Source organism: Myotis myotis, unplaced genomic scaffold (genome assembly GCF_014108235.1).
Source record: "Myotis myotis isolate mMyoMyo1 unplaced genomic scaffold, mMyoMyo1.p scaffold_m19_p_10, whole genome shotgun sequence".
Lineage (NCBI taxonomy): Eukaryota > Metazoa > Chordata > Mammalia > Chiroptera > Vespertilionidae > Myotis > Myotis myotis.
Window position 1 is genome coordinate 47,364,435 of NW_023416314.1, and position 288,358 is coordinate 47,652,792.

The 288,358-nt window shown below is 42.8% G+C and overlaps 5 protein-coding genes and 1 non-coding gene across 14 annotated transcripts; 1 reads left to right on the top strand and 5 right to left on the bottom strand.

Annotated features, from left to right (window-relative positions):
* Positions 1-8,160: 8,160 nt before the first annotated feature.
* Positions 8,161-27,588, bottom strand: LYVE1 (lymphatic vessel endothelial hyaluronan receptor 1). The gene is made up of 6 exons (XM_036325377.1): positions 27,290-27,588; positions 23,224-23,395; positions 22,976-23,115; positions 10,791-11,099; positions 10,120-10,198; positions 8,161-9,587 (listed from the first exon to the last, which is right to left on the bottom strand). The coding sequence occupies exons 1-6, from the start codon at positions 27,372-27,374 to the stop codon at positions 9,401-9,403; spliced, it is 972 nt and encodes a 323-aa protein (XP_036181270.1). The 5' UTR covers positions 27,375-27,588; the 3' UTR covers positions 8,161-9,400.
* Positions 27,589-32,282: 4,694 nt separating this feature from the next.
* IRAG1 (inositol 1,4,5-triphosphate receptor associated 1) lies at positions 32,283-143,092 on the bottom strand. 3 transcript variants are annotated; one of them, XM_036325379.1, is made up of 21 exons: positions 142,755-143,092; positions 104,741-104,898; positions 94,646-94,746; positions 93,440-93,510; positions 91,215-91,388; positions 90,118-90,195; positions 89,318-89,370; positions 89,062-89,106; positions 87,325-87,942; positions 84,899-84,977; positions 72,751-72,874; positions 66,741-66,771; positions 65,301-65,441; positions 64,712-64,843; positions 61,354-61,495; positions 58,300-58,349; positions 57,607-57,714; positions 51,304-51,371; positions 41,846-41,962; positions 40,150-40,284; positions 32,283-35,277 (listed from the first exon to the last, which is right to left on the bottom strand). In XM_036325379.1, exons 1-21 carry the CDS (start codon positions 142,819-142,821, stop codon positions 35,034-35,036), a joined length of 2,736 nt encoding a protein of 911 aa, XP_036181272.1. In that variant the 5' UTR covers positions 142,822-143,092; the 3' UTR covers positions 32,283-35,033. The 3 variants fall into 3 exon arrangements, with proteins under 3 accessions (XP_036181272.1, XP_036181271.1, XP_036181273.1); XM_036325378.1 differs by having other exon boundaries at positions 89,062-89,109; XM_036325380.1 differs by having other exon boundaries at positions 89,062-89,109; positions 142,683-142,774.
* Positions 143,093-171,912: 28,820 nt separating this feature from the next.
* On the top strand, positions 171,913-193,281 carry CTR9 (CTR9 homolog, Paf1/RNA polymerase II complex component). The gene is made up of 25 exons (XM_036325381.1): positions 171,913-172,226; positions 173,354-173,452; positions 175,385-175,624; positions 176,182-176,299; positions 176,769-176,858; positions 177,812-177,960; positions 179,437-179,544; positions 180,602-180,709; positions 180,818-181,054; positions 181,262-181,351; positions 181,465-181,593; positions 181,698-181,881; positions 183,035-183,123; positions 183,624-183,809; positions 183,887-183,974; positions 184,150-184,298; positions 185,195-185,311; positions 185,437-185,582; positions 186,520-186,591; positions 187,092-187,227; positions 187,372-187,518; positions 187,921-188,075; positions 189,161-189,257; positions 189,461-189,573; positions 192,238-193,281. Exons 1-25 carry the CDS (start codon positions 172,182-172,184, stop codon positions 192,650-192,652), a joined length of 3,507 nt encoding a protein of 1,168 aa, XP_036181274.1. The 5' UTR covers positions 171,913-172,181; the 3' UTR covers positions 192,653-193,281.
* A 27,931-nt stretch (positions 193,282-221,212) lies between these two features.
* On the bottom strand, positions 221,213-233,737 carry EIF4G2 (eukaryotic translation initiation factor 4 gamma 2). The gene is made up of 23 exons (XM_036326883.1): positions 233,659-233,737; positions 232,140-232,151; positions 230,770-230,896; positions 230,386-230,451; positions 229,740-229,880; positions 229,202-229,304; positions 228,255-228,386; positions 228,097-228,163; positions 227,860-228,011; positions 227,438-227,548; positions 227,161-227,244; positions 226,970-227,068; positions 226,623-226,764; positions 226,370-226,530; positions 225,891-226,004; positions 225,205-225,330; positions 224,972-225,076; positions 224,648-224,863; positions 224,305-224,563; positions 223,802-224,006; positions 223,478-223,689; positions 223,270-223,391; positions 221,213-222,042 (listed from the first exon to the last, which is right to left on the bottom strand). Exons 1-23 carry the CDS (start codon positions 233,735-233,737, stop codon positions 221,977-221,979), a joined length of 2,901 nt encoding a protein of 966 aa, XP_036182776.1. The 3' UTR covers positions 221,213-221,976.
* On the bottom strand, positions 225,701-225,841 carry LOC118665612. Its single transcript, XR_004970708.1, has one exon. It is a non-coding gene; the product is annotated as a small nucleolar RNA SNORD97 (small nucleolar RNA).
* Positions 233,738-249,544: 15,807 nt separating the features above from the next.
* Positions 249,545-269,321, bottom strand: ZBED5 (zinc finger BED-type containing 5). Of its 7 annotated transcripts, none has more exons than XM_036325383.1 (3): positions 268,351-268,963; positions 266,682-266,797; positions 263,305-265,636 (listed from the first exon to the last, which is right to left on the bottom strand). In XM_036325383.1, exon 3 carries the CDS (start codon positions 265,493-265,495, stop codon positions 263,417-263,419), a length of 2,079 nt encoding a protein of 692 aa, XP_036181276.1. In that variant the 5' UTR covers positions 265,496-265,636; positions 266,682-266,797; positions 268,351-268,963; the 3' UTR covers positions 263,305-263,416. The 7 variants fall into 7 exon arrangements, 6 of the variants coding, with proteins under 6 accessions (XP_036181276.1, XP_036181277.1, XP_036181278.1 ...); XM_036325384.1 differs by having other exon boundaries at positions 267,994-268,963; XM_036325385.1 differs by having other exon boundaries at positions 263,305-265,668; positions 267,994-268,963.
* Between the last annotated feature and the right edge of the window lie 19,037 nt (positions 269,322-288,358).

Below are 288,358 nucleotides of genomic sequence, written 5' to 3' on the forward strand. Positions count from 1 at the left end.
CTGCAAGGCAAATTGGAAATCTGTAGGGCAAGCCGTCAGGAAGGGCAGGAGAAATGCCAAATTCTTTCTTTTTATATGCAGTCATACACAACATGTGGAATTTTAACTTTTAGTATAATTATAAATTCGTGGATGTTATATATTTGATCAATTGCATTTACTATTACTTTTGATTGTTTATATAGTCCCATCTTTGGCCACTGGTAACCACATCATATTGTCTTTTTGACAAGACTTGGATAGCTTCCTTGTGTTCCCATTCTTGGCTTATTGTCTAAATTTCCTGCTGTAGACCTGGAACTAGCTAGCCATGCTTCTAAGGAATTTTGGATCCTTTCACTGGGCAATGGTATTTAGAGACCACAATTTGGTTGCCAAATGTAGACATAGCTATTGGATTGTCACTACTTCTAGTTCTTTTCAGTGGACAGAGCTAGGGACTATAAATGTTTGAAAATAACAATCTAGAGCTTGTGCTGATGTTCCTAATTCAAATGTAATATTATAAGATTTTAAATCTAACTTTGATGTTATACTTGTATCTCTTTTATCTTACGTTGAAAATATTAAATCTTTTTTTTGAGAATTTTTATAAAACTTTATTTGAGGCAAACAAAGGATATATCTGGAAGGAAGATCTCAACAGACTAAGAAAAAGCTTCCAAAAATATTAAATCTTAATAAAGTTAAATTATTTACATTATAAGGTATAGAATAGAGATTCAAATAACAAAATTCCAATGCTACTATTGACTATTAGGTTACCAAATGAAGTTTACATGTTCTGAATGCTGTGTTCTTGGAATATATATCACTAAGGATGTAGTGTCAAAATACTATGCTTTAGTCCCTTGAAATAGTTTTATTTTAGTAGTTTCTCAGTGTGTTTTTTTAATTCTTATTTTTAGGGATTGCTTCTTAAATTTAATTTTTTAAAAAATCCTCATCCAAGGATATTTTTTTCATTGATTTCTAGAGAGAGTGAAAAGGAGGGAGGGAGGAGGGGAGGAGAAAAAGAGAAAAACATTGACATGAGAGACATATCAGAGATACATTAGTTTCTCTCCCCCACCCCCTGCCCCCCGCCTCCGCACATGCTTCCACCTACCCCCACTGGGGCTGGGGAACCTGCAACCCAGGCACATGCCCTTAACCAGGAATCAAATCTACAACCCTTCAGGCCTAACCACTGAGAAAAACCATTCAAAATCTTATATTTTTGGATTTGTGACAATCTGATAGAAGTGGTGTATTAGAGAGTAGTTTAAAATTTTTTTATTATTTTTTTATTAATTAAATCTTTATTGTTCAGATTATTACATTAGTTACTCTTTTTCCCCCCCATAACTCCCTCCTCCCAGTTCCCGCCCCACCCTCCGCCCTCACTCCCCACCCACTGTCCTCATCCATAGGTGCATGATTTTTGTCCAGTCTCTTCCCGCATCCCCATCACCCCTTTCCCCTCAAAGAATAGTCAGTCTACTCCCTTTCTATGCCCCTGATTCTATTATAATCACCAGTTCATTCTGTTCATCAGATTATTCACTTGATTTTCAGATTCACTTGTTGATAGATGTGTATTTGTTGTTCATAATTTGTATCTTTACCTTTTTCTTCTTCTTCCTCTTCTTGAAGGATACCTTTCAGCATTTCATATAATACTGGTTTGGTGGTGATGAACTCCTTTAGCTTTTTCTTATATGTGAAGCTCTTTATCTGACCTTCAATTCTGAATGATAGCTTTGCTGGATAAAGTAATCTTGGTTGTAGGTTCTTGGTATTCATCACTTTGAATATTTCTTGCCACTCCCTTCTGGCCTGCAAAGTTTCTGTTGAGAAATCAGCTGACAGTCGTATGGGTACTCCCTTGTAGGTAACTGAGTTTCTTTCTCTTGCTGCTTTTAAGATTCTCTCTTTGTTTTTTTGCTCTTGGCATTTTAATTATGATGTGTCTTGGTGTGGTACTCTTTGGATTCCTTTTGTTTGGGGTTCTCTGCGCTTCCTGGACTTGTAAGTCTATTTCTTTCACCAGGTAGGGGAAGTTTTCTGTCATTATTTCTTCAAATAGGTTTTCAATATCTTGCCCTCTCTCTTCTTCTGGCACCCCTATAATTCTGATGTTGGTACACTTGAAGCTGTCCCAGAGGCTCCTTACACTATCTTCGTATTTTCGGATTCTTTTTTCATTTTGCTTTCCCGGTTGGGTGTTCTTTGGTTCTTCGTATTTCAAATCATTGACTTGATTCTTGCGCTCCTCTTGTCTGCTGTTGGGAGTCTGTATAATATTCTTTATTTCAGTCAGTGTATGCTTAATTTCTAGTTGGTCCTTTATCACAATCTTGAGGGTCTCATTAGATTTCTTGTAGGTCTCATTAAGTTTATCAGCAGTTTCTAGAAAATTCTTGAAAAACCTTAAAAGTGTTTTGAACTCTATATCCAGTAGTTTGCTTTCCTCCATTTCTGTCATTTGTGTCCTTTTTCTTTGTCTATGCATTTTTTATGCTTCCCTGTGTTGATAAAGTAGTTTTCTGTGCTAAGTGTCCCCTAGGGCCCAATGGTTCAGCCTCCCCAATTACCTGAGGAGGACACTCTTGGTGCACCCCCTTGTGGGCTTTGTGCATAGTCTCGTTGTAGTTAAGCCTTAATTGTTGTAGGTATCACTGGGAGGAATTGACCTCCAGGCCATTTGGCTGTGAGAATCAGCTGTGTCTGCAGTGGGAGAACTTCTGTGCTGGAGACACCCCTCTGGGGCAAGACTTGCTTCAGTGGGGCTTTGGTGCTCACTGAGTCTGCCCCCTGAGTGTGTCCTTTATGGTTCCACGGAGCTGCAAACTGGATGGTCCCACCCTGACCTCTGGGTACACTGGCTCCTGGATCTCTAGGGAGGTGCTAATCTAGCCTCTGCCTTAGGCCATTCAGCGAAAGCCTCTCTGCAGGGCTTGGGCAGGCGGGTCCCACGGGATCAACAGGGCGGGGCTAGCAGTTATGACTGCTCTCAGAGGCTCCGCTTCTCAGTGTCTCCGCAATGGCTGCAAGCCCCTCCGAGAGAAAGCTGCCCTCGAGTTCCGACTGATGCCAGACAGTCCCGCTTCTCCCATATGAGTCTGGGTCCCTAGAGACTCGCCCGAAACTGGAGCTCAGAGCCTGAGATTCCCTCCCAAGTGAAAACGACAACCACACCCTCAGCCGCCAGCCCGCTCCATGTGTGCCTCTGTACTTTAGTATTTTACTTCCGCACTGCACCTCCTCTGAGTCTCGGTATGCTTTTCTCTTTCCTTCTAGTTGTAGAATTTCCACTCAGCCAGCCTTCCTGTGGTTCTGGATGATGTCCATTCCGTCTTTTAGTTGCATTTTTGAAGTGGTTTTTCAAGGCAGCAAACTCTGGTGTTTACCTATGCCGCCATCTTGGTTTCTCCGTTTTAATTTTTTTTTAATATATTTTTTACTGATTTCAGAGAGGAAGGGAGAGAGAGATAGAAACATCAATGATGAGAGAGAATCATTGATTGGCTGCCTCCTGCATACCCCCCACTGGGGACCAAGCCTGCAACCCCGGCATGTGTCCTGACCAGGAATCCATCCATGACCTCCTGGTTCATAGGTAGATGCTTAACCATTGAGCCGGCCATGAATTTTAATTTTTCATATTATGAGTGTTATTGAACACCTTATATATTAGTTATATACCATTTTCATTTTTGTTGTGAGTTGTCTCTTCTTACCTTTATGTATTTTCCCCATTTGGTTAATGGTCTTTTAATGTTTAAGAGCTCTTGTTTATCAAATACTAGAGGCCCAGTGCACAAAATTCATGCACAGGTAGGGTCCCTAGGCCTGGCCGGCGATCAGGGCCAATCGGGGCCTTCTGGTTGCTGGCTGGGACCTTCCTTCTGGCTGCTGCCCGGGGCCTTCCTTGGTTCTGTGCCGCCCTCTGATGGTCAGCGCATGTCATAGTGAGCAATTGAACTCCCAGTCTCCTGGTCAAACTCCCAAGGGGACACTTTGCATATTAGGCTTTTATATATATAGATATTAGCCCTTTGTCTGTGTTTTAAATTGCAGATACCTTTTCCAAGTTTATCATTTGTCTTTTGACTTTGTTTAATGAGAATTTTTAGCCATACAAACTTTTAAATTTTTATGTAGTCAAATTCATCAAAGTATGTATGTAGTCTAGTATCAATAAAGATACCAAATCATATCTTTATTGCTTCTGGATTCTGCATCAGAATAGTTAGGAAGATTTTCCTCACTTCAGGTTAGAAAGGAATTGACCCATATGTATTTTCTTCTAGTAGTTATAAGGTTTTGTTTTTTACATTTAAATCTTTGATCCATCTGGAATTTATTCTGGTATATTATATCAAAGGTAGATCTGATTTTGTCCTTTTTACTAAATGGTTTTCCAGCTGTTCCAACACTGTTTAGTCTATCTTTCCCCATCTTATTTGTTCCCATTTAACATGTATTAAATTCTCACATGCATTTAGACTTATTTGTGAGATGTCTATTCTGTTACATTGGTCTTCTTTTCCTATACTAGTACTATGTTGTTTTGATTATAGGGATTTTATAATATGTTTCAATGTCTTGTAGGGATAACCTTCCCTTTTATTGCTTTCATCTGAAGGGAAAAAGAAGTCAGGTTATTATGAATGACCAGGTCATAAAGCCTTAGTCATGGGAGGGGGTGTAGGCTGGAGTGAGGTGATTTTGAGTGGATTTTGTCCATGAACCAGTTCCCATGGAATCAAGTCTGAGTCAGATTTATAGAGGGATGGTAATAAAAACTGCAAAAGCTTTCTGCACTAAAAATACAGTATCTTAGATTATGGTAAATACTGCTTTGGTCCATTTCTAATGGAGTTAATCACAAATGGAAAGATAACTAACTAGTTCTCCTCTAGTTCTACACTAATGTTGCTAGATAAAATACATGGCGCCCAGTTAAATTGAATTTCAGGTAAACGACAAATAATTTTTTAGTATAAGTATGCCCCAAATATCATTTCACACAACTATATGGGACATACTTACAGTATTTGTTGTTTACCTGAAATTAAAATTTAATTGGACTTCTTGGTGTTTGTTTTGCTAAATCCGGCAAGCATATCAAACATTTCTTAGCTTTGCTTCTTGAAGGATTCCAGTGCATCAGCACTGGTGTCAGGCAACAGCAACTGCAATAGTACCTGGCGGAGAGGCAGTGCCTGGAGAATTTTGTGATTGCTGGAGGAAAAGGCAGCAGTTTCTAGTGGCAAAGTCATCATCTAGGGAAGAAGCATAGTTACTTGGTAGGTGCAGATGAGGCTATTACCTGGGAAGCAGCCTCAGAGTCTGGCAGTCAGTGGTGCCTTTTGAATGTGGCAGTTGCCAGAGGATGTAGAAGCAGTTCTTAGTAGAGGCATTGGTGCCTCATAGCTGTGGTGATACCTAGAGAAAATAGTCACGGTGCTTGATGGGAAAGGAAGAAACCAGCAGAAGTGGTAGTATGCCCAGTGGAGGGTGTAAGAGTACTCACTGGAGTGGAATTAGACAAGATCAGTGGGGAAAACCTTAATGCCATATAGAAAGTGATCACACTTTCTTGTGAGTCCATTTGAGTCTTCTGCTTCCAAATAAACCTGGAAGGTTACTTTTTTTTTTTTTTCCAAGTAACAGGATTGTTCCTTAACAGGTACAGAGAAATGCAAGTTATATTGGTGCTTCCGAAGTCATCACTCTGGGAAGAGAGAATAAAGGAAGTATATAGACAGTGTAAGAAGGATAATTATTTCTGCTCCCACCTACACTTTATTGCTCTCAGCCAATTACCACCAGTACAGGGCTCTCTGTGGAACCTCTTTTGAGATAGGGCTCAAGCCTGAAGGCCCAAGTAGGATCCAGAAAGAGAAGGATGCTACAGGAGCCACAAATCCACTTATCCAACCACATATGTAAAGTGAAAGTGATGGATGAGGATGGTTACCATGTTTCTAGGGACCAGGCCTTGCCAGGATTAGACAATTGAGTGCCAGGAATGGGTACTGAGTTTTAAGATAGAAAAACTCCACCCACTGTTAATATGTAGTCCAGTAGAGTCTTGGCCTTTATCAATGAGGTTAGCAATCCCTCTTCCAAGGGGATGTATTGTAGGGGTTATTAGTAAGAGGACATGTAGAAGTGGGAGCAAGGGTGGGAATATTCTCTTACATTAAAGTTTGAAGTGTTCCTCAGCTCTGCTTGCCACCACATGACTATTTCCCTCTATGCAGATGCAGGCTACTCAGCTTACTTACTGAAGTGGTATTGTAAGTAAGCTGGGTAGCCTGCATTTTGACTGATAACATATACTCTAATCTTACCTGCATTGGAGTTTCAGACAAAGGCAAGATCCCCTGTAGACAAAGCCATATTTTAGTTTAAATTAGGATCATGTTTGCCTCTTGCCTCTGCCCAGACACTAGTCAATACCAGTGATGAGTTTATATCATTTCTGATGTCTCCTAGCATCATATACCTCATCCCACATTCCTTTCCAGATGTACTACCCAGACATATTTTCCATGCTGGATCTTCAGATTTAGACATCTCTTCCTTATACCTCTACTATATTGAAGTTTCTGTTGTATTCTTCTACTTGTAGTATATCTTTAATAAGTTCATATATATATATATATATATATATATATATATATATATATATATGTTAGAGAAAACAACATGTTTTTAAAATATTTTATGACACTATATTTTATAAAGTTTCATAACATGTTTGTTATTACTATTATTTGTGATGTTGACTTTTGCTGAAATTATAATCTTCATAGTAAAGTAATATACACAAAGGAGTATTATATTTGGTCTTTTGATATTCATCGTGATTTTACTTTTAATTTTGTCTTATTTTGATCACAGAAAAATGTCTTCAACTTAGATAAAGACTAAACCCAAATAAAATAACAATTTGAGTAGCAATAAATAAAAGTCTTAGAAATGTCCCCCAAGGGGTTCTAATTTCTAGATAATTATAGTATTTTGTATGCAGAATTCCAGATTGCCAAGAAACCACCCTAGACTTTGGAGACTAAAATAAAAATCCAGAGACCAAGGAACCAAAATTTTTGCCAATATTTATTGACTTTGTGGTTGCTGAGTGAGCTCAACTTTCTTTGACTTGACCACAATCCAAAACACACTGAAGTTTCTGTATTAAAACAAATATTAATATAAGATTGCTCACAGAGGTGAGTCGATGGCCACCTCAGAGATTCAAGTTCAAGTACAATAGCCTTTGCACATTCTTCTGGCTTGTTCACAGCTACAATCTATATCCAAAGAAAGTCATCAAGAAAAACAACATTTTTTTTAAAAAAAAAAAAAAGAAGAAAAACAATATTTAAAAATTTTAAATTCCTGATTTTTAATTCTTGGCAATTAAACAAAAAATTAAGATAATACTCTGTGGGCCAACCAAAAAAGAGTATGCCAACCAGTTATGGCCTCTGAGATAAAAGAATCATGACGCTATGGGGTCACTTGTGAGGGGAAGAAATTAATAGCAGTCTCAGAAGGGAAAACTAGAGAGGGGAAGACATAAAACTAGAGGGAAAAAAGACAAATGGGCTATCTTGAATCTTTCACTTCCTGTGAACTCTGAAATGGATTGGAATGTAGGATCTGAATCACAAGAAAAGGACTTGTGTTTGTGTGTGTGTACTTGATCAACTTAAAATTAAGCTGATATTGCCCTGTCTGGGTAGCTCAGAGCATTGTCCTGATATGCCAAGGTTGCAGGTTCAAGCCCTGGTCAGGACACATACAAGAAGCAACAAATGAATGCACAAATGAGTGGAACAACAAATCCACCTCTCTCTCTCTCTCTCTCTCTCTCTCTCTCTCTCTCTCTCTCTCTCTCTCCCTCCCTCCCTCCCTCCCTCCCTCCCTCCCTCCCTCCTTTCCTCCCTTCCCCCCCTTCCTCTTTCTCAAATCAATAAATAAAAATTTTAAAAATTAAGACCATATGAAGCAAGAACAGTCCCACATGGTGATGTATACACTATTCGTTTTACAATTGTTTGTAGTCCAACAACCACAGTTGTCTCTTACTTTTGCAAACAACAGACAACTTTTACTTTGCATGAAAGTTATAATATATCTATGTAAATAAGAGAGCAAAGAAGTTTTCTAAATACTTTTATTTTTGGCACAAATATTTATAAATATTTCTGCACTTCTCGGGTTCTTCTTGCTGGAAAATGGAGAGCTAGTGATACATTTTTTAATGACATTAAAAATGTGTATTATTTTATAAAGGTAATGTATTTTTTTAAGTATGTTAATAATAAATTAAGGTCCTAATGGTTATCATATTAGAGAAAATAATTAATAGGTTAGTCTCAGCAAAAAAATTAGTTTTAAAAGAGGATAAGCTAGGGATATCAAAACAAAACAATTAACTTCAGACATTATTATACTATGTGCAATCTTTTGATGAATATGTTCAATTACAGAATGTAATACCTTGCACAATACCTAATATATAGTAGATATTCAGCAAATGTTTGTTAAACTTCATTGCTTTTTAACACAGTAATTTTCCTCAGTAATAATATCTATCACCCAGATAAAAATAGAAATTTCTAAGAGATTTTTTTGGTTTCTTGCAAAAGTATATTTTTCTACAGAAAATAGCAGCAGCAAAAGAAAAAGAAAAGAAAATGTGTGTATGTTCTAAAAAGTGATTCCAACTCCAATTATTCAGAGATGAATACTTTGACCCTCTCTGTATTTGTAGTCTCTGCTGATAATTGCTGTCAATATCCTCAGCCTCATTATTTTCCTCTGTTTATTTTGGCTTTACAGAGATCAGGTCTCAAGTCACGGGAATCTCTATGGCCTTCAGTTACTAAACTTTTCCTTCCTTCTTTTGCTCTTGCCTGGCTCAGAAGGATATGCCAGGTGGTATAAATGTTTTCCTTTCAGAGCTGAAGAAGGGATCTGGGCTGTGGAGTCAATAGAGAAAGCCTTGGTTTTGGTGGTTTCTTGGCTCTCAACTCACCTGTTCTCAGCCAGCTGAGAGGTCTCTTTACAAATGTGTTCAGATTAGCTGTTTTAGATCCTTGTACTTGTTAGCTCCATTCTCTCACTGGGATATTATTAGGACATAACGAGGCCAGAAAAGCTGTGGGAAGCTTTGGAGGCAGGAGGATAGGGTTCAGCAAGGATTGCAGTAAAACAGGAATTCACTTTGGTTTCATTACCTACATAGTCCAAAGATAGCCCTGAGTTGATTCCAGTTAGGAAGCAAGGCTGGACTTTCTTGTTTGGTCCTTTAGCCCTTTTAGTTTCCCCATCTGGAGCCAGGATATGTGTCAGGCAAGAAATCAGCCTCACGTGTGTGCTCTCATTTTTTTCTCTTCTAAACTTCAGCTTCCATGCACCGCACTGTAGTTTTGGGTGGACTGTTGGGCTCTTCTGGCTTTTTATCTGTTTTCTTTGAGTCCTCACCAGGGTTGCCATCATCAGCCTTTTCCTCCTTCACTACTTTGGTTTCAATCATTTCCTTCTGCTGATTCTTGTTTGTAAAAGGGAAGGCCTTTACATACCTGTAGGCATAAACATGAAATTAAAGTGAGAGGCTTCTCTGTAACACCTATAACAATAGATAACACTATGCCTGTGATGGCCATATTGGCACAGCACACTGGGTACTTTATTTCTGAGAGATGCTAACACATGCACACTCAAATACATGAACACATTCCCATTCTAATGGATTCATTTAGATTGGATAGTAAGTTCACAGGCCAAACTTTGGGCTGACCTCACAACTCTCCCACCAAAAGTAAAGAATTGAAAATCAAATAAAGCATATACATTTTCCCCTAGATGTCAATCTTTTATTTATTTATTTTCAAAGGGACAGCCAATAACCTTTATTTAAAGGCTGGCTAATATGCATGTGCTGATATAGTAGGAAAGACTATGTGGTAGGGGGAAGAGGTGAGGTGAGAGAGAAAATTTACAGTATAAGAGAACTGTCATCTCCATTTTGATCAGGAAAATATGAATAACAAGTTTGGAAAAACATAAGATACAACAAAGATTACAAGGTAAATGATATTCCGATAACTCCACCTTTTGACGTAGCAAATGGCGAGACCAGCTGCAGCGGCAAAGAAGAGGAGTGCAAGCACTAGCAGAGCCGTGGGAACACCTGGAGAAAACAGAAACATGGCTTGTTGGTCCTTCACTTTACATTGTTGTGCACTGCTTTTCTAACATTCATCGTTGCCTGTGATTGAGACACAGATAGTGAAGGAGAAAAGCCTTCTCTGTGGCCACACAGGGGCCACATCTACTTCTTTGCTTCTCACCTATAGAACCCTTGGCCCTGCCTCTCATACACTTCCTATTCTCTAAGTTGCAATATTTCTCCGTGGCCTTGAGATGATAAGTTTGGAGCTAATTAAGTATAAGACCCTTACTTTTAAATAAGAAAAAGCAAATCTCTAATCATATGCCCCTAAGGTTTATAGTTTAAAAAGAACTTCTACACATTCATAGATAGTAATTTATTTTTTAAAGTTGAGTTTGAAAAGTGAAACTATTTTGTATTCATGATTTTTAGTTTAATCATTACAGTTTATTAGAGCTCTGTGTCTAAAGTTGAGTTTGCATTAAGCTTTTATTTGTATTTGGCAGGTCCTGAGCAACCGATCTAGAGACAGCTAGTTTCTATGTATTATCTGTTACACACACACACACACACACACACACACACACACTGCAGACACAGGAAGCTTTACCTCCAAATCCAACATCTTCATTCTTGAATGCTGTTTTATATTCAATAGGTGATTCAGTTTCTGTAGATGTGGTGGTAGTTTCTATAAAAACTTCTGTTATGCAAATTAATTTTGTTTTTCGTGGAGAAATGGTAGCCCGATCCCGAGTAGGGGCAGAAGGAGTTGTAGTAGAGTACAGTGTATCAGTAGACAATGCTGAGTGTATGGTGTCAGTATCAGTCATTTCTGGTGTGTATGCTGCAGTTTGAGTGTTGAATATGGGATCTTTGGTGGTAGTAATTTGTGGAAAGCATGAGTTAATCCAAGTATCTGTAGGGAAGAAGAAATGAAATAAGAAAATATTGTAATAGCCTCTTAACTGGTCTTCCTGCCTGTAGTCTTACTCCCCTCCAGACTCCTTATACTATAGCTGGAATGGTTTTCCAAAAATGCAAATCTAATCATATCACTTCCTTAGAATCCTTCAGTGGCTGCCTGTACTGCAGGGCCTATAAGGCCCTTCATGATTTGGTCCTGCTGACATGACAGCCTCATCTGATCAGTCTTTCTGTCATTCCTCCTATCATACTGAAATTCCTTCAGTTCTTTGATATGCTTTCTCTCACATTTCTTACAAGCCTTTGACCTTGATGCTTTCTTCAACAGTAAGACTCGTTGCCCCTCTTTATTTAGCTAACTTTTACTTGTCCATCAGGTCTCAGATTGAACACTTTCTTAGGCAGACTTGATGACTAGGTTGGCCTCCTTGTACGTCCTTTGTCATGGTTCTCATTACACTCCTCCCCGCTGGTCTGTCTTGGTCATCATTATATGCACACTGTACCTGGCAAAAAAGATGCTCAATATTGGATGAATAAAGCAAGGAAGGAAAAGCAAAAGGAAGGAGTAGATAGGAAACCACTTCAGGACAAAGATCTATTAAAACCAGATTTCTCTGTGCTCATCAAAAACGGGGAGGGGGCCCGGGTGGCATGGCTCAGTGGTTGAGCACTGACCTATGAACCAGGAGGTCACAGTTCAATTCCCAGTCAGGGCACATACCTGGGTTGCGGGTTCAATTGCCAGTATGGGACATACAGGAGGCAGCTGATCAATGTTTCTTTCTTACCGTTGATGTTTCTATCTCTCTCTCCCTCTCCTTTCCTCTCTGAAATCAATAAAAATATATTTTCAAAAAAGGGAGGGAGGGGAAGAGGTAAGGGAGAGATATAGGTTTGGTTTTCAATCTGTTGAATGCGGTAGATAGGAAACTACATTTATTAAGCATCTTGCTCTGAGGCCCCTAGCACTTCATTTAAAAATTTTATCAAACCCTCATTATTATAGGAGGAAACTGAGTTCAGAGAAACTAAATGACTTGCCCAGAGTCACAGAGCTAGTAGATGGCAGAGCCATGAATATATTTTAATATGAATTTGTACCTATTTAAAATCTCTAGTTATTTGTGTCAGGAGGTAGCATTAGCTAGAATAGTTAGCTGTGAAGAAAAGTCATTCCATTCATTTTTGAAAATTAAATAATTTATCTGTCAGGGTCATGGATACTACAGTACTGATAAAACATTGGACTACACATACATTCAGGCAGAATTTTATGCTATTAATTTTCCTTTGAAAAGACCTCTATTCACATCGACATAATCCTTGACTTTCTCTGCCCTGAACTTTCAGCTATATTTTCTATTTTTGAGCAATGCTGAGTTCTTCCCTCAGAAAATGAATATTTTTAAAAATATCAGGGGTGAAAAACTACTGAGCACAATATACTGTGTTGGGAACTGAAAATATAGAGACAAATAAGGCATGGTTCCTGTTTTCGGGAGGACAAAGTATTTTGATAAGGATAGGGGGAGATCACTGGGGATTCACAGAGAATATGGCATTTGGGCTGAGTGTGGAGGATTAATATGTTCATTCAACAAATATTTATTGAGCTTCAACTTTGTGCAGGCACTGTTCTAATCACTAAGGACATGGTGTAATAAAAAAGACAAAAATCCCTGCTTGTAAGGGCCTTATATGCTATTGGAAGGCTAGAGATAATAATTTTTTTAAAAAGCCAGCAATGTCAAAGGATGGTAAACGTTGAGAAGATAATTGAGCAGGATGAAGATTAAACTGGAAGGAGTGGGGAATGGGGGACAGATACTCTGGATAGGGTGATAAGATAAAAACTCTTTGTGGAGGTGATACTTAAGCTGAGACCTGAATGATGAAAAGTAGCCAGTCCTTGAAGATCTAGGACAAAAGAATTGCAAGTAAAGAGAACAGGAAGTTCAAGAGCCTGAAGTTGAATGGACTCAGCATGTGTGATGGGGAGAAAAAAAGCCAGAAGGGCTGGAACTGAGGAGCAGCTCATCTAGTATGAAACGGGGAATAGAATATCCTAGTCAATAGGAATGAGCATGATCCAAGAATCCAGAAATTTGAAAGTGTAATTATGTTAGAAAAAGGAGAAGGAGCACAGTGTAGCTGGAGCATAGGGTGTGTGTATGGTTGGCAGCATGGAAGACTGCAAGCAAGAGATGAGAGTGGGAAGATAGTTTGGATTCATAATTGTCATGTTAAAGAATTTGGAATTTATTCTTAGGAGCAGGAATTTTTGACTGGGATCTACAAACTGGTATACAAAAGTTCTCAACGAGTTGACCATACATGCCCACTTTTATGTGCAAAAGGCTTTATAGTTTACATCGTATTCTCAAATGGGAAGTTATCCAAGGTTATAGAGCAGAGGAGTAACATAATCATTAGTGGAGGCAGTGGAAGATGAAATACAGAGAGCAGAGAGTACAATCCAGTAGCAAAGAAGGAAGGCAGTTGCATGGAAATAGGAAAATCCAGAAGTGTCTGGAATCCTGGAATTTAGATCTTGGAGACCTTCTGAGGAAAAGTGATTCTCACCCTGGTTGTGGGTTAGACTCATCTTGTGAGCTTTAAAGAAATATTGATGCCCAGGAGCCATTCCAGGCCTGTGTTATTGATGTGCGGTTATCACCATGGAAGGTGCTACAGGGAAGTAACATGATTTGAGATTTAAATCCTGGCTCTTTCCCTTATTGACTGCCTGCAGCATGGTGCACTCTCAGCATCAGTGACCTCCCCGGCAGAGGAGAAATGATACACTGTGTCCTTTCACTGAGGCGCAATGAGAAAGTAAATGTGTAGGGCCTAGCATAGTGTGTGGACAGAATAGATCAGATCTGTAAGAATTAGTTGCCTTTGCCTCTTTCATTAAGTATAGCCAAGAAGCCATAGTGTGAGGGAGCAACAGCAGTCTGGTTCTGTGATCCCTAACTGGTCAAGGATGCTATATTTCTCACTTGGAAGTGCTAGGACTTGGCTCTCCTTCCACCCCAACCTATAAATATAATTTCTCTAGAACGTGCCAAGTGCTCTGGTAGATATTAAACATAGAGTGGGGTTGGAGTACAAGAGGAAAGGTAGGAGTAAAGAGTATAGTAGGTCCTCAGGTTACGTGGGAGATCCATTCCTACCGCGCGATGTAAAGCGATTTTCGCCGTAGGTTGGAACCCACCTACCTACATAAGCTCCTACGTCACTCACATGGAGCACATACACAGCAGTAATGAAGTGAAACAGTAAAAAAAAAATTAAAAGAAAGATAACAATTCCTGACCTTTACTTGTGGTAAATAAATAATAAAAAAAAACATAGGGGAGAAACCAAGATGGCGGCATAGGTTAATGCCGGAGATTGCTGCCTCGAACAGCCACTTCAGAGATATAACTAAAGGACAGAACAGACATCATCCAGAACCACAGGAAGGCTGGCTGAGTGGAAATTCTACAACTAGGAGGAAAGAGAATATCATACCCAGACTCAGAGGAGGTGCAGTGCTGAAGTGAAATACTCAGGTGCGGAGTGCGCGCGTGGAGCGGGCTGGCGGTGGAGGGCGCGGTTGTTGTTTTCAATCGGAAAGGAGTTTCAGACTCTGAGCTCCAGATCTGGGCGAGTCTCTAGGGACCCAGACTCAAACGGGAGAAGCGGGACTGTCTGGCTTCGGTCAGAACTCGAAGGCAGCTTTCTCTCCAAGGTTTGCAGCAGTTGCTGGGACTCTGAGAGGCAGAGCCCCTAGGGACGGAACTGAGAGCAGCCATAACTGCTCGCTCCGGCCCGCCCTGTAGATCCCCGGGGACCCGCCCCACCCAAGCCCTGCGCAGCGCCATTTGCCGGATAACCTCAGGCAAAGGCTAGATTAGCACCGCCCTAGAGATCCAGCACAGAAGCTCTCCCACTGCAGACACAGCTGACTCTCATAGCCAGTTAGCCTGGAGGTCAAATCACCCCTGGTATTACCGACAACAATCAAGACTTAACTACAAGACTGCGCACAAAGACCACTAGGGGGTGCACCAAGAAAAGATTAAAAAAATGCGGAGACAAAGAAACAGGATGCAAATGTCAGAAATGGAAGATATAGAGCTCAAAACCACACTTTTAAGGTCTCTCAAGAACTGTCTAGAAGCTGCTGATAAACTTAGTAAGGCCCTCGAAAAGACTGGTGAGACCGCCGATAAATGTAGTGAGATCCTCAAGAAATCTAATGAGACCCTCGATGTTATGATAAAGAACCAACTAGAAATTAAGCATACACTGACTGAAATAAAGAATATTATACAGACACCCAACAGCAGACCAGAGGAGCACAAGAATCAAGTCAAAGATTCAAAACACAAAGAAGCAAAAAACACCCAACTGGAAAAGCAAAATGAAAAAAGAATCCGAAAATACGAAGATAGTGTAAGGAGCCTCTGGGACAGCTTCAAGCGTACCAACATCAGAATTATAGGGGTGCCAGAAGATGAGAGAGAGCAAGATATTGAAAACCTATTTGAAGAAATAATGACAGAAAACTTCCCCCACCTGGTGAAAGAAATAGACTTACAGGTCCAGGAAGCGCAGAGAACCCCAAACAAAAGGAATCCAAAGAGGACCACACCAAGACACATCATAATTAAAATGCCAAGAGCAAAAGACAAAGAGAGAATCTTAAAAGCAGCAAGAGAAAGAAACCCAGTTACCTACAAGGGAATACCCATACGACTGTCAGCTGATTTCTCAACAGAAACTTTGCAGGCCAGAAGGGAGTGGCAAGAAATATTCAAAGTGATGAATACCAAGAACCTACAACCAAGATTACTTTATCCAGCAAAGCTATCATTCAGAATTGAAGGTCAGATAAAGAGCTTCACAGATAAGGAAAAGCTAAAGGAGTTCATCACCACCAAACCAGTATTATATGAAATGCTGAAAGGTATCCTTTAAGAACAGGAAGAAGAAGAAAAAGGTAAAGATACAAATTATGAACAACAAATATGCATCTATCAACAAGTGAATCTAAGAATCAAGTGAATAAATAATCTGGTGATCATAATAGAATCAGGGACATAGAAAGGGAATGGACTGACTATTCTTGCGGGGGAAAGGGGTGTGGGAGATGCGGAAAGAGACTGGACAAAAATTGTGCACCTATGGAAGAGGATAGTGGGTGGGGAGTGAGGGCGGAGGGTGGGGCGGGAACTGGGAGGAGGGGAGTTATGGGGGGAAAAAAGAGGAACAAATGTAATAATCTGAACAATAAAGATTTAATTAAAAAAAACACACACAAAAAAACATAAAGAACATATGTACATATGTCAAAATGACAGAACTTTTTTTTTTTAAAAATAAATAAATGGGAGATGGGGACGTAACCATGAAACGACCTACGTCAAGTCTGATGTAACCTGAGGACTATCTGTATAGGAAGGATGCCTGGAGAAGATGGCACTTGAGATGTGAATAAAGAGAAGGAGTTAGCCAAGTAGATGAGGACATACACTGTGGCAGAGGGAACAGTATGAAACACATGGTACCTGCAGAACTTTCAAAGCACTTTGATCTGATACCAAAAGCTCACAAAGAGCAATAAGAAAGACACATTAGGATAAGGTTGAGAATCAGGGTTAAAGTTTCTGTGATCCCCAGACCTCACAAGGTAATAATAAAAAAGGAAGTTAGAAAAATAAAGCAGCATGGGGTAAGTTTAGGATTAACATTAGGATGAAGGTTAAGATCATTCTGATCCTCATAAACAGAAGCAGGTAAATCTGACTTAGTTAAAAATGATACTATAACCACACAGAGCAGTGCATTTTTTCAAGTTGGTTTTGTACACACTTCTCTGACAGTACATCTTTAGAGGGATGTCTTCTAAGGGCTAAAAGAAATCTTAAATTGCACTCAGTAGGTTTATTATTCCTAACGTTGATTTTGTAATTTTGAAACTATTATAGAACAAGAAAACATATTAATATTATTTATTGGGGACTAAGATGTTCCATATAAGAAAAAATAAATACAAATAAAGCAAAGTAAACTAAGGAAAAACTTTAATTGTTAAATTTGAGTTTTGTATATCAATAAAAGTCCATAATTTAAAAACATTATATATTAGTATATATACACTATTTGAGTGTGTTGGGAGAAATCATCAGGAGGATGTGACCCCAGATGACCTGTGAGTTAGACCTTGGTAATTGGAGTCTCCTCACCATGTCATCATCCTCGAATGTGCTTTCTGCTTTCCTTCCTAGTGCTAGAAGCTGCCCAAGGACACAGTCTTGAGATAGTAAGGTGTTGGTTGAGATCATCTTAATTGAGCCAATTAAGACATCCTGTGTATGTGACTGAACCCAGTTAGGGCCTCTATATAAGCTTAGAAGATTCTGGCAGGCAATGTGGGAATCTACTGGTCTTGAGGCCACCCAAGATAAGCCTCATAAATTCCTTTGTTTACTAAACCTACCACCCACCAGTCTGGAGTGGTTTGCCTCTTACTTTAATCTTTCCCTGCCCTCTGCATACAGGGACCAGTTTCAGATTATATCTGGGAAGCTCCTAATTTTGAATATATCCTTTTCAGTGAACAATTAGAAGGTATTATATTTAATATATTTATGTTATATGTTAAATATATATTTATGCTAAAATATATTTTCTAGCTGTCCACTAAAAAGGATGGAGAAGCAATGAAAACTCCAGTAGTAGTGAGAACAACTTGCATCTGGATCTTGGTTTCTAATTAACATTCACCATTCAAAAGAACCAGGACTCCTGGAGAAATAAAGGGCTGATAACATATCTGGAACATAGAAATTATAAAGTGAGCCTGGGACATTAGGCCAAAAAGTAAGGAATTGATCAAATACTATTGGGATTAAGGACAAAAGTCAACTGAAAGGGCTCCCACATGCCAAATTTGGGACAAATTGAGCATCAAAAAGAAAATTGTATAACATATTGAACACACAGAATAAGTAAAATGCCATGTGTCCATCCTATATAATAAAGAGCTAATATGCTAATTAGACCAGAAGGCAGAACGACCAGTGGGCCTGCGCGCGCCCCCCGCCCCCTTCTGCAGAGGCAGCAGGAGAGGTGGTGGCACAGTCTAGCGCCTCTGCAGAGGTGGACAGGGCATGACTGCATCGCCTCAACCTCCCACGGCCCCTCCCCCAGCCAGCCTGGCCCCCGATCAGGCCTCCCTCCACCAGTGGGCTGGGCGACAGAGACAACACTAAGGAGCAGCAAGCCCTGGTTCTGGTTGAGTGATGGCCCCCCCTGCCCCCACTCAGCCGGCAGTCGGACATCCCCCTGAGGGCTCCCGGAATGTGAGAGAGTGCAGGCCAGGCTGAAGGACCCCCTTGACACTGGGCCTCTAGTGATAGTATAACGGGGAAGTAAGAGGTGTGTGGGGGGGGTTGGGGAGACAGAGCGAGAGAGAGAGGTTTTTCTTTATCAAAGATGCCAGCTAATAAATGTAGAAAGAAGAATAGAGTTAGAAAATAATCATTTTTAGTTTTTAAAGAAATAGAACAAAAAATCAGTTTTGTATGGAACCACAAGTGACCCCAAATAGCCAAAGCAATCCTGAGGGGGGAAAAAACAAAGTTGGAGGTATTATACTCGCTGACTTCATTTTATATTACAAAATGACAATAATCAAAACAGCATGGTATTGGCAGAAAAACACATATAGACCAGTGGAACAGAATTGAGAGCCTAGAAATAAACACACATGTATCCAAGAAAATAATTTATGACAAAGGAGCCAAAGATATACAATGGAGAAAAGAAAGCCTTTTCAATAAGTGGTGCTAGGAAAATTGGAAAGCTACATGCAAAAGAATGAAATTAGACTACTGTTTGTCCCCATATACAAGAATTAACTCAAAATGGATCGAAGACCTACATATAAGACCTGAAACAATAAATTGCATAGAAGAAAACATCGGTATTAAACTTATGGACCTTGATTTTAGAGAAGATTTTGTCAGTTTGACCCAAAAGGCAAGGGAAGTAAAAGCAAAAATGAATAAGTGGGACTACATCAAACTATAAAGCTTCTGCACAGCAAAAGACACCACCAACAAAACAAAAAGGCAACCAACTGAATGAGAGAAGATATTTGTAAACAACAGCTCTGACAAGGGGTTAATATCCAAAATATATAAATAACTCATACAATTCAGTGCCCCCCACAAAGCAATCCAGTTTAAAAATGGGCAGAGGATCTTAACAGACACTTCTCCCAAGAAGACATACAAATGGCAACAGACACATGAAAAGATGCTCAACTTCACTAGCTATTAGGGAAATGCAAACAAAAACTACCTGTTAGAATGGCTATTATCAATAAGACTAATAATAACAAATATAGAGAAAAAGGAACCCTCGTTCACTGCTGGTGGGAATGTAAACTGGGACAGCCGCTATGGAAAACAATAAGCCATAAGAAAAGATGAAATACTGCCATTTATGACAACATGGATGGATCTTGAGAATATTATGTTAAACAAAATAAGTCAGAAAAAGGCAAGAGCCATATTATTTCACTTATATGTGGGATATAGAACTGAAAAGCAACAAATGAACAAACAAGAAAAAAAACACCCCAAAACTCATAAACACAGACAACAGTATAGTGGTTACCAGAGGAAAGGGGGCTGAGAGGGTAAAGGAGGTCAAATGTATGGTGACACAAGATATGACTTTGGGTGGTAAACATACAAAGCAATATATAAATCATGTATCAGAAATGTCAATTCGACCCAAAAGGCAACCTCTATAATTTTATTAACCAGTGTCATCTCAATATATTTAATTTAAAAATGGAAACGGCCCTAACCGGTTTGGCTCAATGGATAGAGCGTCGGCCTGCGGACTCAAGGGTCCCGGGTTCGATTCCGGTCAAGGGCATGTACCTGGGTTGCGGGCACATCCCCAGTGGGAGATGTGCAGGAGGCAGCTGATCGATGTTTCTCTCTCGTCGATGTTTCTATCTCTCTATCTCTCTCCCTTCCTCTCTGTAAAAAATCAATAAAATATATTTTAAAAAATCAAAAAAAAAAAAAGGAAACGAAAAACACACACAAGAAAATAAGTATTTTGTCCCCCTCCCCCATATAATAACTCATTCCAGCAAGGATCATCAATGGCTGCTTAAAACTATTAGGTAAAAGATAGTTGGGGGTCAGAGTAGTTGTATGGTACCAAAATATCACACTGTAGATTACCTACTCATTGCAAAGGGGAAAGCGTATTTTGGAGTTCATCGGAGAGGTCTGGCAGTCACCATCTTAGTGAAATGATCAAAATTAGCATATTGACACTAAGTGCCTTTTGTTGGAATGTTATCCAAAGTACATAATATCATCTATGAAAGATTTTTGCCAAAAATATCAACAAGCATCTATTTAAGCCCCTACACCTAACTTTAAGTTTACAGGAAATATAGGGAATAGAAGTACAAGTTAAATGAAGCTGTGAGGGAAACACAAATCCAAGTACTCTTCCCTTGGCTCCTTTTGGTTGAGTCTAGAGCAGGGGTTCTCAACCTGTGGGTCGCTACCCCTTTGGGGGTCGAATGACCCTTTCACAGGGGTGGCCTAAGACCATCAGAAAACACATATATAATTACATATTGTTTTTGTGATTAATCACTATGCTTTAATTATGTTCAATTTGTAACAATGAAATTGGGGGTCACCACAACATGAGGAACTGTATTAAAGGGTTGCAGCATTAGGAAGGCTGAGAACCACTGGTCTAGAGCAAGCATGCCAAACTCAAAGGCTAACATGGGCCAAATAAACAAGGTTTAAGTTTATGTGGGCCACAAAAAAACAAAAGCTTCAATGTTCATAGAAACTTAGGTTTATTTTGATAGAGACATTCTGAATACAAAGGGCTGAAATAAATGAGTAATCATTAACATAAAATAATAAAACATTTTACTAAAAATTAATATTTTTTTCTTCAACATTAACTTACCAGACACTGAATAACTGCACAAATTAATAAGCGTAACACAAATAAACCTATTTTTCTTGTTCTCTGAAAGCAAAATATTTCCTGTTGTGCACACCAAACAAGTCAGTCCAAGACCAATGACATGGCAATCGGCTGCTAAAATATTCACTGCTAGTATTAGTGAAGAGAAAAGGTGCGCCTGTGCGTAAGGCGCATAAGGGAAATGAATGCAACACGATTATAGTAATCAGTCATTAGTGAACGTTGTAGTTTGTTATTAATAAATATGTATAATAGGATATTGTAAAAATTATGAAATTTAAAAAATATATACTTTTTTTATTTATTTCAGAGGGGAAGGGAGAGAGATAGAAACATCAATGATGAGAGAGAATCAGTCATCGGCTGCCTCCTCCACACCCCCACTGGGGATTGAGCCCACAAGCCAGGCATGTGCCCTTGACCGGAATCGAACCTGAGACCCTTCTGTCTGCAGGCCGACGCTCTATACAGTGAGCCAAACCAGCCAGGGCAAGTTACAAAATTTTTATTAAAACGTTTCTTACATACTGTTATATTGGCTGGGCTGCAAAAATATTTGTTGTGGGCCACGAGTTTGACATGGTTGGTCTAGGGCTGGTTATCATATCACATTGACAGCTGGCAGGAAGGCCAAGCAGTTAAAAGTCCAGGCCATTTGACATTTGACGGTCATGGGCTGGCTATGAAATAAACAGGCTTGTGAAAAGTGATAGGTTAAAGAGGCAGAGGAGAGAAGGGTGGTGAAAAAAATGTTGGAAGAAGTTTTATGTTCCAGTCATGACTCTGCAAATGACTGTCGGACTTTGAACAAACCAAATCTCCATTCTGAGCTATCTCTGAAGTTTCATCTCTGAAGTGAGGGAAGTAGACAAAGCATTTCCCAGGGTCCTTCCTATGCCAAAGCCCCCTGGTTCGGAGAACTGCTTGGACCCTATGTTGCTTTGGGAAACATAATATTGTTGATGCACATTTATCTCTTGGATCTTGGAGAATGATTTTGGAATCTATACTTGTGTATGACCACTCAGCTATATGTCCTTTAGAAGATCAGATTTTTTAGTATATGTGAAGAGTAATAAATCAGGAAGAGGTTCTTATGACAAACAGAACTAGCATTTGTAAAAGCAAAACCTTTCTGAGAAGGTACTTAAACCTTTCTGGGAAGGTAAAGCACTTGGGCTAATGTGACCAAGGTCTCCAAGCAAGGTTAAAAGGATGACTGTGTGACCATCAGAAAATCAGTCTACTTTCTAGATTCAACTCCTTCCTTCATAAAATGGGGATTGGGTCTTGTTTTAAAAAATGTCAAATGTAGCATTTGAATTTCCTTTCCCATGAAGGAATATAGGATAACGGAAAGAGCATCGTTTTAGAGTTAGACCTGTGTTTGAATCTTCATAGCAATGAGATCTTAGACAACTGTAGTTACATCCTCTGAGCTAAGTTTTTTCTGCAAAATAGGGATGAAAAAGCATACCTCATAGGGAGATTGTCACGGTTCAGTGAGATAACTTAATACATTACTTTGTCTACAGTAGATATTTCCTTCTCTTCTTCCTGTTAATTTTATAGGGTGGAGTGGGGGGGGGTAGTGGAACCTCCTGGGATGCCTTTCCCCTGATGTTGCCAGTCAACCATATTTTCCCTAACTTTTTCCTCCAAGGGGCACACTGCCACTTCTAGTCTTGTCACAGAATGAGTCTTTGGAGGGTTAAACGACCATTATGATGATTGCTGCTGCTCAGGGTCACTCTTCTCAGACACATCATAGAGCTAGCAAAACCCAGAGAAAAGATAGCACATGGAGAGACTGCAGATCTGACTTACCAGATGAGTTGTGACAATAGGCCCTGAACTTTTGGCTGGGTGAATTTCTCCAAACCAGGACACCTATCCCGTTCTTTCCACACTTCGGGTTTGGGTGAATCCGAGGGATGACTAAGACCTGATCTGCAACCCATCCATAGCTGTAACAGAATACATATTAGTTGAATGGATACATTTATCTCTATGGCTGAACAAGAACACAGAGCCAAAAGAGGTCCGACCGTGTTTGTGAATCCAGCTGTTCTCACCTGCAAGTCTCAAAGCCAGACTTCCATGCTGCTTCAACCTGATCTTTGCTGGCAAAAGTTAGTCCCATCAGCTCACAGGCCTCCTTGGCTTCTGTGAAATTCAGCTGCACATTTGTCTTTTTGGTCAAAAGGGTGACTCCCATAATTCTGCATTGCACTAAGAAGGAAAGTTCTGCAAAGGAATCACATACACCTTCAGTGTGCTGCTATCCTTGTTCATAGCCCTTAGGCTCCTCTTCCCAGCACAGCATTATAAGCTCAATGCAGCAATGAGGTCATTGTGGTTGGGATTGAAGTTTAGGAATAACAGGACACAGGCCAGACATTTCCCACAAGGACATTCTGCTGGGTTAGGTGGGTGCTTGGTCTGATCCAAGCTGTATCTCTCATCAGACCTGAGTCCACTCTATCACACTGCATTAAGGTGCCTTGTCCATTACATGGAGGAGGCTTCAGCTACTAGTTCCTGAGGTGGGGTCTAGATGATGCTGTTGCTGCAGACCTTTTGAAGTCTATTAAATGAACAGTCTGAGACTCTGAGAAAGATAGAATTCAGGGCTAATAGCATAGTTAGTGACACTCCAAACTAATGTGCTTTGGAGATACCACTATTTTCTGAGATGGGCTGAAAAATGGTGCATTCAGTATAATATGAGCTTTCTCAGTCTCAAGCCTACTCTAACCATTGGGGGGCAGACTTACTCAGAAGTTCCTGGAGGAGCTGGGCAGTAAACCTTGCATGGCAGAGAAATTAAATGAAGCAGAGTTTTAAAGTCAGACCTGGATTTGAATACACCTATGTCACTTGTTCTGTGACCTTAGGCTAGTTGTTTCATCTCTCAGCCTCAGTTCCCTTACTTACAAAACTGAGAGGGTAACAATATGTATTTTATAGAGTAGTGAGTTAAATGAGTTACTCCCAATAAAAATGCTTAGCATAGTGCCTGCTACACAATAGGTACTCATTAAAACATAAATAACATTATCATGTTATCTTCAAAGCAGTTGAATAGTTAACATGTGAATATTTTACTAAAAAACTTAATGAATCTGAGAGATCTTTTGATCCCTTCAGAGTTCTAAGATTTATAGATTTATATGAAATTATGAGTTGCCTTGCACTCAGGTACATTATGTCTATTGGGCTTAATCCACAAAAGTTCATAAAAGAGCATTTCAATCTCCCAAGTAATTGCCTGTACACAGATCTGTGCACTGGGTGCCCAGTCAAATGCTTTGAACACTTTCTGGGTTAGCATTTAAAGGAAGTTTCTTCTTGAAAACATGGAGGGAGCATTTCTAAGTCCTCCGTGTGATCTTGCTCTGCTCTGGATCAGGGGACTGCGGGAAGGAATACATATTTTATGTACAATATTTGTGATGGCCTTGTTTGCTGTCAGACCCTGCTCTCACCAAAAGAGAGACCTGAGAGCCAACACTCCAATGTGAGTGTTTGTGACAAAATAGCCTCTAATGTTAATACCAATAAAATTCCAACTTCTATAATCTGTTGATGCTACTCTGTGCCAAACCCTGTCTCTTTTTCTTTTTATAAAAATAAACATTTTATTTTTTTAATTTAATTAAATTTATTTATTTATTTACCTAGTCTCTTTTTAACTGGAAATTGAGGCTCAGGGAGATTGAATAACTTTCCCAAGCCCAAGGATACAGAGCAAGTAGGTGGCAGATTGAGGGCACAAACCCAATTACAACTGACTCTAAAACCCCAGTTCTTAACTCAGACACTGTTCTGCTTCCCACTGTGCTATGGGGAAAAGATGAACACACACACACACACACACAATTAGAGCTGAACTCTTGGAACACACCATTTGTCCTAGAATTTGGCTCATTTAGCCCATGAGCGTGTTATTGCTCAAACCTCTTAGTGCTGTTTTCTTTGGTGGGGGGATACTTGTAGGTTTATTAATTACACTATAAAGTAGTCTTGATACTCTCTCATCATACCTCATTTTTTACTCTAAATAGTAGTAGTAGTAGTAGTAGTAGTAGTAGTAATGATAGGCCTATTCTGGGAATGGACCTAGCTTTGAATATTTCTTGTAATGTTAATTAGCTGTGGGACCTTGGGCAAGTTAGCGTTCTCATCTATAAAATGGGGATGGTTATTTCTTGTTCATAGAATTTTGTCAGAATTAATTTAGATAACTTGTACCTAGCAAAGACTGGGTCCATAGTAGGCAGTTAACAAATATTAGGCAAATTTAAGCTTTTCTATTTTCTTAAGACAAAACTAGGAAGCTGGTATTCAAGGGTTATGCTAGTAATCTCTTAGGAGTTTTCAGGAGACAACAGGCATACTAGAAATAGTATATGCTTAGCAGACAGAGCTGAATCCAAACCCAAGCTTTATTATTTACTGCCTATGACATTAGGCAAGTCACTTGGCCTCACTGAACCTGTTTCTTCATCTATAAAATGTCTTCTTGAGATATTATTCTCAAGCATAGGAACACATAATTTTCCTTTTAAAGTGCTCAGATTTTTATTTTCCCAGAGTTGTAATGAGTGATTTGTGGTTACACTTTTTTTGCCTACAATGCAGAATGAGGTTACCATTTAGGCATCTGAAAAGCCCAGAAACCATTTCAAGTCATTCCTTTTTCATATATAATACACACACACACACACACACACACACACACACACACACTTAATTCTGTATCTCTACATAATAATTCCTCAAGGATACTGTCTCCCATCCTCATCCACTCACCTTCAACAGCCACCTTTTCCTCAATCATGGTTCTGAATAACTGTCAGTTGTTTCCAAAAATTTAATTTCCTTAGGAAATCTTTACCATTATTGACAATGGTCCAAAGAGTGTGACAGAGTCATTGTCAAAGAACAATTTCCAAAATAGCTTGAGTAATGGCAACATTTTGGGGAAAAGTGAATAGTCTTCTCAGGGGGATTTCAAAGAGGACCAACTTATTTGACAGTAACAGTTCTGGTATTTGAAAAAAAAATCAATTATATAACTCTAGCCTCCCCTTTAAAATTAAGTACAACAATATATGAATCAACTCTGGATGTCTGTTCCCAACATATTTTATATCTCAGGGTAGCTTCCAGAATAGGAATACTCAATTTTTCTTTTAATGTACTCAGAGTTTCATTTTGCCCAGAGCTGAAATGAGTGATTTGTGGTTAGTTTTTTTGCTTACAGTGCAGGATGAGGTTACCATTTAGGCATCTCAAACCCCAGAAATCATTTCAAATCATTCCTTTTGTAGAGAGCTGATGGCTAATTTTCAAACCTATATTTCACAATTTTTCCAGTTAATTTGCTATTTACTACATATTAAGAATATATGCATCTCATGATAATATAATAAAATTGAAATTAAAATAATTATATTTCACTTTAAAAAATATAAAACAGGCCAATATTCCGTGAAAGTTATTTTTCCCAGGCTTAGAGATTGCTTAAAAATGTTTACAATCATGATTTGCTTCTTCAATGAAAGATTTTTAAAACAAATGATCTCACCCTAGCTGGTTTGGCTCAGTGGATAGAGAGTCGGCCTGTGGACTGAAGGGTCCCGGGTTCAATTTTGGTCAAGGGAACAAACCTCAGTTATAGGCTCAATCTCCAGCCCTTGTCAGGGTGCATGCAGGAGGCAATCAATTGATGTCTCTCTCTCACATAGATGTTTCTCTCTCTGTCTCTCCCTCTCCCTTCCACTTTCTCCAAAAAAAAAAAAAAAAAAATCAATGGAAAAATATCCTCTGGTGAGGATTAAAAAAATAAAATAAGAACAAATGATATCTACTTAATGTTTTCTTTCAAAATATTCTCATTAAAAATAGTCCATAACCAAAAATAAAGTCAAGATAACATAAAGGTAAAATATGAATCATTTTGGTAAAATTTACAATATGGTGAAGACATTTCTTGCAGACTGATACTATTAGATCTTCTATGTACACTGAGGGTCATCCCCACTCCCAGCAATCCACAGTAAAGAATTCAGTAGACTTAGGATAGGTTGTAAGATCTTGCCTTGCCTCAGGTTGGCATTCTACTAAGAAACCTACCTTTTACCTGGACAGAGCCTTGAACCAAAAGCCTTGTGGTCCAGATGGAGGCAAGAAGCAACACCAGGCTGAAGTACTTGGTCATTGTGCCAACCCCTTCAGAGCCAGAGGAACACCTCAGACAGCCACTGGCAGTAACAAAGGCATGCAATCACCAGTCTGGATGGAGACTTCTGGAAATATGTTGTGGTCCCCACTGCTCCACTTCATAATCGAGACATCCGGATTTCCCTGTTTTCAAGCTTCTGACTTGTCAAGGTCACTGAGGGAAGTGAGTGACGCCCCTTGAATGCTCAGGCTGTACTTTGTGGATAGCTTTCTGGAAAATTTAGCTAATGCTGACTCAGAAAGCACAGAAATGAGGAAGGCAGATAGCACAATGTGAACTGCTGACGGTTTCCCCAATTCCCATATTCCCTGCCACTGCCCACCACCCCCACCAGGTCGTTCTCACACACCCATTGCTATTGTCTGTGGAGCCCATTCATTTACTCCTAGGATTGTCTCTGTCTGTAAAGGAGATTGAGAATGGGTTGTGCTTTCCTCTCATAATCAGTGGGGGTTTTCCCAGCTGCATATTCTTCTGATCTATAGGGGAATGGTGCTAACAGGTTCATGAAAGCAAATGCCCATTTAAATACAAAAGATAGAGTCTCATGCCTCCCTTTTGGACTTACTTTATACATTTAAATTTTCTCTACCACCACAGGTGATTCCTTCTTCAAATAAACCAGGCACACACAAAAATCATATTTAAAAAATCCAAGTAGGGGGACAGTTTACAAAGTTAGTCATTTTATACTTTACAAAAAAAGGGTTTTGACTTGATAACAGGAATTACTACAAGGGTCCTTTAATAATAACTCTTTCTTTAATAACTTCTCTTATAGACCAAATAACTTCTCTGATAGACCAACATTCAATTTAGACTTCCCCTTTCTCATTTGATGAAGGTGAGGTTTATCTGTACTGTATATGAGCAGACTATATTCTGTTTTGCCTGGATTTTCAGTGGTTGATCCCCATTGTAATTATGGAATTCTGGCTTGAGAGTAATGCCTTAAGCAAAGGTTTATGAGTTTTCTTCAAAATGAATGTCATTTATAGGAATAGTGAATGGACAACTAGTTCTTTTCTCTATGAATGGTATCCATAAGTTAGATATTTGTACAGAAAATACCAATAGCAAAAGGAGAATCTGCTCTGCACAAACACAGGGAACTTCTTAAGATACTGGGAGATAGCCCTTAAATATATCCAATATCTAAATATCATAATATCTTTAGACATCATTACTTAGGTGAGCATAAGCCTCGGGCTATGGGTACCTCAGAAACATATGTGACTATCACCATAGAACCAGGTAGACAGGAAGCAGGAATCATATCCCCTTCATCACTATCCTTAAAGCCTAGCATCATGCCTGAAAAAGAGCATTTGTTAAGTATTAAAAAAGAAAGAAGGAAGGAAGATAGAAAGGGGGAAAAGGAATCACAGAAAACATGAGTTAAAGTGATATTTAATCTGATATATGCATATAAAATTTAAATAGAGTAGACATTTTGAAATGTGGCAAGAAAGTTGGTAATAGAGTACAACCCATATTCCTGGGCTGAGGGTAAGATCTAAATATTAGTTTAAGTTCCAACACCAATTATCTGTGTGACTTTGAGCAAGCCACTTAACCTCCGTAGGCCTCAGATTTATCATCTGCTGAATAAGGGAGTTAAATTATATGAATTTAAAATTAACATAGAAATATAATTATATGATACTGCTATTACAGGGACTAGTTGTTTTCTAACATATATAAATAGGCAAATAAATGGATTAGTCAGTGTAGTCTGTTATAACAAACAACCCCGAATATCAATACCTTAATAAAATAAAAGTTACTTCTCTCATGTTGCAATCCAATGGCTGACAATAGTGGTGGCAGCGGTGGTGGTGATAGTGACAGTTGTAGAGATGGTAGTGTTGGTGTATATGTGTGGGAGGGATTTGGCCACACACAGTTATTCAGAAACTGTGTAGCTCTACCATCACTTAATACTTCAGTTCCCTCCTCCTCAAGATTGACATTGAACCAGCAACCAATGGAAGGGCATGTGGAGGAGGATGCTGGAGATTACTATAGGGGTCAGGCCTGGGAAGTGGCTATCTCACTTCCAACCATATCCCATTGGACAGAACTTTGTCACATGTTCCCATCTCACTGCAAAGGAGTCTGGAATGCAATTTAACTTTGTGCCCAGGAGCAAAAGGAAAAATGAATTGGTGAACCCATAGCAGTTTTTGCCATAGTTTTCCCTTTTGATCACCCTGTATAGGTTTCACTATTCCTATCACACACAGAATAAAGTCACTCTGTTCTCAAAGGAGACAATTCCAGGCCCCTTCCAGCTCAAAGTCCATGATCTCTGAGTTATGTTCAGCCATCCCTGTCAGGTCCAGCTGTGGTACTCTGCAGTCTGGTAACCTATGAACTAAAAAAGTTGTATGCTGCCCCCCAAATGTAATCTGGGGTGAAGCAGGATCTTGATAACCTCAGTAAACACTGCCATGTGCAAAGGAGAGGAATAGGAGACACAGCAGTCACCTGGCCATAGGGGTTCTGGAATAAGAGACATTATAAAAGCCACTAGATCAGCTTTCTTTTGCTGCGTGACAAATTACTGCAGACTTAATGACTTAAACCAACACCCATTTATTATCTCACCATTCTGTAGATCAGAAGTCCCAGTGGGCTCGGCTGGGTCCTCTGTTCTGGGTCCCACAAGATTAAAATCAAGGTGCCAGCTGGGCTGGGCTCTCACCTGGAGGCCCTGGGAAAGAATCCATTTCCATGCTTATTCAAGTTGGTGGAAGAATTTTAGAATTTCTGCCTACCACAGTTGCCTACCTTGGATTAGATCCTGATTCTGCTTTCTGGGAGAAACTGCCATGTCCCATGTCCACTGTTCTCTGTGCCCTTCATTTTGTACCATCTTTTTTGGTCCACTTTAGTGGGAATTAGAGAGTTATGCCTTGCTTTTACTACTGGCTTTCTGCTGGTATAAGCTTAGGATTCCCAAAATTATTTTCCAACTTGAACAACAAAAGGAGTGTTTAATTCTGGCTTATGTTTCTTTGTAAATACAGTTTCCTCACAAACTTAGATTTCTGATCTGTTTGCTTCCATTTGATCCCATGTGTCAATAATTATACCCCAAATCCTTTCCCAGTAACAATTCTCAAGATATATTTCTTTGTTTTTTCAGCCCCTTGCCTCTCTCTCTCTCTCTCTCTCTCTCTCTCTCTCTCTCTCTCTCTCTCTCTCTCTATCTCTATCTCTATCTCTTTCTCTCTAATTTAATGGTGGCTAGTTCATTTAAAAGCATGAATGGAATATCCTTAATCTGGTCTTTGCGGTATGACTAAGTTGATCTGGGTTCAACTGAGAAATTTTATGGGTTCTTTTTTACTCACAGCTCTTTTTAGCTTTACTTTTTGGGGTTTAGAAGCAGTCACATTTTCTAACCCTTCAGTCTGAAAACTCTATTTTTCTCCTTTCTCCATCCAAATAGCCAATTTTTTGCTGAGTGATTTTTTTCTTGCAGTACCTTGCCAAAGACAGCCAATAAAATTCACTCTAACACTCTGATTCTTTCCTACTACTTCTCCTATACATAGGCTGTCCTTGAGTTTACTCTAAATCAGTGGTTCTCAACCTTCTGGCCCTTTAAATACAGTTCCTCATGTTGTGACCCAATCATAAAATTATTTTCGTTGCTTCTTCATAACTGTAATTTTGCTACTGTTATGAATCGTAATGTAAATATCTGATATGCAGGATGGTCTTAGGCGACCCCTGTGAAAGGGTCTTTCGACTGCCAAAAGGGTCGTGACCCACAGGTTGAGAACCGCTGCTCTAAATTATCATGGGTAAGACTTGACCAAATATTTTTGTTTTATTCACAACATGGGTCACACTATTTCCAGTCCCTGATATTAGTTTCTTATTTCCTGCCACTTGAGTGCTAAGCCAGTGCTTCATATTTTGAAAATTTGTTAATGAAGCACCCCATTTCTGGTTCAAATGTATGCATTAGTCAGGGTAGACTAACTGCTATAACAAATATTTCTGAATTTCTGTGGTTTAATACACTAACATTTTGTTTCTTGCTCACGTCACAGTTGAATGCTATGAGTGCCCATTCAAAAACTCAGCTTCCACCTAGTGGTTCTGCCAACTTCTTGGGCCTCAACTGAATCCTCTGAATTTGATAGGAACAGAGGGGAATAAGGAGAGTGTAAAGTATTGGGTAAGATAGTTGTGTTTCTAGGAAACTTGATCTGAAGGTCTACATTTCCCTGCATCTAGCTGCAAGAAAGACTGAAAGATGTAGTCTACCTATGGAAATTAGGTTGGTAAACACTCACCAGTCTCAATCACAGAAAAATGTATTAATTACAAAAACCATGGGCAGAGAAGGTACTGGAGAACTAGTATCAGGCATAGGGAAGAGGAGAGGAATTGATCCAGCTTCTGTGACTGGGGACTTCTGGCTTGCTTCTGGGAGACGCTAATAGCCAATGGGGCAATATTGTTGGCTTGGCTCCACAAAATGAGGAGGCATTTAGCTATTGTCAGAGGTTTGGAAATGTGCTTTTATTTTCAAACTCAGGCACGTGACATGCTACAGTTCAATTCTAGCACACCTGTGTGAGACTTAACAACATTTGGAACTGACAGCCAGTGCTACACAAATCCAGCCTCTCCCTCTCTGTTTACTCTGCAGGCTGAAGAGCAACACATACTGGCTTTGTAGTACCCAGAAAGTGAAGTTCCTTTCAGGAGGTGATATCAACAACAGCACAAAACAGCACATCGCTCTGCAACGGAGCCTAGGCACCAGAGTCCTAGGGCTAAGTAGGAATGTCAGACTTCAGAGGCATTTTGAGGGGAACTTTTTATTTCAGATCAATATCACTTTAGGAAATACAGGGCCTGTTTCTCTCCGTTTCACGGCTGCTTTGACAACAGTTCCATCGCTTCAGGTCAATCTTTGCTTTTCAGAAAAGAAATACCGATAAGTACTTTTTTCAGGAATACTCATGGAAATGTGATTACTCCTATGCCCCTTCTTTTTCTCAATCCCCTTTACTCTCAGAGTAGTTTGGGTGAGGACCTTGTCTGGGAGGACTCTTGCGGGTCTTTCTGTGGAGCAGCTGGAGGTTCAGGAACTCACTGCAACCCCCTCTCCTGGCCTTTGTCTCAACTGGAAACAAAGGTCACAACCTTGTGGCCAAGTGGACAATGATCCTCTGAGCCTGGTCCTTTAAGAGTGGCTGAGACTGGACATTGCCAGCCAAAAGCCTCATCTCACAGCCACTCTCTCAGGAGCTCTATTTGCATCCTGCCTTTGGGCTCTGAGGACCCAGAGCCCCTTCAGTAGTCCAGCCTCCCTGGAAAGGGAAGGTAAACCATCCATCCATGCCCCCAAAGTCTGTCTGCCTTGATCTGCATCTCTTTACCTAATGGCACATCCGTGGTCCATCCTGGCTTGGGTTTCTCTCATGGTGATTTGCTAGCCACTGTAAAGGACATCCCCCTTAAATCAACATGCTGTTCTAAAGTGGGGCCTAATTTAGGTGGGTCTCCTGAAAGGAGTGGTTGCATTAAGCCTGGTTCTTGAGCTTGGGAATGATGTTGCTAGCCGGGCCTCATTTCTGTTCTCTCTCAGAGCAGATTGAAAAATATTAGAATAAGCTGAGGCTATTGTTATTGTTCTTATAGAAATAGTGGTGATGCTGGTGCTGGTATTGGTAAGTATGCAAAATGTCAGCTGTCCTCAAGCTGCTCTCCACCACCTTGAAAGGCTCCCTTGTTCTTTTGATCAGCATTTAATGACAACCTCCCCAGCATTAGCCACCATGCTAAGCCCTTACCCAGAAAATGGGTAAGACATGGTTCTTGTCTTTGAGGAAAAATTGCTGGGGGAGAAAGACACAGAAATAAGTTATTGTTATACACTGTCATAATGATCAGTAAGGAAGATGTCTTAAAAGTGCCAGAAAGCACAGAGAAGGGTGTGCCCTATTGTGTGGGGTATAGTGGGGAGTTGGAGGAGGTAATTAAAGCCTATATGGAGGGGATGATTTTTGCACTTGGTCTTGAGGAATGACCAGGGAAAAAATCGCAGAAGAAAAACTAGTGAGTGAAGGAACAGAACTGTGAGAGAAGACAGGTTAGTCTAGGCACCAGAAATGGTTTGGAGGTGCTGAAGGGTCTGGACTGTAAGATGTCCAATTAGGAGACCACTGGAGAGGCCATTTAGTGCAGTGGTTAAGAGAGCACAGCCTCTGGGCCAGCCTGCCTGGCTTTGAGTTCTAGCCCCATGATTTACTAACTAGGTGTCCTCTGAGAGCTACTTGTATTTTTTGTGCTTCAGTTTACTTAGCTGAAAATGAGAAGACTAGTACCCACCTCATAGTTTTTGTTTGTTTTCCTTGAGGACTAAATGAATTAATACCTACCTGGTACCTAGAACTGTGTTTGTTTCATAGTAAGTTTTATATTATGACTATTAGCAACAAAAACAAACAACTTCAACAACAAAACAAAAGCAAAACCACCACAACAAAACCCACACAGAAACCAATACCCCCCAAAACTGATGAGGGATGAATGAAGACTGTGAAGGTAGAGCGAGAGGTCAAATTGAAGGTGGGGCGTGCTCTATCAGTGTTCTACTAAACAATTGGGGATGCTCTGAAACACATGTTTGAGTTGAGAATTCCATTTGAACTGAAGCACTAGATGTAGTTGCACACTTATATGTGGGTACATGGACGCTGAAAGCACACCGGGTCTCCTTATTCACCTGAGAGTCGAATTAACTTCTCCCAATGGGGAGAGAACAAATAGGGAGTAGACTGTGCTGTACAGCAGTTTGGAATTGTACTTGAAATGGAGACCAGCAAGTTCACTATTAAAGCCATGAGTTTGCAGTGTTTTTCAAACATCTTAAATCCACATAGAGAGCTCATTAAACAGGTGCCTGGTGACTGCCCCAAACCTAGTGAATATCTGTGGGTTGGCTTTATCCAGAGCACCCATAGCACACATTTGGAGGCTTGTTGGCTTCATGCACATGTGTGCTGTGTGTATGTGTGTGTTGTTTGTGTGTACAGATGCATATATATTAATTCAGATCTTCCCATTGCATTTCAAGCACAGAGCTAAACTCAGCCTACATATTTTTCTGAGAAACCTTTCCTATTTCTGTAAAGAGAAACTCTGTTTCAAAGGGGCAGAAAGAGAGTGAGAATGAGATAGGAAATGGGAAGATATTGACGTGGTGACTCCTAATTCCAGGCCTGTTCCTTGGGGTTGGAGTTGGCCTTTAGGCACAATTCTTCCTGTTACCTATTGCAAAGAGGAAATAAATGGAAGAGTGAGCTTTTCACTGTCCCCTGCAGTGAGCCAAGGCAGGCGACCTTCCCTTCTATTAGAGTTCCTTGGTGAAGGTGATTTCTTCATCTACTGGCTGCTTTCCCAGGAAAGTTTTGTTGATCCTCTGAGAACATCAGTTACTATGTATGAAGAGCTCCCACAGAGGAGCTGATTGTGAAAGAACCCCTGCTCATTCTCTGACGGACCGTGGCAGTGTGCTCACACCCGGGCCTGACAGCACTATAACTTGGGGAAAGGGTGATGGGCTGTGTGTAGGAGCAGGGTACTGGCTGGATGTCAGGTTTCCTACTGCTCCGTAGGCTGCTCATTCTGGAGTCCTGAGCTCCACCAGGAGTCCCTCTGGGCTGCTGAGCAAGTGGATCTTCCAAGGGGCCCATCGGGCTGCTCCACACAAGAGTTATAGGAATTGTACAGCCCCAAGACCACAGTCAAGACCAGCATCGCTGTGGCCATCATCCAGATGACTTGCCAGTGCTGACACAGTTTGGGATACAGGACTTGTAAGAAATGAACCAATTCTTCAAGTTTGCTGTCAAATGAAAAAATAGGTGGAGGGTTTAGTATGTTGAACACAAATATGATGCCCAGACCCATACTTCTCTGTCTGGACACTTTCTATGCTATCTAGAGAGAGCACTGGTTCTCAAACTCAGCAGTGTATAGAGTCTCTTGGCAGCACTTATTCAAAATACCCAGGCCTACTGAATACGAAAGAGTTTCCAAAGGTATGGTCTTGGTATCCATAGTTTAAATTTTCCTTCAAGTGATTTTGATGCCACCAATCCATAGCCTTGATGTTGGGAGCTACTGAGATACAATACTCTTTTTGCTTGTTTGATCCTTCACTCACTTACCCATGCTCTCATCTGTTCACGAGGTGGTCATAGATATCTGAACTCTCCCAAGCCCCAACATATAAGGTTGGCTGACCACACTCCCACGCATCCAGACAGGACCAGCATCTTTTCTGCATTTAACGGTGTTAGTGATCAGTTCCACGTTCTAATCTTTGTCTGCCTCCATGTTCAGACACATAGTTTGTTGTCCTCATTTCCACATCTGACTATGTTCAGAGTGGGAGGATTATGCTAAACTCATAAAAGACTTGATGTCAACGATAAACGACAAAGAACCAGATCAACCTCAAGAGTTCACTGTATACCATCCCAGGGCAACCAGAGGACTAGTAGCTCCAGCAACCTCTAGATGGTTTATTCAAGATGTTTTCTCAACCCTGTTAATTTTTATTCCCTAACCTTTCCCTTCTCTTCTTTCTCTTCATACTCTTCTCTCCCCTTCCCACTCACTTTTTTCTCTCTTCCCTCCTTGCTTTTCATCTCTGTCCTCCTCCATTTTTTGCCTGCTTCACTCCTCTCTTTCCAACCGCCTTTCAACTTTTCCACTCTTTATGGCCTAGTGAAAAGATATTCTGTCAGATGGCCCACTTTGAAGAGTCTATTCTTAGATCTCTGTGGAGAAGCCCTGGACACATCTATTTTTGAGATATATATTTTTTTTTCTCAAAAATGAGAATATTGAGGATTACCAGAGGGAGGAGGTGAGAAAAGTGACAGGGGGCTTTCTGAAGATCTTATGGCTCACATAAACACTGATATATGCAGACTATTTGCTGAGAAGTAGAGAGCTCTACTTCAGAGTTAGTAGGAAAAAGACACCATAACAATGGATAAAATGACTCACAAATACCCTCTTTAGAAACGGGCCAGATACTCAAGAGGGCCTGCCTCAGATGCTGCACTAAGGCACAGATTAGTTTCTTTTCCATGTGGGAACCCTCTGATGATTGTTTCAGGGACAATTAAGCAAAGCAAAATAGTGATCACATCAGCTGAGGTGAAAATCATCAACTATTTCTAAACTCTTGGGAAGGGAGAGCTTAGAAGTGGAAGCTTATTTTCTTTCAGCTCCATTTAAATTATTTCATTTCTATTTAAACATAATTGTATGCTAAAATTCAGCCTTTCTTTTCAGCTATATTTCCATGCCCAAAGCAAACTGGGAAAATGCCACTCTAGCCCCACCCTTATGTGGGATAGCAGAGGAGAAGGTCAAGATCTGGTTTTGTGACCCTCAGCTGGTCACCCATTTTCAGCCTATAAAAGAGGTTAGAAATAGAATTATATTAGAAATAGAATTCCTTTGGAAATCAATTTTTGGTTGTATTGAGTTCTACCCATTCCTCCATAGGGAGGGGTGAAGATGCTTCCCCCTCACCTGGGTCTAGAGAGGGGCTTCGGGGATGTTGCTTGGAGAGTTTGATATATTGCAGTAAGGGGGAGACAGTTGTGTGTGACTCGCACCTGAGAAATGTAAAGAGCAGGGATCTTGCTGAAGTGCTTTTGTGGCATCAGAGTAGGGGGGACATGATGGGGAAAACTACCTTCCCACCAATCGTGGGCCAAAGGTAGATGTTTCACCTCACCTGGATGTAGTCAGGTGAAGGAGAGCTGGCATGGGATGTCATGGTTCCTGTCTGGAAATGCTACCTAGAAGCTGAACAAGGAAGGTATACTTCCAGATGTTCAAGGACAAAGAGACTGATTTTAAGTAACCAGCTGGAAGAGATGCATTCAACCTCATAAAGAGACCTGCAACTGAGAGAGCCTAAGCAATGGCTTGAATGTGTGTGATGCTGGGGTGGGAGGAGTGGTTTTCTCTGAAGGTCCCATAAAACGCCATACTAAACAAAGTCAGAAAGTCAGCTTTAAATGCCTGCCAAAGCCTCAAGCCCAGTCACAATAATACCAGTCAAGTATTGCCTTTCCCACTCCTTAATCTATGTTCCCGTTCTCAGCATTAATCCTGGAGAGGTCAGGCGCTGCAACAGCAAAGCGGGGTGGAGGGCAGGAGACTGAGAGAGAAGCCTTGATCCGCATCCCCACTGCAGACTTCCTTCCTGAAGCAGACCAGCACTGGGGGAGGGGAGACACTTTTCACTATTTCAGGGAACTGCCCATTTTAATTGCTGAAAGGAGGTTATTCTTGGGATTTAAACTTGACCAGAGGACTTATGTTTTCAGAGAGTTATTGGGAAAGTAAAGGAATGTACTTAAAACCATAGAGCAGGTTTGAACAGGCAGTGGGAGAAAAGGTAAAAGTTTTCTGTTGCACCTTGTGACTCTTACTTGTTCAGTGTAAATGTCAGAAGACTGTGTTCTCTGTTTTAATATGGGTAAGATATTGGATTGATTCACTAAAGTTCATTTAAGCTGATCCTCCAGAAAATAATATTTATAACAGATTACATTATTATATATTATTAAATATAGTAGACATTCAGACAAAAAGACTTTAGTGTTTGTTGTTGAATTTCTTATATAAGGGATCAACTACTGGGGTTACCCCAGTGTTTTTTGTTTTGAAATTCACTAAGTAGGACATGGACTTTTAATGACTTCAGACCTTGCTTGTTGGTGAGATGGCAAAATTTCATGGGGAATCACATTTGAATGCAGGTGCCTACAGACAACTGTGTGTAAGGGACTCAGAAATGAATGCACTGCTTGGCATTGAGGACAACAGCTCTCAGGGCTAGTCTGGCTTGGGTCACAGTTGAGGAAGGGAAACTAACTTTGAGTGTGCAGTTTATATGATAGCAGTGTCTGTCATCATGCTGGGCCTGAAAAGGCGAAGCTACATCTCGGTGCTGAAGGACAAGGACCCTTCTGAGGGCTGTGCTGATGTCTGGTATCCATCACCTGTGGTATACACATGTACTCAAGACCAAATGTAAGTCTGAAAGGGAGCCAAGGTGGAAGAGAGGACAAGGCTTCGGGATAGGCAGGACCAAGAGGACGCTCTCAGATGATGGATGCATAGAATGGCCATTTCTTTAGGCAGCTGACCAGGAGCTGTACAGAGAGCGATCCAGGCACAGACTTATTTTCTCTGGGGTTTCATGAAATGGGAGGGAGCCACCAATCTTCTGAGATCAAATTAGCTAGATAAGGATTCCAGCCCTGTGCCTTGTAAACCAGACTGTTTATATTCCATGTACTCCCTGTTTAGTTCTCGTTTGTTCTTTCTTGGTGTTTGGAAATGTTAGAAGTTCCAGCCTGTGTTAGCTGGATTGAAGGGAGTCAAAGGAAGAGCTGTTGTCCAGGCCTGGCCTTGACTGCATTAAGGGGAGGAAGGCATTGTGGTGGTCTGCAAAATAAGAGCAGACGACCCCAAGAGAGAAAAGACATAAGGAGATCAGGATCCAGCTGCTTGGAGAAGGGACTATGCTTTCACTATTGAAACTTGGGGGTTCTTTCAGTAAGAGAGGTGGTGCATCCTAGTACAGGTTGTTTTCACTGATGAAGCGTTTTCTCCAGTTCTTCTAGATAACTCTTCCCTTGAACATGGGGGTGAATTCATGTAGGCAGAGACATTTCACTCTGGTTGAATCTTCCACTAACTGTGTTCTATTGTCCCTCTGTGCTTTGAAGTATATCTATCTCGTGTCTAATTTTCATTTTATTACCTTATTTGTTACATGTGTGTGATTTCCAGAGTCTGTCAGCAATGAAGCATAGACACATATCCTATCCCAAGTTTAACAACTAATTGGATAATTAATCATTTTGGCTGGAGCCATTCTCAAACCTAGGATAGCCTGGGGGTCTAAAAACAAAGATTTTGATGAAGTGTTCCAACTTTTCTGTAACTACTTTTCAAACATCATAAATCAAGACTTCTGGTTTGAATGTACTAATAGAGACAGGAGGGTAGAATATGTGAAAGTGGGGCTATCATTAAAATCCAGGATGTAGATAGGATGCAGGATCTATACTATCTTTATCTATATTTATATATATTTTCCAGACTTAGAGAAAAATACACTTGAAATATACAGTATATCTAAAATACCCAATCCAAAGTGAAACCAATGTCCAGATGACCAAGCTTGTTTGATCAGTATGGAAGGGTCCTATTGGAAACTCACCTTTGTCACCAAGCTGAGTTTGTCCCTTGCACCCATCTATTCTGTCTCTGTTCGTGTAAGAAACCCCCTCTGGGGCTTTAGGCCAGCTCCCTTGACCATGGTCCATTCATGGGGATACTAGTAGCTGGAAAAGGAGCTAACCATGGCTGGGCTAGGAAGGACTCCAGTCAGTCCCTCACAATTAGTTTCTCAGCTCCTGATTATAGCTCTCCACCACCACTACCATCACCACTACCACCACCTATGATCTCTCAGCTCTTGCAAATATCCCCTTGTTAACTAATTTGACTCTTTGGAATTTCCTCTGCCTCCTCTCCCAACATGAGTGTCCTGTTGGTTTCTGTTGGCTGCTCATTTGGACCCTAGGCCCACTGATGCCCTGGACTGGCATTTCCAGAGATGTTGTGCAATTAATGAATCATGACCCATTTTGGCAGTGTCAAGGGCTCCAACCTGCTTCTCTGGTCCTTTCCCTCTTCCTCACTGTCTTCTGCCTCTTCAGGTTCCTCAGGACCCTCACTCTTCTGTTCTTCTTCCTCCTCCTTTAGGCCTTTAAACTCTTTGGTCTTCTTTAGATCTTCCTGGTATCTAGAAGGCAAAAAAGGAACAATCGAGTCTGAGAAGGCCAGGCACAGAGCATCCTTTCCTGAGGTCCAAGAGGAGAGGGATTGACCATCCCCAATAATTACGCACTTCCTGTGGTTCCACAAACAGGAAAAAGCTGGGAAGCTCCACTGAATCCCATGGCTCATGTCAGTACAATTTCCCCTCAATCTTCAGTCATCCTTCCTGTTTATGAAAGTGTGACAAAACTGACAGGGAAAAATGTGACCGGGTTCTTGTTCTACCAAACATTCAGTGGGGCTAATATGACAACTGTTTTCTATGTAACCTTGGTGAGTCAGCTCCTCACCTGTAAAATGGAGAGGGTGTCATTCATCTCACAGGGTGTGGGAATGTTCTAAGGAAGTACCAGGCATACGACTTGATCTAGTGAGGGTGACACCTGTCACACAGGCTTGCTGGGAAGTTTTACCAAAGTGGCAGGCACACAGCTTGTCTTAGAGAGGTACTCAATAAATGTTTACAAAGCCAATGGAGTCATTTACCCTCACGCATTCTGAGTACAGAGGACAGCTGTGGGTTAAAAGACAGGCTTTCCTACAGAAACCCTTCTGATTTCCTTCTCCCAGGATCAGTATTACACTGAATATACACTTTCTGTCTGTCCTACAGCTGAGTGTTTAAGGCCAGCACAGCTTGGCTGGAGCAACCTCAGGGTAGTGTGCATGGCTGCCACATAGAAACCACAGATTTCACACCAGTGGGAAGTTGTGTCTCCCTGGGGGTCACAGGAAAAGAAGCTCAAGATGTGATGCCTGGTCAGAGGTAATTTTCTGTCTGGCTAAGTCAGTACTCTGTCCCATCTGTGACTGACAACCCAGAGTTGCTATTGAAGCTCAATTAGAGAAGAGGATAGTTGGAAGTTGAGGATACTCCAGTTGACGGGAAGAAGGAAAGGCTGAGAAAACTGTAGCAAGTGGAGTTGCCACTGCTCCTGGGCTTTTTTTGGCAGCAGCATGACTGTTCTGGGTGCTCAGGAAGCCTCAGGCACCATCAAGAAGAACCCACCCAGAGCCCTTGATTTTGAGATCATTCTGGGCAGTGATGTTCTGGTGGCATTTTGCCTAAAAAAAGGGCAGTCTTGTTATTGTCTGACCACACCTTCTCTCCCTGCTTCCTCCTGTCCTTCCTGTGGAACAGTACTGCTATTTTCTATGTAGTTCCTTACTGAGGCAAGGAGGTCCTGGGGTCACTGGTTGCTTCCCTCAATCCTCTAAGACAGCGGTTCTCAACCTGTGGGTCACTACCCCTTTGGGGGTCGAACGACCCTTTCACAGGGGTCGCCTAAATACATCCTGCATATCAAATATTTACATTACGATTCATAACAGTAGCAAAATTACAGTTTTGAAGTAGCAACGAAAATAATTTTATGGTTGGGGGTCACCACAACATGAGGAACTATATTAAAGGGTCGTGGCATTAGGAAGGTTGAGAACCACTGCTCTAAGAGATAGGAAGGCCTGTGGGAAAGATTCTTCTGAGATCTGCCAAGTGACCTCAGAGGGGTTGAAGTATAACTCACCTCTTATTGTACGCTTCTTCCTCCATCTTGGCCTTGGTCTCCTGGCTCATCTCCAAGCAGCTCAGGGTTGGTGTGGGAGCAGAAGCTTCACAATCTGGGTCCCCATTTGTTTTTCCACTAGTGAGAAGAAGGAAGCACAGGGCGTCCTTTCAGGGACAGATTGGGCATCTGAAAACCAAACCACGTCTTTGGCCTGATTGCTGATCAGAAGTGAGGAAACCCATTGCATTGAGTTAATTTCAATCCTTCTACCTTGAGACAAGATTTATAAAGGCCCTAGTTCATGAATCTTCCCTGGATCCCCAAACATCTAATACTGCTTCAGTTCCCCTTTTCCTCATGCTCCCAAATCTACCTTTGTTCTTTCTTTTTTCCCCCGTCTTTATTCTTACTCCAGGAGATGCTGTGGGTAGACAGACAGCTATTGGGACAGACAGCACCAGATAAGAAAGATGGAGGCAGACCAAAATGTTCAGTGGCATTCCATTCCTATGTCCATCTTTTGTTTCATTCATGTTAATATCTATTGAGTACTGATTGAGTCACAGGCATCTTGTAATATGCTGAGGACACATCATAAAATAAATTAGCTTAGAAGAAAAAAAATCCAAAAAAAGGAAAGAAAAATATATAATTCATTGCAAGTTGTGATAACTTTTATGATAGAAACAAACTGTGTACAGTGACAGAAAGTAATGAGAGAATCTGCTTAGACAGAGTGGTCAGAAAAGGCCTGAGCTGGTGTAATGAAGCACAGATTTAAAAGGTGAGAAGTTGTTTGTTGTATCTATAACAGAAGGAATATCAGTCTAGATAGAGGATGCAGGATGCATGAAGACCATAAGACACAAAAGACGTAGAGATGCTTGAGGAACTGAAAGGAGGCAGTAAGGCAGGAGTTACTAGTAACTTTTGGACAAGGGGCATCTAAGTGGAGATATCAAGTAGTATTTGGATATACCAAAGACTAAAGAAATTATATTGGTATTATCATCATATAGATGATAGTTAAAACGAGGGGATGGGTAAGGCTGAAGAAATTCATTTGGTATCATCATCATATCATATAGATGATATTTAAAGCCTAGGGAAATAATATGAGGAAAGATGAAGACCCAGGACCAAGCCATAGACATCTTTGTCCTTAGCTCAGGTGGAAAAGTAGTGACAGAGGAGATTGAAAAGTAGCAGTTAGAGAACTAGGAGAAAAAGCCAGGAGAGTATGAAGTCCTGGGAGTGCAGAGAGGCGAGGATGTCAAGAAGGGAGAGTTGTGTGTCATACACACACTTTTGAGAGTCCGAGTCAGATAAGTACAAAGTGATTCTTAAATCTGACAATTTGAAGGTCAAGAGGAGTTTTGATGAAATGGCAGAAGCCAAAGACAGATTGAAATGGGCTTAGTAAAGAACGGGAGGTGAGAAAGGAGAAGACATAGACACAACAATTTGACTAGGAAAAGGAATAGAGGAGTGTTTAGGGGGAATGCATAGCTAAAGAAGTGGGTTAAAAGATGAAAGCACATTTGAATGTGGATAGAAACGATCCAGTAGAGGGGATGAGAGAAAGAGGATAACCAAAGGAACAAATTATATGAAAAGGGAAGCAGAGACAGCTCTTTAAAAGATTGAGAAACTTCTCCTTGGTTATAACAGAGAGGATGGTAGGTTGGGTATTTGGTGAAGGAAGATGAGAGGGCTACTATCTAATAGCTTACATTTTCTCTATAAGGTGAAAGACAAGGTCATCTACTGAGAGCGAGGTAGAGAGGCCTAGGAAGGCTTGAGGAGAGAGGAGAAGGCATAAAAGAGTCGTGTGTGTGTGTGTTGGGGGGGAGACAGACATGTTAGAAAATTATAGTAGGATGGCTGGGCAGTGCTGGGAGCCTATTTGAGGTATGGGATCACAAGGTATAAGGAAGTATCCTGATGGCCATACCTTCACTACATATAGATTCTGCAGCCCTCCTAGGTCACCAGAATCCCAACAGGAGTCATGTCAAGGAGGAACCCTCAAATAAGGCAGAAGAGTCAGCAGAGCTTTTCAGCCAAGAGTCTGAAAGTCACAGCTGCACCCTCTCCAACCCCTCAGACAGGCTTTATGAGTGAGGCTTATATATTCTCCTCATCTCTTAGTTTTCCTCAGACCTTGTAAACTTTACATTTCCTCAGGTTGGAAACCAAAACCCATTGTGAACAAGAAAAATAAAACTCTAAAAATATCATCTATTCATAACATATCTCCTTTTGCACATTACATTATCTACTCCCTTCCATGTGATCTTTGCCTAATGTGCAGTTTCCTATTTGTCCAAACAATTGGAACAAGAGCAGAAAAAACATAGTTACAGCCAAAGGCAGGGAAAGTAATTATTTTATTAAATAAATGTCTATATTAGAAATAAAGTATTGGTATCAGACTTCTAATTTCTTTTATCTACAGCTGTCAACCTTAGAGGTTAATGATAAACATGTCTGAAGGAGGTCAATATAGTATAGGAAGAAGAACCCTCCTGAGGCAAACATGGGTTCAAACCCCAGCTCCAACATGTGCAGATTACTTAACTATCCTGACCTTCAGATTCCTCAACTGTCAAATGAGGATAATACTCTATACCTGAAGATGGTAGCGTAAGAATTAATGAAGAAATATAAGTAAATTTCCTGCAATATGGTACTCAATAAATGATACTATTTATTCTTAGTTATACACTGAATTTATTGGTAGAGTTTGGTAGCAATCTGATGTTCTTTCAAACCTGATCTAAAAATAAAATCCAAGCTGATAAATTATCAGGGGATTATTTATATCTTCAAGAGAGAACTTGACATAGATTTCTCTGACACTCCAGAATCAGAGGAACCCTAAATGTGACTTTAAAGTATGGTAAAATTAGCATAAAATTGTTTTAATAAATTTCTCAAGTGTGTGTATATTGTGCCATAAAACACTCAAGGACTTTCAAGTTTTGTTGACCAAGTGATAGTAAACAAAACTTTCATTGCCCTCAGGTGAGTGCTCTGCAGAGACTAAAACACTTCCCTAGTAGAGCCAGGAAGCCCATTTCAACAACTTTTTAAAATGTGGATCTTCTGTCCAGGGTCCAGACCTCCCAGGTTGACTTGATCACCCTGTTCAACTCAACTCACCTATGGGGCTTTAGTTCTTAACATGCTTTCATATAGCTTCTCTCACTTGACCCTCCTGGTATGAAGATCTAACATTTGTCCTATGTGTCAGGCTATGTGATAAGGTCTCACTTAAGACAGTGACCCAATAAGATAAGTGATACTATTATTCTCAGTTTGACAGGCAAGAAAACCAAAACTCAGCAAAGTTAAATAACCAGCCCAAGGTCAAACAGTATTTGATAGAGCTCAAATTTGATCCTACGCAGGCTAACATTTGCCCATTCTCTTGACTGCTCTATATGCAACCCATATGGGGGATTTTCCCACATGAAAGATGAGAAACCAAGTTCAAATTGACTAAGTGACTTGCCTACGTTCGCATTATTGGTGGTTGGCGGGCCTGGCTGGGACTCTCTCCTTGGTCTTCTAACTTCATGTCAAAGTACACTTTCCACAGCTCCATGAGCCCTCTGTTCAAACAGAAGTCTTTTCCTGGGGCTCTGAGCAGTGTGAGGGGTTCCAGGAAATGGGCTGAGTGAGGCCCTGCCTGCTCATAGGCTGAGCCATGGCTTATGATTTGGCCCTTCTTTTAAAGGTTGCTTGTTTAGAGTGAGAGATAGGCTAGGAAAACCTTGATTTAATACTGGGGAGGATGGGAAGTAGGGGGAACACACACTATGTGAAACGTTTGCAGTTATATCCTGACCTCTAGACTGAGCTTACAGTTCCTGAAATATCTTCTCCAACAACCTGGAAGTTTCTCCTTGTGTATCTTTAAGACTCAGCTCAAATACCTTCTCCTCTGTGGCATCTTTGCAGTGTTTCCCTTCTCCCACACCCTGTAGTTAAAGTTGATCTCTCCCTCCCTCTGTGCCCTCATTACATCTCTGTTACAGCATAACTTGGAGATGGGGAGATTTTATGTTTTATCTACTTGCCCATCTCTCCATGTGACTGTGACTGCAGGGAAGAGACTGTTTGAGTTGCAATGGTGCTTGGCAATAAGTGCCTTTAAGTGTTTGCTGAGTTACGTTGACTTGACTGTGGCTCATCCAGTCCCTGCCTATTGATCTTATAAAATGGGCAGGTCCTCGCTGTAAATGGCTATTTCCTGAAACCCAGTGTTTGGGTTGAGCTGAAGGAATCTTTACTCATGCCTGTAAACTTGGAGCTGAGCCCACACAGCTTGTGCCCACCCTAGGGATTTTTCAGCCAAATGCTCATAGATTGTGGCATCTATTCCCAGCCGAAATTTTGTATGCTTTTTTTTTTGGGGGGGGGGGGCGGGGATGATTCATGACAATGAGGCTTATTGTTCTATCATGTCCACCAAGTCAACAGTGTTTTTCATGATGCTCAGCTCTCAGTGACATGAGGATTATTTAGTCAAAATGTGTTTGACCAGCAGGTATATTAAAGTCTATTTTTTCCACGTGGTAAATAATATTTCAAAGTGACTACAACACTTACCAATGGACACATCTTACCTTCTTGGGCTCACAATGTCTCTAAGCCACTCCTACTGCCACAGCTCCCTCAGACAAGACCAACCCAGGGGACCTGAGCTACAAAAGCTTCCTTACTCCCTATTACTCAGTCCCAGATTCCTGGGGCCCACTACTAGTTGATTGAGGGCTAATTCACTCCAGAATACTATCTGCAAAGGGGAGCCGCTTGCAGTACATATGTGATGTCATATGAAACCTTTAAGCAATTTACCCTGGCTATTTCAAAAATGTAGAAAAATTGTTATTTTAGAGATCATAGTTAAAATTGTCCAGTGATTTATCAGTATAATGGTCCCTTTTATAAACCAGTCCTGTACATTAGCCATATGTGTGGCTTATTTGATCCCAGTGAATGGCTCCATGTATACCCTCACTCCCACCACTCTCTGCCTTCCACTCAACACCTGGCCAATCAGCAGGTCATTCCACAAGAGCTCTTTCAAAAACAGCTCTTAAATCCATCTCTTCTCTCTAGTCATACTGGACTTCTTTCTATTCTTCTAGTTGGAGAACCTATTAACAGGTTAAGAGCATGAATTCTGCTATCAGCTGTGTAACCTCAGGCAAGTGATTTCTCTGATTTTCAGTTTCCTCACCTATAAAATAGGGATATTAATACTATGCCTATCTTATGGGATTATTATAAAGATTAAATTATATCATTAATGTAAAGCAATTGGAAACAGCACTTTGCATAAAGTGAGACACTGGCAATTTTTCTACACTTTTGAAACTGCCAGAGTAATTATGATCATCATTATTATTCCTTGACTTCATACTTTCTCACATTATATCTGGAATCCTGTTAGCCTTTAGGTCACTTAGTTAACTGTATAACTTTCAGGTTTCACTTTAAAAGTAAATTTCTAGAGGAAACATTTTCGGAAGCCCTCCCTCCCACAATACAAAATCTGGGTTAAGGTGCTGACTGTTGTGTGTGTTGTTCCCTTAGCAACCTGTACTTAGTTATGCTATCACCCATCACATTATATTATACTGGCCTGTTTCCCACCCATCTTTCCCATTAGACTTTGAGCTCCCTGAGTGCATTCTAGGTACCTGGCCCTTGGTCATTAATTGTCAAAGAAATGAAAGAATGAAAAATAATAAATAGTTCTACTTGTGAAACTGTTCTTGAGTTTTGGTCTGCTTTAACCTTCATGAAACTTTAAATATAATAGTCCCCTATGCTGTACATCTGAAACTAATTCAAAATAATACTGAATGTAATCTGTAAATTAAAAAAAATTAAAAAAAAAACAAACAAAAAATAAAAAATAAATAAAATAAAATAAAATAAAAATAAAAAATTAAAAAAAAAATTTAATTAAAAAATATATATAGTAGTCCCTTATTATCCCAAGTTTCACTTTCTGTGGTTTTAGTTACCCATAGTTCACCACAGTCTGAAAATATTACATGAAAAATTCCAGAAATAAACAATTCATAAGTTTTAAATTGCATACTGTTCAGAGTAGAATGATGACATCTCACATTGTCCTGTTCCATTCTGCACTGGACTTGAATCATCCCTTTGTCAGTGTATCCATGCTGTATACGCTATGGCCTATACTTAGTAATCACTTAGTAGATCAACTGTCATGTATGTATTCAAGTGACCTTTATTTTACTTAATAATGGGCCCAAAATGCAAGAGTAGTGATGCTGGAAATTTGAATATGCCAAAGAGAAGCTGTAAAGTGCTTCCTTTAAGTGAAAAGGTGAGTACATACAATAAAATATGAGAGAGAGACCACAGTCACATAACTTTTATTATAGTATAATTGTCCTATTTTATTTTTAGTTGTTGTTAATCTCTTACAGAAGCAAATTTATAAATTAAACTTTATTATGTGTGTGTGTGTGTGTGTGTGAGAGAGAGAGAGAGAGAGAGAGAGAGAGAGAGAGAGCAGTATATATAGGGTTCTTGGCATGTATCCTGCATGGATCAGGGGGACTACTGCATGTGTCACTTTCTTATTTTTCTCTAAGTCTACAGGTTCGTAGCCCCTTGTTAAAAATGAAGAGCAGTTTACTAGGAAGTGACCTACAAGAACAAGGCTCAGAATTTTCTCAAATCACATTGGGTATGTAGTCAGCGTAGGTATTTGCTAAAAACTAGCTGCAGATAATTTTATCTTCTCGTCATCTTTCACCTGCTTAGCCATTTCCCTTCTTGTTAAGTCATTGTATGCTTAGAGAAATGTGACATCTTTTTAACATCAAGCTGAATATAACAATCTTTAACAATATGGAGAAGGTAGCTAGAGTTGACTGTATTTGTGTTAGAAGACATGAATTTATTTTCACTCACAGATGGTCTCACTGTTAAGTCTCTGAGCAATCTGTTAAATGTTTCCAGTTTCATGAATTCAGATGGAAATCATTTAGCACCTTTTAGAAATCCATGGGGGAAGCTGCTGTTAGTCCTGAATCCCTCCTTCTTTGAATACCCCCTCCCCTTTTTACAGCCATATTTATTGGCTGGGTGTATTCCCAACAGTTGAGTCAGCCACAGTAGAGGTAATATATCATGGTGATCTCTCTGGGTAGCCCATAAGAGTGAGCTGCTATCCAGCCAGCATCACTCAGTGGTTGAGAATCGACCTAAGAACCAGAAGGTCACAGTTCGATTCCCAGTCCGGGCACATGCCCAGGTTGCAGGCTCGATCCCCAGTGTGGGGCATGCAGGAGGCAGCTGGTCAATGATTGTCTCTCATCATTGATGTTTTTATCTCTTTCTCCCTCTCCTTTTCTCCCTGATATCAATAAAAATATATGTTTAAAAAAAGAATGAGTTACAGACATATTTGTCACCACTGATGCTTATTCATTGCCACTTCTAATTTGGGGCTGCTGCCTGTTGTCCCCAATTTTGCACCTCACTTTTTCCTACCAGGTTTACCTCAGGTTCTTGATGATCCTCACTGCCTTAGATAGACATTCTCAGCTGGCCTGCACATTAGTTCTGCAGGGTCCAGGCCCTGCCCCATCATTGTCAGTTCCTTGAGGAGAGTGGGGACATAAATATTCTGCTCTTTTTAGCTCTGTGAACCAAGAGTTGGAAATAGTGCCATGTTGGGGACCTTCCTGGAAAAGGGGTTGGTGCATCCAAAGGCAGGATTGGAGGGAGAATTTTAGTGTGCTTCTCATTCAGGGCATAAGTGACTATTTCTGGAGAGACTCAGAGACCATGGGCTAGACCAGTGGTTGGCAAACTCATTAGTCAACAGAGCTAAATATCAACAGTACAACGATTGAAATTTCTTTTGAGAGCCAAATTTTTTAAACTTAAACTATATAGGTAGGTATATTGTTATTAACTTAATTAGGGTACTCCTAAGGCTTAGGAAGAGCCACACTCAAGGGACCAAAGAGCCGCATGTGGCTCGCGAGCCACAGTTTGCCGACCACGGGGCTAGACACTATGACTCTAGGGACTTGGTTAGATTCTGTAAACTTGGTTACGTCCACATGGTTGTTAGTTTGTAATCCCTGTATAATTTCCTTATAGTGATCAGGAAAACAGGGAAACAAATAAACAAAAATACCCTATACAACATCAAGAAACTTTAAGCTTATGCGGGGTTAGATGGCAAAAAGAGGAAATGCTGGAAGAACTTCAAGACTAATGTGGGATGAGTCATGGAGGGATAGGTTTGTTGTTGATGTACTGAGAGGGGATGAAAACATTGCTAAGTCTGGGGGTGAGGATCTTGGGAACTTGTTTGTACTGCAAAGGGGCCCAACATGGACATTTTTATCTGGTCAGGCAAAACTATTCTAACAGCAATGAAAAATAAAGGAGTAAAGTTATCTCAAGGCAAGGAAGAAGGAAGAATATAGGTGTATGTTCTACCAAGTGAGGAAAGAAAGACACAAGGGAAAATTCCTGAGAGGTGGCAGCTGTGGTCCAGATGTTTTCCAGCAAGCAAATGAAAGAATTAGAAAGGCAAGTTACAAATTCCTCTGAGTGTATAGAAAACAGCCTGCCTTGCTTTGACTGAGGATGCAAAGACCTACAAATTGTAAAGATGCCTAGAAAAGTTAGGCATATCAGACGCTGTTGTTTGCCCATCCGATACTCATCTCCTTCCTACTTCCTAACAGCAACATGATTTTGTTTGAGAATTTATTCTTTCTTATGAAGCCATTTTGCTTTATGGAAAGCTGGGCCTCTCTTCCTATCTCTAGGGGATAGTTTAATACTACGATGACAATCCCATTCCCAAAGCCTGTGATTGGTTTACAAAAGGACCAAATCTGTCAACAAGATAAGGAAGACTGAAAAGAAAGGCTTTTGGTTCATTCCTAAGAAAGAACCATGGGGGAAAGTGGTCTTTTTTTCTTATAGATAATGTCGTGTCTGGATAGAATACCTGAATTAGCAGCCATTTGCCATAAGCCTGCTGATGAGGTCAATATATAAAGTGGGCAGAGGCTAGGAAATTGTAGAGAGACTGAGCTGGAGCCCTGCTGTACCACATCTGGGGAAGCCCCTCCTCTGGGCTTAATTAAGCCTCTTTGAGTTGGGGTTTTCTTGTATCTGTAGCCCAAAGAGTCCCAACTAACAGAGAAGACTTCCATCTCCAATGGGCTCTCCTTAGATCATGGTACTCTTGACCAATACCATAGCATCTCCCTGGTCTAGGAATTTTGCAAACTAGGTCTGAAATCTTTGTCTCAGAGTGCTACTTATTTCTCCTAAAACCTAATTTATTTTCTATTGCATTTAGGGAGTGAGGATGGGAGAAAAGGTGAGTTGAGGAGATTTTCCTCAGAGATCCCCAAAGTTCAGAGGAAAAAAAAATAGACACTTACTTTTCCAAAAGTGCAGGCAGTGTTGAGGTGACAACGGGTAGATTGCCTTTCCCACTGGGCGATTCTGACTGAACAGAGACAGAGAATTGAGGATTAGAGAGGAAGGAAGAAACTGGAGCTGCTGGGTGTCTGATGATACTGGGGTAGAGGGGCTGTTGCTCCTCTTCTTTCCCTTTCCTCACTCCTGACACTCTCTAACCTTCACTCGATACCATATGTTGACTCTTTTCTCAGGCCTTCTCTGACCTCCTTTCTTAGGTGTTGTTTACCTCTGGGGCACATGCAACTTGCAACTTTTACTTTTCCTCTTTGAGTTTTGTTGAGCAAAGAGAGTTTCCATTTGAGGCTCTGTTCTGGAGGGGAGTCATCCATTTTCTCTGTCCCATTTACTGACTTAGATTAAATACCAGTGGGCCTCCTACTAAACACAAACCCCAAGGTCCCTGGGATAGATTCATGCAAGCCCATCACAGCCCTGGAGATATAATTCTCAGGAGATGACTGTCCTTACCAAAAGCTCAAGCCATCATAAACTTCTTATGACAAATATCCAAGGACTATCACATTGTTTTGTTGCAATGGATTTGATTTAAACAGTGGTTCTCAACTCTGGCTGCACATCAAATCACCTGGGGGAGATTTTTGAAAGTCCTGGTCCAATCCAGAATCTTGGGGTGGGTCCCAACATGGAATGTTGGGCCCCACGTCATTTGAACGTATAGCCCTGGTTGCCCCTAGCCTAAAGGAATATATTTGGAAACCACATTTATACATTTAGTATAGTATGGGAAATAGATCCTTTAAATTGTCTCCACTCAAATTTTCTCACTTTTTAAAGGAGCTTAGGGAGGGCTAGTTAGTATGTTTCTTTAAAGCATACTAACTAGCCCTCGCTAAGCTCCTTTTAAAAAAATTTTTAGGCTCCTTTGGTTTAGTGGATGATCTGGGAGTTTATGTTGATTTCAAAGATGATTGAAACATTCAAGGCAGGAAGAGGTGAAAGAGGTTTATGAGTTATTGCTATCTCTTGGCACAAAAGAACTTGAATCTACTTCACCTATTGCTTACATATCAGATTGTTTCCTTATAGAGTACTGCTAGTCATGGACAGGGCATGGAGGAACAACTGGAGAAAGAATTAGAAGTGTTAGACAGGATTAAGTAGGTTCGCAAAGACTGGGGAGCTGGAAAATATTTTGTTATATAGGAACTGTCTTTGTTTAAAAAAAATGAAATTGATTTTTTTTCTGATTATAAGTAATACATTCTTTATATATATATATATATATATATATATATATATATATATATATATATATATATATTAGAGAAATATGCTAATTAACTGGGACACCGTAACAGGTTGACTGGACAGGAGAAGGTTATGCGTGCAGTGTCAGGGGCAGGGGCATCAGGGGCCTCCAAGCGCCTGCACTGGGGGAGGACCTGATCAGCAGTGGCTGTGGCTGTTTCAAGGGCTGGAGAGGGAGTGAGTGGCGCTGTGTGATTTCAAATCGCACACTGGGCTAGTAGAAATATAAGACGGCATCAAGATCTCTGGAAGCTTTGAGTCTTTGCCTGATCCAATTAGTCAGAAACAGCCTTTAACACTGTCCTGCACTAGAGATTGAGAGGTATAGAGGATCTACCTAAAACATAGTCACAAACCCAACAGACAACCAAAATGAGGAAACAAAGAAACAACCCCCAAATGAAAGAACTAGTGAATTCTTCAGAAGAAGAGATAAATGAAGCAGAGATGAGAAATTGATCTGAAACAGAGTTCAGAGTAATGATGTTTAAAATGCTCAACAGTATGAAAAAAGATATAGTAACTATGAAAAAAGAACAGTCTAGGATAAAGAATGACATATCACAAATAAAGAAAACATTGGAAGGAATATACAGCAGATTAGGGGAAGCTGAGGATTGAATAGTGAATTAGAAAACAGACTTGAAAATATCACTCAATTAAAGAACCAAAAAGAAAAAAAAAACAATTAAAAAACAGGAGGATATCTTAAGGGAGTGTGGGACAATGTGAAACATAACAATATTAGAATAGTAGGTGTGCCAGAAGAGGCAGAAAGAGAGAAAGGAATAGAGAAGGTGTTTGAAGAAATAATGGTAGAAAACTTCCCTAACCTAGTAAAGGAAAAAGTCACACAAGTTCAGGAGGCACAGAGAATTCCATACAAGAAGAACCCAAACAGACCCATGCCTAGGCACATCATAATTAAAAAGCCAAAAATTAAAGACAAAGAGAGAATCTTAAAGGCAGTAAGAGAAAAGAACACTGTTACCTAAAAAGGAGTTCCCACAAGGCTGAAACCCGATTTATCATCAGAAACTCTACAGGCCAGAAGGGAATGGCATGAAGTACTTAAGGTAATGGAAAGCAAGGATCTGAGACCAAGATTACTATATCCAGCAAGGTTATAATTTAAAATAGATGGTCAAATAAAGAGCTTCCTAGACAAAAAAAAAAAAAAAAAAAAAAAAAAATGACTAAAGGAGCTCATCACCACCAAGCCAGCATTACAAGAAATGCTAAAGGGATTGCTGTAAGGGATTGCCGAGAAGAAACAGAGAGAGAAACCATTTTAGTACAGAATTAAAATGGCTATAAATAACTACCTCTCAATAACACTAAATGTAAATGGATTAAATGCCCCAATCAAAAGGTGTAGAGTAGCTGAATGGACAAAAAGATGACCCAACTATTTGCTGTCTACAAGAGACCCACCTCAAAACAAAAGACACACACAGGATGAAAGTGAAGGGATGGAAAAAAATTTCCCTTGCAAATGGAAAAGAAAAAAAAAGCTGGAGTAGCAATACTCATACCTGACAAAATAGACTTTAAAAGCATCATGCTCTACAGGACACTGAAAAAAGAGATAGAGGAAGACATAAATAGATGGAAGAACATATCGTGTTCATGGATTGGGTAGAATCATACTACCCAAAGAAATCTATAGATTCAATGCAATCCCCATTAAATTACCAACGGCATATTTCACAGATCTAGAACAAACGTTCCAAAAATTCATCTGGAATAAAAAAAGACCCCAAATACCTGCAGCAATCCTGAGAAAGAACAAAGTAGGTGGGATGTCAATACCAGATATCAAACTGTATTACAAAGCCACTGTTCTTAAAACAGTTTGGTACTGGCACAAGAACAGACATATAGATCAATGGAATAGAATAGAGACCCCAGAAATCGACCCAAACCACTATGCCCAATTAATATTCGACAAAGGAGGCAAGAGCATACAATGGAGTCAAGACAGTCTCTTCAATAACTGGTGTTGGGAAAATTGGACAGATACATGCAAAAAGATGAAACTAGACCACCAACTCACACCATACACAAAAATAAACTCAAAATGGATAAAAGACTTAAACGTAAGTTGGGAAACCATAAAAATACTAGAGGAATCCACAGGCAGCAAAATCGCAAACATATGCCGAAGGAATTTCTTCTCTGATACTGCTCCTAGGGCAATGGAAACTAAAGAGAAAATAAACAAATGGGACTACATCAAAATAAAAAGCTTTTGCACAGCAAAGGAAACTATCAACAAAACAACAAGAAGGCCCACTGCATGGGAGAACATATTTGCCAATGATATCACCGATAAGGGTTTAATCTCCAACATTTACAGGGAACTCATGCAACTTAACAATAGGAAGATAAACAATCCAATCAAAAAATGGGCAATGGACCTAGATAGACACTTTTCGAAAGAGGACATACAGAAGGCCGAAAGACATATGAAAACATGCTCAAAGTCACTAATTATACCAGAGATGCAAATCAAAACGACAATGCGGTATCATCTCACACCCGCCAGAATGGCTATCATCAACAAATCAATAAACAACAAGTGTTGGAGAGGATGTGGAGAAAAAGGAACCCTTCTGCACTGCTGGTGGGAATGCAGACTGGTGCAGCCACTGTGGAGAACAGTATGGATTTTCCTCAAAAAACTAAAAATGGAACTCCCATTCGACCCAGTGATCCCACTTCTAGGAATATATCCCAAGAAGCTGGAAACACCAATCAGAAAGGATATATGCACCCCTATGTTCATAGCAGCTCAATTCACTATAGCTAAGATTTGGAAACAGCCTAGGTGCCCATCAACAGATGAGTGGATTAAGAAACTGTGGTACATCTACACAATGGAATACAGTGGGGCCTTGACTTACAAGTATCCTGACTAACCAGTTTTTTGAGATACCAGCTGTCACTTGGCCGATTTTTTGCATTGAGTTGATAGAGTAATTTGAGTTAACGAGCTCCTTAACGAGCTCGGTCTCCGAACGAATTAAACTCGTAAGTCAAGGCCCCACTGTACTACGCTGCGGTAAAAAAAGAAGGAACTCTTGCCATTTGTAACAGCATGGATGGAACTGGAGAGCATTATGCTGAGTAAAGTAAGCCAGTCAGAGAAAGATAAATACCACATGATCTCACTCATTTGTGGAATATAGAGAACAACATAGACTGATGAACAGGGATAGATCCAAAGACAGAGAAACAGCGATCAGACTATCAATCCCCAGAGGGAGAGTAGGGGAGGGTGGGGTAAGGGGAAGCGATCAACTAAAGGACTTGTATGCATGCATATAAGCCAAACCAATGGACACGGACAACAGGGGGATGAGAGCATGAGTTGGGGGAGGGGGGGAAATTGGGGGTTAATGGGGGGATGAGGACACATTTGTAATACCTTAACAAAGAAATTAAAGATCAAAAAAAAAAAAGCATCATGCTAAGCGAAATAATCCGGTTGGAGAAAGATAAATATCCTATGATCTCACTCATTTGTGGAATATAATGAACAACATAAACTGATGAACCAAAATAGAGCCAGGGGGGGAAAATATACTAGAATATAATAGAAGTAATCCTGTTATTTGAAGATTTTTAATATTTCCTACAACTGTTATGATATCATACTATGTTAGTACAATTTTAGTAATATTATTATACTTAAAATCCTTTCATTCTTGAAATATTAATGTTTATTGTATGTAATATTATATGTAAGATCATTTTTCTTGATTAATTGGTGTTTATTGCATGTAACATTATATTTAAAATCATTTTTCTTGAGATATTAATGTTTATTTCATGTAACATTATTATATTTAAAATCATTTTTCTTGAAATAAAAAAACCTGAAAAAAAGAAGTTAAAAATTACCTGTGGTTTTATCCTTGCATATAGATAACCATTCTTAATAGTTTTACATATATGCTTCCAGACTTTTCTTTCTACACCTAGAAAACCACTTTTAAAAACTACAAAACAGAATTATACTGTATATACTGTTTTTGTATATATTGTACTTAACTCCTTTTTACTAATTTGAAATTTTTTTCATGTCAATAAATACAGGGTGAGGAAAAAGTAGGTTTATGGTTGTTCATATGGAAAATAATACAATAATTAATAAACAATAATATAACACTAAACTCTGTAAACCTACTTTTGCCCCACTCTGTATTTATATTCTAATCATCATTTTTAGCAACTGCATATAGAAACCCCTTGTAGGGATGTCATAATTTATTTAACTAATCTCTTATTAATGGACATTTGAGTAGTCTCCATATTTTCATTGTTATAAACAATATTGCAAAGAATCAAGACAGAATAACATTGGGTTTAAGAATTCAAGCTTAGGAAAAAGTGAGGCAAAGAGAGATGAAATAACTTGCCTAATGTCACAAGCTAAAAAGGGGAAATCATAGTTGGAACTCAGATCTGGTGTTATTTTGAAGTCCAAATTCTAAAACACTGTGACATTCTTTAGCCAATTCTGGAAAAAAATTTTCCTACCCCCAATTTTTTATATGCCAAAATTGCAACTTTGTAAAATTTGACTGTGTTTGAAAGTGACTGAAAGTATAACAAATTTAAAATAAAATGAATTGTTGTTTTTTAAAGAATACATGCTCTAGAATCAGAGCCTATGGTTCAAAGCTCAGCTCTACCACTATACAATGCAGCTCAGGTGTTGAAGCCCATTGCAGAGTGGGACAAAATCGTACCCACCTTGGATGGTGTGGTTTAAGCATGAAAAAGGATACCACTTACTATCTTCTTCTCAGGGCAGTGGAAGACATGGAGCCTCATCTATATTGGGCTTTTTAAGCCCATAGCCCAGAATCTGTGCTGGGAATGAACTCACCTTATTGACTTTGCTCACACCTAGGTCACCCACATAGTAGTGAGTCTGAGGGAGAGGTCAAATAGGGTCAGCAGGCAAACATGTTCATACTCACCAGGGCAGGTAAGGAGGGGATGGGTGATGAGCTTGGAGGTTGACTGGACAGGTTCAGGGCATTAAACTTGGGAACCACGGCAACGCTGACCCTCCGGCGGGGCATGTTCTATACAAAGAGAAGTGACCAGGCTCACTGTCATGAAGGGAGCAGCACCCACTGTTCAGAAAGGCCCTGACTGTACCTACTCATTCCTACTGCTGTAATAACATTCACTGGATAGTTTTGCTTTGGGGTAATGGTGGTGGTGGGAGTTGGTATGGAGAGAGTAACCAAAGTTGACACAACTTTTCTGTTAGTGGTGAGTGATGTCTCAGCATGTTTCTATTTTAGGTTATTAAATCCTGAAGAAATTAAACAAAAATGATCTCCAGTGTCTGTGTAACATCCTTGATAGTGTATGAAAACTATAGCAATACCAAGGTTTATGCATCATTTCATGTTCATTTAAGGGATGGTATAGTCAGGAAGACTATGAACAAGAGAAGGCTGGAGGATGAGCTAAAAACTGTAGGGAGCCAAATTAGAGACTCTGTCCAGGGGTTCTCCACCCCATCCACCACCACCACCACACCCTTCTGCCCCCCCCCCCCACCGCCCCCGTGGGTCCAGGAATGAAGGATCTCCTGGGTGACTGTAGAAACTTCTGTTGTACTTCCTCCAGGAGCCCTGGTATCCCTTGAACATGCATACCTTTCCCAGAGAGAGGGACATGGACCGCGCTGTGCGAGGGACCCCGTCTTCTGCAACAGGAGGGAACAGAGAGGAGAACTCAGGTAAGTTTTTCAGAGTAGCCTCCAGCAGGGAACAGATAGTTAGAAACTAAACCATGGCATCTATGGGCCAGAGGCCTCATGGTCATGCTCCTCTCAGATTCTCTGCATATTGCATCACCACTTCTGTAATGGCCTGTACTTTTGGAGCACTTTTCCTATGAGAAAGGAGAAAGTATTTTTTCCTACTAGAGCTCAGGGCAAAACAGACGAACTTCCTTGATTTCTTTCTCTGCTGTTTGGTGATTGTTTTTTTCTTGTCTGAAGATGCAGACCTTGGAAAGTCTATGGTAGGCTCAGAGTCACCTCTGCCATGGGTGTTGAGGCCTCATCTCAGATTGTGTGCAAGCGCAAAGCCCAGCGCCCAGATAACTGAGGCTGACTCCGGTCGCAAGGAGGCTGCAGGGTCAGCTTGGTTTCAGTTCTCTTTTCTTTTCTTGTATCTGAGTACTTCAATTTCTTTTCTTGTAGATTCAGCTATTCTTTTAGGCTAATGTTTGCTTTATCTTTTTCCAGCAAAAAGTATTTGTGGTTAAAGGGTTTGAAGTGTCCTAGTCAGCCAAAATAGCAGAACCAGAAAATATTCTTTATATATGAAGAGTTCATACAAATTAATAAAATACTGATCTTATAAGTGAGCAAAAATTATAATTAGAGAATTTATGAAAGTGGAAATACAAATGTCCAAGGAACATTTGAAAAGGTCAAAAAAATACAAATTAAAACTATGAGATGAAATACAATTTTGACCCATCAAAGTCAAAAATATTTTTTAATGGAAAGGGCAAAAAGTGTCAACAGCAAAATGAATGGAGCATTATTGTAACTCATTACATGGAATATCAATGGGTTATTTGAAAATAATTTGCTTTAAGAGCCTGACAAGTATGTTTTTCCCATGACTAATAGTTACACTTCTAAAATCTATCTTAAGAAAAAAATCCAAAATGTAGACAATCAGCATGTTTCATATTTAGAGAAAAAAAAATAGGCGTCATATTTTTCTTTTAAATGTGTATCACTTCTCTTGAAATCAGAGGTATTTTTATTTCACTGTAGTCTTTAGAGTCTCAGGCAAAGACAAAGATTGCCAGAAATCATGTAAAGGCTTACAAACAAACACTGTATATTAGGGAATGGTCATAGAGTATCTGATGGACACACCTGTTGGGTGGGTGCTGGCCCCTCTGTAGGGCCAAGCTGAGGTATAGCTTGAAAAAACAGTGGAGGGGGAACAAATGTCTGAAACCTTATTCACCATTCAAGACTCAGCTACCTGCACCCTTCTTACTGTAGGCAATTTCTCACCACCCCCCAGACTGAAGGGGGGGTTATGCAGTGTGCTCCCCATGGAAGTCTGCTTACTTCTGTCACAGCACTAGCTACTCTGCCCTGCTCTCCTCACAGGTTTGGGAGCTTCTTTTGGTCAGGACTGTGTGCCCTTTTCCTCTCTATCACGTGGGCACACCAAAGGTGCTAATAAACGTCTGTAGAATGAATGGGTACCTGCTCATTTCATAAACCTTGGCTAAGTTGGTCCACAGGGGACACGGCACCTTGCAGGGCGATAACACGAGAGCCAGGTACTAGGATTTCTTTGATGGCGACTTCCCCAACTTCCAGCACTGACAGGGAGTGTTTTGTTAGAGGCCAGGCACATGTGGGTCAGGAACCTCGCTGCCAAGATCCAGAGCAGACGTTCTGGAGCTGGGAAGCATCAGTGATATTCCCCAGGAAACTTGTGAAACCTCCTGTTTATAAAGGTTTCTCCATCTGTTATAGTTTCTGTACTTACCCTCCTCCCACTCTTGGTAACACGGATGCTTGCATTCCATGTGGATTCCTGTCCCTAAAATGTCTGTTTTCTCGCACTGACACCACCGGCATCAGCCAGAGCCTAAACCCTGGCAGCCTAAGGAGACTTTCTGTCCCAAGACACTGTCCTCCTGCACTGCTGAGGAGCCTCCTAACCCGTCTCCATGCCTCAGCGTCTGCTCTTCCCTCAAGCATTACCCACCCTCAAGTCAGATAGATCTTCTCAAAATATAGTCTGACAATGTCGGGTGATGTCAACTCACCAGTGACTCCTTTATTGCCTCAAGGACAAAGGCCTGGCATGTGGCCCTGATCTACCAAGTCTCACCTTCAGCCTGTCATTATCATACCTCAACCCTGCAACCACACACCTCTGTACATGCTGTTAATATCACCAGGATGTATTTCTCCCTTTTGCCTGAATAACTCCTGTTTTTGCTTTAAAATACTGCCTAGACACCATCCTTTTGTAAAACTTTCCTTGACTACCTCAGGCTGCCCCCTTCCTCTGTGCTCCTATAGCAATAGCAATTTTACAGAACCTTTTTAAAAAGAGTATGTCTTTAAAACATTTGTCTTGCTCACGAGTCTGCTATTCATCTCAGCAGTATCTCCCTTAGCCAGGCTCTCACTCCCTCTTCACTACCCAGACTTCATCTTCCACCTGGGCTGTTGTAATAGCAGCTTCGTGGCATTCCCTGTCTCTGGTTTTGCCCAGGAATGTACTGGCCTTACCATAGTCAGAGGGAACCTTCTAAACTCTGCATATGATCATGATCCCTGACTCAGATCTTTGGTTGGATCCCTAGTGCTTTCCAGGGTAAAGTCTAAAGTGTGTGTTGCCTGAAGGCGGCCCCAAAGCACAAAGTGTCTGGGGTCTGTCCTTTCACAAAGTGGAGGGAGCTCTCACAAACCATGGGCTTCAAGTCAGAGTTAGCCGCTCTGGTTCACTGTGTCACAGTTGCTTTGAGGCCATTCATGTTTGGCCCCTGTGGAACAGCTGCTGCGAAGCCCTTGTGGGCAGCATTTGGCAGGGGCAGTGAACCTTGCTCAACCTGAAATGGGTCCTGGGGCAGCCCTGTTAGATGCAATCCCAGCCTGGAGACATCAGGGACCCACATTGCAAGCCCAAGAGGAGGGCAGGACTCTGGTTCCTTACCAGAGGGGCCGCAGCTGCGGCTTGAATTCTGATTCGCCAGTTTTTTAAATTCCATGAGCTCTGCATGGTCCTTCTCATACGTCCTCTTCAGGTTCTCCACATACTGCATCATCACCTCTGTTGCCTTTGACATGCGCTTTTCCTGCAGGGAAGGAGAGCGTGGACACACGGGCATTTGGGGTAAAGGCTCATCAGCACTGGTTTGCACTGAATGAGGCTTTGGGCTGGGTGAGTCAAAAGGATACAGGGACTAATTAGACATGACCCTGCCCTCCAAGAGTTTGCTGCCCACCATGTAAGCTGAGACAGGGTTGCAGGCACCTGCACTCAGAGAACAAGAACAAGCACAGCCATAAAGCTTCAGGTGATGGCAAGTGGAAGCGAATCATCTCTGCTCACAGAGAATGGGTCAAGGAGCTTCATGGAGATGGAGTGAAGTAGCTATAGGGTGTAGGCAGCAGCTGGGCATTTAAACATGGACATCAGGGACAATGAGCATTCAGGACAGGGAACTCTAAGAGCAAGGGTACAGAGACAGGAAACCATAGGCCTTGTATCTGAATAAAGGATTTACCCTCCAAACGGGAGTCCTTTGGAGAGCGAAAGGGAGTGCTATTAAGAATTATGCTGAGATCAAAGACCTAAATATAAGACCTGAAACAATAAATTACATAGAAGAAAACATAGGTACTAAACTTATGAATGTTGGTATTAGAGAGGATATTATAAATTTGATCCCAAAGGCAAGGGAAGCAAAAGCAAAAATAAATGAATGAGACTCTATCAAACTAAAAAGCTTCTGCACAGCAAAAGAAACCATCAGCAAAACTAAAAGGCAACCAGCCGAACAGAAGTGATACCTCCAATAAGAGGCTAATATCCAAAATATATAGAGTATACATACAACTCAACAACAACAAAAATATAATCTAATAAAAAAAAATGGGTAGAAGACCTGAACAGATACTTCTCCCAAGAAGGCATACAAAATGGCCATCAGATGTATGAAAAGATGTTCAACTTCACTTGCTATAAAAGAAATGCAAATCAAAACCACAATGAAATACCATCTCACACCTGTTAGAATAGTTATTATCAACAAGACAAGAAATAACAAGTGTTAGAGAGGTTGTGGAGAAAAAGAAACCCTTATTCACTTCTGGTGGGAATGTGAACTGGTACAGCCACTATGGAAAACAATATGGAGGTTCCTTTCTTAATTTATTTTGGGATTCCAAAATAAATTAAGAATAGAGCTACCATATGACCTGGCAATACCTCTTCTGGACATCTACGTGAAAATTTTGAAAACATTTATTTGTAAATGTTTATATGTACCTCTATATTCACTGCAGCATTATTCATGGTGGTTAAAACATGGAAACAACTTAAGTCTCCCTCAGTAGGTGATTGGATAAAGAAGATGTGGAATATACATACAATGGAATACTGCTCAGCCATAAGAAAAGACGAAATACTGTCATTCACTACAAGATGTATGGATCTTGAGAATATCATGCTAACTGAAATAAGTCAGACAAAAACCAAACAAACAAGAACCATATGATTTCACTCATATGTGGGATATAAAACAGAAAGCAATAAATTAACAAAACCAAATGAACACTCATAAATACAGATATTAGTATGGTGGTTACCAGAGGGAACGGAGTAGAGGGAGGTAGAAGAAGGTAAAGGGGGTCAAATATATGGTGACAGAAGAAGATTTGACTTTGGGTGGTGAGCACACAATGCAATATTCAGATGATATGATATAGAATTGTACCCTTGAAACATATAATCTTATTAACTAATGTCACCCCAATAAATTTAATAAAAATTTTTAAAAAGAATTATGCTGGGACAATAGGCAAATACTAGGACTGTCTGGAAAACTAGGGATGTACAGGTCATCCCACTTATGTAGGAATCAGCAAGCAGTTGGGTTTGTTCACAGTAAAGGCAGTTAGGGCTGGGTTATGAAGGGCCTTGTCTTAAAGTAAGGGATTGACATAATCAGACCACCAGTGGAAATTAGACTGACGGAGTGGGACTGGTGGCAGTAAGGTGTGCCTACAGTCTGGGGGAACTAGAGAGAGAGGTGAGGACTGACTCGGAAGCTAGGGGTAGGAAGCCATTTGGAGATGGGTAAAGACTGAAGTAAGCAACACACGTGGGCCTAGAAACATGTTTGGGAGAGCTGTACAGCTCAGAAAGATTTTTGTCTGCTTATACCCCTTGGATCCCCCAGAGTGCCTAGCCCAGGGCCTGCCTAAACCACAGAGGGACATGCTCAGCGACCATGCCCTGGAAAAGTTCCCTATATCCGTGAGCTGAGACCAGCCACTTCCTTTGAGCTCTTCCTTTGTGGCTGCTCCCAGCTGGATTGACTTCCTGGGTACTGCTGCTGAGTCAGGAGCTTTTTCCCCTGGAAGACAGAGGGGTGGGACAGCCAGTGTCTTGTCCTTCCTTTGTTCTACAAGCACTGCCCCAGGAACACCCTGCTGACGCAGTCAGTGCAACAGGACATGGGTCCACGGTCATAGCAGCAGTGATAACAACATCCAGGGGTTTTACGAGTATGTCAGCAACCCTATATGGCAGCAACGCAGATACTACCAACAGCCACATGTTATGTTGGAGAAGCTGAAGCACAGAGAGCTCAGTAACTGGCCCAAGGCCACACAGTGAACCCTGGTGGAGGCAAGATCAGACCTCAGGCAGCCTGATCCTACACACCATCCGGGATCAGGGCAGTGCTCTGTGTGCTTCAGGACTGCCATGTGGCTGAGAGGGAGCCCAGCTGGGGCCCCAGCTCTGCCACTACTCCTGCTGTTACTTTTCTGAGACTTTATGTCTTCATCAGGGGATAAGGATATTTACTTTACAGGGTTGCTTGGGAGAGGGCGGGGGGGGGGGGGGGGGATTAAATGAAAGAGCCATTTTTCCTAAAGCATGTTTTGCAAAATACTACTTCCATGGGAGCTGAGTAGGTATATTTTATGAGACAAATAAAAGGAGTGGTGGTGGTTCTTCATATTTGGGAAATACAGAGGTAAACTTAAACAGGCTTCTTCACTATAAGACTTCTTAAAGGCTTGATTATTGCACTATGCATTAGAAATCTCCAAGAAAAGGGAGTTTGTATGTGCCCACAGAAAGCTTTTACAAGGAGCACTTGAGGGTTTAGTGGTCCACCAAAAAACTCTGAAAAGACCACAATAATGTACATAGGCTGCCCGCCACAGAGGAAGCCATCAATCAGTGGTATTTGTAGTTGTCACTGCTTATATTATTGCTTTAGTTACTGCTGGCAGAGCAGAGCCAGTCAGCAGGGCTGGGAGCTGGCGAGGCTCACCTGGCGGACGGCCCCCACCATCTCAGCCCGGCTGGAGAGGCGGGCAGCCAGGCGGTGCAGGACAGCAATGTCCTCCAGCAGCTTCTGGTAGGTCTCCCGGTGCTCACAGTGGTGCCAGAGTGAAGCTGAAGACTGAGGAATGAGAAGGAAATCATCCGGGGTCCTCACAGGATGAGCCCTGGTCCCCGTCCTGCCTGAGAGGAGGGGCCTCTACAGGGCCGGGGCTATAGCTTCCTCTGGGGACTGGAGATGCCCCATGTGGACACTCTATACTTGGCTGGCCTAAGAGAAGGGAATCACATCTGGGTCTCTGGTTCCCAAGCAGCTCCCTTTGTCATCCCAGGCCACCCAGCCCCCTCCTGAGAAGATAGCAAGGGTTCAGTGGCCTTACCCAGAGCCCTGAGGTCACCAGTCCTTCAGGATCTCTGCCTCAGCTCCTCTCAGCATTCTGAGGAAGACTGTCTGGCTTAGGGCTTTGGCCTGATTTCTCATTTCAGGAAACTACTTGGTGACTAAGAAAGCAGGGTACCCAGCATGGCCCTTGAAGATAGTCTAACTCCAAGGATTCCCAGTCAGGCTCCACAATTACCATAATGGAAGCTTTGAAGTTTTCCAGTTCCTTCTCAGTGTCCTCTTCTGTCAGGTTGCGTTCCCTTTCAGCCTGGTTAATTCTAGATTCCAGGGTGTAGCTGTCATTTCTAAAGGCCAAGGACAGTTGTACAAACACGTTCTGTTGGGAACAAGAGTGTGGGAGAGGTGCTAGGAGGAGTTATTGCAGGGAACACGGGCGGCTACAGGTGTGTTTCTTGCATGAGCATTTCACATCAGCTCCTGGACCAGTCACCAAAATAACAGTGCACACGTGAAACTCTCCCTTATGGCCAACTGCACAAAGAATGGTGAGCTAGTACCCCGAGGTCCATGCTAGGTCCCCCAGGACCAGAGACCAAATGCATTTTACTGAGGAATAATAAGAGAATAACGCTTTGCTTTTCCCTGAACTTCAAGAAAATAACATCCTGTATTTGGGTTTAGATAAACTTGGGCCAACACAGCTGATTGTGTAAGCAGTTTGGATTCACGCTAGGATTTATTACATGTGGGTTTTGGAGGTTTCGCATGAAACCACTGTAAAGATAATTTGATATGTAAGCCTTGTTGAGTTAAAGCAAACTTCAACCAGTATCTTCCAGATCCTCCCCTGAAAGCAGCTATGAGCTGCCAGGAGATGGAGTAAGGCCAGGTATGATTCTGTCAGGAGAAACTTTCTGGAACAAATATTCCATGCCAAAAACGCAGCCTGCATGAATGAACTTTGAAAGGTGTACTGATCAGACATGGAATTCCTGGAGTAACAGGAAACTACTGGGGAGGAGAAGTAGACAGATGGACTACACAGGAAGGAAGCAATGGCTTTCGTTTTACAGCTTTCATTGCCCGGCCTGAGACAAGTGGTAGCAGATTTCTACCATTGGGGTAAGAGAACTCCATCTGAGCTTCTGAAGTTCATGTAACAAGGTCCACAGTGAGCAGAAATCTCCAGACAGAGGACTGAAGGCCTTGAACTTACCCCATGATGACGATGCTGGCAATATTGAAGCTACTCCTCATTGAGCATCTACTCTATGCCAGCAATGCCATGAGTTTTATGCACCTCATTTACTCCCACAAAACCCTCTCTATGGGAACTGTTATATCCCCATATGGATAAAGAGATTAAGACCAGAGAGGGCATTAACTTGTTCAAAGTGAGACAGAGTAGCAGAACCAGGCTTCAACCACAGACTGATTCCAAAGCCTGTGCTGCTTTCGCCTTGCTGAGCACTGATTGTGTCAGCATCCAGCTGAGGCCAGGAGCTGGCCCTTGTAAACCTCTTCACCAGTGTCAGTGGGTGGGGTTCTCAGTCAAGTTTATCAATAATGCTCAATGTTAGATTCTCCATTCCTGGGTTAGCCCCTCAACAAGAGTATAAATAAAACCCAGTCAAGCCCAGGCTTCATAATTTCACAAAGCACTGGAGTTACTTACCTCAACTTCCTTTTCAGTGAGCGGAGGGGCACTGTGGAAAAGAAAAGACATGTAAATGAACTTTATCCAATTTATACTTGAACAACCAACAGACCATGGGTTTCCAGAAACGGAGTAAGCGGAGTTAATAAGACAAGAAAGATTCAGAGTACACTTTGTGTGAGCTCTATAATCTGAGAGATATTCTATCAGACATTGACTCCTCCAGAGGAAGTGTGGTGGAAAATACTAGCTCCTGGGGGCAGTCCTCCATCCGTGCCTCTACTAGTCATGACTTTGGACAGGTTCTTTTCATCTCTCTCTGTTTGCTCATCTGTCAAATGGGAATACTATATTTATCTTACAGGAGTCTTATAAAGAATATATGTATGTATATACATGTGTGTACAAGTGTGTATATTCACATATATGATATACACAGGTGTATTTATATATACATGTATGTGCGTGTGTACACATATGTATATACATGACATCCACACGCAGGAGGCACTCAGATGTTAGTTATCACAACTTATTCACAGGCTGGTTTTGAAGGTTTACTAAGAAAGTGCATGTGCTACATACTTTATAGAGTGTACACAATAGTTTTTCGGGACTACTCAGGTCCACAAAGCTTGACCTTCCTCCTGTCTCTGAGGATTATGACAAGGGTGCAAATGAGACAAAGACTAAAAGGTAAGAAAGAGTGGCCAGAGCTCTTCTTCACAGCTGGACTCAGAGATCCAGCAAGCCGTGTCGTTCTGAGAGGTTCCTCGTCATCGTGCGTGATTCCCACAGCAAGCAGTCCTTTTATCTGCACGCTCACTGTGTTGCTGCTGTCACCACTCTTACTGGTAACTAAAGCTAGCCCTGTTCTGAAACCCAGACAATGTAAATAATGCACAGGCCCTTTCCTGTGCTGGGGTGGGAGGACTGGGAGAGGGCCTATCAGCGTCATAGGACATGGCAACAGAGTGTGCCATTGATAAGACTCTCAGGAAACACAGCTTCCTCCCTTTGACAGGTGTGGGGGGACCCCAAGAGCAAAGGTAAGGGTCAGCTGTCTCTGCAAGAGCTAGTTCTCACCCCGACAAGGAACTGTGAGAGCCTTCCTGTCAGGATGAGGCAATAAGACCCCATGGCCAGCAAGTCAGCAGAGTGCAGAGCATGGGACAAACAACTGCAAAGATGGTTAATGCTTACAATTCTTGTCACCACCCCACCCATCAGGCCCTTTTTGCTGTGGGCCAGCCAACATAATCTTCTAGAGCAGTGATGGCGAACCTATGACACGCGTGTCAGAGGTGACACGCGAACTCATTCTTTTGGTTGATTTTTCTTTGTTAGATGGCATTTAAATATATAAAATAAATATCAAAAATATAAGTCTTTGTTTTACTATGGTTGCAAATATCAAAAAATTTCTATATGTGACATGGCACCAGAGTTAAGTTAGGGTTTTTCAAAATGCTGACATGCTGAACTCAAAAGGTTCACCATCACTGTTCTAGAGCATGTACATATTGCTTAAATGATTTATCAAAACTCATTAAGCTTGCTTTTGACTCCTAGCTTTGGCTTTGTGTGAAATTTGCATATTTTTATCACACATTGATCAAACTTATTTTTCTATTTTGATGACTCATTTTCTGCTAGAACACACTTTTTTAAAAAAATGTACAAAGCCCTGAGGACTCCAGGAGGTGTGATTTAGTTAAAGTAGTCACATGACAGACATAGCCAGCTCCTGATGCAGAGAGCTATGCCTTGTGAACTGGCATAGGCAAGTAGGGGGCAAGAGACGGGCCTCCAAAACAACAGAGGCTTGCAGGGGACATACAAGGAGACCATCCTGGATGGCATTGCCTGCCTCAGAATTCAAACTCCCTTAATAGGCCTTAGAATAAAATCAAGGCCTTCTCTGAACCAGCCCCTACCACACTCCCCTCTTCCCACTGTCCAGCCACATTGACCAATCTGCTCCTCAAACACACTTACTCAGTGGCCCCAGAGCCTTTACAGTTACTATTCTTCCCTTTTTTCCCCCATTCTCTTTTATAACAACTTTATTGAAATATACCTCACTTACTATAAAATATACAATTCAGTTGTATTTAGTATATCACAGAATTTTACAACCATCATTACAGTCAATTTTAGAACATTTTCATCATCCAAAAAAGAAGCCCTGTACCCAATAATTAACAGTCACTCTCCATCTTTCCAAACCTCCACTCCCAGCCCCAAGCAACCACTAATCTGCTTTTTTTCTCTATGAATCTCCCTATTCTGAATATTTCTTATAAATGGAACCAACATGTGGTCTTCTGTGACTGGCTTCTTTCACTTGGCATAATGTTTTCAAGGTTCATCCATGTTGTAGCATATATCAGTATTTTATTTTTGTGTCTGAATAATATTCCAATGTATGAATATATTAAATTTTGTTTACCTATTCATCAGTTGATGGACATTTGAGTTGTTTCTACTTTTTGGCTATTATGAAAATGCTGCTAGTAAACATTTATGTACAAATTTTTGTGTGGACATATATTTTCATTTCTCTTTGTGATATACCTAGGAATGGAATTGCTGGGCCATATGGTAACTATGTTTAAGTTTTTGAAGAACTGCCAAACTGTTATTCCAAAGTGGCTATACCATTTTACTGAGGATTCCAAGTCCTCCACATTGACATTGTTCATCTTTTTTAGTATAACCATTCTAGTGGATGTAAAATGGCACTTCATTGTCATTTTGATTTGCATTTTCCTAATGACTAAAAATGTTGCGCATCTTTTCATATGCTTAACTCCTCATATATATTCTTTGAAGAAATGCCTACTTAAATCCTTTGTTCATTTAAAAAAAATTAGATGTCTTTTTATTGAATAACTAGAGGCCCGGTGCACAAAATTCGTGCATGGGTAGGGTCCCTAGGCCTGGCCAGCAATCAGGGCTGATCGGTTCCTTCCAGCTGCTGGCCAGGGCTTTCCTTCATTCTGTGCCATCCCCTGGTGGTCAGCACGTTTTAGTGAGCGTTTGAACTCCTGGTCGAACTCCCGAGGGCTTTGCATAATATATATATATATATATATATATATATATATATATATATATATATATATATATATATGAGTTCTTTATATATTCTAGAAACAAGTCCTTATCTGATACATAATTTGCAAATATTTTCTTCCATTTTCTGGGTTGTCCTCTCACTTTGTTGATAGTATTGTTTGCATCACAAAAGTTTGGTGAAATACTATTCACCTATTTTTTTTCTCTTGTTGCTTGTGCTTTTGGAGTCATAGCTTAAAAAAACATAGACTAACTAACCCAAGGTCACAAAGATTTGCTCTTATATATTTTCTTTTAATACTTTAAAGCATTGGCTCTTATATTTAGGCCTGTGATCCATTTTGAATTAATTTTTGTGTATTATGTGAGGTAGGGTCCAATTTTACTCTTTTGTATGTTGCTATCCAGTCATCCAAGAATGATTTGTTGAAATTACTATGGTTTTTGTCTGGAAATTTTTTCCCTGAAATATTTGCATGGGTAACTTTTTTTGTCATTTGTATGTCTCAACTTAATTACTCCTTTATCATAGAGGCCTTTTTTGACCCTCTGCCCAATGCTCCATTTTCATGTCATTCTCTACATGTGCCTATTTTGTGGTCTTCCTAACAGCTTTGCTATCTGAAATCACTCATTTTGTTATTTGAATATTTTTTGTCTCCCCACCCAGAATGTAAGTGCCATGAGAACAGGGACTGTGTCTTCTTGTTCTCCATTTTAATGGCACATAATGGGCACTCAATGAATATTGGTTGACTAAATGCCTGTTTATTGCTCCTGCTGGTGTTTGACCCTGGGATACCTTGCCCTGTGACATCTCCACTTTGCACTCTTAACACCCAACCACTGACCATGTTTCTAGTTTGGGTTCTAGACCTGGTTTTTCTACTGAATCCATTCAGTTTGCTGACCCTATGAGCTCCTTCTTGGTAAGGGTCAATCCAAAATTATGTAGTTCATATAGAACATGAAACAAACTCCTTTTGCATATTAAACTCAAGTGTAATTTTCCATATTTCTGCTGGGGACAGGAATCTTGAAGCTCTGGCTTCCTTCTTCTGGATGACAGCTTACATGACAGTTTGTCCCTATCTCCCAAACCCTGAACCAGAGCTACAGAGTTCTAGGCCCAAACAAGGAGCCAATTTGGAAACAGCCTCTACTGAAGCCAGAAGCAGGGCAGCTGATTTAGTGGTTGGAGCAGGGAGGTTGGGGATGGGCAACATGGCTATTGACACAATGCATGAGAGACACTGACCTCAATCTGACAGCTTGAACCGTATGCTTCATAAGCTGATCTTCTTCATGGACCATGAAAACCCAGTTTGGTGGCTAGTAGTTAACATTCTCAAGAATGGTAGAATTGCTGAGTCTCCCTTTTCTGGGGAAGCTGGGGAAATTTAATTCGCTGGAGGAGTGCCCTAATCATACTATCTTCAACTTCACAGAGGAAAAAGAAGCCAGTACACTCTTACTCCTTGCAGACTGACAAGCACTGGTGATTGTTTTGGTACTTTTGACCGGCCCCTGGTATTGCTGGAAAGTCAGACCAGTCCACCCTGTATTCCATTCCTGACTCCGTCATCTGCCAGTATGTTGCTTTGCTTCTCTGTTCTCTCACTGACGATGAACAAAATAAAATCTTCCTTTTCTGCCTCCCTGGGTTGTCACAAACACCAAAAGACACATAGCATGTAAACTTGTGCTCTGTAACCTGCAGTGCACTTGGGTGCTTCTCCTTCGGCTTCCTGTCTCTGGACACCCCTTCTGTGCCTTTCCAACAGGTGACCTGGCCTAACTCACACCCTCCTCCAGCTGTGAATTCAGCCTGCTTCCAACTCGTTTCTAGCTCTTTTCTTGATGTTGGTTTAGTTGCTAGGTCCCTCTGAGTATTGCCCTGGTGATTCTGTTTTAGGTAATTACAGTGTAGAATTTGAACACATAACACCCAATGGGAAAAATTCGTTTTTCTTTCATATTTACCCCTAAATCGGGAACCTCTGTTATGTCTGGTAGCTCCTCCCAATGGCTGTTGTTCCCAACAGTTTAGTCCCCAGGTTGCTGGGCTTGGTGGGAAGCCTCATTTGCAGGCACTCTCCTAATCCCTATTGCTTAGTGGTACCCTATTTTCTCTCTTTTATACTCTAAACTATTCACTTTTCAACCCAGGGCCTGCTATGTGCTGATAAAATGCTAAGTCCTGACTCACACACCATCTCATTTAGCTACCAACGACAGATCCCTGTTGTATAGGTGAGGAAATGAGGCTTGGGAAGTGAAGCCACTTTCTCCCCGTGTGGAAGAGCCTGGTAGGTTTTTCAAGCATCCTTCTTCGTGTGGTTCCAAATGTTCTACATCTTTATCTATGCAGATATCAGACCTAGAATCTCTCGGTTATTTTGTGCACATGGGAGTCAGGGGTCTTTCAGCCTGGCCTGCGGCCTCTCGCAGTCCAGGACGCCTCGCTCCTTACCACCCGCCTGCAGCAGAGGCAGGAGAGGCTCCTGCCACTGCCACTGCACTCACCAGCCTTGAGCCCAGCTTCTGGCTGAGCGGTGCTCCCCCTATGGGAGCACACTGACTACCAGGGGGCAGCTCCTGCATTGAGGGTCTGCCCCCTGGTGGTCAGTGTGCATCATAGTGACTGGTCATTCCATCGTTTGGTTGATTTTCATATTAGAGTTATTTTATATAGGATGGTCGAGCTGGGATTAAAACATGTCTCCTGGCCCAAAGCCCACCAACTCTGCTGCCATGAGCCTCTTGGTGACCCTTGTGCCTAAGAACCCCACCTGGCCCTTTACTATTCTTTTTGTTTTAGATTTGAACCATTAGACTCTGACCCATCTGGGGTCCAAGATCAAGGCTGGTACACTTTTGTGTCTCATCTAGAATCTAACACGGGCTGCACGATACAGGTCTTCTGCAACCCACTCCCTGATTTTACCTTCCAGGGAGAGACTTGTGGACCCGCAGTTTGCGCAGCAGCACGTCGGAAATATTGGGCATGACATCCAAGCCACTCTTGGACTCATCTTCCTCAATAGCTGGAGAGAGTTCAGAAGGGAGCCCTAAAAGAAAAAAAAGAAAAAAGTGCTTAACTTATAAAATGTCTCTTTGTAATCGCAATAGTACTGTTGCAATTTGCTTCAATGGTTAGAAAGAGCTTTAACATTTATAAGAACCTATGCAGATTGAAGGGACCCGGGTTTGATTCCAGTCAAGGGCACATGCCTAGGTTGCTGCTCGATCCCCAGTGGGGGGTGAGCTGGACGCAGCCGATCAATGATTCTGATGTTTCTATTTATCTCTCCCTCTCCTTCCTCTCTGAAATCAATAAAAATATTTTTTTAAAAGAACCTAATTATATTCCAGGGACTTCATAATTATTATTTTATCCTTATAATAACTCAGTAAGACAGAACTTAATTTTCTCAATTTACAGGTAGGTAAACCAAAACTCAGCAAGTTTAAGAATTTGTTTAAGGTCTCAGAACTAGTAAATGGCATAGGAAGACTTCAAACCAATTCTGTCTGCTCCAAATTCTATGTTCTTCCCATTGCTTTCCAAAATTCCAAGCAGGCTCTTATGTTTGGAGTCAAAGGTTTGTTTCTGGCAAATGGAAGCTGTTTGGCCATTTGGCATAATGTTGGCATAATGTTTGCCTCTCTTTAGCAGGTTTTTCAAGAGGCCTGTTGCCGAATTGTTCTTCCTCAAATGAATTCAACAATTCAGTTATCTGTGGTCTACCTCAAAATCAGCATCTGGTTCCATATCCCCATAGGCAGGAATAGAAATAGGATTTTTCCAAGGTAAATATAAGGTCATTAGGTTTTTTAAAATATCTCAGAAATAAACGCCTCATAGTCAACAAAATGAATGAGCAGTTGTTAGTTATTTCCTAAAACTATCCAAGGTCTTGCTCTGAAGGCAGAAAGAATAAATGAAATGTTTTCTTTCCATAAATCTTTCTCCTGTTTGAAGACAGGTCTTTTACCTCTCCCAAAGGTTTCCTTCTCCAGGCGCTAGCCCCATTTTCCCACCTGCTCCTTGTGGCCCACTGTGGCCCATGGCCTCTAGACCTGATCCCCTGCCTGCATGCACTCTGGTTGTTGTTGTCCTCGAGGCCCAGATGTGCTCTCACATGCTCCTAGTTCAGGAGGACATTGGCACATGTCCCTGACATTCACATTTGTTATTCACACAGCATAGACTTGGCGTGCCTTACTGTGGACTTACAATGCATTTAGGATTAAAAGCCTCAAATCTCTTTTACTTGAGCCAAAACAAGTATCTTCATCCCAAACCATGGTTCCTTTCCATTTGCAAGCAGGAGTTTATAGTTTTGTTTTACCATTTCACGTGCATTTTGACCCTGAAGATTTCCAACCTGCTCAGTCACTTTCCAGAATTGTAGGCCAGTCCAGAGATCAGGACTACAGGCACAGCTGTGGTAGCCATGCAAATGGAGCTGAGATTGGGAGTCATGTGAACTAGAAGCCTCACCAAGGGAGACCATGCAGAGAAGAGGGGGTGTAGTTTGGCTCAAGGTAAAGAATGCTTAAAATACTTTGAGCTTTCTGCCCAACCATGTGGCTCAATGGTTGAGCGTCAGCCTATGAACCAGGCAGTCACAGTTCGATTCTCGGTCAGGGCATATGCCTGGGTTGCGGGCTGGATACCCAAGTGGGGGACGTGCAGGAGGCAGCTGATCAGTCAATATCTATCATTGATGTTTCTATCCCTCTCTCCTTTCCTCTCTCTGAAATCAATTTAACAAAAAACAGATTAAAAAAATACTTTAAGCTTTCCAATAACAGAATGGTGTTCATGAGTTTCCTGGTACTCAGGGTATCCTGGCAAAGTCTGGAGGGCCATTTGTCAGAAACAGGACAGTCAGTGGTCCTTCTTTGAATATATGATTGGGCTAGACCAGCCGTGGGCAAACTACGGCCCGCGGGCCGGATCCGGCCCGTTTGAAATGAATAAAACTAAAAAAAAAAAAAAAAAAGACCGTACCCTTTTATGTAATGATGTTTACTTTGAATTTATATTAGTTCACACAAACACTCCATCCATGCGTTTGTTCCGGCCCTCCGGTCCAGTTTAAGAACCCATTGTGGCCCTCCAGTCAAAAAGTTTGCCCACCCCTGGTAGACATTCTCTTAGCTGCCTGTCACCTCTTGGTTCTGTCCTGGCATTTACTGTTCTCTGACATTTCAGGTGACAGATGGTAAATCCTGTGTTGCTTCTGGCCTCACTATGCCAGTATCCAGCTCAGAGAAAATTAAACAATGATCTCCTGAGAAATCTGTATGATTGATTGAACCATACCAAGGTCTAATAATCAAGTGAAAGTCATACCAGGGACTTTTGCCAAGAAAAGTGCCCTAGGTTGAGCACATTCCACTAAAATGGCTGTCTAAAGAGGGACCCTAGAACTGGCAGATCCCAAAACCAGTCAACCTCTTCTTAAACTCAACCAAATTAACTTAACAATAATGATAAATTTTTAAATCAGCCAAAAATATACCCACCACTCTCAAATACAGAAAAAGGCAATATCTTTCAACATAATGGTTGGAGAAAGACAAAAACTTCTTAGAAATAAAAGTAGAGCTCCCACCCTTGAAAACCCTCAAAGATTCAGTCCTGAGAGGAAGATGTGAGAGTGCAATACCCCAGAGTGGGAGGGAGGCAGACTGAGGAGGCGAGCAGGCAGCCTGCAGAGGAGATTTAGAACATTTCTCTAGAGCAGGGGTGGGCAAACTTTTTGACTGGAGGGCCACAATGGGTTCTTAAACTGGACCGGAGGGCCGGAACAAAAGCATGGATTGAGTGTTTGTGTGAACTAATATAAATTCAAAGTAAACATCATTACATAAAAGGGTACGGTCTTTTTTTTTTTTTTTAGTTTTATTCATTTCCCGCGGGCCATAGTTTGCCCACGGCTGCTCTAGAGCAAAAAGGTCCCCATCCCACCATAGCAGAAATCTCATCAGAGAAAAACTGCCTTGCTGCTGTTTCCTTTTCTTGACAAGTAGGAGAGGAAAGGAAAGGCAGAAAGAAAAGACAGCACAGTAGTCTACTGGAGCTGATTATGTAGAACAGGGGTCCTCAAACTACAGCCCACGGGCCACATGCAAATACAAATATTGTATTTGTTCCAGTTTTGTTTTTTTACTTCAAAATAAGATATGTGCAGTGTGCATAGGAATTTTTTCATAGTTTTTTTTTTTTTTAAATAGTCCGGCTCTCCAAAGGTCTGAGGGACAGTGAACTGGCCCCCTGTTTAAAAAGTTTGAGGACCCCTGATGTAGAACAATATGGAGGGATTTACCAGAAAGGAAACTGAAGAGAAAATAAAGAAAACACGCTTCTCTGATGGAGTGAGACACATGGAAAGCCCCAACTGAAGCTGTTCTCCCACCCTCCCACCGCACGCGCCCCCCACCACCCGCCACTTCTGAGAAATAGCGCAGTGGCCAAACTCCTTGGAATTTGTCTCTTTTCCTTCCTTTACCTGACAAGATAGTTGGAAATAGTTGGTTCACATCTGGGAAATAAATACCTAAGTAGATTGTTTCTATGATTCTACCCTGAAGTGGTGAAATAACACATAATCCACTACTCCCCATCTAAAGAAATAAGATAAGCCCCCACTTTGGTGTAATAAACCAAGTATTGGGACTATGAACAAAGTTAGAAAAAGAGCAGAAACCAATCCCACAAGCACCACTACACACAGCTCCCTCTGAACTTCCCCTTCCCCCACCATCCAAGCAATAGCAAAGCAGACACAGAACACCCAGTCCCCTACTAAATGCTGCAGGGAGGACAGAGGTCTCAGGTAAGGTGGAAGAGGCAGTGAAAATTGACCTGCATAATATATCTGGGTGAAGAGAAAATCCAGGTAGAAATGCCCATGTAAAAAGGACATGAAATAAAAACAAATGGCTTGGCAACTATTTCAAAATACTATATAGTCAAAATAGGAAGGAAGGTATAAAGGAAAGGAGAAAGGAAACATGCAGGAGACAGATGTCAGGATAAAAACAGAGGCAACAACACAGCAAAAATGCACTTTTGTGCAAAATGTATATACCACAAATTCTTTGACTCGTGGAAAAATTAGAACCTGACAAAACTGAAAATAGGAAATCAGAGATGAGATGAGAGGATCACAGAAAGATGGAAGAAGATTACAATTTAGGGAAATGAATCGAAGACCAACAGAACTAAGCAAGAAATTATAAAAAGACAGAACTAACCAATGTGTGGAAAATATGAACAAATAAAACAGATGCAGCCTCAAACTGAATTAGTGAGGAGGATGGGAGAGACTGAAATGAGCACAAGGAATGTAAAGAAGGGAAGATTAAAGTGTATGGAGATGGAATAATGGACTTGCACTTGAGACATTGGTGAGAAATTTAGGGATTGTGGAGTCTCTGAAGTAGTGAACAAAACAAAAGAAAGAACATATCCAAAGATAGAAGAGAAGAAAAATTGTCCCCAATTGAGATAAAAGCTGAACTTGCAGATTGCATATTATATATGTATAAAATGCTTCTCTAACACCCTCACAGGAGAATAAGCCATCTACAGGGAGAGGTGAGGACCGAGGTGCTGGAAATCAGCTGGTCCCAGACTTCTCTATAACACTGAGTACAGTATAGCGTTTACAAAGTTCTGAAGAAAAGAATGACCCCAAATTTATAACCTTCCAGACTGTCCTTCAAGAATTAAAGACAACATTTTCAAACATGCTAGAATTGAGGGAACATAGCAACCTCTGAGCCCTTCTAGGAAAACTATTGAAGAATGAAATCCAGCTACACAAGAGATAAGTCAAAATCATAAAATTGGGAATGAGCAGCCATAGTAAAGGGATTAGTGATGAGCATTAAGTCCTTTTACATATCAGTTTAAGGCTTAAACAACTATGGAAATTATAGTTGCAGAATGAAATTTAAAGGTTATAAACTTAATATAAAAATAATTGTCATTTGTATATGTAGAAGTGAGAAGGTGAGAAGAAATACTAAAGGTGGGAAGAAATGCTGCCATTTTATCTTTTCCTATGGGAAGTCATTACTCCAAATTTGAAACATGTGATGTAAAAAATAGTACCTCAGTGACTCCAAACCCTAATGCATTTCATAATATATATTTTAAACTTTTAAAAACTAATCTCTCTTTTTTTCTGGAGGAAGCAATTACCAAAATTCACAAGTCCTACAGTTTTAATTTACTTTAATTGAAATTCAGTTAAATTTGAATACCTTGTCTTTTTTAAAAAAGTATTTCTAGCAATCTAACATATCTCTCTCCATCCTCCCTTCCTCCTCCTGTATTTATGGGGAAAGGAACATTTGGTGTAAGCTGTTTTTACTTTCTTGTTTGTATTTTTCACTATTAGTTGAATTTTAAAATAATGAACATGAGGTATTTTTAACAAAAGCAGTAAAGTTATTTTTAAAATATCTGTCTATACTAGCTCATTCCAATGAAAACATTTGTTTCTGGCAATCTCAGGAACTTGGAAAAGTAACTTTTGGGGATTGTAGTTAAATGTGCTCTGAGCTCCAGGATCACCCCCAAACGGCCAAAGCTACTAGTTGGGGTAAACTTTCTTCAGATCAGTCTTCTCAGGGAGCCTTTTCCTTGCCTAAGACTGGGGGCTCAGAGCCCAGACTGGGGTGTCTAGAAGGACTGCCTGTTTAATGCATGTCTCTGCCTCAGCCCACACCTCTATCAACATCCAGGTCCAGAAACCCACCTACTTCCTAGGCATTGCCACCTGGATCAGGATAATAAAAGCCATTTGAACTGCTACCATTTATTGAACATCAACTATGCATTAGGCACACTTCCTCATTCTTCCTTACAACAGCTTTGCAACGTAAATATTGCTAAGTTCATTTTCTGGGGAAACTACAAGCTAGGAAACTGAGGCTCAGCTAAGTTAAGTAGATTCCCCAGGGTCCCAACTTGTTAGCTGAGAGCTAGGATGCAAAACCAGGTCTGTCAGATTGTGACATCCCTACGGACATTCAACATGTCCAAACCCAAACTCACTGTCTTTATTCTCAAGGGAGCATCTTGGAGCTCCCAATCCTGATTAATGACCCCATTACCCCCTCAGCCATGCAGACAGATGTCTGGTGGTCTTCCTGGTCTCCCTCTCCACCTCATCTCCTTACCAAGTCCTGCCAAGCTGACCTCCAAATAGCTCTCAAACCTGTCCTCACAACCCTACCTGTCCATCTCAATCTACAGTCTCATCACCTCTCACCAGGCTGTTTTCATACCCTTTTACCTTGTCTCGCTGCCTTCAGACTCTTCTTTTATAGGCCAGGTTTCATAATGTGTCCAAAATTATCCTTAAACTCAATTTTTATCCTGATGCCTCCTTGCCTGCATACTTCTCTGGCTTTACAAGAGGTCCTGAATAAAGTTCACACTCATTAACTGCTCCTCAAAGCCTTCACTCTCCCTGATCCCCACCCACTCTCCACCCTTGCTGTCCATCTCTCTGGGACACATGGCCCATACTTGACTCAAATGGATTTCTTCTGTTCCTGGAACATGCCAAGCACTAGAAGAGGCCTGCGTTCCTTTGCTCCTGCTATTCCCTCTGCCTTCTCTTCCTTGTCTCAAAGCTCTCCTCCTGGAAACCTGTCCTGACTTACTGCCACTACTGAGCTAATGGCTTCTTCCTCCATGTTTTTACCTCCGTGTACAGCAACACCTTGCTCTCCAAGGCTGGTAGGGAACAAGATGGATCTCAGAGGTCAAATTATCAGATAAATGAATTTGACTCTTATAAACATCAAATTTTAAAAATGAAAATTAACCATGGAAGGTGTTCAGTAAATGCATCCAGCGTCCTATTTTCTCTAATTTTTAGAGTCTGTGTGGTTAAGAGCTTTAGCTTCACCACTTGCCACCTGCATAGCCTTGGGCAAGTTTCTTGTTCTCAAGATACCTGTTTGCTCATATATAAAATGGGCATGACAGTACCTACTTCACTCAGCTCATGTAATGTTTTTATGTGATACTGGTCTTTATTCTAGTAGGATCCTGACACATATTTTAATTCCTACCATCAAGGTTGTAGAACTTTAAAGAAATCAAAGATTAAAAAAAAAAAGAAAGGTTGTGGAACTCTATCTTTCCAGCTAAGTGGGATGCTGTACTCTGTGCTCCACAGTGTTTAGGACATTGCTGGAGACGTGGTGGGCAACCACGTGTGTGTTGATTGATATCTGCAGAGTTCTGACTTCTTTTCCCTGCATTCTAGAAGCCCTGTCAAAGAGCTGCATTCCTTCTGTATGCAGGACAAATGAGTTTGGGAGGCCTCCCTGAGAGCTGGAGAGGCTGCCCTTTAACAGGCTCTAAATACAGCAGTGCATATGAGCTCATGGTGTAAACACGAATCTCTTATGATAGTTTGCTGTTCCTTTGGGAGATGGGGAAGATCCTTATCAGAACATTCCAGAGTCTTACGAACTTTGGCTCTCCTTTAGTTTCTGAGGAACGTGGGTAGGAGAGGGGGTGGCTTTTGCATGTGGTCTCTCCAGTTCTCTTCACTGGGACCACTTGTAGGATGTTTGAGTCTCATAGTACGTAGGATCATTTGGAGGTCATTTCAAGCCAAAGATGAAAGACTGAGCCAGTTCCAGGGCTGACCACTGGGGGTGCAGAGATGAAAAGGGCTCAGGCCCTGCCACCACGGAGAGGGCCTTGTTCCAGCTGTCGTAATCAGGTCCCCTGGCTATCTCAGTAGCCTCCCATCTCTTCCCTCTGTCTGCACTCCAGAGTCCTTTCCCAGCTCGATCCACTGGCCACACGCCAGAGAAATCGCTGAAACGCTAATCCAGTTCAGCTCTTCTTAGGACAAGCATTAGAATCCATAATAGGACCTACAACACCCTCTGTGGTTAACCCTCTCCAGCATCTTGGGATCTTCAACAACTCATTCCTCCTCCTTAGGCTAAGTACATGCTGTTGCCTCTACCTGGAATGCCCTTGCCCCTCTCATTCAGTCTTTATGTATCTACTCAAATGTCACTTTTCTAGGAAGGACTTTTCTAGCACCTCCAGATCCTTCTTCCTAATAAAATCTATCACAGTATGAAATGGAATGTTTGTTTCTCTAATCTCTGTCCCCCTAGATAACAAGAACTCTTCTTATTCCAGGACCACAAGGGTTTATTTCTATATAGAGAAAAGTATTCATTGATATATTAAATGACAAAACTACATTATTCTTTCAATACATATCCAAAGCAACTTGATAAAATTTAACACAAATCTTGAAACTTGCAAGAGAAGAATGTTTCCTTAAAATAAAAAATAAAAACATAAACTATAAGAAATATATAGGATATAAATATATAAAATAAAATGGAAAAATAAAATATGATATATAATAAAAGAGTACATATTCTATCTTTTTCTAATTTATAATATAAAATAATATAAATATGAAATAATATTTAAAAATTAAAAGAGTGCATTTGTTTGATAGTCAGACACAACATGATCCTTGAAAGAAAAACACAAAAACAATTCAATCATAAACAGAAACCAGGGCAGTGTTCTCCTTATCACCATTATCACATTAGAGAATGTTACACAGTAATAAAACATGTATAGATACAGAAGAAAAATACACATATGTTTCACACAATCACACATCAAAGACAAATAGTGAATTTGATACAAATACAAAGATTGAATCAGAAAAAGAATGGCTTCTGCAAGGTGGTCAAGAGTCTTTGGATTTAGATACATCTGGGTTCCAGTCCTGGCTTCAGCAATTACTAACCATGTGAACATGTCCTCCCTGAGCCTCAATTTCCTCCTTTGTAAAATGGGTACAATAAGGCCCACCTCCCAGAGTTGTTGTATTAGGTGAAATATTGTCAAATGCTCACCACAGTACCAGGGACCTAGTAATCACTCTAATAATAGTAAGTATGCTCTTTAATCACTATAGTAATAACCCTCTCCCATTTGATAATAATATTATATAAGAAATATGTATAATAACCAAGCAGCATTCATCTGTGCCACTATCAACTAGAAAACTCGAATGAAAAAAGAGTCTTCTTCATAAATAATAAAAAGTATCAATCATGTACAACATGCCCCAATAAGAGAGATGGGAGACCTATATTTTAGAGAAAAAGAAAGGAATACCTAAATTAATAGAGGGATAAACCATGTTTCTAAATGAGAACTAAATGTTTTCAAATTAAGTAATTTAATAATCTATAAGCTGCAACAAACAAAACTTGGACAGTTCTGAATCCAATGTGTAGCTTTCGAGCACTCACAATTAAAATGTATAAAATGGTATAAATTTCACTTAAAGAATTTGGTAACTAGGAGGCAAACTGGAAAGGACCTGGAATCCTTGAATCTTAGGTCATCTAATCCAACAAGGAGTGGAGACCCACAGAGGATGAGGAAAATATTTAAAGACTTTGTTAGTATGTGTCTGGACTGGGGACACCAACTCAAATCTCCTGGCTTCTTGTCCAGTTGTTTTCCATTAATTTAACTGAGTCTTTGCATCTAGGATATAATGAATATTCTGAAAAAGAAAAGCAATGAGGGAGAAGTAACCCCACTGCACACTAGAACATGTGACAAGGCAGGAGTAATTAAAATAATGCAGTTCTGGTCAGAATAAGACAGAATCTAAAGTTCAGAGCTAGTCTTTGGAATATATAAAAAAAAGAATTAGCAGGTTTGGCTCAGTGGATAGAGTGTAGGCCTGTGGATTGACGGGTCCCGGGTTCGATTCCAGTCAAGGCCACATGCCCAGGTTGCGGGCTCAGTCCCCAGTAGGGAGTGTGTAGGAGGCAGCCTATCAATGATTCTCTCTCATCATTGATGTTTCTATCTCTCTCTCCCTCTCCCTTTCCCTGTGAAATCAATAAAAATATTTTTGAAAAAGAATTTAGTATATACTTATCTAAGCCACAATATAGTAAGAAATAAAATTATTAAAATATGATTGAGGTAACAGGGTCTTAAATCTTCAAATACCTATGTTAAAATAAATTTCAGAGATATTAGCAAAAAAATATAAATAGGTCAAACTATAGACAAACTAGTAGAAAATAGACTTACTGTCCTAATTAAAGAGAATTCATCGTTTTATAATGATTTAAATGAAATAATGGAAGACTTCTCAAAGGAAAAGATAGGCAAAAAAGATTTTATAAAAACTTTGATTTCTCTAAAATAATACAAAACTTGTTTAAAAGCAAAAAAATATGATAGAATGAAAAATAGAAAAATACAGCCAACAACTGGTTATTATATAGAGAGTTTATATGCATTACCAACAAAAACAAACAAACCAACAACAAAAAAAACCACCCAAGATCCAAATGGTAATTCACCCAATAAGGGGGAGAGGGGGGAAGGAAATAAATATTTAAAAATTTAAAGTTTGAGCTTGCTTGCTAGCAAATTAATTGAAGTAATAATGAAGTAGCATTTCACACTGATACTAATAATACATTATAGTTGTTATTATTATTGGTTATCTGGTTCTCACTGTATTCTGGCCAATAAGGAGAAAAAGCAAAGCCAAGTCTAGTACTGTTTGTCCTCAGGAGACAGGCTCCTCGCTCAGCTCTTGCAGGAAGCTTTATACTTTGGAGACAATTCAGTAAATGCAAATGTTTCTACACTTTGACCCACTGACTCTCAGGCATGAGAATTTATCTCAAGGGGGTAAATTAAAGGAAGAAAAAAATAAACTACAAGTACAAAGCTGTTTAGAGTAGGGTTCTTCATCAGAGTTAACTATAAACATCTGAAATCCCTAACAATAGATACAGCAACACAAAAGGATAGTGTGTACCCATTAAATGATAAATATGAGAACGAGTCAAAATACATGAAATTAGTTACGAAACTTTTAAAAGTAGGAATAGGAAGTTATATCTACCATCAAATTAATTGTGAAAAAAATTAAAAATATGTGTAAATACTGGGGAAAAATAGAAATTGTTGCTTTTTCAGAATTTATGGGGTTATGGTGGAATTTTAAGATAAATATTTTCCTAGTGTTTTGAATCTGCTTTAGTAAATTAAAAATTAAAAGTAGAGCAGTATATAATAATCTTTCCATATTTTCTCTAAAGATGGTTAATTTTTTCTGAAATTAATACTTTAAAAAATTGTTGGCTTGGAGTGGTACACATACAATACAATATACAGATGATGTATTATACAATTATACACTTGAAACCTATATAATTTTATTAACCAATGTCACCCCAATAAATTCAATAAAAAGGAAAATAATATAATAATTAATAAATAAGAATAAAAAATAAAACATTGTTGGAAATTTTACTACTTGGAATCTTCTGTTAATGTTGAATAGGTAAGTGTTAGTTACCATATTTCAGACCAGGGTCTTCCAACATGGTTGGTGGCACCCTGGACATGCCCATATGACAATCCTTAAGCAGAAGGCTTCTATGCTGAGACTGACTACAGGTAGCATGAGATATGAGATATCAGGAGAGGTGAGCCAGGGATGGGGGGTCAGGGTCTCATTTTTCAGAAGATGAGTCTGGCAGGATGGCTGGGTGGGGACTTGCAGTCACTAGGAGGGAAGGGCTGGGGCTTGAACTTTGTGGTGACAGCAGATTCGAAAGCAAGAGATGACTCTGATATCTTGAAAAGAGGAACTGTTCTATTTGTGTGGCTTCCGGGTGTGAGAGGAAAAGAAAAAGGAAGCGTCAAAAGTTCAGACCTGGGTCACCCTTCCAGGCCCACTTGGTGCTAATAAGCCTCAAGGAAGACTAGCAGGGTCACTCTAGAAGGAAGGTTGGTTGGAAGGAGACACGTTTAGAGGTTCTCTGAGCGGGCAGGAAATATGATCTGATTAATTTATTCATCTGCAAATATTTACTGAGGGGCTGCTCTGTGTTCGGTCCACACTCACCACTGGGACAGACAAAGGCTCTGACCTGAAGCCTAGTGTTTACACTTCGATCTGGCAAAAATGAGACCAGCTGTGGCCTGAGGAGTGCCTCTGCCGGGCCCCACCTACCTTTTTCCTGCTCCGCCGCTTCACTAAGTTCTGGAAGCTTGAGCCCCACTAAGTTCTGATTTCTCATCAGGATGTGCTCCTTTTTAGAAAAAGCAAAAGACAACATTTCAGATGAGGACATCAGACTGGACTCTTTTCTCAGTTCTGGCTATGGCTCTGCAGCCTCCAAAGTGGGTGGACAATCATGACCAGGTGGCATCTGAGGGGACTAGGAAGCCAGCCCTTCTCCCAGCCCACGAAGGTGCCTGAAACCCACAGTGGCACCACATTCCTTGAGTGCAGAACTAGTGCATGTTAAATTAGCCTGTGGGCCTCCTGGTGAATGAGCTGCCAGCCACCCTGTGGCTGAGGCTGGAGAACAACAGAAGCAGAGCCCAGAGCTCTGGGGAAGGGAAGGTCCCTGGATGGGTATGTGGCTGCCCCTGGAAACAATCTTTGGTGAGCTCCTGGCTGTGCTCTGAGCAGCTGGAGCTTCCTGCCCTATTGTTCTAGGCAGTGAGCTCCCACTCCCAGGAGTTGTGGCCTGCCCCCATTCATTCTCAGTGGCTTGAGTTACTAAACTCTCCACATAGATGAGGCCTGAGAAGTGCTGCCTCAAGGCAGCAGGCTCAGCAGCCAATGTCCTGCCTAGGGCCTCAGAAGGCAGAGCCGGGGGAGAGATGAGGATTCTGACCACAGTATGTAGCATATGTCGGCTCACACCTGCTCCAAGTCCATCGGCACCAGGTCAGTGCCCCAAAGTGGAAATGCTTGACCTAGCTCCTCACCCCTGTGGCTGGCGCTATTAAGAGATTTTCAGTGCCCTAACCGGTTTGGCTCAGTGGATAGAGCATCGGCCTGCAGACTCAAGGGTCCTGGGTTCGATTCCGGTCAAGGGCATGTGCCTTGGTTGTGGGCACATCCCCAGTGGGGAGTGTGCAGGAGGCAGCTGATCGATGTTTCTCTCTCATCGATGTTTTTAACTCTCTATCGCTCTCCCTTCCTCTCTGTAAAAAATCAATAAAATATACTTTTTTAAAAAAAGAGATTTTCAGTGCCCGTGTGATAGAGCACGGTTTGCCCCCTGGATAAAGCAGGAAAGGATGGAGCTTATGGCCCAAACAGGAGTCACAGGATAGAGCCTTTTACCTGTTTCCTTAGCAAACCAGAAGCCCACAGCCAATCAGCTCTCAGCACACTGGATTGGGATGGGGGTACTCAGCTGCCAGGGCAGAGGTTAGTGGGATGGAGCCCCAAGGTACTTTGTGGCTTTCTTTGCTGCAGAGAAAAGCTTGCAGGGGTATTGGGCAGGGATGGCCTGTTGCCTGGGCCTGCCTTCTCTTCATTGCCAGAGGTCCATGAAGGCAAATACCTGGCTATCTGGCCCCCTTGGTGCCACCTTCCCCAGAGATCTGGGACTATGGCCCATCACAGGCAGATCTTCCAGCCTGTGCTAACACACTAGTGTGAAATGTTAACATCAACAGCCAGGCCCCAGCGTCCCCTGAGCCTACAACTCAGCATCATGGTAGGTTTCTGAATAGGACAGTGGTCAGCACTAGAGTGTGTCCTGCTAGCACAGAAACCTCCTCACTTGTGCTTGACTGCTACCGGTGCCTCTATTCCTTCTCTGTCCCATGCCCCTCTGTAGAGGAGCCAGGAGAGTCTTGTCTAGCTCAGGCAGTGGGGGTGCCAGGTCCTGCCCTGTGGAGTCCTGGATGGCTGGCCTGTGGCCTGGGTTGGCCCTCTGGGGAAGTGGGGATTGGATAAAGACTCCTTTGTTCTGTTGACCTCTTCTGTCCCTCATATCCCGGTCTCTCTTTCCTCCATATCTGGACACCCCCAATCACCCATGCATAGGGTGGCAGCCCCATGAAAGACCACTGGTTTGATGGCCAGTAAATGTTGGGGGACATCATGGATGCTGGAAGAAATTCACCAAGGAGGGGAGCAGCCCCTCATAGCCATTATTATACTTAGGGATGGATTTGAGGCCCTTTGTTAAGAGACATCAGGAAGGAAAGCTTAGGGCCACGATAAAGGAAAAGATATTTTATCCTTGCCTAACCCAGTCCTAGGCATGACAAGGCACTCCATCAAGGGCTTCCTGTTTATGAGCCACCAGCTCCAGCTGGAGGGGGAAACAAGCCCAAGACTGAGGGCCCATGTACCTCTGCACACCACCTCCCCCTGAATGTGGTGTTGTGTGGCAACTGTGTCCCACACTGACCTCACCGGAGCAAGTGGGGTAAAAGCACCTGAAACTGGTGTGTATGAAGATGCTGTTCAGTGGACCTGATTTATCAAGGTGGGGAAGTTTAGGGCCCCATGAGGCCCATGTGCAGGCCAGAACTGCCCTGCCCCAGGGCCCAGCTCAGCCCATAGAGGTCTTCCTCCCAGGGCGGACCTGGAGTGCACACCCGACCCAGCTGCCCCCAGTAACCCACCTCACGGAGCTTGGTCAGTTTCTGCATCCGCACGGGCTGCACTTGTATCTGTAAGTCTTTGAGTCCAGGCACCTTGGCCAGCTTGCTGCTAGCTTTGCCCGCAAAACGCTTCTCTTCCTCTGCTAGGGGCAGCTTGGCAAGCACTTGCTGCAGCCGGGGGCCAGGTTCTTCGGGGCCGCTGTCCCAGGAGACGCCCCGAAGCAGGGGCGGCCGGGAAGGAGGGGGCCAAAGCTCGGCTTTGGAGCCAACCTTGGACCCTCCTGGCTCTCCAGCTGCGCCTTTTCCCTGGGGGGCCGGGGGAGCTGCCCCTCCAGAGCCCTGGGCCGGACTTCTGGGCAGAGGGTTGCCCTCCCTGGCTGTCTTCAGGAGCGGCTTGTCCAGCTCATTCTCAGCAGGGCCAGGCTGAGGGCTGTTCAGGGCCATTTTCCCGACACTGCCTAAGCCAGAAGCTGGGCCCTTGGGTGTGGCCTCAGGGCACTGGAGAGGATCAAAGTTTTCCTTTTGTTCTATTGCAATCTCTTTGGACTTCTCAACTGTGGGAGTGCGAGGAGTCAGCCTGCCCTGAGACACTTTCCTCTGGTCATTTTGCTTCCGGTCAGCTAGCCCTTTGGGGATATTCTGAAAGAGACAAGGTAGAACGGGGACCCTGGAGGCAGGTTGGGGAGCAGACATATGGGACCACAGACCCTGCTAAGGGCCATGTGTGAGCGTGTGTGTAGGGGTGTGAAGTAGGTGGAAGTCTGCGCCAGTAAAGAGGACCCACAGACAAGCCTAAGGTTTGTAAAACACCCAGGACCAGGGACCTGCCATTCAAAACCTGCCAAGAACTCCCGAAGGCTAGGAGCCGGAGAGAAGAGTGGAACTGAGGGCAGCTCAGGGCAATCACATGTTTTGGCCTTACCTCAGTTGCCCCAGATCCTAGTCCTGGCTCTGCCTGGCAAAGCCCTTAACCTTTAGGGGCTTAGGTATCCCATCAGGTTTGTGAACCCTCTGAAATTATACGCAAATACATATATGTGTGTTTGTGTGTGCGCTGTATGTATTTTTTGGGAAGAGAATACACAGCTTTTAACAATTTCTCAGAGAGTTCCATAATCCAGAAGAGGTTATGAATATTTAGATGAGGTGATTCTTACAAAGGTGATATCTCACTGCTCAGAGGTTTACTGTCCTTTCATTTCCCAGGGGAAGCTTGCTCTGTGAGGAGCATGTGGCTCTGTGTCTGGTCTTTGCGTGGCTGTTTACATGCGTGCTGAAACTCCCCCAAAGGACTCTAACCCAGACCCCGTTCTAGATGAGACTGTAGTATATGCTGCCCTCAACATCCTCTCCAGCACTTTCTTCTGAGCAGGTATGAGGAAAAGATGAGGTTTCCCTGCTGCCCCAAGAAGAATTCCAACCAGGGGCTGGAGCCTTCCTGCAGTTTCACTGGAGCAAGTGCCTTGCCTGGCTCCTGCTGGGCCCTGAGGTCCCCCTGGTCTCTGGCCAGCAGCCTGGCTGGGGGTGCAGGGCTACAGGCAGGACCACAATGGAGGTCACCCCACGGAATCCTGCCTTCTCACCCCCCCACCCCACCACCACCACCTCAGATTTCCTGTCACATGGGCAGAGCAACCTTCTTGCTTCCCCAGCCTTGACTGTCCACTCATGTGCACCCACTCATAGCTGCCTGGGGCCAGCCTAGGCTGCTAGGACACTGTATCTCCCGCACCCAAATCGGGCAGAGCTCAAACTCACAGGCTCGCCAAGGTGATGTGAAGAGACTTCGGCCTCATCCCCCTTCTGCTGGAGAAATTAAACACGAGTCAGTCAGTGATGTGAAGGGACCATATCTCCTCTTCGAATACCCTCAATGAGGGGTATTTCTAGCAGTGGCGTAGGTGCCTCCCCCACCCAGCACCCTCACTTCAGTGGGTTGTGAAGGGCCTCTCGGGGTTAAGGAGTAAGAGGAGAGACAAGTTGGCATAGAAAACCCAAATGGGGCCCCCATTACCTGTGCTGGTGCTCCGGCCAGAGGGGGCTGTGGGCCACTGCATGCATCCAAACCTGAAATGGTCCAGACACTGCTGAGAGCTGTCCAGCACCCCACACCTCAGCTGTTCCTTTAGCGAAGCACATCTACCTCCCCAGAATGTCCTCCCTTATCTCCCCCAGGCCTGGGAGCCAGTAATGCCACCATTTGTTGAATGCCCCTTACATGTCAGGTTCTGTGCTGAATCCTCATTTAGTCATCACAGAAGCCACACAAGGCAGATGAGACGGAGGGAGGTCAAAGTCACACAGGACATGTCAGCACTGGGATCTGAACCCAGGCAGCCTGGCCTGAGCCTGAGCTGGCCCCAGAGCTCTGACATGGGCAGGCTGTTCTCCCTGGCACCCTCCCTTCCCCTGCTGGTCTGAGGGTGTGGCCCAGAACACAGCCTAATGAAAGACAAGAAACCAAAAAGCAAAGAGTGGCTCAAATAGAGGCCTTTCCAAATAAGCACTGAAATGAACTCTCTCTGACTTCTCTCTAGGCAAAGAATGCAAGCCATAGCCCCCTTTCCACAACCTACCTCATCCTGGGCTAGATCTGTCTCCCTACATTAGCTCAAAACCTCAATGTAACATATATATCCCACCTCTGAGGCAGCCCAGCCAGGCCCAGCTGGGAGCCCTTGGAGAGGGGGGCCAAACAGAGGGTCTACCTATGAAGCCTGCAAGATGGTAGGCTTTGTGGCCAGACCAAGGGAGGGGCTGAGCTGCCACCCACAGGGAGAAAGGGCAGGAACTGCCAAGGGGGCTGGATCTCACCAGGCAGCGTGGGGATGGTGAGTGAGTTGCTCCGCGAGGAAGTAGGAGAAGCTCTGGGGCTGAGGTTTGGGGAAACAGCTGTTGAAACAGACACAAATTGGCCAGTTTTAGTGAAGGTTAAGGACTTACGCTTAACACATACACGCTTTCAGGTACTTCTGACCTCTGGGAACTGGGTCTGCCTCATTGAGATCAGCCCAGTGCCTCCCTGCTGCCAGCCCAACAGAGGGGACACAGGGTCACCTACAGGGGTGAGGATTTGGGTCACACTCCTCAGCCTGCCTGGCCTGACCTGACCTCAAAGCACCTTCTAGAAACAGAGGACCTGCCATTGCTTGGCAGATGTAGCTCCAAAAACTGTACCTCCCAGACTTGACAGGATGGCCCTGATTTCAGAGGCTCCCCTTCCCTTCTAAGTACATTCAGACTTGTCTAAAATTTGCCTCAACTCTGTGTTCAGGAAAAAGAATGATTTTAGCCAAAGGTGTAGCAGGGTGGACTTCAGGCCCAGGAAAACCTTCCTTCTAATCCAGAAATTCCATGAAGACACCGAAGACCACGTTCCCCTTCCCTTCCCCACAGTGCCTCGGATCCTTCCCAGGGCCCCCAGCTGGAAATCAGGGAGAGGGAGCCCAGAGCTGGCCATTCCAGACCTTTGCTGGGGAGGTGCCCATAGAGCAGGACCGCCTGGGGAAGGTGGGGAAGTCATGCAGACTCTGTCCATGCAGAGTGACCCAGGAGTCTGCACACACGGGCATCACACACAGGATTTCTCTCCGTGCAAGATTCAGAGCTGGGGGAGCTCCCGTTAAGTTCATGGGTATCATATGGGCTGACATTCTCAGAGAAACAGGAAGCCACAGTGGTCACACACAGGCCCCCAAAACAAAAAGCAGAGTTTTCTGGGCTAGAGTTGGGTCAATATTTTGGAGCTTCTGAAATGGGGCCTCACCGGAACCTCTCCATAAGGCTCAGTCCTCCTGGGCCTAGAGGCTGGGGGCAGGCAAGTCAAAGCAGGGCTTCCAGTGCAGCCGGGCTTGGCTATCCCCCTCCCATCCCTCCTCAGAGGGGCTCAGGGCAGCCCACATGCATCCTACCTGACGGAGAGTCTCCGGGGCTGCTTCTGGACTTCCTCCCACGTCGGGTCAGGAATCGCTCACTCACCAACTTGGCTTCCTCCAGCAGAGCCAGGTTTTTCTTCTTGTCCTCCTCTGAGATGCTGATGTCTGGCAGCTGGTCATTTACCAGGTCAATGATATGCCCCGCAGGGTCTGCAGAGGGAGGGTGAGCACAGGGTGAGAGTCCCTGCTACTCCATGCCCCAGCCCAGGGATGCTGCCCAGAGCAGACTTGGCCAGCCAAACCTTGCCTGGGCCCGGTGCTGAGCTATGGAGAGGGCTGTGTGGGGTCAGACAGGGCTTCCTCAGCAGGTTTGGCCCCTGTGGCTTCTAGCCTGTAGCTGTGGCAGGTCCTCTGTCACAAATGGTCATGAAGCCACCTAGGTTCCCAGTACTATCCTAATCTCCGCTGTTAGGGAAGGCCAGCAGGAGCCCCAACTCTGCGCTATCTGCCCTGCTGTCATGTTCTTCTTTCAGGTCTATGTTTCTTCAATAAGCTAGTGTGCTCAAGGTGTGTGGGCACAGGGAGCACTCAGACGATTATGGGCCAAAGACACAATCACATGGCCACCTCCTCTCCCTTCTTTCCTCCACTCACACTATTTACTCCAATCTTGTTCAAAACTGTTTCTTCTCTGGGTGAATGACACCTAGCTGCCCAGAAACATGGGAGTCACTCCACATTCCTCCCTCTTCCTCAATCCCTCCACGTCCAACCAACTGGTCATCAAGTCCTGATCATCATTTATGCTGTATGGGTACCTACCTCTAGAATGTGCCTCTCATCTCCATTCTTGCTCATGAGCTTTTACCTGCACAGTTATATCAGACATTTCATACCCCCCTACCCCCACCTCCAGGCTATCACCTCTATCTCATCCTCCAGTGCCTATCACGGTGATCTTGCTAAGAGCCATATCCGACCATGCCATGCTCCTGCCTCACCTCATCAGGATTCCTCATGGAATGCTGTCCAATGCTAAACTGGGACCAGCGACTTTTGATGACCCCATGTATTCCTCCTGAGGCCACTCCCATTGTGACTCTCCAGCCTCCATTCCCCCTTCTGTTCGTAGCTTCCCAATCTGCATTGAGCGAATTCCCTCTTCATCTCAATTACGTTAGTCAGGGAGGAGCTAATCCTACCTCCCACCTCACCTCAAGTGCCAGGAGTGGGACTGTGTACCATCCTCAGCCAGGCAGTGAATTCAATACCCCAGCCACAGTGATTGGTGCAGGGATAGCCATGGGAGTTCAGTGAGAGACAATCCTCTCTTTCCAATGATGGGAAGTAAGCCTGGAGTTGTTGGTAGCCATTTCCCAAAAAGAGAGGGGACTTGAGAGATGGGATGGGACAATTATTAATGATCCAACTTGAGCATATGGATTCAGTGCTACCTGAAACCACAAGCCCTGGCTTTTATTCATTTTCATTTGCTTGGGTTTAAGCTAGTTTGAGTTGGGTTTCTATCACATGAAAGCCCTGACTGGTACACACAGCTGAACACTCAGTTGGCCTGTTATGCCTTCTGCTCCCCAGCATGTTGCTTCTTCTACCTGGAAGGCAACACCTTCCCTCCCTCTTGTCTATCTCTCCAACTTGCTAAGGTGTAACTCAAATACTCTCTCCTCTGAAATACCTACCCAAACTTCCCTCCTCAGGGAGAATCGAGCCCCTTCCTGCCCCTGTTTCCTTAACACTTCTATAAAAGGCCTTACAATACAGTGTCCTGATTATATCTGTTCACTTCTCAGTCTCTTCATAGACTCTGAGCAATATGAAGGTAGGGACCAAGTCTGCATCAAAACTGTGCTCTCATGGTCCAGTGGCGGCTCTGAGGGACCATTTGGGGTAGCCTTGCATTCAGGCGCATGCCCACCTGAGGAGCAGAGTACTGTCCTCCCTAAGCCCTGAAATTGAGCCTCACACAGATGTTCTATATCTCTTTGACTTCCTCTCCTTCCTCTTCACACCCTGGTCTTGTCTTTTTACCAAAAGAAACTGAGATGACACATCATACTTCTTTTGGGCACCAACACTGAGTGGCTGATGGACTTTGTCCTACAGGGCTCATAAGGATGGACCTGCTTGAGGAGCAGAGAGGGCAGGTCAAACTACCAGGCCTCAATCTTCCTACTCAAACACACTTCAGCTGGACCCCTATCTCTGGTTGCAGAAGTAAGGTAAGTTGGCCTCGCCCTTACCCACAGAAGTCAGCGGAGCAGTGGAAACCTTCAAGTGTCGGTGAGAAAGCCTCCGGTGGGGACTGTGAGCTCTGAAAGAATGGAGCCATCTTGTTAAGAAAATTGGTCCACAGCTTGGAAACAGGCAAACAGATGCCTGTATCTTTTTTCAAAGTCTTATGAGTGCATCGTCTTACAGGCTTTCTAAGTTTGGGAACTTGTTAGAAATGCAAATTCTCAGGCTCTACCCCAGACCTACTGGATCAGAAACTCTGGGGGTGAGGCCCAGCCACCTGCGATTGACCAGGCTCCCCAGGGCACTCTGCTGCATGCTGAAGTTTCCAGACCACTGCCCTAATGATATGTAACTTTGACTACTTGCTGTACATTAGGGCTCAGACTGAATGGACATCTAACTCATAGAAAACTCATAAAATATAAATAATTGTAGAGATGCATATGATTTCTGCTAAGGAGAAAAGATAAAAATGGGATTTCATTGTCCAGTAGAGCATTAACCTGTTTTATATTTAACTTACCAGCTTTATTCCAGTGTTCTTTTCCTCCTCGCTGAATGAATATATATATATATATATATATATATATATATATATATCCATTTCTTATATCCTCCTTCCTTTGAACTAGCTTTGTTACCCTGATGGGTCCCCACATTCATGAGTTAAATATACCTTTGACATGTGCTCACTATATATTTGTATGAGAATTATCTGTGTAACATTTTGTGAATAGTACTTAGACAGTCTCGTTCTAGCTAGATTAATGTATGGGCTATTGCTATGCAAAACCAAGGCAGTGGCATCCCTGTGCATGTGAGCCAATGTCCCTTCCGAGAGATCATCCTCCACCCAGGACCCACCCTGGCCAGGGGAAGGACTCTACAGTCAGAGACTCACATCCTTCGGGTCTGTTTGCAAACATCTGGGCAGTTATACAGGAAACTCCTATGCTGTGATTCGTGCTTTTTTAAAAGGATAGCAGGGTGAAAAGAGCCAAATCCAGGAGAAGAAAAATAATTTGGGGAGGGGGGAAGATAATGGAAAAATCCCAATCTCTCTCACACATTTTGAGAACTTGCATGACTGTATTTTCATCAATAAAATGATTCAAGAAAGAAGGAAAGATTTATAAAAAATAGCTGTCTAGTCCCTCTGTGCTAGGAAATGTTGTTCTTCACAGCACAAAGATCAGACACCTGGGATGTACCTGTTGGCCAGGTTTTTGTCAGTTTCTCCTTCCGGTGAACTGGCATCCCCAGTCAGGACGATCGTGGGTGGACTGCAAGATATTCCTGCGGTGGGAGAGCCCTGGTGGTTTAGAATGAAAACACAGGTGGAGTTAGGCTTGGGAGGAAGCTTCCAGGAGCTGGAGCTGGAGCCTGTATTCTAGCTTCAGGATTCTCAGAGCCTCTTGATAAGGGGACAAATGCAGTGTATTTGGATTATTCAAAGAGGAGGAAAAACACATACATATTTTTTTCTCCTTCATTCCCTAGCAGGCATTGACCTGAGCTAACAAGGCCCATCTTTCATGTACTAAGATTAGGGAACCTGTAAGCCATCCCTAGTGACACTCTAGGAAATCTCTGACAATCTAGGGAAATGTGGCAGAGTGCTCAGGCTGTGGTCAGCCTCGTTGGGGGAAAACGGAGGTCAGGAGAAGAGGTGGCGGCATCCACACATTCCTGATATTCAGTGACAATCCTACATTTGGGTAAATGTGCTTAAAACCTCCTTCACCCATGCCATCTTTTTTTCTTTTTAAACCACTTTATTAAGGTACAATCAATATACAAAAATCTGTACATATTTAATGTATACAACTTGATGAGTTTAGAGAGTACACACCTGTGAAGTCTTTACCACAATCTGTGACATAAGCCTATTCATCACTTCCAAAAGTTTCCTCTTGCCTTTTATTTATGATGATCATGATGAGAAGAACACTTATAAGATCTACCCCCTTAGCAAAGTTTTAGATATGAATACAGTATTGTTACTTCCAGGCACCTGGATCTCTAGGACTCACTCATCTTGCACAACTCCCATATCATCTTGATGGAGCTTCTTTCCTATACAGCCTCATGGGTGACCGCTGTCATAGGAAAGTCAACCGAAACACTGACTGTGCTTATAATATGTGTGAGGTTCCTTCCTGGGTGGAGTTTATTTTGGTCATGAAAGTTTGAGCTCTGAATATATTCATATTTATCATGTTTAGAATTTTTTTTATATGCATCCTTTGGTGAACAAAAAAGTGTACTTTGGCTAAAATATCATGTTTATTCTAGTTATATCATAAGGTTTTGGCCATCCTAGGAGTGGGACTTTTACAAATTCCCAACATGCTTTGATGCAGATAAGATAGATCTATGTAAAGGGGCAGGAGGGGCCAATCATTAATTTCTGCATGTTGTGTTCTGAAAAAGAAAAAAATCATATGGTGGTAATGTGGTTATACTATACTAGAGGCCCAGTGCACGAAATTTGTGCACTGGGGAAGGGGAGGTCCCTCAGCCCGGATTGCCAGAGGGCACAGGCCAGGCCGAGGGACCCCACCAGTGCACAATTGGGGCCAGGGAAGGATGCGGGAAGTTGGCCAGCTGGGGAGGGGCCACGGGAGGGCTCCAGGGCATGTCCGGTCCATTTTGCTCAGTCCTGATTGGCCGGACCCCAGCAGCAAGCTAACCTACTGGTTGGAGCATCTGCCCCCTGGTAGTCAATGCACATCATGGCGACTGGTTGACCAATTGAATTTCTGCCTCCTGCTGGTCAGTGCACATCATAGCGAGCGGTTGAGCGGCCTTAGCATATCATTAGCATGTTACCCTTTGATTGGTTGAATGGCTAACTGGACAACCGGACACTTAGCATATTAGGCTGTTATTATATAGGATACCCATGTCCAAGAGTTGAATGTATTCAGGCTGCTAAGTAAGTTAAATATAGTTTGTTTTATTGTATTGACTCACTACCTATTTTGTAAAACCATTTGAAGTAACCAACAATAAAATATAAGATAAACAAAACATGAGACTATAAAAATGAGGGAATTATTTGGTAAATATAAACGTCCCTAGCAGATGAAGAGAAATGCATGCTCCTTCTAACTGTCCAGGGTTTGACTCTGAAGTTCAACAATTTAACCTGAAACCTAATGAAGCTGTGATCCATGTGGTCCAGGCTTTAAGAAGGAAGCTTTTAATAATTGCTCAGCAGACAACAAAACAATGCAAAAGGAACTTGTCTTCACTCTCACCTCTCAAAGGACATGAAAGGGGAACGGATCTTAACTCCCATCCTTGCCTGTCCCCTCTCCTTTGACTCTTCACTTGCTTACCGTCCCCACCCAAATCCTCTCTCTTCCTTCCCCCTCTGCTTACTCATGCTCCACCCAATTATTTATTGAATAGATTGTCTTGATTCTTCTTTTTATGATTGACTCACAAAAGTTTTGGGGTATAAGACCAGGGTCAATCTGTAAACACTCTCACATCATTATGCTACATTCTGTCCATCTAGCAAACATTGACTGAATGCCTAATATGTGCCGGGGGTCTATGGTAGGGCCTGGGAAGACAAAGGTAAACCAGGCGGGCCTCTGAAATGCTTCCCAGTTAGTGAAATGCAATGGAAAATGGGGTGGAATTATCCTTCCCCAACCCCCAACTCCAGGTAGCTCCCAGGGCCTGGTGCCCTCCGTGTTGACACCTGTGAGGTAAATGGCCTGCAAGCCATGGGGGGCTGCTGTCTGGTGAAAGTTTGCTCTCCCTTCTGGTTGAAGCCACTTGCAACAAAGCTCTCACTCAGAGGAGGGTTGGGGCAGAGGTGCCCACACGGAAAGACAGAAACAAACCATGGGTGGCAAGTGCCAAGGATGTAACCACACAATTTTAAGCTGCTTAAAAGCCAGGAGGCACGAGCAATCGGAGAGAAGTCCTTTATCCCTGATGGAATGTCCTGGAATGCTCCCCACTCTCTCCTTCCAATGTGTACAAAGTAATAAAATCAACGTGTTCTTTCCCTAATCAGCTCACGGAATGGTTGAGCAAGTTCTGTACAATTTCTAGTTGTTTTTTTCAGAACTGTTTTGAGGGGAACATTCAGTCTTTTGTGGGCTGTGCTTCACCCTGGCACATCACTGGGGAGACAGTAATCCAGGAGAGAGTGTGGGAAGAATCAGGGGCCCTCTGGGGTGAATTCTGCCAGGTGTTAATATGGTGTAAAGACCCATCCGGGCTCTCACTCTGAGCTGCATGACCTGAAGAAAGCTTGCGGGGCAGTGTGTTCAAATACAGACCGCAAGCAAATTCCTGGTTTTAGGACTGCAAGGGCCTGGGCCTTGGGAGCCACACTAATTCATGATACAGTTTCTCATGTACTAGCTGTGTGAACTTGAGCAAGTTCCCTTGACTCCCTGTGCCTTGGTTACCTCATCTGTAAAATAATTATGTCACAGGGTAGTTACAAGAACCAAACAGGTTGATATAGCAGTAGGATTGCCAGATAAAATACAGGATGCCCAATATTCAAATAAACACTGAGTAATTTCTTAGTATAAGTATGCCCCAAATATCGCATGGACATAACTGTATTTTCATTTGTTAAATCTGGCAGGAGCAGGTCCAGGTGGAAAGCTTATGGGGACACCTGGCCCCTAGTAAATGACCAACGAGTGTCAGGTGTTATTCTGTTATTGCTACTTTTGGAACTGACTTCATTCTTTTGGAATTGGGTTTTGAAGAGATTGTCCTTCTTGGTTTGGGGTCTGAGCAACCATCTGGAGTTAAATTAAAGGGACCAGCCTGTCTGGTGGAGCCACAGAGCATCTTCCCCAGGCACCTGACCACATGGCCTGCGTAATCAATGACTCCCAGAGAGGAAGCCCACCTCCAAGGCCCCATCCCCCTCTCTCACCATCTACTTCTCAGACCAAAAACAGATGTCCTTTGTAGGTTTCAGACACGGGAAGCAAAGGAACAAATGTGAGTAGAGGGAAGTGACACTCTCAGACCTGCTGTGTGCCAGGCCCTGTCTCAAACGCTTCGGGGGTGCCTTCGCATTCAATCCTACCAGCAATTCTGTGAATGAACCTCAGAATACCCACCTACAACTTGGGGCTGATAATACCTCCCAACCTCACAGAATCACAAAAAGGGAATGAGAAGAGAAAGTGAAGGGCCTGAGCATGAAGGAGGTGATTGGTACATTTCTTTTCTCTCCTCACTTTCTATCCTCCTCCCGTCCCCCTTAAACAGACTTGTTCAGGGCTGGGCAGGTAGTAAATGGTGGAAGGGGCCAAACTCTAGGCCTGTTGGCTTTCCCGCAACACAAGCTACTCTTACAGTCATCTCCAGGTCTTTGGCCTCACCTCCCTGTTCCTGGTATCCACAGATCTCCAACAATCCTTTCTTATTCTTCCAAGCTGCACCCTCCCTCATAAACCCTTTCTTCCTGGCAGCCAGCAAAGCGCAAGGCTGAACACACAGCTGAGTAAGGATAGCAGGGGCACCCCTCACCCTTCCAGGAACCCAGCCTCCCCCTGGGTCCATTTCCCTCCCCTGGAGTCAGCTGAGTACTGGGGGGCTGGGCTATCCCGCAAGCTCACCCACCCTATAATAAGCCGGCAGGTCACATTTTGTTCTCCTTAAATAAACTTATAGAAACATTTAAATATTTATTTCACTCATAACTTCCCAGGAATGCACCATAGTTTCCTAACTGCCTGGGTGCAGGGATAAATATAGGCCAGTGTCATAGACGGGAATATTATTATCTTCCTTCCCCCACTGTCACGTGACTCGGCCTGGGCTAGGAAGCTGTAAGCAATAGCCCTAGCCCCAGCCCAGGGGGAGTGGGGAGTTTAGATCCTGCACTTGGAACCTGGCAGAGAGGACCCTGCCAAAGGCAGTGTGGGTAGTGAGTCAGGAGGCCTCGACTGGAATCCCACCTGGGTGACTGTGGACAAGTTACTTAACTTCTCTGAGTTTCATGTTCTCAAACATTGTGTGGAGCTAATAATCCCCATTTTCCAGGCTTGTTTTAAGGATTTAATGAGCTAAAACAATAATAATAATGATGGTAAGGGGGGGGGGGTGGACACTGTGGTGGCTGCATCCCCAGGTCCCTCACAGCCTAGAGGGCAAACAGGGACTGCCTCTGGAAGAGGGGCTCTGGCCGCAAAGAGGAATTAGTGCTCTTGTGACAAGATAGAAAGACACTCTGGGGACTTGTGAGAACATGATTATTTCAGAGGCAAATCCTAAGAGCACGGGAGAGAGCGGAAGTGCCTCTGTTGAGGTCTGCTGGATGCGGTCTCCTTCCTTTGAAGGCTCTCGGGTGCCCGCCGTGTAGATTCCCCCTTCCTCGTGCACCCTCGCCCTGCCATGTTTCTGGTGGGCCCTCTTTCCTGCCATTGCCCACTCTATTCCTAGAGGTCAGGGGCCGATAATCACCAGATCATCCTGCCTTTTTCATCACTCTTTTGTCTCTCATGCCATCGGACTTCACGAATATAGACATGCACACAATGTCTATTAGTCTTACTCGATGGAGAGTATGCCACCCACCCAGCCAGTCATTCATCCATCTTCATCTTCTATCCTCTCCTCCTCCCTCCATGTCTTCCTCCCTTCAGTCCAGAGATTTAATCATCCAGCCTGACAATTATCCACCCAGCCTATCTCACAGCCAGCCAGCCAGCCTCCTCCCACAAGCCACCACCACAAGTGCAGCCTGTGCTGAGAACTGGAGAAACACTCAGGAAAGACACAGCCCCTGACCCTTCCTAGCTCACAGAAGTCTGACAGGGGAATCTGAGGAACAAAAAATGACAAGCTACTCCAAGGACAAATCATTGTAACATGCATTCCTGAGCACTGTAACTTCCAACATTTCTAAAACACCGTCTGTTTTTTCCTAGGCACAGCTCTTGCTGTGTGACTAGGCCCACTAGAAGCCATCCTGGTGGAACTGACCTTTTGACCCTTTCCAAGCTTCTTTTCCATAGAGAACAGAGCATCAAGCACCTGCTGTCCAGGGCACTGGCTTTACTGCTGGGTGGGGCCGGGGAGGAAGCGGAGCTGGCAGGAACACCTCAACAGAAACTTGGGTTTCAGTCTCCACTCAACATAACACAACTATGTGACATTTGACAATTACATAACCCCCGAGACTTCATTCCTTCTTCTATAAAATTGAGATAATAATATCTACCTTGGAGGGATGAGCACATAGCAAGTGCCCAATAGATGTCTCCAATATCTCATACACCAGATCCTAATGCTTTCCTGATTATTTTATTTTTTTAATAATATTTTTATTGATTTCAGAGAGGAAGGAGAGGGAGAGAGAGAGATAGAAACATCAGTGATGAATGAGAATCTTTGATCGGCTGCCTCCTGCATGACCCCCACTGGGAATCAAGCCCGCAACCCGGGAATGTGCCCTTTACCAGAATCGAACCTGGGACCCTTCAGTCTGCAGTCCGACGCTCTGTCCACTGAGCCAGACCAGCTAGGGCTCCTGATCATTTATTTAAAGATATCTCATAGAGAATCTTAATAGAGGCTGTTCTTGCAAAGGGTGTGATGAGACAAGTGGAAATGAGTTCAGGAAGGATGAATTCAAAATCCTCAGTTGGAGCTTTCAAGGGACCGCCTGGTTCCTAGTGACTGGAGTGTGCTTACCCACCCTGTTTTTCTCATCTGTAAATGGGATAGTAATCACACATACCTCCTAGAGCTGTGAAGTTACTGAGTATAGAGTTCTCAGAGCAGTGTCTGTCACGTGGGAAGCATGGCATGAGGGTCCTTAGTCGGTGAGCTGGGAGGCGTCCCCACTCTGCACGTCCTTACCAGGTCCCATGTACATGTTTTACATGTAATAGCTATTTTGTCTTCACCTCCTTCCTGACAGAATCAGTTCTTTGGGTCCTTTTTGCCCCATGAGGGAACACACATTTTCCAAGGGGTCTCCAGGGAGGTGACCTTCCCTGTTCAGAAAACAAGCTCAGGGCACAGCCTCACGGAGTGCACTGGCAGGAGGCTTCAGTTCTTTGTGGGTTTTGATTACAGCTTCTGATGAGGCTCCTAAAGGATGTGTGTGTGTTTATGTTCATGTGTATGTGTGACAGTCTGTATGTGAGCGTGTCTTTGCATGTATGTGTGAGAGTCTGTGTGTGTGTGTCTATGTTTATGTGTATGTCTGAGAGTCTCTGTGTGTGAGTGTATGTGTGTCTATGTTTGTGTGTATGTGTGTGAGTCTGTGAGTGAGTGTATGTGTGTGTGCAGAAAGAAAAACAGGATCTAGGTCTACTGCTTTATTATTTTTGTGTGGGAAGGCCTCAGCTAGTGCTTGTGTCAGTGATGGGAAATGGGGGCTGGGACCTGAGGAACCAGAAGTAGGGCTGGACCCCGGGGAGTTGTAAACTCAGAAGGATGCTCCATTCTTTGCCTGCTTCACAGAGTGGGAATTCACACGCTACCAGGAGTTGCAGCCGAGCCCTCCCGACCAGCCCTACTTCCCTGGCTGTCTGGTTTCCCCTGCTCCCAGGGACTCGGGCTCCCACCCTGGAGGCTCCAGCCTAGTTCATAGTCCTGACCCTTCCCTGAGGCTATGGTTGCCTGACAAGGCTTGCCTGATGGGTGCAATAGAGGGAGATGCTCTTCATGGACAATGACTGTAGTCTTCTGGAAAACTCAGGGAGGCCCAATGCCTGCCATAAGGGCAGAGAATAAAATAATACTGAAACTGTTGTGGCCTTCAGTCTGAGGTATAACCTGCCCTGGCACTGTTATCCCTCAGGCCAAAGAAGACACTCAAATGCTGGCTGAACAGACAGAGTCTAGGAGCCAGCCACTAACAGTTGCCCTGGTGGGTGGGGGGAATGAGGAACTGGAGACATAGAAATTTTAACAGACTCACACAAGGTCTCTTGACCAGGATGTGGAAGAGCAGTGACTCCAGCCCAGCTTCCAGGGGCAGGAGCCTGAGTCCCTGGGAACAGGAAAACCAGGCAGCAGTGACTCCAGAGTCCACATTCTTAAATCCTGTGCTCATGGTCCTCCCTTATAAGACCTGAGCATCCTGGCTCTGGCTCACCTGAATGGCAAGGCACAAACAGTCTCTCTATTTTCTTGGCTTTTCAAAAGCACAGAAATAGAATCGTGGCGTTTGAAGGATCTTTAGAGACCGCCCCCTCATGTTATAGAAGCCTGCTTTTAGCTCAAGATCATAGGGAGAGTGAGCTGTGGGGACCCGGAATCTGGAGCTTCAGCTAATCAACTAGGGTTCTCTGTCCCTCAACTATGTGGTGGGCTCCTGGAGCCCATCCCCTGCTTGGCCACCCCTAAAAACTCGCCCTCACCTCTGACCCAATGCAGCTGCACCCGGGTGTGGTTTGAAGCCATGAAGGTCAGAATGGCCAGCAAGCTTCTGTGCTGTCTGGTTTTGTGCTCCTGAGAGGAGTGAAGAATCTTTTAGAGAAGTTGGGAACCAAGATGAACTGAACTCAATGTAAAAGGGTCGCCTCACTGAGGGTGGAATTGCATCTTTGCCCATCTTTTATTATTATTATTTTTAGGAATACTTGTATTCCTGGGGAGCACAGCATGGCAACTGTTTGGGGGAGCTTCCCAGGATTCCAGAGCTAGGTTTTGCATCAAAATCTGGCTTACAGGCACTACCATTGTTAGTGAAGTGGGAGCGGTCAGGAATAGCCAAGAAAAAGAGTCCAGGGTTGAGGAGTAGGGGGGTTAAGGGTACAGAACCTTGGAAAATAGTGACCTGAAGACGGAAAATAGTCACATTTGACTACAGATGGGAATATTTTGTTCTTGGTAGTCATTCCTTTCTTTAATCTCCAAGTTTTCAGTAGGTGAACACATTTTATGGTTGGTTAAACCTTATAGTCCTCTGTTGGCAACGCTTTGGGGGAATTGTCCACATTTGGTAGGAACTGCAGTAGGAGAGGGACAGAGCACTGAGTTTGGGGAAGGCCAGCGGTCACCGCAGAGGAGCAGTCTGGAGCCACTGAGAGTAAATGAGGAGCAGCGCCCCCATGGTCCAAGACATTCCTGGGAGGGGGGCTCAATAAAACCCTGAGCTGGCTGCCTTCAGCCAAAGACATGGGGGCTTGGCCCACTGTCACTTAGAAATTCAAGAATTCCCAAGGCTGCCAAGTTCTGCAACAGCATGAGCTTGGGACATGGAGATACAAGAGGCCAATCTTTCCTAAGTATTTATTATCTAAGTTCCCAGAGTTATGATGTGTAAGAAAACAAATGTCATCTTAACATGAAAACATTCACTAAGAATCTTCCCACTTGTCAAATGAATGCTCACTCGTACATTCTTCCCTCACTTAGCAAGTGTCTATCCCTTCTGGCTGAGGGCAGTTGGGATGACTGTAAGATGTAACAGGATCATACAAGTTCAGTGCAAAGTCAAAGAAAACAAGGTTGGAGAACTTCACGTGCAAGGTCTTGGATCAATGAGGAGCAGATAGAGCTGGATTAGTTAACAAGTGAAGAACAAAATTATGGAGAGGTGGCGAGATAGGTTCTTCACGAGGGGATGATTTGAATATTGAAGGACTGAAAGAGGTCCTTGGGAAGACAAATGAAGATCTCAAACATGAAACAAACAGAATCTCCAAATGAAGGCTGTACAGTAAAATGTGAAGGAAGTGGCATCAAGTGAATAGATCGTCTTCTTGGTATAAAAGTAAATATACCCACACCAGTATCAACACACTTGATTAATTGTTTGTTCATTCTAAAAAGTGACATATAATCTATACTTCATAGTATATATAGTTCAAAATAACTTGCTTTCATACTTTCATTTGTGCAATGCAATCCCAAATTAACTTATTTTTATAATTTCCTTTTTTTATAATATATTTTTGCTGAAAGTCTTGTTCACTATTTATATGAAAATTTGATCTTCATTTTAAGTGACACTTGCTGGTGTTCATGACCCTGCCATGATGAGGTTCTCCTCCAAATCCTTCTCCATTCTAAGAGGGAGCCTACAGGGTTAGGATGGTTTTACGTCCCAGGAAGCCTCAGACATAGCCTAGGAGGCTCCAGTCTCAGGGCATATGAGGACCTCGAGCAATTCAAAGGAACTTTGTGTGTCTGTTCCTCAATGTGGACACTACACACCTTCCCCAGCCTCCCAGTGCAGCTTGCACGGGCTGTCGGCAAACCCTCTGGCCAGACCGGACACTATGGCCTCAGCCCAGGGCTCTTGGCTTGGCCCTGTCCAGGCTAGCTGCAGGCAGGGAGGGGGCACTTACTTGGCCGGTGGGGCTCTGAGCTGCCTGTGGCTCTCCGGGGGGCTCCTCGTCCTCGGGAATGTGGGGCATGGCAGCCTTCTGGCAGGACTGGCCGCGGGTGCCCGGAACCTCTGCTGTGTCAGCCCCAAAGATGCTCCAAGAGGCCTGGGCTCCGCAGGCTGAGGAGATGCCAAAAGGACAAGTCAAATCCACTCCCATCCCTGAGCCAAGCCGGGTTCCGTTTCCGGGGGTCATGAGCCGCAGAGAGAGCCTGCCTCAGTTTGCGTCAACACCAGAAGTGGGAATAGAGGGCCTTTGGAATTGCATTTCCTCCTGTTCACTAGCTCTGTTTACAAAGTCAGAGGTGGCCTTAGAGATTTTGCATCTAATTTGGTCCTTTCAGTAAACACAGCTATCCTGGGAGGGAGAAAAGTGCTTCAACCTCCTCAAAGCCATAGCTAATGGAGGACACTCCATAGGGATCGCTCTACTTATCTACCATTTATTGAGCACCTACCGGGTGCCAGGCACTATCCTAGGGGCATTATCAACATTGCCTAATTTAATCCTCGCAATGACCACTAATACCGGCACCAATATTCACATTTCATAGATGAAAAAACTGCTTCAGAGAGTGGCAGCCATTTGGTTCTCATAAAGAACCAAGCATTTGAATCCAGATCTTCCTGATTTTGAGGCCAGGGCTCTCTCCACTACACCACACAGCCTTCCTTGGCTGAGTGGGGGAAGAGGAAGGCATGGTGTTTCCTGACTTCCAGCCCCATGGCTCGCCTCACACCCTTTAGCAGCTCTTCTAACCCTCAGTAGGGGGCTCTGTCACTTGTGAACAGACTGCATTGGGCCTGTCAGCCCTGCTAACACCACGATTCTGGAGGCTTGGTCTGAGTGGATCTCATGTGCCTTGTGCAGTGTTCACTGCAGAAACCTTGGGTTGCCTCCCCCAAACCAGGCTTACCCCTCCCCATGGTGTAGCAGCCTTGAGGTCCTGCTGGATTGATCCCAGTTAGCATAATCCCATCCATCTTGCCACAGTGATTGGCTCAGGGACAGACAATAGCTTTAGCTTAAGCCAATGAGCATGTGGCAGTGTCTGGGGGCCCAGATGTTTTCTCTTGCCCTGGGTGGTAGAGTGTGTAGATGTGAGGCTTGTGCTGCTGATGCCGTTTTGCTTCCATGAGGAAGGACAGACTGAAGATAAAACTGACACATAGAGCCGGGGGCAGAGCCAACAGACCTGCAGAGAAATGGATCTGGTGCTCTGATAAAAACTGACCTGCAGGCTGAACTTTTTCTAAACGAGCCAGTTACACAAACAATTTTTTTAGTGTTTAAGTCAATTCAGGTTGGGTTTACTTGTAACTGCTAACTTGTAACTCCCATACTGTCACTTGTAACCACTAACCACTCTTTCAAGTTTCTTGCCAGTCAAGGGGCCTAGGACCATGATCTCTCCAACAGACCTGAGCCAATGGGTCTGGCTCCTCTGCTTCCTCCTGGAAAAGGAGACCAGTGATGTCGGGCTCCACTGGAGAGACAGGATAGCAAGGTGGAAAGAGCATAGGCTTTGAAACCGGATTCCCAGGTTCGAGACCCCTCTCTGCCACTCAGTGGCTGTGTGGCCTTGAACGATGTTTTCCCCTCTGAGCCTCGGTTTCCTAGTCAGGAAAACAGAGATAAGAATGCCTCCCACATAGGACTGTTCCAAGGATGAAATGAGGTAGAGTACCCAGCATGCAGTAGTGCTCACAGAGGCCGTGTAGCTGCAGGAGGTCTGTAGCCCAGGAACCTTGGCCAGCGTCCAGAGACTCTGCCTGGCCTCTTCCCACCTCTAAACTCCTTCAGGTCCCTTTCCCCTAGTGGAGTGTGGACACCTTCACGGACATGCAGAGCCAACAACCAGCCTGGTTCTACAATTTCAGAGGTTCCCTGCTCTGCTGGATGGCAGATGAAAACCACCAGACACTGGGTTACCTTTAGATCCTGTCCTCAGCCACAGTCAGGGGGCTGCTGGACACACATGCAGAGAACAAAGGGCATTCTCGTTTACTGAGCACCTATTATGTCCTGGGTCTTATGCAAGGTACAGGCTGCTGGAGGCTGCAGGAGGAAGAAGTAGAAAGCCCTGCCACCTCCCATAATACGAGGTACTGCCCATGCCCACACCTGACACATGTACCTCGGACTGAGCTCCCAGATGCAGGCAAGAGGTCTGATTCCTCATGGGTAACCAGAAGATTTAGCCAAAATTTTTTGTTGCATTGTATTTAAAGTCTAGAGAACTTCCACCCTTGGGTTGGTTGATGTGACTATCATCTTGACTTGTCATTCTCTGCAGTGGAAAGGTAGTCCCATTCCTCTCTGAAACAGTGTGGGTGACCCCTACTGGACAGCTCAAGAAATCTCATCCCAAGTAGACTGAACTGAGCATTCATTCATTCATTCACTCACCACAAGCACTGACTTTACACCCACTCTACCAAGCCCGGTACTAAGTGCTGGTGACATAAAGATGACAAAGACGTGGTCTTGGCCTTCAGGAGGAACAGAGTCCAGTGGCAGGAGGCAGTTGGAAAACAGCATAATGGGATAAATAGTTTGAAAGTGAGAAGTTGCAGGATCCCAGAAAAAGGTTCCTAACTATGGAAATTAGGATGGATGGAATATAGTGAAGATTCTGCGTTAGAAATGGTGTTTGAGCTGATCCATGAACACTGAAATGCTGAATGAAATTTATCTGAACAGACTGGCTGGAGGCCTAGAGGAGGTGAGACAGGAAGGGAGAATCCATGCTGGACAGATAGATGGAACCTGGCTCTCGGGAATGAGAGCTATGGGGCCAGGTCATGCTGTCTCCGTCCCAAATGGTCACTATGGGACTAAATTGAGCTTTGTAGTTGCCCAAGGGTGAGCTCTGTGATTAATTTCTATTATCTTTACTCGGACTTCAGCAGCAGCGATATCAGTGGTGCTGGTAGCAAGGTAGCAAGAGTACCCACAAACCCCAATTCAATCAGGGAAGTTGGCTGCACCTCCCAAGAAACCACTTAAAATGATACGTGATGTCTGCGTGGGTCCAGGTCCAGGCTGTCTTAATAGGAGTATGATTTCCAAAACATGGGAGACGATAGTTCCATTTTTTTTCTTTATGTCTGAATCTGCACAAAGCATATTGTGCTCTGCATACTGTGAAGGATTCAGATAAATTGGTAATGTTCAAAAAAGGGAAGCAGGATGTAGGGAGACAAGAAGTCGTGTTTAAAGAACTAAAGATCTTTAAGAAAAGAGAAGGTACAGGGAGAAATCAATCTCTTCTCAGATATTTGAAAGCCATTTGTGTAGTCCTATTGTTCCCAAAGGACAGGTTCATGAACAATGACTGAAAGGCCACATCAAAGCAAGGGAAAACTTTCTAGTGGTTGGAACCATCTGAAGGTGCAATGGACTGCTCTTTAAGGTAGTAAGCTCCCTGTTCTGGGGAGAGTTTCAGCAAAGGCTGTGACAAGGGTCACAGGATTCCTACCCACTTCAGGGGTCTTTTCCAACCCTGGATGCCCCTAAAATCCTGTACTCTTTCTAGTCCCAATAAACCACAGATTTGACATTCCCATCTTATACTCCTTAAGACATATTTTAATTCAGTTCCTGGGTCAGAAAGCAAAGTAAAACAGAAACGAAGTAAGTCAGACAAGCCCTGAAAGGTGTCAGCTGCGGCAGGATAAAGCAGAGTAGAGGCTGGCTAGGTCCCACACTTGACAAATCAGAACCCCGGGCTCCTCAAGGGGCGTCCCAGCAACCACGCCTGCCCAGGCCATTCCCACGCTGCTCCTGCCTCTTTGTTTTCTCTCCCTCCCATTATTATAAACTTGCTGCTTAAAATAGCAAGGTAACAGCAGAGTCCCGCCCCCAGGGTGACATCTGGGTTCTGCGGGAGTTCGTGGGCACTCGGACCTCACATCCATCACAGCAAAGTTTAGAATACAATCTCCAGGAAGTGGTGATCTAGAGCACCAACCCATAAAAGGGAAAAATATTTAGTCATGTTTGGTCTCCAGCCGCTCCTTCTTTAATGCATTTTCAAGGTCCTTCTTGCTGCCTCTCAGGCCTGGTCAGTAAAGGGTTAGGTGAGTCATTAGCCAATCAGCTCTTTGGATGCTACTCATTCTGCCCCCAGCCAGTGTTTAAGTTTAACCTGGCCCACTTTACAGGAAGGAAAACTGAGGTGCAGAGAAGGGAAGTAACTTCACTGGGTCCAGTTAGCTTTGTATCTGGTGCAAATTATCTACGAGCCTCTGTTGGTAAAAAATATCCTATCATTTGTGTAACTGGAAAGGCCAACAGTTTCTGAACCATATTTAAATATGTTATCTGCCCATGGACATCCCATGAGAGAAAGCAAACTAACATATTTTTTTTATTTGTTCACTCATCAGGCATTTCTAGGTTGCCTACTGAGTATCTGACAGTAAGAGTATGATTTCAACTGCATTTCAAGTGCTATGTTATTTAACCCCTGTGAGATGGGTTTTATTGTTTCCGTTTTGTATATTAAGGAACTGAGAAACAGAGAGGTGCAGCAACTTGCTCAAGTTCACACAGCTAATAAGTGGCAGGCCAATGATTATAACCCAGGAGAGTCTGATTCCAGAGCCCGTTATCTTCCCCCTCTTCTACTCCACCTCCTCCACCAGGAGTTCTGCTGGACTATAGCAGCAGGACCCAGTAGGAACACCTGCCCCACGAGAACTGGAGTGTGCATTCCCCGTGGGGCTAAGGATAGGTGATGGGGCAGGGAAAGAAGCAGCAGGTGGGCAAGCCAGAAGTCTTATGAGGGCAAAACAGAGGGCCCACAGTTTGAGATGGTATGACCCACATTGTGGGGGTGCAAACCCACCTCTTCATTTATCTCTCTGGCTGTCCACCCATTTACCTATTCTCCTGACTTTTCCATTTACACAACTGTCCGTTAGTTTTCCATTCAACCTTTCACCCCAGGAAGTCCCATGCCTGTGGCATCAACAGCACAAGCTCTGCCCCTGGGAATAGCCTCTGCAGGACCCTGGGGCTGTGGGGAGAGGACAGAGGGCAGGAGAGGGCTGCTCTGACAGAGGGGCTCCATAGGCAGAGGCGTGCCCATCTACAGCTGAAGGGACCCTCCATTCTGCACACTTCAGCTGGGGTTTGGGCTGCCTATGTCCCAGCAAGCATTGGGCCATCGTCAGGAGTCATGATTTAGCAAGGGCCAGTACAGAGACCACCCCATCAGTGCTCTCGGCAACCCTGTGAGGTGGGTACCGTGAGCACTATTATTATTAACAGGATGATTAGTCCCATTTTACAGAAGAGGAAACAGAGGCCCGAGGACTTGCCCAGGAGAGGCTGTGCAGAAAGTCAGAGCAGGTCTGTCTGCTTCCCCAGCTCCTTGTAGGGCCAAGCCCACCTGCTCATGGGTGGCATTCTTGACAAGCAGTGGCCTCTCACAATGGCCCCAAGGATGCCTCTCCCAGAGCCTTGTGGTCACCCCAGAAGACACTAAACCCTCTCTGAAACCACCGCGGCCAGGAGCACAGCCCACCAGCCGAGCGTCTCTCCTATTCTCTCATGAACCTCTGGGTGTCCGGGGAAGAGCCAAGGCCCTTCTGGTAAACAACAGGTTAACCCAGACTCGACTGACCTTTTTGGAATGACTCAGAATTCTCAGAAGGGAGTTTTTTTGTTCTTCCAGCTTTGAATTTTTGCTTTCATTTTAGCAACACAAAGAATTTGAAAGAGATTAGGTTGCTATTAATATCACTGGTCTATGTCTAGATGAAGAATTGGATGGAGCGGATTGTTTGGAGTGGCTGCACACACGTCTCTCAGTCCCTCTGCAGCCTCGGGGATGACGGTGGGCCAGTGGAGATGGGTCAGTCCTGCCCCTGCTCCCATCGCACAGGTCCAGACAGAGGCGAGGGCTTGACCAAAGCCACGCCTGTGTATGAGGGGCAGTCAGGAAACCCTGGGCCCAGGGTTTACTTTTAGTAAATGATCCGTGAATGTGTCCATGCTGTCAAAGCGGGAGTCCTTGGGCAAAGCCTCCCAGTTCTCCTTCCTCTCATGGTCATTCTCATGGGAAAGAGAGAGTGCTCCCTGCTCCCTTGTGCTCACCCCACGGCCATCCTGAATAAATTTGGAGAATCTCCTGGGCATCAAATATCAGTTCAAAGTGCTGAGAGGCACCTCTGTGGGTCCCTGGGCCTGGCCAACTGCAGAGCTGGGTCCTGTACCCCTACGAGGCAGTCCGAATAGGGGTCTACCTCAGGATGGCCCCATCCCGCTTCCTAAAGTCAGGATGCTTCGAGGGGGCTTTGGAACTTGGAAGAAGGGGTTCTAATTCTCCCTCTGCCTCTTCCTTGCTGGATCCATCTTTCCCAGCCTCAGTTTACTCACCTGTAAAATGGAGGTAATAGTACCTGTCTTTTAGGGTTGTTGTCAGGATTAAATTAGGAAATACATGCAAGGTGCTAGCTTGCACTCAGTGAGTTCCATTCCCACTCTCTAAGTGGGGTGGATGAGTTCTCTTAGCCACAGCATCATCAAGACCCAACCAGGAGACATGGTCCAGGCCTGGCCAGGGCTTCTCCTCTGTGCTGACAAGTAGATAAAAGACCACCTGGCATGATTGGAACTGAGCTCGCCAGGGGCCATGCATCTGGTGATGCTGACATCCTCTCTGCTGCTGGGCAGCGGTGGCTGCAGGTGGTGGGCTTAGCGAGAAAGGATACAGTGGTCAGTCCCAGGTCTGTGCTGCGGTCCGTCCTAGCGGAGCAAGGGTGGGGTGTAGAAGGGCAGAAGGAGGAAGGGGAGCAGGAGGGAACAGAGGGACTTCCCTAACGACTTCTCATCCTCCACACAGCCCCTCTGAGCCAGGAGCTGGGAGCACTGGGGCTGCGGCCTGAGGGTGCTTCGGTGAGGCTGGCCTTGAGCATGTGTCTCCCCGCCCCCCCCCCGGAGTCTGCACCCTCCTGCCATGCTCCCCAGCCCCAAGGATCTCTTACAGGCTCTGTTGGCTGGGAGTGCCTTCCTCCCTGATTCAGAACCAGTTCTAGCCCTGGAAGTGAGCCAGCATCTTCTCAGCAGGGCCAGGGCCACATTTAGGAGGGGAGGCTGGCCAGCTCCCAGAGGAAGAGGTCAGGAGTTGGTATGGTGCTCAGTGGGGGAGGGAGAGGGGGGGAGACATAGGAGGGTAAGGGGAAGAGGGAGAGCTGACACATTTAAAATAGTAACACCCCACCCCCGCTGCCTTGCCCTGCCCCTCACACAAACCGCGAGACCATTCTGTACTCTCTGCCTTGGAAAGGGTTGTAGCAGCAGGAGGTAGAAAGGGAATGTATCTCTGCCTTATATGTTACCAAGGAAAGTGCTCAGACACAAAGAACAGATTGGGGGGGAAACATCCTAAGTAGGGGAAACTCCCCCCCCCCCCAAGACTAGTAAAATATTATGGGGCAAGGGAGAGACAGAAGAGGTGGAGCAGAAGCTGTGAGAGGCCACTCTGGTGAGCCCCTGAGAAAAGGGCCTGAGCCTGCTTCCCTGGGGAGAAGGTAAAGATCCCTAAATCGGAAAGCAGAGAGGTCTTGAGCCTATTCCCCAAACAGAATCCAGAGGAGAAGACTCACAGAGAGGACGAAATGGCTATTTGGTATGTCGTCATAGGTAAGGCCTTTGGACAGCCTGTTTCTTGCACCCCAGGGCAGGGGAGCGGGAAGTGAATAGCAAAATAATCTCTGTGCACCCAGGAGCAGAGTTGTCAGAACGGAAGGTGCTTTAAGAAGCTGATTCAGAGGTTACCCTCCGACCAAGGACTGGCAGAAAGTATGATGGACTTCTTGTCAAATGCCAGCCAGGACTGATGACATTGGGCACCAGGGTACCCCTCACCCCAACTCCCTGACACTCGGACATTAAATGCCACAATGGAAGAAGAGGAGGATTGGAGAGACTCTGAAATGCCTGGGACTCAGGTTCAACGCACCCTGAAAAATGGTCAAGCCAAGGCCAGACTTCCATCCACCCCACCCGGGCTCCAGCCGTGACCGGAAATAAGCCGGAACATCTCCCCAGGTTTCCTCTCCAGCTCCTTCACTTCAGCAATTCTTTTTTTAAAATAAGTCCACTTGAAAAAAAATTTGCTTCTTAGAAACATGTGCAATTGCTCAATCGGAGGTGGTTCAAAGGCACCGGGAACAGCAGAACCTATCTGAGCTGCCCATTCAGCTCCCAGCAGAAATAAATCCCATCCGGATCTCATCCGGTTCTCTTTGTTCCAGGCTGCCCAGCAGCCTCCTTTCTGAGTCACTCACTCCAGGGTGCCATGAGTCATCTTCCTGGGGTCAAGGACCACACGGTGTTCCTGGGTCTGCACGGCTGGCCAGGGCTCTGAGGGGCCATCAGAAAGAGTGGGGGACTGGGGACTGGGGACTGGGGACTGCCTCCTGCGTCCTGGAGCTGGCTCTGCCCTCCCTTGCGTGTGACCTCGGGGGTCCCCCTGCCTGGCCCTTCCAACGTGGGTTTGTTTGGAGCCTCTCCAGTGATGTGCAGGAGCCTGCTTGCCACAGCCCATGAGAGCCAAATGTAAAATTGTCAACAATATTGTGAGCTGGTCGTTAAACACAAACATCATTAAAAATTTGCCGAAACTGGTTTGGCTCAGTGGATGGAGCGTCGGCCTGCGGACTGAAGGGTCCCAGGTTCGATTCCGGTCGGGGGCATGTGCCTGGGTTGCGGGCACATCCCCAGTGGGGGATGTGCAGGGGGCGGCTGATCGATGTTTCTCTCTCATCGATGTTTCTGGCTCTCTGTCTCTCTCCCTTTCTCTCTGTAAAAAATCAATAAAATATATTAAAAAAAAAATTTAAATTACGCCCTAACCGGTTTGGCTCAATGGATAGAGCGTCGGCCTGCAGACTCAAGGGTCCCAGGTTCGATTCCGGTCGGGGGCACGTACCTGGGTTGCGGGCACATCCCCAGTAGGGGTGTGCAGGAGGCAGCTGATCGGTGTTTCTCTCTCATCGATGTTTCTAACTCTCTATCCTCTCCCTTCCTCTCTGTAAGAAGTCAATAAAATATATTTTTAAAAAAATAAATTACAAGAAAGTTACATTAAATGCGAAAGAAAGAAATACCTCCGATAGCCGTGCTCTGATTATTTGGCTGCATTTTACCATTGTCTGTGCTCTTGAGATGATGTGTTTCTAACGGGTCTGTGGTGGAAACACGAGGTAATGATGTGCTACGTGCACCTCTTCCCCCTTCCATGTTCAGTGATGTGGAGTTAATGCCTTGCAATGCGTCGTGATGGGAGTACTTACACAGTGGGAACCAGCAAGTGCTACATATCAAAGCCTTTCTTCCCTCAGAGAGCTGGCTGTTAAGCACTTACTAACACACCACGGAGCCTCTCCTCCTCACCCCTACCAGGGCGCAGAAGGAATGCAGATGACTTTAATCTTAACCCACGACAGTATAGTTATAGAGATTTGATTGCCAACTGCCTTTGGATAACTCTTCCTGTGTGTACAATGGGCCCCTCCCACTCACCAAGTCCCAGACAGAAACCACCATTTCTTCCCCTCCCCAGCTCTGCCCTCCCCCAAGCTCACTCCTCCTGGGCCCTCATGAATGACACCCAAGCTAAAAACCTGGAAGTCATTACCCTCCCTCTCATCACCCTGGCCTCCCTCAGTTAGACTGAGTCCTGTCAATCCTAGTCAGAAAGTCTTTGATCACCTCCCACTTCCCACTTCCCATGGCCACACCCCGGCCATGACTCTACCCCTCTGTGTTATTGCAACAGCCTCATTGGTCGCCTCATCTCTAGTCTGGCCCTTCCAACCACCCTCCACAAGACACCAGAACAGTCTCTCTAAAACATAATTTGGATCCTCTTTTCCCTTCTTAAAATCTTTGAGGACTCTTGTTTTTCCATGGAACTAATTCTAAGTCAAGACCCTCGCCCTTCTCTCTGGCCTCATCTCCTATTTCAGCCTTGATACCCTTATGCTTCCACCACAATGGACCAACAACCAACCTCCAAACAAGCCCTGCTTTTTCACTCTCTTTGCACATATCTTTTTGCCTATGCATGGGCCCCCTTCCTTCCCCTTTCTATAACTGAGGAACTCCTACTCAGCCAAGAACCCGTTCAAAATATCCCCTTCCTCATAAACCCTTTCCACCTCTTCACCCCAGGAAAAGCTACTTCCTTCCTGTTTCCTATGGCAGCTCTAACACATTATCACAAATTTGGTGTCTTAAAAGAACATAAATGTATTACCTTTCAATTCAGGGGGTTGGGATTCCAAAATCAATCTCAGTGGGGTAAAACCAGAGTATCAGCAGGGCTCTAGGAGAGAACCCGTTTCCTGGCTTTTCCAGATTCTAGAGGCTGCCTACATTCCTTGGCTGGTGGCCCTTTCTCCGTCATCAAAGCCAGTGGTGTAGTATCTTTTCTCCTCTCTGACCTCTGCTTCCATCCTCACATTTCCTTCTAGTCTGGCTTTGACCAGCCTGCCTCCTTCTTGTAAGCACTCTTGGGATTACATTGGGCCTTTGCAGATAATCTCTCAATCCAAGGATCCTTACACTTTAATCATATTTGCAATGCTCCTTTCTCTATTTAAGGTAACACACACAGGTTCCAGGGACTCGGCCCTAGACATCTTGACAGGAGCCAGGAGGGTTATTCAATTCATCACACTTCTCTACTCTCCCAGAGCACTTTGCACAGACCTCAGTTCAGCTAGAATTTGAGTACCTCGACAGCAAGGACTATACTTTTATTCATATTTTTATAACTATTTTTAAATATTTTTTTAATTTATCTAGTACTGTGCCATGCTTTCTACATACATAATCTCATTTAATCATTGTAGTGCCCTGGACAACAACAATGAGAGCTGCTATTAATTGAGTAGGGACTGTGTGCCAGGAAAGTGTAAACTCTTACTGTGCTTCATCTCCCTGAATTCTAACAGTAGTCCTAAGCAGTGGGTACCATTTTTACCCACACTTTACAGAAGAGGAAACAAAGTCAGGTAACTTGCTGATGATCATATTTATTAGACAGTGGAGACAAGATAAATGACAAAAATAAAATAGGTAGTCATGTGAAGAATCAGAGATTATGAATGAGAGAGGAACCTTTAAGATCCTCCAGTCCAGAGTCCTCATTTTAACCTTTTATCTCCTCTGAGTCCATGTATAGTGCCCTTTTATTAAAAATACTGCTAAATACTACAAAATAAAAATCATGTCCTAGACTGTGGGCTCCTTGAAGTCAAGGGCAGTATATATTCACCTCTCAGGGTTTCTTGAATAGATGGATGAATGAATGAAAATGTGTCGTACACTCGGTGATACAGAAGGGTTAAGAGAGCAAACCCTGGTTGTTGAGGAAGCCTTGGGAAGTCCAGTGACTCCTCCGGGGCTGATTTCGCTTGTGGCCCATAATGGCCTTGGAGTCCCTCGTGTGAGAAGTGGGGTAGAACTGGCTCCGTTTTCCTCTTACTGACATGACATGAACACACGTCACCTTAGCAGCTGCCTATGCAGGTGGAGGGCCTTGCTCCCCCGCCACCCCATTTCTACTGAGCTTCCCCAGGTTAACAGCTGAGCTTTTCTCTGCATGAGGTAACTGGGCTTCCTGTCTTCCCTGACATACATGTGCAGATTTTTCACCTGGGAGCCTACCAACTAAAACCTCACAAAGGGCAGGGACTCCTCTGCCACCTTCATGCTTCTGGGTGACCATCCAGGAGTACTTTGCAAAGTGAGTTTTAGAATTAACTTATCTGTAGGCTTCCAGCTTTAACCTAAACCCAGCAGGAAGCCACAGAGCAGTCTCCTGGCCCTTCTGCCTCCACATGAAAAGCTAGCCAATGCATTCCCTGAACGGCTGGTGGTGTGTGCTCAAACATGCCATCATCCTCACGTCTGCTGCCATGGCACTCCTGCAACCACCTGCTTCCCGACAAGTAGAGCCATGAGGGTTTGCAAGGTGGTCATAGCTTCCCTTCCTAAACTTCTGCTCTGACGAGGGGACTCTGATATTGGGGGTCCTGGCCACCTGGCACCTAGGATCACCCATGTCTGTGAGGCAGGCTTCCAGGGACTGTTGTCCCTTATTTCAGGGAGAAGACCAGAGGAACCAAGCCAGCTTGCTGGGCCTCAATGGGCACTGGCAACAGCCAGTCCTGTCCACACTGCACATGCAGAGTCTCTCAGAAGCCAACAGTGGGACCAAGTCTGAGCCAACAACCCCTTCCTTGGATCTTCTGGCCTCTGCACCTGAAGATGTCCATTCCTTAGGATGGGCATGAGTATGGGGAAAGACAACCTGCTTTTTGTCCAGGACATGAGATCTGTCCAGGTCCAGCTAAACCGCCAGGAGCAGCCTGTCTGAAAAGCCAGGATCAGCCCTCTATCACCTCGGGAACTTTATTCCAAAGAAAAAGAAAATTTCTTCCTTAACTTAGCAACAGCCTTGTCCCCCACAAAATAAAAATAAAAATACATAAAAAATAAATGAACATCCAGTTCCCATGTGCCTTTCTTTGTCATTCCTTCCTCTCCTTCTTCTCCCCTCCCTTCCCAGCTTTGTTCTGGGAGTGACCATCAAGGCCTAGATGCAGGAACTGGTTTGGGCAAGTCAGAGGAAAATTTGGCCTCCACAATGCCTGCCTAAATCCTTCACTCATTCAAGAGGTGCTTCTGAGCGCCCCCGCAGTGTCAGGTGCTCCGGTAGATTGGGGCTCTGCAGTGTGTCCTTCAGGGCTGCCTCCCCAGAAAGCCTTCCCGGCAACCCGGCAGCGAGGATCTTGCCAACGTACTGTGAGCTCTCTGGTCTGTGATGGCACTGCACAGCTGCCCCCATCTGCCATGCGGTGGTTTCTGTTTCCTGCACATTAATCACCTTTGCCAAGCCTGAGAGCAGAGAGCTTTCTTCCATGCCCCAGCTGTGGGAACACTGCACAGGTCCAGAGCCATTGCTCAATGCCCGGTGCACCCCTTCTTTTGCCAGAAAGGACTCAAGGAATCAAACCTTGCTTTCCTGTATACATACCCAGCACAGCATGTACATATCAGCTCTTGAATCCTCTCGGCTCTGTGAGGAAAGTCTTAAAGCTCCATTTTTACAGGCGAGGAAATCGAGCCTCAGAATATAGTGACTTATTCTAGGTCACATAGTCAGGACTAAAACCTGGGCCTCCTGGGCCCAAAAATGGGGTCTCCAACCCTTCTCAAGAAAGGGCTTATTCCCATTCTTCTCCGACCTCAGTAGAGACAGAACAGAGCATTGGGAGATGTTCCCTGACGGGGATTTTGACTGTTTCAGGTCACAGCCCTGCCTTCGGGCCAGCAAGGACAGACAACTCCAGTTGAGGCACAGAACTGGAAACCGTCCTCAGCATCCCCAGGGGAGACAGGAAGCAGCTGCCTCATCTAAGACAAACAGAAGATGGTTCTTCCCTGCTGGGATGAAGTGCCCCCACCCCAAGTCCCACCCACTGTTTATCTCCACTCTGGGAGACCCCATTCTTAGAAGCTGTGGAACTAGGCCCAATAACCTGGCACTGGGCTGCAGGGCAGAGTCTGGCCTAATATCTGCTTCAGGAGGCCAAAGGATTGCAGCAGGCTCAGCGATGGGGCTTCTGGGGAGGGAAGAGCAGACTGTGCACCCACCACCTGTGTAGGGATGAGATCCTTCACCATTTGGGCCTCAATCTCCCTAGTACAGGGTTGGGCTAAGTTTCCAGCCCATGCCCCACTTTCTGCCCCATGAGTTTGGGGTCCTCGTTGCCTATTGAGAGCAGACATGCAGTCAGTAGCGAGAGGTCTGACTGGCAACACCCTCCCACCCCCTGCTAGAAACAGCCTTCAGACATCTTTGCATCACATCCCTCCAATCACAGTGATTGGTTCAAGGGTGAGCATGTGACCTGCCCAGACCCCATAAGACATAATAAGACTTTACTGAGCATTCTGGGAAGGAGATTCTTTTATTATTATCATTATTATTATTAATGTATTAAAGTTTTACATATGTCTCCTTTTCCCCCAATTGACCCTCCCCCCCACCCCACCCCCAGCCATTCCCACTCTGGTCAAGCCCCCACCGCCCCAGTGTCTGTGTCCATTGGTTATGCTAATATGCATGCATATAAGTCCTTTGGTTGCTCTCTAACCCCCTCCTTACCCTACCATTTGTCTCTGGATCTATTCTTGTTCATCAAATTATGTTGATCATTATATCCCACATATGAGTGAGATCATGTGATATTTATCTTTCTCCGACTGGCTTATTCGCTTAGCATAATGCTCTCCAGTACCATCCATGCTGTCGCAAATGGTAACAGCTCAGGAAGGAGATTCTTACTCTTTGTTGCAAGTCTTGAATATAAGAGGGTGAAAACAGAATCCTTCTTGTGATGGTGAAGAACTTGTCTAAGAAAGGAATCACTGGGAAAGAGAGTACAGCAAAGAGCCAGAAAGAAACTATGTCCTGAACCTGTCATCTAAAGCCCTGATCAAGCTATGCCTGATATTCCTGGCCTTTTATGTTTCAAGAAACAATTAATACTCCTTGTTGCTTTAAAGTGTCTTGTGTTGGCTTTTTTGGCTCTTGCAGTAAAGAGTTCCAACTGGTACAAACAGCCTCAATACCAAAGGATTCTCTTTGAGTTTTAACTAGAGAACTCGGATCTAGAGCAAATGAGCTTGCCCTGAGTTATTCCCTAGTGAAACTTATCAACATGCCCCTTTCCTCAAAACCTGCTCCTCCTCCTGCCTTCCCTGCCCCTGTTGCTGGGCTCAGCTTCCTCCCAGAAACCACAGCCCAAACCTCTGAATCCCCCACCCCCACAATGCCTATCCCCCAACTTCCCCCCTACTACACACACATTCAAAACAGGCTCCAGAGGAGGGACTAGGTTTGACCAGCTTCCATGTTCCTGTCTAAAAACATAATCCAGTGAACATAAAGACAACTTTGTGGAGTCAGATTTCAACTTTTAAATGATGCCATTGCCTCCTTCCCGATAACCTCCAGAGACCCACTCCACCTACTCCTTAGCTCAGAGTTGGATGGGCTCTGACCCTCCCTGGAGAGTAGACCCCAAGACTCGAGCATTGAGAGCCTGTGTGAACAGGCTTGACCTGCTGCCCTGGACTCCAGTTTGCAGGACAAGGAAGAATCACAAACTTGTCCACCAAAGCCGATGGAGGGGGAAGAGCAGTTGTGGATCTTGTCTTTCTTTTTTTTTTTTTTACCAAAAATTCTGAGCTGAACTGCATTTGCAATTTGGTCAACTCAAAAGATGCTCCTTGAACAGAGGCTATGGCGACAAGAAGCCAAGCAAAAGTAAACAGAGCAGTTCCCTTGGTATCTCAATCTCTGCAAATAGCTGCAGGCTTTGAGTCTGTAGACACCACTTGAGAACAGGCTTTGGTAAACAGTGATGTGAAATGACCTGGGAGGGTAGGGGTTGAGAGGGGGAAAGCAGGAGCTTGGGAATAGCTCTCCCAACGGCAAACTTTGGTGGCCTAGACACATGAATTTCATTGTATTGCTACTTAAACAGGCATGTGCTGCTGCTTAATGATATGAGACAGGAAGTAACCACAGAGGACTTCTCCCCAGAGGAGCTGTCATCTTTTCACAATGAAAAGATAGGGAGCACATGGAACAATTCCACAGTATCAGCAGAAGAGCACTGATACTTGTTGCACCAGGCTCTCTACCTGGCTCTTTATATCCTTGATGTTATTCATTCCTTACATGGTACTATTATTCCCATTTTACAGAAGAGAAAACTAACACTCAGAAAAGATAAGTACTTCGTTCAACACACCACGGTGAGGCTTCTAGGGCAATACAGAACCCAGCAACAGTGGCACTAACCACCAGCACCGCCACCTCCACCGTCACAAAAGAAAGGACCAGGAAAGGGTTTTCTGGCTAAGGATTCACCAACTCATCCTGGAGAAGGTGTTATCCTTAACATCAAATTCACAAATGTTCTGTCTTTTTCAATTGTAGTTTGCTATTTGTACAACATCTTCCTTAAGTTAACTGTTTGGTGAACAACATGAAGTTCAACCAGTGTTTAAGCCGAGTCATTCTTAAGAAGCTTCTGGAAATTTTCACCTGCATTTCCAGATGCGAAAAACAGATAACTAACCAGAAAATAGACCCCTGGGAGGGTGGGCTTTTCTGATGAAGTCATCCACCTTCCAAGTGGAAGTGGCCTTCCTAATACAAGACTTTGGTTCTATTCCTCCCTTGAGTAAAACCCTTCAGTGGCACTCAATGCACTCATTTCCAAACCTGAGAAAGCGAACTAGAATCATCTGAGGTGTTCGATAAAATGCACACTCCTGGGCCCATGCCATATCTACTGAATCCAAATATTTGGGGAAAGGGCGCAGGAACGTGTAGGGTTGGCAGTCCCTCTGTGGAGTCTGGTGTGGCACAATCAGAACACGAGAACTGGAAACCCCGGTCCACAGAGTTCTGGTTCATTGGCATGATGGCATGTTCTGCTCTGAGCTTACAAGCTCTCCTGTTTCTTCTACAGACTACCACCTTGGTATCCCACACCCCAGCATCACCTCATGCCCCAGTTTCCAGAATATTCCACATACTTTCAAGCCTCCCTGGCACATTCTATGCCTCGAAGGCTCATCTCTCCCATCTTCCTCCATTCTTGGGATCTGAGGTCTTCCCTGCAGCCATGTTCTGAGCCCGTTCTCCCTCCGAGGGAGATCAGCTCACTACCTCCCCGACCCCAGCACCTGAACTTTGCAGTTGAAACACTTCTCCCTAATGGAGAGGAGAGGAAAAGCCCCTTCTAGGAAATTCTCTTTTCCCATTATCCAAGAGGACATAAATGGTAGGTCTGACAACCTTCATGGTCCTTACATGGGCAATTTGTATACTCATTTTTTAAAATGTTTTTATTGATTTCAGAGAGAGAAAGGGAGGGAGAAATGGAAACATCAATGATGAGAGAGAATCATTGATCAGCTGCCTCCTGAACACCCCCTACTGGGGATCGAGCCCACAACCTGGGCATGTACCCTGACCAGGAATCAAACCATGACCTTCTGGTTCATAGATCAAAGCTCAACCACTGAGCCACTCTAGCCAGGCAATATACTCATTTTTAATAAATGAACTAACATTAATAGTCTTACTCTATAACTCTATATATATTTACTTTGACTTTCCATGAGCTAGCATTTCCTGAGCAAAGCTCCTTTTGGGAAGAGAACTAGGATTTCAAAGCAGTGAGGCCTTTCTTTGTAGGCTGATTATGAAACCACTCTGTGACCTTGGGGCAGTCTTGCCTTTCTCTGGGCCCCGCTTTCAGCTTCTGCACAATGACTTTCAAACTTTTGACTCCCTGGAGTTCTAGCCAGAGGGATGGCCTCCCCAGGCTCTGAGAGGAAAGCAGTAGCCTGTCTACAGACAGCTTAGTTGAGCTTCTCTTCTCTGCCATGCCTCTGTGCCACAGCAACACACTGCCCTGCCTTCCCCTCCCCAGCAAACACAGCAATGCATCCCTACTGCCCTTTCTTGAGGCTTACAGAGAAGACTTTAGCTCTGAAGCAGATCCTTGGGAGATAAGAAAATGCCACTGATGTGGTTGGAAAAATCTGAGCTGGATGAAGTGGAAACACAGAGCTCTCCCTTGGGGCCAGAAGAGAAGTGCATGGATGGAGGCCAAAGTCCATTCCTTCCTTGAGCCTCTGGGAGCCAGCAGCCCCCCCACACACACACACTTTCAGAATGCAATACCCCCTTGCCTTTCACCCTCCTTGCAGACACCCCCAGGGGCATAACTGCTGAGACTGCAGGATCCTCGATATCTGGGGGCAAATCAGTCTTACTGTGGATTGTACTGGTTTTTATTGATTGCCTTATAGGTGATTTATAACTGCCTGCTTCCTTAAGAAATGGTTTGTGGCCAGATGTCAGTAAAAACACTCAGAGGGCAAGAGAGTTAAAAATAAAGCACTGAAAAAAGGGAGCAGAGACTACACAGGAAAGGGGAAGACAACTCCAGCCAAGGTGGGACGACTCCTCAGTCAGATGACCTCAAGGGAAATCTTGATTTTCATTTTCTACTGACATAGCTCATTAGGTTCAGCAGCAGCTTGCTTTTGGCTACTGTAAAAATTACAGAGCATGACTATTCTATCTTGAGCTAACTCATCAAAATGGACCCGCCACTCAAAAGAGAACACAATTAGAGTGAGCTTTTGCACTGAAGAACTTTAAGGTTCACAGGAGTCTTTGCATGTAATTTCAAATATCACTTCACAGAAGGACTTCTCGTGTGAGTACATCACCATACTGTTTAACAGCAGGCCCTGGGATTACCTTTGTCTTTTTAAAGCAGGCAATATAGAGGTTCTAGGTGTGATGTGCATGTCTGAGTCTGGTAGCTGGTCATCAACCCTCCTTGATGTGGCGATAGAGTAAACCTGATCAAATGAGCTCCAGGAACATGCGGAACCACACATGAGGATCCTTTAGCTCAGGGATGATTAGCAGTGCCTTTTAATTCTGACTATAGGTCACTCTCATTTGGTTGTCATGGTGAATGAGTTAGTTAACAAATTCTGACTTCACTAGTTACAACTCACCAGAGATCATAATCTTTCAGAGGAAAACCAAGAAGGGTATTGTGGGCTGAACTGTGTCCTCCCCAAATTCCTATATTGGAGGCCCTAGCTCCCGGCACCTCAGAATGTGACTGTATGTGGAGTTAGGACCTTTAAAGAGGTGTAAGTTAAAATGAAGCTGTTAGTGTGGGCCCCAATTTAATCTGACTGGTGTCCTTATAAGAAGAGGAAATTTGGATACACAGACACCAGGGATGTGTGTGCACAGAGGAAGGGCTGTGTAAGGACATAATAAAAAGGTGGCCATCTGCAAGCCAAGGAGAGACACCACAGGAGACACCTGATTGATTACCTGCTAACACCTTGATCTTGGACTTCTCTAGAACAGTGAGAAAATACATTTCTGTTGTTTAAGCCATCCAGTCTGTGGTATTTTGTTATGATAGTCCTAGCAAACTAACACAGCTATTGATGGAATTCTTCGTCATATCAGGTTTAAGTTCAAATCTGTTTCAAACATCTAATCTTTGGAATTAGGATCCATGAATTTTGGGAAATAACTACTTTAATATTCCTTTTCTAGGCCAATCACAAAGTTCCTTCTAATAAAATTAAAATCATCTGAACTAAGCCCCAAGATTCTAGTTTTTAAAAAATAAAACTATCTCTGTTTGCAGATGGCATGATCTTGTATATAGAAAATCCTGAAGACTACACTAAAAAGTTATTAGAATTATAAATGAGTTGAGCAAGGTTGCAGTATACAAGACTGATATACAAAAAATCATTATGTTTCTATACACTAGCAAAGAACAACCTGAAATTAAGAAAGAAATTCCATTTACAATAGCATAAAAAATCAAAAATACTTAGGAATGTGCTCAACAAAAGAAACGTACACTGAAAATGACAAAATATTCTTGAAAAACATTTAAAAAGACCTAAATAGAGAGAATGTCATCACATTTTCTAGATCAGAAGATTTAATATTCTTAATATAGAAATACTCCCCAAATTGACCTACAGGTTCAACACAATCCCTATCAAAATCCTAGCTACCTTTTGCAAAAATTGACAAGCAGATCCTAAATTTCATAAAGACATTCAAGAGACCAAGAATAACCAAAACAATCTGGAAAAGAGAAGGGAAAGGGTGTTGATTTACACATCTCAATTTCAAAATTTAATATAAAACTACAGTAAGACAGTCTGATACTGGGTACTATACAAGAGTAGACATAGATCCATGGAAAAGAATTGAGAGTCCATAATATAACCCTTACATTTACAATCAATTGATTTAGATAATTCAATGAGAAAAGAATAATCTTTTTAATAAATAGTTCTGGAAAACTGGATATCACATGTAAAAGAATAAAGTTGAACCCCTTTCTTATACCATACACAAAAATTAACTCAAAATGAGTCAAACACCTAAATGGAAGAGCTAAAACTATTAAAACTTTAGATGAAGACATAGGAGTATATCTTTGTGTCCTTGGGTAGGCAATTCCTTCTTTTTTTAAAATATATTTTATTGACTTTTTACAGAGAGTAAGGGAGAGGGATAGAGAGTTAGAAACATAGATGAGAGAGAAACATCGATCAGCTGCCTCCTGCACACTCCCCACTGGGTATGTGCCCGCAACCAAGGTACATGCCCTTGACCGGAATCGAACCGGGGACCCTTGAGTCCACAGGCCGACGCTCTATCCACTGAGCCAAACCGGTCAGGGTTGCAATTCCTTCTTAAAACACCAAAAACATAGGCAACAATAGGGAAAAAAAACACAAATTCAACTTCATCAAAATTAAAAATGTTTGCACTTCCAATGATACCACTGAGAAAGTAAAAACACAACCCATAGGAGAAAATATTTGCAAATAATATCTCTAATAAGGGACTTGTATCCATAATAAATAAAGAACTCTCACAAATCAGTAATAAAAAGACAACAGTTTAAAGTGGGCAAAATATTTGAGTAGACATTTCTCCAAAGAAAATATACAAATGGCCAATAAACACATGAAAAGATGCTCAACATTATTAACCATCAGGGAAATACAAATCAAAACGACAATGAGATACTACTTTACACCCATTAGGATGGCTAAAATAAAAAAGCAAAGAAGAACAAGTATTGGCAAAGATGTGGAGAGACTGGACCCCTTACTTGTTGCTGGTAGAAATGTAAAATGGCACAGCCACTTTGGAAAATGAATTGACAGTTCTTCAAAAGGTTAAAAATAGATTTGCCATATGATCTACCAATGCTCTCCTAGGTATATACGCAGAGAAATGAAAATGTATGTCCACACAAAATCGTGTATCCAATGTTCATGGCAGCCTTATTCATAATAGCCAAATGGTGAAAACAAACTAAATGTTTTTTATAAATACTTTATAATTTTATTTATCAATTATATCTTAATAAAGCTGGAAAAGAAAAGATTAATAGTTTTAACTAATTTTTCAGTAGTTTTTTTTTAGAGGTAGATCACATCTAACAGATGAATAAAAAGTGGTCTATCCATACAATGGAATATTATTCAGCCATAAAAAGGAATGAAGTATGGATATATGCTAAAATATGGATGAACCTTGAAAACTTTAGGCAAAGTGAAAAAGTCCATCAAAAAAGACCATATATTTTATGATTGCTTTTATATGAAATGTCTGGAATAGAGCAATATAGAGGCAGAAAGTAGATCAGTGATTCCTTAGGGAGGGATGGAGAAAGTGAGAAGTGACTATTAATAGGTACAGGGTTTCTTTTGGGTGATAAAAATATTCTGGAATTAAATAGTGAAGATGGCTGCACACTTCTCTGAATATATTAAAAACCACTGAATTGGACATTTGAAATGGGTTCATTGTATGGTATGTGAATTCTATCTTATAAAATGTTTAAAAACAAAACTTCTGAAGAAGAAAAAGAAGAGGAGGAGGAGGGAGGGTGGGGAAAACTAGCTTTTGTCCTTAGTACATTGTGAGCAATCTGGACACAGTTTCCTCAAAGATAAAAGATGGAAATTAAGCGGGGTGGTTTCTAAGTTTCCTCCCACTTCATGTATATGTCTTTTAAGAAAAGAGTTTGAGGAAAAGAGGTGGAGTACATGTGAAAGTGTCTAGGAGGATGAGGTTACGTGGTGAGGACTGAAAGAGAAGACAACAAATAAAGTAAAAAATAAAAAGAGATGCAGGGACAAGGGACATGAGCTCAGAGAGACAGACACATAGAGACATGGAAACAAGACTCTGCCCGAAAGAAAGAGACACTCACTGAGGTGCATGTGCACATCACTGGTCCATTTTTCCGTGTAGCAAATATTTACTGAGTACCTACAAAGGGCCGAGCTCTGCGTATGGTAGTAAATCAGGTGGGCCAGGCTGAGCTCAGTGATAAGAGACCCGGGCTGCAGTTGCTCAAGACTGCACAGGGAACATGCATGCACACATACACACGCAACCCACACTCACACTCCACCACACTCAACGTGCAACATTCCCAAAAGTCCAATCATTTTTGCAGGGTGCACCATTTCTCATCCCAGGCAGTTAAAATTCTCCTAACAAAGACATTCAAATATATGTTGTGTTTTTACAAGTATGGGCATGAATGGGAATGACACCTTGTATTCTTCCCCTGAGGTCTCTGACACAAAACTCAAGAGCAGGATTCATTCCTAGTCTGGAAATGCCTTGTCCTCTTTTCCTCTTTCTTCATCAGTGAGGAATGGGTTTGGAAACAGAGAACACGGCCTGTTACAAGCACACAACTTGCAGCTGGGAAGTTCCCAGAACACATTCTGTCCCTCTCTCCTCTCATCCCATCCAGACCTGGCCCACTAAAGGCATGTGATGCCCGTATTCACTGTCTCATGGCCTCCCTACTGCTGGCAGGCATGTGAGAGGGACTCAGTTCAGCAGGAAAACTGACCCGCTTCCCTGCAGTGCCTGCTCTCTGAGAGGTCAGCCACCTCTGAGAAGGGACGGCCAAGGAAGTTTCTGGATGTCTGCTCTGATCCCTTTACTCCAGACTCAGCCAGAGCCCAGGCAGCACAATTTCCTGAAATAGCCTTCAGTCACATCCTAAGATGGGGGTCCATCCCCTTCTATTAATAGGAAGGATGTTTGGAGGAGTTGGTGTTGGATGCTGTGTGCCCCCACATAACTAGGAAATGCACAGCAGAGCCTGGGGGTAGAGGAGGGACACTGGCCTGCAGATCTGGACAGGCTGAACCAGATCTGTGCTGGGAAATGGCCCTCGGGCCCCTGAAGCCCTCTCCAGCTGCCTACCATTTGGAGCAGTAGTGAATTAATGTGGTCCAAGCTCCAAAAATAGTAGTCAGACCATCTAAACTTATCTTCCATCCTGGGCCCGGCCAGTCCCCTAGGAATGTCAGCATTTCTAAAACATCTCTATTCACCCAGAGCGCCTTGTGTCAGACCCCAGTTTGGGTCTGGGCAACCATTAAACTCTCTTGTTCCTTCCACGCCTGCCCAGTCCTCTCAACTCTGCACCACTCGCTCTGCGCCCTAAACAGGAAATGCCCAAGATTTATGCTTGCTGCAACCAAGCCAAAGGCCTTTAACCTGGCGCATGGCTCCAAAGCGCAGAGAGGGCCCCTTGGAGAAGTGGCCTGGGTGCTCTCTGTCGTTAGTTGTGAATTAATTGCTAAACACGAGAACTGGGGAAGCGCAGTCACCTGGCGAGGCTTGAGCTCTGGCTTGCTGCGATGCCAAAAGAAGCCATTCCCACAACAGTTTGTCTTTCTCTGACAAATTTGTTCTCGGTTCTCAGGGAATTTTGCCGTCATGAAGACTGGTCGCTCCAGGCATGCCTCTGGCCTCTGTACATCCTGTGCTCTATGCGTGGAATGCCCTGTATTCCCTCTGCCCTGCCTGACAAATGCCCCATTACCCTCTCCCTCGATGTCTTACTAAGGGCAGGGACGCTGTGGTGTTCACGAAGTTTGTCTGCAGTGAATGCCTCCAAATGACCACCTGGTTACACCCCATATCTATCACCCCTGATCAACCAGGATTCCCAGCTGCTCACCCATGGGACGGGGATGCTATAGGCCATGAGCATCTCCCCTGCCTCCTAAAGTCTGACTTCTGATCATCTAACAATTCCTAGTCAGAATCTCTAACCACTGCATGGGCTGTGTGATTGCAATGCAGTCTGAGTGTCCCTCAGCTTGAAGATCATGCACTTTAGTCTCATTTTCTGAGCTGTGACCCTCTGCAGGGGCTCCGTCTGCCTCCCTCAGAGACGCCATGCAGCTCAGAACAGAGCAAGTGCTTGAGGGGTGGGGGGTGAGGACAGGCTCCTCTACGGCCTCAATTTCCTCCTCTGAAAAACGGAGATAATCGTTTCTATCTCAGGATGGTTAAGAGGATGGAATGAGATGCATAAACTACTTGACACAGAGTTGGTGCAGTTTTTGCCCCTTTGGCACCCAGTCCCCCCTCTTCTAGTAACAGCAGCATCCTAATTGTCCCTGTGTTTTGGCGTGGGTGTCGGCCCCACTGTAGGAGTGGGCCTGTCACACAGCCCTGGCTCGTCAGAGCACCCCATGCCTCTGGCCCTGGTGATTAACTGAGGCATAAACGCATGATTCAGACAAGGCCAATAAATTCAACTTGGCAACTTTGCTGAAACTTTGGGGGGAGTCTTGATACTGGGGGTTCTGAAAGGATAGGTGTAAACTTGGAACTACAAGTACCACGATGTCACCACAAGAATGAGTCACCTGAGAAGAGAGATCCAATACCCAGGATCGTTGAACGATAGAGGGAATGAGCCCCATGGCTCCAGCCATAACTGAACCTGCCCTAAACCTCTCAAGTATGTGTTCCAGGAAATGCTGGTTATTGTCTAATCAAATTTGAATGTTTCTGTCCCAAGCAAATAAGAATCTTGGGTAATGCAAAGCTCAACAGATTTGGCCAACTTCCCTCTTGCCGCTGACATTGCTCTGGGAGGACATCCGTGATCCTTGCCATCTCCTTGTCCCCAGTCTCTCTCCCTTTAGTCCATCTTCCACCAGGCTGATGGTTCTCAAACACAGGCTTAGTCATCTTACTCCCCATCTTAGAAGACTCCTTGACTCCTGCTACCTGGAAACTGAATTCCCACTTCCTCAGCTCCACCTTCAAAGCACTCCACAATCGAACCTCAGTTCCCTCTTTTTTTCTCTTTTTTAAATTGAGATATAATTGACATAAAACATTAGTTTTTGATGTACGGCTATTGATTTGTTCGTTAGCATTCATCATCATATATAGTTACAAAAATATTTTTTCTTGTGATGGGAACATTTAAGATTTACCCTCTTAGCCATCCACCCTAATTCCCTTTTGAGCTTATCTCTCAGGACTCTCTTCCGTGGCACTGCGCATACTGTGCAAGATTCCTATCAACCCATTCCCACTCGGAAACGCTCCCCCACTCTCCCACCTGTGCTTCCTGCAGGAAACCCTTCCACGCCTAACCTGCCTGCCAAAATCCCACCTACGCCCTTCGCCAAGACAGAATAAATGTCTCACGTCCCTGAATTTACCCCCTTGGTATATATAGTCCCTTCACTCTGTCCTGCCGTGGGAATAACGTACCATATAGACATTTCAAGGGCAGAGAGCATGTCTGACTCAATTGTGAATCCCCTTGAGGGCCTTGCAGAAGGTTTGCCAACACAGGCCCTTAGTCAGTTTGCTGACACAAGACCTCAGCGTTCAGCGACAAACTCTGAATCTCCTGACCCTCTCCTCAACCACACTCTAGGAGAGTGGATCCTGACCTTTGGGTCGCATTTCCTCTTCACCAGAAAACATTTTTCAAAAATTATGGTAAAGTACACATAACATGAAATTCATCATTTTAACCATTTAAAGTGTGCAGTTCAGTGGCATTAAGTGCAATCACAGTGTTATGCACCTAATACCACTACTATCTAGTTCCAGAACTTTCCCAACATCCCAAAGGGAAACCTCATACACATTCGGCAGTCACTTCCCATTCCTCCCTTCCCCTACCACAAGGTCCCGAAAATCACCAGTCTGCTTTCTGTCTTCATGGATTTTCTTATTCTGGATACTTCATATAAATGGAATCATACAGCATGTGGTCTTTGTGTCTGGCTTCTTTCACGTAACATAATGTTTTCAAGATTCATCTGTGTTGTAGCATGTATACATACTTCATTCCTTCCTATGACTGAATAATATCCCCTTGCATGGATATGACACATGTTGTTTATCCATTCATCTGTTGATGGACATGTTGGGTTGTTTCCACCTTTTGACTCTTGTGAATAGTGTTGCTATAAACATACTTGTACAAGTTTCTGTTTGAACACCTGTTTTCAGTTCTTTTGGGTACATACATACCTAGGAGAGGAATGGCTGGGTCAGAAGTTAAATCTGTGGTTACCAGGAGCCTCTTACACGTGCCATCTCCAATCCTCACCAGCATCCTGGGTCTGCTTGGCTGACGTCACCACTGGCTTTGTAGAAGGGACCTGTTTATCTTGATATTGTCTCCTGATGGCAAATCCTAAAGGGTGTTTCTAGTTTTTTTATATCAACTTCTGGCTGTTTAGTGTTTTCCATTGTCTAAGCTATTTCTGATCCTCTATGTAATTTGTTCCTCATGGCAATATTATAAGGCAGATAGTATTATGTCTGTTTTTCAGATGAGGAGGCTGAGATTCAGTGGGGTGAAGTAACTTGACAAGGTCATAGCCATTAGGGCCCAGCTGAGACGGACTCCCAGCCCAGGCCCTTTCCACACCACCACAGTGGCCCTCTCTCCAATTTGCCTCTCTGTCCAAGGTCTTTAAAAAAAATAACCTCCTGAAATTTATTCTCAGATTCACCATTGCTTGGAATTCCTCTTGCTAGGTGATTAGTCAATGCTGGCACAGACTTCCACACACATTCTGCCAGGGATCTCATTTATAATCAAAACGTTTTCCTAGGGCAGATTCTGCCTTTACTTTTGACTTTTCTGGGTCTTCTGTGAACTCCTGGAATCCTGGGTTAATGCTCCTTTTTTAATATGTTTTTTAACTGATTTTAGAGAGAAAGTAGGGAAGGGAGAAAGAAACATCAATGAGAGAAAAATATCCATTGGCTGCCTCCTGCAAGTCCCCTACTGGGAATGGAGCCTGCAACCCCAGGGAATGTGCCCTGACAGGGAATCCAACCAGTGACCTCTTGGCACACAGGATGCTCAACCAACTAAGCCACACTGGCCAGGGCAATGCTCCTTTTTGATGAATCTACATCTGAGTGTGGCCCACAAGCTGAACCTCAGCTCTTGAAGTTTCCACCCTATTCTTTTGTAAACCCAAGTTCAACCAGAGAGCGCCTCCTTTCCCTTCTCAGGAGGACACTATATCTTGGACTGGGGAGTCCCTGTACCTCTTTGGAGCAGAGAAGAGGCACAATGACCTCAGTGGAACTGGGTATGACACAATGGAATTGGGCCCAGTCTGCTGCTTAAAGCCTCCAACCCTAGCACTTCCTGCTTCCACATGGAATGCATGGGAGACTAAAAAATAAGGCAAGCAAACTAGACAACAGATAACGACAACACTCCCAATTCATCAAAGGCATACCATGTCTCTGACACTTTGGGCATATTCATTCCCTCAGTCCCCCACCTATACTATGGTGAGTGCTAGCTTGCAATTAAGGAAACTGAGGCTCATTGTGGTGCTGTGATTTTTTTCAAAGTAACAGAGCTGATGGATAGCCAAGTGGGATTGTAAACCAGCAGAACCCAGGCTATCCCCACTGGCCTCTGTCTGCATCCCAGGGAGGTGCTTTTGAGCTGACCTGGCCCACTTAGCACCTGCCTGGGGAGTTCTGCAAGCAGTGAGGGCTTTCCAGATGCCACATAATCCACCTGCTTCCTCTCAAGCAAGTGTGTCCCTAGCCAGCTTTTCCCAAAGTCTGTTCTCTGCCACCCTTGTTCTCGGTGATGTTGTTAGGAGCTGTGAAAATGCAGGCTTCCGTGTTTCAATACATTTGGGGATATTAGTATGAGGCAGGCTTCTGTCCTGCAAGCCTTTAATAAGAATATATCTCCAAGAGGGCTAGAAAGTAGTACAGAATGTTTCTCAAACTTCTTTGACCAGGGAATGGTTTTTCAAGGTCTCAACGTGACCTCCTCAAAGCACTAGTCAGAGACCCTCTCCGATGAGTGAGTGGCCAGAGGTGAGAGAGCAGAGTGGTTGTGCACGTGGGGTCCGCAGCCAGGCTGCCTGAGGTCCCATCCCAGCTGTGCCACGTGGTGACTGTGTGACCTTGGGCAAACTACTCCGTAGGTCTGTGCCTCAGTCTCCTCGCTTGATAATCACGGATAAGGATATGCATGCAGATTATATAACACACATCAGCTCCTGAGAACAATGCTTGGCACATGTTCAGAGCTCAGTCAATGTCAGCTGGCATTTTAGCTCCTTCCAGGGCCTTGCTGAGGGGGATTTCCCACATCCATCACAGACAGAGTCTGCACCTGGCACTCCCGCCCCCAGGCCACAGCAGCCACTTGTTCTGTGAGACCTGAGAACAATGCAGGAAGACAGAGCGAAGCAGGTTAAAAGACTGCCATTGTTCCCCAGGAGTAACCCTTCCTGCTCTTGATGGCTGGGAAGGACTTCTACTTTCTTTCTTCTTCCTCACAGACGGGCACCTGAGAGTCAGAGACTGAGATTCTAAATCCAACTTACTCTGCCCTGGGATCTCGAGTTTCCTTCCCTATACCAGAGAACAGAACAGGCCTCTAATCCAGGGACATGGCCCAGAGAGGGGTGGGGTGAGCTCTAAGCAGGCAGAGAAGCTGGATGGCAAAGCTGCAGAGAGGGGATAGCACCCGTGACAGATAGTAAATGTCCTCCCCTTTGCGAGAAGCAAGAGAGGGGGCCCGTGGCCAGGGCGCTTGGGTATTAAATTGGGATCATTAACAGTAGTTGCTGCAACAGACCCAACATCTCAGTGGCATTGAAAGTACATCTTGCTGACTTATGTCTAATGCATATTGGGATGGCCACCTCCACCCTATACTGAGAAGTTCTATAACAGAAAACCCTAAGGGAACATACAGTCAGCATTAAGTGGGATGCCAAGAATTCCTGGATGACCCTGCTTGCCAAAGCCTTTTTCCTCTGTTAGCCAACTGATGCTCCACTCTGCCTTGTTGCATATAAAAGACCCTGATGGAGGGGGTGCCTTTGCTTCTGAATGGATTCTCCCAGTTTTTCTAGGACTTCCTAACGCCTAGCCCCCAGAAGGCCTCAGGCTCTGCAGGAGCTGGTATTGGCCTTACTAATTCTCTGCCCGTGGCAGAGATGGTTAGTGCTTCCTGAATCTTCCTGTGCTCTCTGCAGTTCCCAGACTCCCTTGCAGTTGGGTGGGGGCAGGGGGAAGGAGGGGGTATGACCACCTCTGGCCAACAGACTGTGTGTCACCTCTGGGTTGAGGCCAAGAGCTGTCCACTCCTGCATCCATCTCTTCCTCTGCCAAGATGGCTCTAGAGGCCAAGTGCTCATGGGAAAACTGGAAGAACTAACTAACTCAGAAGCCGATGCAGCCCCCTCCCGGGTCTCCCCTCTGGGCTGAGTGGCGGAGAAAGCATTGACTGGGGAAGAGAGGAGAAGGGCTTTGGCAGGCGGGGCCATCCAGGAATTGTTGGCATTTACATAGCCATTTAGTGCCACGTATTTCTTTCCTATAGGATTTTCTGTTATTAGACTTCTTGCTGTAATTTGGGGTACAGTGTGCCCTGTGATTCAAATATTCCCAGTAGTACATGGCAACTGTGATAGACAGATTGCCTCCAACTATAGCATGAACATGAATTACCTGGGGGTCTTGCTGAGCCTCAGATGCTGACTCTGGAGGCCTGAGTCTGTGTTTCTAACAAACTCCCAGGTGGTGTGATGCTGTGGGTCCCTAGACCGTGCTCCGGATGTAAGGTGATGGGGCAGGGCTGACCTCCAGAAAGTCTGGGAGGAGCAGTGCCCGGGGCCCACAAAAATGTTCTCATTTCTTTTCAAATAAGAAGACAACATGAACTATTTAGTCAAAGAAAATGTTTCCATAGATAACATTGAAATATTTATCTACACCGACAGAGTTATAAAGTAAGTTTCTTAAGTACAAACGTGCCTAGGGCCCCTAAAAATCCTAACATGGGCCTGGGGGTGGGATGGGAGAGGCTATGCTACCTACAGGGCACAGAACTGTGAAATCACGAAGGTCACACAGAAAACACAAGAGATGCCGTCTGAGGACGTGCCATGCACATGGTAGTTAGCTGCCAGACCATGTCCCGGGGTCTCCTCACTTTCCCAGAGCTTCTCCACTTAGAGAGCTCTTAGGGGTACTCAGTGTCTCCTGAAGGCCCCCCAGATTCTGGTGCACGTGAGGTTCATCTCTTCCAAAGGACTGGAATCCAATTGTGTCCCTGCCCCCCACTGCTCCCAGAGCTGGAAAGCCCAGTGCAGCTGTCCCTATGGTGTGAGGGAAGTGGAACCAGGCTCCAGAGGCTGCTTTTGTTAGTGACAAACACAAGACTACCATCGCTGATCCGAGCAGCAAATGTCCAAAGCTGAGAGGCAAATGCCTGTTAACAGGAGAATGAATAGGCATGCCCTTCAGCAGTGAGTGTTTTCTTAAAAACACAGCCTCCCATTTACTTTGGAGTCAGAACCCTGGTGCCGGTTCTGACTGCCCCTAAAGGCACTTCACGGGGCTGTTAGAGAATGAGCAATAATAGCTGAGTCTTCTAACACACCTGCAGCCCTCCCTGTCACAGACGCAGTGTCTGACACCATTATTGCTCTGGGGTGGCTTCAAACATGAGACTACGGGGGAGGGGGGGGGGGTGAATCGCTAGGCTTGCGGTTCTCAACCTGTGGGTCGCGACCCCTTTGGCGGTCGAACGACTCTTTCACAGGGGTCACCTAAGACCATCCTGCATATCAGATATTGACATTACGATTCATAACAGTAGCAACATTACAGTTATGAAATAGCGACGAAAATAATTTTGTGGTTGAGTCACAACATGAAGAACTGTATGTAAAGGGCCAGAAGGTTGAGAACCACTGCTTTAGGGGGTAAGCAGTTCCCAGATGAGGAAACCAAGGCCTGGGAAGGAAGAAGTGATTTTGCTCAAGGGCATAACATCTAAGAGACAGAGCCAAGCCTAGATCCCCAGACCCCCGCTTATACCCTATCTTCATTTCAGCTTACAAAGTGGCAGCAGAAATGGATACTGGAAGACCTTCACTGTCTTTCCTCTTCCCTTTCTTAAGAATGAGCTGCCTGCTAGGAACACACATTCATTCTGCTGTGCTCCACCTGCTCCAAGATTGAAAGGAACCTGCCTCCAGCAGAGAGCACTGGAGAGGGCCGGGGGTAAGTTCGCTTCATTCAATATTAGAAAGCCTACTTGCCTGCAGGTGTAAACCACATTCTCCAATACCAGGTTTCTGCCACAGGTGATATTTGACTGACTTCTCAACAAGCCTTAGAACTTAATCAAAGGAGGGAGGTGATGTTCACTGGGCCTCCTTAATACCCCACCAGGCACCAATTGCCAATCATCTAAGGAATAAGTCTGCCACTCTCCTTGGAGCATTAAATGGAGGTGAGAATGGGACCCAGGATTATGGGCAGTGAGAACCTCAAACCCAATGCAGAAGTCTCCTGGATGGAATCTGTGAAGGGGGATAGACGGAGGCTAGGAACAATCTCAGCTAACATTTACTGGGTGCCGAGAACAGACCCTGGGCTAAGGAATTAAACCCTGCAAAGTGGGCACTACTTTATCTCCGTTTTACAGGAGGGGAAGCTGAGGCTTGAGATGAGGTGTAGCTCGAGATGTACAGCGGGTCAGCAGTGGCACTGTGCTGCCTCTAGCACCGGCATCCTCTCCCACTGTGACAATGTGAGGAGAGTGGTCAATGCTGAATGCACCCCCAGCATGGGGCCAATGCTCTTTTGACTACACCTGCATGAGCAAAGTCAAGGGTGTGTCTGGTTTTCTTCTCTTTCTGATGAACTAGGAACCTTGGACTCTCTGGAAACATCCTCTCTGTTACCTTGTCAGTGGCAGAACTCCCTATGGCCTCTGTGTGTCCTTTCCAGGGTGGCCACCGTGCCCTCTGCACCCCATCCCATATCTACAGCCCCACCATGAACAATGTATCTTCTCGTCCTCTGAGCCTCCTGCCAGCCCACAGGTTCCTAACTTTCCCTGGTTAGCTGGGATGGCTCAGCTTCCCCACACCTGCACTCACTGGTACCCCTGCACATAGAACCTGGTTTCCTCTAAGCCAGCATTTCCTAAATTTGAGTCATCTGCACACCATCCTCATAGTTTCTGCCACGTCTGTGTGCCACTTATGCATTTATTGATTTAATATTCTTTAATTTGACTGGCAATGAGCCAGAAAGCCAGGGTTGAAATCCCAGCTCTGTGTTGTTGAGCAAGTTACTTAATCTGTCTATGCTTCAGTTTCTCCATCTGTGTAACAGGGATAATACTGGTAACTACTTTAAGGGGTTGCTATAAGGATTAAATGAAATATTGCAGGGAAAGCATTAAAACAGTACTTAGCAGCCCGGCTGGGTTCATGAACCAGGGTCATGGTTTGATACCTGGTCAGAGCACATGCCCAGGTTGTGGGCTCGATCCCAGTGGGGGTTGGGGGGTGCAGAAGGCAGCTGATCAATGATTCTCTCTCATCATTTATGTTTCTATCTCTCTCTCCCTCTTCCTTCCTCTCTCTCTAAAACCAATAAAAACATCTATATATATATAAAAGCCTAAGCGACCATTATGACCACTCAACCTCTCGACCTGTCTACTGGTCGCTATGACAACGCACTGACCACCAGGGGGCAGACATTCAACACAGGAGCTGCCCCCTGGTGGTCAGTGCACTCCGGCAGCCAACCTCCCGAGGTCCCTCCCCCTGGCTAGCCAGCCCCATCGGCCCAATCAGGACTGGACTAGATGGCCCTGATTGGCCCCAGTCACTGGCCAGGCCAAGGAACCCCACCTGTGAATGAATTCATGCACCGGGCCTGTAGTATTTTTATAAAACAGTACCTAACACACATAAGCACTCTAAGTGTTAGCTACTCTTGTCATTACATTTATTTTAAAAGGAAATTTTATGTCTCTACTGTAAGTGGAAAAATCAGTACCACTTATACCACTAATAGAGAGGAATTGTAAAAGTGAATTAAATGAAAACAGTTACTAAATTCTAGCAGTTGCCTGACAAAGGCTCTGGGCCTGAGGCTTGCTCTCATTTTGTCAAGAAGGGTGACACACAAGTATCCAAATGATGAAGAAAGCACTCCAGGCTCAGGCCAGGGGAACCCTTGTCCCGTCTGGCCTGGACTCCCATTTCAGCACTGGGAATCCTGCAGCACCCCTCACTCCTGGGTGCCTCGGTGGAGGCTTTCTCCTTCAGCAAAGGACCGAAAAGAACTCAAAAGGGAACACCGTTCTTCTGATGTGAGTTTGCGTGCTTAGGCTGAGTCAGTATCCCACTTATCAGCATCTTGCAGCCCACGCCATGGGCCACACTGAACAAGCCCGTCTCTGAGAGCCAAGTTTCAAAATTCCATAAGCATATGGAAAGGCCATCATGAGACTGGTCCCAAAGAAACATTTGTAAATGTCTAACGAGAGGAATGATGATTAAACTGTTGCACAGCTAAAATTACATTAGACAACCATTGAAAAATCATACTTTGAAGTATCTTTAATGACATGGGAAAATGATAGTGATAGAATGTTCCCTTAAAAAGCAGACTAAGATGTCCTTCATGAGGTGAGTAGATAAACAAGCTGTGGTCCATCAGTCAATGGAATATTATTCAGTGCTAAAAAGAAATGAGCTATCAAGCCATGAAAAGACATGGAGGAACCTGAAATGCATATTACTACATGAAAGAAGCCATTCTGGAAAGGCTACACATTATATGATTCCAACTATATGACATTTTGGAAAAGGAAAACTATGGAGGCAGTAAAATGATCAGTGCTTGCAACGTGTTAGGAGGAGATGAATAGGTGGAGCACAGAGGATTTTTAAGGCAATGAAAATGCTCTGTGATACTGTAATGGTGTGTACGTGTCATTATACATGTGTCTAAACTCATAGAAGGTACAACACCAAGGATGAGCCCTACTGTAAGCTTTGGACTTTGGGTAATAAGGATGCGCCAGTGTAGGTTCGTCCGTTGTAACAGATGTACCACTCTTGTGGAGGGTGCTGGTAATGGGAGGCTGTGCATGCGTGGAGGCGAGGGTAAACAGGAAATCTCTGTACCTTCTATTCAATATTGTTGTGAACTTAAAACTGTTCTAAAAAATCAAGTCTTTAAAAACAATTTTTAAAGCTGACTATAAGACCACATATAGTAAGACCCTAGTTTTATAATATATAGAGACATATAAAGAAACACACCATCTTATTAATAATATTTATCTCTGAGTAAAAGGATTTGGGAGGGATTTTTTTAAATTTTTTTGTATTTATTTCCAAATAATTTATTTCTTACTTATACCAATTTCTATATTTCCCAAGAAATTTAATAAAGAATATACATTACTTTTATTACCAGGAAAATTCTTGAGTGAAAATTATAAATAAAAAATTTTAGGAAGAAACTAACCAGAGCCAATTACACCCGTTCTTCACAAACTGGTTTTCATATCTGTGGCCAACTGGGAGTGGGGTTTTCTGTCTGCCTGACTGACTGTCGCCTGCTTTCCGTCTCCCCTGGCCAGGGCCTCACAGAGAAAGTAGGGCTCTCCAAGGTCACTTCCCCTGTTAGGACTCTGGGTCTGAAGGCCCATCCACGGAGGGTACCCTGGGCTATCGCCTGAACTCAGAGTCTGGCCTGCAAGGTGCACAGAGCAAACACAACACTCCCTCTCCCTCTTTTCTTCATTTTTCCATCATTTGGGCTGTGACACATGATAACTGCCCCGAGAGCCAGGCTACTAACGAGAGGTAGGGTGGCAACTAACACAGGAAGTGCCTACTTGGGACCGAGGTGGCCTGAGCTGGAATCCCCGCTCACGCCTATCAGCTGTGTGCCCGTGGGCGTGTCACTTCACCACTCTCATAGCAGTGTCCTCATCCCACCACAGGACTAAGTTAAATAGCCATTCTAGCACAGATCCTGGCACAAGGTAGGAACTCAGCTTATATTGATTTTCTCTCCTCCTTTTACATTTACTACACAAGAACTCAGTTCTCTGTCTCCCACTCCTGACTCACAAGCTCCCCAAGGGCCAGAGACAGAGTCTGGGGACTCCCAGACCTCTCCTCCCCATCCATCCATGCCTCTGTTCTTCGTCAGTCAGTAAACAGAATCTCCCTGCTGACTGCCAAGCCACAGAGGGCATGGCTGAGGGGTAGCCCAGTGACTCCATGGGGCTACACAGGAGCAGTGACAGGGTAGGGAGGGGGTGGATTACTTAAGACCCCCTACTTTGCATCCTCTGAAGCCAGACTAGAAGAATCTGATCATCATGCTTACATACATTATAAACCCTCATGCTTACATACATATGGCCCTGTTTAACCAGAATACACTTTATAAGCATTATGTGCATTTCTACATAAGAAAGAAAAACAGATCCTGAGCATGGTACACTCCAAGCATCATTCTGGGTACAGGACGCACAGGGGAGAATGAGACGATCTCTGCCCTCATGGGGCTCAGTCTCCATTCCTGCTGGGGATGTGGGGTACATCCATCCCCTGCATTACCAAGACTGAAAGGAAAGGGTGGGGACATTTTGGGAAGCTGAGAACTGTAAGTGTAGTTAAGCCCACCATGCACGGAATGGATCTTCCTCTCACAGACACATGGAACCCCTCACCCTGAAACTGTAAGCCCCCCCCCCCATCTAATTAGTTTCAAGCAGAAGGTATTACATGACCATCACTCTCCTCATCTAAGATACTAAATCCCCCACTCTGTGTCTGGGTGGCCTTGGGAAATTATTTAATATCCCCTAGTACTTGCGTCCTTCCCTGTAAAACAAAAGTGAAAATAGAGGCCTCATAGCATTGAAGGAAAGCGCCCATGACCCCACACGTAGGAAGTTGAAGAAAGAAGCCCATGACATCACACATAGGAAGTTGAAGGAAGGAGCCCATGACATCACACATAGGAAGCTGAAGGAAGAAGCCCATGACCCCGCACATAGGAAGTTGAAGGAAGGAGCCCATGACCCCGCACATAGGAAGTTGAAGGAAGGAGCCCATGACCCCACATGTAGGAAGTTGAAGGAAGGAGCTCATGACCCCGCACATAGGAAGTTGAAGGAAGGAGCCCATGACCCCGCACATAGGAAGCTGAAGGAAGGAGCCCATGACCCCGCACATAGGAAGCTGAAGGAAGGAGCCCATGACCCCGCACATAGGAAGCTGAAGGAAGGAGCTCATGACCCCGCACATAGGAAGTTGAAGGAAGGAGCCCATGACCCTGCACATAGGAAGCCTCAGGTGCAGCGCTGGAGGAGCCGGTGCTCCCCCCACTGCCCTGCTACCAACCAGAGATGAACAGAGGGTGCTGCTTAAGAGCAGGGCCTCCAGAGATGGGCAGCCTGGGATCAAATGCCAGCTGTGTGACGTCTCTGTGCTAAAACGTCCCCATCTGCAAGATAAGGGCAGTAATGATGGTCCCTGCTTTGTGGGTTGTGGAAGTCTTGAACTACTGCAGGGGACATGCTTAGAACAGCATTTGATGCATAGTAAGAACAGCGTGCTTGCTTTTTTTTTATCTTCCCAAAACACGTTGATGGGGATCATTGATCATGTTGTAGCAACTGGCACATGATTACACCTCTCAGATGATCTTAGAGGGAACTCAGGAATGTCCTCCTTACCACCAAGCACACAGGAAGGCACACCAGCTGTGAACACACACACACACACACACACACACACACACACACACACACACACACACCTCTGAATCGTGGACAAAACAAACATAATGATGACAACTGTTTTGTCCATTAGGTCAAAACTCAGAAGACATATTCAAAGCAAAAGTGCTCACTCCCATCTGTGATGAGGGGCTGGCGCATTGGAGTTAGAGCCACACAGACTTGGGTTAGAGCCCTAGCTCTGCTCTTTCTTAGCCGTCTGACCTTAGGCAAGCCACCTAACCTGAGTTGCCTCCCCATAAAAGTGTTGGGGTGAGGTTGGGGGAGTTAACTCCACCTGCGCCACCAGCCTGTCATTGCCCTCTGGTGGGGACAAGAGAACCCTTAACAGGCTCTGACTCCCTAATGCTCCCAGCCTAACAGTTCTGGGAAGCTTCCTTCTTTTTCCTGCAGGAGACCCAGCTTAGACAAACCCATGGCCTGCTTTACTTCCCACTGAGACCCCCAAAGAGCAGCCTGAAGAGTGTTAAGACAACAGCAGCTGCAGGGCTCTGGGAGACAGGAGTGCCAGCCAGGGGGGCCAGACTCACACTGTTTACTCAGACGACAGAGCATCTCTGGGCTTGACAGCTGGGTACTGGGCAGGAGGGAGCAGGCCAGCTCGGCCCCTCTGCCTCCCACTGGCCTTTCCTTTGGAGAAAGCCAGCCTCAGTGCCATGCCGCTCTCTCTAGGTATAGATTGGCACTGAGCATCTGGAGGTGAGCAGGGCTTGGGGCACAGACTAGGCACACACACCCCCTCTAGGGAGCAGGGTTAGGGCACAGGGGGACAAAGCTGAAGATAGGAGAGTTAGGGGCAGAGATAAAAACGGGCTGTGACCCAACCACAGGACAGGAGAGGCAGGAACAGAAACAGGGCAGGTGAAGGATGGAGACAGGGCTAGGCCCGCACAGGGACCAAGAGGGATGGGGGCAGTACACAAGGTGGGTGGTTGCGGGGCAGAGAGCGACACAGTAAACAGAGCCGGGCTGGTAAAGGGGGAGCAGGCGCTGCAGGCTCACATAATCTGAGGACACTCAATTGCCACAAAGGGGCCCACAGGAAATCTGGGGGTGGGGATCTCCTATCAGAACCCACATTTTTACCCTAACCTGTGCGTGCTCTCCAACAACAAGCAAACACAGCACAATTCCGTTAAGTTAGGACTGGCAAGACTCCCTTCTTATTGAAAAATTAGGACATAAAAATAGTCAGCTGAAATGTCACCCAACAAAACCAACAATCTTGGAAAGTTAAAGTCAAGTGCCCCCCTCCCGGCACCCTGTACCTTTAAGGAGGAGAAGTTTCCCTCTGCTTCCCAGCTGAAGAGCAGGTTATTCTTGGATATAGTGCGACTTACCTAAAACTGAGTTATTCCCCGTTCCTCCTCTGGCCAGCCTCTCTTCACTCTGGGGAGCTTTTACCATTTAAGGTCAATGTTACATCTGGCTCCGGAGCTCTGGAGCTGAGAAGCCTCTGGCTGCGGAGCCTCAGCTGCCCGCCTCTTCCAAGGGGCTGGGACTTAGAGCCCAGAGCTCCTCCAGGAGCCCCCTGTGGCCCCCTTTGGCCTGGCTCAGGGGGCTAAGGGCAGGGGAAGCTAACCAGACTGGCCCAGGGCTCAGGGCAGGCTGGGCCTGCCAGGCAGCAACTGGCCCTGGGCCCCTCCCATGGGCACCCACACAACACATGGCAAAACCCCTGGGCATGTCATGCCGCTGGGCACCGTCCTGGCCAGCTGGGGACCAAGGGAGCTCTGCAGATCTGCCTCCCAGCCTGGACTCCTCAGCAAGCATGGGAGCCGAGACAGGACCCTGGCCTCAAGCCAGGAGAAACTGGGAACATTTCCTGTCCCGGGGACTTGCGGGTGGGGGCCACTCCCACCTTAAACACTTGGGATTATCAGAGAGAAGGGCCTGGGAGATTCAGCTAATCTGAGAGCTGGCATCAGCCCCAGGGGCTTCGATTGCTGCACCCCTGTTCCACAGCCTTGTCGTCTTAACATTGTGCAGCCTCAGTGTCCTCACCTCTAAAGTGGGAATAATAGTGATTGCACCTATCTCATAGGGTTGTAGGAGAATTAAATTAAATAACATTGGAAGGCTTAGCACAGAGCCAGCATCTCACAGGTGTCCATCAGCACAAGCTTTTTTCCTGCCCCTTCCCAGACACCGGTGAGGAAGGGCTGCCTCTCTCCTGGAAGTTCACACCCTGTCCTTACTCTTTCCTCACCTCCCTTGGGTGCAGTGCCCACTCAGCCAAGATCATGGAGCCCAGGCTCCAGCCTTCTTCTGAGGTTAGAGGCAGCTCAGACCAGTTGGCGACCATTGTCTGAGCCAGTGGTCGCCAACCTTTCGGACTTCACGGGCCACCAGTGGTCCGCGGACCACCGGTTGGCGACCGCTGGCTCAGACAATCCCTGGGTAGAGTTGCTAGGTAAATTACAGGACACCCACTTAAATATGAATTTCAGATAACAACACATAACTTTTTAGTATAAGTGTGTCCCAAATATTGCATGGGACATACTTATACTAAAAAATGTTTTTTTAACCTAAAATTCTAATTTAACTGCGCAGCCTGTATTTTCATTTGCAAAATCTGGCAACTCTAGCCCTGGGCCATCACATGTCACCCAGAATGTATTCATAGTCATGCTAAGAGCTCGATTGGTGCTTCAAGGCCTGTGGCCTCAAGCCCTCCTGGTGATGGCTTCTGCCATGGGCCAGTCCACCACAGTCATGATGGGCTTTCTCTACCCACCCTGGCCCACTGTGCCTCCACCCCAGTCCGTCCACAGGCATCTAATCCTGGACTCTCTCCTCCCTGGTTACTATGAGAGAAATTCCTCATGGGAATGCCATGCATGCTGTCTGTGATACCTGTAAATAATAGTATTTTTGCAGATGGAACCAGAGGAGACTGTCCTGCGTACTAATCATGCTTTTTCTCCGGTGTCTGCACTGACCATATACTGGGTGTAGGCCCCCACTGGCAAAGCCACACCGTGGTAAGTACTAATATTGTAGGTAGAAGTCTAGAAGGAAATTACCAAACTCTTTAGATTGTTTCTCCAACTTCATTGTGCGTTAGAATCCCCAAGTGTGAAGCTGCTTGGATCCCTCTCCCAAAAATGCTAATTCCATGGATCTAAAGTGGGATCCAGGAATCTGCATTTTAATTCAGGCCTTGGGTGATGTTTATGCTATTGATCCAACGGCTCTACTTGGCAAGTGATGCTCCAAAGACTGATCTTGGAATCCAGCAGGAGAAAACTAGAAACAACTACAGAGAAAACTAGAAACAACTCAAAATGGAATGATGGCTTTGTGTGAATGTGAGGGAGGGTGTGTGTGCGCGCACGCGTGTGTGTGTGTGTGTGTTTACAAACTGTACATTGAGCACCTGCTTTGTTCAAACCACTATATTAGATGCTCTACATGTATGTATGTATACATGTGTCCTCACAAGTATCCTATGAAATAGAATTATTATATGTCTCCATTGAAAATAAAACTAAGCCCTGGCCTGGTGGCTCAGTTGGTTGGAGCATCGTCCTGTACACCAAAAGGTTGTTGGTTTGGTTCCTGGTCAGGACACATACCTAGGTTGTGAGTTCAGTCTCCTGTCAGGCTTGTACAAGAGGCAACCAACTGATGTTTCTCTCTCTCTCTCCCCCCATTCTTCTCTCTCTTTCTAAAAAGAAAAAAAAAATCAATAAAAACAAGTCCTCAGGTAAGGGTGAAAATAAATCTATAAAAGCCTAAGCGACCATCCGACTGTTTGACCATTCTCTCGGTAGCTATGATGTGCAATGACCACCAGGGGCCAGACACTCCGACCAGTAGAGGAGGGAGCCTGATTCCTCTGGGAATTGGCCATGGGTTAGCTTGCTGCTGGGGCACTGTTGGATCCGGGGGGATCTGTTTCACCCACACCCTGGACCCAGAGAGGTCCCTCGGCCTGACCTGCAGGGATTGGGCCGAAACCAGCTCTCAGACATCCCCCAACGGTCCCGGATTGCAAGAGGGTGCAGGCCAGGCCAAGGGACCCACCAGTGCATGAATCCGGTGCACTAGGTCTCTAGTAAATAAATAAAACTGAAAGTTGAAGAACTGAAATAACTTGCCTGATGGTCCACAGCCTGTAAGTGTGAACTTGGGCTGTTTGGCCCTAAAGCTCTTTCCCCAGTACCAGTGGTCGGCAAACTGCGTCTCGCGAGCCACATGAGGCTCTTTGGCCCCTTGAGTGTGGCTCTTCCACAAAATACCGACTTCTGGGCATGGGCCACAAAGTTTCAATCGCACTGTATGTGCGCACCCACACGTGGTGGAAGAGCCACGCTCAAGAGGCCAAAGGGTCCTGTACCATACATCCTCCCATTCTGCCAGGGTTTCTACAAACTAGGGTTCACGGATAGCCTTCAGGGGTCTCTGGGCCAACTAAAACTGTCTTCAAAACACTGAGTGATTTGTGTGTTTTTTCTTGTGGATAGGCCCATAGCTTACACCAGACTCACAAATAGGTCACCAAATAACTTTTGAAATCACTCTATTAACACAAGCATTTCATGAAACACATCATTGGCGGGAGTGTGGAATGGAACAAGCTCTATAGAAAGCAATTTAGCATCATCAAGATTGCAAGGCTGATATCCTTTGACCCAGTTCCACTTCTAAGAATTTATTCTACAAACACACTCCCACACTTGGGAAATGACAAGTGAACAAGATTATTCATTGCAGCTTTATCATAAAAGCCAAAACATTGGAAACAACATAAATGTCCACCAATTGGGAGCCATAAAAGATGATGGGGCATAACCATAACAAAGGCTAAGGAAGCTCTTTGTGTACTGATAGGAAAACCCTGGTTAAGTGGAAAAAGTAAGATAACCCAATAGTATATAAATATACACATAATTCTATTTACACATACACACTCAAAAGTGGATATATGTATGTGCACACAGTTTCACTAAAATTAGCACAAGAAACAAATAACATCAACACTAGTTGCCCATGGGGAGGCAATCTAGTGGAGGAAAAGAGTATACAGTGTCTATTTATACATCTAAAGTTTTGAATAATAAGAATAAATCATGCATTTAAGTTCAAAGATAAATAATGAAACAGAACACTGTTGTGGACAGGGATTTCATTAATTCATCTTTCAGCACTGCTTCCTCCAAATGTCACAGAGGACTGGTGTGAGCCTGACTAAAGGTTACTTGTTTTTTGTACTTTTTATTTTGGAATAATTACAGGCACATGGGAAGTTGTAAAAATAGTCCCATGTACCCTTCACCCAGCTTCTCTCAAGCGGGGACATCTTATATGGCTGTTGTACAGTATCAAAACCTGGAAGTTAGCATTGGTCCATTACTGTTAACTAGGCTACAGATCTTATTCTAAAATTATTTTTAAAATCTAGCTCCCTCACTGCTCATTTATCCATTTAGAATGTTTACTGAGCCCCTGTAGTGGGCCGGACATTGTGTTGGAGACTTAGAAATGAAACAACTAATGTTTCATAGCCAGTAAATGTGAACTTAGGTTGTTTGGCCCTAAAGCTCTTTTCCCTTATGTGGTGGAGACACCTCAGACACATCCCTGCCCTCATGGGGTGTAGACTAGTGAAGGGTGCCCCTTTGTTCAGTGGAAATTGCATCACAGAGTTCCAGAATCCAGGAGTGCACAGGGGGTTCTGACCACAGCTCTAAAAAAAAGGAACCGTGTCCCTTGCTGTCCCAGTCATGGAGCTTCCAAGCTTGCCTGAAGCTGACTTCTAGTCCTTAAAAGAGCATGAGCAATTACTTGAGCTATATTTATCCCCATCCCTGGAGCCACACAGGGATTTGGCCTCACTCTACCCAAATCATCAGCTCATCACTCAGGCCCATCAGAGACAATCATGTGTCCTCAGCATAAAAGCAGTGGGTGTTGGAGGCACCACAGGCCATTTGACTCAAGGCCAAGGGAGAAATGTACAAGTCCCAGGCCAAAAGCACATCCTGGGACCAAGAGAAGCCAAGCCAGGAGACGTAGCATCCTGCAAAGGAGCATTCTCAGCTCAGGGCTGATGCTGAGATGCCTGCTCCCTGCCCGATTTATGCTTAAGGGCTCTGCGATGCCCCTTTAGTAGGCCCTGAAGACAAATCAGGCCAAATCAGCAGAAATTGCATCCAGGTGACAATAACAGGTGTCATTTACTGAACATGGTGCCAAACACTGTGTCTGCCATCTTATATATAAGATCTAGTTCAGTTCTCCTCAAATTCATGTGATGTAGGGTTCTCACCCCATTTCTTAGATGAGGAATCTGAGAGTTGGAGAAGTTAAGAAGCTGACCATTGTCTCAGTTTGTAAACCCACATCTTTCTGATTCTGGAGTCCTTGGGAATCAGGTTCAAGACAGCAGATTGGGAGCCTAAGTGTCTCCTTTCCCTCCCAGGATCCCATTAAAATGATAACAAAGGGCTCCTTCAGAACGAAGGAACCCTTAGCCATAGAGACCTGGAGGAGGCAGACATGAGTGAACACATTTCTGGAACAGGCAAGAGGATAGAGGCATGATGCCTAATGGAGCCAGGAGGAGGAGGCCCCAGCCTAGCCCTAGACAACCCACAGAGAAGGGGGCTCTGGTGCCCCAGAGAGGTCCTTCACTTGAAAAGCCAGGTGTGACAGGGACAGAAATGAGAGATGGAGCAAACATAGAGGGTCCAATTGAAAGTCTATGGACAGAAGGGGCTGAAAAGAAATGAGCTCAGATAGTTTTTGTATGCAGCACTTGGACTAAATGCCATTAGGCTAAAGGAATAAACAAACTATAAATGAATATTGAGTAGATTTTTTTTTATAGACATAGGGATTAGCAATTCTGAGTGCTCCTGAAACACCCCATAGAAATGTGGCCCTCAAGATAGGAAACATGTCAAGGATGGCCAGGTTGAGCAACTGGGCTTATAATGAAGTTATTTATGGAGGTAAAAGTGAGCTGAGGGGACAGGATAATAGGCTCAAGAATTCCACTTTGGACATGTTAAGTTTTAGATGACTATGAAACATCCCAATGGAGGTTGACACATGGGCAGTTGGAGCTCTGCAGAGAAGTGGTAACAGCAGTAATAAGGGTGGACAGGAACTTGTGACCAAACTGCATGTGGGGAGTGGACATGAGAGATTGGGTGATTCCAAACTTTTGATCCCTGGACAAGTACAGAGAATGTGAATGCCTTAGAAAGCCAGGAGCAGCAATCCATTGGTAAAGGAAGATATGAGTTCAGTTTGAGATGCTATTGGGATACCCAGAAGACTGTTAGAAATACAGGATTGCAAGGATTGTTGTTTGAGTGAGGTCCAGACTGTTGGAATAGATTTTAGAAAGATGGGTCTCTAGAAAAGCTTTAAATTACAAGTGAAGATGGTGAACAAGCTATTGGACCTTTGAGAGAGCTGTTTAAATAGACTGATGGGATCAAAAGCCAATTTGCAGAGGTTAGTTATGGGGTTTGTTCAGGTAGGTCTTGGATGTAGTGGCAGTGAAGCTCAATTTTTCATTACTCGGCAACCATGTGCTGACATGAGTGTGTGGGAAGAGGGTAGAAGGATGCAGGGAAGGATGGGCTGTGATACCAGGGTGACCTTGGAAGTCTCATAAGGAGATGGAGGTCAGAGGACGATTTCAGAGAAAGCAGTGCTGCTCTTGGAGAAGCCTGGATGAGTTTTCCCCCTCTTCTGGGCTCCCCTGAACTCCGTGCTTACATGTTCTTGGTCTGCCATGGGAAGATGGGGTGGGCTGGGAAGGCTAGAAAAGCTGTAGAAGCTCAGGGGAAAGAGAGTCCTCTGGAACCTGGTCTGGTTGGGTAGGGCTTCATAGAAGAGATAGGAACTTCAGCATGGCTTTGAGTGCAGAGTAAAACAGGGAAAGTCAAGGGAGGAAGGAGAAATTCCAGGTTGGGCTGACAACGGATGAGCAGAACCTAATGGCCAGCGGGATGGGGAAATTGTAGGATGCGTTTAGTTGCAAAGAACAGAAACCCACTCTGCTGGCTCAAGTGTAAAGGAGCTTGTGTCAATGATAACTGACCCCACAGAATCCAAGGACAGGAAAGAAGTAGAGTTGGCAGGACCTGAAGCCCCTACTATTTGTATCTGTCCTAATGTCTGTATCCTTCTGTCTCCCAAAGGCCTCTCTCCTCTCTGTGCATCTGCTTTTTCCTCCTCCTCCTCTTTTCTCTACTCATGCTTTTTCTGGACACTCACCTTGTTATGTCTCACATGGCCTCTCTGTTCCAGCTCTCTTCTCTCCTCAATCACCTGACAACTATATTGTTTCAGATTCTCAAAAGCATCTGTCCTAGCTTGTCTGTTTAAATCAGGTCTCCTGAGTCACTAGCAACCTTAGGTGCACTATCTCTCTCTGATGTAATAGTCCTAGCTGAAGCCATGAGATAAATATGGTGGCCAGCATCCTCCAACCAGAAGTCTCTTTTTTTAAAAAATATATTTTTATTGATTTTTTACAGAGAGGAAGGGAGAGGGATAGCGAGTTAGAAACATCGATGAGGGAGAAACATCGATCAGCTGCCTCCTGCACATTCCCTACTTGGTATGTGCCTGCAACCAAGGTACATGCCCTTGACCGGAACCGAACCTGGGACCCTTCAGTCTGCAGGCCGACTCTCTATCCACTGTGCCAAACCAGTTAGGGCCAGAAGTCTCTTTATTCAGGGAATTCTGACTTCCTATGGCCAGAATACTGGATCTCTTTGAATTCAACCTACAATTGTGATGGTTCTTGTAATAACCATGTCATTTACTTGGCTCATAGAAAACCCATGGTCCACTGAGACGCCAAGATCTTTATCACAGGAATTGAGCTATTCCTACCTTGCCTCCCTAAACTATCCTGAGTAATACTGTCATCTCAGCCTGTTCTTCAAACACATGATTTCTGTGTTGGTGCCATGAAACAGCAGATTGTTTATCTCACCAAAGGAAGAGTCAAACCTTTCTCAGATTCTCCCTTCTGGCTTCACATAGTTTTTCTTTTGGATGAAAAAGGGAAAGAGATGCAAAGCAGAAAAGGATTTTTGAGGTTTTTAAGTTGACATTCCACCATTAAATTAATGCTAACAAAAGCTCGATTTCACTAATCCTGAGAGGAACTTGATCTCCAGATGCACTGGACTTGCTGGTTCAATGCCTGCACCACGAGGCCTCTTCTACAGCTTGGAGTTGGGTGTTTTTGTTTCTTTTTGGGGTTTTTTCTTAAAAGACTTTGAAGTTTCAAAGAGCATATATCACTTTTTAAAAGCAAACCCAAAAAAGTGTTGTAAGCAACTTTGTTCAAGTGAAGGCTAACTGAATTAAATAGAACAGTCCCCTTTCAAAATGATAAAAGAAGAAGAAAGCCGAGGGGAGAGAAAAGGAGGGAGGGAGAAGAGGAGGTGGGGGATGCGTTTGTTCCTCCTCGTCTCCCTGATGTGGAGCACCGGGCTGCTCCGGGGCTTAGTTCTCAGACCTAGGTTCTTTCTGTCCTCACTCACTCCCAAGAGGATCTGATCTGAGCTCATGATTTTAAGTATCATCTATAGTCTAAAGACTCTCAAATGTTTATGTCCAGTCTGGGCCTCTCCCCAAACTCCAAAGTCATATATCCAACTGCCTACTCAACCCCTCCTCTTTAGTGTCTCATAGACAACTCCAACTTCCCCAATACCTGCTCTTCCCTCAGTCCTCTCTGTCTCAGTAAATGACAAGTCCATCTTTTAAGCTGCCCAAGCATAAAATATGAGTTATTCATGATTCCCCTCTTGCTCCCCACATGCCCCATAGGGAATCCATCAGAAAATTCTGTTGCTCTATCTTCAAAATATGACCAGAATTGGTCTGTTTCTTATTACTTTTAGCACTCCTACCCTGGTCTAGGCTACCATAATTTCTTGCCATGTTATCCATGCAATCGCCTCCTAACTTCTCTCCTGCCCCCACAAAGAAGGCAGAGTGATTATTTTCATACATTATATCATGTTTTACTTACTTTGCACTAGGTACCATACACAGCAACTTGTATACATCACTCATTCTCAGAACATATTTTCAAAAAATGTTTGGTCTGCATTTTCCAGCTAAGAAATGAAACTTAGAGACATGAAATACCTTATATAAGAGCATGCAGCTGCTCTATGAAAGAGCTGGACCTGAACACCCCAAAATGCACGCTCTTTCTTTCAACCCAGTTACTAAAGAAGAATTCTATTTTTTCCCCACAGGGCATCTCTTTCTCAAAGCTGCCAGATCAAGCCAATGCAATCTAAAGTCAAGTTCATAAAGAGAGGTCTTAACAAAATTAGGTAAGTAAGGATGAAGGAGGGAAAAGCAGGAAGGACACTGCTGTAGGTCAGTCTTCTTGACAACAGTTGACCTGCCCAGTTTATTCCATCCAATCAATAACTTCATCCAACTTACAGTTTGGTATGTCGGAAAGAGGTTTTTCAACCAGGTGTCCCGGGGCCACATGAGGATAACACCAACCATATTTCCTCTCCTTTACCTCCTTGGGATTCTGGGCCTTGTATCATCATTTATTTATTTTTCACATCATTCTGGGTGCAATGCTCCACAGCCTCAGTAACTCTTTTAATTCAACAGTGACAAAAAGTGCACAAATATCTGAGCACATCCTCCAAGCATGGAGAAATGTCTACTCTTCAGAATTCACAAATGCCCCATTCAATCCATTTGTTTTTGTAACCTTGAACTTTCACATTTAAAATAAACCATCTACTAGACAAAAGAATTCACTTTGGATCTGGGCCTTCCTTTGTGATCTTCCTTTCTTCATCTGGCTCAAAAGCAAAAGACATCTTAAAGGATCACGGCCTGTTTGGGATTCTCCAAAAGCTAGTTTTGAGGGGGTGCTAGGGAATTCCTTGTCTTTCCTGGGTGAGAACAATGCCCTTTTTTCCTGAATGGTAAAAGCATTCTGGGGATGGAAAACTGCAAGGCATAACCCTGGGGCGGGGGGGCACATGGGTGATGGGTTCCCCAAGAACAGCAAGGGCCTAAGCAAAGAGGGTACCCCCTTGAAGGTGCATGGCTGTAGCAGCCACCTTGGCTCTGCGTGTAAGCTGTCATCCCATGGCCCATGGGAACCCATGTGTGCTTTAAATGTGGGTGTAGGAGTTGGGATAGGGATTCTAGTGAGCTAAATACATAATGTGAACCAGAAAGCTTTTAAGAAAAGATGCTAATAAATAAGACAGTTCCAACTACAAGAAGTGAAGAAGTAAAGCTCACCAAAGTGCAGAATCAGACTTAATACCAGCTTGCAACCAAGCCTCTAAACACCAGAGAGCGCAGAGGAAAACAGGATAGGATCTCAGGAGCTACAGTCAAAAGGACTTACCAGGAAGGAAGAGGATGCAGATCTGTAGTTCAGTAGAGGAGAGCAGGAGGGGAGGGTTTTACTCTTCCAGAAGTCTGAAAACCCACCGGAATCCTTATGGAACTTGGCACATGCTGCAGAGAATTGCCTCTGGCCAGAGCAGGGACCCAAAGACACAGCTTACTCTCCATAGCTTAATATTCATTTATTGATTCAATAAACATGCATCTTTTCTGCTTCCTCCTAACTAGCTTACATGAAATGGAAGTTTTGGAATCCCCCAAATACCTATAACTTCTCTCAAAAAATAGTCCATCTTAAAAAATAGTCTATGCAATTACTTTGCAAATGATTGCTAGTATGTTTTAAACAGAGAAGCAAAATGAGAACACTAATTTCTCAAAACATGAGAATGATTTGTTCCAAGAAGGAGATAGTGTGTCCTTGGTGCAGAAGTGGAGAGGAAAACTTTAAGACAGAAATGTTCAGTGCTGGTTGGTGCCCTCTCTGGCTGGCAGCTTTAGGAATAGATTGAGGCTGGAGGAGGAGCTAGCACAACCATCCACAGTACTGAGCTGGGAGACAGAGCCACAGGAGTGTTGAAGAGGCATCCTTCCCGTACAGGTGTCCATCTTCTGCCATGCAGCCTCATGCTTCAGTGGCTGCTCACCACCTCCCATCACCAGGGATGGTTCCTGGTTAATTTAAGCCAATCACAGATCCCATTCTCCTTTCTAGCTATGGGCTTAGGCACGTGACCAAACCTGGCCAAGGAGATGGGAAGGCAACTTCTGCTGAAGGGGGTCTGGGAAAGGTCTCCTCCCTACAAAGGAAGAGATATAAGAAGAGACCATCCCTTCTTGTTCTGCACATTGTGTGGTCTGGCTATGATGCCTGAACTGCAGCAGCCTTTTTGCTACAGGTCTGAGGCCAAGCCTGAAAGAGAACAAGGAGGCAGAGTGAGGACCCTGAAGGTTGGAGCCAACCTGTCTCTGGGCTTCTAATTTTGTGAGGTAATGATTATCTTTATTGTTTAGGACACTTTGAATTGGGTTCCTATTAAATTGCATCAAAAACATTCTAATTACTAGAGGGAACTTCTTAAAACCCCAACTCTGTATGTGACGAAATGTGAAATCAGACAGAAAATTTTTTACTATAACAAGAGCTGCCACTAGAAATCCTTCTAGGGAGAGAACTGCTTTATTAAAAAAAAAAAAAAAAAAAAAAAAAACCACCCTGAGAATTGTTGGGGTAGAAAGCAGAGCTTTAAAGATCTGAGTGTTAGCTAGAAAAGAGGTATCAGATGGGGGACTGCTCTGCACAGTGAAGGAGAAAGGAAACTTGTGGATACTCTGGAGGAAGATGTGACAGAAATAGGAAGGCTTTGGGGTGCATGATGTGAGCCCTCTCCCTCTGCTAGGTTCACAAATACTCACTGTGAGTATCTCTCATGCATACCAGTGAAGGCTGAATTGTGCATTCAGGTTGACATTCGAATCGGGATGACTCACACAGTTGCTACAACCTAGAAGCAGAAGCACCAGGAGAAATTGCAGTGGGGAGTGTTCTGGACTTGCCCAGACTTCGGAATTTGGGGTTAAGAGCATTCTTTTCCAGAGATCAAATACTAAGAAGGCCTCAGATGACAGCTAAGTTACAAGGAGCAGCTTGTCACCCTGTTTGAGAAATAGGCCAAAGGCTTAATCAAGCCTCTCTGTATTGCAGATCATCAGTAGAGGTGCAAAAATCCCAGATAGTGTGAAGGAAGCAAAAGTAAAACAACTCGATCCCATGTCTCAGGGATAATAAAATATCCCTGAGAGGTAGAGTAGCTGAAGCTAGCAAATAGATGTAGTGCCGTTTCTGAAGAACCATCCATGAATAACCTAGTAAGTGTGGGAGAGTGTGTTGTAGGAATTAAATAAGTAATGGATATAAATTACCTAGTGTATAATAGGTGCCTAATAAAAGCTCTTTTCTCCACTCAACCTCCTTCCTCTCTTCCCTCATTCAAAATAATATGGTGTGGTGTATACATACTAGATTGGCACTCACCTTCATTCCATCTACCTTGCAGAGGACTGTCTAGTACTGCAAAGGCTGGAAAGCTAAAAACTACATTTTCTAGACTCCCGTGTGTGTGTGTGTGTGTGTGTGTGTGTGTGTGTGTGAGAGAGAGAGAGAGAGAGAGAGAGAGAGAGAGAGAGAGTGTGTGTGTGTGTGTGTGTGTGTGTGTGTGTGTGTGTGTGTGTGTGTAGGATGCCTTGACAAGTGCTTAAAGAGAGGGTAGTCCCCCTCCCCCACCAATCCTCACCTCATCTTCACCCTGGGCCTAGGTGTCAGCTGACACTAAAGATCAAGAATTTAAAGGGGGGTGGGGGGGAAGGAGAAGCAAAAGTGTGAAGAGAAGGCAGAACTCAGTGTATGGCATGACCCTTTCCCAGGACCCGTCTCCCATACTTTATAAAACCTGTATAAATGCTTGGTCTGACTGATTGTTGTTTTGGTTGTGGAAACCAGAGGGGTGACTGAATTTCGTGTTGGGGAAGACACAGTATGAGGACGGAAGTGGTGTGTGAGGAAGCCAGAAATTTGAGAGGTGGAAGGGCTCGGAGACCAAGGGCCCCACAGTGAACCAACAGAGGAGACGATGTCACACTCCCCAGTCCACGGGCCACCTTGGATATGAAGGGGCCACGGCCCTCAGCGGACATCGTAGCGCACGTGAGTAGCATTTTGGACTTCACATCTGTTGGCTCTTTACCTTACAACTCTCATTCTCTCTTCCCCACAAACTCTCAAAATACTTAGGCACTACAATCCTTCAGAGTTCTGGCGTTTTCTCACTTATATTTATATGCATTTTTACTTGTTTCTTTACCTTCTCTGTAAGACTGTTAGCTTCTGGAAGGCAAAGGCCTGGGTCTAATTAATCTTTAACCCTGAAGTTATTACGTCCAGAGTGTTTGTGTTTGTGCCTGTGTGCATTTTTCTGGGGAGAGTACCCAAAGCTTTAATCATATTCTGCAAGGGGTCCAAGACCTGGAAAATATTTAGGAGATGCAAAAGGAGGTCTTATTTTGGAACATCTGGATACTGTGGGTTTGGTTTTTTTTATTGCTATTCAAAAAAGAACCATCTTTCAAAAGTCAAATCCATGTCATCCTCATGCTTGTCTTCCATAGAGGGTGTGCACCATGGAAAGTGAAGGCTCATGGGCTGGGCAGGAAACTTAGATCAGCTTTCTGCTTTCAAGATTCTGTCCATTAGGAGCTCAGCCAAGCAGTGCATGTTTATAGCCTCTTCCCCAGGACGCCTTGCCCTCCCTCAGAAAGATTTACAAGACAAGCTGACACCAGGCAGGTCCCACTGTGGGTGGGATCCGAGGCTGTTGTGTGCTTTTCAGCTTGTCGTCTTTTAAGCTATAAATATTTATCAAGTGAGTGTGGGGATGTCAGTCTCCAAAGAGTGCCTGGGGCGGTGTGTGTGTGTGCAGGGGGTGCTGGGAGAGTGAGAGCCCCACAGAGGCTGGCATGTGATGTTGATGCATTAGTGATAGAAAACAAGGGTAATAAAAACCCCATCAGGGTTCAGTGTCTCCATCGCCCAGGGCTGGTGGGGGGTGAGCTCTGTCCTAACCTTCACATCTTAGCCCAGAAAGCCTGGGCAAACACCAGCGAAGCAAAGCTTGGTTCTTGACAACTGCTGAGTTTATAAACTTTCTTAAGTTCCCATATTTATCTCTTAAATGAATCCAGTGGCACCTCCGTTTGGCTGACAGCTTTGCCTGCGGAGTGTGGATGGGCTCAGTAAGGGAGACAGGAGAAGACTGGAGAGCACAAGATTAATTTTTTGTCGCCATTTTATGGTTTTTAACTTGGAATAATTGGTTGTTAAAATGAAACTGCTTTGTTCTCAGTTGCAGCTAAGGCTCCAAGATCCTGGCATTTCCCAAAGTAAGATCATCTTTGAGTGCTTGTGAAAGTGGGTGCCCACTCGGTTAAGGACAGAAGAGTATTGAGGAGTAGACACATGAGGGAGTTTGAGGAAAGGTGTTCGTGTGCTCTGAGTCTGCCTTCCCCAATTCTAGAAGAGGTGCTAGAAGGACTGCATCTTTTCGGCTCTCAGGGAGCCACTCACCAATTTGCACGCCTCACTGGCAAAAGGATGTCCCACTTTTTCTCTGGACACCCGTGAGCCAGTGTCTGAACGCTGGAGCCATGCCCACCTGTGCTGCAGAAAAAGCAGACACCTCCATGGCAGACTTGTCAGCAGAGACAGCAGAAGGGATGGGAACTTGACTCACGCCTGACTTCTGCCCTCCAAATCTTACTTTTGTGCATCTTACTGGTAGAACCTAAATCCTAGCCAGAGCATTGCCTGCAAGGGAGTCTGGGAAATGTAGTTTTATCTTATCAGCTTCTGCAGTAGAGAAAGGCACACTAGAGGGAGGTTAGAATGGATGCTGACCATCAGTTCACTTTATCTAACATATTCCTACTCATATTCCAAGGCCCAAATCAAATGCTACCTCCTCTCAGAGGTTCCTCTCCTACTGTGTCCTCTCCCCCAGTAGAGAATGTTCTCTTCCCAGCTTCCTGAGGCATTTGGGATAAATGAGTAGCTGGCCTCAAGCAAACCAGCTGAGGGTAAAAAATTGCTTCTCCAAGAAGGCAGAGCTTTGGTGATTCTTGGCCTGCTTTCCCCATGCTGGAATCCTACACCTATTTTTTTTCTTACTTACACAATCAATACATTTTCACTGTAAAATAAACAAAGTTCAAACAACTCAGTTATATGAAGTAAAAGAACAAATGTTCTCCTTCATAGCCTACCACCAACCCCGATTCCTCCCCACATGTAACTACCATAACAGTTTGGCATGTAACGTGCAAAACCTCATGATATGTAGGTATCACGTGTTACACGTTGCCTTGCAACTTGTGTTTTTTTCTCAGTAGATGATAGATCATTGACATATTTTGCATGTCAGTACTAACAGAGCTAACACATTTTTAAATCCAATAGCTGTCTACTATTCTATTGTATATGTGAGAGGAAGAAAAAAAAACTATGTTAAGAATAACCAGTTTTCGCCGAAACCGGTTTGGCTCAGTGGATAGAGCGTTGGCCTGCGGACTGAAAGGTCCCGGGTTCGATTCCGGTCAAGGGCATGTACCTGGGTTGCGGGCACATCCCCAGTAGGAGATGTGCAGGAGGCAGCTAATCGATGTTTCTCTCTCATCGATATTTCTAACTCTCTATCTCTCTCCCTTCCTCTCTGTAAAAAATCAATAAAATATATTTTTTAAAAAAAATAACCAGCTTTCACTGCCTTCTGTGGAGTGAGGGTAAGAGTGTTGAATGGAGCATCCGAGGGGCTTGGGTGAGGTAGTGTTGGGGAAGGAGTTATGGAGAGCTGAATTACTCTTTATAATGAGGGGTTGGGGGAGGGGGGGGGACTCTGAGCCTCCTCGGAGGCCATCTGGAGTGGAGAACTGAAAGGGGACAGGGAGAATGGGGAAGTAAGAGGTTGCTGACAAGATGTAATGTGAGTACCCTAGAAGTAACCCCTCTGTACAATCCTCACATCTTTCATAAGTTTATTAAATTCATGAATGAATATATCCTCCATCTCTTGAGTGTTTCCTTGGAAGAACAATGCAAGGATGATATCTCTAGGGCAAAGGGTTAGAATTTCTCTATGGTTTTTGTGACATTGTTTGTTAAATTGTTATCCTAAAGGGCTATAAGAATTATGCTGTTACTTATAATGTTCCCCTGTGTGGGAGATTGAAAGGAACCCCAGTTTAGAATGTGTATTTCTAGAATCTGACAGTTGAGATGATCTTCACAAAGTCTGACAGATCTACACATAAATGTGGGTGCTTGCTATGTTGCAGTCCGTATGCTACATTCTGGCTCAGGTATCCACCTCAGCTCCAAGCCCCAAGGTGCTGACAAGTTGGGTTCAGGACATGTGTACAGAGAGTGGCCATGAGCACTAGAGAAACCACAGGCCAGAAGTAGTAAGCGTGTGGCACCCATGCCCCACTCCCCACCTTCATACATTTATTGGCCTATTGATCATGGAACTCTTTCCTGCTGAGCCCAGATGCTCCTTCAGAATTCCTGTCAACACAGCACTTCAGACAGTGACTACCAATCAATCAGAACTGGATGGAATGAAACAAATTTGCCCTTCCTTCTATAGCAGCGGTTCTCAACCTGTGGGTCACAACCCCTTTGGGGGTCGAATGACCCTTTCACAGGGGTCACCTAAGACCATCCTGCATATCAGATATTTACATTATGATTCATAACAGTAGCAACATTACAGTTATGAAGTAGCAACGAAAATAATTTTATGGTTGGGGTCACAGTATGAGGAACTGTATTTAAAGGGCCAGAAGGTTGAGAACCACTGTTCTATAGGCTCATTAATCTAAAATTGGATTCTAAAATTTTGCCTTTTCTGTAAAATGTATTTTTCAAAATGTGCATTAAAGTATACAACTATTGACACTTAAAATGCTCATCCATGTCCCACCAAAGGTAGGTATGCACACTTGACAAAATCCAGGAGTGGTGGAAAGGTGGGTGAGCGGAACTCAGAGGGGAAGCAAGTCCCCTGCCATTACTTCTTGAAGGCTGGCTGTGGTCCCATCTGGTGAGCCTGTAAGCTCATATCTGAGATCCAAGACCCTTGGGGAAGTAATGGTGGCCGGCTGATAGCGGCAGAGAGACACTCAGGAAGTGTCTGGGCACATCTGCTAGGTCCATTGAGGTGCTATCTGGTAGGAAGTCAGGGTCTGGAATCAGAAGAGAAATGAGGAAGGCCTGTTCTGCCTAGAGCTGTTAAAGGCCTCTCATGACCTTCAACGGCATGGGTCTAAAGTAAGTTAGTGATGCATTTCAAGTGTTCAACATGAGGGCAGGGACACCCAAGTCAACAACAGCTGGCATTTCAGGCAGGTAGCCCAGAGCCAGGAGTTCTGTTATGAATCCTGACTGTTGTGCAGTTTTGACTGGACAGTTTCTCCATTCTGCTCCATGCTCAGGCCTCTTGGTCAGATCAAGTCAAGTTCTGGGCTGGCTTATTTTCCACGTGTGCCCTTATTCAGGTGCTAGAGTCCAAGAACTGTGAATTCCATCCTCCAGCCTGGCTCCTGTAGCCAGAGTTTCTTTCCCAATACCTCCCATATTTTCCAAGACCCAGGATTCAGTTGCAAGAGATATTTGAAAGTACCAACAGGTTCTGTGCTCTCTGGGGTCTTTGGTTATCCCTAGAAATGCTTCTTGGGTCTCTTCTAACAATTCTGTTGTTCTTCCCATGAAATAGCAGGAATGGGAATGGTGAGCAGATTGGGACAAACTCAGTAGACCCCTTGTTATATCCCAGATACAAGGTATAGGCTTATGGTTCACTTCCAGTTGACCAGGCCAGAGCAAGTGGGCAATGACCAACCTCCTTCTCCCAGAGCCAGTGGCGGTTGGGCCCTTAGCTACAGTATGTACAAAAATCTCCTTTCCCTTAAGCACATATGATAGGTTGGAAATTTTTAAAGCAACCTGACTGGCAAAAGGAGAACAGAAATTATACCAATGCAGAGTGTAAGAAACATACAAATGTATGTTTGACAATGTATGTCACTGAACCAATCATAACCTCCTATTTTCCCCAAAATGCTATCTTGCCTTTGAGCCTCCTCCCCAGCTCCTGTCTGACTTTAACTGACCAACACCACCTTATTCCCTGTTTTGCAGAATAGTCTCCAAGAGACTTGTCCCTTGTCGCCAAGACCAAAAATTCCCATCTGTACTCGCCATTTCGCCTTGGCCTTCCCTTCTCCCCATCACTGTTCCGGGAGATTCTTTTAGCCCTTTCCAACAAGAGACTCACAGTAAAACAGATTCATTATACTCTGTGTGATAAGAATCAGTACAATCTAAACACGAACAGAAAGGTGACCTCACACCTTCCCATCAACGCATTTCAGACTCCTACAAAGGACTAGAACCAGGGGTGGGCAAACTTTTTGACTCGAGGGCCACAATGGGTTCTTAAACTGGACCGGAGGGCCGGAACAAAAGCATGGATGGAGTGTTTGTGTGAACTAATATAAATTCAAAGTAAACATCATTACATAAAAGGGTACGGTCTTTTTTTTCAATAGTTTTATTCATTTCAAACGGGCCGGATCCGGCCCGCGGGCCGTAGTTTGCCCACGGCTGGGACAGAAGGTCGCCTTCTCCCCAAACTCTAGTCTAGTGCTGGTTCTAGCTGCCAGGCCTGCTTGCTGCCCAGCCTCTCCCTTCATCTCCCTCCTCTGCCACCACACACGCCCAATCTGTCCTGTGCAGCCCTTTGCTGCCCTCTGCTGGGGCCTTCCTTAAACAGTCCTGCAGTTCACCAGCAACTGGGGAAGGGAGGTGGGGCGTGCTCTTTTCCCTAAGTCTTGCAGAGTTCCCCTTCAGTCTGGCCGCTGGAACAATATTTTAACCCACTACTCCGGTACTTCAACATAAAATTAAAAAATTTCAAATGTGGGTGAAGGAATTTAAAACTCACTTCAAGGTGAAGATTAAAAGGGCTTATTCATTCATGAATCAAATGTTTATTGCATGCCTACTGTTTGCTAGACACCTGTACAAAAAGGAATGTTAAAAAACTATCCCATATAAGAATAATAAGATGCTGGGACAGACTATAACAAGGGAAGCTACTTGGATGAGGAGGAAGTAAAACTTGAGCAGAACAGGAGTCCCACTGAGAATGGGATAAGGAATCTGGGGCTGAGTCTTCCAAGAAGAGAGGCAAAAGGACCATTATGAAGGCCCAAAAGATGGGAGTAGCTAGGGCTAATGGGGTTGGAGGGGGGCGGTAAACACTGGCCAGAAAAGGCAGGGCCTCAGACAAGGTAAAAGACTTCACTCTCAGTGCAGTGGAACCACAGAAGGGTTAGGAGGTGGGTTTCTGATATCTCGCCCTCCCCCTTCTTCCCGCATACACTGCCTGCTCCCTAATCTCTTGCTGGCCATTTCACCACCCATCTCTAAAAGCTGGTGTTCCTTGCAACTCGGTCCTGGGCTCTCTTTTCTTCTCTTCCCCCTCCATCATCTCATCCAGCCCCATGACTCTAAGTAGCATGCGTATGTGGGTGTGTCTCCACCTGCAGCTCTCCTTCTGGCCCCAGATGCATGTTTGTATCAAGCTGCCCACGTGCTACCTGCTTTTGGACTTTACCAACGTCTCAAACTTAACATCTCAGCCCCGCACTCCTACACTCTTGATATAATCCCAGCCCACTCCCCTTCACTTCTAAACCTATTTCTCCTCTAAGTCTTCCCCATCTCAGCAAATGGAACCACTTGCTGAGACTATGTTGTAAATATGACAGAATATATATTTTAACGTTCCTTAACTGTCCCCCAACCATTGCCATTTTTTCATTTAAAAATATGTACATTCATAAGGTGAGTAAACTTAAATGGCCCAGGAAGGTACAAAATGAAAAGAAGGTCCCTGGGATTCAGCCATAAATCCTTTCTATTACTCATCTTACATCCAAGCTATCAACAAATCTTATCAATTCTATTTCCAGAATGTGTCTCAAATTTGTCCATTTCTCCCCAACCGTACTGCCCACGCTATAGCCTGTCCACGACCACCTCTGGCCTGGAACTCTGCAGCAACCTACTAGCTAGCTTCTTGGCAACCTTTGCTCTCTGCCCACCATTCTGCACAAAACAGTCAGAGTGATGGATGATGCTATAGTCCAGGAAATTGGAGCTGTCACCTCTCTACTGTTTTCCTTTGAGCTTAACATGAAACCAAGCTCTTCCAGCAAAATCTGGCCTATTGTTCCAACTCCATCTCACTTCCTTCTCTCCCGTGTTTTCTTAGTTCCTTCAAATAACATCAAGCTGTCTTCTGCCTCCCAACCTTTGGATATGTAGCTCCCTCTACCTGGGATGTTCCTGCCTCCATCTCCATGAAGTGGGTTACTTCTCATTCTTCAAACGACAGCTTAAATGTCACCTGTCAACAAGATTTCTGTCTGCCCCACCCACAGCATGTCCACTTCTCCATTTATCTGATATCAAAGCATATTTGGAACCTTCAGTCAATAAAGCAGTTTGATATAAAAGAAGAAATTAATGGAACCAAAGAAAAATCAGAAATCAGACTCTAATGCACAAGGGAATTTAGTATATTGTAAAAGTGGAAAGGTGAGCCGAAACCGGTTTGGCTCAGTGGATAGAGCGTCGGCCTGCGGCTGAAGGGTCCCAGGTTCGATTCCGGTCAAGGGCATGTACCTGGGTTGCGGGCACATCCCCAGTAGGAGATGTGCAGGAGGCAGCTGATCGATGTTTCTCTCTCATCGATGTTTCTAACTCTCTATCTCTCTCCCTTCCTCTCTGTAAAAAATCAATAAAATATATTTTTTTTAAAAAAAAGAACAAAACTGGGGTTCCATCTCACTCCTTAAACCAAATCAATCCCAGGTAGATCAAAAGTTTAATGTAAAAATAAATCATAAAGTATCTAGCCTGACTGGTTTGGCTCAGTGGATAGAGCGTCGGCCTGCGGCTGAAGGGTCCCGGGTTCAATTCCAGTCAAGGGCATGTACCTTGGTTGCGGGCACATCCCCAGAGGGGGGTGTGCAGGAGGCAGCTGATCGATGTTTCTCTCTCATTGATGTTTCTAATTCTCTATCCCTCTCCCTTCCTCTCTGTAAAAAATCAATAAAGTATATTTAAAAAAAAAATCATAAAGTATCTAAAAATGTGAGTTAGTTTCATACTAATACAAGAAAGATAAAGCTATTATATCTCTACTAGAGGCCCAGTGCATGAATTCATGCACAGGTGGGGTCCCTGGCCTGGCCGGCAATCAGAGCTGATCAGGGCTGGCCTGCTCAGGGAAGGGACTGTAGGAGGTTGGCTGTGGGAGCACACTGACCACCAGGGGGCAGCTCCTGCATTGAGCATCTGCCCCCTGGTGGTCAGTGTGCATCGTCGCTACCATCCAGTCATCTGGTCATCTGGTCGTAATGGTCACTTAGGCTTTTATATATATACTAGAGGCCCGGTGCACAAAAATTTGTGCACTCAGGGGGGGAAGGGGGGGTCCCTCAGACCGGCCTGTGCCCTCTTGCAGTCTGGAATCCCTCGGGAGATAACGACCTGCTGGCTTAGGCCTCTCCCGGGTGGCAGAGGGCAGGCCCAATCCCTAGGTGCAGCCCCTGGTCGGGCTCAGAGCAGGGCTGATTGGGGAGTTGGGGCGCCTTCCCCTGTCATGCACAGAGCAGGGCAGATTGGGAGGTTGCGATGCCACCCTCAGTCACGCTCAGGGTAGGGCCAATTGGGGGGTTGGGGCACCACCCCCTGTCACACTCCAGGCAGGGTTGATGGGGAGGTTGCGGCACCACCCCCTGTCACGCACAGAGCAGGGCCCATCAGGGGGGTTGGGGCTCCATACCCTGTCATGCACAGAGCAGGGTCAATCAGGGGGTTGGGGAGCTCCCCCCTGTCACTCACAGAGTAGGGCCGATAGGGGAGTTGGGGTACCACCCCCTGTCACACTCAGGGCAGGGTGGATCAGGGGGTTGGGGCGCTGCCACTGTCACACTCAGGGCAGGGCCAATGGGGAGGTTATGGCTCTACCCCGTCACACACAGAGCAGGGCCCATGGGGGGCGAGGGGGGGGGCGTTGGGGCACCGCACTCTGTCACACACAGAGCCGCAGGCCGATCAGGGGGTTTGGGCGCTGCCCCTTGTCACGCTGATCCTGGTGCCGGGAGGCATATTACCCTTTTACTATATAGGATAGAGGCCTGGTGCACGGGTGGGGCTCGCTGGTTTGCCCTGAAGGGTGTCCTGGATCAGCGTGGGGGTTCCCACTGGGGTACCTGGCCAGTCTGGGTGAGGGGATGATGGCTGTTTGCAGCTGGTCACACACCCTTCAGGGTGGGGGTCCCCACTGGGGTGCCTGACCAGCCTGAGGGGCTGAGGGCTGTTTTCAGGCTGGGACTGAAGCTCCCAACTGCTCCTTTTTTTCTTTTTTCTTTTTTTTTATTCTGGGCCAGCTTTAGCTCTGAGGCCTGGGCTGCTGAAAACAGGTTTCTGGCCTTTGTTTACCGTCTGTATTTGATACAATGTTGCGGTCCGGCTGGCTGAAGCTCCGCTGAGTAAAGCAGGTTTCTGGGGGTTTTTTAGCTTCTTTATTCGCCACATAGTTGCTTAGAGTTGCAGCTGAGAGGCCGGCAAGTCAGGCGGGGAACGTTGGAGTTCTCCGTCACTGAAGCAAGAAAGCCTCCCTGTTTGCATCAGCTGCCTGGCTGCCGGCCGCCATCTTGGCTGCCAGTTAATTTGCATATCTCGGCCCTACTCTGTGAGTGACAGGGGGATTAGCCAATGGGAAGGGTAGCAGAGTGACACTAATTACCATGTTTCTCTTTTATTAGTGTAGATATATATATATATTTCTGAAAAATTATAAAGTCCAGAAGCCATAAAGGGAAAAGTTAATCAATTCATCTAAGTAGTAATGTAACTTTGGTATGAAAAAAGAAAGGGAAAAAACACAACTAAAACTTAAATCAAAAGACTAAGTTTCAGCCCAGCCAGCATGGCTCAGTGGTTGAGCGTCGGCCTATGAACCAGGATGTCACTGGTTCGATTCCCAATCAGGGAACATACCCGGGTTGTGGGCTCTATCCCCAGTGTGGGGCATACAGGAGGCAGCCTATCCGTGATTATCTCTCATCATTGATGTTTCTATCTATCTCTCCCTCTTCCTTCCTCTCTCAAATCAATAAAAAAATTTTTTTAAAAAAAAGACTAAGTTCCAGTCAAAGAAAACATATTTAAAATATTTGTCAAAGAATTCTCTTCCTTAACTTAAATCAGTGATTCTCGACCTTCTGGGCCTTTAAATACAGTTCCTCATGTTGTAACCCAACCATAAAATTATTTTCGTTGCTACTTCATAACTGTAATGTTGCTACTGTTACAAATCGTAATGTAAACATCTGATATGCAGGATGGTCTTAGGCGACCCCTGTGAAAGGGTTGTTCGACTGCCAATGGGGTCTCGACCCACAGGTTGAGAACCACTGCGTTAGAGGAAGTAAGGATCAATCCAAAAGATTAAGTAACTTGCCCAGGATATCACACACTTAGGGATAGTTCTTATGCTAATATCTTGCCTTGGGAATTCCCAGAACAAGTGGGTAATGTCAAACACCAACCTTACCTGAGATACAGACTCCTGGTTGCAGTTGCTCAAGAAAGACATTTGCTTTGCCTGGGGGGAAGACAGTTGGTCGAAGTCTGCCTTCACCACTACCACCCCCCTCCGCAGCTTTTATAAATAGGGGTCAGACAGTAATATGTATTGGTGGATTTTTTCTTTAGTCCCATTCACTTTTTCTTAGAATGTAGTCTTTTCAGGCTTCCAGGATGGGTCCAAAGCCAATAATTCTGTCTCTGCATGAGTTTTAAAATTCAAGTCCCTGAAGTAGTGGAAAACAACGTTCTGCTTGGACCCAGCACTATCCGGGTAGTCTTAGCATAGGCTTAAATTGCTGTCCATATTATTAGATCTCTCAGCTATGCATTTACAAGGACATTTATTATGTTGCTCTTGTGGTTTTTAACCTAGCGTATCTAGGTGTTTATGGCAGGAGAATTTTTTGGTTACTCTAATTTGCCAGAACAAAGATTCCAATCACAATTTTTTTATTGACAATCAAATTAGACCTTTTAACCTCTACCTTCCCAGTTCTTACCTTAGGGAGCATTTTATGCAGTTTTAAATTCCTGAAAATAGGCTCATGTTTTTGAGATGAGTTTTTATTGAAAACCTAGAACAAACTATGGCATAAATTGTAAAACAGTTGCCCAGACAACTGTAACCCTAAATTATAAGCCTAAAATGTTTTACTAATGATCATATGTCCTAATTTCAGAAACAAGCCTTATTTTAATAATTGACAGAGAAAGCACAATTTTAAAATACAGCTGCAAAAACTTATTGTATTGATAGACACTGTTAGGGCTGAATTCTGTCTTCCCAAAATGTATATATTGTAGTCCTAACCCCCCAGTACCTCCAAATGTAACTGTACTTGGAGATAGAGTCTTAAAGAACCAATTAAGTTAAAATGAGATCATTAGGGTGGGGCCTACCCCAATATGAATGGTATCCTTATAAGAAAAAGAAATTAGGACATAGACACACAAGGGAAGACCAAGTGAAGATAGCCATGTACAAGCCAAGGAGAGAGGCGTCAGAAGAAAAACTTTCTGCACACCTTGATCTCAAACTCCCAGCCTCCATAAATGTGAGAAAACAAATTTCTGTTGTTTGAACCTCCCAGTCTGTGTTACTTTATATGGCAGCCCTAGAAAATGAATACAGCTTCCTATTATTTCTTAATAATGTATACAAACTATTTAAAACACTTCCCATTGTGTCCTTCTATTTGAAAGTTATCTAATTTAAGATCTCAAATATTCTTTGTTAAGATTAAATATTCCCCCCAAAAAATAAGAAAGCAAAAGATTAAATATTCCTTATACATTTTAATAATTATCATATTTAACAACATATAAAATAGCTCAGTCTTTGAACTGGCTAAATGTAGGTATTTATCAATAACATAACCCATCACAGTATCAACAACAGAAAAATAAAGAATCTTAGCTATTTTGTTTTTTATTTTTGTGGGTTTTTGTTAATCCTCACCAGAGAATATTTTTCCCATTGCTTTTCAGAGAGGGGGGGGGGGGCGTGGTGAGCAAGAGGAGAAAGAGAAACATCAATGTGAAAGGGTCAGTCAACGGGTTGCCATCCTCATGTGCCAGGACCAGGGCGGGGCATGAACCCAAAGCCCAGGTACATGGCACCCTTGACCCGGAATCAAACCCCACGACCCTTCGTGGGGATGGGGAAAAGTGACACACCACCCAAGGGCTTAGCTATTTTGAATACTACTCAACAAAACCCACACTGACTAAATTCACTAATTGCTTTACCTTGATCTGGTGCACTCAGGCCCATCATAGAGCTTAGCACTTTATGAACAGACATTGCCCAACCATAGCAGCTGAAATAAAATCTTTGTACTCATTCCAAACTGTGATCTACAGCTTAAAAATGTCTAATTTAATCAGTCTTTGCTAAAGTTAGGGGAAAACAAAAAGCTGACCTCTGGGCCCTGGGCAGCACCTGGGACCCTCCTCCCCCCCACACACCCCCGTGCCCCCCTCTGCCTGAGTCACGGTGCCCGAGTCCCCATGCAGAGATGCGGAGAGTGCAGCCCAGATGCTGTGGGCTGGATGATAGCTCTGCTGGATAAAGTAATCTTGGTTGTAGGTTCTTGGCATTCATCACTTTGAATATTTCTTGCCACTCCCTTCTGGCCTGCAAAGTTTCTGTTGAGAAATCAGCTGACATTCGTATGGGTACTCCCTTGTAGGTAACTGACTTTCTTTCTCTTGCTGCTTTTAAGATTCTCTCTTTGTCTTTTGCTCTTGGCATTTTAATTATGATGTGTCTTGGTGTGGTCCTCTTTGGATTCCTTTTGTTTGGGGTTCTCTGCGCTTCCTGGACTTGTAAGTCTATTTCTTTCATCAGGTAGGGGAAGTTTTCTGTCATTATTTCTTCAAATAGGTTTTCAATATCTTGCTCTCTCTCTTCTTCTGGCACCCCTATAATTCGGATGTTGGTATGCTTGAAGCTGTCCCAGAGGCTCCTTACGCTATCTTCATATTTTTGGATTCTTTTTTCATTTTGCTTTTCTGGTTGGGTGTTTTTTGCTTCTTCGTGTTTCAAATCTTTGACTTGATTCTTGGGATCCTCTAGTCTGCTGTTGGAACTCTGCATAATATCCTTTATTTCAGTCCGTGTATGCTTAATTTCTAGTTGGTCCTTTATCATAACCTTGAGGGTTTCACTAGATTTCTTGAGGGTCTCACTACATTTATCGACGGTCTTACCAGACTTTATGAGGGTCTTACTAAGTTTATCTGCGGTTTCTAGAAAGTTCTTGAAAAACCTTAAAAGTGTGGTTTTGAACTCTATATCCAGTCATTTGCTTTCCTCCATTTCTGTCATTTGTGACCTGTTTCTTTGTCTCTGCATTTTTTATGCTTCCCTGTGTTGGTAGAGTGGCTCTGTGTGCTACGTGTCCTATAGGGCCCAGTGGCTCAGCCTCCCCAATTACCTGAGGTGGACACTCTTGGTGCACCCCTTGTGGGCTTTGTGCACAGTCTTGTTGTAGTTAAGCCTTGATTGTTGTAGATATCACTGGGAGGAATTGGCCTCCAGGCCAATTGGCTGTGAGAGTCAGCTGTGTCTACAGTGGGAGAACTTCTGTACTGAAGACACCCTTATGAGGCAAGACTTGCTTCAGTGGGGCTTTGGTGCTCACTGAGTCTGCCCCCTGAGTGTGTCCCTTATGGATTTGAGTTGTAATTGGATGGTCCCACTCTGACCACTGGGTACACTGGCTCTTGGATCTAAGGAGGTGCTAATTTAGCCTCTTCCTGAGGCTACCCAGCAGGAGCTAAGAAGAGATCTGCAGATTCCCCTTCCTTGTTTGGGGTTTGGAGGTGCCCAAATGAGGCCCAGCTGTGAAACAATGCAAGCTGCTGTGGGGCCTTGGGCCTTCTCTTGGAAGTTCTGGGTCTGTCTGACCCAGCTGCAGTTTGTTAGGTAATTTTCAGATTACAAAGGGTCAGGGCATTCATATGCAAAAGCCTCTGTGCACAGCTTGGGTGGGGTCTCAGGGAATCAACAGGGAGGAGCAAGCAGCTATGGCTGATCCTCAGCCCTGCCCTAAGGGGCCCCACATCTCAGTGTCCCAGTAATCGCTGCAGGCACCCCCCAGAGAAAGCTGCCCTTGAGTTCCGAGTTCTGCCCGCTGCCAGACAGTCCAGTCTCTCCCTGTATGAGTCTGAGTCCCCAGAGACTCACCCTGAACTGGAGTTCAGAGCAGTCGGGGGCTTGTGACTCCCTCCCGATTCAAAAAGACAGCCGTGTCCTCAGTTGCCAGCTTTTTCCGAGTGCACCTCCGTACCTCTGCAATTTACTTCCACACCTCCTCTGAGTCTCAGTGTGCTTTTCTCTTTCCTTCTAGTTGTAGAATTTCCACTCGGCCAGCCTTCCTGTGCTTCTGGATGATGTCTGTTTTGTCTTTTAGTTGTATTTTTGAAGTGGTTGTGTGAGACAGCAATTTTTGGTGTTTACCTATGCCGCCATCTTCGTTTCTCTGTCCTTGTGATTTATTAATAGTCATCACAAATGCTGGAATCATGGGAAACAGTCGTTGAATCAATTTAAATGGGAGGCTAGTGTCAGATGGGGACAAATTAATTCTTGGAATTAGAACAGCCTCTCCCTCTGCAGATCCTGTTAATACTTCAGCTTTGATAATGTTAGGTCGTAATCTTTTGATAATAAATCTGGTACCATTACAAATGCCCCATTTACTATTGGGATTTCTCAATAGCATGATGATTGCACCCACTTTCAATTTTAATTTATGACACAGCATTAGCAAAGGAGTAATACTATTAAGAAATTCAATGGGAAATTTTTCCTTTTCAGCATCATCTGTGGAATCAATAGAATCATCACTCAAATATGTGTGAAAATATCCATCAAGTATATCCAAATTTTCTTCATTTAATTTTGTACATGCTCATTTTTTTGGACAAAGAATTGCACCTTTAGATATATGTTTAATATTATCTATAGCAGTGGTTCTCAACCTTGGCTGCACATTAGAATCACCTGGGAATCTTTTTTAAATCCTGATTCCTGGGCCTCATCCTCTGGAAATTGTTTCTTTGTTATGGGGTGGGGCCACAATATTAGTAACAAAGAAACAGAATTAAAACTTTATTGTGGGGAGCTGCTATAGTGTTTCGGACAGGTTCAAGCCTTGGACTGAGACTGATGAGAGGGCACAGTCCTCTCATTGCCACATGCAAGTCCCAGCTTGGAGGGCAGGGCCCTCCCAGCACAATTATAACCAACAGCTATAGCTGTAAGCTTGAACCTATGGTCCAAACATGTGGCCCCACGTGCCTGAGTGATGTAGGCTTGATAGAGTTCAGGTGCATGTAGTTGAGTAGGATTGAAACCCAGAAGAATGTTGTAAACATCTTGGTCACGCCCTTACTTTGCCTCCTCGTAGCATCTGCTATAAAATAAAGGCATGGCTGTGGGCATGGGCATGGTCTCTCAGAGAAGCAGTGTCCCACCAAGACCCGGCTTTCATTCTCTTGTCTGTCTTTTCTAAGCCTTTCAGCCGCCCCCACTCAGGTTCACCCCTGACAATGCTGGTGTGAGGCACACTTTAGAAAGATATGCCTCCTGGCTCTGAGGCTGGGTTCCTGCCTCAAACTCCGCCCTTACAGGAAACAGCTCCGGAAAACAGCTTGGGGGAGGGTGCAGTGGTTGCCAAGACAACCCCTGCAGGACTGACTTCCATCACTTGGTCCCGGAGGTTCTTCTGGGCATGATGAACACCACCTATAGTTTTTTTGTTTTTTGTTTTTTTATATTTTATTGATTTTTTACAGAGAGGAAGGGAGAGGGATAGAGAGTTAGAAATATCGGTCAGCTGCCTCCTGCACACCCCCTACTGGGGATGCGCCCGCAACCAAGGTACATGCCCTTGACTGGAATCGAACCTGGGACCCTTCAGTCCGCAGGCCGACGCTCTATCCACTGAGCAAACTAGTCAGGGCCATAGTTTTTATATAAGTAGAAGATACGCTTCAAAGAACCAAAAAAAATAATCACAAAAAAATACATGAACTATCACAATGATTACAGAATCCATGTAACGTCTATATTAAAATGATCACAAAGGTGACTTGTTCATTATAGCTGAGGAAAATAAGATTGGCCACGCCCACTCCACAGAGGCCAGTGCCTGGAGGTCACACGTCAGTCAGGGGCAGGCCCCGAACCGGCACCTCATTGGTCGCTCCGCTGGGCGGGGCAGGGCGGGCGGCGCCGCCCTCGGCGTGTATACTCTGGCCAGCGGCCGTGGGTCACTCAGATTCAGAAGCTGCTGGCCAGTGGGAGGGCGCACCGGTGAAGCTTTGGGACCTGTAGTCCAATCCAATAGGCCCGCCTGCCGGGAGTGCTTCCGGGGCAGGGGGCGGGGCTGCCGGAAGTGGCCGGACGCAGTCGGCTGCTCGTTGTTGAAGCGGCTGACGGGAAGGAGAAACCGGAGCTCCGGCGGCGCCGCGGCGCGGCGGTGGGGACGACCAGACCCCGGAGGACTGTCGACCTCCGGACGCGGCAGACGCCAGGCGCAGCGGCTACGGAGCGGCGGGGCCGGGCGCCCGCTCGCCCTTCGGTCTCATCATGTCGCGGGGCTCCATCGAGATTCCCCTCCGGGACACTGACGAGGTGAGTGTGGAGTGTGGGGAGGGTTGGGGCGGTGAACTCGCCCGTTCCCCTCTCCCCCTCTCTCTCCGCTTCGTTCCCAAAGCGAGAGCACCCACTCCGCCGGGACCGCGGGTCGGAAGCCCCGGCCGCAGCTCGGCGCGCCCCCGTCCCCAGCGCCGGCGCCCTCCCAGCTGGGGGCAATGCGGACCTGCAGCCGGGGCCACCGGAGAAGGAGCTCTTAAAGTTCCCCTCCGGCCGGCTCCTTGGACGATACTCTGCTATTTTCCTAATCCACGGGCGCAGGGGGCGAGAGTGCCCACAGATCACAGAGGTGGGTGATGTCACCGTGGTCTCGGCGGCTCAGACCAAGCGTCTTTCCCCGGGAACAGGTGGGGTGTCGTCCTTTCTCCCATAGAAACTCGAGTCTGTCCCGGTGAACGAAATAGAGACCCCGACATATGGCGGGTGCTGTGTTCCGATAGAATTCACCCCCTTCCCTTCCCGACGCCTCAGTCACCGGGCCTGCGGCCGGTCCGAGTGTAGCTTTCAGCATTGATGTTCTCTTACTGGGTACCTCATCCTCTTATTTTGTTCGTTGAAATATAACCCACTTACGGTAAAATCCAGTGTTTTTTAGTAATATTCACAACGCTGTGTAGCCACCACCGCTCTCTGATTCCTGGACGTTTTCCTACTACAGTGGTGGTGCCCACATTCAGGTGCGCCTGTGGCACAGGTGTGTCCAGTGGCTTTCAACCTGGCATTGCCCCTGGGATGGTCAGACCTGTGGCATCAGAGCCTCTGGGATGCTTATCTGCACTTTGCCTGCAGTTCTATGTTAAGCAGGGTTTTGTTTTGTAGTTTTTGAGTAAGCAAAGCTTTTGTAGTATTTTATAGTTGTCGTGACTGGAAGACAACTCACAGGACTTGTTTGCTTCTCTGTGCATTTTCTTTAATGTTACCGTAGAACCAACCCACTTGTTTGCTCCTTAAACATTTCCCGATATGTGCTAGTACACCTGCTCAGCCCTCCGGACAGTGAGCAGAAACCCTACATAGATCCGTATTGATGTATATTCAAGAAAAGCAGCAAAGAAATGTGAATGTAAAAAAAAAGAAAGGTTAAAAACCTGCATTTTGTGTTTTAGGTCATTGAACTTGACTTCGATCAGTTACCGGAGGGAGATGAAGTTATCAGTATTTTGAAGCAGGAACACACACAACTGCACATATGGATTGCTTTGGCGGTCAGTATTCATGAAACAAATATTTTTTATGTGTTGGCTGGGAAAACTGTTTTCAGATACAGTAATAGCCAGCTTGGGTGCATAAATAGCTTAATTGTACCATGTGTATAGAAATTAACTGTATTACCATTTATGGAACAAAAAAGTATATATTGGTAAAGGCAAAATTCATTTAAGTTAAATAGTACTCTATATTAAGTATTTGATTATTCAGTGATTGCTCAGTGAAGACTGGCTGAATGTTTAAGGATAAGCTGAGAAAAGACAAGGTGTCAGGATGTAAACATTGCTACTTACCATTATTTCCCATAAAATACTCTAGAAGGTGATTAGTTTCCATACTAACTCACAAAAGCCCTTATGGATGAAGCTTATCTTGGGCTTAAGGTTTTTATCCTGTTTGGTCATCAGTACTACTGGAAATTCTCAGGAAAATCACCTCAGAGATCCTAAAATTCTACCACCCTCCACCCCGGCAGCACCACCTGCATAATGATGTTTCCTTTTTTGTGGGAACGTTATAGTAAATGATTATCGTAATAGAGTAAACACTATAATCATTATTCCTAAGCCAGTGTGCCACAGGCCACTTTATGGAAAGATACATAGTCTCCTAATACTGTTGTTTTGAGGGTCAGAGAAGTAGGTCTGGATTTGGGCTTGTGCCCAGTGCTCAAGCCTAACTCTTAGTTTCCTACGTGTGGATGTACTGAGAAGTGCTTTCAGTGACAAGCAGAGCTTGACGTGCTAAGTTTTCTAGTCTATGCAGAACAAGCCATTAATACTTGCCACACATTTTTTAAAACCAGAAAGTAATTTCAATTTTTTTTAGTACAAATGTTTCCTTTAACAGCACTTATACAAAAATTGGAGTATTGAAGAGTTAGCATGGCAGCTGTGGTAAAACAAATTGGTGAAACATTGTGGGCTATAACTTGTTACTTAGAAAAGAGTGTGGGCTTTGGGATTTTAGAGTCCTATGTTCAAATTCCAACATGGCTGCTAACTAGCTGTGATCCTAGACAAGTAATCTACCTCTGAGCCTGTTTCCTCATCTAAAATATGGGGATGTTAGCATTCACTTTAAGGGTGGTGAATATACATTATATCTAATCATATATGAAGCTGCTGGCATAGTATGTGGCCCGTAGTAGGTAGTTAATGAATGATTGATATTCCTTTTATTATAAATTAACCAAACATGCCTAGGGAAGTTACTCAACAAGCCCCAAGTCATAGATGATTTTTGATAGATCTATAGAGCCAGAACCCAAGTTTTCTGTTTTTAGTTCTCTATATCTCTCATTATTTCTTTCTCTCTTGGGCTCTGATTTAGTTTGAAATCAACTATTGCTAGGTAAGAAGTAAATTGGAAACATTTGTAGTAAGTTATAATTTTGATAGCTTTAGTAGATATAATTCACCTGTAATAAACTGCATATATCTCTTGGGTACCATTTGAGAAGTTTTATCATATATAAACACTTGTGAAATCATCACCACAATGGAGGTAATGAATATATATATATCCATTGCCCCTAAAACTTTCCTCCTAACTCTCCCCTGCCCCCTACAGTGCCCAAGTAATACTTGATCTGCTTTTTGTTGCTAAAGATTAGTTTGCATTTTCTAGAGTTTTATATAAATGGAATCATATAATATGTATTCCTTTTTGTCTGGTTTCTTTCACTCAAAATAATTATTTTTAGATTTATTTACGTTATGGTATGTATCAACAATTCTTCCTTTTTACTGCGGAACAGTAGCCATTGTGCATATGAACCACAGCTTGTTTCTCCTTCACCTGTTGATCAACAGCTGGGTTGTTTTCAGTTTTTGACTATTACAAATAAAACTGCTATAAAGATTTGTGTGCAGCTTTTTGTATGGACACATGCATTAGTAATTCTGATTTGATTCTTTACCTCATAGCTGGAATACTACAAGCAAGGAAAAACAGAAGAGTTTGTAAAGTTGCTGGAAGCAGCACGTATAGATGGCAATTTGGACTATAGAGACCATGAAAAAGACCAGATGACTTGCTTGGATACATTGGCAGCCTACTATGTACAACAGGCTCGGAAGGAAAAGAATAAGGACAATAAGAAAGATCTTATTACACAGGCAACCCTGTTGTATACAATGGCTGATAAAATTATTATGTATGATCAGGTAAAATAAAAAATAAGTCTTATTTCTCTGAATTTATGAAAGGAAAAAATATTACATGAAAAAATGTGTATGATAGGCAATAGATTTTTTTGAGAGAATTTTTCTTAAAATATCATGGTTAATATAAATAGTCAAAATTAAGAGGGGTTCCTTGATTTTTCTTTTTTATTTTATTTGTGTGGGGGTTTTTTTCCCTTGTTAAAATTGGAATTTCTTTGGTCCTTGTACTGTGAAGTAATTTAGCATACAAAACTTATCCACATGTTTAGTCAATAATTCCAACATCTCCAGGTGAATTTCAAGCATAATTTTAAAAGTTTGAACTTTTCTTTATGTCATTGTTCCTAGCACAGGAGACTTGTTGCATTTCAGAATAATTTCTCAGTTTGTTATTAAGAATTGCTCATTACTAAGTTTAAACACCTTATGGTGATAGAGGAATTTGGGTGATGCTGCACCTCCTTTCTACATGGTTTTCATCTTAGTGTTACACATTCATGTTAAATTGTGGTTAGTCCTGGTAAAGAGAAATCAAACATGATGTATTGCTTTTTCAGAACCATTTATTGGGAAGAGCCTGCTTCTGCCTACTTGAAGGTGACAAAATGGATCAGGCTGATGCACAGTTTCATTTTGTACTCAACCAGTCTCCAAATAATATTCCCGCCCTCCTTGGTAAGTCATTTTCGGCAAACATCTTACAAATCTATCTTTTAGCATATGCCTGAAATATATCTCTTCATAATAGCTCCTTAGCAGTGGGGTAGACACCAAAGTAGAAGAGCTTTACCTTATTAAAAATAGAACTATCTGTAATAGATCATTGTTTCTGTTGAAGTTACAGAACTAAAATATATACCAGTTAGAACAATTTTGTTATCCACTTCTAAAGAGTCAATAAACAATCTCTGTTTGGACAACTCTAAGCTATTTTAATTATTGTTAACATTCAATATAAAGACAGGACTGTTTTATTTATAGGCATAAATTAATATACCCTTATGGAAAATAAGTTTTGATATGAAATCACTTTCACTGTTTTCAGGTATTTCTTACTGAGGTGTATTTGATTTAGGTGAGCGTAGAGCATGTGAGATTTGTGTTCTTTAACTAGTGCATGTTTATTTTTTAAAAATCATTACAGGTAAAGCTTGCATTTCCTTTAACAAGAAGGATTACAGGGGAGCTCTTGCTTACTATAAGAAAGCATTGCGTACTAACCCAGGATGTCCAGGTAAGAGAAAAACCTTATTTTAAGTCTAAGCTGTGTTTGATCCAACCTAAAATATTAAGGATTTGGCAGTTGCTTATAAAGTTAGTTTTGAAAAGATACTGTAGATTTGTTGAAATGACAGAATTGAGACTTTTACAAACATATTATGTTTGATTCAAAAACTGAGTAGTAGATGATATTATAATCGTTTTGCCCTATACTACTTTTATTTCTAAAATCTCATTATTTTAGATCTCAAGTTTTGCTGTTAAGAGAAAAATAGGAATGGGTTGACAAAAGAAAAGGGAAATGGAATCAAGAAGATTTTTTTTAAGATGGGAGAATGTCTGTAGATAAGAATGATCTAGTAGAGAAGGAAAATTGGATGATACAGGAAAAATATCCTTACGTAGATGTGAAAGTTAGGATCTTGTGACCAGTGGAGAGGTTCTTTAGTTAGGAACATGGTTGTATTTTGGCATGGCCTTGAAATCAGGCAGTGTGTATAAGCATAGCTGTGAACGGAGAGATAGTTTGTGCATGTAGTCAGTCACAATATTTAAGGTCTTAATGAAGCTTTTTGTTATCTTTTAAAATTACTCTTCAAAAATTAGATACTGTAGATAGTGTAGCCAGGGAAGTAATCACTTTGGGAAGTAATCAAATCATGAGGGTGGAGCTCTTATGAACAGGAAAATAGCAATGTTATAGGTGTTCTGTTCTATGATGAGAAAGGTATCTATGGTGAAGGGGTCAGGGTAGGGGGGACAGGGAGAGAGTAGTATGATCTAACCTTCAGTGAAATAAAGTTTGTCATATACCACAAAATTTAACAGTGTAGTTATACTGAGATTAATTTTGGGGTTTGTTTTTTTTTTTTTTTGCAACTCATAAATAGAGAATGTTTAAGCATTTTTAAAATTTAAACCCTAAAATGCTCTAGCTTGACAGATTGAATGACTTTATTTTTTTAGCGGAAGTTCGTTTAGGAATGGGCCATTGCTTTGTGAAACTTAACAAACTGGAGAAAGCTCGTCTTGCATTCAGCAGAGCCCTGGAACTTAATTCCAAATGTGTGGGAGCATTGGTTGGACTGGCTGTTCTAGAGCTCAACAATAAAGAGGTATGTGAGTGGAAAAATCCTGGCTGATAGGCCTGCAGTCCCTTATCTAAAACTCCTGAGGCCAGAGTGTTTTAGAAATCAAGATTTCAGGTTATAGAAATGTAAGGTGGTACCTGCACTGCATAATATAGAAAACCCGGTTATTAGGACTCACGCCCAAATGTAAACTTATATTTCTATGGCAAAAGGAGTGGCTGTTCACACCAATAGGATAGCCGCACACTTCAGGTAAAGTCTGCCACCAAATGAGCTTGCTCCAAAATAATAAAGAAACTTTTTTAGAGGCTTTGGATTTCAGAATCTCAGTTATGAGATTATAGACTGTATCAGTTTGGAGTACTTTCAACTGCATGTAACAAACAAAAGGCACACACAAGTGACTTAAACATAAGGCTTAAAAACACACACACACACAAAAAAAAACAATATAAGGCTTTTCATTGTGTACTAAACCAGCTATACTTGGATTTGGCACCTCATTATCATCAAACCCAGGGTTTTATATCTTTCTGTCCTCCCTTACGTGTGGCCTTTCCTCCTCATGTCTCACCTCATAGTTGTAAGCTACATCTCCAGGGATCTCATTATTATATCTGTATAAGGAAGGAGGAAAGGGAAAGGATAAAAGGCTTTCTCTTAGAGAAGTTCTACCCTGCCTTTCGGCTGGAACCACCGTCTTCCAATAAGTCACCAAAATGACTAACACAAAGGGAAAGAGGAGAGGCACCCGCTATATGTTCTCTAGGCCTTTTAGAAAACATGTAGTTATTCCTTTGGCCACATACATGCGAATCTATAAGAAGGTGATATTGTAGACATCGAGGGAATGGGCAATCTTCCAAAAGGAACGCCCCACAAATGTTGCCAGGGCAAAACTGGAAGAGTCTGCAGTGTCACCAGCATGCAGTGGACATTGCTGTGAACAAGCAAGTTAAGGGCAAGATTCTTGCCAAGAGAATGAATGTGCGTAGTTAGCCAAGATGATTTCCTGAAATGTGTGAAGGAAAATGATCAGAAAAAGAAGCCAAAGAGAAAGGTACATGGGTTCAATTGAAGTGTCAGCCTGCTCCACCCAGAGAAACACATTTTGTGAGAACCAATGGAAAGGAGCCTGAGCTGCTGGAACCCTTCCCTATGAATTCCTAGCATGATAAATGGAAAATAATAAAATACCTCTGTAATGGTTTTGTAAAGTTCTATCCTGTATTGAGAAGGAAGCTCCCATCATACTTCCCTATATAATTGCCTTTCAGTGGAGGTGCTTCTGCAATTAATTATAAGAAAACTAAATTTTTACAGTTTAACTCACTGCTTGAAGTGTTTTATCCCTGGTGAAGGTCAACTAAAACAAGAGCTATATTTTGACATCGGAACTTAGATTTATGTAACCTTATTTCTTCAGACTATAAGGAAAATTGGAAAGTGCTAGTTAAGTAATGTTTTCACTCAGCCCTGTCATCATTGTTTTTCTTTCAGGCTGATTCCATCAAAAATGGTGTCCAGCTTCTTTCCAGAGCTTATACCATCGATCCTAGCAACCCTATGGTATTGAACCACTTGGCAAATCACTTTTTCTTCAAAAAGGTAGGAGAAGTAATTTCTTAAAGTTCTTTGCTTTTAAAAAATAATTTTTTTAAACTCATAGAAACAACAGTATGGTGGTGTCCAAAGGGAGAGGGCAGGGAGGGGATAATAAAGGGTAAAGGGGGTCAAATATATGGTGACAGAAGGAGATTTGACATTAGGTGATAAACATGCAATGTAATATACAAGTGATGACTGTAGAATTATACTCTTGGAACCAATATGATTTCGGTAATCCAAGTGAAAAATCAGGTCTTTCGTGAAGGTCATGATCCATGCATTCAAATGGAGCTGAATTCAGTCTGGCAGTTGGTTGCTATTCTCGGGTGATACAACATTTCCCTGGAGTAAAAAACACCTGAATTCAGCCCAACCGGTGTGGTTCAGTGGTTGCTCATCGACCCACGAACCAGGAGCTCGCTAGTTCGCCCAGGCCTGGGCTTGATCCCCAGTGTGGGGCATGCAGGAGGCAGCTGATCAATGATACTCTCTCATCATTGATGTTTCTATCTCTCTCCCTCTCCCTTCCTCTCTAAAATCAATAAAAATATATTTTAAACAAACAAACACCTGAATTCAGAGTCTAGTTTTTCCACTTTCGACAACACGCTTTATTTATCTCTTTAAGCCTTCACTTCCCCATCAATAAAATGGTAATAATGACACTCTTGGCAGGATTTTGTCTAAATTTGGAACTAATGTAAGTATCCCTAGCATAGTGTTTGGCACGTAGTAGTTCTCAATAAATTGTAACTGCTCCCATCGCTGTTAATAAGGGACTTAACCTCTCTTAGATTTTTCTCATCACAAATGTAGGGCTGATTACTGCAAAGGATTGTCGTAGGGATTAAGAAAGTAATAGATATAATGGGCAAATGTTAAATACTGGGTAAATGTTAGTTCCCATTTCCCCTAAATTTATCAGCAAGGGAAATGAGAAAAATGATTAGTGATCTGTATACAGTGCTGTTCAGTTAACATTTTAAAAGAAGTCTTTTAAAGTTGAGAGTGATAGAGATTAAATTCACTCTGTTGGTTTTGGATCTTCATTGTTCAGGATTACAGTAAAGTCCAGCACTTGGCCCTCCATGCATTCCATAACACAGAAGTGGAGGCTATGCAAGCAGAAAGTTGCTACCAGCTGGCTAGATCATTCCATGTTCAGGTAAGATCATTTTCAGCCTTCTCTAAATATGAAATTCTTTTTCTAGTTTTACACATCTTTGAAAAACTTTGTACATATTGTTGGTCCTGCTTTACTTTCATTTTTTAGGAAGATTATGACCAAGCTTTCCAGTACTACTATCAAGCCACACAGTTTGCCTCATCCTCTTTTGTGCTGCCGTTTTTTGGTTTGGGACAAATGTATATTTATCGAGGTGACAAAGAAAATGCATCTCAGTGCTTTGAGAAAGTTTTGAAAGCTTATCCTAATAATTACGAAACTATGAAAATTCTTGGCTCTCTGTATGCTGCCTCAGAAGATCAAGAAAAACGAGACATTGCCAAGGTACATGTGTTTAAAATCTTAGCTATTTTCTGTTATCTATTTCTCCCAGACTCATGCCTTATTTCTTGTCATTGCTGGTAGAGATGGGATGAAAGCAGTTTGTTAGCTGAGCTAGCTCCAATTGAAAGAACAGTTGTAGAGTGGCCACCACTTTCTACTTTGACAGCTTGTAGTTGGAATGCTTTAGCTTAAACTCTTTTTCCCCAGGGCCATTTGAAGAAGGTCACAGAGCAGTATCCTGATGATGTTGAAGCTTGGATTGAACTGGCGCAAATCTTAGAACAGACTGATATCCAGGTATTATAGCAATGCTTTTCATCTCCTACCTGATGTGCTTTTTGTAAGCCTGGCAGAGTGTATGTCTCACTCACTTTCACTTACATCTTATTCTGCCCACTTTGAAAATACAGGGTGCCCTCTCAGCCTATGGAACAGCAACACGGATCCTTCAGGAAAAAGTACAGGCCGATGTCCCCCCAGAGATTCTAAATAATGTGGGTGCCCTCCATTTTAGACTTGGAAATCTAGGGGAGGCAAAGGTAAGAAAATAGATATTCCCTTCTTCTATGCTATCAAATTGAATGCATACTTTTCTAGCTGTATCCTCTAAGTTTTTTAACAAAAGATTCTTTTTTTTTTATAGAAATATTTTTTGGCATCACTGGATCGTGCAAAGGCTGAAGCTGAGCATGATGAACATTATTATAATGCCATTTCTGTCACAACATCCTACAATTTAGCCAGGCTGTATGAGGCGATGTGTGAATTCCATGAAGCAGAAAAACTGTATAAGAACATCTTACGGGAACATCCTAACTATGTTGATTGTAAGAATTTTAAACTCATTTTAATGTATTAAAATTCCCACAGTGGCAACAGAAATTTAGCCTGAAAATAAAAAATCTTTCTTAAAACCAGTAGTAAAAAATTTTGAAGGTTACAATGTCCCCTTTTCTTTAAGGCAAAGTTGTGGCCTTAAAATGCAGCTTCTCTTAAATTTATTCTAGAAACTGACACAACTAAAAATCAGTTGTACATATTTCATGGGTAAGGCTATCGCAGTGAGTCAGCTACCTTTATTAGACTTAGCAACTCCTTGGTGATGGATTTACCTTTATGTTGGTCCTGCTTTTCATTTCCTGGAAAAATTTTTGCAATGTTTGTAATAGTGAGAACGAGCAGTGTTTTTCCTTAAAATAATCATTACTAAAAATGTTCTTCCTTGAATTTTTACAACCTAAACATTGTAAAATTTGGAAAGTTTTTAATTGAATATAATTTACATACAGTACTTCCTTAAAAGAACCTAAAGCTATGGTGTTTTGACTGGTCAAATCAGGAGCTATTAACTTGGCTTCTGACATGCTATTATTGATGCAATAATCAATAAGAGTTTAGTGGAATGCCAGACTGAATCTGAATTGATTTGATAGGCAGTAGTCAGCGATGGTTGGTTTCTTGAGGAAAATTACATTTTCTAGAGAATAACGTACGGTTGTGTGGCACTTTTATTAATATTACTTAAGTGAAAGAGTCACAGAGTACAGGTTTTCTAACAAGTAACTCCTAGTCGTCCCTGCTTTCACTGTTTTGCTGTGTGATGAGCAGCTTTGTAAGAAAAAGTGACTTGACAGTGCTGTGCATCAGAGAGAAATTGGATACGGAACAGCTCTAAGCATTTAAAAGAATTTTGCTTGAGATAAGGACTCGGAACAGGGTGCTAACATTGGAAATGGAGTGGGAGAGGTAAATCTGAGATTTCAAACAGTAAGACTTGATAGTGGCTGAGTTGCTTTAACTTGCTAGATTATTAATTAGTTATATTGATGCTTGATATTTTTTTACCTGTGGGACTTTTTCTGTTCATCATATGAATGTGTAACCAAAAAAAAAAACACAATTGTTTCAAATGTATGCCTTTAAAATTGTGACCTTTATAGCTAATATTTTAAGCAAAAACTTTTAAATGTTTATTTTCAGGCTATCTGCGCCTGGGAGCCATGGCTCGAGATAAAGGAAACTTTTATGAGGCTTCAGATTGGTTTAAGGAAGCGCTTCAGATTAATCAGGTTGGTAATATTAACACTTAGGTTTGAAAAATAATTATTTCATCTTTTTGCCCCAGTAAATCAGTTTTTCCTTTTAATGGCTATTATATTTCTAGTATCTTGGCATCTCTCTGGGTTTGTTTGTTTTTTGGTTGTTGTTTTTTCCATTTACTTGTTAAAGATATTAAAGAGTATAGAATTTATCTTAACTTTTTTATATGGCCCACAGTAAGAAATAGGTTTCGCATCCTAGCTTAGTACACACACGTATACAAACTGAACGTTTTGTTAGTCATTATGTGCTCTTGCCATGTGGATGACACTGATATCTTTACTGTATTATTCCATTCTACTGCATTTCTTTTGCTGATAATTACACACTAAATTGATTTAACAACTCTCAGTTTGAAAACACTGTTGTAAATGTAGCTTATAAACCTCTTCAGTAATCAGCTGTGTGGAAAGATAATTGATCTCTGAATCCAAATTACAGATTTCACTTATTTTTATATGTGTCTCAGGACCATCCAGATGCTTGGTCTTTGATTGGTAATCTTCATTTGGCGAAACAAGAATGGGGTCCAGGCCAGAAGAAATTTGAGAGGATATTAAAACAACCGGCTACACAGAGTGACACGTACTCTATGCTGGCCCTGGGCAACGTCTGGCTCCAAACTTTGCATCAGCCCACCCGAGATAGAGAAAAAGTAATTTCTTTTTGTCTCTTTAAAACAAAACTGATTCTTGTTTGAATTTTTGTATATCATCTGGGTGTTTTTTATAGGAAAAGCGCCATCAAGATCGTGCTCTGGCCATCTACAAGCAAGTACTCAGAAATGATGCAAAGAATCTGTATGCGGCTAATGGAATAGGTGATTATGAGACTGGGACCTCCATAATTTGTGAAATGAGTGCTTTTGGAGGAATGTTTGTAGATCAGAATTTTCTTCTAAGTGTAGTGAAGTTAGTTGTTTTAAAATGGACTTTCACTTGTTTATCCCACCACAAATAGAAAATTCTGAACTGTGAACCTTTTTCTAACTTTAGGAGCCGTTTTGGCCCACAAAGGATATTTCCGTGAAGCTCGTGATGTATTTGCCCAAGTAAGAGAAGCAACAGCAGATATCAGTGATGTGTGGCTGAACCTAGCACACATCTATGTGGAACAGAAGCAATATATCAGTGCTGTCCAGATGGTAACGTCTTATCTTTCAAGATATTTTTATTTTGTGTCTATTGTTGAGCAGATGTTTCCTGAACCATTCTGACCCTATCATGGAGTTGCATGCTCTCTTGTGATACTGTGTCAATTCAGAGATTTATAATTGTGTAATGTGAAGGCCTGTCTTTGGTGGCCTGTCTAAGAAGGGTGGGTATTACTGCTGTATTCAGAATATCAGAACAGCACTAGTCACAAGGACTTACAGAAGCCAGATTGCATATGATAGTGTCAGAAGTTATGTTTTTGGAGGTGCACCTTCCTGATCTGCAGAATGATAATGTCGCCTTTTAAAATGCCAGTTGATTTCTAGAGATAATCGGGGGAAACTGTCTAACCATCTTCTATGAAAAAGATCTTACGTATGACAAGATGTGTTCCATGATCAACAAGTGACATGCTCATGGCAAAAGTAATACCAGTATTGTTATATTACTGGTTTTCCAAAATGCTAACAGCCAAAAATATGAGCCTTCTCATGCCCATTGCCAGTAGGTTCCGCCAATCCTAAAAAAAGGTGGTAGAGAGTATAACCCAAAGGAGCAAGGTATATGACTTCTAATAAGCTGTCAATAGCTGATTCTAAATAGTATTGCTAAAGATGAAAACGGCCTTCCAATATGCTTATCCTTTCTATGTTGGTCCAAATTTCAAATGGAAAAGCTATTTCTAATAGTTTTTCTTTTGATCCGATTTTTTATGTTGTAAAAATGTATCCTGGTAAAAGTCAAAAATCATTCTCAGATTCTTTGAAATTAACTATTCAAAGGATTAAATACGTTTTTATATAGCTTTAAGACTGTTTGAAATGTTACTACAAAATAACAGTATAATTTAATCCTTGTTGAGTTTTAACTTCCTCTTTTATTGTAGTATGAAAACTGCCTCAGAAAGTTCTATAAGCACCAGAACACTGAAGTTGTGCTCTATTTGGCCCGGGCCCTCTTCAAGTGTGGCAAGTTGCAGGAATGCAAACAGACTTTGCTGAAGGTAAAAATAACTCATATACATTTTATTCTGTTTTATGCATGTTCACATACCTGACACTATTTGACTAAAATCCTTTTTTGTGTCATTAGATTATGTGCAATATTTACTTTGTTTTTTACTTATAGGCTAGACATGTGGCACCCAGTGATACAGTTCTTATGTTTAATGTGGCCTTGGTCCTACAAAGGTTAGCTACCTCTGTCCTGAAAGACGAGAAGAGTAATCTAAAGGAAGTGCTTAATGCTGTGAAAGAACTGGAGCTTGCACACAGGTAAAGAGTTTGCAGAAACAACCTTTGAAATGCTTTATTTCTTTAGACCTATGTGTCTCAAAAGGTGCTGAAAATCACTTCTCTCGGGAATCTCTTAGAAAAAGGGAATCCATTCAAATGATTCCAGCGATTTTTAAACCAAAGCAGATAGCTGCCACCAGGTGGTGCCAAACTGTAGCTGGGATCCTGCCAGATTTGGATCACAGAGCCAGATCCCCGGAACTGGCTGACTAGCTAGCTTTGCAAGCTTTTCATTTTTAGATTTTTCATTAACCTGACAGTGATACGACCCCGCATTTTACACACTGAAACTTTTAGATTCCACTTACGTTGGTTTCGTTATGCCAGTGTGTCTTTTCATGGGATATTAATTTTCATTGGGTTAAGATTAAGGCCTTCCCTCTTAAATAATGAATATGTTTATTAAGCTTAAAATGTGTGTAACTTGATAGTACTTATTTGTAATTCAGTGTATGGTAAAATTAAAACCTGACATCTTTTCAGGTTTTGTCCAACCTTTTTTGAATTCTTGCTTAAGCATTTCTTCTTTTGCTTGGTAGATTGTGTTTTCGTGGTCTCAGAATCCTAACCTCCATGCTGACATTTTTAGTAAATTTAGTGTGTAGTAAATACTCATTGCTTGAACTGACTTTTGGTTATTTGTTAGTTTACTGATGACATTAAGTATAATTTGGCTTTTCTTAATGAACTTGGTTTTTTATTGAACAAATTGGCATATTGATGAGAGTCCTTTTTTTAAGTGGGTTGCATATATAATTTTCCTATTGAGATGCTAGCCCTTCATGTATTAAATACGTGCATGTAAGTCAGTTGATGTATAAATCTTTGCTCAGACTATTGTTGTACAACAGATAAAAAATCTAAAGGGCCTATTTTATTAAAATTATTTTAAGTTTTATTTTCTCATTTTGTTTAGATACTTCAGTTACTTGAGTAAAGTGGGAGATAAAATGAGATTCGATTTGGCCCTTGCTGCCACAGAAGCCAGGTAACTACTGTTTGTAAATGGTGACTTTGGGAGAAGTGGTGATGGCGAGGGGGGCTGGGAGAGTGATGCAGTGAGCAGGGTCCTGCTCTGCCAGGGGTCAGTCTTTCACACTCCTCTCTGGGACCCCCAGCCTGGACCAAGGCTTTCTTCTGGGGGTTCTTTCAGGGAATGTGGCAACATTTGTTTAGTGCTTACATTGGCTGTGAAACTACATCAGCTGTGTCACCAGAATCAAGATATGATTCCTGATTCTTTGAGTCACATGAAGATAATATTGAAGACCTTTTGGGAAGATGTGTAAAATTTGGAAACTTAACATAGTTGACAGTATAGGTTTATGGAAAATGAAGTTAATTTTGCTAATTAACACTTCCCATAGATAAGTGCTAATGATCATGCTTCAGACTTATTAGTTTGTGTAAGGAAAACAGATGCTTTGGGTTTTTGAACAAAAAGTACACTGGCTGCACTCATGTTTCTCTAACTCTGAAATGTTCTAGGCAGTGCTCTGACTTACTGAGCCAGGCCCAATACCATGTAGCCCGGGCACGCAAACAAGACGAAGAAGAGAGGGAGTTGCGGGCCAAACAAGAGCAAGAAAAAGAACTGTTAAGGCAGAAACTTCTTAAAGAACAGGTATTTATTGTGACTTATACTAGAATTAAAGAATTATGTGTACACATATACTTTGTATGGTAAAAAAGAAGTCCTTTTGAGGGTAGCTATGATTTATTTCACCGTAAGAACATTTTGATGAGGTTTTTTCTTTTTTTCTCACAGGAAGAGAAACGTCTGAGAGAGAAGGAAGAGCAAAAGAAACTTTTAGAACAGCGGGCCCAGTATGTTGAGAAGACCAAAAACATCCTTATGTTTACTGGAGAGACTGAAGCAGCAAAAGAAAAGAAAAGAGGCAGTGGTGGTGGACGGGTAAGATGTGCCTCCCGCTAACACTGCTGGCCCCAGTCCCTGCCTCGACTTCCAGAAATGAAGATAAAAATGATTGCATTCCCTCTGTACTTAGTCCTCAGCTATAGACAGTCTTCCCAGACAGAGTGCTTTTACTTAGAAATGCATTCCAGTGTTAGCTGAGTACATTCTACCTTGTAGTGACCTACCTAAGTCATTGACAATTTTTGCCATTTGAGGCATTTATCCTAATTAGAAGTCTTTAAAATATGGGCCTCACCAGGCACCTCTTCCATGTGATTCGGTACAAAATCCTTCATTTGTCACATGACTGAGAGGATATGGCCTCTTTCTATACCTTAGAATTCCAGCCACATTCCATCGTCCAGGAAAGAGCTGATTATAGTCTTATTTGCATTTCAGCGTTCTAAGAAGGGAGAGTTTGATGAATTTGTCAATGATGACACCGATGAAGACCTGCCAGTAGCCAAAAAGAAGAAGAGAAGAAAGGGCAGTGGTAGTGAGCAAGAAGGCGAAGAAGAGGAGGGTGGAGAGAGAAAGAAGAAAAAGAGGAGAAGGTATTATCAATGTGTTATAAATAACCTTATGAAGGTGGCAAAAGACCTCTCATTTTCTGATTCAATCTTATGTATAGAATTTGCAAACACCTGGAAATCACTTGATCTTCCAGGTAGTAGCGCCTCTTCATATCCCACTTCCTTTTAATCCTTCAAGAGATCACTAAAGTCCCTTGAGTACTGGAATCACCTCACATCTTCACAGCTTCCCTTCTGAGAGCCACAAGTTAGAACTAATTGCCTTTCTTTTATCTTTAAAGTTGTAATATTTATTGGAGGATGTGTGCAATTTAGAATGAGAAAACCTTGTGTGTCCGTACTGCCTGTCCCTGTGTAGTCACTGTGCCTTAGTTTCCTCCTGTAAAATAGTAATAGTGATGCCCACTTCATGGTTTTGATGGGTATTTTAAAAAGTGAATTCATGTGAAAAAAAGATCTTTTAATCGGCCCAGTGCCATCCACTTTGAGATAAGTGGTGCCCTGCCCATCTCTCACCTGGAGGTGCCTCTAAAGCAGTGGTTCTCAACCTTCTGGCCCTTTAAATACAGTTCCTCATGTTGTGACCCAACCATAAAATTATTTTCATTGCTACTTCATAACAGTAATGTTGCTACTGTTATGAATCATAATGTAAATATCTGATATGCAGGATGGTCTTAGGCGACCCCAGTGAAAGGGTCGTTCGACCACCAAAGGGGTTGCGACCCACAGGTTGAGAACCACTGCTCTAAAGTGTCCCGTTCCTCTCCCCTGGCCTCTTCTTCCCAACCCTTGGATGACTATATTTGGGAAAGAATCTGATTAATTCATTCACACAGACCCATAGAATTGAAGCTGTAATGGGATATCAGCTGGCCTAGAATGAGTAGTTAGGAAGGAAGAAAGGACAGGGAGATGTTGAAGTCTGGAACCTGGGTCTTGTCTCACATCCTCTGTCACCACCAAATGCAAGGTTCAGACTTATTTTAGATAATAAGAGGGCCCAAGAGTGACTTAACTGGCGAACGTGAATGTTTTGATGGCAAGTAGACTTTATAGGCATGCATGAATCTTGACAGACTTTTTCTTGGTGTTCACTACTTAAGACCTACAAAGGGAGAAGAAGGATCTGATGATGAAGAAACAGAAAATGGCCCCAAACCGAAAAAGCGCCGCCCACCACGAGCAGAGAAGAAGAAGGCGGTGAGTTTATAATACTGTGGTTCTCCATAAAAGGTTTAGTGCACTAAAATACATTCTTTCCCTGCAGTTTCTTCAAGCACGGACTCTTGATTTTGGAACTTACTGGTTGCTGTTTGAATGTATCATTATAGTACAAACCCAACTGAACAAAATGTCCTGACGTGAGAGTCTTGACTGATCTGTTATGTTTGATCTTTCTTTAGCCCAAGCCAGAACGCCTGCCTCCTTCAATGAAGGGAAAAATAAAATCCAAAGCCATAATATCATCAAGTGATGATTCTTCGGATGAGGATAAACTGAAGATTGCTGATGAAGGGTAGGCATATTCTTCCAATGAAAGATAACTGAGCTCTTCCAGGGACGGTCTCTATAAGCATTCAGAATGGTCCAGCGTTTGACATACCACTATAGGCTGTCCTGCAATACAGCCTCTAACAAAACTAGGCTGGCCCGAATCCCTGGTAATAGAGTTGTTTACCTTTACACCAAAAAGGGTGGGAAAGTGCCAATGTCCATATGGGGTGTGTGCCTAAGCACTCTTTGTGGAGTTAGTGTGTGAGACCTAAAGTTGTAATGAGGTTTTCTAAAATGAAAAAAACATGTCAGTAGAGCCTAGGGTGGGCCCCTGTGTGTAAATTGTGCTGTGACAAGATCAGGCGTGTTTTTCGTATTGAGGAGCAGAAAATCATTGTGAAAGTGTTGAAGACACAAGCACAGAGTCAAAAAGGTAAATTAAAAAAATGAAGCTTGTTTGAGTAATAAAAACAAAAGACAAAAAAAGAAAGGAAGGAGGGTGGAAAGGAAGGAAGGAAAGAAATAGAATGGTCACTGCCAAAATGTCTTCTCTTCCAACTTCTTAGAATCTTATAGTTGGAAGAAGCCTTTGCACCCATCTTCTTCTAACCCATCATTTGGTTCCACTATGTGTTTGTCCCTAGAAGAAAACCTATTTTGAAGTCTTATTTCTTCATGGATATTAGCTGACATTTCCTGCATGCCATTCTCCTAAATGTATAATTTTGCTGTACTGCCATTGACTGGAGGAGCCTGATCCTGGTCATGTGGCGATAGGGACTGCTTGACCGTTTCCTCCCATGTTGAGGTGACTCAGCTCCACCCGCTTGGTGAGGGCTTATCCTAGACAGCTTGTCCCGTACTCTTCCTTACCTCACAGCTCCCAGTGAAGTAATATTTGCTTTTACTTGTCCTGAACTTGCCCTTCAAGATTGAGGTGCCCCCCGCTCCCCGATTTGGAATCTTAAGACCAGGACTCATGATACTCTACTAGACCATGTTCTTCTGATGGTCATCACATCATTTATTCACTCAGTAGACATTTGAACAACATTGTAGGAGATGGTGTGCTAAGTACTGGGATATAGAGGAAAAAGATGTAGACCCTGCCCCCAAGGAGTTTATGCTTTAGAAGCAGCGGAGAATCACAGATAAATAAAACACATTCTAGTAGGTTAAGTGCTATCACTTAGGTTTGTATTTATCGTTTTCCAGGGACAATACCTAATCTGGAGTTGGGAAGCTGTAAGATATTTTTTGTGAGAAGTGGTTTGAGTTGAGTGTTAGAAAAAGAATAGATCCTCCTGGTGGGTTAGAGATTGAGGCAGAGATGAGAGGCTAGCACATTGAGGGCCTGAGTGCTGGTGAGAGGCTGGCCTTGTAGGGGAGGGATCTGAAAGGAGTCATCTGTGAAGATTTGCAATTCCCCTTTTCTCTGAAGACACTGGCTGACACAAATTCGGGCTGCTTTTCTCTACGGCATTGTTTTGCCCTTGCCCACAGTGTTGCCCTGGCCCATTGGTTAGAGGCATGTGTGATCAGAACAATGAAGTGTGTGGTTTTGGATTAAGCACTGTTAAAATGCGTAGCCAGGAAGATCCAGTGTGAGAGCTGCTGCCAAACCTACACCTGAGGCCAAGGCCAGGTTGATTGGGGCCACTTACATCAGTTAGACTTTGTCCTAACCACTGTGACGTGCTTGGCAAGATGAAAAGGAGTGAATTGGATCCCAGGGTGCCCAGTGGCTTTGGTGTCTATACAGAATGAATATTTAGTGTCCTCTTGGTCACTCTTCATATTCTGTCAGCGTGACCCAAGTTACGTAACGTGCACGCATGTAGGTTTCGGAAGAACGTAATACATTCACCTCCCTCACCTTTCTTAGACTGAACCCTATAGGATTCAGTATTCCTTTCTTGGGATATCTGCAATGGGAGCCATAACTGAGGAATGTGCCAGAGAAGTATGTCCCCTCTCCAAGCCTCTGGGGGGGTGAGTGGCTAAAGGAATATTCTTTCCTCCAGAGCCTCCAGGAAACAGAGTCCCTGGTGCCGCCACCACTCCAAGCAGAGGCACAAGCACCCTTCCCCTAACCTCACAGCTGATACGTAGAGTACACAAGCTGCAGAATTCCTGGAGCCCAGCTTCCCAGCTTGAGTAGGTGTCTGGCTGGAGGGCACCAGTGCAGTAGCAGATCCAGGGGGAGAAAAGGTGACTTTGCTCAGTGCTGAAGGCAGGTGGTCACAGGACAGGAAATGTCCCAGTCATCCAGCCTGGGGCCAGGGTTAACCTCCAGTTTCTACAGCCAAGTGAGATCCTGGGCTTTTCCTGGGCTGCTATGAATTTGCTTATAAAAATAAACTATCCTTTTTCTATAATTTTATATATGAAATGTAATGCTTTGTTCTAATGAAAGGTGCTTAAAGCCAGTGAGGGCCATTCTTCAGTGTTTATATTGCTTATAAAGTGCCTTCTTTTTTCCTTTTTAATCCTTTTTTATTATGAAATATATCACATTTATTAAAAAGTACCCAAAACATATCACAAATGAACATCTGTATAAACACCGTTCAAGTTAAGAAATAGAACATTAAATGCCCTTATGTGTTAAAAGCACCTTCTCTACTTGTCAAGTTCTTGGTTGGCCAGAATCCTGGTGTCTGACCAGTGTTTGTCTTTTTGCCAGACATCCCCGCAACAGCAACAGCGACTCGGACGAGGGTGAGCCGCGGAAGGACCGAGCCTCTTCCGAGAGCGATTCAGATGAGAACCAGAACAGGTCTGGCAGTGAGGCGGGCAGTCCCCGAGGGCCCCGCAGACAGAGGTCGGATGAGGATTCGGACAGCGACCAGCCGTCCAGGAAGAGGAGGCCCTCGGGGTCGGAACAGTCGGACAATGAGTCTCTGCGGTCTGGGAGGAGCCCCGGCTCGGAGGTGGACTCTCGGCCGGCTTCCCCGAGTGCTGAGTCAGAGCGAGATTCGGAGAGAGGATCTGATAACGAGGGTTCTGGCCGAGGTTCCGGAAACGAGTCAGAACCAGAGGGATCCAACAATGAGGCCTCGGATCGGGGCTCAGAACATGGGTCAGATGATAGCGACTAGGTTTTATTTCATAAATAAGCATCTCTGGAGGAAACTTTTTTAATATATTAAGCTGTGATAAAAGTGTTTCAAATGTTTAGTCAAACAGTTGTGAAATTTTTCCTAAGGCAATATTTTTTATCCGTTTGTATATTGCTAAGCCCAAGCGACATTTCCTGTGCTCGAGCCCAATATTTGACTCTCTTGTGCAAGTGAAGAATGTGACTATTCTTCATGATGGTACAGTCCCACCTATCATATGTGAAAACTGCAGTAAAGATAAACCCGATGCTAAACCATTCCTACAAGGTTTGACTGAAACTGGCAGTCTTATGCTCTTTGTGTTAAGCAGCATCCAGTTTTGACTTTTGCAATCTTTTACCAAGTGGTGCAAGAAACTTGGCATTAATGTCTTTGTTCCATTTTAATCTTAGATTAAGAATATTTTTATTTTCTGGAGGAAGAGGTACCTACTGTATAATTGCACCAAAGTACAAATGAAAGGAAGGTTTTCTTCAGTAGTGTAATACTGTAGTGATGTAGATAAAAATCACAAACTTATATATAATTTGTTAGGTTGAGTAAGATGTGGAAAATGTTTTTTTGTTAGTAGAAACCTAAGCTGCATAATAAAATTCTTTTCAAACTTTTATGGGCAACTTTGTGCCTTTTTTTTTTATATGTGAAAATTTAGCATACATAGACTAGACCAGTCGTCAGCAAACCGCGGCTCGAGAGCCACATGCGGCTCTTTGGCCCCTTGAGTGTGACTCTTCCACAAAATACCATGTGCGGGCATGCACGTACAGTGAAATTGAAACTTCGTGTCCCATGCGCAGATGTCAGTTTTCAGCCTGGGCGAGTCTATTTTGAAGAAGTGGCATTAGAAGAAGTGGGGGGTGGACATACAGAGAGGATGAACGAAAGGAGATAGACGAAACAAGGATACAAGACGAGTGTGGATGGGAGAGTTGGAAGGGGTCCACCTCAGCCAACGTACCTCAATCAGATTGAGGACGTTTTTAGCAAAGGCCAGCTTAGGAGTACCCTAATTAAGTGAATAACAATGTACCTACCTATATAGTTTAAGTTTAAAAAATTTGGCTCTCAAAAGAAATTTCAATCGTTGTACTGTTGATATTTGGCTCTGTTGACTAATGAGTTTGCCGACCACTGGACTAGACAGATATTTGGAAGAACCTGAACTAAGTCAAATGTTTATTCAAAACTTGTAATTCTTTGTAGATTTGTGGAGGTGTTTTTTTTTTTTTTTTTGGAGTTGCAAGGAAACTAAGGTACTACTATGAGTTTTACTTTCAATAAGTTAATCTAAGAGCAGAATTTTTATTTAGCTCAGTACAGTTTGTAAAAGCTATAATTAATATATTCAGTAAGTATTAGGTTTTGAGAATGGAGAGATTTTAAAAAAGTCTTTTCTGTCCTAAAAAATGTGGTGGTGAAAGTTCATTGTCCCTATGGTATGAAAAATGGGGTAATGTTGGACAGGCTGTGAGAGCAAAGGGAGGATGGAGTCTAGGCCAAGTTTCCTGATGGACGGGACACCTGAGATGACTGAGGTGGAGAATTAAGGGCAGGTGTTACAGGCCGTGGCAGGGACCAGAATAAGGGAGGCGAGGCTTTGAAAGGTGAAGAGCCTGAGATTCAGAAGTTCATGCAGCTCTTGAAGTTCAAATTGCCTGCTTTTTCCAAAGTCACATAACTGAGGTGAATCAGTTAATCCCCAAATGACAAAAGTCCACCTCAGAAAAGCATTTCCCAACTGATAACTCTGAACTTCAAGCAGTATCTAAACCAAAGTTCACTGGCAGGTGGTCCCTTGGCGTGCTGGTTACGTGGGGATTTAACCTAGTGCTGGTGGCAATTTCACTACCTGCTCCAGGTTTTGGCTACCAAGGTGCTTTTGAGTATATTCCTGCACCCTTGGAGGCCGATCCGCCTACTATGGCTAGTTCTCCCAGGTGAGCCCTCAGATTAGCAGAACAGCAATATTCTCCCCCAGTCACGTTGCCCACTTTGGCCTAGTCAGAAGCCACCGTTTCTTCAGGTGCAGCTCTCCTTGGAACCTGGAGGTGGCAGAAGTGACAGACCTGGGGAAGGCCCCACAGAAGGAGAAGGTCCCTCCCGTGGCAAAGGAAACCCGACTGACCTGTCGTCTGCTGCCACTGCCCTCGGCTCCCCAAGCAGCTTCAGAGCAGCTTCATTGTCCTGGAGCCTGCTTGTCAGGATTAGCCTTCCTTTTTTTGTTTTGTTTTTCAAGTATATAACATTAGTTTCACGTGTGCAACATTAATGACTTGATATTTGTATATACTGCATTAAGTCTAGTTAATATCCATCACCATCCATAGTTATAAAAATAGGAAACAGTATGTAGGCGCCTCAAAAAATTAAAAATAGAACTATCATATGAGCCAGCAATTCCACTTCCGGGAATTTATCAGATAAAAAGAAAACACTAAAAAGAAAAAAAGTATAAAAAAAGAAAACACACAAAAAGATACCTGTACCCCTGTGTTTATTGCAGCATTATTTACAACCTAAATAATGGAAACAACCTCCGTGCCCACGATGAACTGCTGGGTAAAGAAAACGTGACCTGTATTGGAAGGCGCCCTCAGTGCATGGTGATTGTAAGCAAGAGGCCTCTCACAGAGGCCCTGGTCTGTCTCAGGCTGTGCCCTGAGAGTATAGCTCTGAGATTCTGCGGGATCGAGTGAGAGGGGGAAGGCAGAGGTTGCTTGCTCCAGCCTCTGCTCTCAGAGAGCAGCTCCATGGATCCCTCCATGTGCAGCCAAAGCTCCCAGACATACAAATCAGCCTCTTTCATAGAAAGAGGGGGGCAGGGGGTTAGGGGAGTCACTGCTGTCTGTGCAGTGCCCGGGGTGGGGGAGTGGGGGCGGGGAGGGGTGCTGACCTGCCAAGAACTGTCTCTGATGGTACAGTTCCATGGGACAGAGGAACACAAGCCCCTCTGGCCTCCAGAGCCAGGGGTCAAGGGGTGTCCCCTGGGCAGCAACCACAAAAACTGGGCCACAGATGCAAACACCAGGGCACTGGCCACACCTAGGAGCTCCCCTCTGAGAGGCACTGGGGCTCTGGAGGGCAGCAGAGGGAGGGCATGGAAGTGGCGAAGGCAGAGGGAGGGGGCGTGCAAAAAATGTCACCCACCAAAAAAAAAAGTTAAAAGAAAGAAAAAAAGAAGACAATGGTGCTTGCTAGCTTCTGCAAGTCAGAGCAGGGAGAGGCACCTGAGAAGAAAGACGGCTTTCGCAAGGCGGAGGGAGTGCACAAGGATGGCACCCACCAGTTTCCCTCGGGCTAGCATCCCATCAGGCCCTGCCCTCCTCCTCCGCTTTACACGGGCAGGTGAGCGCTTTCACCCGGGGGCGTGCTTTCCCCAGGCTGCTGCCGGCTGGCCCCAGGTGAGTGGGTGCGCGCCAGCCCTTTCTCAGTTCACCACAGGCCCCGACGGTTCTCAGGGAGATATTTGGGGGCTCGTCTCCCAGGTGCAGATCTTAGAAGTTGGGTGGCCGATGTAGGGTATAACTCACTCCTCAGAGAACCCTGGGTGGTGGGTTCCCTCCAGATTGTGGGTGGGATTTAGGTGAGATTGTGTCAGCCTTTCCTACTGCCTTCGAAGTGGTTTTTTCTCATTTGCCTGAATTGAAACAGTATTTTACTGGCTCTTAGGGGTGTGTGTGTGTTTTTAGGAGAAACTGACCCATGTGAAGCGGTGGTTTTGGTGCACTCTCCGCGGAGGGGAGGTCGGGATCTTCCTATGGCACCATCTTGAAAAGAAGCTCAGCCTCCCGTTTGGCGGCAGCACCGGAGTCGGTGGTTACGTGCAGACCTGCGATGCCAGGGGGTCTGCAGTAGTCCTGGGACCTTGCTCTGTGCTGCTGACGAGCCATGTGACCTCCGGCAAGTCTCTTCCCTGGGTACTCCACTTTCCTCATCTAAATGAGCCCTTTCTCCTGCTCTGTAAGTGTATTTTTCCTTCAACTTTATTTTGTATTGGTTTCAGGTGTACAGCATAATGGCTCATCCTCCCTCTCCCCCTCATCCTCTCTCTCTCTCTCTCTCTCTCTCTCTGGAACCGAACCTAGGACCCTTCAGTCCGCAGGCGGACGCTCTATCCACTGAGCCAAACCAATCTGCGCTCTTCTCCTGTCTTTTTTTTAGGGGATAAGGCAGAGGGTTTTGAAGCTGTACCAAAAGGAGGGATAAAGAACTCTACTTCTCTACTTGGACACAGACCGGTCCAAGTAAGACCCCACAGGCTTGAAATAGTGTACAAGTTGGGGAATTATGATGTGTTCCAACCATAAAGTGAAAGAAAGGATGGAAGGAGATGAGGTTGGAGAAAGGGGTCCTAGGCTGTCCTCACATGGAAGTCATTACAAAGCCTCTCTTTCCCACACTCCCTCCTCACTCTCTTTCTCCCTTTCACCAGGGTCATCTATTTGCTTTGAAATAACCAATTAATTGAAAATTGAAAACAATTCAGAAAGGAAGACTTGCAACATAAATGGCATCTGTGAATGCTCCGTTATATACATCATTTTTTTTTTTTGAGGTTGTTTTATCTTCCTTCTAAAGAACTCAGAAACTCAATGGCAACTTGAAACAGAACCCAATTTAGTCCTGTCATTAGACCAAGAGGGTTTTATTCTCCCTGGTCCTCTGTCAGATTTTAAATGGATGTGGTTTTATTCCCCTTCTCATCTAATACTGGAACATATCCATCTACAGCAAGATCTCACTTTTAAATGATGTTCTTGTATTTCAAGAGGCCTTTTAAAGGGGAAAAACAATAGCTCCACTCTAGACAAAGCTCATGGCTGGAAAGTGAGTCTATTTATCTCCAAAGATTCAACAAATTCTTACAAAGTGTTGGGCCCAAATTCTTGGTGGCTAGCGGAGGAGGTGGGGTTCAGAAGGGGGACATGACTTGCTCAGAGTCACATAGCTAAGTTAGTGTGTCACCTGTGTACTTTCTTTCTTCTCATAGCTATTGGGTACTTTCCCTCGAAGTGAGACCCAGACTCTGGTTGGAACAAGAATTCCTGTCTATGCTCTTCTGAGATATAGCACCCTAGACTCTAGGGTGGTCGGCAAACTCATTAGTCAACAGAGCCAAATATCAACAGCACAATGATTGAAATTTTTTGAGAGCCCAATTTTTAAACTTAAACTATATAGGTAGGTACATTGTTATTCACTTAATTAGGGTACTCCTAAGGCTTAGGAAGAGCCACACTCAAGGGGCCAAAGAGCCACATATGACTCTCGAGACGCAGTTTACCGACCACGGGCCGACAACCATGTACTTTACATAGCGTTCCCCTCGCTGTTTCCAGTAGCCCAACCGCCACCATATATAGTTATCACACTATTATTGACTATTTTTTCTATGATGTACTTACTTCCCTGTGACTATTTTGCAACTACCAATTTGTGCTTCTTACTAAAGATATGGAACACAATGAATTTGCGTGTCAGCCTTGCAGAGGAGCCATGCTAATCTCAGCACCGTTCCAGTCTCAGCCCGTGTGCTGCTGAAGTGGGCACCGCACTGCAAGCTTGGAGAGCCTCAGTCGGATCTGTCACAGTGAGAGAATGTGAATGCATCGGCTGTGATGTCAATTCAGAGCTAGACCAAGTACCACAACCACAATTAGAGCTACTTAATTGTAAAGTAAATTTTGCCTAAATTTAGGCAGGAAAAACCACATGGTTATTCTGACTCTGTAACTAAATCACTTCCTCCGCCGACAGTACTATTTTTATACCATGAGGTTTCCTAAGTGAGCAACTATTCCATTATAGCAGAAGACGACGCCTAATTCATGAGGTTGTTGCAAGGAGCATGCAGGCAGGTTCAGGGGTGAGCACCTGGTGAATTCCCGGAGGAGCCCTCCCAGGAGCGGATCGGTTCTGAACGCCTGGCAGGCATCAAGCTCACTGAGCCCTCTTCAGGCCACCTGGGGACTGGTCAGTTACTCTTTTTCATAGGTCCTTCCTTTAAAGAATTCTTGCTCCTTCCTAGTTCTCCTTGAGGGGGAAAAAAAAATGTTTACTCTCCAGGCAATAGACTTTCCTGGAGCTTTCAAAGTATCCCTTGTTTTGATTCCACTAGTGAGCAGTTTCTTCCCTGGGAGTGTAAGTAGCCAATAGAAGCAAGAAAGACCTTTTCAAGGAGACTAGTCTCAGCTCCAAAAACTAGAACTAGAATTTGGAGCCTAAGCCAGTGCAGGTTTTCCCTAAAGGTGGTTTCTGGTGCTCTGGCTTTCCAGGTGTGTGGGAGCAGGACAGGTCCGTCGCGATGCTTGCTTGCCGTGTACATCCTCTGCACAGGGCAGGGGGGTGTGCTACATGTCAGTCAAGTTCACCGACATCCGTGTGTCCTTGATTTGAGTGGAGCAATCAGCAGACTGCAGGCTGTCCTCAGTCTCCGCTTGCATCAGGCCCTGACAATAGGAAAGCTGCCCTGGCCTCCAGCCCAACTCTGACGCTGACATTGATGTGACAAAATGCTTCACGCCTCAGCCTCAGCATCCCCATCTATAAAGCAAGGTTGTTTGAGGCTCCTTTTAAGTTATACACTCCAGGGCCATTGCACAGTTTTATTTTTACTTTATTTATTTATTTATTTATTTGGAGTAAAAAAAGGTTTCTTGATCAAGAAGGCACCAACGGAGAAGATAGTGCCTCAAATCCACCGTGCTTGCTTACCCCTAGGTCCGTGGTCGGCAAACTGCGGCTCGCGAGCCACATGCGGCTCTTTGGCCCCTTGAGTGTGGCTCTTCGTAAGCCTTAGGAGTACCCTGATTAGGTTAATAACAATGTACCTACCTATATAGTTTAAGTTTAAAACATTGGGCTCTCAAAAGAAACTTCAATCGTTGTACTATTGATACTTGGCTCTGGTGACTAATGAGTTTGCCGACCACTGCCCTAGGGTAAGGGTTTCTGAGGACTTAGAACAGTGGCTCTCAACCTTGGCTGCACATTAGAATCACCTGGGAATCTTTTTAAAATCCTGATTTCTGGGCCTCATCCTCCGGAAATTCTGTTTCTTTGTTACTAATGTTGTGGCCTCACCCCATAAGAAAGAAACAGAATTTCCGGAGGATGAGGCCCAGAAATCAGGATTTTAAAAAGATTCCCAGGTGATTCTCACGTGCAGCCAAGGTTGAGAACCACTGGCTTAGGAGGATCGGACACAGGGAAGGCTGGTTGGGCAGGTTTCACCTGCAGGGCCCTGGGACTCAGCCAGGCGTGGTAAGGGGCTCAGCCAGATCTTCCTGGGCAACGGGCCCTTCACTTCTGAAAGGGTTCTAGGCTTCAGGTTTCGTCCACATCCCAGTCCTTTGGTCCCATGGGGAGCGTGGCGTGGGCGGGGGTGTGTGTGGGGGGGAGGGTCTTTGGTTCCAGGTGCAGCTGGAGGTCATTCTCTCCTCCGCACGTGCCTCCTCCACTGCAGGGCCCATGGTTTGGGTCTGTTTTCTCCATCACAGAGAATTTGAAACAGACTGTGTAATCAGCCTCCACTGCACTAGTAACTTTCGGTCTTTCTGTTTTAAGTACAGAGGGGCCTTGACTTACGAGTTTAATTCGTTCCGAGACCGAGCTCGTTAAGGAGCTCGTTAACTCAAATTACTCTGTCAACTCAATGCAAAAAATTGGCCAAGTGCCGAACCGATTTGGCTCAGTGGATAGAGCGTTGGCCTTCGGACTCAGGGGTCCCAGGTTCGATTCCGGTCAAGGGCATGTACCTTGGTTTCGGGCACATCCCCACTGGGGGGGCGTGCAGGAGGCAGCTGATCGATCTCTCTCATCGATGTTTCTGGCTCTCTATCCCTCTCCTCTCCCTTCTTCTCTGTAAAAAATCAATAAAATATATTTTTAAAACAATCGGCCGAGAGACAGCTGGTATCTCAAAAAACTCGTTAGTCGGGACACTCGTAAGTCAAGGCCCCACTGTAACTGAAAACCATGTCTGCTATTTCGGGCCTAATATTTCCAAAGGTACAGATAAGTTACTTTTTTTTTTGCTTCTGAAATATATGTATTTACTGCTGCTTTTTGCTTTTCTTTATTCTGCTTACTACAGCAAAAATGTCTTGGTAATATTTTTCATTTTGAAAATATTGAGTTTCCAAAAATATATCAACTTTCTATGTATTTTGCTTGTCGTAGCTGAGTGACTGTAGATTGCCGTTATTGCAGCATCCTGGGGGCAAATCTGTATTTGTTTGTGGGGTCCACGGCTCCACGGCTGTGTAGTGAAGAGAACACCAAGGGGCAAGACATCTGGGCTGGATGTGCAAGTCTCTTATCCAGAAGTCACTGCACTTTGAATTCTTGTCAGTTCTGCCTCCTGACTAGATCGCCAATCCATGTGTCCCCAGAATGTTTTCTATGAGACACCAGTCCCAGAAGATACTCCTTAAGAAAGAATGGGATAGATAGGCAATAAGTTAGGAAAACGCTGTATTCTGTAGCCCGATTGCAATGAGGATGCTTTGGGTGACAAATCACAGCAAACAGTTTCAAACTGAGTTAACAATCAGGAAAGGTCCTGCCCTGGGCATTGGGGGGATTGGGGAAAAGAAAGTACAATTAAATCGGAAGACTCAGTATTGTCAGACTCAGCTCATTCCTTCTTTTTGTCATGCACACAGAAGAACATATAATGTAGTAAAATGTGAAGATAATGCAACGCCTACACCCCTAGAATCTTCCTGTGTACCCTTTCTTAGTTGCACCCCTCTCCATTCCCAGATATGATACTTTTTTTTTTAATATATTTTATTGATTTTTTACAGAGAGGAAGGGAGAGGGATAGAGAGTTAGAAACATCGATGAGAGAGAAACATCGATCAGCTGCCTCCTGCACATCTCCTACTGGAGATGTGCCCGCAACCCAGGTACATGCCCTTGACCGGAATCGAACCTGGGACCCTTCAGTCCGCAGGCCGACGCTCTATCCACTGAGCCAAACCAGTCTCGGCAGATATGATACTTCTGAGTGAGATATTTAATCCTCTTGATGGTTCAGGGTCGGAATTTGGACACCGGTTATTGTTGTGTGCTCCCATAGAAAGGAGATGTGTGCCCAGCTGGCGTGGCTCGGTGGTTGAGCGTCGACCTATGAACCAGAAGGTTACAGTTCAATTCCCAGTCAGGGCACATGCCCCAGTTGCAGGCTTGATCCCCAGTGTGGGCTGTGCAGAGGCAGCCCATTGATGATTCTCTCTCATCTTTGATGTTTCTGTCTCTCTCCCCCTCTCCCTTCCTCTCTGAAATCAATAAAAATACATTTTTTTTAAAAAAAAGAAAGGAGATGTGTTAGGCTTCTCACCTCTGTCCTAAATTACCCCAGATTATTGATTGAAATGATCTATTCATATGTCCCCACCAGACCAGACAGTGAGCTCAAGGACATGGATGATATCTTTTTCATCTATTTTCCAAGGGCCAAGCATAAGACTTGGCAAGAAGAAGTGGGTGCTAATTGATATTTTGTTCTTAAAAATCAAATTTCTTATCTAAAAATAGAGGTTGCGGGAAAGGATTGGACTCTCTCCACTGCGGTCTCTGGTAGCTCCGTCCTCTCCTGCAATGCGTTTTAGCAAATTCACTTTGTTGGCGTGATGTTTCCACTTGGACTGTCAAAGGCAGCCATCTGCTCTGAGGCCAGGGCACCTGCACTCAGGCGTGAGTAGCAGACGTGGTGACCCTCAGATGAGCTGTAGACCCTCCACGTAGCTGTAAACGGTCAGGTTGCTGTTTCTTAGAAACCGTTCACGTTGCTCACCAGATTTCGTTCTCATTCTGACAACTGTGAAGGCACTGAGTGCTGGTCAAACGACCAGAGGATCACTACTCTTGAGCACGATCCTAATGAACAAACTTGTAAGTGGTCTTAGTCCCCGAGCAGGCTGGATGCATCCGAGTGGGGTGGAGCGTCTGTGATAGCATCTTCTCCAGAGAGGGATCAAGGCCAAAACCTTTGTTCTCTCCTGGACGGTTCTGTGATTTGAAACAATGCTGCTTTGATTTCTCCAATGGGAGCCGGTGCTTCCATTTCCTTCGCTGGAAAGAAGCGGAGACTTCACTTCCTGCCTCAGCCTGCTGCTGCATTGTCCGGGCCGCATGTGCGTCCCCCTGCCGGGGTACAGACACACTCCTCGCTTCTCTCTCCTCCTGCTGCTTAGAGCGGCAGCTGAAGCAATGCCAGGGACCACGCGTGGGCCAAGGAGTTAGGAGAAGGGAGCGCCACTGTATTCCTTGACCTTGAGCAATTATGTGAGGGCCAGAAGTTCAATGGATGGTAACGCCTTGCTTCAGCAACCCGCAGTTCTCTTGCTGGTCTCGTCTGAACTTTCTGGCGTAGGAACCAGACATTCTTCTTTTCCATGGTTCACAGAAATCAAGTTTCCACTTTTCTGATCATCCAAGAGGACTCGGGGAGTCCTCTTGCTGGAATCTCACATTGCAGACAGCTGATCTTCACGGCCCCTATTCAGGGCAACCTTGAAGCTTTCTGTTTTCACGTGAGCTGGCAGCGTGCTCCCAATGACCATCATGCTCTGGCCAGTGGCCCCTTGTTCCCTTCAGTGGGGATGGCACGCGCCTTACAGTTTTTTGGCCCCAGGGAATGGGGTCTGAGAATGGGGACAGGGTTTGGCCTTTGGAAAGAACTAAAACCTTTCATCCATAGAAAAAAGGAGGGAAGTCACCCGTCAGGGCAATTGCTGGCCAGTTGGTAGTTTCCATGGTAGGAAGAAATGAAGGGGATTCAATTGATTCTCAGTGAGGTAGAAGCTGAGTCCCAGGACACTGTGGCTGGGGACGCAGTACAGTTCTTGCTGGTCAGCAAGGGGCATGTATTAGGTTGTGTATCAGAGCTCATCACACTTGAACGGGCTAACAAAGAACCTAGGGATTCTGATCCAGTGGGACTGGAGTGAGACCAGATATTTTGCGTTTCCTACAAACTCCCAGGTGGCACTAGCCCAAAGACTACACTTTGTTTTTTTTGTTTGTTTTTTTTTTGTTTTTGTTTTTTATTGCTTAAAGTATTACAAAGGGTATTACATATGTGTCCATTTTATCCCCCCGCCCTAGACAGTCCCCTAGCCTCCCCTATACCCCAATGTCTTATGTCCACTGGTTATGCTTCTATGCATGCATACAAGTCCTTTAGTTGATCTCTTACCCCCCTACCTCCTGCCCCGCAACCCTCCCCGGCCTTCCTGCTGCAGTTTGACAATCTGTTTGAGGCAGCTCTGCCTCTGTATCTATTATTGTTCAAAAGTTTATAATGGTCTCTATTATCCATGAATGAGTGAGATCATGTGGTATTTTTCCTTCATTGACTGGCTTATTTCACTTAGCATAATGCTCTCCAGTTCCATCCATGACGTTGCAAATGGTAAGAGTTCCTTCCTTTTTAGAGCAGCATAGTATTCCATCGTGTAGATGTACCACAGTTTTCTAATCCATTCATCTACTGATGGGCACTTAGGCTGTTTCCAGATCTTAGCTATGGTGAATTGTGCTGCTATGAACATAGGGGTGCATATATCCTTTCTGATTGGTGTTTCTGGTTTCTTGGGATATATTCCTAGAAGTGGGATCACAGGGTCAAATGGGAGTTCCATTTTCAGTTTTTTAAGGAAACTCCATACTGTCTTCCATAGTGGCTGCACCAGTCTGCATTCCCACCAGCAGTGCACAAGTGTTCCTTTTTCTCCACATCCTCTCCAGCACTTGTCGTTTGTTGATTTGTTGATGATAGCCAGTCTGACAGGTGTGAGATGGTACCTCATTGTTGTTTTGATTTGCATCTCTCGGATGATTAGTGACTTTGAGCATGTTTTCATATGTCTCTTGGATTTCTGAATGTTCTCTTTTGAAAGGTGTCTATTTAGGTCCTTTGCCCATTTTTTTATTGGATTGTTTATCTTCCTTTTGTTAAGTTGTATGAGTTCCCTATAAATTTTGGAGATTAGGCCCTTATCAGATATGACATTGGCAAATATGTTTTCCCACACAGTGGGTTTTCTCGTTGTTTTGTTGATGGTTTCTTTTGCTGTGCAGAAGCTTTTTATTTTGATGTAGTCCCATTTGTTCATTTTCTCTTTCGTTTCAAGTGCCCTAGGAGCTGTATCAGTGAAGAAATTGCTTCGGCATATGTCTGAGATTTTGTTGCCTTTGGATTCTTCTAGAATTTTTATGGTTTCCTGTCGTACGTTTAAGTCCTTTATCCATTTTGAGTTTATTTTTGTGTATGGTGTAAGTTGGTGGTCTAGTTTCATTTTCTTGCATATATCTGTCCAATTTTCCCAGCACCATTTATTGAAGAGACTATCTTGGCTCCATTGTATGTTCTTGCCTCCTTTGTCAAATATTAATTGAGCATATTGGTTCGGGCCGATTTCTGGGCTCTCTATTCTATTCCATTGATCTATATGCCTATTCTTGTGCCAGTACCAGGCAGTTTTGAGAAGAGTGGCTTTGTAATACATCTTGATATCTGGTATTGAGATCCCCCCTACTTTGGTCTTTTTCAGGATTGCTGCAGCTATTCGAGGTCTTTTTTTATTCCAGATGAATTTTTGGAGAGTTCGTTCTAGATCTCTGAAGTATGCCGTTGGTATTTTAATGGGAAGTGCGTTGAATTTATAGATTGCTTTGGGTAGTATGGACATTTTAATGATGTTGATTCTACCAATCCATGAACACTGTATGTTCTTCCATCTGTTTATGTCTTCCTCTATATCTTTTTTCAACGTCCTGTAGTTTTCTGAGTAGAGGTCTTTTACCTCTTTAGTTAAGTTTATTCCTAGGTAGCTTAATTTTTTTGGTGCGATGGTAAACGGGATTGTTTTTATAATCTCTCTTTCTGAAAGTTCACTATTGGTGTATAGAAATGCCTCGGATTTCTTGGGGTTAATTTTGTATCCTGCTACATTGCCAAATTCATGTATTAAGTCCAGTAGCTTTTTGATGGAGTCTCTAGGGTTTTGTATGTATAATATCATGTCGTCTGCAAATAAGGACAGTTTTACTTCCTCTTTTCCAATTTGGATGCCTTTTATTTCTTCTTCTTGCCGAATTGCAATGGCTAACACTTCCAGTACTATGTTGAACAGGAGTGGTGAGAGGGGGCATCCCTGTCTTGTTCCTGTTCTTAGGGGAAATGGTGTTAGTTTTTGTCCATTGAGTATGATGTTGGCTGTGGGCCTGTCATATATGGCTTTTATTATGTTGAGGTATGATCCTTCTACTCCCACCTTGCTGAGAGCTTTTATCAAAAATGGGTGTTGAATTTTGTCAAATGCTTTTTCTGCATCAATTGATATGACCATGTGGTTTTTTTCTTTCAGTTTGTTTATGTGATGTATCACGTTTATTGATTTGCGGATATTGTACCATCCTTGCATCCCTGGGATAAATCCTACTTGGTCATGGTGTATGATCTTTCTGATGTACTGCTGGATCCGATTTGCTAAGATTTTGTTGAGGATTTTGGCATCTATGTTCATGAGGGATATTGGCCTGTAATTCTCTTTCATTGTGTTGTCTTTACCTGGTTTTGGTATTAGGGTGATGCTGGCTTCATAGAATGAGCTTGGAAGTGTTCCTTCCTCTTGAATTTTTTGTAGTAGTCTGAGGAGGATAGGTTTTAGTTCTTCCTTGAATGTTTGGTAAAACTCCCCTGTGAAGCCGTCTGGTCCTGGGCTTTTGTTTGCTGGAAGCTTTTTGATGACTGCTTCAATTTCTTCCATAGTTATTGGCCTGTTGAGATTTTTAGATTCTTCCTGATTGAGTTTTGGAATGTTGTATTTTTCTAGGAATTTGTCCATTTCCTCCAGGTTGTCTAGTTTGTTGGAGTAGAGCTGTCCATAGTATTTTTTAACAATCATTTGTATTTCTGTGGGGTCTGTTGTTATTTCGCCTCTATCGTTTCTGATTTTGTTTATTTGGGTCCTCTCTCTTTGCTTCTTGGTGAGTCTGGCTAGAGGTTTGTCAATCTTGTTTATCCTTTCAAAGAACCAGCTCTTGGTTTCATTGATTTTCTGTATTGTTTTTTTGGTCTCTATGTCATTTATTTCTGCTCTAATCTTTATTATCTCCTTCCTTCTGCTCACTCTGGGGTTTTCTTGTTGCTCTCTTTCTAATTCTTTGAGTTGTCGAGTTAGATGATTTACTACCATTTTTTCTTGTTTGTTGAGATAGGCCTGTAGAGCTATAAACTTCCCTCTCAGGACTGCTTTCACTGTGTCCCATAGGTTTTGGATTGTTGTGTTTTCATTGTCATTAGTTTCCAGGATGTTTCGAATTTCTTCTTTGATTTCATTGGTAACCCAATCAATATTTAATAGCATGCTATTCAGCTTCCAGGTGTTTGAGTATTTTGGGTTGTTTTTATTGTAGTTTATTTCTAATATTATGCCATCGTGGTCTGCGAAGACGCTTTTTATGATTTCAATTTTCTTGAATTTGGGGATACTTTGCTTGTGACCCAATATATGGTCTATTTTTGAATATGTCCTATGAGCATTTGAGTAGAATGTATATTCCCTGGCTTTCGGGTGAAGTGTTCTGAAGATGTCTATTAAGTCCATCTGATCTAGTGAGTCATTTAGGATTGCTGTATCTTTGCTGATTATTTGTCTAGAGGACTTATCCAGTGCTGTCAGTGGTGTATTAAAGTCCCCTACTATGATTGTATTGTTGTCGATGTCTCCTTTGATATCTTCCAGGAGTTTTTTTATGAATTTGGGTGCTCCTGCATTGGGTGCATATATGTTTACCAGGATTATATCTTCTTGTTGTATTGATCCCTTTAGTATTATGAAGTGGCCTTCCTTATCTCTTGTTATGGCCTTCACTTTGAGGTCTATTTTGTCCGATATAAGTATTGCTACCCCAGCTTTCTTTTCCTTTCCAATTGCCTGAAAGATATTTTTCCATCCTTTCACTTTCAGTCTGTGTGAGTCCCTTCTAATGAGGTGGGTTTCTTGTAGACAGCAGATGTATGGGTCATGTTTTTTTATCCATTCAGCCACTCGATGTCTTTTGTTTGGAGCATTTAGTCCGTTTACGTTTAAAGTTATTATTGAAAGGTACTTGTTTGTAGGCATTTCTGTTTTTGTGTGGCTGTTTTCTTTCTGAGCTTTTTATTTCTTATTTTTATACCAGTCCCTTTAGCATTCCTTGCATTGCTGGCTTGGTGGTGATAAACTCCCTTAGCCTTTTTTTGTCTGTGAAGCTTCTTATTTCCCCTTCAAGTTTGAATGATAGCCTTGCTGGATAGAGTATTCTTGGATCAGTCCTTTGCTTTGCATCACTTTGTAAATTTCCGTCCATTCTTTTCTGGCCTGATGTGTTTCTGTTGAGAAATCATTTGACAATCTAATGGGAGATCCCTTGTATGTAACTTTCCGTCTCTCTCTTGCAGCCTGTAAGATTCTCTCTTTGTCCTGAACATTTGCCATGGTAATTATGATGTGTCTTGGTGTGGGTCTTTTTGGGTTCACCTTGTTTGGGACTCTCTGGGCTTGTGTGACTTTTTTCTTCCCCACCTCAGGGAAGTTTTCTGATATTATTTCTTCTAATAGGTTTTCTAATCCTTGTTCATCCTTCTGTTGTTCTGGTACCCCTATTATTCGTATGTTGTTTCGTTTCATGTTGTCCCAAAGCTCCCTTAGGCTCTCCTCCTGTCTTTTCATTTTTTTCTCCAATTGCAGTACGTTTTGGGTGTGTTTTGCTTCCTTGTCTTCTAAATCACTAATTCGGTCCTCCGCTTCTCCTAGTCTACTGTTGATACTTTCAATGGAGTTTTTCATTGCAGCTATATCACTCTTCATTTCTTCTTGGGTCTTACTTAAGTTGTTGATTTTTTCATCTGTTTCTTCTAGCTTCTTCCATATGTTATCGATTTTTTCATCTGTTTCTTGCTTCTTGCTGAGGTTGTCGATTTTTTCCTCCATCCGGTTTATGCACTCTAGGACCCTTATTCTGAATTCTTTTTCTGTCATGTTGCATGCCTCTGTATTACTTAGCTGCTTTTCTGGAGAGTCCTCCTTCTCTTTCCTTTGGGGGTTTCTTTGTCTACCCATGTTTGATCTCACTGACATATCTAGACGTTGAGTCGTTCAGTGGCTGCTCCCTTGGTGGCAGTGACTCCTTGGTCTGCGGTTGCTCTTCGGGTGGTTGCGGTAGCAGCTCCTCTTCAGTTGGCAGCAACTCCTCTGGTGGGTGCTGTTCACAGCTGTGGTGGCTCTTCTGGCTGGTGGGGCGAGGTTTCACGTACAGCTGCTGTTCCTCAGCAGAGGGTGTGGTGCTCAGGAGGTTGCTGTTGCTTGGATCTGCTGTGTTGATTTAAAGGCACAAAATACAACACAACAAGGCACCACGTACCAGGCACTATACACAAATATATTCACGATATTAATAACCCCAAATAAAGGTGACCACCTGAATTAAGAGAATTAGGGGATAAGGAAGAAGGAAGAGAAAAAGAGAAAAGAGAAAAAAGAAAAGAAAATTAGGGACCAAAAAAAGGAGTGCAAAAATGAAATTGGGAAAAAGGAGGGGGGAAAGTAAAAGCGAGAAAAGAAAGGAAAAGAAAAAAAAAGAGCGAAAAGAGAGAATGAAGTGGAAGAGGGGAAGAGACTTTTTTATATGAGGAGAATACTCCTATAGAACAGCCATTAATCCCAACAAATTCCAGCAACAGCTCCCTGGAGATGAATGCAAACTAGAAACAACCAATAATATAATGATGAAAATAGAATGGAGAACACTAATCCCAAAATAAAATAAAGAGAAAATAAAATGGCACTTTAAAAAAAAATGGTAAAATGGTAGCAGTAATAATACTGGTTAAAAATAAGAAGGTAGTAATTAAAAGGGTAAAATCAGGTGATGGAAAAAAGAAGAAAAAAAAAAGAAGAAGAGGAAAAGAAAAAAAAAGAAAAAGAATTGGTTTCTTAGTTAAAAGGTGAAAAAAGAAAAAAAAAAATATTGCAGTAGTGAAGGTCCTTCGGTTCTTCTATTCTTCAGTGTGGCTCGCCTTAGACCTGCCAGGTATTCAGGAGAGTGTTGAGTTTCCCTGCGATACACTGTTCCTCTGTGTTGTAAACCACAGTCCTTATTTTAAAGCAAGCTGCATTTGTTTCCCAGACTGCCTTATTTTGTGTTTAGCAAAGAGTCAGTTTGTGGGTCAGCCTCTGGGTGGCAGTGTTCTGGGGTTGGCCTCTGAGGCTACAGGGCCTCTCTGTCCAGTGGAAGTTCACTGCCCAGAGCTGGCTGCGTAAGAGTTACCAGTGCTGTGTTGTTGCTGGGATTGCCAAAGACTACACTTTGAGTAGCAGGTTGTATATCATTGTAAATGCATCCTTGCTGGTGGAACACCCACAGTTTTTTGTTGGTTCCCCGCCCCCCCAATATAGCTGAAAGGCCTAACAAGGTAATTTCATAAGATAGGAGGGAAGAATCAAAGAAGGTTAGGGAAAGAGGAGCAGATACAAAATGGAAAGGAAGCGCACCAGGGAAGCAGTGAAGTCTGGTGGTGAGAACTTCAAAGGATCTGAGTCCTTGGTGGAAAGGAGGGCAGAGTGGTTGGAAAGCACTAGTGGGAAGCAAGGTGAACAGTGGCCACACCAAGGCCATTGGTGTGAGAGGAAATACAGCAGGGGGAGCAATGGCACTGTGTGCGTGTGCGGGGGGAGCGGGCAGCGGGGGGGGGGGGGGGGGCATGGACCAGCAGGTTTCCTTCAGAGCAAGAAGGTGACAGGAATGTTCAGAGTCATTGAGGATACAGGGACGTTTGCTGGTGATAGACTGTGGGACACAGAGGGTGTGGAGGAAGGATTCAAGAGAGAAGGGGTCGGGGATTGGGACAGATTCGTAGGTGCGGAGAAGTTATGGGTAAGGATCCAGGGTGGATGACCGGGGGCCTGGCCTCGGGCTCTGGTGAGCTGAGGTGGGAGGAAGGCATGATGAGATGATGGGTAATAAGTTCAGGTTGTATAAGGGGGCTGTGGGTGAGTACTGTCCCCTGCAGCTCCAGTAATGCACGTACGTACGTATCTTGTCTCGGGCAGAGGGGCGGGCACAAGAATGACAGGGGTGATGGCACTCCTGGAGCAGGAAGCTGGGGCGTCCCTTCTCTAGAGCCCTGTTGCACTGTGGCCTTGGAGCATGAGGCATATGGACGCAACCTTGTTTCTCCATGACATGTTGCTATTGACGTCGCTTTTGTAACTTTTTTATTGATTGATTTTAGAGAGAGGGGGAGGGAAGCAGAGAGAGAGAGAAGAAGAGAGAAACATCAATGTGTTGTTCCACTTATTTATGCATTCACTGGTTGATTCTTGTATGTGCCCTGACCATGAGTTGAACCTGCAACCATGCCGTATCAGGACAACACTCTAACCAACTAAGCTGCCCAGCCAGAGCTGATGTTGCTTTTTTAAAGCAACATAATTAAACAATGCAGTGTCTACATTACACTGGTGACTTAGTATTCCCTACTCAGCATTTCTAAAGACAAAGTGATAATTGTGTTTTGAGGTCTAAATATCATATATGCTCCAATATATGGTGGCCTGAATATAATGTAATCAAAACCCCATTCTTGTCCTGGCTGGTTTGGCTCAGTGGATAGAGTGTCGGCCTGGGAATGAAGGGCCCTGGGTTTGATTCTGGTTGGGGGCACATGCCTGGGTTGTGAGCTCGATCCCCACTGGGGGGCATGCAGGAGGCAGCCGATCAATGATTTTCTCTCATCATTGATGTTTCTATCTCCCTCTCCCTTCTTCTCTGAAATCAATAAAAATATATTTTTAAATATATTTCATTTACATTTCTTAAAATAATGTGAAATTATATAAAATAATTAAATAACTTTAAATTCATGATGAAATCTTTGACCAGGGTCTTGATCTTGAACCGCTTTCCAAATCATCTAACATGGCTTTCGAGAGAACATTTCCTTCCCTTCCATGGCATTGCTTGAGATCCAGGCCGGAGAATCTGACGGTGTTCAGCTGGAAATACTACACCTAGTTACAAGTGCTCATCTGCATCACATCGGGACATTAGGCCTTTTATTTGTCCAGTAGGTGGGTATTTTCAGTCTCAACTGAGAGTATGATTTTTTAAAGCAATCCTTAAAATGCTTGTTTATAACTTTTGTTAACTCTTTAGGATCATGTCTCCAGGAATAATTGTTTAAGCTGTGTTAAACTTCTTTGTGCTTTTTTTGGTTTGGTTTGGTTTGGTTTTGTACCAAGCCCATCAGGGGGCCTCCATAAACATTGAAAACTAGCCATGATTGGGCCATGTCAGGTTAATGTGTGTCAACCGATGGTCGTTGGCACCAATTCATTGCCAACAGGAATCCCTAATTTGAGTCAGTGAAGAAGAAAACTATATTCAGTGTAAAACGGCTCAATTGTGATACAGCACAGCTGCGAAAGCAGCATGGCTGTGAGGTGGCCCCATAGCCAGGCCCCTCTCGGCGACACAGCTCTGTGCCTTGATGGTCTCTGCTCTGCTCCATGCCAATCTGCTTTATGCTGTGCTGATCTGCTCTGGCGAGACATCTTCCGTGTTTCAACTCAGCCCAAAGAGACACAGTCCTGAATGGAAAAGTAAAGTGCACTCTCCGAGCCAGAGGGAACTGGCTTATATGGACAGAAGTCCCTGTCCATCCTCATGTAAATGAGGACTCCAAGTCCTGGAAGTTTGATTGGCCCAAAAGGTGCTGTCCTGATTGGTCAGAATAGAGCCTGATTGGCTGGAGCTATGCAGTTCCTGTTGGATTGGGGAAAACTTCAGTCCCATTGGTTGAAATAGGATTCCAGAACTCCTATAACACGTTAAGTGCCCAGCCTGTTTTGTCTTCCAGACGGAAAGTATAGTGTCAGTCACTGGTGACTGACAGGGCTGGCTCAGATGGCAGGAACAGTGCGGGCAGTTCTGTACAGAAGCAGGCAGTCTGGTGCCAGCTTCTGCTGGGCCAGAGCCCTGGCTTTCCTTGGACACCCCTTGGAAGGCTGTCTCTAAATCTGGTGAGATAAGTGGGAAAGAGTAAGTCCCTGTCCTCCTGGCCCCACTACACAGCTGGTATCGGAAGCTGCTCTGCACAGCCACCTCCAACAGAAGGTGAAGGATGTCCCTCATTCAGACTCTGGTCTCTCCGTTACAGAGGAGAAGGGAGGTGGAGCTCTGTGGAACCAGGAGAAAGCACAGTTGGGTCCCTGGCTCTGCCTACAAAACTCTTCCTTGAATGATTGCTGGGAAAGTGACTCTTCCTTGAAGTCTCAGTTGCCCCAGGACGTTTCCTCTTCTCAGTGCAGGTGACACCTTACTCACATCTGAGTGTCCCCATGATCTGCTCCTGGCTGTCTCCCCTGCTGACCAGTGGACTCCTTTGGAGGAGAGACACTGCCTTAGCCATGCTGTGTCCCAGCCTCTGGCATAAGGCTGGCAGTGACGAGGCACTCACTTTTGAATGCACAAGTGAATAAATTAACATAATGTAGGAAACTGGGGGCTTTGTAATTGAATTGGAAGCATTGGGAAATGGGAAGGCCGGGGCAGCCACAAATGAAAAATCCTAAGTCACTGCAACAAGCACCTACCGATAACTACCCTGTTTTTAGTTTCCATCTAGAGCATTGGCGCAAGTAGGTACAAACATTTTTATAATGTAGTGTATCAACTATGGTCAGTCTTTCACAGTTACCATGAGATCAGTAAAGTTTCAAGGCCATCCTCTTACACTGGACTCTTTCTGGATCCTAAACCTAATTCTTTAAGAGCCACACCTTCTCCCCACAATTGTATCAAATTCAGGTTCCACAAAACCTGGACTTACCGTTGCATTCAATAGCTATTTATTGCATGGTGAGGGGTCGATTGGGAAAAAGGAGACATATGTAATACTTTAAACAATAAAAAAAGAAAGAAAATGAAACATAAATGATGGCTGCATTATAACACTAAATAAATATCTAATTTTAAGCAAAAAAAAAAAAAGCGATTTATTGATCTCTGATATGTGCTCAATACTGTGCTAGGCACTGGGAATAGAGCAGCGAATGAGAAAGACACTCCCAATCTTGGCACTCTCTGCTCAGTACAATGGAAAGACAGGCAGTAGGCTGTGGTCACAGTGCAGTAGTTCTACATGGGGAAATGAGGTACAGAGTGGACAATTACTATTTGTTTTTACTACCCACCCAGATCCCTTACAAAGTTTTTTGTTTTCCCCCATACTGTAAGTCTTGGTGGGAGTCTTGACACAACAGGGGCCCAGAAGGCCAGTCCTTGCTTGCTAAAGAAAACCAAGGCAGCAAGGGGTGGACACATGATCCAAGCTCAATTAACTGCAGACTTCTCCCTGAGACTCTGAACCTGGACTGGAGGTCCCTGGAGAATTCATTCGCATTCTGGCTCGGGAAGCTCCAGGGTTTGATGGGGGTGGTTACACCACTGTCTTAGCCAGGTTCTCTCTGGTTGATTCTATCCAACTTCTTTTAGTCACCATTCATTTCCAAACCTGGTGGATCTCTTAAGTGGAGTTCCAATGAACTCCCCTTCTACTTAGTTTGTCCACAGTGAGTTTCTCTTCTTTGCTACCAAGAACTCCCCCAATTCAACCTTGGCAGAGGAAGGCAGGCTTTCCAAATGTGGGATACCCATGCTAATATCTGGAGGAGAGTAAGACTAAGTTAGATGAAGGGAGGGGGGTGGGGAATAGTAGGGAGAGCAATGTTCCAGGCAGATAAAATAGCCTTTGCAAAGGCCCAGAGATTAGGAGAGATGAAAAAATAAAATGTAAAAGAGGGGAAACAGCAGACGGCTTGAGGCCTTGTTAAATTAAGGAATTTGAGTTTTATTCTGAGGAAAACCTGGAGCCACGGAAAGGCCAAGGAAAGAGCAGATGCTTATGGAAGACCACTCTGTAATGTGGAGAATGGACTAGGAGAGCAAGATGAGAGGCAGGAGACCAAGTGGAAGCTTAGTGCATGAGTTATTCAGGTGCTTGGACTAGGGTGGTGCAGTGCAGAGAGAGGGAGAAAAGTGGCTTCAATAGCTATAATGTAAATAAAATGAATAGAATGCAGTGATTGGTTGAGAGGGAGGAGGGGTCACGGCTGACTCATGTTCCATTTAAAATTCTTTTTTTTTTAAAATTAAATCTTTATTGTTCAGATTATTACATTTGTTCCTCTTTTTTCCCCCCATAACTCCCCTCCTCCCAGTTCCCACCCCACCCTCCGCCCTCACTCCCCACCCACTGTCCTCATCCATAGGTGCACGATTTTTGTCCAGTCTCTTCCCACATCTCCCACACCCCTTCCCCCCCCCCAAGAATAGTCAGTCCATTCCCTTTCTATGTCCCTGATTCTATTATAATCACCAGTTCATTCTGTTCATCAGATTATTTATTCACTTGATTCTTAGATTCACTTGTTGATAGATGAGTATTTGTTGTTCATAATTTGTATCTTTACCTTTTTCTTCTTCTTCCTCTTCTTAAGGGATACCTTTCAACATTTCATATAATACTGGTTTGGTGGTGATGAACTCCTTTAGCTTTTCCTTATCTGTGAAGCTCTTTATCTGACCTTCAATTCTGAATGATAGCTTTGCTGGATAAAGTGATCTTGGTTGTAGGTTCTTGGTATTCATCACTTTGAATATTTCTTGCCACTCCCTTCTGGCTTGCAAAGTTTCTGTTGAGAAATCAGCTGACATTCATATGGGTACTCCCTTGTAGGTAACTGACTTTCTTTCTCTTGCTGCTTTTAAGATTCTCTCTTTGTCTTTTGCTCTTGGCATTTTAATTATGATGTGTCTTGGTGTGGTCCTTTTCGGATTCCTTTTGTTTGGGGTTCTCTGCGCTTCCTGGACTTGTAAGTCTATTTCTTTTACCAGGTAGGGGAAGTTTTCTGTCATTATTTCTTCAAATAGGTTTTCAATATCTTGCTCTCTCTCATCCTCTGGCACCCCTATAATTCGGATGTTGGTACGCTTGAAGCTGTCCCAGAGGCTCCTTACACTATCTTCGTATTTTCGGATTCTTTTTTCATTTTGCTTTTCCGGTTGGGTGTTTTTTGTTTCTTCGCATTTCAAATCTTTGACTTGATTCTTGCTCTCCTCTGGTCTGCTGTTGGAAGTCTGTATAATATTCTTTATTTCAGTCAGTGTATGCTTAATTTCTAGTTGGTTCTTTATCACAACATCGAGGGTCTCATTAGATTTCTTGAGGATCACTATATTTATCGGCGGTCTCACCAGTCTTTTCGAGGGCTTTACTAAGTTTATCGGCGGCTTCTAGACAGTTCTTGAGAGACCTTAAAAGTGTGGTTTTGAACTCTATATCCTCCATTTTTGTCAGTTGTGTCCTGTTTCTTTGTCTCCGCATTTTTTATGCTTTCTTGGTGCACCCCCTTGTGGTCTTTGTGCGCAGTCTTGTTGTAGTTAAGCCTTGATTGTTGTAGGTAATACTGGGGGGGATTTGACCTCCAGGCCAACTGGCTGTGAGAATCAGCTGTGTCTGCAGTGGGAGAACTTCTGTCCTCTAGGGAGGTGCTAATCTAGCCTTTGCCTAAGGCTATCCCACAAATGCCTCTGTGCAGGGCTTGGGCAGGGCGGGTCCCAGGGGATCAACAGGGTGGCCGGAGCGAGCAGTTATGGCTGCTCTCAGTCCCGTCCCCAGAAGCTCTGCCTCTCAGAGTCCCAGCAACCGCTGCAAACCTCGAAAAGCTGCCCTCGAGTTCCGACCGATGCCAGAGAGTCCCGCATCTCCCGTTTGAGTCTGGGTCCCCAGAGGCTCGCCCAGAACTGGAGCTCAGAGCCTGAGACTCCCTCCGGATTGAAACAGACAACCGCGCCCTCAGCTGCCAGCCCGCTCCGCACATACCTCCGCACCTTTGTATTTTTCGCACTGCGCCTCCTCTGAGTCTCAGTATGCTTTTCTCTTTCCTTCTAGTTGTAGAATTTCCTCTCAGCAAGCCTTCCTGTGGTTCTGGGTGATGTCCATTCCGTCTTTTAGTTGTATTTTTGAAGTGGTTGTGCGAGGCAGCAATCTCCTGTGTTTACCTATGCCACCATCTTGGTTTCTTCAGCCCATTTAAAATTCTTATGGCACGTTCAGATAACGTCCAGGACCTGGCTGGATGTGCAAGTCTGACATTCTGGGAAGACGTTTGATTCAAGACATAGATGTCATCAGCAGATAGATTGTGATTGGAGTTACAAGAGTAAGTGATAAGAATTGAGGGAAGAAAGCAGAGCATTCATGAGCCAGGCTAGAAAAGAGCCTAAAAAGGAGACCAATAAGCCTGAGAGGAAGACAAAAAGCAGTCGACTGTTTTTATTTTATTTTTATTGATTTCGGAGAGGGAGAGAGAGAAACATCAATGATGAGAGAGAATCATTGATTGGCTGCCTCCTGCATGCTCCCTACTGGGGATCAAGCCCACAACCTGGGCATGTGCCCTTGACTGGAATCGAACCTGTGACGCTTCAGTCCACAAGCCGACACTCCATCCACTGAGCCAAACCAGCTAGGACGACTGCTTCTTTTGAGTCAAGTAAGACCGAGCAATGCCCATTAGATCTTAGCTGGTGATTGCAAGCTCAGGATGGAAGTTCTTAGGGGAGATGTTTTAGAAAAGCTACTGAGATAAATATTTAAAATAGGAAAAAAAAAAAAAAGCTACTGCGATCAGACATGAATTCACATACAGGGTGGAGCAAAGCAGGTTTAGTTTTGAGTACATGGAACAGTTTATTCTTGTATTGTTAACTGTTGTATTATTTTCCACACAAGAATAAAATGTTTCATGTACTCACGACTAAACCTATTTTTGCGCGCCCCCCCCCCCCCCCCCCCCCCCCCATATATTGAAGGACTACTAGGTGCGGGACTGTAAGCTGACTCACATATTACTTTATTTAGTTCTCCTGGCAATGCTTAACCATTCGCCCCATTATAAAAAATTAAAAGCTCAGAATTGAAATGACCTTGCTTAACATCACACTGCTAATATTGCTTAACATCACACTGCTAATAGGTGGTAGGGATGAATCCTAGATCTATCTATAACTTAAGTCTGAGATATATATATTTTATTGATTTTTTTAGAGAGGAAGGGAGAGGGATAGAGTCAGAAACATCAATGAGAAACATCGAAGAGCTGCCTCCCGCACACCCCTCACTGGGGATGTGCCCACAACCAAGGCACAGGCCCTTGACCAGAATCGAACCCAGGACCTTTCAGTCAGCAGGCAGACGCTCTATCCACTGAGCCAAACTGTTTAGGGCTTAAGTCTGAGTTCTTTCCACAACCTCTTCTTTTATGTCCAGTTCCTGCTGTGTAAGATAATTTTATTAATTTGTGATTTGGTTCAACAAATACTTGAGCTTACTGTGTGCTAGGCATGATTCTAGGTGTGGGGGATACAGCAGAGAACAAAACAGTCAAAAAGTTCAATCTCTTCACATTCTGTAGGGGGTCAGATATATTCAGTAAGTCATATACCAGGTGTACTGGTTAATGCGATTTTGTAATCAAAGAAAACACGATAATTTCAAGAGAAACATCAAAAGTGCTTTATTCAAAGTAATGTCCATCGCTAACTACACATTTCCCCCATCTTTCAGGTAATTTGTGGATACCGTCCCAATAGAATTTTTCTTGTTTTGAGGCAATCCATTCAGAGACCCAATTTTCCACTTCTTCGTACATTTTGAAGTGCTGCTTAGAAAATGTGTGCGCCATCAATCGGAACAAGTGGTAATCTGAAGGAGCAAGGTCTGGTGAATACGGGGGGTGGGTTAATGCTTCCCAGGTAAGATCTTTTAACATGTCTTTAACTGGTTTTGCAGTGTGTGATGGTGCGTTATCATGAAGCAAAATTACTTTGCCGTGTCTTCTGGCACATTCTGGTCATTTCACGATCAAAGTGTGGTTCAAATTGATTAGTTGTTGTCAGTAGCGATCAGTACTAACGGTTTCACTTGGTTTTAGAAGCTCACAAAACACCTCACCTTCCTGATCCCACCAAACGCAGAACATTGATTGTCTTCTTTCCTAAGCAATTTGGCCTTGCAGTCAATGTTGATGGTTGACCTGGATCAACCCATGATTTTGTGCGTTTGCAATTCTCAAAATAAATCCACTTTTCATCGCCAGTCACAATTAGATGCAAAAAAGTCTTTCATGCCATTGAAACACTTTACTGATGACTTTTCGGTTTTTCATTTGTCTTTTGTTGTTTATGTGGCACCCATTTTCCTTCCTTTAAAATCTTTCCCATTGCTTGTAAACGATCTGAAATTGTTTACTGAGCAACGTTTAATCTTTCTGCAAGTTGTTTTTGTTTGACATGCATCTTCATCCAATAGTGCTTGTAATTGTTGGTCTTCAAACTTTTCCGGTTGACCTGGACATTCTTTGTCTTTCATATCGAAATCATCACTTTTAAAGCATTTAAACCAGCGTTCACAAGTATCTTGAGATGGAGCATGTTCACCATAAGCTGCTCGAAGTATACGATAACTTTCAGCAGCACTTTTCTTCAAAATAATGAATTAAAACTTCCCACAAATGCGCCCTAGCCAGTTCGGCTCAGTGGATAGAGCGTCGGCCTGCGGACTAAAGGGTCCCAGGTTCAATTCTGGCCAAGGGCACATTAAAAACTTGCCGCAAATGTTTTTGGCATGAAATTCGACATTTTTAAAATATCCATGTTTACATCTTCAGAAAATATGACGAAGTTTTGAAGCTTGCTGTCAATACAACAAAGTAACATACGTATCAAATCGCATATATATCAACATATGTGTACTCCATCTATTGAAAAAAATCCCATTAACCGGCACACCTGATAATGGTAGGCATGGAGGTAACAGCAGGAAAGAAGACATATGTGTGCAGGGTTACATTTTAAAGAGGTGGACAGTAGGGACCTTACTAAATGTGACATTTGAGCTAAGACCTGATGAAGCTGAGGTAGCCAGTCATCCAGTTATCTAGGCATTAAAAACCTCCAATACCTGGCGTGTCCCAGGAACCAAATGGAGGCCAGGCCAGAGAATCCAGTTAAGGCTACTGGGGCATACAGGATAGAAACGAGGAGAGGTAAGCTGCCCAATTCCTGTTCTGGAGGGAGAGCCAGGAGTTGATTAGATGTTGGGTTTGACAGTTAAGCAGCTGAGGTGTTTCCCACCAGAGACTGAGAAGGAACAGCCAACAAACAAGGTAGAAATGAGGTTTGTTGACTGAAAAGAAATCCCAGGGAATGATTTACTTTCCAATTCTGCCTACAGAATGAAAACTACTGAACATAGCCCTGGTTATTGATCTTGAGAAAGCTTTGGTGTTATTTGAGCGCAGCCTGTTTGAGAATGGAAAAGGAACTGGCAAAATGAAGAGACAACTCTCTCAAAGGGATAGTAAAAGATGTGGAATCTTATTTTTAAGGTAAGTCACTGCATAATTGTGTGCTGATGCTAAAGGCATTATTCATACAAGGTGCATGCTGAGTACATCCAAATAATGTTCCATAGTATGGTAGGTTATACAATACTGTTTGGAGGAAGATGGATTATTCAAGGGAGCATGAGGTTTTTTTTGTTTAAAGTATTACATGTTTCCTTCCCACCCCCATTGTCCTCTCCCAGCCTGCCCCACTTCCCAGACCCACGCCCCAACTCATTGTCTGTTGAGTTGTTCTTGAAGCATGTGAGTGGTATGTGAAAGCCCGACTTCTATAACCAAAGACAACTACACATCAGGCCTAAGACTTCCTTTGGTCCTAGCTGAATTAGAGGAATTCTGGCTGTAAACTGAAGCAAAGACCTACTATACACATTTACCAGGCTAACTCCAATGTCCCCTTTAAGGGAAAGGTTGGGCAGAAGGCCAGGAATAATGCAATTTATAGCTCATTAATTCCACAGCCCAGCAGTCAGCTTCCTAAGTTCTCTTTATCTAAAGTGGTCTGCAGGGAGGTCAGTTCCATTCCTGGTTGGGGCACATGCCCTGGTTATGAACTCAATCCCTAAGTAGGGGGCTTGCAGGAGGCAATGATTCATCATTCACTGATGTTTCTAGAACTCTCCCTCTCTAAAATCAAAACATTAAAAAATTCATCTGCATGTCTCTACTTAGCTTTAATTTCATTGTACTCAGGATATCCACCAAAAGCTCTAAGTCTATTATGTATGTTAGAATGTCAGTGAAGAGGCCTGCCAAAATAGTTAAGGGCAAGCTTCTCTGACTCAAATAGGACACAAACATTGGTTCTACTCACCACCCAAGTTTGTTGCTATGTACTTATTATGAGACTTATGATCTCAGCACTGCCTTTGATTACAGGAATTGTTTATAAATTATTTCCAATAACCTGACCTGAGAAGTTGTCTCATCATGGAAAGGTAAAGTAGTAAGAATTTAAAGTTCCCAAACTTGTAAGTTGGTGGATGATAACTTAAAGTCACACACAACTATATCAAGTATCACAATGTTTATTGATAGATACAAGTATATAAAATCAGGGCATGAACATGACTTGATAAATTAAGTAGACTTAATTTCAATACTATAATAAGAGGGACCAATTCAAATTCTCACCATTTGTTTCACACCCACAAAAACCACTTCAAGGGCATTAACGATCTCTCAAAACTGATCAGTTTTGTGCAAGTAAACCATGTTTCTTTTTAAAAAGACTTGTGCACTTGCCCAGGCTCAAGGATATTAAAATCTAGCACGTAAAGCCCATTACTAGAGGTAGAAATACAGGCAATATACTATTACGGCAACAACCATCAATTACAGTTAAGAATTTTTCTGTAACAACCAAATGGATAATCAAATATTGCAACAACTCAAGTATTACTGAGCAAAGTGCATTTCTACAGTATTCAGTGTTGCTATTCAGTTTTCTAACTTAAAACAGCCTATGATAACTGGCAGCAAAGAAGATCCTTGCAATAGACTGCCTTCTGCTTGCGAACTTATGATGTAAGTATTGCATGCTGCTAATATACTATCTAAACATTAAAGATACTCCTAAAATATTTGATGGTAGACTATGATTAAGACATTACACTACAAAAAAACCTTATGCAGAAGAAAATCCTAACTGACGTGCTTCTGCTTTAAATATTGTGAAAACATTACAGCGGAATGAATTTTCGCAGTGGTTAGGTCAAATGCAGTTACATCATAGCAACAGTATGTTTTGCACAATTTAAGGCTTTGGCTGGTTCTTTAGTCAGCTTCTTCCTCTGATTCTTCTTCTTCAGCAGTTTCTAGCCAGGTTAGCCACTGATTCACCTGTAAATTAATTTGTAACGTAAAAAAATAGGTAGTACTGACGGAAAAACTCAAAACAGAAGCTTTGAAGACCGAATTAGCACCCACCCAAGGACAGCAGTTTTATGTTTATCTTTTATAATTGTCTCCAGGACATAGAGCAAATATACTATTTATATATTAGCTTTAAAGTTATTTTTTAAAGTATTCATTATTTAAAGTTTGGATATCATACAAGCCAGCAGTCCCAAATGGTGGTCGGCAGACCACTGGTGTCCATGAGGTTCGAAAAGTTGGTGACTACTGATATAAACTATTTATGGTAAGTTAGCTCAGATGTCATTTTTTGACACCACTCGTTATTTCAGGATCCTTTTAGGAGACAGATGCTCTTTCCAAAACTACATCTGTTAAAGCTATACTGTGAAGGAGAGGGGGGAAAAGAAGATTCCTACCCCTGGTTGGTGTAGCTCAGTTGGTGTGTCGTCCTATACACCCAAAGGTTGCGGGTCTGCTTCCAGGCCAGGGCACATGCCTGGGCTATGGGTTCGATGCCCAGCCAGCTTGTGTGTGTGAGGCAACTGACTGATGTTTCTTTCTCCCTTCCCCTCTCTTAAAAAATGTCAAAAGAAGATTCCTAAATAAATGTCTAGCACCCCAAAATTGGGGGATCAGTCTCTCCAAGGACAGAGCTAAGTGTAAATGCTGCAAGGGTGACTGATCCTCATAGAGCCTTAGGAGTAGATAAGATACTGTAGACCAGTTTCTCAAGGCCTGGTCCCCTGGAACACTAGTCTAACAATCACCTGGATCGTGTACCACAGACCTATGAAGTCAGAATCTCTGTATCTGGCCTGGAACCTGCTGTCATTTAGAATCCCCTAGAACCAGAATTCCACTCAGTAAGACTGAAAATCAAGCTATGAGAAAAAACAATCTCCTTTTTAATGGCATTAAAAAAAAGGCTTAAACCCACCTTGCAATCTCACCCAGCCTTTAAGTGGCTTCACTTAAAATTAGCCACTTCTAACCTAACATTTTACACAAAGTACTGAAGCCTTTTACTTCATAGCTTTACCTCATTTTGCTGAAGCTAACTACCTACTCTACCACAGCATGACAGCGCAGAATGGTACCTTCAAACCATTATGACTATTTTGCTTGTATTTCAGTTTTAAAGACTTGTCATCACAGTAAGACCAAGTAAACTGGAAAAAGCAGACCAAATTTCTCCAGCGTAACATTTACCTGGAACAAAGCCTTGCCTTTCCCCGGAAACTCTTGGGTTATATCTTCTTTCCAAGCCAAGAAAGCTTCTTCTTCAATAATTTCCATGTCATAGAAGTGAACAAAAAAGCGGAGTAACATGCCTAAAAACAAAATGTCATCTCATTACTTAATGTGCTGTGTAAAAGTCGCCCCCTACCTGCCCCTTTTCTGAGGCTGGTCCTCTCACCTTTTGGGAAGTTGCTGTTGTAGCAGTGCACCTGCAGAGCATAGAGGGCACTGACTTGTAGATCAACATGATCGTGAAGGAATTTCTGCATCACTGGCTTGAAAGAAAGAAGCAGTTGTTTTTCCTGCTCTAACTGCTCTTTGGAAGGAGCAGAGGAAGAATCTGTTTCATCACTGGGTGGGTTTACTTCACTAGAAATATACTGTAAGAAGCTACAGAGAAAAAGATCTTATTAGAATCCAAAAGTAAATTTTCTAACTAAAAACAGACAATTCTTAATCCCTTACCCTACAGATGTTTTGTAGGCGGCCAACATTTTCTTACCTAGTCATTAAGATGTTCACAAATCCTTTATCTACATGAAGTTTGGGGGAGATGTTATCTTTAATCCACTTATATATGGTTTGAGGGGATGGATCCAACTTTATTTGCTTCAATAGTTCCTTCTCCAATTTGAGAAGTGGGAATAAGAAACTCAGTCCCTTTCCTTCCAAAATCTCCAACATGCGATCCTTATTTTGATCAATTTCTGAAAAGACAAAGCCATTTTTGTATCAGGTGACAATTTTCCAAATGTACAAGATTCATGAAAAAGAATAAAGCGCTAACCCAGCAAAGAAAACTCTTGACATTTGAAGCAAATTAAAGTAGTTAGAAATCATGACTTTTTAATAACAAAGTGAAATCTACTTGTATGAGGTAATGCTTATTATCTGGGCAGGACAGACACACCATCTGACCTACACAATTCCATTCAAGGTACTAAGGAATCTAGACTTAGCATAAAAAACAAAAGCAAAACAAAAAACTCCCCATCATTCTCTTACCTGGGAGCATTTTCTGCATATTGACCTTGCTTTGTTGAAAAAGTTCTGTTAACCACTCTCGATCTTGTAATTTAGCTAGTTGCTGAAGACAAAGTAAGAAGAGAGGAAAATGGGTGCCACTTTCCAGTGGTTGAGCTAGTTCTGAAATGCTCACCAGCTCTGAAATGATGGCACGAGCTGCAAACTGTGCTAAATATGATTTCACCAAGGGGATGTCAACCTCCAGTTTGGGGCACTGGTCCAATACATTCAGGAAAGCCTTAAAAGGAATATGTAACAGTCAGTTTATTCATTCTTAAATTTGAATGGAAAGAGTCCTCACAGAATCAGAAAAGTATTCTACCTGCATGAAGTTGTCACTTGTGGCTATGCCTTCCTGTTTGAGTAAACTGATCAAAGAACTTGCTTTTTCTTTATCTTCATCACTTCTGTCTAGTGATAGGATGATTACTTTGCTTAACATCTCAGGAAGAAAGTGTTTAGGAGCCCTCATTTCTCTTACACCATTGACAGCTTCATTCGAATTTCCGCTATTCAGATATTCAGTCACAACAGTTTCCTGAAAAGAACACAATCCAAATGTCTTCAGTGCTTTTTCTAAAAAAAACCAAAAAAATCAAACCAAATATACTTCATGATCTAGACTAGGAGATTATCTGAAACTTACAGTTAGTTTAAGTAGTTCTTCCTTTGAGGGTGGAGGCTTTTTACTGGTCTTGGCAGGCTTTTCCTGGATAAGTGGTGGATTAGTTTTGAGACCAAGCTGAGGTGTCTAAAAAACAACATAGTAAGTGTGAATGTTTTAATAAAAAATTAAAGAATAAACTTGTGAATTTAGAGGGAATACACTAAGAAAATGTTTAGACATCTTCAGAAAGTATGAAGTAGAAGTTGCTATACCTGTCCCAGAGGTGGTGTTTGAGTGCGTGGTGGTTGTGCACTAGGAGGGATCATAGTTATTTGGGGCTGAAGCTTTGGCACTTGATTTTTATTCATTAGGAACGACTGAGCAGGCCTCAGGCTAATCTAGAATTGAAGACAAATCAAAACAGATACCAAAGTTAACAACATGCAGTTGGTAAGACACCAAATGCAACATTCCAAAGTCCTAGGGCAGGATGTAAGTTTCACCAATAACTAAAAAGGTACTCTTTGTTAACAGGTTTAATTTCTGTCTAGAACCCTGAAGATCTGATCCATAGGAGAATCAGATACTATTAATTCTTACACTTATATCAGAATTCTCCTAGGACTGGCATCACTAACATAACCAGAAAATGTAATTAGAGTTTAGGAAATATCTTGTTTTAATGTTAAGTCATTCTAGTTAGAGGGAAATCACAATCAAAATCTTGACAACCATTTTCCTTGTTCTCACTAAACACTTTAAGAAAACTTGCCCTCATATCTCATAATCTTCGCTCATAGGACGCTGGACATATAAAGATAGAAAAAGTAGTACAGAAAAAGGAAGAAAGAAGATGAAGAATTCCAGCATTTAAGTCCTCTAACGCGTCTTTTTATAATCATCGGGCAATTTCTGAATTGACAAACTGTGGTATATCAAGTAACATAGGCAAATGTACCTCATCTGCATTAAGCTGTCCTTTCTTAGAAAACCGAGGTGGCATATCCTTCGACTGTCCTTGCAGCTGGGATAAGAGTCCCTGACTCTGGTTATGGTAGAGCTGGCTTAGCCCCTATTTCAGAAAGGGAGAAAGAAAGTCTAGATAAAAAGGGGTCCACAAATTATGGTAATAAAGTACCAAAGGGATGAGCCAAGCCATAAGGAAAGCTTAACTGAATTTGCCCAGAGAAAGTAAAAGATGAAACAGGGAAGAACAAAAATCTAACCCTAACAGGAAATAAAGTGATGTGATTTTACTAATACTTTACTAATCTTAAGGACAAGTATTTCACCCAGTTTAAAACAACTGCCACAGATGTAAATTTGGTTTAGATAAACACACATGTCCCTAAAGTATTTGCACTTTTTAAAAAGCAAAACTAAATCACGTTACAGGGTTTAATACTTTTTGCTTAAACATTCTTAAGTTTTTCTTACCTGGCTTTTCATAAACTTGCCTCCCATCTCTCCAAACTGCGATTGTGTGGGAGGCATGATGTGTCCCCCATGGCCATTGAAGAGCTGGTTTGGGCGATGACGCCCCATGGTGGGTGAAAATCTATCCTGGATAACTCCTGGACCAGTACCAATTCCACTACCTTGAAATACATACATGGAACATCATTTTACAATTCTATTTTGTTACACTGATTTTTAAATTTAACCAAACCACTATTTTGCTCAAAATCACCTGGCATTTGTCCAAACATATCAGCAAGTCCTCCAAGTGGGTCCCTATCCATTTTCATCCTGGGTGGCATGAACGGTCCCTCCAGAAAGAAGTCACTTCTCATCCCTTGAGCCATAGGAGCTGGAATAAACACTCCTAGATCCTTTAGAAATAAAGTGAATAGAATACTTGTTTTGGACACTTACATAAAACTAAAATTCTTATTTTGGGGGAAAGCAGAAAAATTATAGACTATCAGGGTACTATTTATAATTTCTGAGCTCCACTAGTAAGATGAGATAGTCTCAAACAAGTTTTAAGAGGGCTCATAATCTTAAAGCCCACCTGATAAAAGAAAAAACTCTTACCTTTACTGCATCTTGACGGATTTGATTGATCGTCTTTGGTCCATTGTCAAGAAAAGCCTTGCGAGGAACCCAATGGTGTTCTCGCAACTCTACGGTATCCTTTAATTTAAAAATAGTTTTAATGAATTTCATTTTAATATTCTAAACAGAAAAAGTGAGCTCATCAACATAATTAAAGAAACCAGTTTTACCTGCAGCAGGAAACGAATCCTCGCTGGCAATTCCTTACTTAACATCAAGGAGCACATTCGGGCAAAGTACTGATCCATTAAGGACTAATAAAGTAAAATAAAAAAAAAAATCGTTAAAAGTGTTATGGCAAATGTATACTACTTAAGGCTTTTAAGACTTCCAGATTCTAATCAAGGTTAATGATTAAATATGGCAATCCCCTTTATCATAAAAAGTCATCTGTTTTTAAGGAAATCAAGATAAACTACTCATATTGTTTGTTAGTAACACACGTACCTTGGCTCGTTCATGGTCTAATCTAGGTCCCACTGTCCTCATTATCTGACAGAGGCACTCCAAATCCTCTCCCATATCTTTGAGTTGGACTCTCTTCTTCTTTTCCAAAAGCTACCAAAAGAAATGACCCATATGTTGACAAAAATCGTATGTTTATGTAGTACTTTCCCTTATGTTTGCATTGACTCAGAGTTCCTATCAAATCTAACAGTACTTTCTATTTGAACTGTGAAGGAATCCCATCAGTTTTACCCCTACCTTACTGCACTGCATACTTACTTCCATGTTCAGAACATTCAAGTTTTGCTGGTCATCTAAAATAATTAGTCGACTAACATTCTCAGATGGCAGAAACAATTATAATTGACTCATTTCCCCCAAATAATTGTGATTATCTAAGCCTAATTCTCAATCATACTTACTGTTTTGATGCACTTATGAAGGATAGATTCATGAATAAGATCAAGCTTTCCAAGTTCTCCAATGAATTTGATGTTCCCCAACATCTTGATCTTAGCAATGGCTCTCTGTTCCTCCTCCTCGGGGAGAAGGGGATTTTCACGCTTATCATAGACTGGAAAAAATAAAGAATTCAAGTCAACATTCAGAATTAAGTTGAAAATGTACAGTACTACTTAATATCAAATATAAATCCTCACCATCAACATTTCTGGTTCGATTTTCAAATTCATCTTGTAATTTGGAGATTAGGAGGCGTCTGAATGTCTATTAAAAACAAAAAACATTTGGAAAGTTTTATTAATGAAATCTTTCAAATCAACTTTAAAAAATAGGCAAAGGAAGCACTACCACTTACTGTGCTTTGCTTCTGTCCTGGTTGACCCTCTGCTGCTGGGCCATCAAAGTTTGGTGCATCCTCTGCCAATCGCAGACATAGCTGAGCATACAGTGAGCTATACTTTGGCTCTTCTAAGGCTTTGTCCACAATCTACAGGAAATGTCATTTTAAAAATACTAAATATGACAACTTAATCCTTCCTTTATAACGTAATGATTCGTTGCACTCTTAATCTTCTCAAATTTCTGACAAATTCTCCATGCCTCACTTGTAATTTAGGAATAAAAAAACCCCTCTTTTGTAAGGTTTACAGTATAAACTGAATTAGACAATGCAAGTAAAGTGCTTAGAAAAACACAAGTATTTAACGGTTAGCTATTATAGTATACACTGAGTGGCCAGATTATTATGACCACCCCATCAGTACAATGAAGTGAATTAGTTACGCAAATAATAATAAAACCTTGAGAATATTTGCTTAGGAAGTTTTCAATATTCAGTATTTTTGGAAGTGTCAATGAAGTACTGGTGGGGTGGTCATAATAATCTGGCCACTCAGTGTATTAAAGCCCAGTTATACAGATCTTGTACTAGTCACTGGCTCCCCCTCCCCTCCCTGTGACCAGTATGCTGAACATCAGAACTGTAAACAGACACTGGAATGTTCTATCACTATCATGCAAATTCACCCAAGATCAAAACTGGCGTTTTCCACAGAATGAAAAACAAACAAAAACCCCCAAAGAGGCCTGTTTACGATAAGCCCATTAACTTTCCATGCAACAATAGTATGAACAATTAAAAAACCACCTTTTAAGTTTGATGCCATTAAGTTAGTGGGTTTTAAAAAAATCACTATTCAAAAACATTTACCTAGCTCATACCTCAGAGTTCTCAGCAATAATACAAGTGTGAAAAAACCCAAGATTGGTTTAATATTTTTTTTACCCTTTCAGTTAACTTACCAGCAGTATGACCCCTTTAAGGATGAGTTTAGACTCTACACCCACATTGAGGAGCTCAAGGCATAGCTTGTCAAACTTTTCAGGAGTAAGCTTATTTAGTATGCTGGGGAAAAAGGAATCACACGTAAGTGTCAGCTAACACACAAAGAATTATTAACTTGAAAAACAGTTTTTAAATTATGTTCATGTTTTCTTCTATCGTCTCCCTTTAGTATCAAGACATTTCTTTGTACCCATCTAACCAAAGAGACTTAAAAAACCCTGTCACTGTAATCTAGATTAGGGGTCCCCAGCTGTCTGACAAATCTTTCACTCGTCCTCAAAAACCAGAGAACAAGAGCCCCCCTATTAGCAAGGCCAGAAGCAGGAGCTAAGACCTGTTCTGTGCACTTCACTGGGTTACACACCAGACACGGGCAATGTCAGCACAACAGGCTGAAAGCAAGTCTAAGCCCCCAAATACTGATGGTGCTGCTCTTTAAAACCACCCACACCACACCGGCATTTGTTAAAAGACCAAGGAGACCTATAAACTTACCCTCTTACTTTCCTGAAGATTGCATCATGTCGTTCTTTTTCATTTGCGGAGTTGTTTGCTGCGGAGTTGTCATCTCGTCTAGTGCTTCGTGCAGGAATCCATTTCTGAGCGTTTTGCCCTGGGGTTTTCCCCAGGAACTCGCTAATAAAAATATATTTATAATTGAAATTAAGACAATTTAAAATGTAGCACCCAAACACATATATCAACTGTCATACTGATCACAAATCCTTCTAAATAAAACAAATTTCAGTTTAGGGTTTCTCAATTTCCCTTACAACTAAAAAACTCAATCAGTGGTTCTCAAACAAGTATGCATCTGAATCGCCTTACGGGCTTTTGTTAGAACAGGTTGCTGGGCCCACTCGTTTCTGCTGCAGTGGGTCGGGGTCGGGCCGGGCTGGGCTGAGGATTTACATGTCTAAGAGACTCCCAGGTGCTGCCAATGCTGCCCCACCCTGGGAACCAACATTTTCGAAGTCTCATGACCATGTTGCATGTATAAGCTAAATTTAGGTTCTTTTGCAGAAATCATTAGGTTGGGATTCCTGATGTCTAGTGCTGTAATTACTTTGTTATGCATGACAAAGATTATTAACACAATCTGTTATTTGTAAAACTCATTGTTTTTACATGTTTACTCTACCTGTTGCCAGCAGTCTTGGGATAGTGCTGAGGTGCACCCCTACTTCCTCCTCCGCCCGAAGAAGCACTAATTAAAAGAAAAACATTTTAAAAAACTAGACCCCAATTATGTTTCATTCAGGGGGATAAAGGATCTCTTTAATTATTCTGTATTTTAGAAAATTACACCACAGATAAGACTGAACTTGCGCCAAATGATTGATTACATTTATTTTCACATGGCAATTAACAGAAGATAATGAACATTTAAGGACTTCCAAGAAAAACGAACAAGACATATTATAAATTAAATGTACAGCACATTTATTCAGAATTATTTAGTGTGGCGATTCTTTTGGTTTTGGGACGGGTCTTTAACAGTTGCCCAGAATAAAGCTACACACACCTGAAACGAGAAGCACCCCCTTCTGCGATCGCACTCTCCACTTTGGCGGCTTGACAATGAAGAATCTTCAAAAGAATAATATTAATGGATGGGGTGGGGAGGGACGGGGGTGGGAGAAATGAAAAACCTAGAATGAGAAAGAGTGCAAAATTAGACGCTGCTCACACACAAATCTGCAACCCGCCTCAATTATCATTCACTCCGGGCGGCCCGCAGTCGATGGAACTTGCCCTGCACTGCAGGTCCCAGACTCGCAAACGGGCTGTAAGATGTAGTTGTTAAGCCAACTGGAAATTCCCTGGTGCCCAAGGATGCAAAGCGCCTTCGCATACATACAAAAACATCCCGGCTGGTAAGAGACTCTCTGAGAAAAAGCCATTCTCCCTCCTTTAACACCGAGATCAGCAATAGAAAATCTAACCATCAACCGGGCACTTTATGTGGGAAAGACCCCGAGGGCTGATGCCAACGACCCGCCCAAGCCCGGAGCGGGGACAGCCGACTGCCGGCGGTTCCCGGTCCCCACAGTTCACTCCTCCGCGGGGGGCACCGGGGAGGCGCCCAGAGGGGAGCCCAGCGCGGCGCCAGCAGGCGGAGGCCCGGCCGGCAACATGGCAGCGGGGCCTCCGCCCGCTCCTCCCTTCCTGGGAACAAAGAGCGCCGAGCCCTCCCCGCCGGCTGGAGGCGGGGAAGCGTTTCCGCCGGGCGCCCCGCGAAGCGGCCGGCGAGGGGAGGCCGGCGGCGCCCGGCTCTTTGTTCTCCGTGGGCAGGCGGCCTCCTTCCCACCCGCCGCCCCCCACGGGCCCCCACTCCCCAGGGGCCGACCCTCGCCTCCATTCCCTCCCCAACCGACAAAGGAGACACCCTCGTTTTCTTCTCTCTCCGGGCTCAGGAGGGGCCGCCGGGGCCGCCTCGCCCTCCCCACCCCCACGAAGGACCCCCGGCGCTCAGGGCCGGCCTCGGGGATTCACACACCTCCCCGCCGGGAGGCCGGTCTGCGGGACTCCTGCTCCTCGGCTGGTCCCGCGCCAACGGCTGGGCCCCCCGCGGTCCGCGTCCTCCCCGCTGCGGCGCGTGCGGCCCCTCCACGCTCTCCCCTCGGAATGCACCCGCGCCGCGGCCCGCCCGGACCCCAGCCCCGCAGCCGCCAGGACGGCGCGGGCCGCAGGGGTGGCCGTCTTCTACTCGGTCGACAACGCGAAGGGAGAACAAAGGGGAAGAATTCCCAGGGCCCCGAAGCGCGGAGGACACGCTCTTAAAGGCCGCCCCGCCCGATGCCCGCGGCCGCCATTTTGTGCCGCTGGAGAAGAAGCGGCCTGGGCGCGGCGGCCATTTTAGAGCGCTCCTCGCGGCGGCGGCGCGGCACTCACCTTCACCCAGAACTCAGCAGCCGCCAATGCAGCTGCCGCCTCAGGATCCGGTCGTCGGGGACGGGGAAGGGGGGAAAGGGAACGGAAAACAAAAAAGGGGGAGGGAAGGGGGAGGAAGGAGTCGGGACCGGCTAGAAGCGCTCAGCTCAGAGGAGTCGCCGCTACGGCCACCACCCGGGACTCGCGGCCGCCTCCATAGAGCTCCGACTCACCGCTGGCGCCGAGGCGTGTCCGGAGCCGCACTTATCACTCTGGGGCGGCGAACCCGCCGGGGCCGCCCCGAATGGCTCCGGCGCCACCCAATCAGCAGCCGGGCTACCGCCCGCCGCCAATCCGCGCAGGACGCGGGAGGAGCCGCCGGCAAGCTCGGTTGCGGCGCAGCCCGCCGCAGTGCGCAAAGCCGTATTCGCGAAGGCTGCGCGCCCGCCGGCGGCGTAGGGCAGCGGGCACGGCGGCGTGCGTCAAGTCGGGGCGCCCTCGGCGTCGGTCGGCGTGGCCCGCTCCTCTGCCTCGTCTTTGTTCCCGGCCCCACGCTGCGATGCCACCGCCCTCCTCCCCTCTCCCCTCGTCCCCCGGAGTGTGTGGTGGGGAACTCGCCCTTCTGCCCGCCCCGACTCCTGCCCGGAGCTTGTCGGAGCCTGGTTTTCTCGGCGCCTCCACGGAGCCGGGAGTGCCCCTCGAGCCGGCTTCCCGGACGGGCCCGCAGGACGAGGCCTGGCGCCCGGACTCGCTAGGTCCCCGGGGCTCGGCTCCGGCTGCCTTAGGGCGGGGGAGCGGGAAGTGGGGTTCAGGCGCCGGACGGTGCGCCCCAGCGCGTCAAGAAAGCTTATTCCGCGCCCTAGTTATCCACCCCCCGCAGAGTGAACGAGAAAGGGTGGAGGGTGGGGAGAGGGGGTATTGTCTGCTTTAGCACCTCACACAAGAACAGCTTTCCCCGAGGAATGCGCGGCCGGTGGCCCTGGGGCAGCACCCAGCACGTGCAGGCCAATTTGGGAGAAGTGTTTGCGGAGCGCAGGCGCCGAGGGTTTTAATTGCTAGCGCTTGGGGTTTCTTGTTGGTTGTTTTTTTGTTTGTTTGTTTTTAAAGCATGTTGAAGATTGCATTTCCATTTTATGTAAGGTCCACCGTAACAAATAGGATTAGGCTTTTCAAAGCCGACAGGGTGAACTGTTTCTACTTCTCAGGTAGTACTTTCCAGGAGAGGTGCAGTAAAATGAAGTTACATCGTTTGCGACATTTCAGCTATCCAAAAAAGGGAGTCATGTTTTCATATACTAAACCAGCAGAAATTTCCCCATCTGCATTTGGGGTGTACAGTTCTTGATATAATGTATAATCAAAAGAAAGTGTGTGTGTGTGTGTGTGTGTGAGTGTGTGAACACGCATGCCTTTTAAAGAGCGTTCGATAAAGGGCAGGACTGTCAAACAACTCTTGGGGTTGAAAGCACCTAATCCTGAATAGTTTCAAGAGAGTTACACTTTTTCCTGGGACTTTTAAACCTGACCACAGGACTCCTACCTCGGCTGCGGTGTAATTCTGAAGGTTTGAAACACAATTCCATTATCTTTAGATCTTTGCCATGTGCTAGACTGATCATTCCCCCTCATTATATTACCACAATTATTGCTATTAAGTCAACGTCACTGAACTTTATCTTCAACGACTGGAAAAGATTCTCTCTTGGAGTTACATGTAAAAAAAAAAAAAAAAAGGCTTTTCTGAGGGAAAGGCATAAATTGTGTTTCAAATACAAAAGGTTTCACTTTATAACTTCAGGACCCTTCTAGCTTCAAAATAACAGAACAATGTAATTTTTGTAGGGTTTTACATATACTTTCATATGTGTAATCTTTATTTTTGCATAGCTCCTTTACATTATTCACGACTAATAATACATTAATCTGATAAAATAGTGTTCATAAACACTATTCTAGTCTAGACTTCAAAGAGATACTTAGGGGCCTGAAATTCCAATGGATATTTAAGTTTAGCTGAGCAGCAACGGCCTCATCTACATGTGTTTTCCTTATTTCATTATCGTTAAACCTCACTTAGCTCTTTTATGTTACCAAGTCCTATAACTTGGATGGTCTTTTAATTGAGGAACTTGAAACAATTTTGATATATTTCCATCACATCATGGATGTATGAAAATTCAAGTCATTGTCTGGAATTTAGATTTTAGTGTCTAGAAAATAGAATTTTAAATACACCCACTTCAATCTGCTAGGTTTAACACTTCCATTTTATGTCCTTTTTTCTAAGATTGAAAACCTTAGAGTCCTGACTTGTTAGCTGTCATATTTTTGTATTATTTTAACTAATCATGTTAAATGCTAGTTAATATATATATAGCTCCTGGAGCATCTGCTATCCTCTCTGAACTTAAGGATTCCCTAATCATACATCTCCCGCCCAGATCTCTCACTAACTTCAATTCTGAATTTCCAATAGCCTATTCTTGATCTGAGATGCAAACTTGCAGCCATATTTACTTTGGGCCACACAGTAATTTTAAACATTTGAATTAGTTGACATTCAAATTTTAGGAGATTTTACATACAAATCCAGATTTCCATCTTTCATGAACAATCTTAAAATACAGCAATAAGGGGCTTGAAATTCCAATGGATATTCAAGTATAGCTGAGTAGCTACGGCCTTATCTAGATGTTTTTCCTTATTCCACTATAGCAGTGGTTCTCAACCTTCTGGCCCTTTAAATACAGTTCCTCATGCTGTGACCCAACCATAAAATTATTTTCGTTGCTACTTCATAACTGTAATGTTGCTACTGTTATGAATCGTAATGTAAATATCTGATATGCAGGATGGTCTCAGGTGACCCCTGTGAAAGGGTCATTTGACTGCCAAAGGGGTCGCGACACACAGGTTGAGAACCGCTGCACTATAGTTAAATCTCACTTGGCTCACTCATTTATGTTCCAGTCTGACCTCTATAGCCATTTCACTCTTTTGAATTATTCGTTCAAATTCAAAAGATTCAGTATGTAACTGATCATCTTCCTATTATAAGGAAAAGGAGTCAGACTAGTTAAATATCTTCTCTACCACTTACTATGTAGCTTTTATGTAATTGCTTTCTTCTTAGTTCCTGGATCTGTAAAATAGGAATAACTGTTTATAGAGTTGTTATAAGCATTAAATGAGATAATGTATGTAACGCACATAGCACAGTCCCTGACATAGTAATTACATGTCAATTACTATATTATCAATAATATTGATTAATTACCTATTTCACAATTACTTTAGTTTTGCTAAGGATCCCACTACTCTTCTGTACTAGAAACTTGACTCTACATTTTCTGTTTCTTTTGATCAGGTTTAATATTCAATAAGTTACTGAGTCCTGCTATTTCCCTCTAAATAAACTTCTTCCTACATTCATCTGTCCCACAACATTATTGCATACATACTAATGTAGGCCTTAGTATAAAATGCTCTCCTGGATTATTGAAAAATTCCAGTTAAGTCTCCTATAATCTTTTCCCTCTACTCTGGATACTCATATTAGTCTCCTTAAAACACTTCCCCCAACCCCAACATACCATTGCCATGTTTAAGATCTTAGTGCTTCATTATTTTCTACTATTTTCAAGATTGGGTTTATCTCAATCTTGGCTACACAGTAAAATCACCTGGGGACCTTTTAAAATTCTCAGTGCTCAGGCTGCATCCAAGACCAAGTAAATTTGAATCTCTGAGAGTGGGATCCAGACATCAATAGCTTTTAAAGCTTGTGATTCCAATGTGCAGTCAAGGTTTGAGAACTACTGTAGCAGGTCAGAATATTGTAGAAAATGATAACATTTATAGCTGGGGGGGAGGGGGGAAACCCTAGGAAAAGGAAACTGGGTTCTAGAAAAGGAACTTTCCCCAAGTAGGTTAACAGGCATTCGAACCCAGGGATCCTAGTTCATATGCTTTTGTCTGGCTCTCAAGCCCTTCATATCCTGGCCCTACCTTACCGCTTCTGTTGTTCTTATTTTTCACCACTCCCAGACACCCAGGCTTCTCTCAGAGAGCCAGTTGGGCTGGTATTGCTGCCTCAAAGAATTCACTCCCACTAATGTGCTATTGCTTGTAATTTTGAGGCCATCCTCATTTCTCCCCTCTACCTATTTATTCCTGAGGCACAGGTATGAATATATAAATGCCCTGCTCAAAAATGTCAGTAGATGTCCCCTAACAGAATAATATCAGAACACCTTAGTTTGGTTCTTTGTAATCTGGTTTCAGACTACTTCCCTGTTCCTAGCTACATCCCACCTCCAATCCTACTTATCCATAACCTAGCTCTATGGTACTCAAAATTTTCTGTTATAATAGCAGTGTTTTACATGACTAAAATTTAGTGATCTTTGTCTGAAATTTGGCAGAAAGAAATAAGGCTAATGAATTAATATATGATTAGGCAAGGAGTTTGAGCTTAATCTGTTTTCAAGGAGCTCACAATCTAGACAAAAGATACACCAATTACAAAGGCAGAAAAGGGTGGAATTAATGTTAAACTGAACAAGAAAAAATGCTATCTATATATATAAAAGCCTGTGACCATTATGACCAGTTGACCAGTTGCTATGACATGCACTGACCACCAGGGGGCAAACGCTCACTGCAGGAGCTGCCCCCTGGTGGTCAGTGCGCTCCCATAGCTAACCTCCGTGGCCAGCCAACCTTACTCGATCCCTTCACCCTGCTGGCTGGCCGGCCCCAATCAACCCTAATTGCCTGCCAGGCTTAGGATCCCCACCCATGCATGAATTTGTGCACCGAGCCTCTAGTGTACTATATTATTTTTAAGGACCTAATAAGGTCCTTGAGATTGGGAGCTCTTCTGCATTCTAGTAGAGTTCTTTGCACACAGCAGGAGCTGAGAAAATATTTGTGCGTATTATCTTGTTGATATTTATTCATTTTTCTCTTGGTTTCCATGACTTCATGCTTTCAAGATTTCCTTCTACCTGATTGGCTCTTTCACCACTACTTCAGCTATCTTTGCTGGCTTCTCCTTCTATATTTGATCTCTAAATATGGATGTACCCTAGGATTTATGCTGTACCCTTTTCTCTTCTCTCTGAATACTTTCCCCCTAGGTAATTCATCTAGCCTATGACTTTAAGTACAGTTTATATGATGATGACTACCAAATTCCTTTCTCCATCTCTGATTCATCCCTGCCTCCATGTAAGTGATGGATATATATCAAATTGCCTACTGAAATTTCCCCTTGGATATCTAATAGGCATTTCAAGTTTAACATGTTTGAATTAGGTTTTCTTTAATTATTTACCAAAACCTATGGATCATTCTTAATTCCTCTCTGTCTCTCATCTCCCAAATTCAAGTCATCAGAAGTTCTATTGGCTCTATCTTCAAAATATATCTTAAACTGGTTCACTTCCCTTGATCTACAGGGTGGGGCAAAAGTAGGCTTAAAGTTGTTTGTATGGAAAATAATACAATAATTAATAAATGATACAAGAATAAACTATGTGTTTCATGCACTCACAACTGTAAACCTATTTTCACCCCATCTAGTATTGCTATCACTTTTAATCTAACCATCATTATCTCTAGCCTGTATTATTGTAATAGCCTCCTAACTGGTCTCTCAACTTCATTTCTTGTTCTCCAATATATTCCCTATACAGAAGCCAGTCATCTTTTAAAAATGTAAATCAGATAACATCATTACCATATTAAAAACCCTTTGATCATGAATATACATATCACAATAAAATCCAATATTTATGTTGTGGGCTCCATGGCCTTACATGTTCCAGCCCTTAAATACCACTCTGACCTCATCTCCTACCATGTTCCTCCTTGACCTCTATACTTCAGTGGCACAGGCCCTTTTTTCTATTCTTCAAACATATCAAGTTCAAGCAAAGCTTTCTATTCTTCAAACATGCAAAGGGTATGGCTACTTCTTGTTCAAGCTCCACTACCCAAAAAGCTCTTATTTGTTTTTTACATGGCTGGTTCTTTTTCATAATTTAGGTCACAGCTTTATGAGCTTATGGTCACCTCTTTAGACAAACTTTCCCTGACCAGTATATGTCTCATTTTCCAGGCACTCTATTACATTACTCCACATGTCTTTTAAATGTTTTATCACTATCTAAAATGATTTTTTTTTTTGCATTTTTTCTTGTGCATTGCCTGCTTATTGCATTAGGATGTAAGCTCAATTATAGCAGGAACTTGTCTGTTATGTTCACTATTATATCTCTTAGATACAGTGCTTAGAATAGTTCCTAGTATATAGTAGACCTCCATAAATATTTTTTCAAAAATATATTTTATTGATTTTTCACAGAGAGGAAGGGAGAGGGATAGAGGGTTAGAAACATTGATGAGAGAGAAACATCAATCAGCTGCCTCCTACATACCTCCCATTGGGGATGTGCCCGCAACCAAGGTACATGCCCTTGACCAGAATTGAACCTGGGACCCTTCAGTCCACAGGCCCATACTCCATCCACTGAGCCAAACCGGTTAGGGCCCTCCATAAATATTTATTGAATACAAAAATATAAACTTTTTCATTTGAATCTCAGTAAAAATCATTTGGGGACAAGTGGAAGTGTCATTTCCTCCATTTTACAGCCCAAGGAAATTGAAAGTTAGGAGACTTTTCCAATGAAATTCAGTATGTGGCAGAATATTATACTTTCCAAGTGTGCCAAGCTGCTTCTTACAGAAACTTGAGTAACCATAATAGATATATATTTTTTCTAAGTCACTTTTGCATGTGGTGTGGAAGGTGCTTCCATTAGTTTTTTATACTGCCATAACAAATCGTCCTAAAGTGGGTGGTCTTGAAACAACAGAAATTTTCTCACAGTTCTGAGAATCTAAAGTCCAAAGTCAAGGTATTGGCAGGGCTGTAATCCCTACCAATGCTCTAGAGCAGTGGTTCTCAATCTTCCTAATGCTGCTACCCTTTAATACAGTTCCTCATGTTGTGGTGACCCCCGAATCATAAAATTATTTTCGTTGCTACTTCGTAACTGTTATTTTGCTACTGTTATGAATTGTAATGTAAATATCTGATATGCAGGATGTATTTTCATTGTTACAAATTGAACATGATTAAAGCATAGTGATTCATCACAAAAACAATATGTAATTATGTATGTGTTTTCCGATGGTCTTAGGCCAGGGGTGGGCAAACTTTTTTGACTTGAGGGCCACAATGGGTTCTTAAACTGGACCGGAGGGCTGGAACAAAAGCATGGATGGAGTGTTTGTGTGAACTAATATAAATTCAAAGTAAACATCATTACATAAAAGGGTACAGTCTTTTTTTTTTTTTTTAGTTTTATTCATTTCAAACGGGCCATAGTTTGCCCACGGCTGTCTTAGGCCCTGTGAAAGGGTCATTCGACCCCCAAAGGGGTCGCGACCCACAGGTTGAGAACCGCTTCTCTAGAGGGCAATCCATCTCTTCCAGCTTCTGTTGGCTGTTGGCATTCTTTGACTTGTGACTGCATCTCTTATTTGTCTTCAACCATTGCTTTCTCCTCTATGTGAGTCACAAAATTCCCCCTGACTCTCTTATGAGGATATATGTGATTGTAGTCAGATAATTCAGGATAAACACCTCTCAAGATCCTTAATTACATATTTTGCCACATAAGGTAATATCCACAGGTCTCAGGGATTAAGACATGGACATTTATTTTTGGGGGCCACCATTCAGCCCAGTACACTGTTCATAGCATCTTAGTATAGAACTAAATTATTGGAACACTATTTAGTGGGCCATTCGCTCTTTATTTGGATCAACATTCATTCATTTAGTAAATATTTAGTGAGCACTTAATGCATGCTGTGTACAGAAATTGAGGATACATTGATAAACACTTGTAAGCACTTTATGTTTTAGATAAGAGAGGGTGCTACTGATAATTATATTAGGACAGCAGGCATAAACCAAGACTATACCAGGCAAACCAGGACATATGATCACCTTACAGTATTTATGATGCATATTGTTAGGTCAACAGAATGAAATAAATCAAGATCCCGCCTGCTTAGTATTTTTCCCTTTGCCATTTCTCTGTTTAAAGTCTAACGTAGTTTTAAAGGTTTTTAAATGGCTAGATGGTAGCATGACTACTGTGATCTCACTGGACTTCATTTTGGAGACCCCTTATACCTTTGGATGCTGGGCTTGTAAGCTGGAAGCAGGAGGCCCATTTCAGGGCAAACCTTTCTATATTAAACAGGCTATAGATGAGCCTTAAGTAGAGGAGGACAACTGATACTTTTAGTTCACTGTATTTCAGAATTTTTAAGAAAAACAAAGTTAGAAAATAGGTAATATTCATCAGCAAGAAATATTCCTGAAAGATAATCAAGATTACTGGCCACATCTTAGATGACATTGTTTTCAAGTTATGTGCAATTCCTTTCTTTCCAAGGTAATAAAGCATATATGAATGCAAGTTACAAAGAATAGTATTACAGGAATGATATTGCATTCACTGTAATTTATTAAAAAAATAAAATCATTTGCAAACTTTGATACCTTATATAAATAATATATATTACTTGTTTAATGCCGCTGAACTATTTACCTAAGTCTGAATATAATTAAACCAGCTGTGATTTAAACCACTTGCCAAGGCCATGGTATCCAGATATTTGGTTGGACAGTCTAGATGTTTCTGTGAAGGGTTTTTTTTTGGATGATATTAACATTTAAATTGGTGGATTTTGAGTAAAGCAGATTACTCTCTGTAATGTTGAAAGACTTAATATTTAACAAAGACTGACTTACCTCAAACAAGAAGGAATTCTGCCAGCTAACTGGGTTTGGATTCCAACTGCAACTCTCCCCTGAGTCTCCAGCATGAAGGCCTACCCCACTATATTCTGGACTCACCAAACCTCATAAGTCATGTGAACAATTCCTTAAAATAAGTCTCTCTCTATATATACTTCCCATTCTCTTACTATTTTTTTTGGAACGTTGATGGTTAATTTAGAAAGCCAATCATTTAAAAAGAATGCCTGGTTGCCCTGGCTGGTGTGGCTCAGTTGGTTGGGTGTTGCCCTGTGCATCAAAAGTTTGCTGGTTGATTCCTGGTCAAGGCACATGCCTGGATTGCAGGCTTGACCCCGGGTAGGGGACATGCAGGGTGCAGGAGACAGACGATCACTCTCACATCGTTGTTTCTCTCTCTCCCTCTCCCATCCTCTCTCTCTAAAAATCAATACAAATATTTTTTTTTAAAGAAAGAATGCCTTGTAATTTTTAAAGTGGAAGTACAGGTACTTCCCTTGACCGGAATCGGTCATAGAGTGTGCTCACACAAACCTAGCCTCTCTCATCGATGTTTCTAACTCTCTCTCCCTCTCCGTTCCTCTCTGTAAAAAATCAATAAAAAATATATATTGGCAACTCCCTGGCCAATTACTAGGAGGTGCATTTAAAATGCCAGGTGATTGCCCTAACCAGTTTGGCTCAGTGGATAGAGCATCAGTCTGCAGACTCAAGGGTCCCAGGTTCAATTCCGGCCAAGGGCATGTACCTTGGTTGCGGGAACATCCCTAGTGGGGAGTGTGCAGGAGGCAGCTGATCGATGTTTCTCTCTCATCGATGTTTCTAGCTCTCTATCCCTCTCCCTTCCTCTCTGTAAAAAAATCAATAAAATACATTTAAAAAAATTAAAAAAATCATAATTCTCCCCTTTAAAAAATAAAGAAACAATTATTGTGGGGTCTGTTTAAAAAAGATGCCAGGTGATGGGTTATTTATGCTGTTGCTCTGACAACCAGTGTATATACATAAGTATTCATATGTATTGGAATGGAATTCTGGCTCTGTTATCTACAAACTTGTTTGAAAACTTAAGCAAGTTCCTTATTTTGTATACTGGAATTCTAGCATTTTCCTAGAGATATGCTATATGAATACATGTTTCTCTTTATAAAATTTTGAGTTTCTCTGATGAAAAAAGCATCAATAATGGTAAGTACCAAATACAAAGATGACAGTTGATACTAATAATGCTTCAAAACATCATTTTTCTGAGTAGTACTTTCTTCTGTCAGATCGCAGTATATTTGAGGGGGAATGCTAAGGTGTAGGTAGTAATATCATAACTGTGTTAGGTCTGAACAAATAATTTAATTAATACCCCTTCCCCTGGGAACTGACCTTTAGACCACTTCACAACTGACATTCCCTTTCGCTTAGATCACATGCCTCTTGCTAAGAACACATTATCCTCCCCCTCCAGACCTTCCTAGGATCCGCACCCACACAGAGAATTCTCCGCCCAGAAAAAGCCCACCTAGAGTCCTTTAAAATCTGACTCCCGGTCCCTGGGTGCTGATGCCATTTTGGGGCTCAGCCCATCTGGGTTTCCAGATGACCTAATAAATCTATAATCCCTCACCACTTTTGGCCTCGTGCATTCCTCCTTCGGCAACCCTAATTCCAGATGATGCAACTGAAGCACTCTGAGGTCTATAATTCGTGTCTTGCCCCTGAAGTTGCACAAGGCAGGGTCTAGAAACCAGGATACCAACTCCCTGGCCAAGTATCCTCCCTTCTTTTAAATTTGTTTGCCTCATATGTTTCCTGGGCTGGGAATTCAAGATTTCTGATTCTCCTCCAGATTTAGGAAGTAAAACAGAGTTGTACCTTCTGTGAATTACCAAATACTTACCTTTCCTTGGTTTAAATGCACTCTGGTTGACAGTTATATTTTATTGTGGCCGATTAGATAAAGGGTGAAGTGAGAACATTTGTGAACCACCAAGGAACTCAATACTGAAAACAAGGATACCATGGTGAACCAATGCAGATCCAGTTACCCAAATGCTGTCTCAGAGACTTTAATCTTTGTCCCAGAGAACTGCACGTCTCCATTTTCACATCCGTACACTGAGCTCAGAGCCTGTCCATAACCCCTCCCCTCCCTTAGAAGAAAAGTATAAAAATCAACAAAATGTCTTAGTTTGTAATGTAGAATGATAAACCAGAACAAAGGACTGACCTTTTTCTTTTAGTTAATTCACTATATGCTCTATTCCCTTTCATGCATCATTTATAATAGAATTTCATTTTGTTTTAGAAAGGGTTCTTATACTCTTCTGGACAGAACATTTTAAAAGTTTGTCTCCTGCCCTAGCCGGTTTGGCTCAGTGGATAGAGCGTCGGCCTGCGGACTCAAGGGTCCCGGGTTCGATTCCGGTCGAGGGCATGTACCTTGGTTGCGGGCACATCTTCAGTGGGGAGTGTGCAGGAGGCAGCTGATTGATGTTTCTCTCTTATCGATGTTTCTAACTCTCTCTCCCTCTCCGGAGAGTTCCTCTCTGTAAAAAATCAATAAAAAAATATATTAAAAATTAAGTTTGTCTCCTTTCTGCATTTTCACTATAATTGCAAGCCAGAGATAAAATCCAGCTGGATCTGGGAAATAACTGGTGAGAAAAAGACTTAAATGTTTACTACATATATTCAATAGTAAATTCACTCACACCTTTCAGATTACAACTCACCTTTCCACATCACACTAGAGCCAAAGGACAAACACATATATAGTCATGCACTGATTAACCACAGGAATACATTCTGAGAAACATGTTGTTAGGTGATTTCATTGTGGTCTGAATATCATAGAGCGTGCTCACACAAACCTGGATGGTAGAGCCTACTACATACTTATTCTATATGGTATACTGCCACCATATATGCGGACCATCACTGACTGAAACATCATTATACAGCGCATGACTGTATAATGACATGCCACCAAATCAAAGGCATAGAGGGGAAAAGATAAGACCAGAGTCATTTCAAGGTCTAAAGTTATCCCACTCATGTGCAATTTTCCCCAGGGCTTACATATCTGAGATCTCAAGGAAGGAAGGGCACAAAGGAGGTGAGTGGTGCCTACAAGTCATTGTGAGTGAGTGGCACCCTCACGTAGACTTTTAAAAAGATATCATGAGCCTGGGCACCAATCAGCCTGTGTTAGAACAGAAGGATATAGTTTCTGATTTTGACTTTTCCTTTTTGTAGTTTCTTTGTTAAACTTCCTATTGAACCTATTATATTTTAAAAAACTTTATTTTGGAAAAAAAATCACAAAAATCTCATATGCACTAATGACAAGGGAAATTACCTACTGTGTGCCAGACATTGTGCTAAGGCGCTGGGGATACTGTAATGAAGAAGGCAAAAATAATCTCTGTCTTCATATAGCTAAAAGTTTTTTGGGGAAGATAGAACTTGAAAAAGATATTAAGATGTGCTATGTAATGAAAGAGGAAGTACAAGTTGCTATGGATATTAGCAGAGAGAGCAATTAGACATAAACAGAAGAGAAATTCTCTGGATAGAAATCAAAAGCCAAAATTAAAACCAAGAGCTCTCAGGAATGAGTGGATATCATAAATCCAAGATTTTATTTACTTGACTTCAAATGGGTTGAATATTTCAATCAGTTAAGAACCGTATTCTTTTTCTTTCTCAGCCTTTGTCCAGAGAGTGGGAGCATTCTGAAAGATTTGGTCTGAATCCAGACTCTTATTATTTTTAGGAATTAATTAAAATTGTTACACACAACAGGGAGATGGAGCTATTGTCCTGGAGAGCTCATAGCCTGGTTGGAGACGCAATGTATAAACAGAAGAAATAAAAGAGGGCTGTTAGGAGACTAACATTGAATAAAGCTTTATAGAAGGTAGAGGAAGAAGTTGATATGATCAGGAATGATAAGAGATGACGTTATGATGGAAATGTCCCATTTTGAAACTTATTGGTGAGTTATGACACTCCAATACAGGCTTAGTGTACAAGACTGGGCTTTAAACTTAGACCAGGATTTATTAACCCTATCACTATTGACATTTTGGGCCAAATAATTCTTTGTTGTTGGAGGCTGTCCTGTGCATAGTTAGCAGTATCCCTGGCCTCTACCCACTACAACTGGGCGCAACATTCTCCCCATTGTGACAACCAAAAATGTTTCCTACCATTACTAAATGTCCCCTGGGAGGCAAAAGTCACCCTTCAGTTGAGAACCACTGCATTAGGCCCTGCCATCATGTTAAGCCTGGCTGATGGCAGAGGGAGGTCAGCAATATAGGAGAGATTCAGTAGCCAAAGATGGGTCGATCTACAGTTATGATGAGATAAATAGTTGGTATCAACATTACTGTACATTTTGGTGTCTAGAAGGGGGTTCTTGAACTTCAGAGTGCCAGGTGAAAACTTCCCTTTTAGCATAAGACATAGGGGTAGATTGTCAAGGCTAACTGTCTAATGATCAGGACTAGGACTAGAGAGCTATTTCTGGGCCAATTGAACAGGGAAGATAATTCCAATTCTATTCAAAGGGAAGATAAAAATTTACCCATAGTACCCATAGAAGTATCTAGTAGGAATCTAAGGTACAATTGTGTCAACATATAAGAGATGAGCAGGTTAAGCCATGAAGAGCTGGGGTAGGTAAAAACAGATGTAAAACTTCACTTTCTTTAGTTTTGGGCTTATTCATAGGTATTAGGGAGCTGGACTAGATAATTCTTCTAACTCCAATGTTATAGGTATAAAGGAAGACATTTTAATACTTTAATGAATGCCACATATCCTAAACATGAGTACAATTTTGTCCCTGTTCTTAAAGAACTCTCACTCTACTATAGCAAATACAACTAAAATTTCTACAGTATAATAATAATAATATATATTTTAAATTTTTTTGTTGATTTTAGAAAGAGGAATGGAGAGAGAGAGAGAGAAACATTGATTTGTTGTTCCACGTATTTGTGCATTCCTTGGTTGCTTCTTGTATATGCTCTGACTGGAGATGGAACCTGCGAGCTTGGTGTATTGGGACAACGCTCAAACCAACTGAGCTACCCGGCCAGGACTACAGTGTAATAATACTATTTGATATAAACAAAATTATATAGGTGCTGTTGGTTGATGCTCAAACCATTTCTAATCTGAAAAAGTTAGAAGGCTAATAGAGACATTTCTCAGACTCCTTTTCAGTTAGGACTCCAGCTATAATTCAATTTGATGGATGTTGTGCTAAATTAGTAATATGTAAGCCAGAGACCATCTCTGCTATCACATGGAGATTCCCTAAGAATAAAGACAACAGAGGAAGGTAGAGTTAAGAGATGGCAAGGAATGGATTCTTATTTATTTACATGTTTTGAGTCCCTGGATCCATGTCTATCCATAGACTTTTCAGTTGCATGAGAAAATACATTCCACTTTTGCTTTAAAAAAATTATCATCTGGGGTAATCTGGAATGAAGTGCCTATTAAAAGTAAGGCTTTGGTGAACCAACTAGTTGCTGAGTTAGACAACTATAAGAGGCACAAGGAATACACGTGCAGGTATTGTGCTGGTTGTTTCTAATTGTGCTAGAAAACTGAAGAAAATTATAGGTTCCAAATTTTTAGCATAAGGCATGTTTAAGGAAAAGCAGGGGTTTTCTTATTATTGCCCCCAAAACGTATCTTTTGTAGCCACAGGTCTAACACACCAAAAATTAGAAGCAGAATCTTCTTCAGTAAAACACTGAAATATTAGAGGTAGAATTAACAGCATCACTTGACCTCTAATGTGCAAATGAGGGTACTGGCAGTAAAAGAATGGTACAACAAAAATGGCACCCTGTGCTGCCAAACTCCAATGAATGGTCCTTGCCTGCAGAAGCAGCTCCCTTATTCCCCTAATGAGACTGGTCTTACCTTTCTTGAAAACCCTACAGAAATCTTGTGGTAACCAGTCTCTAAGAAGGCTCTTAGAAAATTAGTGATTTGCAACTCTTAGAGAACACTTACCAGATATTTTGGACTCAGTATATGACTTTGGGTATCTAGAAGTGGTCTGATTACACTTAGTTGGTTAGTTAAAAATCATTCAACTGGTGAATGGAGCTAATAAAGTTGGGTTACCACACATTTCTTGATATAATGTTGAAGACAAGCTCCAAAGTTTGTGAAGAAAGCAATACTGAAGAGGGTTGTTATTCATATTAGATTTTCCACCACTATACTCCTCAAAAGGGCCTAGAGCACACTTTCTCATCACCCTATAGCATGAAGAAATATATTGGTGAGAACAGCACAAGCATGCCTAAATATTACTGTAATGGCTGCCTTCTGGGGACAAAGGTTGCATGTGTTGCCATTGAAATGGGCTTTCTAATTTCAATGATGGTGAAGAATCCTGAGATGCCAGATAACAGAACGTAACTGCCAAGGACACAGTGGGCACAATTTCTGAATGGTAATTGAAATGTTTGACCTACAGAGATTTTTGGTGTTTAATTGATCTTAAGAGTTTCCAGTACTAAAATAGATGGGTTGCTCACTAAGGACTTAGATTTTTATGTAACTGAACAAACTCTAGGTTGGAAAAGGAGAGGCCTGATTAGAGACTCTACTAATAACAGCTTTCACTCATTTCCTAATCTTGGGAAGTTTACAGACTCAAAGGCTCTTGAAAAAAGTATGCTAGGTACCTTTAAGAAAAGACCTTGTGATAACACCAATAGTATGTGTAAATTGCCCAGCCAGAGTGACTCAGTGGGTGAGCTTCGACCTATGAACTAGCAGGTTATGGTTTGATTCCCATTCCCAGTCAGGGCACATGCCTGGATTGCTGGCTTGATCCCCAGTAGGGGGCATGCAGAAGGCAGCCAATCAATGATTCTCTCCCATCATTGTTGTTTCTATCTCTCTCCCTCCCTCTCTGGAATAAAAAATATATATTAAAAGAAAAGTATGTGTAAATCGTTCTTTCAACCTTTCCCCAAAGGGATATACAGCTATTTACGAGTGTAAAACTATGTGGGCGCATGGGGATAGGTATCTTGACTTTAGGGATTATCAGGCAATGGTGTTAATCCCTGTTAACCCAGAATAACAAGCAAACAAGACTCACTGGTTTTACTGTATATCCCCATCATCCAGTAGCAGCTGGCTTTTAGAACTCTGGAATGGTCTTTTAAAGACTCTATCCTAGCGCCAGCAGAGAGGGAACACTTTGCAAAATTAGAGTTTTATCCTGTAGAAGGGATTAGCAAATATAGTCTGAGGGCCAAACCTGGCCTATATTCTGCTTTTGTATAGCCTTTAAAAATGGCTTTTAGCTCTAACCGACTTGGCTCAGTGGATAGAGCATCAGCCTGCAGACTGAGGGGTCCCAGGTTCAATTCCGGCCAAGGGCACATGCCTGGGTTGCAGGCTCGATCCCCAGTCGGGGGCGTGGAGGAGGCAGCTGATCAATGATTCTCTCTCATCATTGATGTTTCCATCTCTCTCTCCTTCTCCCGTCCTCTCTGAAATCAATAAAGTAATATATTTAAAAAAATGGCTTTTATGCTTTTTAAGGGTTGTGAACAAACACAGAGTATGTGACAGATACCATATGTGGTCCTTAAAGACTGAAATATTTACTATCTGGCCCTTTACAGGAAAGTTGCCAACTCCTGTCTTATAGCATTACATGCTGCGAAATAGCAACTAATATAGAGTGCTGCTTCTCCCTTATCTACAATACTGGGGTGAGTTAGATACTTCCATTATTATACATAGTGACTTACCCCTAAAATGTTTTTGCTTTTTATTTCCACAAGTTTGAGCTTTGCCAATTTAAACATGGTGATGTACTCATAAAATGTTTTGCTTTCTATTCCCACAAGTTTGAGCGTTGCCAATTTAAAGGTCCTAGTATCCAAGGGAGGAATGGTCTTCCCAGAAAATCCGACAATGGTTCTACTTAGCTGGAAGTTTATACTTTATTTTGGGTTCTTTGTAACATTGAAACCATAGGGGAAAAAAGAGGTTACAGTGTAGGTTGGGAAGATTATTCCTTGATAAAAAAGGAAAATCTGATTACTGCCACTTAATGGAGCAAGGATGAGAATGTTTGAACCCAGGGGATGCTTTGGGTCACCTCCTAATATTGCCATTTCACGTGAAAACCTCAACCAACTGTAGGCGCTGGCAAAATGAATATGAAACCAGATGATGGAAGGATGTTTTTAACAGAGACTCAAGACCAGTTGTTGAAATGAAGATGTAGTAGCTACCCATCTCCTTTGTTCTGTTTTGTATATACAGGATGGGGCAAAAGTAGGTTTACAGTTCTTTGTATGGAAAGTAATATAATCATTGATACATTATAATACAAGAATAAATCCTGTGTTTTGCATACTTATAACTGTATACCTATTTTAAAAAATATGTTTTTATTGATTTTAGAAAGAGGAAGGGGGAGAGAGAGAAAGAGAAACACTGATCTGCTGCCTCCCCCTCCAGCCCCCTACTGGGGATTGAACCTGAAACCTGGGTATGTGCCCAGACCAGGAATCAAACCAAAGACCTCTTGGTGCATGGGACAGTGCTCAACCAACTGAGTTACACCAGCCAGGGCTGTAAACCTACTTTTGTTCCACCCTGTATCATTCCCATTGACTTGTTTTTCCTTCTAGTTTATAGAAGGTATATTCGTAGTTTAGTTAATAATATAGTACTAAAGTTAATTTATTAATTTTCTATGATTATATGAAAGATTAACATTATAGGAAGCTAGGTGAAAGGCATTTGTATTATTTTTGCAACTTTTCTGTGTCTAAATTTAAAAATTAAAAGCTATTTTAAATTAAAATTAAAAGCAAAATTATCATGAAAACATACAAAATATATAACTTAGAAATACATAAAAGTGATGAAGTTTTAGATGCAACTGGACAATAAAAAATACATTTATATACTGTTTGATTTTTTTTAAATACAAATGACATTAAGAATTTCTTCTGAATTACACTAGTCATAACAGAAATTTGTCTTCTATCATTTTTTCAATTTTGCTGCCCTAAAATTATCTTTTATCTCTTCTTTGGAACTATGAGAGAGATACTGAAATCTCTGGATTTATCTTGTTTCTTAAATCACCTTTCCCCAGATATCTGTGTTCTTTTGGTATAATTCTTCATCTTATTCTTCCAGTTTTGCTAATTTTCTATTCATCAAAGTCCACTTGCTGTTTAAACCATCTTTTAATTTGAATAATCTTCAACTCATCCTTTTATATAAAAGTTAGATGCAACATTCTCTCATATTCCTCGGGAGATTCTGTATAAGAATTAAATAAAAAAACATGTAAGATGCTTAGAACAATGCCTAACACTACACCCAATATAAATTCCACTAAATAAGTATTATAATTATTATTTCCAAGATCCTCCTCTGTTTACTCTAATAACTATTTGCTTGGGTATTCTTTCTTTTGTTGATTGGTCCCACCCTTTCATGGTATTGGTCTTCCTTGGGTATTTAGTGGTTTTTAATTTTGTTCTCATCTTGGTATTACTTGTTCTGTGCATGATGCTGTTTCTATTATCATAGTTTTCTCTGGTTATTGTGAGGGAGGGATAATATGTAATCTTAAACAGGACATGCCAGTGGTTAATATTCTGGGTGTGAAATTAGGCTTCCTTTCCTGGATGTAGCTACCTGGGGTACTGCCTGATGGGAAACTGCCCCAATTTTCCAGAGTCACTATGTCAGCCTACAGGCAAATCATTCCAGGATACCCTTAGCTTTGAAGGATGAGTGGAGGGAGAAGCCAATTCAACCAGAGGTTTCAAATTCCATTTCCAAGTTACCCTTTATGGTTGCTCTAAGACATTATGCCCTTCACCCTCCCTGACTCTCCCAATACCCTGTATCCATTGCCTCTCAGTTTGAAATCTGATTCTTGGTCTGCTAATCTGATCCTATCTGCATTCTCACTTTCAGGGATTCTCAAAATTCCAAATCTGCTGGTAATCTTGGGCTCCAAAAATCTTGGGCCATGCTTTTAAAAACAAAACAAAACTCTGTGCCTAGGTCATCTGGTAAGTTCAGATTCATGCTTCAAGACTCAAAGAGTATTTTTCCTCCACTTGGATTCATAAGTTAACCATATTTTTCTATGAATTTACATAGCTCCTGTGTATACCTTTATTGTTCATTTACAAATGGCTATGCTCTCCCCTACTAAACTGTGAATAAATTAACAAAAGAAAAATATGCTTTCCAGGTTATTAGTAACACTAATGTGTCTATCAGATTATTTTTCTTATGGTCTTACTGAGAGGCAATTTACATTTTGTATGCTTTTTATTTATTTGAGAGAGAGAAGGATAGAAGGGGGGAGGGGAGAGGGGGAGGGAGAGGGAGGAAGGGAGGGAGGGAGGGAGGGAGGGAGGGAGGGAGAGAGAGAGAGAGAGAGAGAGAGAGAGAGAGAGAGAGAGAGAGAGGGAGAGAGAGAGAGAGAGAAACACTGAATTGTTCTTCCATTCACCTATGCATTCCTTGGTTGATTTTTTTTTTTTTAATTTTTTTATTGATTTCAGAGAGAAAAAGAGAGGGAGAGATAGAAACATCAATGATGAGAATTATTGATTGGCTGCCTCCTGCACGCTCCCTACTGGGGATCGAGCCCACAATCCAGGCATGTGCTCTGACTGGGAATCGAATGTGACCTCCTGGTTCATAGATTGATGGTCAACCCCTGAAACACACCGGCTGGACCATTGGTTGACTCTTATATGTGTCCTGACCGGGGACTGTACCCACAACCTTGGTGTATTGGGACTACGCTTTAACCAACTGAGCTACTTGGCCAGGGCAAATTTAAAAATAAAAATTCTGATATCACTAAAATTTGTAATTTATAGTACCGTGGACCAAGAATGAAAAAGGTTTAACTTGTGCTATTGTTACCAGAGGACCTGGCCCTGAGCTGGTCTGCCTAGGGTCAGGCCAGCCAGTAGTGCATGTGTAGGAAAAATTTCACAGCATGAATCCAGGTGATTGAGAGTACGTACATTTACTAAAGCTGGGGGCACTGAAACAAGGAAGGACTTAGCACAGAAGCAGCAACAGGAGAGCCTAGGCTGGGTTGCTTTAGCTCACTGGGAAGCCAGAGAAAAGGGAGCCTTGAAGGTTCAGGGAGTAGCGTGGGACAAGCTGTTGCTGCCCACTGCTACCCTGGTTCCAAGTCTTGTGATGACCTTTAGAGTTTAGGAGATGTGTACTTGTCGGGGCAGAAGAGGGAGAACGGGAAGGTGTGGACATGCTCCCCAGAGGGAAAGGGCATGAGCTGGGTCCTATATCTTGATGGTTTTTATCTCTCTGCCAGGCAGGAATCTTAGGTGAGGTCTCAGGGGAAGGAATTCAGCAGAATATTCATCAGTTTTCCAGGTGTGTCCTTTCAGGGTGGTGATCTCTACTGATTGGTCAGTGCCAGGGCAGGGGTCTTTAGTCATAGAAGCTGGCCCACCTGGTTTTGCTGCTTTTCTGGGCCTGGAGCTGAAATACAACTGAAGCCTAGAGGTTATCTATAGGCTGGAGGTTACATTCTGTATCTGGCTGTAAATTGCTTGGTCAGTTTGTTCAGCTATCTGTCTGTCTTCCTATTCCACTGGTACTGGCTTACTGTCTCACTGTCATTAAGAAAGGGATTGGGCCCTAGCTGGTTTGGCTTGGTGGATAGAGTGTCGGCGGACTGAAGGGTCCCAGGTTCGATTCTGGTCAAGGGCATGTACCTTGGTTGCAGGCACATCCCCAGTAGGGGGTGTGCAAGAGGCAGCTGATCGATGTTTCTCTTTCATCGATGTTTCTAACTCTCTATCCCTCTCCCTTCCTCTCTGTAAAAAATCAATAAAATATATTTAAAAAAAGCTGAAACCGGTTTGGCTCAGTGGATAGAGCGTCAGCCTGCGGACTGAAAGGTCCCAGGTTCGATTCCGGTCAAGGGCATGTACCTGGGTTGCGGGCACATCCCCAGTAGGAGATGTGCAAGGGCATGTACCTGGGTTGCGGGCACATCCCCAGTAGGAGATGTGCAGGAGGCAGCTAATCAATGTTTCTCTCTCATCGATGTTTCTAACTCTCTATCTCTCTCCCTTCCTCTCTGTAGAAAATCAATAAAATATATTTAAAAAAAATATATATATATTTAAAAAAAAAGAAAGTGATTGAGATGAATGATCCTAGAAAAACAATTAGGAAGGAAATGGCTTTACTATCCTAGAGAACAAATTTTTAAAAAAATACTCACCCAAGGATATGTTTTATTGATTTTAGAGAGAAGGGGGGGGGGGAGGGAGAGAGAAAGAAACATCAACGTGAGAGAGAAATAGCAACTGGTTGCCTTCCATACTCGCTCTGAATGGGCATCAAACCTGCAACCTAGGTATGTGCCCTCACTGGGAATCAAACCCACAATCTTTTTGGTGTATGGGGCGATGCTCCAACCAACTCAGCCACCCAACCAGGACAAGAACAAACAGACTTTTAATACTAGATTTATTCCAAACAAGTTTATGCTAACTTGACATTATTCCTATGTATGCATTGGGAAAGAGTAATAGATAAAAACACTGTGGGCTTTGTAGTCGGGCAGATGTGATTTTGAATTTCGGATTGCTACTTGTTAGCTTTGTAAAACTGGATAAGCAAGTTGAACACTCTGAGACTGCAGGAGGCAGCCTCCTAAAACGGCTCACAGTGATGATCTCTACCTCCTGGTATTCATGCCTTTGTGTCATATTCTCTCCTCCTGAATGTGGGCTGTATCTAGCTATCCTTAAAAAAAAAAAAAAAATCAACACAAGTTTATTTCTCAGTTCTTTTGGAGACTGAGAAGTCCAAGATCAAGGTGCCAGAAGATTTGATGTCTGTTGAGAGCCTGCATCCTGGTTCACTAAAGGGACTTGCTTTTAATTAATAGAACACAAGAAAACTGGTGGGATAACTCTTCCAAAATTAGGTTATAAAAGTTTGTGACTTTTCTTACTGGCACTCTCTGACTTGCTCACTTTGATAAAGCCAGCTACCATGTTGTAAGCAGCCTCATAAAGGTCAGATCTACAGCCTCTCAGACAGAGAGGCATAGGTGACCTGGACTTGCTAAGGTCATGTTAAGGGGGTTGATGGGTGTCACAGACCCTACTTCATTCTCGTCAGTCTTGTAGGACTGAGCCCTTATCCAGGTAGACAGTGTCGGAATTGAAATTGTAGGCTACCTGGTGCTGGAAGGTATTAAAAACACACACACCCCACTGGAAAAAGAGAATAAATTATTCCTCTTTTACTGATGAAGAAACTGAGAACCAGAGAACTTATGTACTTGTCCAATATTCCACAACTAGAAAATGTCAGAGTCTATATTCAAACCTAGTTTTTTCCCATCATTACCATGTTAATGCAACACTTATTTAATGAACAACTACTAGGTGTCAGGCATTACTTTAGGTCAGCGGTTCTCAACCTATGGGTCGCGACCCCTTTGGCAGTCGAGCGACCCTTTCACAGGGGTCACCTAAGACCATCCTGCATATCAGATATTTACATTACGATTCATAAGAGTAGCAACATCACAGTTATGAAGTAGCAATGAAATAATTTTATGATTGGGTCACAATATGAGGAACTGTATTTAAAGGGCCAGAAGGTTGAGAACCACTACTTTAGGTCCTGAGAATACAAAGGTGGATAAATCAAGATCTCTGTTCTCATGGAGCTTATATTCCCTCTTTCACTATAAAATTGGATATAATAATTTAAACATTTTATTACTTTTTTCCTATGTTTATTCTAGATTGTGTTTTTAATCTGACTTGGAAATGCAACGTTTACTTTATCATCAACTTTGTCCTAATTTAAGTAAATTTCACTAGTAGTGATATAATAAAAGGCAGAGGCATGGTTATGTGTTTCAGTATTTGACTGGCTAACTACTAGATAAATGCTCCATATATACTCCAAACAATTCTTCATTGATTTTCATAACAGGGTTTGTGTCTTGAACTTCAGGCATTTGTTTCATAAACTCTATTCATTTCTCATATTTTGGTATAAAGTTTAGTTGATGAAAGTCTACTTTTTATCTTGACTACAAAATTAAGCAAAACTAGAGTAGGTATAGTTTATTGCTGTTGCACAATTTAAGGAGTGCTGGACTTATTTGATGCTTGCAGGAATACTGTGAGAACCTAATTGGTTGTTAACTTACTGTGAAATTAGTAAGACTTAGAACTTCAAACCCACAACAGACTAAACCCTATATTGTATCTGACTGAAGCCATGAGCATAGCTTGTTTTATAGAACAAATACAGTGGGGCCTTGACTTACGAGTGTCCCGACTAACGAGTTTTTTAAGATACCAGCTGTCTCTCCGCTGATTTTTTGCACTGAGTTGACAAGAGTAATTTGAGTTAACGAGCTCCGTAACGAACTCAGTCTCGGAACGAATTAAACTCGTAAGTCAAGGCCCCACTGTATACATTTAACTGTCAGAAAAAAAAATGTTTCCAAAGCCCTCCTGAAAATCAGTAGTGACTTAGTTCCTGATACAGCTGTGTGGTAGATTTATGGTGCTTTGATATGTTATTACACAGTAGTCCCCTCTTTCTGAGGTTTCACTTTCTGCAGTTTCAGTTACCCATGGTCAACCACGGTCCAAAAACATTAAATTTATCCAACCATCAACATCGTCTGCTCTTGACATCTAACCATCAACATCACCATGGCTCCATGATCCAGGATCACATGAAGATAATCTTCCTCCTGATGTATCAGAAGGTCAATAATAGCCTAATGCTACATCACAATGCCTATGTCATTTACCTAACTTCATCTCATCACATATGCGTTTCATCATTGCATATCATAAGGGTGAGAACAGGGCAGTATTTTGAGTGAGCACAATTAACTTTTCCTACAGCATGTTATAATTGTTCTACTTTACTAGTTAACCTCTTGCTGTGCCAAATTTATAAATTAAACTGTATGATAGGTATGTATGTATAGAAAAAAACCCCCAGTATATACAGGATTCGGTGCTACATATAGGATTCCAGGTATCCTCTGGAGTACTTAAAATGTATCCTCCTTGGAAAAGGGGGTGGGGGCCTACTGTATGGCTATTTAATACAAGCTGTGACAGGTACTTGAAAAATGAATTGGTGTTGATATAGGTGTATTCTAAAGTGCTTCTTGAAATAGGTGCTTGGTTGAGAAAAAAATGGTGAATGAATGTTGCTGAGTGAAACTGGGAGCCTTTTAAGAACTCTAAAGCATGTGAGGCTTTGACAATATACCATGACATTTTACTTATTATAAGAGAAGTCTAACCTCTTCATTCATACATGTAGAATAGCAAAAGTAACACTTTGCATTTCCAAGGTCCTTTTCTAAACCCTAAGCAGCTCTTAAGTGTTAAGCAATTAATTCTTCCATAGCTGTAACATAGTTATATAACCTACTGCAGAATTAACTGACACCTATGAAGTGCTCTGGAAATGGACATCCACAGTGATTTTTAAGATACTGTTTTAGTAGCATGGAGAAACGCCTTGGAATAAAATCCTTATCATTCTAAGCCAACCCAGTGTTGTAGTATTCAGAGCACTGTTCTCCTTATATATTTAGGGCAGTGAGCTTCGGCTACTTCTTTACATGAAATCTTGAAATCATCTGGTGGAGGAAGTTGAAAAATTAAGTGAAAAAATAATTCCAACAGTGAAATTTCCCACTCACTGAGAATCAAGGGATTCTCTTTCTTGAGGGACAGGGAAAGGATAGGGAAAAGTTATGGCTGCAAAAAGAACATGGTGGGGCAGCCAACTTGAAGGGCTACTAGAAGAGGCTTGGAGACTCAACATTCATCCCTTTACTCAATAAAAACATACTGAAAGCCAAATCTGGGATTTTTATAGATCATGGGCGTTTGTTTAATTAATGTACTACATTTCCTTATGACAAAAGATATCTGCCATTAAATTTTGCATGCTCCCAAGTTGATTTTTCTTTTTTTTTCTACCAAATTTAAATAGTTGTCAAATTTGTGCAACAAAACAGTGCCAAAAGGAGTCTAACGTGGTGCTCTATCATATGAAAGAGGTCCAATGTATGTTCCCTGCTCTTAAAAATGTAGATGGAGCAGCTTTCAATTAATATGTACATTTTCCAAAGTGGAGTCTCTAAAGTTCTGGGTCTCCTCAGAAGTAATGAAGGCCCTAGTATCATCAAAACTTTGTGTTCTTCAAAAGAAAGGGTCCTATGTGGATGGATATTCTGTCTGTACGAATTGATCTAAACCACCCTTATAATATAGCTCTTCCCTCAATGCCCTCACACATTTACAAATACCCCTTGGAGGTGATGATGACCTAACCCACAACCCCTTCTTCCGCTTAAGATACACAATCAATTCCCATTGTACCTGAAGTAAAATCCAAACTCCTTATGTTAGCCTCTAATACTCTAAGTAATCTGGTTCCTTCCTCTTTAACAATGTTTTAATCTTTCTATTCCTCGAACACAACCAAGCTCTTTCTGCATCAGGGTGCCCTTGCCTTCTCTCCATCTGGAATATTCTTCCCCCAATCTTCATTTGACTGGCTCCTTATCACTCAGGCTTTAGCTCAAACGTCACTTTCTTGTTAACTCAGTTAACACTCTTCATTAATGACATTAACCTGTTTTATTTTCGACATAGCAATTAAGTTTGTCTTTCCCACTAGGATGTAAATTCTTTGAGAGTTATGACACCTTTACTCCTTTTTGTTTTGTAGTATTGCTATGGATTTAATCTAAATTTGGTATTTCTTTCAGCATGTCAACAGAATTTTAGGAAGGTAAGGTCAAATGTAAGCATTTAGATCACCACCTGAAACCTGAAGTCACAGATTGTTTGGGGAATGGTTTATTTTGCTCAAAGGTATTTGTAAAGAAAGTCAATGCTAACTCCTAAGTGAGATTCTGAGAAGTTAAAATAATCCTTTAGGGAACTCATTTACCTCTTTGATAGAAAGCAACTTTTAAGATAGAGGACTACCCAAACTATTTCTGACTGATTATTTCTCCCACAAAGCATGTGATTTATTAAACCTTTAAAAATTCCATATTTACCACCAGGGTCTTTTACAAATTAAAGGAAAATGAAAAGATTTGCTTTCAAACTTAATTTTTTTAAAAAAATATATTTTTATTGATTTCAGAGAAGAAGGGAGAGAAAGAGTGAGATAGAAACATCAATGAGAGAGAATCATTGATCGACTCCCTCCTGCATGCTCCACACTGGGGATTGAGCCTGCGACCTGGGCATGTGTTATGACCAGAAATAAAACCATGAATAGGTCAATACTCAACCACTGAGCCAAGCTAGCTAGGCTCAAGGTTAATTTCTAATTTGAATTATATAACCGATTCATAACGAATCCAGCCCAAGCTACTAAGTAAAATCCATATATTATCAAGTTGTTTCACTAAGAGAAATAAATGGCATTTGATATCTAATGTCAAAGCATGTGGTGATTTAGCTTCTGGTTTGTAAGATATTACCAGTGACAGAGTTTTGACTGATAACACTGTGGTAGATGGCTGAATAACCAAAAATCAGATAATCTTAGTTTGGGATGGCACTTATCACTGCAGCTAAGTTTACTAATACATCCTAGTTTTATACTGCTTTCATTTTAGACCACTATATTAGATGATTTTGCTTATGGTAATAGAAAACCCAATAGAATGTGTCTTAAACATAAAAGGCAGTTATTGCCCTAGGTAACAAAAAAAAATTAAAGGCAGAACAGTGATCAAATGTGGTTCAATCAGAGCTCTGGTTTCATTTCTCACTAATTTTTTGGCTCTGTCCTCTTCTATATGTTGGCTTTATACCCATGCTGGTAGCTAGACAGCTGTAGCAATTCCAGGCCTTTAAAGGACACCCGACATTTATTTCTTCCTAAAGGGGGAGGACACGTCTTTTCTCAAGGCTCCTATAATACTGCCCTTGCTTTTCATTAGCCTGTATTGGGTCACATACTATTCCTGGACCAATTCCTGTGGCTAGAGTAATACTATGTCTTAATAGGCTTAGATCCAAGTTCCTGAACAATTTTTGTTAAGGGCAATGGCATTACATTCACCAGTATTTTTCAAATGGTGGTGGATCACATAACCCAAGAATGGATCATAAATTTAATCTTTGGGTCCTATTATAAAAAAGATGAGAGATTGCATTGCACATATGAAGGGTTAGTACTGTTTTATGACTTTGGTGTTCATACATATACTATACACACCTAGATTATAATGTAAAATCTGTTTCTTAATGCGAATTGGAGAAACAAAAAACTGAAAGCTACTAGCTTAAGACAAAATTCCCCAAGCTGGAGTGGGGTTAGCTTTTGCTTACATACATGGATTATATAGGGGAAGAATGGACACTTGAAAGAAAATGAGGGTATTATTTGGGAGAGGAAAAGAGATGCTGGGGACATAGCAATTTCCACTGCAGCCTGCCTGACACTTTAGTTATTATTTAATATACACTGGGTTTCAATATAGTCATAATCACAGATATTTTAGTTTTTCCAATGCTTTCTAAATTTCAAAGTGCATCTCCCTTCTGAAAAAGTATGTCCTTCTATCTAGTAAATATTCATGATGAGGAAATTTATACATCTTATTATTTGGTTGGTGGAAAATATTATGGTAAAGAGTCATTGAAAAAGCTTGGTTTCCTCCTGGCCGGCATGGTTGAGCATTGACCTATGAACCAGGACATCACAGTTCGATTCCCAGTCAGGGCACATGCTCAGATTGCAGGCTCGATCCCCAGTGTGGGGCATGCAGGAGGCAGCTGGTAAATGATTCTTTCATCATTGATGGTTCTCTCTCTCTGAAGTCAGTAAAACTATTTTTAAAAAAGGTTGGCTTCCTAGAAAACAACCATGTATTTTAAGTAACTGAGCACATCATACCATTGCGCTAGCCTTTGTTTAGGTTTAAATTTTGATCTTATTTGACAAGAACTTTAGGGCTCATTCTATTCTTGTTCAACCCCTTTCATTTAATAAATGAAGAAACTAAGTTCTAGAGAGGATGAACTTATCTAAGGCAGCTAATTAGCTGCAGAACACAAGTCTCTTGATACCTGCTTAGAATTCTTTCCACTGTACTAATTAACAGTGCAGTTACAACAACTTCAAAAGATAAAGTAAATAACAAACATGCTAAATTTCAGATGCACATAGATGATGTTTTTCAAGAATTGTAGGTGGCCCTAGCCAGTTTTGCTCAGTGGATAGAGCGTCAGGACTTGTGCATGAGGCAACCAATCAGTAAGTTTCTGTCTGTCTTTCCCTCTCTCTAAAAATTAATGGAAAAGTATCCTTGGGTGAGGATTAACAACAAAAAAAAACAAAACCAGGCTTGGGCGGGGGGAGTCAATTGGAGAAAAAGGAGACATGTAAAACTTTAGACAATAAAAAATAAAAAAAAAATAATTGTAGGTGAATTATATTTTGGGGAGTTAAACTGCATTTTTTAAAGCAACATGGGGGCTTATTAAAAAAATGTTTTTGAAATCTTTGAAAGGCAAATAGTTACTGCCTTATCTGTTTTAGTGAGGCTAAGGACTTTAAAGCTAATTTTCATGTTATAGTATGAACTGTATTTCACATTAATACTTCACCCTTTAAGCTAGGGAATTCAATTCACTGAGCACTTTTTGTATTAAAAATTTGCTAAGTTCTGTAAATGATTCAAAATAAGTCTTAGCTATGAGAGTATAATTTGTATATTTACATATGTATGGTAATAGCACAAAACTGACATAGGAAATAACCCTAATTGAGAAATCAAGACAATTTCTATTACTAGACATATAGGGATTAAAAGTGGGAAAATCCTTTTGGGTTGAACACATTAGGGGAATTTTACTATTTCATGAACAGGCAGGAAGGGTAACTGTCATTCGAAGACACATGAAAATATTATTTTGAATCTATAATAAAAGCATAATATGCTAATTAGACTGGACAGCCAAATGACCTACTGGAGGAAGCCAGGGCTGCGAGGGCCGAGGCAAGCTGCCGTGGCTACAAGGGCCAAGCCCCTTGCATGAATTTCATGCATCGGACCTCTAGTATTCTTAGAAAACAGGTGAGCAGTTGGCATCAAGAACCAAGTTGGGGAGGGCTGGGACTGAAGAGATTTAGTAGCAGATAGGAGGGTCCCAGTCAATAGACAAGTTTAAATGCAGGAATCTAGACTCTCAGAAGAGGTTAGGGGGAAAACTGTAAAGCACAAGAGGTCTTATTTCTTAAGAGGCTGACATCCTGGACAGATGACATAATCAAGGGCTCTAGTTCAGCAATCACCTAAGGGGTCTAGTTACCAGATTTGAGGTACCTATCCATCAGATGTAGACATTACGGTATTATACATGCTTCTCAAACTAGGGTAGATTTAATTCTGGGATTAGCTGACAAAAAGTACTGCATGTGTTATAATGAATCTTTTCGGAAAATTAATTTTACTTGATACCAATGTAATCCCTGTTTTTTACATATGTACATTTGAAATAAGCAGTAATACTTTGAAATAGCTAATTTTGGATGAATCTAGAAAAAGTAACACAAAATTTCAAAGAAATGTTCAGATTTTAGTAGGATGTTTTAGCTATACTTCCAAGTCACCATTTGATGCTATTAGAAAAATTTGAAAGGCAGTAACTGCAAAAAGTCTTTGGAAAAGATCCATTTAAAACTAAGTTCTGGCATTTATTGTGACCATGGCCAAATTTAAAAATTGCCTAATCCTTTAGGATTGTTGTAAAGATCATAGATAACATACAGGCATCTAGTAAGATACCTGACATATAAATAGCTGCTTAATAATGTGACAAAGGGGGAAAAGCATGGGCTAGAGATGCTTAATCTTGCTGCCTCAAATGAACTCGGGTCCTGTCGCCTGGAGGGCTTTTTGCATAGAGAATAAAAACTCAAGACTTGGAAGTGTGAGTGTGGAGTGAAGTTTAACTGAGACATAGTTGGATATGCAGGGAATAATATATGCTGCATATCTATTCCTACTCACCCTGTGAGAAGTTTTTTTATGCATTCTCATTTAATCTGAATAACCCTTTAGAGAAGGCATAATTATCTTACAGATGAGATAACTGGGGTTCAGGAAGGCTCAATTGCCCAGTGTTAAGTAGCTAGTTGAACAGTGGAGCAGGTACCTAGATCTAGTGATTCTACCACATCCTGCTGTAGTGAGGGAAGGTACTCCTACTTCCCAAAATGGGAGACAGGTATGAATAAGTGAGATTAAATAAATAATGGCTATCTGCAGTAGCTCTTGATTATAGTAGGTCTTGAGTTGGTGATCTGTGTTGTGTGGTGTGATATGGGAAGAGAAGCCTAGAGACAGGAATGTCAGAAATTTTTCATAGTATTCTAAGAATAAATTGATAGGTTTAGAGTCTCATCATCTTCAAGTAAAGTCTCATTAATTTAGATTACAGTGTATGGAATTTGCAATAATGTACATATGAACTAAGAAACAAGACCTGAAAATATTCTTCATACTTCCTCCCATCTTCCCCAATAGTCCAGCTTAAACCAGAGCCATGACATTCTTAGTGACTTTTGCCTAACAGCCATACTGAATTCTAGGTAACAGAAAAATTGAGCTAAAAATCACAAAGGGTAGCATTCTGTAAATATGCAGAATATACACATATAATCCACCACACCCTATTCCATTTATTATTGTTCACCTTCAACGTTCTTTCCTTTATTGAGCATCACTTCAGTAAGTCCTTTTGCCAATAATGAAGACACAGAGCTGGATAAGACCCTATAGGAGCTCAGTCCAACTGGGAAACATGAGACTACCAAACCGTCACAGTTGAGACAGACACAAAAAATAAGGCCAAAATAGAAAGGTAGAGAATGAGAGTACCTAAGATAAATTAAGTTATAGTGCTGAAAAGCAACTAGGAATTAGTCAGGAAGCAAGAAGGGGAAGGAATAGTTTTTTGAGACCTGACAGCATGAAAGTGTGATGCTTACGGAATGGCAAGAAATTCCACAAGACTGGTGGGTTGCAGGAGAAACATGGCTTGAAAGATTAGTAAGGATTAGATTCTAAAGAGGTATGTTATGCTAAGGAATTGGGACTTTATCTTGTGAGTCAAGATAATGACCATGAGACCCTTTGAAATTATGTGAAGCAGAAATACTGATAATACATAAATTTTTGATTCTTTTCATTTTCTTAAAATCTAAGCAATATAAAACACTTGAATAATTTTATTTAAAATCCCCAAATGCCAGATATAAAGTAAATCATCTTTTATTTTCATCTTATATTTGGTTATCATGAGACATGCAAAACCCTTCGATTTTAATGAGAACAGTGTTTTTGTGTCTTTTTATCACATATCCGCTTAATATTAGGTGTAATGTTGCTAAGTCGGATCCGCATGTGAGGTGCAGCATCAAGCCTTTTCCGATATTTCGTTTTTGTTGCAGCATAATATGAAAATCCTGTTTCACACAGGTGCATTGTAGCAAAAGGAAGAAGTACACGAACTGCACGCGTTGCAATACTTGGGTACTCTTGAATTAGGCTACTCCAAAAATCATTTAGGGAAAGTTCACTGAAATTTTGTTTCACTTGAGAATCAGATGTTAAATCAATCAGGCTCTCATAGTCCCGTGCTACTAATGAGGCTGGTTTCACAGATACTGTAAATGGATTTCTAACCCAAGCATTATTGTCGTTTGTTACAGGAAAATATTTTAACAGAGTAGAGCGCAAACCCCGTAGGTGCTGCACAATGGCACTGCAAATATCTTTATCAACTGTAGAATTAATTTCAGTCAAAAAGTCACTTAGTGTAGGAAAACAATCAAAGTTTTCTTCTTCTACAGATGAGGCCCAAAATGCCAATTTTCTTAACAATGATGACATTTTATCAAATACTGTAAACACTGTCACATTTTTTCCTTGCATTGACAGATTAACCTCATTTAATTTAGTAAAAATATCTGCAAGATATGCAAGTCTTAGGAGCCAAGATAAATTTGTTAAACAATCAGACAGTTGAAAAGCAGAATCCATGAAAACCAATAGTTCACGACGAAGCTCAAAAAGTCTTACAAGAACTTTACCTCGGGAAAGCCACCTCACCTCTGTATTTAGAAGAAGTGCTGTGTGCTGGGCACCCATTTCTTCACATAAAATTTTTAGTAGTCTGGATTGATGTGGTCGAGCTTTAATATAATTGATGATTTGTACTGCCTGATCTAGCACATTTTTTAGAGATGTAGGCATTATTTTAACTGCTAGTGCATGTCTATATAATAGGCAGTGACTACTGGTACTTTCTGGAGCCACATACTTCATCAAGGCGACAGCCTCAGCAATTTTCCCATCCATTGCCCTAGAAGCATCACTACAAATATCAACACATTTTTCCCATTCAATTTCATGTTTCTGCATGAAACTGTTGATGCAGTTGAAAATTTCTTTACCAGTAGCATTACTTTGCAGAGATTCACATAACAGTAGGTCTTCCTCAATAGACTTATTAAACCGGTAACGAACAAACACAAGTAGCACAGCAAGTCCTGAAACATCAGCTGATTCATCTAGCTGCAGCGAAAACCCATCACAAATTTTCAGTCTACAAACAAGCTCTTCTTCAATGTCAGCAGCTAGATCCTTAATTCGGCGTGCAATAGTACTGTTTGATAGTTGCACTGCATCTATTTTTTTACTGTATTGTTCATCAAACATCCGCATCACGACATCTTTTGCACAAGGTTTGATAAGCAATTCTCCAACAGTATGAGCCTCTCCACTCAGGGCTATATGGTAACTTACATTGTACGATGCCTCTGTAGCACTTTCGTTATCTGTATTGACAATTTTAGGTGGTGGGGGTTTGTTATTTTCAGGTGAATCAAGATGTTGCTTGAAAAAGCTTATGTCTTTGTCTTTAAATGCAGCATGTTTTGTTTCCAAATGTCTTCGAAGCTTACTAGGGGCCAAAGAGCTATTTGATAAAATTTTCTTACATAACACACACTGAGCATGAGGTGCATCTCTATTTCCAAAGTAAGTAAATCCAAAAGACAAATAACTTTCATCATATTTTCTTCTTTTTGGTTTCTTACTAAATGTTATTTTGTTGGAATTGGACATAAATTGAACCCTGGAAAGCTCATCTTCTGATTTTTTAGAAACTGATGGCTGCAACTGTTCATCTTCACTTTGTAATATTCCAACTTTTTGATCATTTGATTCAGACACAATTTGATAAAATGATTCTACTTCTTGTTTAAGACTTCCTTGTTTCGGCAATAGATCCATAGGCAATGTATTTGTGGTACAAAACATGGTTAGTTTAGAATAAACATTGAGTATCACAAATTTGTTGAAATTATAAGACAGGATACATAGAAGATGAGCAATCATCAAAGAGATGATATATAGCAACACATCAGTTAATCTGTAAATGCTGCCTATGCATCAATGCGCAGATGGAGCATCACACGTTCGTCTATCAGGTGATCTCTCATGCGATTTCCTGGTGCTCTCAGGTATGGCACACCTTTTCTTAAAGGTAGATTATCACATAAAAATAAAAGCTATAGAAATGAGTTTAGTAGTCTTAAACTTATATCTTAAGATAAACTATTAAAAAAACCTATTGTTAGCATTGACCTTTTTTCTCAGAACACTTATTAACTTAAGAGAATATTCTATAAAAAACAATTTGGGAACTACTGGGTTAAGAAATAATAGAATTGATAAGCATGTTTTTAAAGGAACTTGAAGAATAGGTCCCATGGCAAGGGTTGGCAAACTTTTTCTGTAAAGGGCAATATAATCAATATTTTTTACTTATGAGCCATATGAACTCTGTTGCAACCCCTCAATTCTGTAGTTGTAGCATGGCAGCAGCTATACACAATATGTAAAAAATGGGCACAGTTGTATTTCAATAAATCTCTACTTACAAAAACAGCATAGGGCATAATTTACCAACCCCTTTTCATGGTACCTTGGAATCTCTTTTAGCTTTCTGATGCCTGTTGCCATTAGATACATTCATTGTTGATACTATTATATATCTGAAGGCTCCTTTCAGGGCTAATAACTATTAAGCTGTATTAAAAACACACAAACAGTTCAAGTTTTGCAAGACATGGAATTCTGCTATATCCTAAATACTGTGTGTTGAAATTGAAAAATAAACTGTAGACCAAAAGTTAGCTACTATTTCTCTGAACTGAAAATTACGTAAGTATTTACAAACTGATTCACTCAAAATAATGTATTATTTACTGATTACTCTGCATCTTGTTATACTATAGATGAAAACTTAACCAAGACCTAAAAACATAAACTGTAATTTTAATAGGTTTATTCCTCATATATATATTTTAAAGCATAATTAAAAGCAAAGGTAACACAAATTTTACGACCTCTAAAGAATACTACTAGCTTCATAAGATACAAGAATTTAGTGTCAATCCAAATACAGCTACTTTTGATTTACACTTTGACTTGGCTACAGAGTAACCTTTGTATTCTCACGTTAGATCCTGGGATCCTGAATCAAAATGGTTTTCCTATTAATAGCTAGAGGGTAAGATACCTGAAATGAGGAGTACTCCCCTTCTGGAATCACATTCTCCACCTTGGCAGCTTGAAATGTAGACTCTTCAAAAGAATAAAATTAAGGGGTGGGATGGAAGGGGAGTAACCAATAGCCTAGAATGAGAAAAATTAAAATTAGAGACAGTAAAGGCAGCACTAACTACATACCTCTAGGTTGACCATCCATTACAATTTATTTTAGATCCTGGCAGTGCAAATGATTCTTCATGCAATGCAGACCTTGGACTGAAACATAAGATGCCTATAATAAATATGCTAATATTTTTGTCCTAGTTAATACCCTGGTAATTTGTTTTGAGATGCTCTTCCATCCAGTGACTTCATTGAAACGTTCAAAAACTAAACCTAACTTTTAAAAGTACAGCCACACTTTGTCTCTAAAACGAAGCACTAAGAGTAATCTAAAATGGAAGCAACTGATACATGGAAGTGTTACATGAAATATGCCTTTTTGCTATAACCATTTGTCCCCTCATTAACCAATCTCCAAGGTTACTGATGCATACTGAGTGATCACTGTTTACACTGTGCCAGTAATTGCTGAATCCCTTATAGAACTCATCTAATCCTTACGACAAACCTGAGAGTCAGGGACTATCAATAACGCCACTTTGGTGATGAACAAATAGACACAGAGAAGTCACCTTTTAAGTGAAGAACTTACAGAACCCAAAAAGTTTGAGTGCAGAACCTACATGTGTGTCCCTGAATAACCTTAATTTTCTAAGCACCAAAAATCTGATACCAGAAGTTGGATGGTGCGGGGAGTAATGGGTTACCACTGTCAGAAAGTCGAGGATCTCAAAACTGGCAGCAGTAGAAAGCCCCACTTCTCCGTTATTTGGGAGCAAAAAGAGCAGATTTCCTTCCCATAGTCTGTCTTTGGATTGAGCAACAGAGAGCTTCGTGGAGCTGCTGGTGGATCTAAAAGATTAGGATCCCTCTCTTCCGCTGCCAGAGGGCACAGCGGGGTGGGACGCCCGTCTTCAGGAAAGAGGACCTCAGCCCCCCTTCAGAGGTGCGTCCCCCCATTTCTCGAGGACCAAGTCTGGACTCCCTAGAGAGCAAAGTTTCTATTCCACCCCCTGAAAAGGGCGGCTCCCTCACTTTTCTTGTTTCTTCCGGCTAAGCTGAAAGGTAGCACATTCCCTTCACCTCCACCCTCTGGGTTTGGACAATACCCTCAGGGACGAGAGGGCTCGGCAGGCGTGCAGTCCACTCAGAAAGCCTAGGCAGGCGCTGGGGACGGGCACCCCTTCCAGCACCGAAATGCTTTCAGCAACGGTCACCTCGATGTGTGGCCGGGGACAGCCAACCCTCAGCTCTTCCCCGTCTCCGGCGTGCGATGCTCCCCGACCGCCACACCTGGGCTCGCTTCCGGTCGGGGCCCACCCTCGCCGACACAAATCTCCTCTCGCGTCCCCGGACGGCCGCCTCGGCTAACCACCACATGGACGCGTCTGAGCACCCCACACTAGCTTTCTACTTCGCCTCCGTCGGAGATGGAGAGCATGGTCTAGTGCGGCCAGGCTGCAGGGCAGCGCCGCCGTCCCAGCGAGCCCGCGGCCGCCATTTTGGACAGACAGCTCCAGGCGGCGGCCATTTCAGAGCGCACCACCAGCCGCCGCGGCCGCGCGGGTCCTCACCTTCACCAAGGCCTGGACAGGGTCAAGAGCCAGCCGTCGCGGACTGGGGGGGAGGAGGCGAGAGGGGGGAAATGAAAAATAAAGCCGGGGAGAAGGACTCGGGGGCAGGGTGATGCTCTCAGTTCAGGGACACCGCCTAGGCCACCTCCACAGAGATCCGGCTCGCGGCTGGCGCGGTCGCTCTTCAGAAGATAAATTTAGCACCCTGGAGCGCCTCGAATCACGGTCTCCACGAGCGACTCTCCGCCAGCCAATCAGCGCCACCGTTGCTCCTCGCCACCAATTCGCGCTGAGCAGTGGGGCGGGACTAAGGGAAAGGACCCGGCGCGGTGGGCGTGGCCAAGCGGCCGCCGCGGAGCTGGGCGCGTTGGCGCCGTGAGGTCGAGGCGCTGTTAGACGTGGGCCGGTGGTTTTCGAACTTCCAGGGCCCGAGTCAGCCCGGACGCTCGTTTAGCACGCGGATGCCTGGTGCTGCCCGATGGAGCCTGTGGTCCTGCAGGGCCCGGCGGGATTCGAGAACCCTCCGGCTCTTAGCTCTGGCGCCCCGCCCCGGCGGCGGGGACCGGAGAGCGTTCGCGGGACCGCGAGGTGCGCGCGGAGGAGCGGAGCGCCTCTGGGCGACCACGGCCTCTTTGTTCTCCGAGCCGCACCCCGGCTCCAGTTGCGCAACCACCTCCTCTTTTCCTGATTTTCCCACTGGAGTCTGGGTCGGAAACGCCCTTTGCCTCCCCCGCCTCCCCCCGCTTCCCCGCCTCCCCGATGCTGGCGTGTCCGGGGCCCCAGCTGGCCCGGCCGAGAGCTGAGCCTTCGGGGCGCTCCTCCCAACGGAGCTCTTGGGTGGTGACCCCAGTGGGGCCGGAGAGGCGCCCGTAGGAGCGGGCAGAGGCAGCGGCGTCCCCGCGGTGCCCACGGGAAAGATGAGAGTCGCTCGCTGTCCTGGCATCTCTCGCCAGCGGCACCCCTCCCCCAGGAGCGCCCGCCGCCCGCACCCACCGGCCAGTCTCTGGCACTGGTTGCTGGCCCCAGCGTTCGGGTTTTTAACCGCAGCCCCACTCCCTCTCTCGTTAAAAACAACATCGCAGAAGCCGGCGGGTTGTGTATTTTCATTTTGTGTGAGATCCGTGGAGTCGGTTTTTCAAACCGGCACTTTGAAATATTTACATTTCTTGGGGGAGGATTGTTTTAGTACATTAAACTATAGGTCCCAATGTTGGCAATATTTTAGCTTTTCGAGGCCCCGCAGAAATAGCTAAATGAAAATTGGATCATGTTTTCCGGCACTGCACCAATGGCAGCAAGTACCCAACTGGTAGTCAAAAGCCAGGGCAGTTTTTATTTTTCTTAAAAATGCCCCTTTGATATGTGAATACATATCAAAGGCATTGCGGGGAAAAGCTTAACCCTTAACTGAACACAATTTTCAGTACTGCTGCATAGATGATTTCCTAGGATTGGTAATAGCAAACATTCCTAAATTTTTTAAAAATCTATTTATTTCAGAGAGAGGAAGGGAGAGGGAGAGGGAGAGAAATATCAATGATGAGAGAGAATCATAGGTCAGAGAATCACGGATGGGCAGCTTCTGCATGACCCCCAATGGGGGTCAAGCTCACAACCGGGGCATGAGCCCTGACTGTAATCCAAGGGTGACCTGGTTCATAGATCCAGTTCAACCACAGCCATACCGGCCAGGCTGGTCCTAAATGTTTGTATATTCAGAGAGGAAGGGAGAGAGAGAGAGAGAGAGAGAGAGACATCAATGTGAGAAGGAAGCATCAATTGGCTGCCTCCTGCAGGATCCCTACCAGGAATCTGCAACTGGGGCGTGTGGCCTGACCTGGGTTGAACTGGCAGCCCTTTGGTGCACAGGACAATACCCAACTAACTGAGCCACACAGGCCAGGGCTGTTCTACACACATTTTAATGTAATAGCTCATTTACTCATCACAACAACCCTATCAGATAATTATCCCTATTTTACAGATAAGGAAATAGGGCACAGATTGGTAGATAACTTGCCCAGGTTCCCAAAGGTAATTGGTGATAGAACCTACCTAGATTAGTTGCAGTGCTGGTTGTGGGAACTTCAAGCCATGTGTGTCTGGGTGGGGTGTGTGCATACAAATTTAGGTAGAAAACTATTGTGGATAAGGCAACAATAATATTTTGGCTAAGCAGGTAGGCCGTTAAAAAGGAACTTGACAGAATATATGTACCCCTATGTTCATAGCAGCACAATTTACCATAGCTAAGATTTGGAAACAGCCTAAGTGCCCATCAGCAGATGAGTGGATTAAAAACTGGTACATCTAGCCCTAGCTGGTTTGGCTCAGGGGATAGAGTGTCAGCCTGCGGACTGAAGGGTCCTGGGTTTGATTCTAGTCAAAGGCACATGCCTGACAGAATGGGGGCGTGCAGGAGGCAGCTGGTCAATGATTCTCTCTCTTCATTGATTCTATTTCTCTCCCTCTCCCTTCCTCTCTCCGAAATCAATAAGAATGAATACACACACACACACACACACACACACACACAAACCTGGTACATCTAAATAACGGAATACTACACAGCTGTAAAAAAGAAAGAACTCTTACCATTTGCAACAGCATGGAAAGACTGGGAGAGCATTATGCTAAGCAAATAAGCCTGAGAAGGATAAGTATTACATGATCTCACTCATATGTGGAATCTAATGAACAAAAATAGATCCAAAAATATAGAAGCACTGAACAGAATGTCAAACCTCAGAGGGAAGGCAGGGGAGAGTGGGCAGGTGGGAAGAGATCAACCAATGAACTTGTATGCGTATATACATAATCCAGGAACACAGATAATAGTGTGGTGAAGGTCTGGGGTAGAGGGTGGGAGCAGGCTGAGAGAGGTGAATGGGGGGAAAAGGGGACATATGTAATACTATCAACAATAAAGAGTAATAAATAAAATAAAAATATCCCTGAATAAAAAAATAAAAAAGGAACTTGGTTTGTTTCCTGGGATTCAGGTAAAATCATCACTGGAAGCAGTGACAAGAATTTTGATATTTCACATTTGCAACTTCAGTTAGTTGTAAGAGGTCTGAGATGATAATTCTGTTCATGTTGGTTGCATGAGTTCATTTGGGGTGCAATTAGGTTTGCCAGAAGCAGATGATGAGACAGGGAGCTCTGGACCTAGTATTGTAGGTCAGAGTGTCCCACTGCCACCCAGCCTTTATACTCCTCCCTTTGCTGGTTAGCATCTGTGGGCCCTGGGAGGGACAAGACTGCAGCTGAGGCAGACCAAAAGTGAGCTAACAGCTGGAGGCCATCTGCTGTGCACACTAGGCCCCCTGAGCGGCGCAGAAAGTCCTTTTTAAAAATATATATATATTTTTACTGATTTCAGAGAGGAAGAGAGAGGGAGAGAGAGAGAGAAACATCAATGGTGAGGGAGAATCATTGATCGGCTGTCTCCTGCATGCCCCTACTGTGGATCGAGCCTGCAACCCAAGCATGTGCCCTGGCCGGGAATCGAACCACGACCTTTTGGTTCATAGGTTGACACTCAACCACTGAACCACACCAGTCTGCCCTGTTCCCACACTTTAAAGGAAGAAAAGAATGAATCCCGGAGCTATCACAATGCTGATGTCACATTGGTAATTGGTGACAAAGTTGGAATAAATCCCAAGGTGTATGCGGCATGCCTTAAAATTCCTTTTTATCTCCCATTGTACTTGATGTTAAATTATTCATTTGGTAGATACACTGTAAATTTTTGTTGATATGTAAATTAAGCCATCTTTGACTTTATTAATAAACCCTCTTTCTGTTGCATATGACAGAAATCCAATCCATAAGCAAGAAAATTAACTTTTTGGCTGACATTACCAAAAAATTGATCTGTACAGGTTTGGAGGGATTCAGTGGTTCAAATGATGTTATCAGAGCTCTGTGTGACTCTGTTTTGATAGGACCTCTCTGCATGGCAGCATGATGAACTCTGGCACCTCAAAATTTATGGTGAAGGAGAGCATCTTCCCCAGTAGCATTGGGAGAAAGGTTTCCAGAAAGGTCTTGATTCACTTTGTGTTATGTCTGTGAATCAAAACACTGTCCATGGAAGGACACTGGCCACTCTGGGACATGTATCTTCTTTAGTTTTGAGAACATGAGTTTACCCTAATTCACCACCAAAATCGCATGGACTGGGTGAGGGGGTAGTCCCTAAAAGAAAGGGTTCTGGAAAATTGGAAGATACTAAATTTACTCCATTGTTATATGTCTTTGTCCAACCTTTTCTCTCCAATTCCATTGTCATCAACTTAGTTCAGGATCCTATTTTTAATCTTCTAACCACTCTCCTGGCTGCCGTCAATCTCTTTTAAATTTATCTTGTACACAGTTAAGCAAGCATTCTGCTTACATTAAAGTTATTCCTTTACTTACAGCTATCCCCTTGCTGGAGTGATCAACTCCTTGGCTCGGCATTCAAAGTTCTCAGAAACTGGTTTGGATGTAAAATCCCCCCTCTCCCCAACTTTAAAGCAGTGGAGGTGCTAGGTGGGAAGAGAGGCAAGTAAGGACTAGATTGTCTGGAGCTCCCTCCGTTCAGCTAGTGGTGCTGTGATGTGTAAGTTAGTTGTTCTGGCATCAAGGCCCAAGTTTGGGGCATTCATTTGGTTGTTTAGTTATTAATTTAATTTTTAATCCTAACAATACAAGCATAAAGTTAAAAAGTTCAAATAGCAAAATGATTATAAACAACAAAAGAAATTCCTTGGCCCCTTCTTCAAAATTTTAACATATGTCATTTCTTTTGGTATTTACCTTCATATTTCTCAACGAATATGTGTATAATGCTATTTGTTCACACACAACCGGTCATCATTCCAACTCAAATCTACTTAACCTAAAATCTAAAAAGCCCTCTGTCTATTGACTCAATTCTTCAGTGTCCCAATCCCAAAATCCTGAGAGAAATCTGGCTCCAAGAAATGTTTTTTCATTAGGTCAGCTACCACTGGCCAACATTTGGGTGGGCTGTCTTTATGTCCCAGGGTGGAACCAGATGGGTGGTGCTCTGGGCTGGCTCTAATAATTTGGTGTCTGATGTAGCTGACATCATAGATTGATATACTCAAGTTTTATTGCTTGAGTCTGGAAACCTAAAGACTACATTTCCCAGAAGCCCCTTTAGCTTGGATTCATGAAGCCTAGTTTCTATAAAACAGATGTACCTTAGTGAGATATGGAAGGTAAAAGTGAGCATTCTGAGGTAGACATTGCATTTTTGTCATTTCTGTTGGCAGATGTTGGTTTTTCTGAGACAGCTTGAGCCAAGGTTCCAGCATTTTTCAGTCTCTAAATTTCATGGTGATGAAAGACAGGGAACAGGGCCTCTAGTTTAATGATTCAGATTATGGCAGAGTCAGTAGCTATGGAGATGGCTTCCTAATTCCCCAGCTCCATAAGTGTGATAAGCATGGTACCCATGTTGAATCAGTTCTACAGTATTGTCTGGAAGTTGTTCCTGGAAGTGCAGCATCAACTCTGTTCCACTAACCCTTCTAGTAATTTTATAAATTCCTAATTCCTCCTTGTAAAACCTTTCTGTTTAAATTAGCTAGAGTTAAATCTGTTATTTACAATTGAGTTTTCACTGCTGCACTTTCAAAAATGTTCTTTAAATTTTTGTTAAACAATTATTTGATGAGACAATGAAAAACTTTACTTTCAATTAATATTATAGACAGATGCCTAAGCAGTGTCAATATTTTGAAAAATTTTGGCAATATATTTCACTTTTTTATAGTTTCTATTCTCTTTTCACTTTTGCAATTTTTCTGAATCAGGCACATTATTTGAAAACTCATTGAAAGGTTTGAAATTTGTATTCTAAAATGGATCACTGATTTCTGGCCAACAGCACTATCCATGAATTATTTGGTTTCAGATTTAGCCTGCCTGATGAATTTTGTCTAATTGTTCCTATATAAATGCAAGACACAAAAACCTATGACAGGCTTAGCTAGACTTGGGGAAGGCTGTGAGGTATAGTGAGTACAGATCCTGGAGGAAGATTGGTTTCAAATTGCACCTCTATCGTTTGCTTCTTGTGTAGTCTTGGGCACATCTCAACCTCCTCATCAGAAAAATAGGTTTGAAAATAATAATATACAATAATATCTTGGTTTAAATGGAATCATATAGGTAAAGCACGTGCTATAGGGACTGGTATGTAATAGGTATCTAATAGCTGTTAGATTAATAATATTGTTTTTAGTTTCTACTTTGCTGTACAGTATTTCAAGGAGGGGCAAATTTATATTCTCCCAACTGTGTAAGAATTTGCCTGTGGAAACCTTAATTGTTTCTATAGTTACTAATTATTTGAGTGATAGTTTAGTGCCCTATAGTTTCTACAGATTAATGATTTGGTCAACTGCCCAATTACCCACCTTTTAATTCAGCTCTGGCTGGGATTAAGGAAAGATTATGTGAGAAGCAGAAGCTGAAGGATAGGGCAGTCCACTCAGAAAAGGACTGTGGCAGCCATTGCACTGTGTAACATTCTAGCATAATACTGTATAATAAAAGGCTAATATGCAAATTGACCAAATGGCTGAATGACCCGTCGCTATAATGTGCACTGACCACCAGGGGGCAGATGCTCAAGCAGGAGCTGCCCTCTGGTGGCCAGTGCGCTCCTACAGGGGAAGCACTGCTCAGCCAGAAGCTGGGCTCATGGCTGGCGAGCACAGCAGTGGTGGCAGAAGCCTCTCCTGCCTCTGTGGCAGTGCTAAGGATGTCCGACTGCCGGCTTAGGTCCGCTCCCCACAAGGAGTGGGTGGGGAGTGGGCCTAAGCCGTCAGTCGGACATCCCCTGAGGGCTCCCGGACTGCGAGAGTGTGCAGGCCAGGCTGAGGGACACCCCCACTGAGTGTATGAATTTCGTGCACTGGGCCTCTAGTCCTCTTTATAAAAGGCCTAAGACACTGTCACTTTAAATTGTGACATATTACACAAATAAATGCCACACACTCCTTTTCTAGACACTGCAGTTGAGACCTGTTGGTCTAGAAAAAAAAAAGGCTCCTAATTGAGAGGCCTTGAATTTGGCAAATCAGATGTTTTCTCGCATTGGGATGGGTGGGAGGCAGGGATTATACTTGTATAAAGAATTCAGGTTCCAGCCTGGCCAGTGTGGCCCAGTGGTTGAGCATTGACCTATGAACCAGGAGGTCACAGTTTGATTCCAGTCAGGGCATATGCCTGGGGTGCTGGTTTGACCTGCAGTGGAGGGCATGCAGGAGGTAACTGATCAGTGATTGTCTCTCATCATTGAAGTTCTATCTCTCTCTTCCTCTCTGAAATCAATAAAAATATATTTTAAAAAAAGAATTCAGGCTTCATACATACATAATATTTTACTTGGAACTTCAGACTTTATAGAACACCTTCAATCTTTTATTTGAGCCTCAAGACAATTCAATTAGTTAAGCAGGGAGGAATAAGAATACCTCCCTGTTATTTTACAAATAAGGAAGCTGAGGTTAGGGAAGTTGATCTGTGTCTTTTCTTTAGGAAGTTTTCATAATTAGGATAATGCATTTTAGAATACTCCTACTAAGTTAATGATCTTAGGCTAAATAGTATGATCAGACCTATTATTTCGAAAAGCACAATATTCTTTTAGGGTTGTCCTTTTATAGAAGTTGAAAACTAGTATTATTCTCTGACTTTCCTAGGAAGGTTAATGTTAAACTTTTAAAAGCTATTCCTTTAAAAAGAATGCCAGACATAGACAATTTTTAAAGCCACAGTGAAGGTTTGCACATCATTTAAACACTCAATTACTTGGGGAGAGACTGAAATGCCAGGGATAGGGTTATTTATGGTGCTGTGCTGAGAGCCAGTACGTACACATTTATTTGTACAAGAGTGGAATCCTGGCCCTGGATCATTTCCTGACTTGTTTGAAAATCTGGGCAAGTCATTTATTATGTCTGTATTTTGGAATTATAGCCTTGCTTCAAAGGCGTGTTCTGTGAATAATTGAGCCTCTATTTGTAAATCTTGTTTAAATTTCTCTGATGAAAGGCATATCGGTGTTATAGTTGTGAAGGGTGAGGATGCTCATAGTAACAACAATGGTAATACCAGTATCTTGGATTTATGCAGTATCATTTCTCTGAGAAGCTTTGAGTGCCTCCCAAGAAGCATATATTCTTTTAAAAAATTGTAGTTACAAACATTTCACAAGAAATTATTCTTAATATAATTTTTATGTGCTGAATTGAACAAAAAAATAAGTATGATCTCATTTTATCTCCTTCCATCCATCCCATTCCCTCACTCACCAAAGGTAATCACAGTTAATGCTTTTTGTATATACATATATGTACATATCTATATATAATGTACACATGCACATGTATATAATTATTTGATATACATATTTTATAAATTATTCTGCAGCATGTTTAGCCCTTATCTGTATGCCTTGAAGAAATCTTCCTTGTAGAAACAATGCTACAATAAAAATCCTGTGTATATATCTTCGTGCATCTGTGGGTATACTTCTGTGGGTTAGATTCCTTATGTGGAAACATTGGCTTAAATTTTAAGCTGTAAAGAATATGTGTTAAATTGTGCCTGGCAAAGCCTGTACCAGTGGATGGAGGGCAGAAATTATCAAGAATTCAAGTTCTAGCCTGACCAGTGTGACTCAGTAGTTGAGTGTCGACCTATGAACCAGGAAGTCATTGTTCAATTCCCAGTCAGGGCATATGCCTGGGTTTCGGGCTCGATCCCCAGTGGGGGGCATGCAGGAAGCAGCTTCCATAAAATAGCGCATGAGAGAGCCTATCTCTCATATCTGTGCCAACATTATTTTGTATATTTGTCAGTCTAAAATTTGCAGTTTGATAGATTTAAAACTCTCACCGTAGTTAGCATTTTCTTGATTAATAAGGTTAAGTGTCTTTTTATAAGTTTATCAACCTTTCCACAAATAGCCAAACGATTAAGACCTTACACTTGAAATTTAAAAAACTGTAAGCCTAATAATCTATGAAAAACTATGTCCTACTTCAAAATTTTCAACTGGTATGCCACAAAAAATTTTTAAAACATGCATTAGCTATTTAGTCAGGAGCACTGACCTCTTTTCCCTTAGGGTGTCAAATAAAAAAATGACAACAACCAACACAACAATAGCAGTCCAATGTGAATGAATCAGAATTATATCTATTTGGCAAAAAATATAATATATTTTTGGTGTGCCAAAGAATTAGTAATTAGTTTATGTGTGCCATGAGATGAAAAAGTTGAAAATCGCTGTTTTACTTGATTTTCAAAAGTTACTCTAATCTTCCTGGGATAAACCCCTCTTAGTCAAAGAGAAACACTGGACATAAACACCCTCTATCCAGTGATGGCGAACCTTTTGAGCTCCGCGTGTCAGCATTTTGAAAAACCCTAACTTAACTCTGGTGCCGTGTCACATATAGAAATTTTTTGATATTTGCAACCATAGTAAAACCAAGATTTATATTTTTGATATTTATTTTATATATTTAAATGCCATTTAACAAAGAAAAATCAACCAAAAAAATGAGTTCGCGTGTCACCTCTGGCACACGTGTCATAGGTTCGCCATCACTGCTCTATGCCAATCATTTACCTATTGTCTCTTAGCTCCAAATTCTTCTCTGTACTCTAGGGATTGTGGGGTTAGCTCTCTACCCCCACAAATGTTTTCCAGACTCTTTTGTTAGCTTGCTTCTGCCAATAGGGGGCACTAGAGGGAGATTGGAAAGCAGGAGGAGGGGAGAACCTATTTCCCATTCTTGCTGTGCTTGTTAGTGTTGCTTGCAGGGCAGTTTACCTGCAGGGGAACTTCACCCCAGCGCAGTTGGTTCCAGCCTCCAGCTTCTTTCAGCACTACTGGAAACAGCCTCATTGTGTCCTTTAGAGCAAGCATGTCAAACTCGCGGCCTGTGGGCCACATGGGGCCCACAAGGAATATTTCTGCGGCCCAGCCAATGTAACGGTATGTAAGAAATGTTTTCATAAAAATTTCATAACTTAAATTTTACAATATCCTGTTACACATAATTATTAATAACGAACTACAGCCCTAACCAGTTTGACTCAGTGGATAGAGCGAGGGCCTGCGTACTGAAGGGTCCCAGGTTCAATTCCGGTCAAGGGCATATAACTTGGTTGCGGGCACATCCCCAGTTGGAGGTGTGCAGGAGGCAGCTGATCGATGTTTCTCTCTAATCGATGTTTCTAACTCTCTATCCCTCTCCCTTCCTCTCTATAAAAAAAACAATAAAATATATTTTTAAAAAATAACGAACTACAACGTTCGCTAATGACTGATTTCTGTAATCATGTTGCATTCATTTCCCTTATGCACCTTACGCGCAGGCGCACCATTTCTCTCCACTAATACTAGCAGTGAATATTTTAGCAGCCGATTGCCACATCATTAGTCTTGTACTGACTTGTTTGGTGTGTGCAACAGGAAGTATTTACTTTTGGAGAACAAGAAAAATAGGTGTATTTGCGTTACGCTTATTAATTTGTGTGTTATTCAGTGTCTGGTAAGTTAATATTCAAGAAAAAATATTAAGTTTTATTAAAATGTTCTAATACTTTATGTTAACGATTACTCATTTATTTCAGCCCTTTGTATTCAGCATGTCTCTATCGAAATAAATCCATGTTTCTATGAAAATTGAAGCTTTTGTTTTTCTGTAGCCCACATAAACTTAAGCCTTGTTTATTTGGCTCGTGTTAGCCTTTGAGTTTGACATGCTTGCTTTAGAGACTAGCAGCAGCAGCAGCTGGTCCTAACCTCCTTGGAAGTTTGAGCCCTAGCTCTATTGGGTCTCTGTTCTGAGAGTCTAGGTTTGGGTTAGCTCATTCTCCTCTTTCTGTTCCTCCAGCCCTAGAGGTGGTAGTTGCTTCCTGAAATTATTATTTCTAGGTAACCTCAACGTTTACTTTTTGCTTTTTCAGCCCTTTAACACGGTGTAACCAATTTCCCTCTGCTGAAATACCTGGTTTGGTTTCCTCTTCTCACTAGACCAGTGGTTCTCAACCTTGGCTGCACATTAGAATCACTTGGGAATCTGTTTAAAATCCTGATTTCTGGGCCTTATCCTCTGGAAATTAAGATTCCCAGGTGATTCTAATGTGCAGCCAAGGTTGAGAATCACTGCACTAGACTCTTACATAACAAGGGTCAGCTGTAGTCCCTGCTCAGTAGGCTACAGAAATCAGATTGATGCTCAACCACTGAGCCATGCCAATCAGGGAACTTTTATGGTAACCATTAAAAAGTCTTGTATTTCTTATAGCTTAATTATGGAGATGTTATACTTAATACCGTGACCTCCTAGTTCATAGGTCGATGCTCAACCACTGAGCCATGCCAATCAGGGAACTTTTTAAAAAAAATATATATTTTATTGATTTTTTACAGAGAAGAAGGGAGAGGGATAGAGAGAAACATCGATGAGAGAGAAACATTGATCAGCTGCCTCTTGCATGCCCCCTACTGGGGATGTGCCTGCAACCAAGGTACATGACCTTGACCGGAATCGAACCTGGGACCCTTGAGTCCTCAGGCCGATGCTCTATCCACTGAGCCAAACCAGTTACGGCCAATCGGGGAATTTTTATGGTAACCATTAAAAAGTCTTGTATTTCTTATAGCTTAATTATGGAGATGTTATACTTAATCCTTTTATTTCTTAAAGATAGAGTTCTGGAATTGGTTTGTTGATGTCCTTGGCCCTGAATGGAGTGTTTAGTTCCTTGTCAGGATTCCGGCTATCTATAACATACAGTGGGATCATGATTAATTAAAGTGTGACCTGTGATTGGTTGGGAGGAAATACCTATTGAAGTAGTTGCCTTTGAGACCAAGTGGATGTTGCATTTTACCGTTATGGTGGTAATGATGACAAGAACTGTGGGGTGGGATGATATCTTATGACTGCTAGAAAACTGACAGAAAATGACAAGCTTAAGGCTTTAAAGCCTAAACTCAAGTCACATTCAGACAATCAGGGAACTTTGAAAAAAAAATATTTTTATTGATCTCAGAGAGGAAGAGAGGGGGGAGAGAGATAGAAACATCCATGATGAATGAGAATCATTGATCGACTGCTTCCTGCATGGCCCCCACTGGGAATCAAGCCCGAATTCTGGGCATGTGCCCTGACTTGGAATGAAACCGTGACCTCCTAGTTCATAGGTCGATGCTCAACCACTGAGCCATGCTAATCAGGGAACTTTTATGGTAACCATTAAAAAGTCTTATATTTCTTATAGCTGTAAGGCAAACTTAATTAAAAATATGACTGGGTGGATTACAAAATTATCAAATTGTTTATGTGACAACTAGGGCATTGGGAACAGGTGGACTTAGAAACTTGAATTGCCTTGGGTGAAGCTAAACGTCCAGGTCTTTCTAAGTGAGCAGAAGCAGCCCCTCCTCTTATGACTGAGAAGACTGACCTTTCCTTCTTGAATCACCTTATTTGAAGGCAGTTGCTTACAAGGGGATGCTTATTCTCTTCAAGACCCATATTAACTGTCCTGTATTTCCTATTCTAGACCTAAACTAGAATCATATCTTAGCACTAGAGGCCCAGTGCATGAAAATTTGTGCACTCAAGGGGAGATCCTTCAGCCCAGCCTGGGCCCTCTTGCAGGCCGGGACCCCTCGGGGGATGTCCACCTGCCAGCTTAAGCTATAGTCAGACACCCTTATTGCTGCCGAGGAGGCGGAAGAGGCTCCCACCAACGCTGCTGGGCTCTCTCACAGCCATCAGCCCAGCTTGTGGGCTGCTCAGCCCAGCAGAGCTCCCCCTGTGGGAGCGCAATGACCACCAGGGGGGCAGCTCCTGCATTGAGCATCTGCTCCCTGGTGGTCAGTGCACATCATAGCTATTGGTCATTCTGCTATTAGGGTCAATTTGCATATTACCCTTTTATTATAGGATGCTCAAGAAGGACAAATGAAGATTCTGACCTGGGAAGAAAACTGATTATATTTCAAAATAACTGCAGGAATTTGATAATTCATATAAGTAGAAACCCAGGAAATATGCGTGAAGATAGATTGTAGAGTGTTAGTTCAAAAAGCACAGACTATAGTTTTGTATCAGGATTAATATATTGATATGAATACACTTACCAGAAATTCTGGATTTAATGTTTTAGCTAAAGCTAAAAATGAGTGGATGACTCATTTAGTGTGGATGACTAAATTCTGGATTCAGTGATAGCCTACATTCATTGAAATTTGGTGCCAGAACTTCCATCACATACTATATGGAAAGATTTCAAAGGCAAAGTAGGTGGGAGTGTTGGAATAGATTTTCATGTGTGACCTGCTGTGATATTGTGACTTATAATGTAAGATATGTATTTGGTTTTCATCTTCATTTCTGGCACAGAGCTCCTGGAGCTCTTAGAATTTCCTAAATGATAAGAGCAATAAAGATGTCTTAATACAATACAAAACCCTTTCAACCACATCTGAGTTTATGTTAATCAGGTAACTTTTGGAAAGCAACTATGGATTGTGCTAGTTGCCAGGGGAACCAATAGTGTGATTAGAGGTTTGGAACTTTCAGTCTCACCTCCAGATGTCTGAGTGAATGAATGACAGAGTGAGCCATTTTTTCTAGTTCTTTCAGAACTCATAATTCCATCAATAATGTGCTTTTTAAAATGTCAAATCAAGTCACCAGAATAGAGATAGAAAAAGCAGTTAATTTTATAAGTCTTCAGACAACTACATTGGATATTTTGGAAAGTGAAGTCATTTCCCTGATAATTTTAGTAGAATGATTTTTTGTGTTCTCAGAATTATTGAAACATCAATTTACTGAACTACCTTATTACTGATTTAGTAATAATTTCTTCACTAGACTGAGAATAAGAAGTCACTTCTAAAAGGAAAAGAAAATGTATGCCAGTCTGAAAGAGAGGGGATTTTGTAGCAGATCCATTTATATTTAACGTTTACTTAAAAAACCCTTTCTTAGTGGTAAATGCACCAAGTCTTGGTGAATACACTTAGCTCTTGCTGATTAAATACACGACTGAATGCTTAACCATGATCATCTGTGAGAATCTGAATGCTTGTTTTGAGGCTTTGCCTGTGTCTTGAAACCCTGCATATCACCAATTCCTCATCTTTACAACCAGGCCAGGGCCCTGGCCCGACCTTGTAATTCCTAGAAGAAGAAACTGCCTGTTCCAGTGTACAAACTCATAGTATGCTTGCCTAAGAGGGGGGGAGTCAAACTGAAATCAGATGTTTTTCTTTTCTTTTCATCACAGGTTATTTATTTGATCCTCCTACTTTTCTCAAATATGTACGGTACCAGACCAGCAACCCCAGGTATGAATGAGTTATATGGAAACCCATTCATTTGCTTCCCCAAACCTGCTCTCAAACTGTCACTTCTAGCCAATACTGATGTATCGCAGTGGTACCCATGTTCCCTCAGGACTTTAGCCTTATGAAAAGTATGAGATTTACCCTCATGACACCCTGTGGTGCGTCTTCCTCCTTCCCATTTTTGGTTGCAGTTGGGACACTATCAGTGTTCCTTTTCCCACCCCCCATCTTCTTTTTTTACTCTGGAAGGTAGAAACCAACTATAGCAAAAGTGAAAGTAAATACAGCACTGATTCTCCAGAATTTTGGTGTCAGGACCAATTTATACTTTTAGAAATAACTAAGGATTTCAAAGAGCTTTCGTGTGTGAGGGCTATCTATTGATAGGTCCTGTGTTAGAAATTAAAATTAGAGAAATGAAAACATATTTATGTTTTAAAATATAAATCCATAACATGTTAATGTAAATGACATTTCATTAAAAATTATGGTGTTTTTTAAAAAAATTTAGAAGAGTAGCATTGTTTTACATTTTTTACAAATTCCTTTAACAACTTCTTTCTTTCTCTCTTTCTTTCTTTCTTTCTTTCTTTCTTTCTTTCTTTCTTTCTTTCTTTCTTTCTTTCTTCCTTTCTTCCTTTCTTCCTTTCTTCCTTAATTTTTAAATCCTCACCCAAGGATATTTTTTCCATTCATCTTTAGAGAGAGTGGGCAGGAGCAGGAGAGACAGAGAGAAATAATTGATGTGAGAGAAATACATTGATTGGTTGCCTCCTGCATGTACTCCAACCAGGACCCGGGCCAGGGAGAAGCCTGCAACTGAGGTACATGCTCTTGACCGGAATCTAACTCAGGACCCTCTGGTCAGCAGGCCGACACTCTACCCACTGAGTCAAACTGGCTAGAGCCCTTTAATAACTGCTTAATAGAAGACAGATTCCCACATCTGCTTCTACAGTCAATCTTTTGTAATATAGTAGAGGTCTCTCAGCCCAGTCTGTGCCCTCTTGCAGTCTGGGAACCCTCGGGGGATGTCCAACTGCTGGCTTAGGAGCAGGCCTAAGCCGGCAGTCGGACACCTTCAGCGCTGCAGTTGGACATCCTTAGTGTTGCTGTGGAGGTGAGAGAGGCTCCCGCCCCTGCCGCAGCGCTTGCCAGCCATGAGCCCAGCTTCTGGCTGAGAGGTGCTCCCCCTATGGGAGTGCACTGATCACCAGGGGGCAGCTCCTGTGTTGAGCGTCTGTCCCCTGGTGGTCAGTGCTTGTTATAGTGACTGGTCATTTTGCTGTTTGGTCAATTTGCATATTAGCCTTTTATTATATACTAGTAGCCCTGTACACAAATCTGTGTGCCAGTAGCTCGCCAGTAGCTCACTGCTGCCCTCCAGTAGCTCTCTGCCCACTGCTCCACCCTCCTGTAGCTCCCTCCATTCCCCAGTCCCCCCTCATAGCTTGCTGCCCTGCCCCCTCCTGTTGCTTTCCGCCGCCTGCTTGTAGCTCGCTGCCCCCACCCTCCTGCTGATCCGTGATCCGGTCGTTACGTGGTCGGTTGTTATGCTTCACGGCGTAACGACCATTTGCATATTACATCTTTATTATATAGGAGGATTGCTTTGGTTGAAGTATATGAATAAAATCCAGCATCACACAGCTATGTAATTAGAAAAGAGAGGAGTGTTTTAATAACTTGTTTAGATAAATATGAATAATCTTTGATACTACACCAAAACTTGACAAATGCCATTTTCTTAAAAGATGGTTCAAATGTGGAATCTGAAATCTTATAGATGAATTTTGTATTCTACTATGTTTAAATTGAGTCATCTATTTTGCACCTTAACATTTTCGATTACCCATGCATGATTTTATAGCATCATACATTTGTCATTTGGAAAATATTGGCTCACTGCATTATGCAGATCTTTCAAATGTTGATATCTTTAATTATACAATATCAATAAATCACATTTATTAATAGTGCTGCTGGTATCAAAAAAGTCTTAAGTATTAGGATGATGTCAGGCTTATGGAGGTGTGTACAAGTTTTCCAAAAATCTAATTTTCTCTTGAAAGCTAGAATGTTATCATTGGCAACAAATACTGCCAGCTACTTTCCTTGCAGTGACAGGCTCATTTCATTCATTTTTGAGAAAATGTCTTCCAGATACCCAATTCTCAATTGCTATGGTTTGTCTGTTGTTCTTTCAAGAACAAATGGTGTTCCGTGAAAAAAAAACACAACTAATTCAGCTTCCAACTCAAATTAATTGTACAGGTACTTTTTCTCAAGATAACCATCATATTTTGGTATTCAACAAAAATGCTTTATATATACTTCCAATTTTTTTCACAATATTAAAATTAATATTTTAATAATATAAAATATTTTTTATGGCTTAATCAAGAGCATTCTTATGTAATCCCTCCCCCCCCCCATGTCTGGAGATTAAGAATACAGTGACTACTTGTACCAGTTAGGTGCCTAACGTACCCACAATTATTTTTGTTCCATCAGTGCAAATGCCAACAAATAATATCTTTCTAATATTTTGAAAATAATTTTTATTTCACAGGCCTTACACAATAACTGCTGGATTTTAAAATTACACATTGATTTATGGTTATCCTACCTGCTTCATATCTTCCAGCAATTCATCAACATTTCTTTGGTAGTGATAGCATTCCTCTCGATTTTCCTAGTACCGCTATTTGTGTTTTTCTTCTTTTTAAAAATATCTTTGTTATTTCAATGGCATTTTTGGAAGGAGAAGTGGAAAAAACTTTGGTTCCATTTGTCAATTTCTTAAATCCAAAGGTATTTCTTGTATTTGGAAATAATGGGAATTGAGATTTTCCAACAATTGAATCTTTTCTCCGCCAAGCTGGCTTGAATAGTGAGGTTTTGGGTGCTATATGACTTAGATATGCACTCTTTATCTCATTGTCAACTTTGGCTATGCTGCCTCTATCTAGAGTTCATTTCAAGGGCAGGGAGGTGATACAAGCTAGAAATGTCATGGTGTATCAGCCTTTCTAGTTGGCTTAATCTCAGAACAATGTTCTGTTCTTACTTCAAACAAGTCTTCATTTAATTTGGCAACAGGCATTGGGCCTGGCTTGTAAGGTCCTGTTTAAAAAATGTCTATCCTTTTCAGTATGCTTTCATGACTTCATATTTCCTGGCATGAAATTAAGATAAAAATAAATTTCTTTTCACCAAGTTCTTTTTGTTTTTTTGGTAGCTTCTTCCCCCGACCCCTGACAATTTTTAATGAAACAAATAGGATAGAAATCTGGGGGAGAGATATTTATTGGAAGGGGGGTTATAGTATGAGAGGAGGCTACGTATCATCAATTGACTGAGTAATGCAGAATTCAGAATAATGTTATCATTCACAATCAGCTTCTTTTTTTTTTTCATGTGAAAATATTAGCGAGATCTTATAGGCTAGGGAAGATTAGACTTATTGTATTTATATCGGGTATTTTTTACTTCAATAGAGATAAACTTCACTAAGATTCCTTCTGAGGGTTGAACTTTTCAACAATAAGTCAAAAATTCAGATGTCAGAGGGATTTTTCTTTTAGAAAGATTTTCAGAAAGGGTATATTAATTCATTTCCTATTGATAGTGCCAGATTCATTTTTTTTTGCTTTGATATATACACAGACATTTAAAAATTTTTCTATTTGGTATAAGAAGAAATTGTTTTGAAACAAAAATTCTTGTGGTGATAATGCTACTGAGCTAAGAATACATTAGTAAGTCGATGGTCATTGAATGAGTCGGGTAAAGTGGCTTTGAAGAATTTAACATTTCTATATGGGTTTTAATAGTTACAAATACAGAGAGAAGATGAGTCTTAAACATTCATTTCTAATACAACCAACATGGTTAACAAGAAGACATTATAGTTCAGCATCCACAGTAGTAATGACAGCACCATTTTTCAAAGTTTTCTTCCAAGGGGGCTGTGGAAAAGTAGATTATTGTTCAGCAAATATTCATTCCCTTCCCTCTGACCATTATGGTAGGGGTAAGTAGTCTTCCCTTTTCCACTGATGTTGGACTTGGTTGTGTGATTTGATTTGGCCAATGGGTACATGGGCAGAAGTGATAATATACAACGTGTAAGCCTAGGCCTTATGAGGAATTATGCGCATCCCTTCATTGCTCTGGAGCTTTTGTCCTCTTGTCATGAGAAGAAAATGACCACAGGTAGCTGCTGCACCTTCAGCCTGAATATCTCAGCTTTCCCATAGACCTGCAAAAGCAGGCTATTCTAGCCAATCTGAATACCTGTGAGTATGGCTGGTGAGATGATACCTATTTTCTTTGTAAGTGTTCCATATTCCTTGCCTTCCAGATATCTTTAACATTCATTCAGTCAGTCATTCACCCAATCACCTCAATTCTAAGACCTCTACACATGATGATTTTATGGTGGTTTGTTATTCAGCAAAAACTGATCTGTATAGGAATTCATAGCATTTCTTACACATCAGACAATTACTTCCTCTAAGATATTAAGGAACTGGCGCTATAATTCATGGGATGCTAGGTGAGGCAGAATTTTCAAAATTTTTGCCTGGAACTTCTTTGACCCATTGATTGTTAGAGTGTGTTTAATTTCCATAAATTTGTGAATTTTCCAGAATTCCTTCTGTTATTTATTTCTACTTTCATTCCACTGTGGTGGGAGGAGATACTTTATTATTTCAAGCCTTTTAAATTTATTGAAACTTGTTTTGTGGCTTAGCATGTGGTCTCCCCTGGAGACTGTTCCATGCGTATTTGAGAAAATGTGTATTCTGCAGTTGTTGGGTGGAGTGCTCTAAGTACTAGTATGTCTGTTAGGTTTAGTTGGTTTATGGTGTTGTTCAAGTCTCCTGTTTCCTGTTGATCTTCTGTCTAATTGTTCTATCCATCCAAGTGGGGTGGTGAAATCTCCAACTATTATTGTAGAATTGTCTATTGTCCTCTTCTCCAATTCAATCCGTGTATCTCTCTCTTGTAGGCAGGAATCATGGGGGAGGTCTCAGGGGAGGATCTCAATAGAATATTCATCGGTTTTCCAGGTGTGTCCTTTCAGGGTCGTGGTCTGGGCAGGAGGTCATTAGTCAGTGCATCTGGTCCTGAGACAGTCTTGGTGTCGCTTGTCTGGTTTTGCTGCTTTTCTGGGCCTGGAGCTGAAATACAACCGAGATCTAGGTGTTATCTTTCGTGAGGAAAGGGTCAGGGGGCCTAAACTGCATAACCAACAATATGAAAGGTCAGGGGGTCCAAACCCCATGACCAGTGATATGCTAGGGGTAGAGAAGTTACCCCGGGGCAAGCTCCTTATTTTCCCAGTTTTGCCTGTTGCTAGGCACCTGGGGCCTTCTGCTCAGGTGACTTTCTGTACCTGGCTCATTGTCCTTGCTCTGCTCATGTTTGTCTAACTGCCTACCACAGATATAGATAACTCCAACAAGAAGTTTTTCTGTGGAAGGTTTGAGGAGTAGTTGGCAGTGGCTGGAGAATGTTGTGAGGTTTAAGGGAGTTTTTCTTTTTCTTGTCTTTTTAAAAATGTCTTTTTTATTTAGAAAGAGG

Excerpts from the sequence above, each read along its gene's own strand:
- LYVE1 (XM_036325377.1), bottom strand. The coding sequence starts at position 27,374 with ATGACCAAGTACTTCAGCCTGGTGTTGCTTCTTGCCTCCATCTGGACC. Across the intron at positions 23,396-27,289 it reads AGGCTCTGTCCAGGTAAAAG|AACTTTCCTTCTTAGTGCAA; the intron begins GTAGGTTTCTTA and ends ATTCCTTTGCAG. Across the intron at positions 23,116-23,223 it reads TCTGGCTTTGAGACTTGCAG|CTATGGATGGGTTGCAGATC; the intron begins GTGAGAACAGCT and ends ATTCTGTTACAG.
- IRAG1 (XM_036325378.1), bottom strand. The coding sequence starts at position 142,821 with ATGGTAAAAGCTCCCCAGAGTGAAGAGAGGCTGGCCAGAGGAGGAACG. Across the intron at positions 61,496-64,711 it reads TGGTGGGGGCCGTCCGCCAG|GAAAAGCGCATGTCAAAGGC; the intron begins GTGAGCCTCGCC and ends CCTTCCCTGCAG. Across the intron at positions 57,715-58,299 it reads TGTCCCTCTCTCTGGGAAAG|AACATGCCCCGCCGGAGGGT; the intron begins GTATGCATGTTC and ends CTCTTTGTATAG.
- CTR9 (XM_036325381.1), top strand. The coding sequence starts at position 172,182 with ATGTCGCGGGGCTCCATCGAGATTCCCCTCCGGGACACTGACGAG. Across the intron at positions 181,594-181,697 it reads GAAATCTAGGGGAGGCAAAG|AAATATTTTTTGGCATCACT; the intron begins GTAAGAAAATAG and ends TTTTTTTTATAG. Across the intron at positions 186,592-187,091 it reads CTTGCTGCCACAGAAGCCAG|GCAGTGCTCTGACTTACTGA; the intron begins GTAACTACTGTT and ends GAAATGTTCTAG.
- EIF4G2 (XM_036326883.1), bottom strand. The coding sequence starts at position 233,737 with ATGATCAGTCTAGCACATGGCAAAGATCTAAAGATAATGGAATTGTGT. Across the intron at positions 230,452-230,769 it reads GGGGGTGCTTCTCGTTTCAG|TGCTTCTTCGGGCGGAGGAG; the intron begins GTGTGTGTAGCT and ends TCTTTTAATTAG. Across the intron at positions 228,012-228,096 it reads TCGAACCAGAAATGTTGATG|TCTATGATAAGCGTGAAAAT; the intron begins GTGAGGATTTAT and ends TATTTTTTCCAG.
- ZBED5 (XM_036325383.1), bottom strand. The coding sequence starts at position 265,495 with ATGATTGCTCATCTTCTATGTATCCTGTCTTATAATTTCAACAAATTT.